Source organism: Puma concolor, chromosome B3, assembly GCF_028749965.1.
Source record: "Puma concolor isolate L17-30 chromosome B3, mPumCon1.1.hap2, whole genome shotgun sequence".
In the NCBI taxonomy this organism is placed as follows: Eukaryota; Metazoa; Chordata; class Mammalia; order Carnivora; family Felidae; genus Puma; species Puma concolor.
Window position 1 is genome coordinate 102,806,886 of NC_141672.1, and position 255,901 is coordinate 103,062,786.

Sequence of the window (255,901 nt, forward strand, 5' to 3'; positions counted from 1 at the left end):
AACACCACGGTTCTTAACCTGCACAGCCCATCAGAAGCACCCAGAGAGTGTGTTCAAAATACACTTGGCACCTCCCAAGCAGAGATTCTAACTGAGTTGGTTGGGGTGGGGCCGCATGCCAGGTCTCCCCCGCCGTTCCGTGGACCCCCTTCTTGATTAGAACCACTCCTCTGTGGGTTTTCCAGGGTTTCACCCCTTGTTCACATGTTAGAATGCTTTACCAGGTTTCAGCTTCCCGGAAACATGGACATTGGGCAAGAAAGAGAGCTGTCATCTCCCCAGTCACCATCTGGTTGTCCTTGAGCAATTCCCTCCCCCAGATCTGAGCCTCAGCTTCTTCCTGTGTAAATGAGAGACTGTTTTCGGGCTAACATTTAAGGTTCTCAGTCACTGAATAAGCCCTGTCTCTTTTGGATGAGCACTGTGTAGCAGGAGGTCAGGGCTCGGAGAAGGGCAGTTCTGGCTTAAATTAGGCCTGGGGATTATTGATGGATTTCATATATCCATTGCTCTGTATGCATGGATGTTTGGGAGTGAAAGTCCCCACTGGATGCTGCCACCTAGGTGATCCTGAATGATTTCCAGCACAGAAGACCCTTGCTGAAAGCCCGTGCTCTCTCCTCGCTAGTTAAGTGCTAGAAAAGCACCAAGTACAATTTAACTGGGGAAGAGTCACTAAGGGACAAAGTCCTAAAAAAAGATGGGGAGGCCCAGACTGAGAATGCCACCCACCACCACACACAGACACACACACACACACACACACACACACACACACACACACCCTTCTGTCAAGGCTGCTGAACCATCTGGTCAGAAAGAAGCTGCTTTTAAGGAATTTGGCTTTGTTGGGCCTGCATATAAAATTCCAACACAGATGTTCCTTGGCAACCAAGCACCTGACTTCTCTGGACCGACAAGTCTCCCTCTCTGGCTGCTTCTGGTCCCAAGTTAGTCCTTCCATTCTGTGCCTCTGGCCGGAGCCCTCCTAACTGCACTATATCTCTCCCCAAAGGCAACCCAATATTTTCCCACAGGGTTGAGCCGACATGTCCTCCTCCCCAATGCTCCCCACCCTGTGCTTGATAGGATTTAATGGATCTGCTTTGTCCACTCACAGTACTCCCAACCCCAGAAGTCCAGGAGAAGTCCCTCCATGTGTAGTTAGACATGTGAAGGTTATATGCTGAGCTTTCTGAGAACCCCAAGCAGCCATGGGTGTTGATTCATAACTCAGCCTCACTCATTCGGGTGGAACTGCCCTGAGAGATGACCTGGCTTCCTTGCCATCCCCCAACCTGTCTCTGGATCACCACCTAAGCCTGGTCCTATCTCCTAGACACCCTTGGCCTCCTGTAGTTGCCTCTGAAAATCCCAGGTGAGATGTCAGACAGGTCATCAGTTCTTAAGGAGAGGGGTTAGGCCTCCATTCTGCTTCCCTCACAGAGGTTGCTTAGAAAGGCCACTTGGCAGGGGGTTGACAGAGAGCGTGGTGGCAGGAATGGAGGCCCCGGGGCCCTGGTTCTGTATCAAATAAGGTAATGTGTTTAGTGAGTTACCTGGAGTACAGGAGGGGCTCACTATACACCAACTATTATTAGAGCGCCAAGCAGGTGGCAGATCTTCCAGATACCATTTGAAGAACTCTGCGTATATTCCTTCAAGGAATAAACCCTAATAGATAACCACAAACCCTAATAAATTTCCTTCAGGGTATTACTATTTTCACAATGTTATAGCTGAAAAAACAGAAGTTCAGAGAAGTTAAGTAATTTGTCCAATGTCACACAGCTAGCAGCAGTCTGGATTCAGATGCAAAGAGTCCAACTCCAAAATCTGGACACACTATTCTAGGCTGTCTTAACTCCCCTACAAAATGGCAAGCTTCTCAATGCATTTGTTTCTCTTTTTTTCTAAGTTTATTTATTTATTTTGAGAGAGAGAGAGAGCACACAGAAGGGGCAGAGAGAGAGGGAAAGAGAGAGAATCCCAAGCAGGCTCCATGCTGTCAGCGCAGAATGCAACACGGGCCTCAATCCCACAAACCATGAGATCATGACCGAGCCGAGATCAAGAGTCAGACGCGTAACCAGCTGAGCCACCCAGGTGCCCCTGTCCTAGGTTATTTTGATTTTAAGGAAGATAGCCGGGAGAAAAGTCTCTCTGGGAGCAATGCCATGGAGTGATGAAGGAGGCAGACTCTCGTGACGTATCCGTCAGGGTTCTCCAGAGAAACAGAGCCAGTAGAGGCAGGAGTTGATGCTGCAGTCTTGAGGCAGAATTTCTTCTCCAGGAAATTTCAGCTTTTGCTTTTAAGGTCTTCAACTGATTGGATGAGGCCTACCCACGTTATTGAGAGAATACTCTTAACTTAAAATCAACTGATTGTAGATGTTAACTATATCTACAAAATGTCTTCACGGCAAAACTTTGATTAGTATTTGATTAAATAATGGGTAGTATAGCCTCGCCAAGTTGCCATAAAACTAATCATCACACATGCATATCCAGGAACAGGAACTTCCTATCACGGCCTCATGAAGCCAGAACAAAGAACTGTTCTGGATGTACTAGTACCCAGAAATTAATGTGATTCAGCCACTTCTTCCCAATCTCTTCTACTCCCAAATGGCACATTCTTTTTGTATGTTCAGTTCAGATTTCTAAGAGAGTAAACATATTGATTCAGGACATTTTTTTCCCCAGGCCATGTTAAGGCCAGTGTGAGGATTGGTTGTCCTGGAGTCAGGTGATCTCCCCATGGCCCAGTGACTCTTTGACCCTGTGCACATGCCAGCAAGGGGTCTGTCTCAGAGGAGGGAGGAGGGCTGTGAGCCAAGGAGCTTCAGCTCAGTGAGAATGTGGAGCACAGCAGGACCCCTGAATACACACCTACACCACACCCTTCTACCTTCACAGCACCAACCCCTTGTATCCTAATCACACACATCCCTGCACACCACTCACCTCTCCCAGCAAGGAGACAACCAAAGGTGCTTGCCCAGGAGGCAGTGTGTGCAGTGGCCGTGTTGGGTGGGTCTCAACGTTATTTCTCAGCATCAAGTCCACAATCCCCTGATGAGACTCACTCCTTCCATGTTCCCTCTGCAACCTTTTCTGGGGGTTATTCCTTACCCTTTTGCAAATGAAAGGCATGTGGTGAACGTGACCACTGCCAACATACTTAATAACTATGATGGAAGGAAAACAGAACATTCTTACGTTGCAATAACTGAAGTAATGACATCCACCTTAAAAACAAAAAAGCAGAGGGGCTCCTGGGTGGCTCAGTCAGTTGAACGTCTGACTCTTCATTTCTGCTCAGGTCATGATCTCAGATTTGTCAGACTGAGACCCATCTCGGACTCTGTGCTGACTGCACAGAGGCTGCTTAAGATTTTTTGTCTCCCTCTCTCTCTGCCCCTCCCCTGCTTTCTCTCTCTCTCTCTCTCTCTCTCTCTCTCTCTCGAAATAAATAAACAGAGGAGAATATGGTATAATTACCCAATTTTCAGATACTTGGGCAGGGAGGGGAAAATAACCCTGAAAAAATGGAAGGTACCATGCCCTTAATTCTAGACTTTGTCCCAAGGCTGTAACTAATGTTCCCTTCCTTGCTTCATCCATGTGGCCTTTGCTTTTTGTTCAACGGAGCTGTCTAACTTTTGCTATCAGAAAGTCTTTTGGCTGCAAATAATAGAAAATCCAACTAATAGTGGCTTAAATAAATAGGGATTTGTTACTTTCATATAACAAGATGCAGAAAGCAACTTCTAGTGTTGGCTTAGCAATAATGTCAGGAATCTAGGGGCCACATCTCCGTTCCGCTGTCACTCTGCCTCCTGATCACAAGATGCCACTGTGGGGTCCTGGCCACGTTCAAGGCAGGACGACTAGAGAGGGATTGACACCGGCTGCATCTTGACTTTTTGTCAGCAAAGCCAAAGCTTTTCTAGGAGCGTCCAGCAGGGCGCTCCTTCTGTCTTCTTGGCCAGAACTCCATCACAAGACCACTCATAGCAACACTCGAGGCTGTGAAACCAAATATCTAGCAAAGATATGAGAGAAAGAAATGTCATAACAGACTTAAAGCAAATATGATTTTTTGACTGGGTCATGGCAGATTACCTTCCTCCAAACAAAATGAGCAAGAAAGAGGTAGGGAAATGGCTGTGTAGTTGGTGCATTTGCTTACATGACATAGTCACAGTGTTCTGCTATCTTTTATAGTCCCCTCTACCCTATTTGACAGTAACAGCTTCCCTGGATAATCAACATCAAGCTCCTTTGCCAGTGTCCTGTAGCCCCAGCATTTATGAAACCCCCAGTGGCAGACCTAGTTCCATAGGGTTTTTATCATGATCCTCAGTGGAAGTATCTCTCCCATGGGTAGTGAAACTTCAAGACCAGTAGAGTGCAGCTGCAGTGGTAAAAATGCATCCTCAGGTTTAAGCATGAGTGGATCCCCACCTCCACCTAGAGACTCCTGGCTCTTTGTTCCTGGCTGTGGGTGGAAATGGAGCCATATGAAGGAACTTAAAATTGTTAATGAATTCAGAGTTGCTTTTTCTCATTGTATCTTTTCTCAACCACTCATTACCAGACAAGAATGATAGGAGTGTCTGTGAAATGGTTTTGACTTTCAAAAGGGTTCTTTACGCTTGAAGGAAGACAGAGGCCCACTGGTCCAGTGGGAAGATGTCCAGGAGTTAGGAGCATTTTGTGCTAAGTCTGGGTCTGCAGCTACCTGCCCAGCTGTGCTTCCTTGGAGAGACCATCTCCCCTGCCAAGACCTCGGTGGCATGCCCTGTAAGATCAGCAGGATGGACTAGATAATGACAAAAGTCCCTTCCAGCTTGCAACATCTTCTACTAATTTATTAGGATTAGGATTAATATATTATGATTTTCAATTTATTAGGAAATTTACTAGGATTATAAATTAGGATCTATTAATATATCTTGCAATTCTAAAGTCTTATGAGCCTATTACTTCTAGGGTTGAACTTCCTTGCTGTTCTCAGTTTGCCTTCATTTCAGAAGATAGACATCTTCTCATTTCCCCTGAAGGGAATGGGCTTTCTCTCTAGATTCACCATCTAGAGTTACTGCCACAGCATGTAGGAGGACTCCCAGTGGTCATTGGCTATACTGTATTATTCACAACTTCTATTTTCAACAATAAGAAAAAAGAAAAGAAGGAAGGAGTTCAGTTCAAAAACTCTTACATCCCCTGAAAGAAAAATAAAACAAATTGAAACTGTCTGGATATTATTGGGGCCTTTCACCTTCTAGGCTATGGCAATGCATCAAAAGTAACACAAGGTTCCAACAGAATTCATTAATGCCAAAGTTCATTTATTCACACTTGGTACAGAAATGACGGTGTACCAGGGTGAAATAAATCTTCATTTAAAAAATAGATGTCGAGGAAGTTTGAAGAGTTTTTGAAAATTGTTTGAGTTTTGGGGTGCCTGGGTGGCTCAGTCCAGGAAGCATCTGACTCTTTATTTTGGCTTAGGTCATGATCTCATGGTGTGTGAGTTCGAGCCCTGAATCGGGCTCTGCCCTGACAGCATGGAGCTTGCTTGGTATTCTCTCTCTCTCTCTCTCTCTCTCTCTCTCTCTCTCTCCCCGCCCCCCGCTCCCCTCCCCCACTCACTCACTCTCTCACTCCCACTCTCAAAAAAAAAAAATTTAAAAACACATTAAAAAGCTTAAATAGGGGCGCCTGGGTGGCACAGTCGGTTAAGCGTCCGACTTCAGCCAGGTCACGATCTCACGGTCCGTGAGTTGGAGCCCCGCGTCGGCTCTGGGCTGATGGCTCAGAGCCTGGAGCCTGTTTCCGATTCTGTGTCTCCCTCTCTCTCTGCCCCTCCCCCGTTCATGCTCTGTCTCTCTCTGTCCCAAAAATAAATAAACGTTTGAAAAAAAAAAAATTAAAAAAAAAAAAAAGCTTAAATAAAATTAAAATTGTTTAAGTTTTTATACCTTTTTTCTTACCCATAAATAATTATGTTGTGTGCTGTGGGGCACACGGAGCCAGGAATCAGTTATCAAAAACCATTGGCTACAGTAACTGTGATCTTAACCAAGTCCTTTTAAATTCTTTAGCTTCAAAAGAGAAATGATAACAATTAACACTAAAGGCTTTGGTGAGCATCAAATCATACCAGAAGCAATACGGTAATATATGCCAAAGTCTTTGTAAGCTATAAAATGACATAATTAAAAATAATGATACCTGTGAGCTAATGTGGAGATGATTTTAAAATAATGGAAAATATATAATTTGTGATTAATAATTTTGTTTGATGTTCAAAAGATCTTCTACATCTGAGATTTTTTTTTAGGTATATTTGCCCAAATCCAAAGCAGCTGAACTCCTATAGATACATATACGCACATGCACACTCTCTTCTTTAGCAGGATTTTAGAAATTTGTTTTCATTTATTCAGAAAAAAAGAAAAATAAAACGTTTCCAATACCCTAAATGTGGTTATTGTTTTATGGGTGTATACATGTCAAACCTTATCAAATTGCACACTTCAAATACATACAATTTATTATATATCAATTATATCTTAATAAGATATTAAGATATATTTATATTAAAATATTATTTTATAAATAATATTTCATATTTTAATGTTTTATTTTAGAAATATATAAATATATTATTATAAAATAATGTTTTATGTTTTATAAATATATAAATGTTTATATTTATACATACAAAAATATTTATATTTTATAAATAATAAAAATATTAATTCTAAAAGGTCATTTAACATGGAAGATTATATTCTGGGTGACTCACTCTTCTGGCTTCCTTGTCCTGCGTTTTCCTTCATTCCTGGAAATGTCCCGGGAGAAAATAGCACACATTCCTAGCATTAAGCTACTTCCAGTTGGAGTTAACACTTCAAGATTTCCTACCACCTCTGGCAGTCAGGAGGCAGAAATTGAAGACCAGGACTCTGGAAGAAATCTCTGTCCCTGGCAGGAGCCCAGCTTTAAGGTAATGGGTGGGGGTAGAACCAGCCACTGCCCCTTCCTGGCATTCCACACCCAACTGCCTGGATTATCTTTCTCTGGAATTCAGCACTGAAGGGCAAGCTCATCAGCTCATTCCCCAGGGAAATAAATGGAAGAGGAGGGAGAGAGAGACAAAGAGACAGACAGACAGAGAGACAGAGGAAGAGGAAGAATGACCAGGCGTGAGGTTTGAGTCCAATGCAAAAGCAAGGAAAGTATGGTTGCCTTGAGACAACTAGCCCCCCAGCATCCTTCCCCTTCCCCTAATGTTTGCCTGCAGAACACATTTAGGGGAGGCCATACATGAGAACAGATTCTACTGAAGTCATTTTGCCCAACACAGAGACTTCTTTTCTTTTCTCTTTTCTTTTTTCTTTTCTTCTCTTCTCTTCTCTTCTCTTCTCTTCTCTTCTCTTCTCTTCTCTTCTCTTTTCCTTTGAGAGAGAGGGAGCAAGTGAGTGAGGGTGAGACAGAGAGGGAGAGAGAGGGAGAGAGAGAAGCTCACCCAAAGTGGGGCTCAAACTCATGAACCATGAGATCATGACCCGAGACGAAGTCAGATGCTTAACCGACTGAGCCACCCAGGTGCCCCAACCCAACACAGATTTGTAAACAGAGAGACCATTTTAGGTTTAGTACAGGGACAGAAGAGAGATAGGACATTTGCAAAATGACAGAAGTTTCGACAGAGATGCTAAAGAGAAAGCTACTCTGCCCAAATTGAGTCCTTTCCTACCAGCAGCAGTTAGTGATTTATTCCTTTGCTTTAAGGTTTTGACTTTTATACAAAGTAAATTCTCTCAGAAGTGCACTGCTCAGATAATATTTTTTTTCTCAGAGGGGTTTGATGAGGGTCAGAAAGCCCTAGCAGAGGTTCTCAGGATTGCTTGCTGGTTGAAATTACCTTATTAGGTTATTAAACTACTGATATCAATCTCTCACCTCCACAGATTCTGATTTCAGTGGCTTGGGCTTGAGCAGAGGGATTTTTTTAAATCCCCCAAATGATTTTAATGTGCAACCAAGGTTGAATACCACCTCTCTTGGGCAGTGTACCCACACACCCGGCTGATAATCAGATCCCCTAGGAGCCTGGTGAACATACAGTTGTGTGGACCCTCCGCAGAGCTTCTGCCTTGGAATCTCAGGTAGTTTACGCCACAGCCATCCACTGGTGCTGGTGCTAAGACCTCCAAGGAAGTACCCACATCCACTGCCACGCACTCTCCCTTCACCTACAGGGTAAGGCCAAAGCAGTGCTTCTCAATTGTGCATACTGAGTACCTGATGATCTTATCAAAATGCAGATTCTGGGGCACCTGGGTGGTTCAGTCTGTTAAACCTCCGACTTCGACTCAGGTCACGATATAGCTCAAGAGTTCAAGCCCTGCATCAGGCTCTGTGTTGACAGCTCAGAGCCTGGAGGCTGCTTCGGATTCTGTGTCTCCCTCTCTCTCTGCCCCCCTCCCGCTCTCTCTCTCTTTCTCTGTCCCTCAAAAATAAATAAACATCAGGGTGCCTGGGTGGCTCAGTCTGTTAAGTGTCTGACTTCGCCTCAGGTCATGATCTCACGGTTCGTGGGTTTGAGCCCCAGGTGGGGCTCTGTGGTGACAGCTCAGAGCCTGGAGCCTGCTTCTGATTCTATGTCTCCCACTCTCTCTGCCCCTCTCCTGCTCGCGCTCTCTCTCTCTCTCTCTCTCTCTCTCTCTCTCTTTCTCTCTCTCTCAAAAACAAATAAACATTAAAAAAATTGTAATAAAAATGCAGATTCTGATTCATAAGGAAGGAGTCTGGGACTCTGCATTTCTTTTTAATTTTCTTTTAATGTTTGTTTATTTTTGAGAGAGAGACAGAGACAGAGTGTGAGCTGGAGAGGGGCAGAGAGAGAGAGAGACACAGAATCCAAAGCAGGCTCCAGGCTCTGAGCTGTCAGCACACAGTCCGATGCAGGGCTCGAACTCAAAGACCACAAGATCATGATGTGAGCCAAAGTCGGCTACTTAACTCACTAGCCACCCAGGCACCCCATGAGACTCTGCATTTCTAACTAGCTCCCCCCTGATGCCCAAGCTGCTGGTCTGCGGACCCCATTTTAAGGAGCAAGGGCCTACAGCAATGTTTTTCAACCCTGGCTACGAGCTGAAAATCCTGATGTCTGATGCAATTGGCCTGGGGTTCAGCCATACTGGGATTGCTTTTAAGGTGCTCCAGGCAATTCTTAGGTGCAGCCAAGGTTGAGAACCACAAATAAGCAAAACCAGAAAACTATGTTAAAGGTACACCTGCTTTAGGATTTTGTGATGCTTTATTTTATGAGAGGAACAAAAATGTTAAAATAATAGTATGTGTGATTTCTCTGGAGACGACGGATGTTGAGAAAGAGCCTTTTGTTTGCTGAAGAGAGGGCACAAATGCAGAAGCTGATAGTGAAAAGCGAACCCTTTCTACCTAAGAAAGCCCACAGATCTCTGAGGGAAAATGACACACTGAGAGAGATAAAAAACAGCGGCTGGAGGATGGAACTTGGGTAAGAGGAAGAAATGTCTATAGAGAAATTTAAGACCCTTTCACTGTGCGTAGGGCCGTGTAACGTCCTCCCTCAGTGTCCAGGAACCTTCAACAAAGATCTAGTCCAAATCATATTCAGACTCCCCATCTGTGGTGGATTTTGTTTGTTTTTTTTACCTGAGTCACTGTACCTAGCAGGGTTCTCCTAACAATCCTATTATTGCCTTTAGAGAAGGTGAATGATGTGCCCCACGTCTCGTGACAGCCAGGCAGAGCCAGAGCTAAAACCTGAGTGTGGCAGAGGGAATCAACCAGACAGCCCAGGCTCTGACCTGCCAGGGAGAGACTGAGGCCTGGTCTTGACTTGCATGGGAAGGGACAAGGCCTCCAGGAAGAGAAAATAAGGAGCTGGATGGAGAGATGAGGTTTTGCTGAAGGCGGGAAGGCGGCCAGCTCAGCACCAACCTGCCACTCAGACCCCACTGCAGGCCTGAACCCCAGAGAAAGACAGGGGTGGGGGAGAGGACTCAGGAAGTGAGAAGCGTAAGGGCTTCTTCAGGCATCTCTCTGCAGAGCTGGGGGCCCAAGATAGCCTCAAGAACCAAATAACAGGGAAACACAGAGGTAGGCCAGGGGTTCTTCTGCTTTAGCAGGAAACATGGCTTCAGGAACTCTATGGAAGACAGCATTCAGTTAACAAAACATTTATTTGGCTCCTACTGTGTGCCCAGTGTTGAGGCTTCCATAATGAGCAATTCTAGTGCTAGAATGAAGATGTTCCTCCAAAGATGTAAAGCTCACCAGATGCTTGTGCCCAGTTCACTGAGGGCAGAGGTGCCCTTTCCGTATGTTTTTCTGCCTACCCACACATCTTGAACATTGCTCATTTCTCCAGTGAAAAATTATTTCTTTTTGGGGGATGAGGGGCAGAGAGAGACAGAGGCAGAGACAGAGACAGAGAGAGAGAGAATCTTAAGCAGGCTCTACACTCAGCGCAAAGCCCACTATGGGCCTCTATCTCACGACCCTGAGATCATGACCTGAGCCGAAATCAAGAGTTGGACGCTTAACCGACAGAGCCACCCAGGCTCCCCTAAAGGAATAATTCTCACATTGGGGGTGGGGGGTGGAGTGCTGAGATTCCCTTCCAGAATCTGAAGAAGGCTGTGGAATGTATCCCTGGGAGAAAAGAGACGTTTTGCGCAAGCACACAAAACACTGCCTAGGATTCCAGTTCCCGGCCCCCTGAATCCCCATCATAGACCTGCTAGGATCTGTGAGACCTGAATTGAGCATGCCCAACCTGGAGGAAAGGGTGGACAGCACACTCTTCGGGGCACCCTTTGTACCCATTCTTGCAACTGGGCTCTAGAGAAAAATGAGGCAGCCATGAATTTAAGGTCATGTTTTCAACAAGAGGCTGAAGTAGCTGCCACTCCACAGTGACATCATAAACACAGGAAACTCATCATGACTTCTCTGGCCCATCTAACTCCTGCAGTTGAAACCCCCACCTCCTCAGTTTACCTCACTTCAGGTGGTTTTGAAGAGGCATCATCTTAAATAACCCACCTGAGACAGAAATGACTAATAGCCCCAAACCCATCCAGGGATATTTCCACTTCAAAAAGTGGCTGTGTTTACCCATATGGTGACATTTCAGAATAAGTGACAAAGGAAAATAATTCCAGAAGGACAAAAGAAGGAAAATTAAAAAATGAGCGCCTAATACACGTCAGGCACCTCACATATTCATCTGATTTTCCCAGTGTTGTTGTCCACTCTTTGCCAAGAAGGAAGCCGATGCCCAAAAGGCAAAATAACTTAATTCCATAGAGCAGGGTTCTCAACGTGTGTGCAAGTTGGAATCACCTGGGGAGCTTCAAAGACACTGGGTCCCACCCCAGAGATTGTAGCCTTGGCTTTGGTATTTTTAAAAGATGCTCTGAGGATTCGACTATGCAGACAGTTTGGGAGCCACTGTCAGAGACTAGATGGTGGAGATGTTAATTGTCCCAGTTTTTTCTTACTTGAGGGCATATATTCTGCTAGATACATCCACACAGTCACCCAAGTTGTATAAATTTTGAACTAGTTTTGTATCAGTTGTTACCTAGCTGTCGACTCAAGCCCCTCTTGTCCACCCTTACCCCCATCCTTGCTCTGCCTTCCTGGTACTCTCTGTGCTTGCCTGGAGTTGGAAAGCTCTGCGAGGAATGTTGTCAAATATCTTGGAGATCATCCCTGGCAGTTTCCGTGCTATATATGTGAGCAAGGTCAGAAATAAAATTTGGGGTAGTTTTCTGGGCATTAGTTGCACAAAGCTGAAAATCCTTACCCCACCTGTTCACCATATTGACCCTAACTGGAAATAGCAACAGCAAATCCGGACCTTTGCTCAGTTTTTGCAAGAAACAGCTCAGGGCTCTGAAGTCAAAACATGTTTTGTTCTCAAATGTACCAGATCCATTGTCAGGTGGTCTCCTCGAGTTGTCCAGAAAATAAGAGATACTAGGAAAGAAAAAAGGCTCAGGAAATGATCTCAGACTTCCCAGCTGACTACACTTTCCTGTAATACAAACAGCAGGCCAGGCAAATCTGAGGTTTGAGCAAGAAATTCCTGTCTTTTGGGGCAAAGAGCAGGCGAGTACAGCTTTCCATCATTAACCAGGGTAAACCACATTAAGTGGGACAGTCAGGCAGCAGGCAAAAACGAGCTGGAAGCATCCGGCCTCTATTTATCTGGTCAGAGACGGTAAATACAGAAAATGAAAACCATACATGTCACAATTAGTTCAATCCCTTTCATAATTAACTGCAGAAGAACGTAAGTAGTGATAAAGATCTTTATCTTACATCTCTCTGTGCACCCGCACTTTGGTGCCTGTAATAAGTGTGCCCTTCTTTTTTCATTTAACAAACATCAGTAGAGTGGCCACTATCTGCCAGGACGTCTGCTAGGAGATAGTGTAGAGCGTAAGCCTGAGTAAGACATGATATTGGCTCTCAGGAACCCACAATCCAGCAGAAACACACACAAATTATTAGAATGTGCTCTGAGAAAAAGTAGTAACCAACGTTCGTGCAAGGTGCATGGGAACTGAGAGCAAGGAGTGATTATTTTGGCTGCTGGGTTAGGAAAGAACTCATGGGGATGCCATATCTGACATGATACTACAGACGGATGGGTCCAGTTGATTCCTCCTGTTTATTCCAACCCTCTCTTCAGATTTTATAAAAGAAGAGAGACAGACACACTGGGAGCAGACCCGGATCAAGCATGAATAAAGCCCAGAACAAAGGTTGAAAACATCTTATGCATCGCCGAGGCCCCTAAGAGTGGCCTGTTAATATCTGCTGGATCTTGAAAAATGTCAGACTAAGGTACGACCTGGAGATTGTGTCATGACATTTAATTGCCTTTAAGTAAGAAAATGACATATCCTTTCACTATGAATCATGCCTTTCCCAGAAGCCTCTGATTCCCTGAAATTGCCTTTGGGGCTCCTCACATGAAGTAACGAGCACCATTTTTGATCATGTTTGTCTTGTCGTTCCAGTGAGGAAAACTGGGCTTAATCTTTCACATTGAAGATTTGTTGGGCTTCATTTCTTCACTTCCTCGCCTGCTGCTTCTTTTTATGGGCTGGCTTGGAGTGGTGACTTAAAATAAAATTTAAGAAGAAACTCCTGAAATTCCTAAACAGAGGCTTTCGGGAAAACTCGACAACGCCTTGGAAGTATAAATGGAGTCACTGAACGCTAAAGAAAAGCCTTCTTTCAACGCCCACTGTCTGGAAGCTGAAGGCACGTCAGGGCAGGGGAGGAGAGAAATTTATTCCAAAAGTAAATCTGAAAGCAAAAGATTTGAGCAAAATGAGCCAAAATGACCCCTCTCATTCCCATCCAACAATCAGTGCAGGTAGGGGCTTTTCCCATAAACATGGTTGGTATGTTCATCATTGTATTTACTGAGCATCTATACAACTCAGAAACTGGAGGTGAGGAATTGGAATTATAGGGTGAACGACAATGCTCTCAAAGGATTATATACTTTAATTACACACACGTACAGTGATTTTATTTTTTAAAAATCTTGAACAAATAGAGCATGGTGCTGAGTGTGGAAGTGGCCAGTCTCAGCCTCTAGACTAGAATCAACACTTTTTTCATTATCTTATGGCATTTTTTCTTGCAAAATCTATATAGTTACAATCATTTTGAATACATAATTTGAAGGGGTTTTTAAAGTTTATTTTATTTATTTTAAGAGCGAGAGAGAGAGAGAGTGCAAAAGGATGTGCATGAGCAGGGGAGAGGCAGAGAGAGAATCCTAAGCAGGCTCTGCACTCTAAGCATTGAGCCCAATGTGGGGCTCGATCTCATGAACCATAAGATCATGATCTGAACCAAGATCAAGAGTGGGACACTTAACCAACTGAGCCACTCAGGCATCCCTAGAGTGTTTTCTTAGGTTTGTATGAAAAAAAAACATGTCCCCTATCATGAAAACATCCTAGTCAATATCATTTTTAAGTAATTTCCTGGTATTACATTGCATGGGTGTACTATAATTCATACAACTTCCACAGTTGGGCATTTAGGTTGCTTTGGCAAAAATAAATAACACAGTGATTAACATCTGTGCCCATACGTCTTTGTCTGCATTTCTGATTATTTCTCTAAAAGATTCCCAGAAAAGGAATTACTAAGTAAAGAGTATGAATATTTAAGGCTTCTTCAAGCCCATTGCCAAATTGCTTTCCTGTACATAGGGAGCCATGCTTTTCTCCCCACACACTCACCAGCCTTGAGTTGTGCCATAGTCCTAACCTTGCTTGATGCAGCAAGGGGCAAATAGTATTTTATTGTTGTGACTTACATTTCTGTGATTACCAGTAAAGCTGAATGTTTTCCCATATATTTGTAAGCTGCTTTTATTTCCTTATCTGTGAACTGTCTGTTCACACTATCTACCTACTTTCCTATATTAATGTTTTGGTGTTTTTCTTATCAAAGTAAAAACTGTTTAAAGACTGAGGCTATTAACTCCTTTTCTACCACATTTGTAATAAATACTTATTTTTCGTTGGCTTTTAATTATTTTGTGTTTTTTTTTAAACATGCACTTACCATATATCCTAGTCCAATTCATTTCCTTCACATTCTCATCAATTTTCCTATGCCTAGTAACTCAGGGTGGTGTATGCTAGAGAGGCCACCATGTGAGCGATAGCTTGGACTCTGGAGAAAGATGATAAGGCCAGGAAAGAGGGGCTGGAAGAACAGGGCTCTGCTGGGGAGCAGGTAGGATATACAGCTAAATGTATGAGGAGGAAATAAACAGGTAAGATGAAGCAAAGGGAAAATGAAGGTGGGAACATAAACAGAGCCAAGAATGAAGCCTATTCAGAAATGCATGCCAAGTTCCACACTCTTGTTATGGGTTGGCTCTCTCAACCTTTTAGCATCGAAGAGTGAAAAGGTGTGAAAAGGCTGTGGTCAGTCAGAGAAACACCATGGGAAAGAGTTGAGGTACGTATGGAAGGAACCAGAAAACAGAGAGGGAAAAAAGGCAGAGTGCCCACGATAGATGTTTACTAAAGCTCAGTCACCTTCAGACGAGGGTGCTGTGATATTATAGACTCAGTGTGTGAAACACAACAACTTCACCATCTCTCGATGGTGACGTATTAGGTTGGCCACAGAGAAGTGCTAAGATTGATAACATCTGACATTTATACAAAGTCTGGGAGACATACTGCAGAGTGAAACATATACCTCTGCAAATGGCACTGAGCTCTCCAGAAACCAAGGTGCCAAGACTACCAGGGTGGGAAGCATGAAGATCACCACAGCCTACAAGTGTGGGCGCAACATGGACTGAGAGCTGTTGGATCAAACACAGATGGCACCGTAGCATGGAGCTTCCTCTCTACACTGGGAAAAGCATTGCTTGGATTTTTCAGGTTCAAGTAATGGCGTACTAGGTAATTTAGACCAACCTCCCATCAAAGATAATTTAATGGAGGACAGCAAAATGATCTATGTAAAAAACCCGACAGAATACAAATGGTTGTAGGACACAAAATAAATATGCAAAAGTCAATTCTGTCTCTATATACACTAGCCACAATCAGAAATTGCAATTATTAGACAAAACAGACTTTAAGTGGAAAAACTCCCACAGAAGACGAAGAAGGACATTATGTAATGATCAGAGACTCAATCCACCAGTAAGCTATAACAACTGTAAGTATATATGCACCCCAGATCAGATTATCTAAATATACAAAGCAAATGTTAACAGGACTGAAGGGTGAACTAGACAACAATAACAGTAAGACTTTTCAATACTCCATTTTCAATAATGAAAAATCAACCAGACAGAGTATCAACAAAGAATGGACTTAAAGAATATCATAGGCAAAATGGACTAAGCAGAAATATACAGAATGTTCAACCCATCAGTAGCAGAATATATATTCTTTTCAAGCACATAAGGAATATTCTCCAGAAGAAATCACAGGTCACAAAACAAGTCTTAACAAATTTAAAAAGTTGAAATCTTATAAAGTATCTCCTTTGACCACAAAAGAAATTGCAATTAAAAACCAGTACCATTTACAACAGCATCAAAAAATGAAATAGGAGTAAATCTGAAAAAATGATGTGAAAGACCCAAAACTGAAAGCTATAAAATAGTACTGAAATAAATGGAAGAAGACCTAAACAAATAGAGAAATAGATCTAGTTCATGGATTGGAAAGTTCAATATTGTTAAGAAGTCAGTTTTCCTCAAACTGTTGTGCAGATTCAAAACTATCCCTATAAAAATCCTAGATGGCAATTTTAAAGAAATTAATAAGCTGGTTCAAAAAAACCTTGAATAACTAAAACAAATCTGAAAGAGAATGAAGTTGAATGGCTAATGCTACCTAGTTTCAAAAATTATTACAAAGCTATAGCAATCCAAACAATTTGGTATTTACATAAAGACAGACAGACAGATCACTGGAACAGAAGAGGATTCAGAGATAAACCTGCATATATGCAGACAACTAATTTTTGACAAAGTCTCAAAGGCAACATAGTCCAGAAACAATAGCTTTTTCAACAAATCACAGTGAGATACCACTTCACACCCAACAAGACGGCTTCTAACAAAAACATTTTAAAAATTAAAAAAATAATAATAATAAGCATTGGTGAGGATGTGGAGAAATTGGAACTTTGTGCATTGTTGGTGGAAATGTAAAATGGTGTAGTTGCTATGTAAAACAATATGACATTTCCTCAAAAAATGAACAATAGAACTACCATTTGATTCAGCAGTCCAGTTATGGGTCTAGACCCAAAAGAATTGCAATCAGGACCTCAAGGAGTTATTTGTACACCCATGTTCACAGCAGCATTACTTACAATACCCAAGAGGCAGAAGTAACTCAAGTGTCCATCAACAGATGAATGGATAAACAAAATGTGGCCTATACATAGAATATTATTCAGCTTTAAAAAGGAAAGAAATTTTGGGAACGCCTGGATGGTTTAGTCGGTTAACCATCTGACTCTTGATTCTAGCTCAGGTCTTGACCTCAGGGTCATGAGTTCAAGCCCTAAGTTGGGTTCCAAACTGGGCGTGAAACCTACTAAAAAAAAAAAAAGAAGGAAGGAGATTCTGACGTATGCCACCCAAGATTCACATGGGTGAATCTTGAGGACATTACAGTAAGTGAAATAAGCTAGTCACCAAGAAAAAATATTATATAGTTCCACTTATGGAGGTAACTAGAAGAGTCAATAGTGGGTTGGGGAAGAGGATGAGATTCCACTTTGGATATCTGAGTTTGAGATGCCTGCAAAGTTCAAGTGTCAAATTTGTATTGGCAGTTGAAAATATAGATCTGAAGCTAACAAGAGTCTTTCAAAGCTAGAGATACATCAAAGTATCTTTTTAAATAATAGGCGTGACTGAAAAACTGGAGTGGGTGGGGGGAGGCAATTGTTTTGAGAAAAGAAATGAGCCCTGAGGGGTTGTTGGTAAGTTGAAGTCCGGAAGAGAGAAGGTAGTACCACCCCATTTTATAAATGAGGAAGAGGAGAAGGTTCGGAGAAGAGTAGGCAGCTTGCCCCAAATCACACAAGTCAGTAAGGGGCAGGGCCTGGATTTGGACTTGTTATCCACCCTTGGCCACTATCCTTCTCCCACCATAAAACAAAACAAAACAAAACTCACCCAAGAAGGAGAGCGCGCCTTGCCAACAGCTGCCTCCTGGGGTGAGGCCCCCTTGCCAGCTGAGACCTGGTGTCCTCGCCTGCAAAATGGAGAAAATGTGACCTCTCTTTCCTAGTGCACAGGGCTGTGGCGAGAGCCAGGTGAATCACAGATACAGACACTGTCAACAGTGAAATGTTCGGTGGGGCTACAGCCTCTGTGCACTGGTCTCTGAACAAGGGAAGATCCTCCTCACAGCTGTCCTGCAGGAACCTTAAAGGCAGAGGTCAGAATCTTCCCATGAATCTAGACGAATAGCCCAGTTAATGAGTTCGACCTCAGACCCACTGCCTCATGTTTACCTTTCTCTGGGAACCGTCAGACCCAGCCCGGTTCCCAGGCTCTGCCAGACCTGTTCTATGCCAAGCTGGGGCCACCCGATCCCCACCTACGGGCCCAGCTCCCTCTCTGCAGACTGGCCCTGACCAAATGCCTAGTGCAGGAAATTGAACGCTTATCCTGTTCTAACACTTTGAGACTAGAAACTGCCTTGTTTTTGAAAGGGCCCCACCTCAGTACCAGGACTGGAACCTGGGTAAAGGCAGGAGTCTGCAGGCGGATGGTGCTGTCTAGCTAGGACTCCTGAGAATCACCTGAGGCTAAGAACTGCTGGCCACTGGCCCCTGCCCACTGCCCACTTTGTGGCCTCAGGCTCATGGCCTGCTTGGAACATACCCTTGTCTTAGAGTCGCAAACATACTGGCTGCTGTGTGTGTGTGCCGCTCACCAGGCTACCCATTCTTTCAGCAGCCTCCATGGGGCCCCCACCCTTTACCCAGCATCCGCATCCACCAGTGCCTATCCCCTTCGTGGCCTCCATGGCCTTTTTTTCCTGTACCCCTCACCCCCAAATGTGCATGTTTCCCAAGATTTTATCCCGATGTAAATTTTCTTCTCTGGATTTACTGTCCTTTGACAATCTTACCTACTCCTGGGGTTTTAACTAGCACCCCCAAGTGGAAGAGGCCCAAGGATATAAAAGTCATTTTCAAATTAGAATGACCAGGGCCCAAGCCTGATTGATGGGGGAGGAAGAAAAAGGGTGAGAGTCAAGGGGGAGCCTGGGTCCCAAGAAGGATGGCGCTTCACCATAGCGGTGGAGGGAAAAAGCCAGGTCCCCGTGTTCTCTGAATCCTCCAGGCCTGGCACAGTTCCAGGCATAGATGGGTACAGAGTCTCTGCTGGATGGATGAATGAATGAATGAATGAATGAACAAGTTGGTGCTTCCCTCTCTGGGTCCTAGTGCATTTTCTGGGGCCAACCTTGCTCTGGATAGGAGGCATACACAAAGCCAGGAGAGGAAGTAAGGAGGCAGCCAAGTAGAGAGAGGAAACATTAGTCCCTATGAGATCTGCCCAGGAACAGGAGACCAAGAGAGAAATAGAATGGGCACCCAGCACCCCAGCGCCTACTGTCTCCCTACAAAACTTGGGTCCTGCAGGCTTTTGTTTTCTCTGAACCACACCATTGCTGGGGTTACTGGCAGGCTAAGCCCCGACTGCTTTTATCTTGTTTAATCCTCCCAAAGACCTTCTGAGGTAGGTACTATTATTTTCTCCACTTTACAGATGAGAATATAGAGGCAGGAGGTCCAGTAACCTGACTGAGATCCTACAGCTTACAAAAGTAACAGACCTGGGATTTTTTTTTCTTTTTACTGCAATGGTGCTATTTCATCTTTAAAATACCAGCAATTTGTCCACATGCTCGGCTTTGCTAGGATGTGTTATTTTCAGACCCAGCAATGAACTACAGCATGGTAGAAGTGGAAAACCTTTGAGATGAATTAGTCCAGGCCAGAGCTGGGGAGAAAGGGGGAGGAGGGCTGAGCATACAGGCTGTGCATCCTCCCCTCCCTCTTCCTTCAGCTCCTAAAATAAAACAGAACAAAAGCCTGGAAAGTTACCGGATTCGAGAATTCAGCATCTCCCTCCTAACTCCTGTGATTTTATTATTCAGGATAGCAAGCAGGACCTACTTCCCAGAGCAAGATAGGAGCTACGATGTCTCTGCTGGTGGATGTGATTTTGAAAGTGCAAAAGGGCAGGAGCGTCTGGGTCCCTGCTTCCAGGGGAGGGCCTCCTGCTAGAGCCCTCTCCGGGATGCTGGGAAGCTGCAGACAGCAAATCCAGGGCCTGAGGCCTTCCCAGGATCGGCTCCCCAGGAAGTCAGCCCTGTCCTTCCACAAGCCCTCCCCTCCCCTCTGCATCCCTAATTGGCGTCTTCTGGTGACTTCATTTTTCACTCTTGGCTAAAATGGGCCTCTGATGATTTATTCTATCCTAGGTGTTGACAAGCTCAAGAAGTTGTGTGGGGCCTGCTGCCAGGCACTGGTGGTGACAAAGCGTGACTCACCACTCCCAGGTCAGCGGGGGGGGGGGGGGGGGGGGGGGGTAGGAGGCAGGGGAGCCAGCTGACAGCGCTCGCTGCATCGCTGGGCCTTCTGCCCTCTTGCGAGGCAGCTCCACTCCTGGATGGGAAACAGACACCCCAGAACCCTGTGACGGAGACGGGACTGGCAGCCCACAGGTCTGTCACATCCCAAGGCTGCTTCTCTATGTTGTTTCCCACCCCCAGTGCCAAATGCTAAACTGCCTTTCAGAGAGAGCTCTAACAGAGAAGTATCAGCCAGCCCCTTCCTTGAGTCCCCTCAATCACATGTTCACAGAACATGAGCAGTGGGGAGGGGGGAGCCAAAGACTTACAGGTCATTTAACTCAATCTTTTTATTTTGTGAGAAAGAATTTGTGGCCCAAAGGGGCACCTGGGTGGCTCAGTCTGTTAGGCATCTGATTCTTGATTTCACTCAGGTCATGATCTCAGTTTCATGAGTTCGAGCCCCACGGTGGGCTCTGGGCTGACTCTGCAGAGCCTGCTTGGGATTCTCTCTCTCTTCCCCTCCCCGGATGGCACTCTCTCTCTCTCTCTCAAAATAAATAAATGAATTTTTAAAAATTATTAAAAAAAAAAAAAAAGAATTTGAGGCCTTGACTTTGAGAGGTCAAGCAATTTGACCAAGGTCACAAAGTGAGTTCAAGGTGGAGCTAGGACTAGAATCCGGGTGTTTGTTCCAGCCTTGTGCTCTCTTGTCAACCAAGATGTTAGGAGAATGTCACCAGCGCTCCTTGGGGGAAAGGAGGCTGGCTCTCCTCCAGGAAAAGGGGCAAGAAGCACTTGCCCAAGGCGAGATGAGCTGGCTGGACTTCAGCTTTTCCCTTTGATCCTCTCTGATGGGTCTCTGTGCTTTCCTGGCTTATGGGGAACCCAGAGTCCTTGGTGCTCTGGGCTGAGCATCCCCTCTCCCAGGGATGACACTTCGCTCACAGGAACGTGCCAATGGCGGGTGATCCACAGACTGTTCTTTGGCTTAGCCAAGAGCAAGTTGCCCTCATAAGACTCTGTTGCATCAGGCTGCTAAATGACCTCACTTCTCTTTTTCTGTCTACTGACCTTTTCTGGGTAAACAGTTTGTGAGTTCAGGGGAGACTTAAATTCATGGAGCCAGTAAATGAAAAGGAGCCACACAATTCCTCTGGTCTGTACCAGCTACACTCAATCCAGGGACCACCTCCACAACACCCCAGGCCGACACTACCCTCAGCTTGAACACTTCTCAGGACGAACCATTCTGCCGTCCTCACTCCCGGCTCCTCTGTGGCTGGGCAAACCCAAGTAATAGAGATGACTCTCTAGTCCTGCCTGGACTCAGCCACACTGTGATGTCCCTTAGGTTGATACGAACAGAGTGAGTGTTTACCCTTCTTGGACTACAGCTTGTGTCTGTGCTCATGACTTATAGGGATGAGCCCAAACAGATATAACCATTCTTGATCCTCTAAGCCTCAGTGTCTGTTTGGTGGGCTAGATAGGGTTCTCACTGCCCATCTGATCTCGAGGAATAAAAAAGAAAGAAAGAAAGAAAGAAAGAAAGAAAGAAAGAAAGAAAGAAAGAAAGAAAGAAAGAAAGAAAGAAAGAAAGAAAGAAAGAAAGAAAGAAAGAGGGGCGCCTGGGTGGCGCAGTCGGTTAAGCGTCCGACTTCAGCCAGGTCACGATCTCGCAGTCTGTGAGTTCGAGCCCCGCGTCAGGCTCTGGGCTGATGGCTCGGAGCCTGGAGCCTGTTTCCGATTCTGTGTCTCCCTCTCTCTCTGCCCCTCCCCCGTTCATGCTCTGTCTCTCTCTGTCCCAAAAATAAATAAAAACGTTGAAAAAAAATTTAAAAAAAAAAAAAAGAAAGAAAGAAAGAAAGAAAGAAAGAAAGAGAAAAATAAAAAGAAAGCTTGCCCACCTCCCCTAGAGAAACTGAATGTAAGAAGAAAAGATAAATGCCAAACTTGTCCATTTGCGTCTTGCTAGCAATTCTGCTGGAAAGTCTGACTCAGGAGGAGGTTGGCCCCACCCAGGGTAAGATGCCAGTCATCTGTTCTCTGAAATTAACCTCCTTCTTCCTCTTTCCCTCACAGTTGAAGAAGACCATGAAAAGTATTATTATTGTTCTAACTTCCTTATTCCATTCCTTTTAGAAACCACATTAGAGTTTCATCCAGTGAAAAAACTCAATTATTATACACCAGGCAGGATTCCAGGAGATATACTAGTGAATGAAGCAAAGTTCCTGACCCCCATAAAACTTACTACTCCAGCAGACAAGGCAAGATAGTGATAGTTAAACACTGTAACATTATAAACATTGTAACAGGGGTTAACATGCACTACAAAGGAAGACAAAGCAACATAAAGGCAAGAGGTGATGTTATTTTGGGTAAGAGGGTGGGGGCAGGCCTGGGAGGTGATGTTGGAGCAGAGGCTGGAGTGGAGGAAGGGATCCCTCCTTGGGAGTATCTGGGGGAAGTGTTCTAAGATGAAAGAACTGTAAGAACCAAAATAAACCCCAGAACAGTGTACAACTGGGATCAACTAGAATGAGTTCCAACTAAGGTTTCATAGGTGGAAATCATTTATTTGCAAGCCACATTTTGCCAATAGCTGAAATATTCAACATGACATGACTTGCACTTAGAAGCCTCTAGTATTCATGACCCGATTTCCAGCAGGTGGAACCGTCAGTATCTGAATGAAGTGATCAAACAGTCTTACCTCTGTGGAAAGCTCTATCACATACCATCTTTTTAAATAATCACAACAACCCCACAAAGTAGATATTATAATTGGCAACAGTGTCACAGATGGGGAAACTGAGGTTCTGGGCAGTAAAGTATCACACGCATGGCAGAACCAAGACTAACAATCTGGTGTCTTGACTCCAGTCCCGACCCAGGCCATCAGTATGTAGAAGGGCCCCATTTCTAAAGGAACCTAACCTGTTTCACTGAAACACGAAGTATGGAGAAAAGTTCAAGAACATCTGGGCTTGTAAATTTAACTTCAAATCAGCACAAGAACTGATATTGGAGATCAATATCTCTGTGGCGGTGTGGCTGTGCACCACCACTCGGCTCTCCTTCAAGACGACCTGCCAAGGGGAGCAGAGTTCCTGATGGCCCCCGTGAATGTCCTGTGGACCTGGAAGTGTCAAGGCCACCCTTCTCCCAGCTGCTCCCAGCCATTGGCTGAGCATGGCATGGGATTCAGGGCCATCCTGTTTGCCTCAAGTTGCCTCTGAAGGCAGCTTTTGAGCTCTGGGACTACTGCTGGATTGCCTGAGCCCCTGTCAGAAATGGACTGCACACTGGGGGCGCCCGGGCGGCTCAGTCGGTTGAGCGACAGACTTCGGCTCAGGTCATGATCTCACAGTTCGTGAGTTGGAGCCCCGCGTCGGGCTCTGTGCTGAAAGCTCAGAGCCTGGGGCCTGCTTCGGATTCTGTGTATCCCTCACTCTCCGTTCCTCCCCCACTCATGTTCTCTCTCTCTCTCTCTCTCTCTCTCTCTCTCTCTCTCAAAAACAAAAATTTAAAGAAACATTTAAAAATTAAAAAAAAAAAAAAAAAAGATGGCAGACTGAAAATCTACCTAATTCTTCCTTCCCTCTTTCCTCTCACAGTGCCAGACCTGCATTACAGTATGAAGGCTCCCTCATCATCTCCTGAGAACACCCTCTCCTCCCTCATAGACATTTCTCCCAGTAAACCCACTGCCTGCCCAAGCTCATCACCCGGTATCTGCTACCCAGAGGATCCACAGTGACATCAATTCTAATCTCAATAGTTTTATTTTACCTCTTTATGAAAGGACTGTGTTATTAGTTCATTTTATCTTTGTCTTTCTGAACCTAAAAACACATAGGAGAAAAAAAGTATTTTGTCAACTACCAGTGTCAGACTTTTGGCCTCATTAATGGTCCATTTTCACCAAAATGTAAGGGGGAATTCTGGAATTTTACCGGGGTTAACTGAGGTGAAGTTTTGGCCTGAGTTCCACCAACAGCCTTTTACCTTAGCAGCCTCCAATCTGCTTGCACAGGTCCTGCCGAAGAACATTTCACTGCTTTGTTTCCAGGCTGTGAACTCCAGCTCAGAGCTAATATGGGCTGTCAGCGCAGATTCCAAAGTATCTAAGTGGCTACAGGCGGTCACAGGGGGTGCTGTAGGCAGACGCAGGGGTCTGAACCAGCACTGTCCAAAGGAAATACAATGTGAGCCACATATGTAATTTCCATTTTCTAGTAGTCACATTTGAAAGGAGAAAGAAACAAGTAAAATTAATTATAATAATATGTTTTGTTTAACCCGGGTGCATCTAAATTATTACCATATCAACCTGGAATCGTACTTAAACATTACTGATGAGATAATTTATATTTTTGCCACACTAGGTCTTTAGATGAGGCACATTTCAAGTGCTCAATAGACACCATATACAGCTGGTGGCTCCCATACTGGATGGTGCAGGTCTAAGAACTTTTGATTCTGAGAAAGAATATTTGAATATGGAGAAGCTGACAGCTCTTTTCTTAGTGTTCCTCTAAACCACTTATAGATCCCCAACCCACTGAGGAATTTTCAAATCATCACCCAAGGGGACTTTTATTCAGAACTTTTTTTGTTGTTGGCTAGGAAATAGAAAATATTCATTCTGATATAAAATATAAAATGAGACGGATTGAGTTCTTAGGCATATATAAGATATCAGCTCCCACAATTATTTTAAATAAATATTTGTAGCTGGAGAATCCAGAGTGCAAACGTTAAGAAGCTATTTCCTTTTCCCAAAAGTGTCTGAGTCTAGCAGCTTTCAAAGGTCCCATTCTGTGACTGATTTCTTTGACCTCATCCCCAAAGTAGCCACCTCTTGCCCACCCCCCACAATGTACACCCCCAGCACAGACCACCAATCATACTGTTACTATTACAAGAAAACACTGATACCTCAATTTTTAAAGCCAGAATCATATATTTAAAAGCCACTCCAGGGGCGTCTGGGTAGCTCAGTCGGTTGAGCACTCGACTCTTGATTTCGGCTGAGGTCATGATCCCAGGGTCATTCGATCAAGCCCCACATCAGGCTCTGGGCTGAGCATAGAGCCTGCTTCAGATTCTCTCTCTCCCTCTCTCTCTGCCCCTTTCCCACTTGCGTGTGCTCTCTCTCTCTCTCAAATTAAAAAAAAATTAAAAGCTACTTTACATGAGGCAAGTATTTGTGTCGTCATTTGCTGACTTATTTTTCAACTTTATATTTTTCTCTCCATTTTACTGTTTGAAGAAATCAAGTTTCAGAAAGTTAAGTAACTTGCCTGATGCCACATTGCTAATCATTCTACAACCCTTTAAAAGTTGGCACTGGGAGACTGACATCCTGAACCAATTTACAATGTTAACGGTGTTGTAAATTGGTTCAAACTTTTCTGAGATTAACTTGGCAATGTTTAACAAGTTGTAAAATGGTCCATGCCTTTTTATACAATGAAGTTGGAATTTACTCTAAGGTAATACATAAAATATATATATGGACACCCACATCAGCTTGTGCAAAGAGATTTATGACAGACAACCTATGTAATTAAAAAAAAATTTTAGATACCCCAATTTGATATTCATTTAGCAAACATTTCTTGTCTACCATGGGCCAAGCACATGCCAAGGATTCGGCAGTGGGGAAAAAAAAAAGGACAACCATGATCCCTGTTTTGATGGAGAAGCTTATACATAAAGATCATAGGGGTATAAAAGAATGCCTAATGAGAGCCGCATACATGATTTTAAGTTGTCTAGTAGCCATATTAAAAAGGTAAAAAGAAACAGGAGAAGTTATTCTTAATATTTTATTTACCTCAATGTATCCAAAATATTATTCCAACATGTAATCAACACAAGAAAATAATAAGATATTTTGCATTCTTTTTTCATACTGTCTCCAAAATCCAGTGCGTATTTTATACCTCTAGCACATCTCTGAACAACAAATTTTCTTCAGAATTACTAGATTTGTATTTAGATGTCATAAAACTCACCATTAAAAAATTAGATTCACACAACCAAGGTGTTCCAAACGTACTTAAAGATTCCCAATAATTCAGTTGAATATCAAAAATAATTTTCTGTTAATATTTGTATCCATATCGACCAAGAGAGTTCAATTTTTAGAAGGAATGATTTGACTTCTGAGCAAAAGCATGACCACTTTCAAAACACTTTTTGCCCAAGTTAGGTAAACTCAGTACTTCTTGGGTTGGCTCAGTCTTATTGACACAAATTCAAAAGGATATTACATAAACTGAAAAGCAACTCTAAAGTTATCAAAAGCAACAAAGTGTTCTTCAAGTTCTTCTTGCAATATTTTCAGCCAAACTGTATAACACTGTTGATTATGACTGAAATCTTCTGCAATTGATTCACATTAGAAAAAAAATTAATAAAATTGTTCTCATTGATTTGGATTATAAAAAGTTTCAGTTTCAATACAGGTTCTTGTGCCTATCTTGCTAGGTCACAAATAAGCTTTTTCTTTACTTGGAACTTCAAATTTACCTTGTCCTTTTGCAGTGTAATATCAGTGAGAAAACAAATCACACTGCCATTTTGTCTTTGTCTATTGACCACTTGGCAACTATTTCTTTTGTTTCAAGGGGGAAAAAATGAACTTACTAGTGCAGTAAATCTTTGTAAAATTTTCCCACAATTCAAACAATCAGTAATGGCAAAGAGCATTGAATTCATTACATCCATTGTCTTCTTTTTTTTTTTTCAACAGCTCTGTAAACTGGGGGTGATTCATAGCATTTCTATGTGTATACTGAACAGTCTTAACAATTTCATCCACAACACCTTTCTTAGAGTCTCCTTCAGAAAACGGAGTTCAAATATTGCCAGAAAGTATCACACAGAGTGGGATGAAGCAATCAGAAAAAGTCTCTCATTTCAAAATTCCAATAAATCTGGATATTTAAAGCGATATACCTAGATCACAGTACATTGTGATAGAAACAAATTTCAGTAAGTTCTTAAAAGATAGAATAAAACATCCTACTATAACAACAATGTTATGTTTAACAGAATAATATTTTATACCGCTGAAACTTTTGAGTTAAATTAGATTCATTTAAATTAGATTAATAATTCCATCCCTCAGTCACTTTGTCCACATTTCAAGGGTCAGGTAGCAACAGGTGACTGGTATTGGACAGGAAAGAAGCTAGTGGAAGACAGGAAGAGACTCCAGATCACCGGACGTCTTCAGAGCTGCCTGGGGTTGCCTTGAGGTTCCATGAGTTTGGAGGAGAGAGACAAAGCCCTGGGTGGGCTCCCAGGCACTCCCTTCACTTCAGCCAAGATGGCTACCCTTCCACTTGTTTTATTTACTGAATCTTCACATTAAGATTTGGTTGGGAAAAGGGTCTCAGTGTTTTTCATCAAGACTTTAGACACTTTGGTGCTCTACTTCCTTGCTTCTCAAAGTGGTGGATCTAGCGTTGGCATCCCCGGAGAGCTGGGGGGAAATGCATGTTTTCAGGCCCCACTCCAGATGATACACATGCACATTACAGTTTAAGAAACAGTGGGATACATGGTTTTTTCAGCCCCATGATCTCCTTTCCCTGTGAATCACACACACACACACACACACACACACACACACACACACACGTATGCACGCACGTGCAGTGTGTTTTAATGAGGAATTTGCCCATCATGAAACCATAGCCAAACTGTAGCATTTTAGACACAATCACAGGTCAGGGAATATAGCCCTTAGCACCTCCTTTCCCCAGCTGCGACCTGTGTGGAGCTCCTGGATTCTGAGTGACTGTCCCAGCACTTCTACCCCACCCCGGATGTTGCTGTCCCTGATGGAGCCCCCAGGAGCACTGTTACTGTAGAAGACACTTCACTGACATGGTGGAGAAGATATCCTTAGTAGTGAACGAACTCTGGAGCCAAACTGAGTGAATTTAAATCCCAAATTCTGTCACTCTCTAGCTCTGCAACATTGGGAAAGTGTCCTTGGATGATGATGATGATGTGTCAGCGTAGGTTCATCAGTTGCAACAAAAGTATCACTCTGGTGGGGGATGGTGACGGTGGGGGAGGCTATATATGTGGGGGGTGGGTGGGGAGGACATGAGAAATCGCTGTAACTTCCTCTTAATTTTACTGTGAACCTAAATTTGCTTGAAAAAAAACTTTCTTTTTCTAAAAAGCCATTCAAGTACTTATTTGGTGGTGGACACTGTGATAAGCCCCCAGATGAGAATAGAAGCTGGGACTGACATCTGCTCCCAGTTCCGTGGTTGAAGTTATAAAGATGATGGTGAGAAGGCCCTTGTGTTGGACTGTCACTATTTGGAGGATGAGGTTTGACAAGACGAAGAGAACAAGAGTGACATTTTCTCCATCGGGGAAGTGAGGTTTCAGTCCATTGGAGAATTGGAATGGAAGAACATGTATTAAATACTCAACACAGATTCTCTGGACTGGGCCTTGTATGATCGCCTAACGGATTTCCTTGTGGACCAAGGGGTGGGGGACACTTTTTCAGATGAGCTCAGCATGGCCCTGGGTCACCAGGAGAACAAAGCTTTTCTCAGAGACCTCAAAGGTTTTGTCAAGAGCTAGTAGAACAGACAAGATGCTGACTACCTTGATTTTAAGGCATGCTTTGGCCAATGAACAAAACCTACTCTGAAGCCAGACACGTGTGCTTTGAAATGGTTTTCATCCTAATATCATAGAAAATAATTCAAATTCGTTTTGGTTGCCTTCCTATTTACTATTCCTTTGTTTCTTCTCTGCAAATCCATTATTTTCAGATATTTGTGTAACATAGTGATAGACAAAAAAATTGGTTTACCCACCCCCTCCAAAAAAAGAGAAAGGAACGAAGGACTTCCCTTGGCTGTGGAGGACAACACTCCATAGTCAGCAGCTCGGGAACTGCCTCAGCTGAATGAAGAGTCACTTCCCCAAGGTCATCTGGCATTTATGATTGATACAGAGATAGAAATACCCAGCTCTCCTGTCTCAGGACTGTTCTGAAGGATCATCCATCTTTAGAACTGCCCGCAGGGCCACGGTCGCAGCTTCTCTTGAGACTCCATCACAGCCAGACTACGTACTCTGCCGAATCAACTCCCTTACCAAGGACATCCCTGGTAAACATCCCACATGCTGAGCTCTCAGAGTCTGCTTTCTGGGGAACCCAGAAATGAGCTGTCCGTTTTCAAAGAAAGGAAGTCACACACACAGTATTCATTCAGAGTTTCTAACTTACAGACATGTAAGTTAACTTCATGACATAAAGTTCCTTTGATTTTGGCTAATTTCCCTATTTGATACCTCCCACAGATGAGAACCTACTCATTTATACTTCTATATTTATAGAGAGGTGTATATGTTTATTAGATGATAATTATACCTTCCCCGGGATAGTGTTGCTCACCATTACTATAAAAGAAAGTTGAAAGAAGTAGATAATTCACCAGTACTCTTTTTAGTTTTTGTCAATTATTAAGTGAAAAACTGGTGATCACCTTGTTCTTTTAATTGGCATTGCCCCAACCAGTGAGGTTGAGAACATCTGCAGGTGTTTATTAGGCAGGTAAATTCCTCTCCTGTGAATTGTCTATTCATACACTTTTGCCCATTTTTCTTTTTGTTTCGCTTGTGTTTTCCATAATAATTGGTAATACATTGTTGGATATATGTTGCTTTCTTGGCTTTCTTGAATGGTGGCTTTCATCACTTATTAATGTGTTGGTTTGGGGAGGGTTATTTTTGTTTTGGTTTTAAAAGCCCATATATACAGAAGTAGTATATAATAAACGAAATAACTATCTTAGTCCATTTCTGCTGCTATAACAAAAATAGCTTATAAACAACAGAAATGTATTTCTCACAGTTCTAGAGACTGAGAAGTCCAAGATCAAGGCACCCACAGACTCAGTGTCTGCTGAGGACCTGCTTCCTGGTTCCTAGATGACTATCTTTTTGCTGTGTCCTCACATGATCAAAGTAGCAAAGGATCTTTCTGGGGTCCCTTTTATAAGGCACGAATTCCATTCATAAGAGCTTTGCCCTCATGACTTGAGTACCTACCTCCCAAATGCCTCATATCCAAGTACCATCACACTGAAGATTAGGTTCCAATATATGAAATTGGTGGGATAGGGTGCACAAACATTCTGTCTATAGCAGCAATAATCACTTAAAATTTCTCCACTTAAAGAAATTACTCTGAAATTTTTCATTTTTTCTTGAAATTTTTCCATGCCCAGTTTTCAAAGTGAAATAATATATTAAACTTCATAGGTCGTTTTGAATTTTTTTCATCTAATATAACCCAACCATTTCCCCAGGTCATTAAAGCCTTAATAAACATCATTTAAACCGCTAATAGTTTATCAAACGGATAAATCGTCATTTGGTATAATCCCTTCAGAAATGTTACACGTGTGGATCATTTCCAATTCCTCACTACAAATAATACTGTGATGAGCCTATGCAGAAGTATCTGTTTGTATTTCATATTACCTCTTTAAATACATTCTCTAGATTGGAAGTGAGTTAAAAATAAAAGCATGTAAGGGCTCTTGTTATATATCTCAGTTCGTTTTTGAGGAGTCATTTGCAAACCAATGTTTTACTGCAGAGAAATACTGCAATGAAAACATTACATTCAAACTTAGCCCAAGCATTGGAGGCCCCAGCCTTCAATCGCATTTGATCAAGCAAATGTATCTTACACCTTCTACTTACGAGCAACTGTTTTAGGCACTAGAGGGATGCCAATAATGTTGAGCAGGATCCTGACTGCTGTCAAAGAGCAAAGAGTCTGAGAGAAAAATGAGCAATAATTGATTAACCATAACACAAGAAAGCATGAAACAAATCTTTAACAAAATGGTAAGTCAGTGCAGGTGGGGGATGTGGTGAAACAGTGAGGCCAGGAAGATAAGTTGTTATATTATGGTCTCATAAACACCCTTGAGGGCACTGGGACCTTCATAGATTCAATACTGGAAGTACATGAATGCCCAGTCTAGGATTTGGAATGTGGATTCAGGATTTTGCATAATGACATAGCTAATGATTTTTACAGCTTTGCTTTTATGATCTGCTATTGGTCAACACCATGACTTTCTTGAAACCAGGTTACTGGCATTCAGCCTCCATGTTTTTCCTAGAGAGTTACATCCTCCAGAAGCCCACTCTGCACCGTGGGCTTAAGGACTGCAGGGTGTCTTCAAAGCAAAGACCACTTGTATTCCTGGATGGTTCAGTCTATGTGCTGCTCAGCCCTGGGAGGCCCCGGTAGGTGGAGATAGACCTGATGGCTCCCAGCAGAGTGTGCCTTCTCTACTGCTCTGAAGCTGACAGGACCCCACACACCATATCTCAACCTGAACGACCTAAAGGCAACATGGTGGATGGCCATGGAGGTAGAGTTCTGAATTTGACCTTTGCTTTTCTCACGTAACAACCCTCTGACCTGGACAACCAGTTTAAACCCCTCATCTTTCTTTCCTCAACCATAAAACAGAGCCAAGAGTGGTCATGAAAAGACAGAAAGATAATGGATGTGAGAGCACTTAAAAAGAGGAAACTGTCTTTGAAATATCAGCATTTATTATGTTTTGCGAAATCTAAACAAAAGATTTTCTAGTCCCTCTTCTCTGAACAAATGTTGATGTCCACGGGGATGGAGAGCCAGGAGCTGTAGTTCACTGATTTATTCTTTGTTAATTGTTAAAAGGCATGCCTTAAAGCAATGTGACAGAAGAACTCTTTTACTGGCTTTGCTATATCACTAGAGACTCAGACTTTGGCTAGCTGAGAACACATTTTTGTGTGCACGTAGGGTTTTGAAAGTTAAGAGGGGAGTCTCGTAGAGGGTTAAGTGAGAAAGTTTCTTTAGGGCCTACAGGCTGATTTCAGGCTCTACCCCATAACCATGCAGACTCTGCACCGTTGGGACTTACCTTCCACTCCATCATGTATAAAGGGGCCCCTTGGGAAGCAGATTCTAACATGATGGGGGAGATTTAGCCAATCTCCTGGACAAGAGAAGCTCAAAGGATTTTCTAGCAGGGATTTTCAGAGAAGCACCTCCACTCTGTTAGCTTATGAGGAAACCTGCAGAATTGTTGTGTATCCCACTTTTGTTGGGTGGAGAAAATATACAACTTCTTTAAGAGCCTACCCACAAAGTGAAGGAAGCATTACCCTGAGTGGTGTAGTTAGACACACAGAGAGGCCAACTCAAAGGGGCTATACCTTCATTCAGAGATGCTCAGGAGAGAGACAGAAGTGACCAGACCATGCTCCCCAATATATCTACCCATCCCCTCGACAGCCAGCCATGTAACAGCCCCTGGAGAGCAGGACTAAGGCATCCCTCCGCACTCAGCCCCCAATTTCCATCTTCACTGGCACGCGGACATGGACAGAGTCCAGGCAGACAAGGAACTGGCCCTCTGCTGGCCACCCTTCTGCTTTCCCAGACTGCCTTCAAGGACCCTCTTCTGTCCCTGAAATGTCCCAAAGCGCCTCCCTCTCCAGGTGAAACCCAGGCCTTCACGACTGATGTCTCCCATGGCCTCTCCCCAGCCACTAGGCAAGGTCACCCCATTTACCTCTGCTTCAGGCTTCCATCTCATCACTGTTCCCTAAGGATCCCCTTTCTACTCTCTGCTCTGAGATCCCCATGCATGCCTGTGCTTGAAAGAGGGTCCAGAAAATCCCCAGGACACTCTAAATATAACTCAGCTCCTGTCCTATGAATTCTCAGCTCCAGGCAGAAACAAGTGGAGCCTTGCCTCAGCTCCCCACCCTGGAGAAGTGGTATTTTTAGAGGCATTGCTGATGGGAGAGAGTCAGCCCAAGTGAAAGGGCAGGTCTGCTGAATAGAAACATCTCTTAGAGAATAATAATCCTAAGAGTAAGAGCTATCATCTTCTGAGACACTTTCCTGTTTACGTGTGTGCTCATAGCCACCTTCTGGACTCCTCAGCATCACTCATTGAAGAAGACGAGCAGGTGTACTGGCTCTGATTTACAGGCGAGGAATTGTAAAGGTGAGAGCAGATACCTTAAGTGACTACAGCAGAACCTCAGACTTGGGGGTTGTTGATATTGGAGCCCCTCCAGCTTTGGTAGTGGAGATAGAGCACAGGGGAGCAGGGAGGCCAGTGGTGTACCCCTGGTCTCTGGCAACCAACCGCCCTGCCCGGCAGCACCTACTCCCCCGGTCAGCAGCAAGGAGCCTGGGCCCAGCCAGCCAAGACCTACCAGCAGTGGAGAATGATGCCCTGGGGAGAGGGAATTGGGCCTGACGTCCCGACGACAGCCTCCTGTCAAAGCCTGGTTGCGACTGTCAAGCAGCAGCCACAGATGCTAAGCTGCCAGAGCTATAAACCTCCATCGTCACGTGAAGCAGGAAAACCACACTCCAGACTGGGCTTAACAGTCCATGGCTGATTCTATCACAAGACAAACTCCACAGCACATCCTCCCATCACACTCCCCACGGCTCCCCTGTGGCACCCTCAGGGGTGGGTTTGGCTGCATGCAGGTTGTTTTCTTCCAACAAGTGGGCAGAACCTGGTCTGGAAGGCATCTTCTGCCAAGAGCAGACACGGTTCAAGGGCCTGAGGCTGAAAGGGGTCCCAGAAGTTGTGTCCCCTACCAGGGGCAGGCTCCTGATCCCAGCGCTGGGCAGTCTTTCTCCGGAGATGGGGGACCCAGGGAGGGTCCCCCCTCCAGCTCCCCACCTCGCGCAACCCTACACCCCCTCCGGGCAGTTGGAGGTGGCTCTGAGGCTGCCCCAGCCTGTGTGGACACGGAGGGGACTTCTTCTCCACCACACATGAGCCAGAATATGAGGATCCACTTTTCAGGGTCATGTTGCTGTTTTCTCCTGCTCTTTCTACCTCCAAAGCTCTGTTCCTTCCCTTAAGAACTCACTTCTCCTACCAGGAAGAAAAAGGTAGGTACTCATCAAAGAAGAAGTCCCCTGAGATGTTAAGGACACACAAATATTAGGTGCTTTTGCAAACATTGGCTCATCTAAGCATTGGAGAGCCCTGAGGAATAAATGGAAATGCTGGTGTTTGTTAGTATTGATATTAGTAATAGTGTTAGTATCATTCTTCTTATGCCTGCTGCTATTGTTGTTCATATCAGCATTTGTATTTATATTAGAAGTTGTATTCATATTGTTATTCATATTCCTATTGGTACCCATATTGGTATAAGTATCAGTATTAGTATTTTCCAAGGAAGAATGGTGGGTGCACAAACAGCTAGAAAGCCCAGTGCTGTCACACACATCCTGCCTTCTATTCTCCATAAACACCAGAGATTGCCTTTGGCAATAATGACAGGTATAAAGGCTCTTGAGTTCTGGGACAGGAATGGGGTGGCTGTGGTCCTTCCAGGGCTCTGAGCAAAGAGAAATTATACAAGTAAGGTCTTAAGCATGCCCCCACCCCAATACTACAAATGAGGGCAGTGCTATAGCAAGGCAGTGGGAAATTATGCTGGAAACAAGGACAAGAGGGCAAATTCTGATATTATGATGACATTATAGGTAATGATAAGGGATTTGTCCTACTACAAAAATATGGCACCAGTGAGGTGCCGAAGGCTCTCCTAAGTTCCAAGACCCAGAGTTAGAACTCCTTCCCTACCCAACACACCAAATACAACTCCTACACACACACACACACACACACACACACACACACACACCATATCACATGCACCCTCAACATGCATACACCCCAATACTCACCCTCCAACACACCACACACATACCCCCAACACACCACACACACACCCCACACATACACACATCACATGCACCCCACATACTCACCCTCACATACACACCTCACACATACATACCACACACACCACACCCATCACACACACATATCACACATAACATACTATATACTCACCACACTACACCACATACACACACACACACACACACACACACACACACCATACACTCTGCACAGAGCCTCTGACTGTCCCCATGTCCATACGTGGCTCTGTTGCTTTGAAAACCCTCACAGAGCATAGTCAAGCTTGTTACCCTAGCCAGAGTAAGTTTGAGGCTTGTTCCACAGATGTCAGCCCCAGGGTGACTGGTGATAGCTGTTATTCACAGACAGTCTACACCATCTCAGCACTTCTTTGTGACAGGTAACCAGAGCACCAATAGGTCTGCTCTTTCTGGTAGCATCCAGCCTGTGGTCACACCCTGAGATACAGAGGCTTTTGTGGGGAACAGGGCTCAAGGTGCCTCAGTTACCTTCTGTCTCAAATGTCCTTCCAGAAAAGGCCAGCACCTCACATCCTATACTTCCTTCATCTCACGTCCTGCTGTGGGAGGACACAGTACGATACTGCACATCTCTGGGACTTTCCACCACAGGAAGCCAATACAAAGCCATGGGTTTCCTCTTATCATGTTATTTCATGACATAAAAGAAAGCACCCACCTGGAGAGCTACAGTCTGAAAAATATGCACATTCCCTTACATTAGCATCCCTTTGATGTATAGGGACAGCAGAGGGAGGCACACTAAACTAGACTATAGGCACTGTATCCTTCCCTGTTCGTCTATTACCTTCCCTCCCGCTTTAGGGGCAGCGAGCCTCATATGCGCCTGGAAACCAGGTAAATGTCTGGGCCAGTGAAATGCACAACTTCCTGAAGCACACTGACAGTCGAAGTCAGGCATCAGAGTTAAACCTTTAACATCCCAAATGCAAGCTTCTTATACTTTTATTTCTTGCCACTGGAAAGAATTCTAAACCATTCCAACTGAAAAATACCAGAGAGCTCATCTAACTTCATCATTCCACAGATGAGGAAATTTAGGGAGGATCCATTTCTCCAAGTGTGATCCTCTGACCAGCTGCACCAGAATCACCTGGGGGCATATCCCTTGGGTCCTTCCCCAGATTTTCTGAATTAAGATTTGCAGTAGAAAAGTCTAGGAACCTGCCTTTTAAGCAGACTCTTTAGGAAATCACATACCTGAGAATGTTCTAGACGTGCAGCTGGTTGATACAGCTCAGGCCATAACAGCAACAACAATAATAGTAACTACAATATTGAGGAGTGGTAAATCAGGGGAGCCTCAGAGATTCATCTCATCCCCACTTTGGAGCTTAGCAAGAGCTGGCTCAGCAGTCTGAGCAAACCAAGAGAGAACTCTGTCCCCAGTCACAGAGCTCCCAAGGTTCCCCATTTCCAACAAGCCTATTTCCTCAACCAGGAAGCCCACTGATCCATAAGTGTCCCTTACTCTTCTGTCCTGTAATGAGGCAAGGTCATCCTCCTGGAGCTCTTTCCATGGTATTAACAGTCCTGCCAGGTCCAGCCCAAATGTGCCTCTCATATTATTGATTCCATAAACATCTATTGAAGGAGCTCTGTGCCACACACATTTGCTAGGTACCAACAATATGATGATGAAAAAAATGAGTATGGCAACCAAACGTGGGTCTCTACAGAGAATAGGCTAAGAACTACTCCTCTATCCTTCATTTAGAGATTAGGTGGGAAAAGCCTTCAGATTTGGGTTCAGGAATTCCTTCTTTCCAGACAGAAGGCAGAAAAGAAGAACTTCCTTCCAGGGTGGCTCTGAAGGGGACACCAAAGAACATGCCCTTAAAATGGCCCCAAAATGTACCTCTTGACCTTCTGTGCCACGTCAGTCTCACACAGGAAATTGCATAGAAAACAGCTGCCAGTTTGGAAGTTCAACTCTGCCCACTTATCTGCACCTGCCAGCCACGAAGCAGCCATCTTGTGACATAATCTCTTTCCATACGTTTTCCCCAGAGTTCAGGTCCACTGGGACTATGCACTTGCATCAAGCCGTCAGCCTTAGGCAACTTCATAATAACGCGCGCGCGCGCACACACACACACACACACACACACACACACACACACACACACACACACACACACCTTGATGACCCAGACCCCGTTGCTGCTGTGCTGACGGAGCAAGGGCTCCTGCATAGTCCTCCAGTGTTCCTTCTCCCCCAGCCCAGTTGGGTAAGTTAGGTTTCTTTCCAGAGTGACTCCTCTGGGAGTGTGCCCTGATGAGTGGGCTCTGTCAACGCCCTTCTCTAGGGTCTAGATTCCTAACCCCAAGCTGATTGGGGCCTGCTCCCCAGGTGACTCTGGCCCCAGCTGACTGCTCTAGCTAGAAAAATGAGATCAAGGGTTGACTCCAAAGTCAGATAGACCTGAACTACAATCCCAAATCCACCATTTCCTAGCTGTGTTACCCTTAGTATTTCCTTAATCTCCCTAAGCCTCAATTTCCACATCTGTAACAGAAAAATAAGACCTCCCTCTCAGGTTGTATTGTGGGCTAGAGATGACCTTCATGAACACCCAGCACATTTCTGTAACAGGTGCCCAGCACATGATGGCTATTGCTACCATCGTCTGTGTGCCCTTGGACAAATAACCTATGTCCCCCAAAGGACCCATTCATTCAGCCAAATACTTGTTGAGCACCTACTCTGTGCCAGACACTGGAAATACACTGTGAACAGGATAAAATCCCTGTCCTCATGGAACTTAAATTCATAATAATATAGAGGGTCTGTATTCATTTGCCAGGGCTGCTGTGGCAAAGGTCCACAAACTGGACAGCTTTAACAACACCAATTTCTTATCTCACTTTTCTGAAGGCCAGAAGTCCAAAATCAAGTTTGTCAGCAGAATTGGTTCCTCAAGGGCTGTTCCACCCTCTCTGCCCCCTTCTGGTGGTGTTCTGGTCTGATTTCTATCTCCATCTTCACATAGTGCTTTCCGTGTGTGTGTGTGTGTGTGTGTGTGTGTGTGTGTGTGTGTGTGTTCTGTCTTCTCCAGTCATTTTGGATTAGGCCTACCCTAATGACCTCTATTTCAACTTGATTACCTCTATAAAGACTCTATTTCCAAATAAGGTCACATTCTGAGGTCCTGTGGGTGAGGACTTCAGTGTATCTTTCTGGGGGGTGGGATGCATTTCAACCCATAACAGTGCGCCTTTCTATCCACTCACTCAGCCTCATTTTATTTCTTTTTAAAAAAATTTTTTAAACACTTATTCATTTTTCAGAGACAGAGAGAGACAGAGCATGAGCGGGTAAGGGGCAGAGAGAGGGAGACACAGAATCTGATTCAGGCTCCAGGCTCTGAGCTGTCAACACAGGGACCTGACATGTGGCTCGAACTCACAAACCATGAGATCATGGCCTGAGCTAAAGTTGGACGCTTAACCGACTGAGCCACCCAGGCACCCCTGATTTCTGAATTGAGATGATTCTGCACAGGCCTCCTTCCAATCCAGTTTAGTCTGGAATCAGGTGTATCCAGAATGTTCAGTGCTCTTAAAGGCTATCTCCCAGAACCATCTCTGACTCCTTTCTGCTCTCAAGGAGGTAAAAGACCTAGACATTGACTTTCCCCTGACTCGAAAGAGGGACTGCATGGTGCCCCAGCCGGAGTCCAGGTCATAGGGTAGTAACCCTGGCTCCCTCCCTCAGGCCTCTGGCTCCAGCCACCTGTCCAACAAACACACATGTGATGTGAGCACCCTTGCCACAAGCTTTAGGTTTGCAGGCTGCACGTAGCACATAGAGTTCCTGCTTTGCACATAGTCATCTCATATAAATGGAGGAAGCATCTCTTTGTGAAATTGCCTATCTCTTGCAGCTTAAGCTGGAAGAATGTTTACTTATTTGGCCCCAGGGAATCATAAACATCTTGCAGCATATGTTAACAGTTACTCCATAACACCATTCATTTTTAGTATCTGAAATTACGAAATGATCCCCCCCCAGGATTTACCTCCAGTTGTTAACAGGCTGATGGGATCAGTTCTCCTTGTTTCAGACCTCAGAGGGACAATGTTATTGGTTCTGGTTTGTCCCCTTCAAAAAAACATCCTCTCTTGATGTGAAAAAACGGAGGCACCAGCCACCAGTAACAAGCCTCATCGCAAAACTTCTATAAATGCCCAGATAGAAGAACTGTCACCGATTATAAGAGATTTAGTGAAGCTATGGTTCCTGAATGCCAGTGAATGAGCCTGGATGAACCTGAGATTTGAATATGGGACATCTGGAGCACCCCTCCACACCCCCACTGCCTACTAGAAATCAGAATTTAGTAGTAAAAGGAAAGAATCTGCATTTTTAAAGAACTCAAAGGAGGTGGTGAAAAACAGCCAGGTTTGAAAAGAGCCTGTTACAGGACAAGACAACACTCCTGTACCCCTGCCCTTTCCCCCACCACTGCTTTCTGGGCCCCTTCCAAATGCTCTCTGCCCCAGCCCTCCTGGGAACCTACCCAGGGACCCTTCTACCCCAGGTCTGCCTACCCCTGGCATAACCACCGCACTGCCCCTTGATCTGCCTCCCGCTCCACCACCACCATCAGGTCAGTCACCTCTCTCTAGGACCCCCAGCACTCCGTGCTCCCCTCCACAGGACCACTCACCACACTCACTTTGTTCGTCTGTCTCCCCAGCTTGGCCATGAACGCAAGGAGAACATGCCTTTCTTCCTGACCCCAGCCCAGCCCCTGTCTCATCACATCCTTGCTACCTGCCTGAATGACAAACTGAACTCTCCTAGGGCCCTCTATGACCACAGCACAGTGGGCAAGCTCCCTCTGTCCTGCCCTCTCGTTCTGTGTGTCTGTCTCTGTCTTCGGTGTGTGCTGTGTCTCCCCCTGTGCACCTGAACTCTCAGCACTGGCCCAGGGCTGTCGCCCAGAATGCCCTCATACTGCTGTGAACTGGTCTTTTTTGCTCTATCCATCTATTTGTAGCCCCCAAGCATCTAGCACCGTGTTTGGCATCTAGCAGATCCCTGTAGCGATTTGTGGATAGTTAGCTGGTGGAGACACAGGATGGTACAGAGGAAAGAACTCAGTTATGCAGAAGACCTGGATTCTGGTATCACCTTCACACCCGCAGAGTGAATTTGCTGCACAATTCAGAGCTCATTCATTGACACCTGTAGCTCTTGGCTTCCTTATTTGTAACCCCTCCTGTGATGAGGGTAAATTAGACAGGGTGAGGGAACAGTCTCAGAGCCCTGATGAGCTACAGTTCCCTAAGTCCGTGGATGCAGATGTGTGGTGAGTTAGAATACAGCCTAGCTGCAGTGGCATGGTCCCGGGGGGACAGGGGGGAAGCACCCCCAGGCCCTGGAGAAGGAAGAGGCAGGACTCCTCACCTCAGGCAACAATCTGGCCATAGGGGCTGAAACCAAAAGCCAGTCACCCTCAGGGAGTCTCAGTCATGCCAAGGAATTGCCATCATCAAATCCATGACCGTTGGCCCTTCTGTCCAGCAGCAGAATGTTGGCTGAGGCACCCAAGTCAGCCTCCAGGAGCCAGAAATGAGTCCACCACACCTCTGCCCAGGTCACTAACCTGCCAGATACGAAGTGTACAATGCAGGCCTGCCTCCAGGCCTCATGGCCCCAGGGGTGTTGAGGTCTTTCACCACATCCTACGTGGTAGCAAGGCATCACCTGTTTCCAGGAGAAGAGGCTGTTAGCTGACAGCTCAGAGGAAACCACGGCCTGGCAGACGCTGGGGATAGACACTTTGAGATGAACCAGCCCTGCACAAACTGCACAGGGCACGGTGACACTCCTCTCCTAGGAAGGAAGGCTGTCTGAGGGAAGCTCCCCCAAGGTGACCCTACCAGACCTAGCTGGGATCCTTGGAAGGACACCCCTGCTTTTCCGCCCCAGGATCAAACAGATGAGCACACTGGGGGCTTCACGAAGCATCCATATCCTACAGCCCCTCTCTGGACATGTGCAATGTTAACTGCTGCCACTAGTGCCGTCCCCCCCTTATTCTTTGTCCACCCTTCCTTGGGACTGTGGGAGAAAAGCTGGCTCCAGGTTTGGCTAAGTAAGTGGCTACCTCTTTGCTGGGATTTCATTCAATTGTCCAGCATACACGGAGCATCATAGGCTGTGCTCGCCTCCATGCCTAGAGCGCCCACTGACCCCTGCCCTGACCTGAGGACTTGGGAATTTCACAGTTAGAAGAGACCCCTTGTTAGGAGGTCAATGTGATATCTCTGGGGGCACCTGGGTGGTTCAGTTAGTTAGGCGTCTGACTTCAGCTCAGGTCATGATTTCACGGTTCGTGGGCTTAAGCCCCACATGGAGCTCTGTGCTGCCAATGCAGAGCCCACTTCGGATCCTCTGTGTCCCCGCCCCTCCCCTCCTTGTTCTTGTTCTCTCTCTCTCTCTCAAAAATAAAGGAACGTTTTTAAAAAACCTTTTTTTTAAGTAGTCATTTGTCAAAATACTTTCAAAAAATTTTATCTGTGGATGAGAAGGCACTAGGTGGTCTTTATTTGACACTTACACCTCACTTAAATTATCTGCACTTTTCCAGAGTCAGTTTTCATTTGCAAAAGGAAAGAAAGCAAGAAAACTCCTCCTTCCCCTTCAAGACCTGGGTCAAGTGTGTCCTCCACAGAGGTTAGTTTTCTCCCAGAAAGAAAACAGCATCTTCACTTCTCATAGCTTGCTTACGTTGTGCAAGTTCTGTTTCCTGTGCTGTCTCCACAACAGTCTTGACAGTTAAGCATGGAAAGCAAGCCTCATTTCCCCCCTCAACAACTGAAAAAACAAAACAAAACAAAACGAAAAAAACCATAAAGCGTGTATCATGTTTAAAAGAATCTGACACTTTTCATTTTTATTTTTAGCTGAAAATTTTAAGGGAATTTTAAGTTTATAAATAGTTGTGGCATGTTTAAGAGAACTTGACTTACTATAATTATATGTTTACTGGATACAAGAGTAATTTAAAATTCTTAAGAGGGTTTTGCTAATTAATATTGTAAGTATACCCTCCCAGACATTTGAAGTGTCTGAAAAGTAAACATATTAAATCTATACATGTTGGTTGAAGATGTTTAAGGGAATATCATTCATTAAGTTTGTAAATGGGACTAATTTTCATCTTTGCCCATGAGTTACTAGAAAATCAGTGAGTAAATGAAAGTTATTCACAATTTTTTTACAAGAATCATTAGATGTAGAAATAAAGATATTTAAGAGTTGGCTTTAAAAGCATAAGGAAAATGAGCCTTTCACATCGGAACTTGGATGTCTAAACAGGCATTTCACACACTCCCCAAGTCTAGCTGCTTAGCTCCCCATTGTCCCCATCTCAATCAATGCCAGCTCTATTCTTCCAGTTACACTGGCCAAAAAAATCCTAAGTCTTCCTTGATTCTTCTGTTTTGCTCACACCAATCCAAGAGAAAATCCTAATGCTTTTACCTTCAAAAGGCAGATCCAACAATGTCTTAGGGCCTCCCTGCTACATCCTGGCTCAAGTAGTTGTCTTTGCCTTCTAGGGTTACTGCAATCACCTCTCCCCCACCACCTGGTCCCCTCTAATCTATTCTCAACTAGCAACCAGGGAAATCCTGTTAAAACAAAGTCAGGTCATGTTTCTCCTCCACTCAAAACCTCTGAGTGAAAGCCAGAGTCTCCACCATGGTCCACCGGGCCAGTACAAATGGGCTCCCTTTCCCCCATGACCACACCTCACCATGGGTTCCTGTTGCTCATCCAACTCCACCCTCATCCACCTCTGTGCCTTGACTCTAGCTATTCTTATGCCCTGAAGACTCTTCCCTAGATGTCAACATGGCTTCCTCTGGGCTAGGCAGAATAATGGCCCCCCAAGATATCCATGTCCTAATTCTCGGAAACTATGAACATGTTGGGTACATGGCAAAGGGGAATTAAAGAAACATATGGAATTTGTGTTAGGGATTGAACTGTGTCTCCCCAAAATTCCCATATTTTAGCCCTGACCTCCAGTACCTCAGACTATGACTGTGTTTGGAGATGCTGCCTTTAAAGAAGTCATATGAGGTAATTGAAGGGTAGACTCTAACCCAATATGACGGGTATAGAGAAGACCATGTGAAGACGTAGGGAGAAGACAGTCTCAGTGATAGGTATTACTGCCCTCAAGCTGCTTTATCTAATGGAAGGGAGAGATGCCAAGACACAATGATCAAATGTGAGAAGAGGTCTCACAGAGATTCACAGGCACAGAATGGTGTGGTGATTAAGAACACGGGCTCCACAATAGCACTGCTAGGAATTTACCCAAGGGATACAGGAGTACTGATGCATAGGGGCACTTGTACCCTAATGTTTATAGCAGCACTCTCAACAATAGCCAAATTGTGGAAAGAGCCTAAATGTCCATCAACTGATGAATGGATAAAGAAATTGTGGTTTATATACACAATGGAATACTACGTGGCAATGACAAAGAATGAAATACGGCCTTTTGTAGCAACGTGGATGGAACTAGAGAGTGTGATGCTAAGTGAAATAAGCCATACAGAGAAAGACAGATACCATATGGTTTCACTCTTATGTGGATCTTGAGAAACTTAACAGAAACCCATGGGGGAGGGGGAGGGGAAGGAAAAAAAAAAAAAGAGGTTAGAGTGGGAGAGAGCCAAACATAAGAGACTGTTAAAAACTGAGAACAAAACGGGGGTTGATGGGGGGTGGGAGGGAGGGGAGGGTGGGTGATGGGTATTGAGGAGGGCACCTTTTGGGATGAGCACTGGGTGTTGTATGGAAACCAATTTGACAATAAATTTCATATATTGAAAAAAATAAAATAAAATCCAGTCTATCTCTAAAAAATAAATAAATAAATAAAATTATCCATGATTTTTAAACTTAAAAAAAAAAAAAAAAACCACGGGCTCCAGTGTGAACTACTCACGTTCAAATCCTGCTTCCACGTCTCTCTAGCCACATAACCTTGCACACATTGATGTGCCTCATTTCCTCCACTAAACTGGAGAAAAGGAGAGCGCAGACTTTATAAGGCTCTTGTGAGGATAAAAATGAGACAATGCCTGAAAGGGGCTTGAATAGCACTAAGCACATGGAAAGCTCACTAGTTATTCAGTTCTTTGAGTTATTAGACAATGGAAGCACAAAGAAGGAAATGACTAAAATAGACCAACTCCACCCAAAGGGACCTGCAATGGCTTCTCAGAAGAGGAATATAAGGTGAATCCCTTTCCAGGAAAGGAAAGGGTTGGGCATTCCAAGTACAGGGAGTGAATATCCAAGTGCCCTGAGGGTGACAGGGAACCAGGGAAATTTTCTAAGCAAGAGAAGGACATACACAGATGCATGATTCAGAAGAGAATGGAATGGAAGGGTGAGAGTCTGAAAGCCAGGAGGAAAGTTATGATGCTATCAGTCACTCTGAGCGGAAATGAGAGGGGGCCTGGAAGAAGGCAGAAGGAAAGAGAGGAAGAAATGGTTTCAGAGGTAGAATTTCTGACATATGTGGTGAAGGGAAGGGGAGGACCAGAAAAGAAAGAACATGTTTATCTTTAGAAGCCTCAGAGCTCCTTTCAGCCCTCTTTCTCCAGGGCTAACCAGGATCTCACTGAGCAGCCTCTGGCCCTTTGGCTGGTAAAGACATAAAGTTAACTCTCCCCTAGGAGAAGGGACTTCCAGAGAGAATGAGCAGATTCGGGAGGTCTCTGGAAGTGAGTCCTGGAGCCAAGAGAGAAAACAAAATCTACCCCAAACACAGAGAGAAGGTGATAGGAAGTTCTGGAAAGCCAAGACATCACCTCAATGCCATGATGTGAGATCCAGAGTCTTTCTCTGGACACTTGCTCAGGGTTGGTTAGCACGTGTCAGATATGAATGAAATTCGGTGCTGGAGCAGAGGAAGAAAATAACTAATAACTTTTTTATTTCTTTTAACATTTTTTTAATGTTTATTTATTTTTCAGAGAGAGACAGAGCTTGAGTGGAGGAGGGGCAGAGAGAGAGGGAGACACAATCTGAAGCAGGCTCCAGGCTCTGAGCTGTCAGCACAGAGCCTGACGTGGGCCTCGAACTCATGAACTGTGAGATCATGACCTGAGTCGAAGTCAGATGCTCAACCGACTGAGCCACTCAGGTGCCCCAATAACTAATAACTTTTAAGAAACAAAGATGGATATCCCCCAGCCCTATCCCTTGACATTTGCTCTTAGCTCCTCAACAAACAGGACTGCAGGGCACAAATAATCAGGGTACCTGGAGTCGGGAGCTTTATTCACCCATGTTTCTTCCTAGCAGAAGTCATTCCACTGACTCTAACACTCGAAGGAAATTTCTCCGGTGGCTCCAAAGACCCATCACTCAGTCACATTATGCATGGTAGGGTGTTGTTGTTGTTTGTTCTGTAAATCTGGGCAGCAACAAAGCCCCAAATATTAAACATGAAACCTTCAGATCTATATTTCCCTGTTGTTGTCACTGCTACTGCTGTTTATCGTCACCAAATACACAAATCCCACACATCTGAACATTGTTCCTCCAAGTATAACTTCAGAATTCAAATGAGGTTTCCATCTAGAATTTTCTTTTGTTCTTGAGATGCAAGGTCTGAGAGTCCTGAGACCAAGAGAAATAAAGATGTTGAGTTTTCTGCAAAGATTGTGACTGCCTGGCCACTGTAAAGAATCAGGATGTGGCTGGCAATGGCTGCTCCCCTCTGGGTGGCAGCGGAGACAGGGGACCCTGGCCACCCCGAGGAACCAACTGTTCCTTTCCTGCTACAAATCTCAGCAACTGTTTTTTCCTCAAAATTTCCATGCTCCCTGCCTTCTGGGTCTTCTCCTTCCTGCAGATAGCTTTAAAGCAAACCAAAGCAAAACAAAACTAAAAAACAAAACGCAAAAGCACTAGAGGTTTATACAGTTCGAAGAGGGGATGGAGATCTATAATCTCCCAGTCCCAAGCTGAGCTCTGGTGAAGGATCAGTCCACTTCGCTGTTGTTTCTCTCTGCCATTTGGTGATGCTTTTGAACAAACATGGTCCCAGAACTTAGAGGGCAAGCCTCCACTGCCCAGAGCTGAGCTCAGCCAGGGAGGCTGTGGCTCAGGTTCCTAGGTCACACCTTGAATGCTCAATGATTTCTGCCCTATGCACACCCATGTTCCAAGGAGCCTGTTTCCCAGCCCCCTGTGCCAGAGATTCTCACTACTCCTCTCACCTTCACTGTCTGCTTTCTGTGCCCAAGGAATCATACTTCTTTTCAATCTTTCAAAGGGCTTCATCACTCTCTTTCCCCAAAGAGGTTTTCCCCAAATAGAGCCACCACACCTAATCTTAAAAATGGGTTATCATATTAGTTTCAAGGAGTTTATCTTAGTCTTCTTGGGCTGACTTAATAAAAAACCATAGCCGGGGGTGGGGGGGGGGAAGGGGTGGGCTTTAAATAATAGCTTTCATTTCTCACAGTTCTGGAGGCTGGGAAGTCCAAGATCAAGGTGTTGGCACAGTCACTTCTTGGTGAGGACCCACTTCCTGGTTTACAGACAGCCACCTTCTTGCTGTGTGTTCACACAGAGGGAGAGAGCTCTGTTCTCTCTTCCTCTTCTTGTAAAGACACTAATCCTATCATGGGGACCCCACCCCCATGGCCTCATCTAAACGTAATTACCTCCCAAAGGCTCCTTCTCCAAATACCACCACATGTGGGGTTAGGGCTTCAACATATGGGTTTCAGTAGAGACACAAATATTCAATCCACAACAAGATCTGAAGTCCAAAAAGTCTGGTTGTCTATTTCCCCTTAGGGAGGGAGCTCCTTTAAAGCTAAAAGATTTGTTTTCCTCTAAAGCTGACATGACTGATTTGCAGAGACATCCCTCTATGGAACAAATTCATGGGAAACACACATAACACAAGTTGAATTTTCAACAGGATGAACTGCTGCACATCTTGATAAGCTATATAGTGATATGGCACATGGGCCTCACTTTTCCCATTATCTACACAGATGACTGTCTCCATTCATGGTAGAGTGTATGTAGTGGAGGATCCTGTGAAGAGGAAAATACATGTAAACTCTACTAATGTTTTCAGAGACGTTGAATCCCAACGTTGAAAGGGATTTTGATATCACTCTATTCACCCCCACTGAATACTTTAATTCCCTCTATGTCTCTGGCTGGTTATTCAGCTTATAATAAATGCCCCCAGTGCTAGAAAACTCACTGCTTTCTAGGTACATTCTTGCTTGCTTGCTTGCTTGTTTATTTGCTTCCTTGCTTCTGAAAATACACACACATTTTTGGCAAGTTGTAAGTATAGTGCAGCAGACAAAAGCCTGGGCTTTGGTGTTAAACAGACCTAAAATTCCCAGCTCTGCTATTTCTGTCTAGTTTTAGAGAACTGTTTGAACATTTTTGAGCTTTAATGCCGTCATCTACTAAGAAGAGAAGAAATGCAATAATGCCTACTTCCTGGATTCTTCCGTGAATGTATCACACAACAAAGTGCTCAGGATAGAGTAGGTTAATTAATGTTAGTTTCTCCCTTACTTGCTAATCACCTTCCCTTTTAGCCCTCCATTTATATCCTGCAATACAGATATCTTGACTGATGGTTTAGATTATACAGAAACACTATAGCCAAAATACCATTGATAAAAGCATCACAAAAACACCATAAAGGAATCATTATGTTGAAAAGGGGGACCCTTGCCTGGCAAGTAGACTCATAAATCCATGATGATAAGTAATGTCCTCACTTGATTATGAATTGTTCAAGGGCACGGATCTGTCTTATATGCCCTATAGAATCTACTACAGGTCTTATGTGTGGCAGACACTCAATAAATGTTTCTAAATTGAATTTTGTTGTATTTTTATAAATTTTATTTCAGAGATTTGTATAGATTAATGCAAAATATAAATAATATTTGGATGTCTGTTATTTTGGGGGACATCTATTTTTGGAAGCTATTGCATTAATAATGAGGCATTAATTATAATCAAACTTCCATAAAATTTAGCTATTTTTATTATATACATGACTGACTTAAGTTTCTTTTTTAGGCGACTAGAACATTTGAAAAGTTTATTCCCAATTACCCCTACATTCCCAGTGTCTAGGTGCCTGACAGTATTTCATCGGTAGATAGATAGATGGATCTGTGGATTCCTGAGTTTCTACTCTATTTTGAGTATATTTGTTGAAAAACATAATAAAAGTAGAATTTAGGATTATACTTAAAAGTCTGGTATACGCATTATTTACTTAACTTTAAATATTCACATAGTAATTTAAATTTTAATATTGTATTCTGTCTGGCTTATTGAATTATTATGTAAGGTATGGTCAGAATATAAGCTACTCCAAAATCATAGAGATAAGTCACTCTCTGTGAATGAATTTGATATAAATCAACAAATAATGAGCTTAATCACTACAGAAATAACCCTTCCCAAAAGATAATTTGTAAATGTGTTGCCGTTACCAACTTAACAATAATCAACATACAATCAAGCTGATTAAAATGTGACTTTATAGACTTCATTAGAGAGAAAGATAATGTCAGATAAAGAGATGTGGTCAGTAATCAGTCTTCTTGAGTAGCTCTCAACACTCTGTATTTTTTTTTTAATTTTACTTTTGAGAGAGCGAGAGAGAGAGAGAGAGAGAGAGAGAGAGAAAGAGACAAAGCCCAAGCGGGGGTGGGGCAGAGAGAGCAGGAGACATAAGATCCGAAGCAGGCTCTAGGCTCTGAGCTGTCAGCACAGAGCCCGAAACGGAGCTCAAACTCATGAAGCGTGAGATCATGACCTAAGCTGAAGTCGGATGCTTAACTGAGCCACCCAGGCACCCCTCAACACTCTGTATTATATTCTTATATCTGTGCATGCACCCCATGAAACTATAAAATCCAAGAAAGTAAGCAGGCCCTTTGTTTTTCACTATAAAAACTCCCAGCTCCTACCATAGGGCCTGGCACACAGGGCACAGTGGGGTTTCTAAGAGAGCCTAGATGGTCCCCTCTTGTCTTCTCTAGACTCTAAACCACTTGGAAATATCCCACTCAGTAATCAGTACACCAGCTTTCTTAATGATAGAGCTGGAAACCCCAAACAGTTCTTACTATTTCCTCCTGCAGTGAGATCCTGGTCCCCAGACAGACCCTCATTGTACAGAAGAGGCAGTGAGGCTGGGAGTGTGAAACATATCATTGTTGCCTGCAGGGAATCAAGGCCACTTACTGTCAAAATTGTGGAGGCTAATAAGCTAGCCTGTAACTGTTTCACGGATGCTGGCAAGAAGATATGAAACTCCTGGATCAGAGACAAAGAACTTTATTACAGCAAATGTAATAACCAGAGTATCAGCATGATAGTCATATCAGTTTCACATGCCCTCCTCCCAAGTCCCATGGAGACAGTGTAGGTGGCCCTAGATGGACCCTGGACATGCAGAATTGTGTTACAGGAGAGGAAGTTGCAGGTGGGTGATCACCACTTTTATAACAAGGGAAGACAGGCCTGTTCTTTGTCTTTTTTGTCCGGGGAAAGAAATTACCTCCTTTCTCAAGGTTGTTCATGGCAAAGGCAACCCTGAGCAATGGCCTGGGTGAAGAGTAGTCAGACTATTGCATTCATGGCGCACCCTGGAAGAACATATAGAGATTGTCAGGATTCCCAGGAGAGTGCCTCTCCCAGCACCAGTGAAACGAGGTCCCCATTCCCATGGAAGAAGAAGAGGGTGAGGAGAATAGACAAGTGCTATTCCAATACTTCTTTCTTCTGAGAAATAGAGATACAGCCCCCTCATGGGGCACTTCCCAGCTTTTGCTCACTTAACTCATTGGGTTTAACAAGCAGGTCAACAGGCTTGTGACTGCCCCTCTTTGGGGAGAAGAACAGTAGTTTATCAGGTAATACTGCTCCAACATTTACTAAGATATGTCCAAATCTACTATTGTTTTTTCATACTAACATTTTGGGGCAAGTTACAGGCAGTTCAAATGTTGCCCACTATGATGGTTAGTTTTATGTCAGTTCGGCTAAGCTATAGTACCCACTTATTTACTCAAACACTAATCTAGGTGTTGCTGTGAAGGTATTGACAAATGTGGCTGACATCCACTATCAGTTGAGTTTAAGCAAAGACAATTGCCCCCAATAATGTGGGTGGGCCTCATCCAATCAGTCGAAAGGCCTTAAAAATGAAACTGAAAATTCTCTGAGGAAGAAGAAGTTTTCTTGCAAGACTGCAACATTACCTTCGCCAAGAGTTTCCAGCCTGTCAGACTGCCCTAGAAGTTTCAGAGCTGGAGCCACCACAGTTACGTGAGAAAATTCCTTGAAATATATCCTCCCGGTTCTGTTTCTCTGGAGAACCCTGACTGATAAACCCATATATCAGAAATATATATCAGAAAAAGATAGTAATTATGTGAACCTATAGTTCTGCTGCATCCTTGCTCACCACACAGCCTTGCCATTGCTTCCTCAGGGCCACAAGTCTCTTGATACCAGACAGGGCCTAGACCTCAATAGTCCTGCTAGTGTGACATAATAAAAGAGCATCTTGGCTATACTGTCCATATTTTCTAAACCAAAATATCAGATCACATGGCCTGACAGAGATAAGTGTACTTATAGGGAAAACTGGAGAGAATATTTGAAACCGGGTCTGTTCCAAAAAATCTGGGACATACATTTGATGTATTTATATATCATACAGGTTTGCTTTACCTCCGCCAGTCCCCCTGGTCCAGATAAATGCTAAATAAACCCCCACAGAGCCCAGCTTCTGGACACTGCAAGACTGAGGACCCCCAATTATTCAACAAATATCCACTGAGTACATAACAGACCAGGCACCATCTTGGCATTTCAGATAAAAGACAGAAGTTACCTATCCTCACTAATAGCTCCCTGCTGGGACAAATGGGCAAGTGAGGAGGTTAGTACGAAACAAAAGCACTGACAAAGCCAAATCCATGGTACCCCCCTCAAGGCTGAACCACTTCACCCCAGAGGCCCCCACAAGAGGGCCCCCTTCTGTGCCATTTCATCCCTTTTTAAGTTCAACAAAGGCTGTCTGTAATGTCCAAACTAACTAAACTCATCTCTCTGTAGCCCAAGGTCATCTCAGGGGTCCATGTTTGTCACTCTCAGTCATCTGAGAAGAAATCACAGGGACAAGGCCTAGCCTGGTGATAGCCATCCACCATCAGCTTAGCCCTTTGCTCTGCTCAGGTGGCCCTCGTGGTCACCGATGACTGTCCTGAGCCTCTGGGTCCAAGGCCTCCTTCCTCACATGCAGCATTTGAGAAAGACTAGACTAAAAAATGTTAATTCCTATATCCTCCCCTCCTAGACAGTCCCCACCCCGCTGGCTCATAGCTTTGGAATGTAGGAAACTGCTTTCCCAGAGCCTGGGGCCATGCCTGGTCCAGTCTCAGGGCTCAGTGCCCCATGTTGAAGGGAGGTAGGGAAGAAGGGGACAAAGGACTGAAAGAGACATTATAAATGAGAAAATCCAGTGGCAAAGTAAAAAAAGCACTAGCCTGCTGAGGGAGATTTCCACACTGCCAGCTCTTAACTTTTAGTGTGCCTTTGGGGAAATGACTAAACCTGTCTGACTCTCAGCTTCCTCATCTGTAACAGCCAGATACTAAAAGAGCCTACCTCACAGAGGTAGAGTGAGAGGTCTATAGGCCCTCAGCAGTGTCTGCCAGACAATTAACACTCTATATATGTTAATATTACTATTATAATTATTCTATCACCGCTCCTGACCTGCAATTCCTCACCTATAAAATGAAGGCTTAAACCACATGACCCCCAACTCCCTTCAAGTACAACAGTCCTGTGACTTGGTAAGGCAGAAACCAACTCTTTTAATTTTTTTTAAATATTTTATTTATTTTTGAGAGAGTGCAAAGGGGGGAGGGACAAAGAGAGAGGGGGATAGAGGATCTGAAGCAGTCTCTGCGCTTACAGCAGTGAGCCCGACGTGGGGCTTAAGCTCACGAACCATGAGATCATGACCTGAGCGGAAATCGGATGCTCAACCCACTGAGCCACCCAGGTGCCCCAGAAATCAGCTCTTTTTACATAACCTCCGCATATGAAAACAGACGAGGAGAGCAGAGGTGTCAGAGCCCAACTTTGAATTCTCCCCCCCAAGCGTGCAGGCCAGCCTCCAGCATCCACTTCAGGACCACATTATTGCCAAACCCAGCTGAGAGCTTGCCCTCCCTGGGTCCCCCCTCCCCGGTTTGACTTGTGTCTTGCCTCTTGTTGCAAAGCTAAGCTAATATTAAATCTTACTGTTCAGCACACACCACATTGCTATTGATTATCACATTGTGTGTTGCACTAGCTTTAATGCATTATATATTCAGCCATGCACAGCTTACTAAAACCAGCAAACAGCCACATCTCAACTCCCCACAGGCCTTAGAATGTCTTCAGGACTGTAAATTTCTTAGAGAACTGAACAAAATTTTCATTGAACAACTGACAGCTTTCACTGGGCAACTGACATTGAACAACTAAGGAAAGGAACCTCAAAAGCTCTGTCTGCAAAGAATATAAATTACTAATGATCAATTTCAATGACTCCCGGTGCATGAATCATTTCAGTAATAAAACTGTTTGGGGAAAGACTGAAGGGTTGTGTCTCTTAATCTTACACTCCCAGAATTCTGTTATTAAATGTGTCCAGGGCAACAATGGGTTGTGGATTCATTTGAAGAATCACCTAATTCCTCAAAACGATCAGGACTCAAGTGGAATTTACAAGTGGACTTGGAAGATTTGTTGCTCAGTAGAGCTAGGCAGTAGAGCAGAGACATATAGGCAATTTTTCACTCATTAAGGAATCTTCCAATATTTGAAAAGTGATAACTCCTTAAGAATTACCCTTGTCTGGGACAATCAGGGTAGAGCATTGTGCTTTTTCTTACTTCATGTTCCACATGACTTGCCTTCTCCAGTGAAAGACATCTTCCACTTTTTCTCATAAAGGTTTCTTCGATTTCTCTCTCCTCCTCCCCAAAAAGAAAATCACAAATTTAAGTAAAAATTAAATCTCAGTGTGTTTCACAAGCTAGTAGTTAATTGTACCCATATGGATTCCTGTCAGTGCTGAGTCCTAAATAGACACTGAGGTCCTTGGCAGCAGAAACCCTGGCAGAGGCACTTCTGGAGTTCCACGGCATTCCTAGAACAGTGGCTCTCAACCAGGACAGTTTTGCCGCCCCAGAAGACATTTGGCTGTGTCTGGACACATTTTGATTGTCACAACTGGGCTGTGGTAGATGCTACTGGCATTAAGTGGGTAGAGGTCAGGACACTGCTAAACATCTAATGCACAGGGTAGCCCCTGAAACAAAAAGTTATCTTGCCTGAATTAGTCAGTGTTCTCCAGAGAAAGAGAACCAATAAATATATAACTTATACTTATTTATACTATATATAATTTATTTTTATTTATACTTTATTTTATGATCATATATTTGTAATAATTATATTTATTATATATATGTATATATATGAGGAGAGACTTATTATAAAGAATTGGCTTATTATAAAAACTGGCTCATGATCTTACAGAGGATGGCAAGTCCAAAATCTGCAGAGCTCATGTCCTAGTTCAGGTCTAAAAGCAGCAGACTGCTATACAACTTGGAAAATCTGATTGATGTTCCAGTTCTAAGACCATCATGCAAGATAATTCTCTTAGGGAAGGGTAAACATTTTGTGCTCTTCAGTCCTTCAACTGATTGGATGAGGCCCACCCATATTAGGGAGAGCAATCTGCTTTACTCACAGTTCTCCAATTTAAATATTAATCACATCCAGAAACACCCTCACAGAGACACCCAGAATAATGTTTGACCAAGTATCTGGGCACCCCATGGCCCAGTCAGGCTGACACATAAAAGTAACCATCACAACACCCAAGATGTCATAGTGCTGTGGTTGCGAAATCCTGATCCAGAATCATTCTAGCCACATAATAAATGTTTAAAAATGTTAATTGGTGGAATACAACTGGCTTGTGTTCACTTAAGACAAAGGAGAGGTCAAAGTGGGGGGAAAGGGGTCAAAGTAGTCAGGGGAGATCATGGAGGAGATGGGCTAAGTAGAAACTCATAAGTATGAGTAGAACTTGGGTGGACAGGAAGAGAGCAGGAGACATCCCATAATGAGAGAAGTGGCATAAGTGTGGCACATACAAGGGGTCTCAGAGGAAAAGACCCCATTGGTTAAAACTCTAAAGGAACACTTGAGACCATGAAGAACTTAGTAGAACATAACCCAATATCAAATTTGAATAAATGATGTGGCTTTGTTTGTAAAACAACTGAAATTATGTGTTTTGAAGAGGAGAGGAGGAAACCATTTATCTTTAGCGCTATTTATATAAATAGAACCGCTAATTTATATTAGCACATTTTATAGATGAAGGAACTGAGACACAGAGACAGTAACCTTAATGTTTGGGAGTTTTTGCTCTTCAATACCGTAAATTTACTTCCATGTGTCTTTTGACTTGAGTTGGTTGTTATGAGACATAGTGCCATTAATGCACAGTATCAGTGGGGTTTACAACATAGGCTCTGGAGCCAGAGCATGTGGGCTAAGACTGGCTCCACCACTTAGCTTGTGACCTTGGGCAAGGGGCCAAACTTGTGAATATTAAATTAGTACATAAATGTAAAGCAGGCAGCACTGGGGCAAACACATACAAAATGCTCAGTCATGTTGGCTGTTTTTATTATCATCATTCTTTTTACTGATGATTCCTTAACTCCAGCCTACAAGAGTCCACTGGATTCCCACACTAAGAAGCAGCGTCAAATCGCCTGGTGGTGGCAAAACTGAGGGGCATGAGCAAGTCCCTTTCAGGACTTTCCCAACCTTTTCCCTCAGGATACTCTCATAAATTGCTCAAAACTAAGTGAATTCAGAGGCAGTCTTTGAGCTGAAAACATTTCTCCTGTAGCGTCCTTACTAAGCCTGCAGTTTGGACAAGCAAGCAGTAAAACCAGCATATGCAGGCCACTGCTTTGAGTAGCCAGCTGAGGAATGATGCCCCCTAGAAGAGTGTGTGTGTGTGTGTGTGTGTGTGTGTGTGTGTGTGTCGTGGGGAGAGGAGAGGACGGAAAGAGAAAGGAGATCGCATTAGGACAAGCCAGAATTTCTAAGAATACAGCATCAGGCTACAGCAGGCAGCCCTTACACATCCCCAGTAATCAGCCCCTTTACATGCAACTTTTGTGTCAAATAAAAAAATTTAAAAAAAACTTGTGGGAGGAGGGGACATTTCCCATCAAAGTTACCATCCTAGTTTTTAATGGCTCATCAAATAGAGAAGGACCCAGAGGAGAGCCAGCAAACTGGTGTGGGTGCTGGAGCCTGTGCCAGTGAAAAGGACTGAGCAGATTAAGCCCAGAGAGGAGACACTAATGGGGCTATGGTGGCTGTCTTCAAGTAGCTGAAGGGCCAATGGTGCAGGTGGGAATGAAATATGTGTAGGAGCCAAGGTGCAAGGGGCAGGTATCAGTACAATATACTGAATGCCTTTCTACTCATTAGAATAGTCCAAAAATGCAATAGCAGTGAGCTCACTGTCATTGAGTTATACAAGCAGAGGTTGGATGATCATTTTGGGGGGGGGGGGCAACGGTAATGATTTCATACCCTAAAGTGACTTCCAGTTATGCAGTTCTGAAATCTAAAACTTACATTGCCTATTTGGATGAGATCTAGATACTGCGTAGTTTCCTTGACTTCTTCCTTGAGCTTAACTCTTTAGTGATCAAAAATTGTCCATGCCTCCAAGGCCACCTCTTGATGATTGTCCCTGACTACCTGCAACACTGCTAAGAAGGCTTCCAAAGCTGTGTAATGTGATAGGTAATGTCTGCTAAAGGCAAAGAAAAGGAGCAAAAAAAAAAAAAAAAAATCCCATTTTTCACTACTATTGTATATGCAGCAGCTATAATACATAATACAGATAATATTTTTAAAATATTTAAAAATCTGATTTTCCTTCTCAGTAAGGAAAAGCTTTCCCTTTCCACATTTCCTTTCATCACGGTGGTTAGGATATGAAGTTTATTGCCTCAGGGAAGGAGCAGTAGCATGGATCCACCTAGAACCGAGTCCACGGGTAGGAAAGGAGATGTGACATAGAGCAATTTCCAACAGACAGAATGGAAAGTAGAGCTTTACCTGGGAGGACATAGAGAATTCTGGAAAGATGAGCCTGGGAAGAAGTAGCTACCTGAGACCCCATTCCCACCCCATCTCTGAGCCTTAGCACATGGCAGGGGGTGGGGTAGATAAAAACTGAAGGGAAAGAAGGAAAAGCTGAACTGAGAGCACGAGTCACTGCATTTCCATTTGGAATTCTAGCAGAGACCACCTCATGTTGCACCTGAGCCACCATAGGGTGGCCATGGCTGGTCGGAATGACAACGTGGGATGTTCAAGAAGAGAGAGGACTCAGTGCCCCTGAATGTCTCCACTTCCATGTGGTGTGGAGGTGTCCAGAAGTTCTCACCTGTGCATAGTAAGGGACAGAGTTGAGAGCAAGGGACCCACGTTGGGTGGCCATTGTGAGAGAGGCCAAGTGACCAGATGGAGAATGTGGCTGGTGCTCAGGGCATCTCTGTAGCCAGTGAGGTCTGATGTGGGTCGAATCGATGAGAGGGAATGACCAAGCACTGAAGGTGCCAAGTCAGCATACCCCAAGTTATACTGCCATGATGTGTCAGTAGCAGATGCACAAGGACAGACACCAGGGTTAGAAAGAGTCCAGGTGGAAGTCAGTGGAAGCTGACAGAGAAGCACATAGCTCAGACCAGAAGCCTCTCTCTCTAGGATGTGAAGATGGAGAAACTTCTCTTGTTCAAAGGCAGTGGGGAATGGGGAAGGAAGGGGATATCCTCTGAAAGCTGACAGTGGCCCTGAACTTCAAATTGACTAATTGCTCCAAAGGCCCTTTAAACCCAGGAAAGACTGAGTCATGGTGTAAGGCATGGCTGACAGGGAACAGCTTTTTCCAACTCTGAACGGGACCATTTCAACATTTGCATGATCTCCCTCACATGCCGCACACCATGGGTGCATGCACAGTCAACTGCAAGAATCTGGTGTTGCAGGAGGGTGAGGGAGACACGGGTCCTTGTCTTACAGAATCAACGAATGAATCTCGCGGACAGGAGAGAGCGAGCAAAGTGATAGAGTTTATTGAGGGAAAGTACAAAGCTCTCAAGAGTGAGAGGGGTCCCTACTGGGTTGCCGCTGAAGAATTTTGTCCCCGACTTTTTACTAGGACTTACCAGAAATTTCGTCTGTGAGACTCCATGCATGGCACCTAGCCCGGGGGGTCAGGAATACCTTCATCCTTTTTTCCCCCAAACCTGCCGCTTCTTCAGCCTCCCACTTGCAGCTGCAGCCTGCCTTCCCGAGGCTCTCTTGTCTCTCCCTGCCTAATTTAACCTTTTCCCTATTCACCGGCAGGAGCTGCCAGTGCACAAGATCTGGAACAGAAAGAAAGAAATGAAAGTATGAGGTGTGCAGAGGCCACAGTAGTGTGGCAAGGAGAAAGAGAAGGAGAAATCCATCTGAAGGATAACACTGGCAGGACTGAATGTTGCTCACCGAACAGGCATTCTGCATCCCCCCTGCTCCAAGCATGGCCTGGAGACCACCCAGAGCTTGTCAGAAATCCAGAACAGCAGGCCACACCCTAGACCTATTGCACCTATTTTTTTCTTTTTCTTTTTCCAGCTTTATTGAGATATAACTGACATATAGTATTGTGTAAAGTTTAATGTGTACAGTGCGATGACTTAATGAATGTATATATTATTTACCATAATGTGTGTGTGTATATATATATATATATATATAGGTGTACCACAGTAGGGTTAGTTAACATCATTCACCTCCCATAATTATCATTTCATTGTTGTTATGATGAAAACATTTAAGGTTTGTTCTCCTAGCAACTTTCAAGAAGACAATACAGTGTTGCTAACTACAGTCATCAAGTTGTACATTAGCTCCCCAAACTTATTCCTCTTATAACTGGAAGTTTTTGCCATTTGCCTAACATCTCCCCATCTTCCCCACACACACCCCCCCCCCCCCCATCCTCTGGCAGCCACCATCTACTCTCTGTGTCTATAAGCTCGGCTTTTTTTACATTCCTCATTTAAGTTAGAGCCTGCAATATTTGTCTTTCTCCGTTTCTACTGATCTTCATATGAACTCAGGTGATTGGTGAGCACATTCCAGTTTGAGAGGTATTGTGTTACATGATTTAACACGATCAATTCAATACAACAATTCCATGAGTTAGAGTATTCTCCCCATTTTGCAAATGAGCAAACTGAGACCCAGCCAAGTTCACATATCCAGTAAGTGCTAGAACCAAGATACCCACACAAGCAATCTGACTCCAGGACCCACCCTCTTCACTATTACCAAAAGCATAGGCTCATCCACCGATTGGTTACTGGTCGAATGTGCATGTACAATGTGTTGATGCCTGCCTGGAACATTTGGAATGATCTGTGGACCTACAGCAGTGACGAGATTTCCTTGTCCAGTGTGTTTTCCAAAGTAAAACACCAAATATTCATGATTCAAACCATGTCCAAGATTCTGCGTGATCAAGAGCGCCCAGTATTTTAAGCTTTAGGGCAATTCATAGCTATCATGTCTAAATTGTTCTGCTTCTTCTAAATTTGCCCTGCATGTGTACCTTTCAAGAATAGTTCTTTTAGCTGATAACCCCCATTTTCAAATGCAGATGTGTTTTGAAATGTATCCGTTCAATCACTTCTCCCTCAAAATCATACTACCGCTGAATTACTCCAAAGGAATCCATAGTGAAGCACGGAACATTTTCAAGCTTAATCCTGTGGTGCTTTTCATCTAAAAAGGTGACTAACAGCTTGCATAAGCTTATAACCAGACTTAAAGCTTAAAATCCCTGTGGAGTTTGCAAAGGGCATCGAGACAGCAAGCCAAACCTGGGAACCACAAAATGTCTTTGCATGCTGACTTACCTACCCGTCAGTCACGAAACCGGTCTGAATTAAAATTGCTGTTACTCATTTCAGTACCGCAACCTGTATTTTCCTGACAGTGAAATGAAAAAGGATTCCCTCCGTTAAGAAAAATAAGAAACAGCTCCTATCTAACAAATGTTAATTAGGTCATGCAATGTGGTGAAAAGCGATTTGAAGCGTGAGGAAACCCATGCACCACTACCTGACATCAAGTGGGTAATTATAAACATATGTTTGAAGAAATGAATCAAATCCAGTCTCAGGTCTGGAGCTCACCAGCTCTTTGAACTTAGGGAACTCACTCTGCTCTCCAGGTTCATTTTCCTTGGCCTCAACAATTTCCTAAGATTCCTTCTAGCTCCACAGTCTCAAATTTTAAATCAGACCTTAATTATGTGCTAAGTAAAGTATAATATATTTCATTTGAAGGATGGCATACTGACAAAGATAGTTAAGAAGATGACAAGGCAGCATGGAAAGTACTCATTACATAACATGGAATACAAAATGTTGTTTATACTTTCTAAAGCTATAAGGAAGATTCTGTGCACATTTGGACAGAAGCTGGAAGGAGAGGGAACAAAGAAAACAGAGTGAGATCATGGGTGGGTGAAGTTTCCTTGTAGTTGGATTTCCACTAATTTGCTGTTTAAAAGTCATACGTTTAGGGAAGCATATCTTGATGTTCTTTGGAAGAACTGTTTGCCTGGGAGTTTGCTGTCATTTATTTTCCCAGCTTCTGAGTCGATGGTAGCCAGGCTGATCTCTCTGCTATTCATGGACTGCATCAGGAGAGCTCAATATTGTTTCCAAAGTGGTCACATGCCTGTGTCCGTAGCCAGGCCCCCATCCTCTGAGCCCAAACCAATAATCACAAACTCTGCACTTGTGTTTCCCTCCACTGCTGGCTGGGAGGCAACAGGTATGGAACATAATGGTCCAGTAGGAGAACCTCAGGTGGGAAGAGAGCTCAAGGTTTGCTCTGTCCTTCCTCTGAGGTAGCCCATTTGAAGTGTCTGCCTGATTCACAAAGAAGTCTCTCACTGCCTACCCTTGATCCACAACCAATGGCTGCAGCAGCCATGTTGGACAATACGTCTCTGCTCCCTCCCATGGCAACATTCAATAGGTCCATCTGAGCGCCTGACCTGAGATGGCCAAGCAGACCCTCTTTGCCAGAAATCTGAAGTTGGGATGAAGAAAGGGTCAGTCTCTCAACATGGATAAATCCAAAACGTGTAAGCATGGGTGCTGTGGGATAGACATTTCTGATCACCCATGTAGACAGTAAAAGCAAAGTTCATATCAGGAGCAGGATGTCTCTGTGCTCTCTGGTCCAGCCCCGCCCCCAGGGATGCCACAGCCTGCCCCCTGGGTTCTGGGAAAGAGCCTAAATTCTTAAATGAAGTCCGCTTTCAGGTTAGGCTAAGGCAAGTTGGTTTCTGTTACTTGCAATCCATCAAGTATTAATACAGTTTATCTATGGGAACCTCCCAGGATCCCATACAAGTGCTTTTGTGACCTGACCCTGCCTGGAGCCCCACCCGGTCACCCACTGGTCTCCCAGCCAAACCGGGCCTCAGCTGGTAGCGCCACACAATGGGTCTTGCTGGGCTTTGCTGCTGCTCTGCCTGAAATGTTCACCAGCCTGCTGAGCTCTGTCCCCAGCCGGAAGGCATCAGCAGGTAAAAAAGCCTGGCTGCAGGGGTCTGCTTACCTCCTCCCTTTACTTCAGCCTTGCATATGATTAAAGCACTCAGAAAGAGTGCTGCCTGGGATGCCAGGAACTTCTCTTTCTAATCCCTGCTAGCCAGAACAGACTTTGAGTGTTCAGAGAGCAGATCCTCCCGGGGAAGCTAAGGGAGGCTCACTGCTGCAGCCTGAGACACTGCTGCTCTCATTCGGGTTTGCTGCATTCTTTATTCATAAGGATCCTGGGCATCCAGGTTAAAAGCTGGCAGTACCCAGCATCCCCACTCTTAATGAGGAATCAACAGCCTGGTGAAAAACTTGGTGCAGGGAGCTTCTCCGAACTTGCCTGAGGAGAGGGACACCTTGCCTCCCAAAAGACGTTCCGAAGAGCAGCAGATGTACACAGTTTAATCCTACCTATTTGAAAGGCACAACAATGACTTAACATTATGTAGTACATAACACAGTGCCTCACAAAAGTCGTCTAACCCAGGTGGTATTATCAGCCCTAGTTAACAGATAAGGAAACTGGTTAGGCAACTTGCTGAGGTTACACAGGGACAAAGGGGGCCCCCAGGTCCAAAGCTAGTGGCTTGGCCCCAGCCACTGTCCCCTAGCCAGGGGTTCTCAGGGCATGCTCCCTGGACCAGCAATAGCAGCATCTCTTAGGGGGTCCTGGTTAGAAACACAAGTTCTTGGGCCCCCACCCAGACCGACTAAATCACAGACTTTGGTGTCAGGGCCTGGCTGGCAATCTGGGTGTTAACAAGCCCTCCCCAGGGGATTCTGATGCATGTGCTAGACCCTCACTGTTCAATGTGGGTCTCAGTCCAGCTGCATCAGCATCTCTGGAGAGTTAAATAGAAATGCAGACCCTCAGACCCTGCCCCAGACCCAGCGAGTCACAATCTGCATTTTTGACATTTTCCGGTGACTTGTTTACACATTAGAGTTTAAAAATTAAAAAGCAATGCTAGGGGCACGTGGGTGGCTCAGTCAGTTAAGCACCCAACTCTTGATTTCGAACCAGGTCATGATCTCAACGGTTTATGGGATCGAGCCCCAAGGTGAGCTCTGTGCTGACAGCATGGAGCCTACTTGGGATTCTCTCCCCCTCTCTCTCTGTACCTCCCCTGTTTTGCTCATGCTTGCTCGCTCTCTGTCTCTCTCTCTCAAAACAAATAAATAAACTTAAAATAAAATAAGCAAATAAATAAAGAAATAGCACTGCTCTCCACTGTGAGAATCAAACAGTTGACCCCTAATACAGTATCAGAGCTCTTAGTCCCAGGGCACATGCTGCTTTCTAAATAAATGAATCATAGCTCCATTTTTCTTACCAGGGATTGGTTTCAAAAGAGGCATGTGAGCATAATTCTAACCAACAAGACAGGAGAAATTAACATAAATGTTTCCTTGGTATAAAAAAAGAAATACATGGGGCCACCTCAACTCATTAGGATGGCTACTATCAACAAGAAGGGAAGGGAAGGGAAAGGGAAAGGGAAAGGGAAAGGGAAGGGAAGGGAAGGGAAGGGAAGGGAAGGGAAGGGAAGGGAAGGGAAGGGAAAGGAAAGGAGGGAGGGAGGGAGGGAGGGAGGGTAGGAGGGAAGAAAACAAGTATTGGCAAGAATGTGGAGAAATTGGAACACATTGCACTGTTGACTGGAATGCAAAATGGCACTAGGGAGAAAAGTTTGGCAGTTCCTCAGAAAATTAAAAGTAGAGTTATCAGGTAACCCAGTAATTCCACTTGTGGATTAGAGCCAAAAGAATTGAAAGCAAGGTCTCCAAGAGAGATTTGTACACCCATGTTCATAGTAGCATTATTCACAATGGCTAAAAGGTGGAAGCAGCCCAAGTACCCAACAACAGTGAATAGATAAACGAAATGTGGTATATACGTAGAATGGAACATTATTTAGCCTTATAAAAGGAGATTCTGGGGCACCTGGGTGGCTCAGTCGGTTAAGCGGCCGACTTCGGCTCAGGTCATGATCTCGCGGTTCGTGGGTTAGAGCCCCGCGTTGGGCTCTGTGCTGACAGCTCAGAGCCTGGAGCCTGTTTTGGAATCTGTGTCTCCCTCTCTTTGACCCTCCCCCATTCATGCTCTGTTTCTCTCTGTCTCAAAAATAAATAAATGTTAAAAAAAATTAAAAAAAAAAAAAAAGGGGCGCCTGGGTGGCGCAGTCGGTTAAGCGTCCGACTTCAGCCAGGTCACGATCTCGCACTCCGTGAGTTCGAGCCCCGCGTCAGGCTCTGGGCTGATGGCTCGGAGCCTGGAGCCTGTTTCCGATTCTGTGTCTCCGTCTCTCTCTGCCCCTCCCCCGTTCATGCTCTGTCTCTCTCTGTCCCAAAAATAAATAAAAAAAAAAAAAAAAAAAAGAAGGAGATTCTACCACATGCTAAAGCATGGATAAAACTTTAGGACATTATAGTACGTGAAATAAGCCAGTCTCAAAAAAACAAATAATGTATGATTTCACTTACCTGAGGTACCTACAGGAGGCCAATTCATAGAGACAGAAAGTAGAAGGGTGGATGCCAGAACCTGGGGCAAAGGGGGAGTGCGGAGTTGTTGGTTCATGGACATAGAGTTTCAGTTTTGCAACATGAAAAGAGGTCAGGAGGCCTGTTGCACAACAGTGTGCATAAACTTCACATTACCAAACTGGACGCTTAAAAAAAGCTAAGATGACAAGTTTTATGAGATATATATTTTACCAAAGTTAAAAATAATTTTTTGGGGCACCTGGGTGGCTCAGTCGGTTGAGTGTCCGACTTCAGCTCAGGTCATGATCTCACAGACGGTGAGTTCGAGCCCCTCATCGGGCTGTCTGCTGTCAGTACAGAACCCGCTTCGGATCCTCTGTTCCCCTCTCCCTTTGCCCCTTCCCCTGCTCACGTTCTCAAAAATCAACAAACGTAAAAAAGTGTTTTTTTAATAATAATTTTTTAAAAAAGAGACACAAGAGAATATCATTTTTTTTTCTGCCTCAGAATTTTATCGTGTCCTCATATAGTAACTGGAATAGCTGCCAAAATTTGGGGACCCTCTGTGGAGAGGAAAAAAGATGAGAAAAATACAAATCTTTGCTGATGCCTTTGAGTCACTGCATTAACAAGCCCTGGATCAGCCATATCTCCAGGATTCGTATAATGTAAAATATTTTTAATTACTTAAGCTACTTTGAGTTTTCTGTTAGTTACAGCCAAAAGCATCTTTACAGATACCAGGCTCTAAGTACCCAACAAGAGGCAAGAAGCCAGTATGGCTCACGAAGATGAAAAGGCCTGGCTTTGAAGCTTTCAATTTTGCTGCCACAGCAGTGAAATTGTCTGGCAGTGATTATATAGAGAAAGTCTCCATGTCCTACTTGCTCATAATTTTTTTTTTTTTTTTAGTTCTCAGATATTGCTGTGCAATATATGCTTTTACAAGGAATCACTAAATTACACTAACTGCTTGGATGGCTATCATTTCATGCAATACAATGCAGCCGATAAAACGATGCTGAAGGCGAATACTTATTAACATGAAAAGCACCTTATCAGTGTACTAAGTGAGGGTAAATGCAAGTCACAAAGTGGTATGATTCAGTTTCTTCTGTATCAGCTCCAACTACTTATGGATAAGTAGGCAGGCAGATAGATGAATGGATATGAATACACAAATCTATGTGAAGACAGAATAAGAAAGCAAACCAGATATTTACACCGATTATACCTTGGAGTCAGGCACTATAACTATGCTTTGTTTTATTCTTTTCCATATATATTTTTCTAAATTTTCTTCAGTAAACCTCCTTCTTTTCTGATAATGAAAACATAGGTCTTTTTAAAATCTTATGGAATAATTTGATTCACTTTGTTTCCACAGACATGATTTTTCTCAAAGACCTGTGTATTTAATTTCCTACATATCTAACTTTTTGTTTCAACCCTTTAGAGAGGACATCACCATAACATATGACATAGATCTCTGCCCCTGAAATGGTGCCTACTGATCACAACTAATGATGCTGATGACACGGGCTTATTATATTATACCCATCAGTACACAGTGGTGACCTCAGGCCATATTCAAGGGTGTGGCACACCTTGTCCCTCTCTGAACCACCCCAGTTTGCTGTGGCTTTAGTTCTTGGATCTGCTTTGAATAGTTTCAGTGTCTTCAGGCATTCCACATTATTTGTCCATGTGTCTATCTGTTTCACACCCTCTTTTCCCCGCTACTCTGCAGTCTCCCATATACCGAATCTTTGGAAATCTGATGAACTCTATGGTTATCACTGAGTGTCAAGGAGAAGTAATTATTTTCTGTGTGAAACTTCAAAAAAAAAAAAAAGAAGCTTTTTTTTTTAGAAGAGAGGCCCAAGAACTTTGGTGTGAGGAAGGCTATGCCGTTTGGCTGCACACAGCCTTTGCTGGCTCGCCTCCTGGCTCCTGCATGATTCAAAATTGGCAAAGATGCTGGAGACCAGAGTTCTGCATAAATGAAGTGGGAGTGTTTCTGATAACTAAAAGCTACTCGATTAAGAAATAGCATGACTCTGGATCTCTGGACACGTCTCTCCTAAAGAAGGCGGCTGCAGATGGCAGGAACAGAGCCAACTGGGGTCCCTTCTACCCCCATCAAAGTGAGGTTATTTAGGTTCACCACCACCTGGTTATTAGATTCGCCAGATGGCAAGCCTGAGTAACTGCTCGGAAAGAGAGTAACCAGCCAATCCATTACCCGAGCACACCCGATACTGTTGATTTAACATGTGATGCACATACTAGTACATAATACGGGTAATGAGGCATCACAGAGCCATCATAGAGGCAGCCATCTGGGCTTGTGTGGGACAGCCGTGTGCACAGTGGCCATGGGAAAAACCCGACTGGGTTTGCTGAGGCAGGGACCAGGGGGAGGTGGAGCTGGGGGAGGCAGGAAGTGGGGCGTGTGCCCACACGTCTGCTGTCCACAGTATTCGAATATTTTGCTCCCATCGCTGAGACATTGCTGATTCCTGCCCAGTTCTGAGAACTGTCGGGTTCTCAGGTTTTCCATGTTGTTATTTTCCACTGCGATGAAAAAGCATATTTACACCAATGAGGGGGAAATGGAACCATGACTAGAGGTGGATTTGAACACTTTGACAGTCCTAGTCCAACTCTGATGGTTACTGAGAGTAGGGGTGGGGACAGTGTCTTTGGCTCACCTCTAGAACAGGCTCGTGGAGGAAATCTTCCTCTGTCCCCCCCACAGTCCCACTGGGGCTGCCACACAGAGGGCCTAGGAACCACAGAGAAGAAGGCCCAGAAAGAAACCCAGGTGAATCGGGCCATGCCACATTGGGCCCTGGAAGCTGCGTGGAGACAGAGGGATTCCTTGTCACAGTTCCTATCCCCCCATGTCTTGCCCTCATCCCCCCACAGTGCCCGCCACGGCACCGCCCAGATCAAGCAGTCAGCTCAGTTATTTATTCAGCAAACACTAGTTGCTGGGCACTTGGAGACACTGTGTAAAGGGCTCCCAGAATCTCTGTATTGTTTCTTACCATTACATACAAATCTACAATTACCTCCAAGTAAAAAGGTGTCATTAAAAATTAAATTAGAAAAGCTTGAATATGCCTGATAGAGAGCGACCAAGCAGAAACAAGTGAAGGAGACCCAGAAATATTGTGAGAGAGACGGAGCCAGGGTCAAGCATCTGACAGACTGCTACGTGGAAGAGGGCACAAATGTGTGCTGAGGGTCTCAGGGGGCAGTGGGACGGGGAGGGCAAGTCAAGGCGGAGGATGAGACCTCATGTTGGAGGACACCAGGACACGGGAGAAAGCAGAGGGACCCGGCAGGGGTGCGGCACCCTGAGGCAGGGATCCCCTTTCCTGGCAGGGCTCCGGCAGACCCTGGGCAGCTATTCGTTAGGCACCTTCTAGGTTTCTTCCCAGCTCTAGGAATGTATGAGATGCTGACCTATTTTCAAAACCAATTTTCCTCACTGGCTCATTTTTTGTTCCGACTGACCTGTGACTGTAAATAAGGCGGCCGGTGCCTATAATCCAGCTTTTCAGAAGCTGAGCACTTTCCACGACTGAACTTCTGAGCCATCAGGTGGGGTGGAGAATGCTCTTGTGACCCACTCTAAGGGACTGTCACCCTCCCTGCTGCCATCTAAGGAATGTCCTCCTCGAGGCCATCCCCATAGCCTCCATCATTCCCGCAGGGGAGGAGAGTGGCTGTGAGAGCCTAGAAAAGTCCTCACCCATGCTTTGTATCAAACATACAGGAATAAACCCAAATGCCAAGGGGAATTCAACATCCATCACATTTTTATCGTATTGTCTATGCTATTGTCATGCTCATTTCAGATCCTCGAAAATGCACAATAACCCCATGAGGCCACAAGTGCCGGGGTCTCATAGAAAGAGTAAAAGTAAGAGATAGAGCAGGCCTCACACCCCCAGCTTCTGACTCTGGTGTGCATGCTTTATACTCAACCCCACCGTTCCCAGCCTGTGGCTTTGCCTTCTTAGTATCAAGATGTTCTTTGCCTCTTCTGATCTCGGCTTTGCTCTCTCATCATTGACCCCCATGCACCCTCATCCTATTTCATCAGTGTTATACCGTCTATGTCTCAGCACTTCAATGTTATGTTCAGCTTCTCTGTGACTTTCCAAGTTGCCCCCACTGTAGTGTCTCCAATCTCACTAGCCTGATGCATTTTAGCCCCTGAGCACCGGATCTTCTCCTCTGTCTCACTCCAATATGGGGAGAAACCTGAAACAAATCTTTCTTAGATGCCAATCTGCTGGTTCTTGGTGGTGTTTCTGCATGTTTCACAGCCACTGTGGCAAGACCAAAACCCAGGATTGCTTAGCCTCAGAGAGTCAGCAGCAAGCAACAGTCCCAGGACTACAGCAAGGAGAGGCCAGCTGAGTGGTTGGTGAGACCCGGCAGTGAATATATGAACTAAGAACCATGGATGAGGAGTTAGGAAGGTGGACAACCTTATAGGGGGCCAACCTGAGAAAGCAAATAGTATCTCGGTTTGTCTGAAATAAGGAAGCTTTTAAAGGGCCAGGTATGGCTGTCTCTTTTTGCTCCACAGTGTCTTAAAGGCACCACCTGTCACCTGCTGGCTGACTGATTCAGCAGCCTGGGAGTTCACAGGGGGCCGGCCTGCCTTGGACACAACCCTGTTGATTGGAGCCAAAGCACCTCACACAACAGTCTTAGGTCAAAGCCAACAGATATCTTCACACCCTAACTCATAGAGAAAGTCAGGATGGGAGAATAATAATTGACTGTATCCCTCACCAAAACAAATGCCTCATCATGGCATATTTAGTGTTTCCACTAATGCATGGAAAACAAAAGATGAATTCTTTCTCAGCTGCAAAGCCTAATACATCACTGCCAAGAAGGAAGCATTTAATAAAATCCTTCTTTTTTAGGTGTTCTATGGAGCCCAACCTCCAAGCTCACAGTGCAATGAGAATAACCCATGCACAGCACATTGACCCAACAAATATTTATTGAGCATACCTACTATATGCCAGGCACCAAGCTAGGCTCTGACAGTTTTTCAGAGCTGCCCTTTAATGTTCACATATACAATCAAGTCTGATCTGCATAAAACTAAGTGACATGGGTGTTATCTCCATATTTAGCAGATGAGTAAACTGAGGTCCACCAAGTTTAAATTTTTTTTAAGTTTATTAATTTTTGAGAGAGAGAGAGTGAGCAGGGGAGGCGAAGAGAGAAAGAGGGGGACACAGAATACAAAGCAGGCTCCAGGCTCTGAGCCGTCAGCACAGAGTCCGACAAGGGGGGGGGGGGGGCTTGAGCCCACGAACAGTGAGATCATGACCCGAACAAAAGTTGGACACTTAACCGACTGAGCCACCCAGGCACCCCTGAGGCTCACCAAGTTTAGATGAATGGTCCAAGGTCATAGGACTAGTGCTTAACATATAGCATAGATACATGGCCATATAAACTTTTACGCCCTGGGAAAGAATCTCAGGGAATACTCATCCTTCGTGCCCCTGGATGCCTATGGACCCTTTCCTACCTGTGCCTCCTTTCCACCCTACCATTTTTAGGCTTGTCACCTCGTGTCTATAAAATGGCTGCTTCAACTCTAGTTTCATGTCCTTGCAGGAGTTTATCCAAAGGAAGATCCAGGTCATATGACCACCCAGCAGCAAGGGTAGCTGGGAAGGCAAGAATCTGGTATTTATAACCTTAAGGGTGGGGGGGGGGGGGGGGACAGGTGCACAAGGAGGAAAGTTGGATGGCTATTGGATAGCCATCTCTGCTGCAGGTAACTTTCTGATTCCTAATTAGGGCCAGCACTGAAAACTAATTCTTCCTGAGTCGAAATATGGATTTCTTGACACTACCTATAGGTTGCTTTATTAGTTTTCTATGGCTGTGTTATAGCTTAATGCAGCTTAACTCCTGGCAGCTTAAGACAATACCCATTTATTCTCTCAGAGTTCTATAAGTCAGAAATCAGGGAAGGCTTGAGTGGGTTCTCTGCTTAGACACTTGCAAGGCTAAAATCAAGGTGTTAGCAGCCCGAGCTCTCATCTCGGACTCTGGGGAAAAATTCACTTCCAAGATCATTCAGATTTTTGGTAGATTTCAGGTTTTTGCAGCTGTAAGACTGAGGTCCCTGTGGCCTTGCTGACCGTCCGCCAGGATCACTTTCAAGTCCAAAGGCCATTCTCCACCCTTGAGCGAGGCCCCCTCCATCTTCAATGCCAGCAATGGTGCACTGACTCCTTCTCATACTTCTCTCTGACTTTCCCTTCTGCCACCAACTGAAGAAAACTCCCTGCTTTTAAAAGAATTAAATTAGAGGGATGCTGGGTGGATAAGTCGGTTAAGCATCCTACTCTTGGTTTCAGCCCAGGTCATGATGTCACGGTTTTGTGACTTCAAGTCCTGCATCGGGCTCTGCACTGACAGCACAGAGCCTGCTTACTTGGGATTCTCTCTCTCCTTCCCTCTCTGCCCCTCCCTTGCTAGTGCACTCTGTCTCAAACTAATAAATAAATAAATAAATAAATAAATAAATAAATAAATAAATGACTTAAATTAGAGTATGCCCACACAGATAATCTGCATTTTGCCATAATCACAGGAATTAACACCAGAGGATGAAGATCGTGGGAGCCATCTTAAAATTCCGTCTACCTCAGTTGCCATTAAAAAAAAAAATCAGGATTTATTCTTATAGTTCAAGGTAGGGTCACCCTTCCCTGATTCACAACAAGAGAAGGAGGACTTCCAATCAAAACAGGGACTCTGCAAGCAAAAAATTAAAGGAAAGAATGGCTGTTGGGTAGACAACCAAGGGTGTCTGTGATCAACCTTTTTCTGTGAAACTGAGATATTAACCCTAACTTAGTTACGCAGTGGAATCCCACCTAGCTGGTAGACATTTTTTTGAATGACAACATGGTATATAAATGAGAACATGTCCACTGACCAGGACATGTATTCCTGCTTCCCTTAACTTTCCTCCCTCCCTCACTCCCCTCCTCATCCTGTACCTCGTCCTTAGCCTGAAATGTGCCCCCCCCACACAGACTCATGAAGAATGCTGGCCAACAGGGAATTTTAAAGGGTTTTCTTATAAAAGCATTTAATGTGGCTAGATTTCTCATGTTGATTTTTCACTGGTTTGCGTCTATCAGGCAAAAGGGAAGGAAAAGGGTTTACAGGAAGAGGAGGCCCATCTCTCAGAGCTTACACAGAGCAGGCCTAGCAGTGCCCACGGTGTTTCTAATGAGCCCTGCTGGCTTTTCCAAGTCTTTCCAAAGAGAAATCACCCACCCTCTCCTCTTCAGAGATGCCTCATTACCAGCTCTTTCAATGCATTGTTTTCTGTTTCACTGCCTTAAACTTGACTCAGACCACCCATGTTTTTTATTTCAATTAGTTTTCCCTGCTTTATGACATCTGTTTGGATTTCATCTTTTTTTTTCTTTCTCCTTCACCAAAAAGTCTAAAATCCCAAGTCAGATGTCTCCAAAGAGCTTATGCGTGTTTGCACAAAACACGTGAAGATCCTTAAGAACTACAAATTATCAACAGGAACAGCTCAATTCCTTTCAGAATTCTTTACTTTCATGGAGGCTGTGTTTACCTTTTATTTTAAGTACTTTCAAGCCCATTCTCTTGAAGTACCTTGCCTTACCAAGAGCCCCGTTTGTTTGTTCTTATTGCCTCCTTCATTCAGGAGAACCATCAATCAGTTTCTGAAACAAGGCAGCCTCTGTGCAGAATCAAAAGCCACCACATCACAGCTGATGGCAAGAGAATGCAGTGGGCATTGTTATTTGTACACAGGCCTTCATCCCTTTGAGAAGTACCTCTGTTTGAAATGAATGAGGCAGACAAGAGTGCTGGCTTCAAAAGCAACTATCCTCCTCTGGGCTTTTCTTGTTGAAAGTCCTGAGCAGCACAGTTACTAGAAAGTAAAGAGAATAAAAGGCAGGCTACAGGTTTCCTACACAAGAGATGCACACCTGGCCTCAGCCAGGCTGTGTGGCCAGACATCTGCCTTTACTTCGTACAGTTGGGTTTGCAAGGTTAATGTCAAAGAGGCTATTTATTTTCTACCAGTGATTATGAATAAAAAATACATAAATTTCCTTCACCAAAAGCCTCACCCAGAAGTATGACAGGCTCCTCTCTTTCCTGGTGCCCCTTAAGGGTATCAGTGCTGGTAGGAGCAGAGCTACAGGAACTACTGTTGCCATGGTGATGACTTCCGGACCAAGGGATTGGCTGATCCTTGGCCCAGCTCTTCCACCCAGCTATCACCTCCTCTGCATCAAGAGGCCTCCTTATTCCTTGATCCATTTTTCATTTGGCTGGAATGTTGGAGAGCACAGTTTTCCAAGGCACTTCATGACCCTTCTGTAGATTCTTGATGACCCTGATGTTGATTTGGACCTAAAGTCTTGGGATAGTGGAAAAGTTAAAACAATATGCAGGGCTCATATATATGATCATCCTAATAATCGGCTTGAGAATCATCACGGTCATCTCTCAATTGCATAGAGTTTGCAATGACTGCTTGAAAGTTCAGAGCAAATATCTGGCCCATGACCAGGACGTGAAATGAACAGCACAATGTGTATTTGACATGACACCTCATTCATGAATTCACCTTATTTTTCCCATCCTTATCTGCCATGTCTGAATTTTCTTTTTAAGAAGTCTTATATTGTTTGCATCCTTAAAAAGTGTCTTAAATTCATTTGAAGCAAGGCTAACTATAAAGAAAGTATAAGTATATCCCTCAGAAATCCAATGAATTCTTGCTATTAGGATGGAAGGAAAAAGTGCAAAGGCTTTTCTGGCCAGGAAGGGGACGTTGCATAGCGCAAAACATCTAGACCATATTCTGTGTAAAATCAAATGGGATCATTTAATTTTTTATTCATTTTTGAGAAACAGAGAGAGACAGAGCCCAAGTGGGGGAGGAGCAGAGAGAAAGGGAGACACAGAATCCGAAGCAGGCTCCAGGCTCTGAGCTGTCAGCACAAAGTCTGACACACAGCTCAAACTCACAAACCAGGAGACCATGACCCGAGCCAAAGTCAGAGGCACCCAGGTGCCCCTCAAATGGGATTACTTAAATGAATGTTTTCTGTTGAAGAAAAGAAAATGTACACTTGGTGTTTGCTTTGGCAGCGCATATGTTAAAACTAGAACAATACAGAGAAGATCGGCATGGTCTCTGCTCAAGGATGACACACAAATTCATAAAGTGTTCCGTATTTCTAGATACTGGTCAAAGGGTACAAATTCCCAGCTATAAGAGAAATGAGATCTGGAGGTCTAATGCACAGGCTGGTGACTATAATTAACAATACTCTGTTATATATTTGAAAGTTATTAGCAGAGTAGTTCTTAACACACACACACACAAATCATAATACACAAAGGAATGAAGATGTTAACTAACTTTATGGTGGTAATCATTCTGCAATATATACATGTATCTAATCATCACGTTGTATGCCTTAAACTTACATATGTTATATGTCACTAATATCTCAGTAAAGCAAGGAGAAAAAATTGCCTCAATGCAGAGAAAATATACACACACACACGGGTATATGGATGATTGGACTCAAGAAAACTAGAATCTCTTTTTTTTTATTTTTTTAAATATTTTATTTATTTTTGGGAGCGAGACAGAGTGTGAATGGGGGAGGAGCAGAGAGAGGGAGACACAGGATCAGAAGCAGGCTCCAGGCTCTGAGCTGTCAGCACAGAGTCCAACGCAGGGCTCGAACCCATGAACCACGAGATCATGACCTGAGCTGAAGCTGGCCGCTTAATTGACCTAACCACCCAGGCGCCCCACTGGAATTTCTGGCACAAAGGAGGGATAAGGACATGACACTTCTAATCTCAGGGAGCCCCCTAAACAACTAGGGACCTGCTACATCAAGTCACTTACACAAGATTTTGGTCAGTCCCTTTAAAAGCCTGGGGTGGGAGGTGTGGACACATCACACCATCAGGGAGGTGCTTAAGGGGTTCGAGAAATCCAAGTTTTTGCACACATTAAAAGCTTTACAGGGGCGCCTGGGTGGCGCAGTCGGTTGGGCGTCCGACTTCGGCCAGGTCACGATCTCGCGGTCCAGGAGTTCGAGCCCCGCATCAGGCTCTGGGCTGATGGCTCAGAGCCTGGAGCCTGTTTCCGATTCTGTGTCTCCCTCTCTCTCTGCCCCTCGCCCGTTCATGCTCTGTCTCTCTCTGTCCCAAAAATAAATAAAACATAGAAAATCTTATAAAAAAAAAAAAAAAAGCTTTACAAATACCTGCTGAATAAATGGAAAAGATAAGTAAAGCAAAACAAAACACCCACAACAGCAGAAGCAAACAAAGAATTGAAAACCATTTTGCCTACATGCTAAGTAAGTTCGCAGATAACATTCAAATGAACTCAGGTAGAAATGATTGAGCAGCACCCACAAAAGGAGGTGTGATCCATAGCTCCGGTTCTTTTAATCCTCTCAACACACTTTGAGGGAGATGTTTTTATTTCCACTCTTTTTTTTTTTTTTCAACGTTTATTTATTTTTGGGACAGAGAGAGACAGAGCATGAATGGGGGAGGGGTAGAGAGGGAGACATAGAATCGGAAACAGGCTCCAGGCTCTGAGCCATCAGCCCAGAGCCTGACGCGGGGCTCGAACTCACAGACCGCGAGATCGTGACCTGGCTGAAGCCGGACGCTTAACCGACTGTGCCACCCAGGCGCCCCTCCACTCTTTTTCAGAAGAGGTTAAGTAAGGTTAACTAATTTGTGCAAGACCACATAACTAGTAGGTGAAAGAACCAGGATTTCAGCCCAGAGCTGTCTGATTCTAAAAGCAGACTATTCCTTCAGTTCACACCTATATTTTCTTTTCAAGCTTTTCTTGTGTCAAGAGCACAAATCTGAGGCCACATCCCAGTGGCACTGAATCAGAATCTCTGGAGGACTTGGAAACATACATTTAACAGAGACAAGATGATTATTATTATGGGGCACCTGGGAGGCTCAGTTGGTTAAGCGTCCAACTTCAGCTCAGGTCATGATCTCATGGTTCATGAGCTCGAGCCCCGCATAGGGCTCTGTGCTGACAGCTCAGAGCCTGGAGCCTCCTTTGGATTCTGTCTCTCTGTCTCTCTCTCTCTCTCTCTGCCTCTCCCCCCCCCCCCCATACTTTGCCTCTCTCTCTCTCTCTCTCTCTCTCTCTCTCTCTCTCTCTTAAAAATAAATAAAACTTTAAAAAAAAAACCCATGATTATTATTATCACAGAAGTTTAAGAAAACAGCTCTATCCATCAGGTGGGAAATGAACTCATGTCTGTTTCCCTTTTACTGATCAAACAGAAGCCATTAGAGATTTGAAGCTCATACGACAAAAATAAATGACGTCATTCTATAGCTTAACAGATATTTATAGGATATTTATTCCTCAGTTTGGTAATTATGCATTGTCTGATTGAAGGTTATCTGGGTCCCAAAACACAGAGACCATCCTCTTAAGTTAAAAATAGACATTAGTGGAAACCTCAGACTTTTTTTTAGCTTTCCTCTTTGGTCTTTCAGAGCAGAAGAGAGAATTCGTTTTCAGTTCCTAGCAGCTTTAACCTATGCAGAGGTTCCAGCTGTACAGGAGCTGAAGGACGGCTGGAAGGAGAACCCCAGGCTGAGAGTCAGTCCTCTTGTCTGGTTGCCCACCAGATGGCTTTCATTGGATGAAAAGTTCCATGATCCAGGAAGGAGAAAACCATCATGGCTTGGTTTGCTTTTCTTAGTTTCAGTTTTTCCATGCTTGATGAGAAGAGCAGAGGCCAACTACGTCTGCAGCTCCAATCCCTATCATGGAAGCAAACGACGTCTTTGTACAACCTAAATACTTAATGAATTAAATGGAAAGCAAGACAGTGATTCCTGACAGGGCTAAATGTAAGTCAAGCTGTGAAACTCCACAGCGCAGCCAGAAGTAGAGACGGACAAGTTGAACTGAAACCTGACCACTGCTTCTCAGCAATTTTACTGTAAGTTATTCCTGTTATCTCAGAGAGAAATTTGAGACAGAGCTAGAGAAAAGTATGAAACTGATTTCCCTCATGTTGAGCACAGATTGTTGTTGTTTTAGAAATTTGTTTTATACACTATTGCCAAGGAACTTGCTTTGAATGAAATTTCCGGGCATGGTATCTATAATAGCAAATAACGACAGTTACATTTTACAAATACTAGTTTAATATGTTTCTATTCTGATCTCATTTAATCTTTGCAACAACTTGTTAAGGTTTATACTCTTAATTAACACGATTTTACAGATAAGGAAAGAAAACTGGTAGCTTCCTCAGAGAGTTGTTTTTTTTTTTTTTTTTAACTTTTTTTTTTTTTGGGGGGGGGACAGAGAGAGACAGAGCATGAACGGGGGAGGGGCAGAGAGAGAGGGAGACACAGAATCGGAAACAGGCTCCAGCTCTGAGCCATCAGCCCAGAGCCCGACGCGGGGCTCGAACTCACGGACCGCGAGATCGTGACCTGGCTGAAGTCGGACGCTTAACCGACTGCGCCACCCAGGCGCCCCCCTCAGAGAGTTTTTAAGTAACTTGCAGAAAGTCCTCAGCTTGTAACCAAGAGCCCATCTCATATCACTATACTAACTGCATCCCCAAGGAGGCCATATACATAGGCCGTTAATGTCTCAAAAGACAAATTCCCATACTGGATGAAAATATAAGACCCAACAATATGTTTGTTGCTTAATGATAGGTTTCTGTAATGAAACAATGCAGAAAACCAAAAAATAAAAAAGTTTTATTGAGGAACCTCATGCAACAAAAGGGAAACAGCTGGTCAGGGTGGTATCATATAAAAGAGATTTTGAAACCAAAAAAGGTGGAGGGAGGGTGCAAAGAGGCTCCAGATTACAAGGAAAAATATAAAAACAACAGTGAAGACATGGCTTACCAAAGTTAGAAATGCAAAAACAAATGGAATAAATCAAAAGCAAACCACTGTCATGGGAGGTATGAATTCATGATCAGGCTAAGACAAAAATTAGACAGTCTTGAAAATTAAATAGACACATTTCAATAGACAAAAATTTAGAAGTCATTGGAGCTCTGACAAAAATAGATATAAATTTGAAGACTATATATAAATATATATAAATTTGAAGAATATCTGTATAAATATAGAGGCTAAGAATGCTATACACTTGGTATGTTGGAACCAACAGACATATATTGAACTTAGTAACAACATAAACTCTACATTTTTCTCAAGGTATAGGGCATTGGTATATATATATATATATATGCTAACTCTTAGATAAGATCCCAAAAATGAATCCAGAGGAAAGTTACATACTTTCTCACCACAGTGCAATAAAGCTAAATGCTAATAAGTAAAAAAAAATAAATAAATAAATAAAAAAAAAAGGAGACTTGGACAAAATAATGATCTAATCTATAGCCTCGGGAGTAGAGCATCCAAGGGTTTAGACCTTAACTCCATATCTTACTGTTGTGTGACTTAGGCAATTTATTGAACCTCTCTGAACCTAAAAATGTGGCTCTACTTTGCAAAGATGCTGTGAATTTTATCTATAAAGTACATACAATAATATAATACTAAGGCTTAAAGGAAGGTAAAACCATATGTCATACAAGTATGATGCCATATTTTTAATGTACTCATATTTTATTTAACTAGAAAAAAAGCTCAGAATTTTTGCTCATTAAAAGCCAAAGTCTAGAAAACATACATCTAATTACCAACAGTGCTCATCTCTATGACCTGCGATTTCTGATTTTTGTTATTTTGCTTTATTTTTTTACTGTAAATATATAGTTAGTGCACAATAAAAAAATAATAAATATGAAAATAAATATATACTTCTTTAAAACATAGTATAATAAGAAAATAAATATTAATATATTGAGTGCCCTCTAGGTGGGGGTTGCTGTAAACATGTGGCCATTTCAGTTGTTGTTAGTCATCATAATTACTGTAAATTCTGAAATGCTCTCTTTCTCTCTCTCTGTGTAGATACATAGATACAAACACATATGTACATGGTGTATTTACAATATATAATAAAATACACACCAATTTAAATTAATTTTAAATTTAAATATAAATTATAAATTTAAATTACATAAATGTATTTATCTAAATATAAATATGTATTCTATATATATACATACTATACCATTACATATAGTACTAAAGTATATAGTATTATCTATACTAAAGTACTATGTATTATACTATAGTATATATATAGCATACACATTTATATTTAGATAAATAAATTATATATAAATATATACATATATATTTATGCATATAAATATATGCTATGTATAATACTCTATACCTCTATAGCATATAGAGTGTTATATATAGTATATAATATATAGGATTGTATATAGTATTACTTATATAGTATATATAGTATCAAATACATAAAAACAATATTGGGATAACTAATAATTTGAATACGGGCTATAGAATCAGATAACTATATTGTTATCAATATGAAACTTCACAATTTTATTAACTGTTAAATTTCCTAATTTTTATAAGAGAAAATGTCTGTCTTGGGAAATATATACTGAAATATTTCAGTCTGTATGTATGTACATCTTCAACTTATTCTCAAATGGTTCGGGGGGAAAATTCATATAGAGAAAGAAAATGAGTAATAAAGCAATCCGGGAAAATGTAAACAAACAAAATATAAACAAATGGTGAATCTGGGTAAAAGATGAACCAGGATTCTTCATACTAGTCTTTTAACATTTCTGTAAATTTAAAATAATATAAAAATAAAAATTTACAACAACAAAAAACAATAACAACTTCTAACAACAGCAGCAAAAATTCTCCTCAGCAACAGGGTGAAGTAGGAAATTAAGAGCATGATATTAACTTCAGGAATATTATAAAATCGAAAATACCACCTGTCAAAAGTCAGGGGAGTACAAACAATCAGGGCCCAGAGGGAAAGACAGAGATGCATTTTAGAAATATGAAATAAGTCAACAAAGCATGTGATTTCAAATCTTATAAAAAGAAGAGAGTCAACATAAGGAAAAATAGGAAGAAATTAATAAAGATGTAGAACAAAAATAAATAAGCTGAAAAAAAATCAGTGGAAATAATAAATAAATTTAACTGTTCACTCTCTTGAAAAGATTATAAGATAAATCAAAATGCTTGGAAATATAATAAATAAAAGAAAAGGTATGAATCAACAAAATTAAATACAAGCCATTGATATAAGGGATTTTAAACTATAAATGATTGCAATGCACAGTTTATGATAATTCAAAATGTGCAGCCAAATGGACAATACAAAATATAAAATCAGCAAAAGAAGATGTAGAAAACCTGAAAATAATGGTGAAGGAGGAAGAACTCAAGAAACTCATTAGAAATGTAACCTAAACAACTTCAGTGAACAGTATTTCTGTATATTCAAGAAACAGATTTTGCCACATTATGTAATCAGTTCCAAATCATGGAGAAGCAAAGCCCAGTACTCAACGCATCCTAAGAGATAAGTATCATCCTCACCCACAAATCTGTGAAAAATACCACACGTGCGCACACACACACAAATGCAGTCTTAGGATGGCAAACGTACACAAGTGCCAATCCCAGTAAAACTGGTCTGAACAGATTACAACCAAGTTCAGGCATACAGTAGATTTTCCAAAAACAGTTGTTGGCTAAGTGAACAAATAAATACACAGGTATATGAATGAAGAACTTAATGCAGTCAATTAGCAAAGTCCACTGAGGCAAGAATGCCTTGTGCAAAGCATACATTTGCTAACTTATGAATCACCTAATCCACAAAAGACTCAACAAGCATTGGCAGAAAAATCACTTTTCACTGAGCTTAGAGAGTGCAGGTGTGACAAGAAGAGTGTGATAATCAATAAAGGTAAATTCTAGGAATGCCAAGAGATCACAACAAATCACAGATACCTTTGGTAAAGGGATTGCTTTTTTGTTGTTGTTGAAACTTAAAAGGAAAAAAATGAAGAAATGGAGATGCTACGGATGGGAGGGTCCTCAAATATTCCACTAAAGACACTCGAAAAACGGCTGATTCATAAAGGGCATTCTAATCTCCCCTTTTTCCTAAACCAGGAGATAAGGATTCCCATGTGAAAGATACCCTCCCAGTACCAGGGGGCAAGAACTGTTCTTCAGTAGAGAATAAAAGCTAAAAGAAATCTGTACCAACAAACCTTGTTAAAAGGCTTCTTACCTTCTGTTAGCTTCCCTACATAATTCAGTTACTCGTCCACATTGCCTGCCTTTGTTTAACCCCATATAAAAGCACGTGGGTTTTGCCATGTCTTTGGGTCTTCATTTCCTTTTGAGGGTTTCTGTGTCCTGTAAAATCATACAAATCTGTATACTATTCTTCTGTTAGTCTGTCTTCAGTGGGTTTAATCCTCAGGCCCAACCAAAAAACCCTCAGAGAGTAAAGATAAATTTGCCTCCTCTACAGAATATTCCTGAAGGAAAAGACTGATGGATCTGACTACATGAAAATTTAAACCTGTTCAACAAAATAACACCTCAGGCAATGTGAAAAGACATAATGCAGATTGGGAGGAGATGTTTGCAACACATATAACCACAAAGAATTAACATCAGTAAGAAAAACACTAATGAACTAATAGAAAGATGGGCAAAAGGTCTGAAAAAGCAATCTATAGCACAAGAAATCTAAAAGACAAATGATACAAGTAAAAAGATCCTCAAGCTTGTTTTACCGGTAATCAGAAAGATGAAAAATGAAGGGTGTCTGGGTGGCTCGGTCAGTTAAGTGTCTGACTCTTGACTTTGGCTCAGGTCATGATCCCATGGTTTGTGGGTCTGAGACCTGCATTGGGCTCTGTGCTGACAGCTCAAGGCCTGGAGCTTGCTTGCTTCATATTCTGTGTCTCCCTCTCTCTCTGCCCTTCCCCTCTCGTGCTCTGTCTCTCCCTCTTTCTGTCAAAAATAATCATTAAAAAATTTTTCTTTAAAAGAAAGATGAAAAATGAGATACCATCAAATAGTCTGGCACTATCAAGTGCTGATGATGACATGGAAAAATTAGATAAACATTCACATTTTGATGATTATGTGCTTATTGGCATAACCATTTTTGGGAATAAATGGTCAACATCTAACAACACTGAAGAGAACCATATCTTACAAACCCAGAGATTTCACTTCTAGGAGTAAACTGTAGAAGCGTTGCACTTGTGGACAATGCAAGTCCATTGCAGCATTGTTCGTAACAGCAAAAAACACACAAACAAAAAAGTAAACCAGACAAATATCCACCAACAGAACCAACAAATTGTGATATACAATGAGACCACTTATAGCAGTTTTATCAATAGAGGTCAATCTCAAAAATATAATGCTGGATTAAGAGCCAAGTACAGATAAATAAGTAGAGTGTAAAAATTTGTAAACATAAAAAAATAATGCTATATATTTGAACAGCTACATACGTATGTTGCAAACATATACATAAAGGAGAACCATCAGCACCAGACTTCAGATGTGGTTGCCTCTGAGCAGGGAAAAATGAGATTGGGTTTGGGAGGAGGTACACAGGTATTCAATTTCATAACAAAAATAAGAAGCGTATATGTTTGGTTTTGATGGATCTGGGTAGCAGGGTGGAATTCACAAATATTCATTATACTGTGTTTGAAATCATTGTTAAATGAGCTGCCCAGTTTTAAAAACACATAAAAAATACAAAAGTATATAAGCTAGTATATAAAATATATAAACATCATTAATAGGTAATTCACAAAGAAAACATCCAATAAAAATGGGAGTGGTGGGAAATCCAACTTTAACTCACTAATTAAAAAAATTTAAATATACACATACCATTTTGGCTTATCAATGGAACATGAAATTGCAAAAATGTGAATAGCTAATGTTAACAAGGGGGAAAGATGGGTAGGAGGGGAGACCACATCCATTCACTCTGCTGATGGAAACTTAAATTTGGCAGTATATGTGAAAAAAGCAAAACATTAAAAACTTAAATACACACACACACACACACACACACACACACACATTTATAACCTTTGCCTCAGAAATTCTACTTTAAGAAACTTAAGAGCATAGGAAGTGATCAGAAATGTGGGCCAAGATTTATGCTTAGGTATCTTTATTGCAGCACTGTTCATCATAGTGATGTCTTAAAAAAAAATAGAAAATTGAGGTCATTATGATACACATGTAACTGTTTCAAATAATATTTTATTTTATTTTTCAATGTTTACTTATTTATTTTGAAAGAGACTGAGATAGCACAAGCAAGGAAAGGACAGAGACAGAGGGAGAGAGAGAACTGCAAGCAGGCTCCACACTGTCAGCACAGAGCCCGATGTGGGGCTTGACCCCATGAATCATGAAATCATGACCTGAGCCAAAACCAAGAGTTGATGCTTAACCCACTGAGCCACCCAGGCGCCTCCAAATAATATTTTAAAAGAATATCTAATGCTGCTGAAATATGTCATTAATATGTTACGACAGGTTATAAAAGCATTTGTACAGTATGTTTGTTTGCAATTGTATTTTTAAAAACAGATAAATTTGGAGGTATCCAAATCACAATGTCAACAGTAGTTATCTCTGGATGGTGAAATTTCATTATGTTTTTCTTTTTGCTCTTCATTTTCTTTTCAATAACAAATATTTAATGATTTTACAATAAAGTTATTTAAAATAAAACATTCACCAAAATAAGCTTTGGTTGGCTAAAGATTCCAATATAAAATCTAACTACGGAAGAATTTGCAAAAAGTTTTGAAAAAAAAGTGTTTATCACCTCTCTGGGGGAATTTTAACTTTCTCAGCTTTGAAACAATTTTAATGATTGCACTATAAAAATTAGCATTACTAAAGATTTTTGAAGAGGGAAAATATTTCTATCAAACATTACAAAGAATTAAGATCTATCACAATTAGCTAATTCAAATTGTAAAATCAATGTCAATTTGCAAAAGACAAATAGGCAAAAGACAGGACCATTCCCATAAGGGAAATATAATTAGTAGAGAAACAGAGGGGGAAAATGTTAATTCTCTCTAGAAATCAAAGAAATGTAAATGAAAGCAGTCTAAAGATGACAGTTTACATATTCTAAAAGAACCATAAAAAAAAAAAGTTGAATGCTAATATCCAGTGCTGGTGAAGCTGCCCAGAAATTGACTCATAAATTCATTTACAACTATATCATTCCTACCCTTTAGGCAGAAATGTTACCACTCAGAATTTATTCTTAAGAAATACTTTGGCAAAAGCAGGAAGGTCCCTCTTCATCTACTTGACTACTAAATGTTGGAACTTCCAGGACTCAGCCCTTTGGCATCTTCTCTCTTCCATCCATGTGCATGCACAGTTTGGAGGAGCTCATCCATACATGCACCAAGACCTCTGTCTTCAAAGTTCTCCAGGGGGACAACAGACCAGTGCAGAGATTTTCCTGGGGATGGGTGAAGAGAAATGGATGGACCTTGAGGGCAGTTCAAGGACTCTGAATTCAGTCAAAGAGGCAATAAAGACAAGAGGGGCCAGCAAAGAGAGTCAGAGAGATGCCTAAAGCAATTTTCACCATAGTATTAATCACTTAGGTTAATAACCTAACATTCCAGGCTTTATCCACTAGGGAGTACCAGTGAGGTCATCAGTAATTTCCTAATTGCACTAGCCCTCAGCTCACCTGTAGGCCACAAGATCTCAGCTGCCCTTGAACACCACGTCCATAAACCCCTTGAACACTCCCTCTAGAGCCCTACCATGCTAGCAGCCAGAATTTTCCCTCTGCTAGTGGCCCCCCAGGACTATGTGGCAACAAGGTGCATCCTACTTGGAGGTCAGGAATCAGACCTGCTTGAACCCCACGTCTCACATCGTATCTTGGTTCCACAAACATATTTATTTACTTGGTGTCCCAGTCTGGGGTCTCCACTTCATGTGAGTCCTTTTACAGCTTAAAGATGTTTGGACGTTTACCATCTTTCATAATCATGACCTCATGAGGTCACCAATTTCATTATCTCCACTGTTCAGAGGTCATGACTGACCCAAGGCAGAGCTGGGCTCAAGTCCTGATATTTTGCCATTGGTCCATGTCTCTCTCCATGGCACCAAGTTTGGCCAAGACTGGGTCCTGCTACTCAATTAATAGCCTACCATTTCCTTTTTTGTTTATACACTGTCTGTGAAAAAATGGACAAGGTGGGTTACTTTTCTATCAAGAGCTAAAACAAGCAGGTTTGCTGCAGAGATGATATGACAGCAAAAAGAAAGAGTCCCCAGAGGCAAGGAGCCTTGTGTAAATCTGACTGTGTTGTCAGCCCAGCTCCAAGATCCCAATTACACACCAGCTGACCTGTGAGATCTAATCTCCGCTGTTTCCTAAGGCATCAGGACAATTCGCTATCCCAGGAGTTCTCGGAACCATCAGATTAGGAGTAAAATTGTGGAGTAAAAAATGGCTCTCTCCAGGGTAGCACTCCAGGCCCATAAATTTAAAGGAAGCCTAGACACAGCAATATTTTCCTCCACCTATCCCTGAACTTTGCCTAGAGGTAAAACTCCTTCCCCAACGTGGCTCACTCAGGATAAATACTTGCTCCTGTCCTGCAGAACGCAGGCTGCTAAGGGGAGGGAGGGCAGGTGTCACACCTGTGGAGTTCACCTGAATGATCTGACGGTTTCTCAAGGTATAAGAAAAGGGGCTGATGGAACCCTGAGACATTCAGAAATTCCTCTTTGGAGTTGAAGAGATGCCCCCTCCGCCAGACTCAAAGGGAAAAAACAAACTTCTCAAAGGCAGATTTGCACCAACTGGCCTGGGCAGGACCATATAGACAATCTTCTCTGGTGCCCACTATGCGCTGCCCCCAGGGGTGCATAGATTCTCCAGCCCATGGACATGTCTCCTAGGGTCTGAGGAGTCCAACCAGGGATAGATTCACCACCAAGCTCCTAGACCTGACTCAAGAAAACCACCTCTCCAGGCTGTGGGGTACTATCCCCTGTAAGGAGGGCCCTTCCCAGTCTAGAGACTGTTTTCTCTGGCCACTAACTTGAGAAAAGATTACGTTTCAAATTTAAATTCAGGGTAGCTGGTTCAAGACGGGCAATGGGAATTACTCAAAAAACAACAACAAAAAAGCAAATATTGGACAGAGGAGGCTTTATTTTTTAAATAGAAGGGAATACATCACATCACAATCTACACAGTTAATTTCAAAATCAAGAACAGGAAACAGATGCCATCTATACTTTTTTTCAAAAACACTGTAACTAGTTCTCCTATTCTTTATTATAGATGGAGGGGGGTGGAGAGAAAGGGAAGGAACATGTAAGTGTAGGAAAAATAAAAAGCACAGTGAAAAATTGTAATCAATAAAAATAATAATAGCAGGCATGTGTTGTGCTGGGCACTGTGCTAAGCACAGTTTATGGTTCTCATTTATTCCTCCCCCAAACCCTTGAGGTAAATAATAGTACTACCCCTGAGTTAGAGTAGGGAACTGAGATTTTAAATAATTTTCCCACTAATCGAGCCATGAAGGGAGAGGGCAGCATAGAGATCCAGCTGTCTGTTCTCACAAAGCCTCCTCTCAAGAGACAAAGATACAGAGACAGCCTTTCCTCTGGAAGGAAACTTATCCTGCTATCTTTAGAATTCTGTAGCTAAATACTTCCCTTTATCATTTCTCAACAATAGGAGTTACAGGGTAAATTTTGTGCTTCAATGGAAAACGATGCATTGTCTAACCACTGCACAGCCTTCCTGAGTTATCTGATTCGAGTCTTCATTGCCCTTGAGGCATTTTACAACGCTGTACATCACAGATAACTAATAGCAATGCAAAATGCAAATCCTGCCCTGTCCTGTGTGGATGTCCGATTGACTTTCCTCCTGCAATGGAAGAAGCTAACTGTGCCTCCATTAGCACATTTCAACATTCTTGTATCCATATATATTTGGGGGAGGGGGGGTTGGCTTCTTCTTTGAACTAGTTATAGAAACACCCTTACCAGCTTCCTCATTAACAAGTTAAATAAAATATTTACCATATGTTCATTTTTAATATCTGAATGAGAGCCATGATTTTATCTTTTTTTTTAAAAAAAAATCTGTCTTAACAGAATTATCAAAGCTTGTCAAAGCATCCCATGCCTTTCTGGAGGACCCTAGGCATGATCTAACCCAAATGGTTTCAAGAGCACCTGGGTAACCGGCAATGCTGTATAAATAAGGTCATGCGTAGCATAGACTTGCCCTAACAATTTCCATCAAACACTGTTCTGTCCATGGCAAAGCTTCATGGGCAAGAACGCCAGTCCGCTCGTTGTCCCTGGACTTTTTTTTTTTTTTACTGTTGATTGGGGAACATTCTTCTGAATATAAATTATATAATTCCATCACACCATCCATTGCTTTTATCCTGAGCTAGTCTCATGGACTATTTCAGGGCTCTCTCCATGAAATAGCTGAGAAAGCGTTTGAGAACACTTGTTTTGAAAATAATAATCTAATAAACACACAATCTATGTCTTTATTGGCAGTTCAAGAGCACACAGCACAATCCCAATTTTTTTTTGACCTTAGATACACTAGGATGTCACCCTTGGCAAACCTGCCTTTGGTTGGGTTTTGGAGTTAGACAATCGTAATTGAAATCCCATTCCACCACTTACTAGAATGTGGACTTGGGCAACTCAGTAACTTCCTTAACCCTGTACAAAGAGGAATAATCACACCTGTGTCATAGGATTATTTCTGAGGTTTCAGTGAGTTACATAGCCAGCCTGGCACCTTTGGGAATTGGTCTCTGAGCTGTTAACCCCTGACTTCTAGGCCTGTCTACCAGTCAATGACTACTGCATCATCAAGACACCATATGTGGTGGAAAAACGGTGAGTCATTGGTAGCCCTTGAAGCAGATCACTGGGAACTGCTCTTCATTTTTTGCAGCCAAAGACTTCATTTGCTAATGAAGCTTTTGTGAGATGAGTGTGTGACACAGTATATAGACCCGCTGCTGCAGAGAGGTTTGGGCATCTCAATCTGAGATACTTCAGCCCTGCCTGATGCCCAGGATGGTGTCAGTGCCACTGGGTATCCCATATTCAGAAGCACGGGGACCCAGCATGCTGACACCCCACCTTCCCAACCTGTGTCTTTGGTCTGCTTCAGTTACTCAGTTTGTGACTTCGTTGGTCTCCCTGAGGAACCGAACATCATCACTCATCACCAAGCCCAACCAACAAGCCAGGCAGCTAGAGGAGGCAGGCAGAGTCTAGTCTATACCCTCCCTCTTTCCCACAGAGGAGAAAACCCTTGGCCAATTTTAAGGAGTCAGCAAAGTTCCATGCCTATCTGGTTGTTCTAAACCAACTTAAATCTTTATTTCCTTTTGCTTCCAAGCAATCAGAGAAATAAAAAGATTTTCCATTCTACTGAAACTACTAAAGTCATAAGAGGCATTACTGATTCCAGAGTATCTGGTGACCAAAAAGAAAACAAAACAAAAAGGCTATTCTGGTTTTGGGGTTTTGGTTTGTTTGTTTAACCATTCCACAAACCACAACTGTAGTTCAGACAGGGAGAGTAAATGGACCAGCACAGAGCAGGAAACAAAAATAAGTGCAGAAAGAGCTCGATTCTTTGCTGACCAGCTACCTTGATCTTCACTTTAGACTGGAACTGAGAGAGCAATAGAGGTCACAGGGACCTAGAAGTCCTCACATCCGATGTGCATCAATTAGACACGTGACCTTGGACAAGGAATCTGAAAGCCTCCGTTTTCTCACCTGTAAAATGGGGGAAATAACTCCTACCTCATTTGTTACAAAAGTCAAATGAGCTTTGACTCTGCCAACACCTGTCAGAGGTGCCTTCCACGTGATAATGTTTGATCTCATGATTCCATTTGACAGAGGAGAAAACTGAGCCTGAGAGAAATTATATAATTTGCCCAGGGTTACAAACCTAGTCTGAGGCAGAGCCAATGCAAAGTTTATCTGCAAAATTTTATCAATAAAGGGATGATGATCTTGATGAATAAATATCTGCTTGAACTTCTTAAAACACTTCGTTCTTTTGAATAGTCTAAAAGCTTACCTGCAAACTTGTTTTCACCTTTCATATGTCTACTGATCTTAGAAAAACTTTTAAAAAAGATATGGAAAGGTTAAACTCCAGGCCAACCCCATTCCAAAGGAGGATGTGTTCCAAGCCTTCTTGTTTTCATCATAGTCCCACATGGTACAAAAATGTCTACAGACTGATTGGTGGCCCAATAAAAGCTGGGTCACTTTCCCGATGGCAGCCTGGCCCCAAGAAGGAGTGAGAGGTGTCCTTTTCCAATGACATGACCCTAAAAGTGTCATAAATTTCATCTTGGGAGCAGAGTACGGTTCAGACATAGGGAAGAAAGCCCCATGCAGTTGTGAGGAAAGCCAGACACACAGGGCTTAAGGACTAGTGGTTGTTAAGAAAACTGATCCTGGACTCAGATGGCCCTCATTTCCCCTCTCTCTGCCTTTTACTGGTAAGATATGGTTTTGTCCCAGTTCTTAATCTCTTAAATCTCAACCATAAACCAAGGGAAATAATAGTACCATTCCAAAAGTTATTGTTTCAATTACTCTTTTCTGAGAATTCCAACCTGAGGCTGCCCTTCCTCCCTATCCCCAGTTTCTGAAGATGAAAGCAAGAAAACCTGATTCTGAATATAAAACTCTGTTTCTTTCATAAGTGAACTTCACCACAATCCCCTGGCTTCTCCCCACCAGGGACTTGCTCTCTTTATCTCTGTAAATTATTTATTTCTTTTCTTCTGATTAACTTTCTTATCACCATTACACTAAAAGAAAAGGTTACCGTCAGGTCATCAAATGCCAGTCTCTTGAAATGTCTATTTCTTCAAGAAGCTTTTCAAATTAAAAGAGAGCAAGAATTGGGCAATTTTTAAGAATCTAATTATAAAGCCATTATTATTTTAGACGGAGGATTATAGACAGTGCTGATAACTCTGCTGGAGACTCCAGCCTCCATGGGATCAGGCCTACCCCCTTCTCAGTTCATGGGAAATGAAAAGTTCCCCTAAAACCACTGGACTTTCTTTTTTTTTTTTTTTTTAATTTTTTTTTTTAACGTTTATTTATTTTTGAGACAGAGAGAGACAGAGCATGAACAGGGGAGGGGCAGAGAGAGAGAGAGAGAGACACAGAATCCGAAACAGGCTCCAGGCTCTGAGCTGTCAGCACAGAGCCCGACGCGGGGCTCGAACCCCAGACCGCAAGATCATGACCTGAGCCGAAGTCGGACGCTTAACCGACCAAGCCACCCAGGTGCCACACCACTGGACTTTCTTGAACGTGCAAATGACTAAAGACCCCACTAATGGATCTAGTGACTCCGCCACTGTATTAATGGAGTCAACCACGTTACAGTCAGGTCATTAAGGCCTAGGAGCCTGTCTATCCCTCTAGCTCAGAGTCTTCACCCCTTTTCAATGGAGCACCTTTATCAGTTGTAAAAAAACCTTGAGCACTCCCCCCCTCAAAATATATGGGTATGTATATGCTTACAAATTATATAGCACCAATATATTACATAGTGCCATATACTAATTATATAGTATGAAGGTATATCAAATATTATATATAGCTCTTGGAGCCAAGATGGCGGAACAGCATGGAAGTTTTTTGTGTGTCTCCCGTCCATGAAATACAGCCGGACCAACACTAAACCATCCTGCCCACCTAGAAAACTGATCTGAAAATTAACACAACAATCTGCACAACCTGAACCACAGAATTCAGCAGGTGCGAGGCGCGGAGAGGTGAAGTGGGGGAGAGAGAAGCTGCAGGTGGCAAGGGAGCCACTTTTGCATGTGGAGAGAGGACGGAGACGGGGGAAGGGGGGAGAATACGGGAAAAGCACCCCCTTCCCCAAAAAGCAGCTGGAGGGAAAGTGGAAAAGTGGAAACAGCCGCAGGCACTGAACTAAAAAGGGAGAAACGAGAGGGTTTAAATTCCATTAAGACTATCAACAGGGGAAGCGCTGAGTCTGAAACTCCGCAGCTCAATACCTGGCGGTGCTCTGGTGGGAAGGGCGAATCCCCGGGAGCAGAGTGGGGTCCGGAGGTCTTCAGGCCACACGGAGAGAGGCGGTTCCCCTGCTGGGAGAACACCTGGTAGAAGCTGTGTGGGTCCCCCAAAGGCAAGGCCCCAGTGGACCTGGGAGAACAACCACATTCGCTGGTACTGGAACAAGGTCGTTAAGGGTGAAGCCTGGTGCCAGATGTGTGTTGTGATTTTCCATAGTCCCTGAGGCGCTGCTGCTACACTATCTCGCGAACTTTTTCTGGGGCGGGCTGGCACCTGGCCTCACTCTCTGGGCATCGGCAGCAGCAGGGTCCAGCAAGCGTTGCTGGCACCCCGCCATTGCTCAGCGAGACCCTCCTGCAGACGGACAGAGCAGGTCAAAGCCACAGTCCCTCACAAGCAAGGGGTCAGGAAAAACAGCCGCATCTGAGACCAAACTCAGGAGGGAGGTGCTGCCTGGGGCTTGGTCACGGACTGTGTAAAAGCGGGGAGTGGATGGAAGCCGAAGACGAAGGACGGGTGCACGATTGCTTATCCAGGAGAACAGCTCTGACACTAGACGTCGGGTAGTCGGGTGACGCCATTTTTGCCACTCCCGCGCATGCGCATACGCACCTACAAGCGCCATAACAATCCATCCCAGTAAGCTAAGCAGCGCCATCTAGTGGAGAATGGAGCCATTACACTAAGCCCCGCCCAGCTGGGCCAACCTTGCTCTTCAGGAACACAAGTCTCTCCGCCTGCTTAGTTTATGGACCATAAAGCGCTTCCTAATTTGACTTCTAGGGGGAAACGAAGTCATTTCACTCATATTTCAGTCTGTTCGCTGGTCCATCTATTCAATTTTCTTTTTTTTTTTCTCTCTTCTTTGTTTCTTTTCTCTTTCTTGAATACAGAAAGAGAAAAAATTCATTTTTACTTTCAATTTTTATGAAAAATATTTTCTTTAATTTTTTCTACTATATTTTCTACATTTGTGTAAATTTTTTCAAATTCTATTTTACTTCCATCATTTCATTTTAGTCTACTTCAGGGTATTCATTTTTTCAAATTTTCAAGTGATTTCCTTTTTTATTTCTTTCCTCTTTTTTCTCTAAAGTCCCTTTCAACACCCAGACTAAAACACACCTAGGATCTGGCATTATTTATTCTAATTTGTGTGTGTGTGTGTTTGTTTTTAATTTTTTAATTTAAAATTTTTTTTAATTTTAACTTTTTTAATTTTAATTTTTTAACCTCATTAATTCCTCTTCTCCCTTCAAAATGACAAAACAAAGGAATTCACCCCAAAAGAAAGAGCAGAAAGAAATGACAGCCAGGGACTTAACCAACACAGATACAAGCAAAATGTCTGAACCAGAATTTAGAATCACGATAATAAGAATACTAGCTGTAGTCGAAAATAGATTAGAATCCCTTCCTCCAGAGATAAAAGAAGTAAAAGCTAGTCAGGATGAAATAAAAAATGCTATAACTGAGCTGCAATCTCGAGTGGAGGCCAGGGCGGCAAGGATAGATGAGACAGAACAGAGAATCAGCGATATAGAGGACAAACTTATGGAGAATAATGAAGCAGAAAAAAAGAGGGAGATTAAGGCAAAAGAGCACAATTTAAGAATTAGAGAAATCAGTGACTCATTAAAAAGGAACAACATCAGAATCATAGAGGTCCCAGAAGAGGAAGAGAGAGAAATAGGGGTAGAAGGGTTATATGAGCAAATCATAGCAGAAAAGTTTCCTAACCTGGGGAAAGACACAGACATCAAAATCCAGGAAGCACAGAGGACTCCCATTAGATTCAATAAAAACCGACCATCAACAAGGCATATCATAGTCAAATTCACAAAATACTCAGGCAAGGAGAGAATCATGAAAGCAGCAAGGGAAAAAAAATCCTTAACCTACAAGGGAAGATAGGTTTGCAGCAGACCTATCCACAGAAATTTGGCAGGCCAGAAAGGAGTGGCAGGATATATTCAATGTGCTGAATCAGAAAAATATGCAGCCAAGAATTCTTTATCCAGCAAGCCTGTCGTTCAAAATAGAAAGAGAGATAAAACGTTTCCCAGACATAAAAAAAATACACACACACACACACACACACACACACACACACACACACACACACAGTTTTCCAAGGTAATATTTTAGTCCATCCATGCTGCTGTAATAGGTTATCATAGACTGGGTGAACAACAGAAATTTATAAACAAAAGAAATTTATTTCTCACTGTTCTGGAGGCTAGAAAGTCCAAGATCAAGGGATCAGCAGATGTGGGGTCTGGTGAGATCCTCACAGATGGCCATGTTCTCACTATAACCTCAGAGGAGCAAAGGAGCAAAGAATTGGGGTGCCTGGTGGCTCAGTTGGTTAAGCGTCTGACTTCGGCTCAGGTCACAATCTCATGGTTTGTGAGTCCAAGCCCCACATCCAGCTCTGTGCTAACAGCTTGGAGCCTGGAGCCTGCTTTAGATTCTGTGTCTCCCTCTCTTTCTGCCCCTCTCTGGTTCACACTCTGTCTCTCTCTCCCCAAAATAAATAAACATTAAAAAAAATTTTTTTAAAGAAGCAAGGAATCTGTGTGCAGTCTTTTTTACAAGGACACTCCCCCCACTCATGAGGGCTCTGCCCTCAGGACCTTATCACCTCCCAAAGACCACATCTCTAATACCATCACTTTGGGGGCTATGCTTTAACATATGAATTTTAGAGAGGCATCCAGCCTCTAGCAGAAAATATAAAAACATCTTTAGGGCCTATTCTGTTCTTCTTGTGCCCTGATAGACCTCACAGAAGCCAGTTAGAGGCAATGGTTCAAACTTCGTGGAGAACTTGTTTTTTGAATGAAAGCTCTCCAGGCCTCAGTCCTAGAAGCTTTAATTGGATTGTTCTTGGGCTGTCCCCAAACCTGTCCACTCCCTGAGATCTCAGGCTGACTCTGATTCCAGTGCTCAGATTTTGAAATTACTGGCCCAGACCCTCTCTTTGGCTACCCTTTTCATTTTATCACTATGGTCCTACTGTTGTCTACCTCCTGGAGACCCTCTTGTTTCCCTATGTAAATTAAAACAATCAAACAATAATAATAACTGCCATTTATTATTTCCTGCTTGCCAGGATTGCTTTGTCTCTTTCCATTATGCCCTTTAACCTGATCAGGTAGATATCAGTAGTCCTTGTACAGATGGAAGAAAAAACACTAAAGCTCAGAATACTCAGGTCTTGCCCCAGGTTACCCAGTTAGGAAGTGGTAGGCCAGGGATTTGAACCTAGACCTGTCTGATTCCAAAGCCCGGGCTCTTGACCACTGAGTATGCTGTCTCCAGAATAAGTGACTGCATTTACTGAACTTCTACTATGAACCAGGCACTGGGCTCTGCACTTCACATGCACATCTCTAATACTCATGACGTATCTGCTTTTGTACAGAGATGATTCTCAGGCTGCAAATTCTGATGTACACGAAATGTCTTTACTTTCTGTAAGCCATCTGAATTACTGACTCCAAACTCCTGTTTTTCAAGCCCTCCCGATTTCTTCTTTCCACCCCACCCCCACCCCCAGTGTGCCACAGTTCTGGATCAGACACAGCAACACCTAGGCCTGGGGGTGGGGGTGCCGCCTGGTTCTCTCTCACCCACCCCCCCAGGTGGCCATGGAGGGGCCTGTCCTCCCCATCTTCCATGACCTGTTAGTGCTGGAGGCTCACTGCTCTCCTACTTCCTGCCAGGCACAGGGGCATCCTTTTGCCCATCTGCCAGCACCACATAGCCATATCCCCCTTGGGTTCTGACCAACTTCCGGCAGGGTTTCTGGGAAGCCAGGGACGGTCTCCTTTGCCCTCAGACCTACAATCTTTTCATCTCCACTGACCTGCGAAACCCAAGAGACTTTCTTTCTGATGATGGGAAGGTGGGGTGCTCCTGCTTCCTTTAAAATATGTTTAGCCTTGGGGTGCCTGGGTGGCTCAGTCAGTTAAGCGACCGACTCTTGATTTTGGCTCAGGTCGTGATCTCACCGTAATGAGATCGAGCCCCATGTTGGGCTCCACACTGGGCGTGGGGCCTGTTTGGGATTTTCTCTCTCTCCCTCCCTCTCTCTCTGCCCCTCCTCTGCTCATGTGCATGTTCTCTTTCTCAAAATAAATAAATAAACATAAAAACAAAACAAAACATGTTTAGCCCTTTGCTTGTCTTTCTTGGTTACGATTCATTTGTCCTAGGTCCTAAGTTTGGGGAAGAAAAAGGATTTGTAGAATTCTCTCTGGTTTGCCCTTCTTAAGTGGAAGCGAGAACAAGGGGGAGATGTTGGGAGAAAAATCATATTAAGTTAGTATTTCAAAGTATTATCTCTGGCTCATGCTATCCCATTTTACAGGTGAGGAGATGGAACTCATTAAGGTTAAGTAACATTTTGCTTGGCTAATAGATAGTAGACCCAGCATCCTCAGGCTCTGGAAACCTGATTCTCTGTGAAGTCCTCCTCTCTTCCCTGCCAGGAGTCTCCCCAGCAAGCTTCAAGGAAACACAGCAGAGCTTGTGCATTAAAACCACCACACAAGGGTGATGGGTTAGGAAGGCAGAGCTTGGGCAGACAGGTGCTGTCTGTATAGCACCACTGAAAGGGAACAGGCATCTTTCCTCCTATCCCACCCGAAGAGAGCCTCACAAAATGAGTTGGCATGCGATGATCGTAGGGAGATTTTGGTGAAGCAGGGACTTACAAGGGCCAGAACTTTGAAAGCCTCTTCCCATGTAGAAAGTGGTAAGAGAGTTTCCTCTGCAGACATTTGGGAGGGAAGCGTCTTGGATATTCCGAAGCCACTTGGATACACTGGTATCTTGATGAGTTAATTTGCAGAGCAGACGCCCAACTTACCTAACTGCCTACTCAACATTTCCAGTTGAATGTCTGAGAGGCATCTCAGACTCCACAGGGTCAAAGCTGATTGCCTAATCTTCCCCCACCAAGCCTGTTCCACTCACAGCCTTCCCCACCTCAGCTGATATCAACCCCATTGTCCACTTGCTCAAGCCAAAGTCCTTGAAGTCATCCTCAGCACCTCTCTTTGCCTTACAGCCCACATTCCAGTAGTCAGGAAACTCTGTTGCACCCGCCTTCCAAATATACCCAACACCATCCAACCACTCCTCAATTCCGCTCTTACCATGCTGAACCAAGCCACCATCACTTCTCACTGGATCACTGCAATAGCCTCCTCACTCATCTCCCCAACTTGCACCCTTGCTCATTTATAATCTGTCCCTGGCCTTGCAAACCAGAATGATCTTTTAAAGATATAATGCAAATCATGTGACTCTTCTCCTCAGGATGGTTTCCTATGTCTCAGATCATGAAAGTCAAAGTCTTTATAAGGGTATCTCCTTGATCATTGGCTTCTTTGTTGTTCCTGGAACACACCAGGCATGCTCCTACCTCAGGGCCTTTGCACTGGGTGCTCTGGCTGTCTGAAGCTCTCTTTCCCAATATGTCCACAGAGGCAACTCACCGAAACCCTTGTTTAAAGTTCAACTTCCCAACAAGGCTCATCCTGACCATTTAAAATCACTATCTCCCCCCACCTCCTGAATTCTGCTATACTTTCCCTTTTTCCATAGCTTATTACACTCTACAATCTACATAAATCTCTTGTTTACTATGTTTATTTTCTATCATCTGACTCCTCCTCCCCCCAGTGGTATATAAGCTTCACAAATCCTGGAATCTTGGTCTGTTTTGTTTACTTGTATGTCCCAAGAGCCTAAAACAGTGCCTGGAACATAGTAGGTATGCAGGGGGAGAAAAGTTGGAATAAATAAAGTTGAAATAAAACTAGAGACCCAAGGAATATCATAAGAGTCGTACACAGTAACATTTCCCCTGCCTGACTTCTCAGTCCTCTACACAAGGAAACATTTGTTAGCACAGAGGAGAGTTTTTTCTGGGGTCACCTCCCAATGGGGCCCCCCTCAAAGGCATTCAGTCCCACATCTTTGCTTCTGTGTCATCCTCTTCTTACACTGAGGTTAGAGCTTTTCTGCCCCCTTCAGCCACAGAAACGTTTACCCCACCAACTCTTTGACTTGAGGCACCAGCCATTTTGCTAAATTCAACAGAAAATGGGCCCTCCAGCTGCTCTCCACCTGACAGAGCCCTTCTCTTTTTCTTTGTGCTTAGTCTGCAATTTGAAATACCACTGCCATGAACCAGCATCCCCTCTATCAGAGGGAGAGCTAGGCAACCGTGTGGGAGCCACCGACCCCTGACCTTTGACAGAATTTCCAAACACAACACATTAACCTAAATTGATTAATTTGGAACTATGACCTTGGCCCAAGAAGGTAAGAATACAAGACAAGATATTTGATTCTCAAAATGTATCAGGATTTTTAAAAAGCTTTTGTAAATCAACTTTTTTTGTATTAGATATAGTTAGATCTGGGCTTGCGAGGGGGTAGCAAGCGAGGTGGACACTGGGTAACATGGTTAAATGTTAATTATTAATCAGCAGGCTTCCCTGACAAAGTATCAATAGGCAATCTCTTCTTTTTAACTTCAGGAATTAGCAAGAAGACCTTGGACCCCGGATGAAACAGGAGAAATGGAAAGTCCCCTGTGTGTCTCTATTTTCTTGGTTTTGTGCGTCTTTATCCAATCAAGTGCCCATGGACAAAGCCTGGGACTAGGTAAGAGCCTGCCTTTTCTGTGGAAATGGGCATGGATTTTTCGTTCTTAAATGTCTGTCACAAAGAACATTTGTGAAACAAATTCACTGAGTGTTCTTGACGGTGTGGGACAGAACTTGATTCTATTAGTGGCATCACGGGTCACAGGGACATGTTGCCGTTCGTGCAGGACTGAAATTTTAGGAGATCTCTCTGGGGATAGAGGTCTAAAAGCACTTGCGGCTTGCACTGAATTCTCTCCCTCATGTCTGATTCAGAACCCGTCATGCCAAGACTTGGGTCTTGGGAGAATGATCTGAAAGAGTTTGGGATCTTCCCGAGAGTTAATTTGGCATCTAATTTGTGGTTGGGGAGTGCAGCTTGCAATGAAATGCTCCGTTTTGCTGAGGTTGCCTGATTGCTGGCTGTCTGAGGAGAGAGGAATTTGTAGAGTCCTGTTTCTGGTCAGGTCTAAAGAAGAGATAGTGTCGCATATTTTCTAGACTTCATGTTTTTCTGCCACAGTTTTACTCTGAGACGGAGAGATCCAACAGCAGTCACACTTGTTTGATTTATAAATTCATAAACTTGATTGATGGCCAAAGGTAGATCCAATTGTTTGACCAGGTAGGTGGATTCCAGGTTCCTGGATAAACAGTATATTGGATCAAAAAATGATGGATATGAAGGAAACTGAACAGTTGGCCAAATTAGACAGGTATTTGGGATTTTTGTGTGTGTGCTGATTACTGGTCAGGAGCTACTCACTCTGAGGAAGAGACTTAGATTTTTCTTTCCTCAAAGACTATCTTTGGAAGGAGCTCCAAAAACCTTGAGAATCAGGAATTTAGTAACCAGGAATATACCTGAAATTTCCAGAATCTTTTGTTTCCCCTATAAGAAAAAAGGCCGTTGATTATTTTATTATTATTTTGTATCCTACATCAATACTAATTGGTAGTATTATTACCATTTCCTGACCATTTTCTGTGCCAAGCACTATGCTGATTATTTTGTATTCATCATCTCATGTGTAAAGCCATGTCCAAACATGACAATAATGATTTAGAGCCAGCCAGGCAAAATTGCTGATGATTTTCATTCCCTGGGTTGACAGGGATTTTGCTAAAGGGCCTGTCCTGACCTTCGGCCCAGAATGTTGTTTTTGTTTGCTTATTTTCCGTAGATCTAGAAAAGTGCCTGTATCATAACTGCTCAATGAATTTCCATAGTCAGAACCTGCATCCCAGAAGCCTCCCTTGTGTACCCCTTGAGCTTTAACGTAGAGTATTTTGCCTCTGGGGGAACTTTTCATTAATGGAACCATAGAGCATGTGCACTTTTGCCTCTGGCTTTTTCACTCAACATTATCCTGGTGAGATTCATCCGGGGCACGTGTATGTGGCAGTGACTCGTTCATTCTGGTGGCAGCAGCATTCCTTTGGGTAAACATACCTCCCTTTGTTCTTCCATTGCGTTGTTATTGGCCCAGACTATATTCTAGTGGAGACTTGGAGGTTGGAAGGCATGAGTGCCAAGGAGGAGGCTGAAGGGCAGGACGGCCTCCCCCAGGCTGCTGTGCATCCAGATTCCCTTCACCAGCTCTTGCGTCGCTCAGCTGCTGCTTTCCCGGGGTCTGGTTTGTCCAAAAGCTGAGGGAAACAGCCATGATTAGCAGGAGGGTTCTTCCGGGAAAGGGAGCAGAGTCAGGAGGCCTCCTGTTCCTTTGAGAGTAGAATCTCTGGGAAGAATTCTTCCTGAAAGGAGTGAGCCAGACAGATCTTGTGTGGATGAGGCTGGTGGGTCATCTTCCAAGGCATTGGCTGGAAGCAAGCACCCACAGTGGAGGCCTTGTCAGACAAGTACCTAGACTGGTTGCTCTCAACCAGAGACAAAATTATCCTCCACAATGTCCAAAGACATCTTTGGTTGTCAGAGTTGAAGAGAGAGGGCTATTGGCATGCAGTGGGCAAAGGCCAGGGATGCTGCTAAATAAACATTCTACCATGCACATGACAGCTCCCACAACAGGTTATCCAGGGCAAAGTGTCCAGAGTGGTTGAGAGCTGAGAAACCCTGGTCTATACCAAGCTCCCACTGTCACTAGTCATGGGCCAGGAAGTACTCCCCCGAGGACCCTTCCTCCTTAGCCCCACCCCTCCCAGCCTGCCTCTTTTTGTTTTTATTAATGACATTACTAATGGACCCACCAAGGTACTGTGTTCCCAGTATGTGCCAGATGTTACCCCATCCTCACCATGTGGTAGAGTGAGCCAGCACATAGGCGGCTTGCAGGGGTCCCATGGCTGTTCAGAGCAGAGCAGGGAGAAACACCTCGAGCTCAATCTGACTGAGCCTACAGCCCTTTCTTTCTGTTGTCCTCATTCTCGATGATTTGACAGCCAGAGGCCCCTCAAAACCAATACTGCTCAGTTCCCACCCAGAAAGACAGATTGGGACAGCTGTTCCAATCTGTAAGCACCAAGGGGAACCGGGTATGGGTAGCCTCCTGACGCCCCCGGGACACGGACCTACCATCACTGTCATCCCCAGTCCTCACTGCCTGAACCCCAGACCCACCACACTGATGTTGCCATGAGAGCTAATAGTGCTCTCAAACGGAGGATCCTGCCTCTAGACCCCAGCAGCCCCCACCTTCCAGGTGTCCACCACCACTGCCTCCAGGGGCCTGCTCCTCCCTCCAGTCTGAGCCGCAACTTCCAAATACCAGAAGCAGCTGAAGCCCATCCGTCCAGTGGCTCGTTCGCTTAACCCTGTGGCACAAGCATCTGCCATATACAAGGCAGTGCATGAATGCCGCAGTTCTCAAACTTCCTGGTCTCAGGGCATCATGACATCCTGAAAAATGCCTTAGGGGTCCAGAGAGCTTTTTTTTTTTTTTATATATGGAATACAGCTATCAGTATTTGCCATATTAAAGACCAAAACAGAGACATTTTTTAAAATGTTGGGGCGCCTGGGTGGCGCAGTCGGTTAAGCGTCCGACTTCAGCCAGGTCACGATCTCGCGGTCCGGGAGTTCGAGCCCCGCGTCAGGCTTTGGGCTGATGGCTCAGAGCCTGGAGCCTGTTTCCGATTCTGTGTCTCCCTCTCTCTCTGCCCCTCCCCCGTTCATGCTCTGTCTCTCTCTGTCCCAAAAATAAATAAAAAACGTTGAAAAAAAATTAAAAAAAAAAATGTTAATGCCGTTATAAATAACGGCGAGCCAATCCCGTATCAATACATATTATGAGAAATACCTTGTAGTTTGCAAACAATGACAATAAAAAGGGAGTGACATTGATTTACAAGAAATGTTGCAAATTTCTTTAATGTCTGGCGTCAGAGGAGAGGACTGGATTCTATTACCGGTTTTTGTATTCAGTGCATTGTGGTGTATTGTTTTGTTTGGAGTACATGAAGACAATTAGCCTCACCTATCAGCCATCCCCCTGGCCTCAGCCCACACACAGAACCACTGCGTTCCTGCCGTGGACACTGCGTCCTGCCTTGCCCCACCCGCCACTGTCCCCAACTCCCACCGTGAGCTGTCAAATCAGGGGTAGGCTGGGGGTGGGAGGTGGGAGCCACGTGCCCTGGAAGTCCACAATCAGGAGGTCATCCTTCATAGGGACGGTCATTACAATAGCAGAACCTGCTGAAAGTTGGTCCGTCTTTCATTTTATCACAATTCTAAATAATGTCAGTGGTAAAAAAAATAAACCTCCTACCCCCCAAAATAGTTTTTTGGTCAAAGTTGCAAATTACTTCTATGGTTACTGTTGAGTTTTATATATATGTTACCTTCAAAGGATCACACTTTTGTATTACTTGTCTTTTAGTTAATATTACGTTCTCCATCGATGTTCATTTTGAGCGCTCCCAGTTACACGGTTGGCGCCTGACTTCACGCATTCAGTGACGCGCTCACTGCAGGAGGAAGTGTATCACAGTTTCAAATCCCCCCAACTTGCTTTGATCATCTCATGCCTCCAGCCCCTGTGGGACTTATTGCATGTTCCTACATCTACACAGCAAATTCAGAATAAAAGATGATAGAGTGATTGTAAAAGCCAAGAAACAAAACCTCAAAACTTCAATTCTGTTACCCGCGGTGACCACTTAGAGTTTCTGTGCTTACAATTTAAAACAGTAAAACAGGGGCACCTGGGTAGCTCTGGGTTAAGCATCTGACTTCAGCTCTGGTCATGATCTTGTAGTTTGTGGGTTCACGCTCAGCCTCGGACTCTACACTGACAGCACAAAGTCTGCTTCAGATTCTCCATCCCCCTCTCTCTCTGCCCCTAAGCTCCTCTCCCCCACAATCTCTCTCTCTCTCAAAAAAAATAAACATTTAAAAAATCAAAATGAAACAGTAAAATACATATTACAGTGAACTGTGAGGTGTAATACAGTTGGCCCTTGAACACCATGTGAGTTAGGGGCACCGACACCCTATGCAGTCGAAAACCCACATACAATGGGGTGCCTGGGTGGCTCAGTCAGTCAAGCATCCAACTTTGGCTCAGGTCATGATCTCTAGGTTTGTGGGCTCAAGCCCCACGTCAGGCTCTGTGCTGACAGCTCAGAGCCTGGAGGCTGCTTTGGATTCTGTGTCTCCCTCTCTCTCTGCCCCTCTCCTGCTAGAGCACTCTCTCTCTCTCAGAAATAAACATTTAAAAAAAAATTTTTTAAAGAAAATCCACATATAATTTTTGACTCCCCCAAAACTTAACTACTAACAGCCTACTGTTGACCAGAAGCCTTACCAATAACATAAACAGTCAATTAACACATATTTTGCATGTCATATATGTATTACATACCGTATTCTTACAATAAAGTAAGCTAGTGAAAAGAAAAAACGTTACTAAGAAAATAAGGAAGAGAAAATAAATTTACAATACTGTCCTGTATTTATGGGAGAAAAAATCTATGTACATTTGCACCCACATAGTTCAAATCTCTGTTGTTCAAAAGTCAACCATATTTTGTTTGGTAAGTAAAAATTTTAGTTCTTATAGGGAATACTTTTAATGCATTTGATTATCTTTAAAGTGGCAATATACTCTTCCTCCTAAATTGTTCATTGCTCTAAAACTAAAGAACAAATCAAGAAAATAGCAATTCATGATTTTTGAAATATTCCTGAAAATAATTTTGTCTTACAGAGCAGAGGCATATTAAAATGATCTGTTCTGGGGGGCACCTGGGTGGCGCAGTGGGTTAAGCGTCCGACTTCAGCCAGGTCACGATCTCGCGGTCCGTGAGTTCGAGCCCCGCGTCGGGCTCTGGGCGGATGGCTCAGAGCCTGGAGCCTGTTTCCGATTCTGTGTCTCCCTCTCTCTCTGCCCCTCCCCCGTTCATGCTCTGTCTCTCTCTGTCCCAAAAATAAATAAAAACGTTGAAAAAAAAAATGATCTGTTCTGGGTATCAGATACATGAAGTATCTGAGTCTAATAAAGGAGATAAGATGTGTATATAACATTTTCTCACAAGAACATGGAATGTGCTGAGTACCAGCAGAGAGGAGTACAATAGATTGAATGCTTGTATTCCCCCCATATTTGTGTTGAAATCCTAACCCCAATGTGATGGTATTATGTGTGGCCTCTGTTCATAAGGGTGGAGGCCTCTGAATGGGATTAGCACCCTTATGAAAGGGATTCCAGAGAGCTTGCTCTTTTTCCAACACATGAGGAAACGAGGAAGCAGACTCTCGCCAGAGCCTGACCGTGCTGGCACCCAGATCTCATACTTGCAGCCTCCACAACTGTGGGATACAAGTTTCTGTTGGTTACAAGCCACCCAGTCTATGGCAGTTTGTTAGAGAAGCCCAAACTGATGGAGACAAGGGGCAGGTAGAGATGCAGAAGACACACACTTCCACGTGTAGGGCAAGGGAAAGCTCTGGGGAGACCCACAGCGCTTGAGCAGGGTCTTGCAGGGGGGAATCTAGACCAAAGAAAAGGAGGCTTTCCTTGTGCATAAGCAAAGGTACACAACCAATAAAGTCCATGTGTTTTTCAAGCCCAAACACCTCCCCAAAACAGGCCTTGTGGGATGAAGAAAAAAAAATGCAAACTGTAGGTAGGAGTTGACCGCAGCATTGGGTCACAACTGCTGACAACTGGAAACAACCAGAATGCCTAACAATATACCATCCAGCTAGCACCAAATCCATCTTTAAACAAGCATTGTCTCAAATACCTACTAAAGTACTAAAAGTTCCAGGAACTTTGGGGGATCATAAAGATGGAATGCACAAATATAAGGCTTAATGCTGGCCCTTGGGTGCTCATAGTACAACATGAGGGATCTTAACCTGGCATGATGTTTCTGAGAGTCTGGAGGTCTCCTCAGATGGCACCCAAGGCCATGTCTATGTGCCCTTTGAGTTGGGGAGAGAGGTCATAACTGACAGATTATCAAAGGGAACTGTGACCTCCAAAAAGTTAAACAACAACTGGTCTTGAGGCTTTTAAAAACAAGTACAAGGAGGGGCGCCTGGGTGGCTCAGTCTGTTAAGCATTCTGTTGTTGGTTTCAGCTCACGCCATGATCTCACAGTTTCATGAGTTCGAGCCCCGCATTGGGCTCAGTGCTAACAGTGCAGAGTCTGCTTGGGATTCTCTCTGTCTCCCTCTCTCTGTGCCTCTCCCCGACTCATGCTCTGCCTCTCTCAAAATAAATAAACTTAAAAAAGTAAAAATAAAAAAATAAGTATGAGGAAATTCTGTAGGCAATAAAGTGGAGGAAAAAACAGGATTGAATAATGTACATATTAATCACAACTGAAAAAACTATATACATGCATATTGCCAGTGATTTGAAGTATATTTAAAGATATATATAGAGAGAGAATTTAAGGCTATTGAGTAAGTGTTTTTAAATTATTTATAAGTAAAAGAAAAAATTTTTTAAAAAATCCTGGGGGTGCCTGGGTGGCTCATTCAGTTGAGCATCCAACTCTTGATTTTGGCTGAAGTCATGACCTCATGGTTTATGAAATCAAACCCTACATCGGACTCTGCGGCTGGTGGTTCAGGGCCTGCTTGGGATTGTCTCTCTCTCTGCCCTCTGCAGGCTCTCTCTCTCAGAATAAATAAATAAATAAACATTGTTTTTTAATCCTGATTATCTGCAGTTAGATTGGTCTTGGATTTGTTGTCCCAAGAGGGCCACTGGGAAAAGCCACACCTTGTATGATGCCTTCAGACCTGCCACCTCCACTATCATAGGCTCAGGCCCAGAATTATTCCCCCCCCCCAGTGGGATGTACAAATCCCTGACAGGCCTCAACAATTGCAGGGAAGGTCACTTTGAGTAATGTTGCAGGTGATATCCAGAGATGGAGCTCGTTCATTGGGAGTGTCCAGGGAACAGGAATCCACAGGCCAGCCACCAGCATGCTAGTGAGACTCTATCTTCTCTCTGCTAAAGGGCAGATCCTATCCACTGCCAGATGTCCTGGCCCAGCCCCTCGAGCCCTCCTGAGAGTAACACATCCAGAGAGGACAAGCCTGAGGTAAAAGGACAGCAGCCTGTCTTCCATGCTGCTTGCCTTTCACAGGGGACCCAGGACCTGAGTCCTTATTCTTTAATTCTGGGTCGGGTGAATGGGACATTTTCAAAAAGAAACTGATTATTGAAGGAAGTAGGCCTGGGAACAGACTCTAGCACTTGAATAACCAAGTGAGTAATCCAGCCAAAACCAACTGGCCAGTACGGAAATCCCTGCGGCAACCTCCTCCCGCTTTGTTTCCCCCCACCAGCTGCCACAGTGCTGGGTCCTCACAGGCAGGTCATCAGGGAGGGGACAGGAGGGCGGGGGCTGGTCTACACACAGGACTGAGCAGTCCCGGTTACACTACCCATGGGAACAGGGCCACGCTGACCTCAGCCTGGGGTGTCCCTCACCTCCACAGGATCCATGCTGGGCAGAGGGCACAGCCATTTGCACAGCCAGGAAGGAGGGTGGTTATGCTAGGTTTCCCAGGACGGTGTCCATTTTAGAGAGGGACCCTTTCAGCTGGGGATTGAGGTCCAGCCCCCTAGGGAAAGGGGCTGGCCAGGGCCAGGCAGGACACCTGGATCCCTGACAAGCAGGCTAGGGGTCGTGGCTGGACTTCAGCCCCAGTGTGGAAACCAGAATAATGGGAGGGAGCCCAACCAGTGCTACAGGGAGGGGAGCTCACACTCAGGCACCAACCTAGGGCAAGGAGACAAACTCCAGTGGCTCCTCCACACTGAAAGATTGGGGGTGCCAGCCACGCTTGTCAAGAGCAGGTGCAGTTCATAGACGCAGCCACAAGGTAGCACAGTGAAGACCTAACTGTTTCAGGGTTTCAGGAGGGGATTTCAGGTTTGGGAGAATCCGAGTTTCTGGGTGACTCTGGAAAAGTCAGGGCTGTTGGCTAACCTCCCTTTCCTCTCTGTTTAGGACTCTATTTCCAGAAACACTGGTAGTTTTGATCTTCCCACAATGGTGCTTTAGGGGGAGGGGTGGGGAGGAGTGAGGAGAAAATCAAGTGCCTCAAAGGGGAGGCCTCCTCGTCTGTCCAGAGCATTTTCACCTCCACATCCACAAGTTCACCAGGGCTCTGGTGAACTACCTGTGGCACTATTTCATGAAGAGTTGTGTGGCCATTAAGAATATTTCTGATGAGGGGAGCCTGGGTGGCTTGGTCGGTTGAGCGTCTGACTTCGGCTCAGGTCATGATCTCGCAGTCCGTGAGTTCGAGCCCTGCGTCGGGCTCTGTGCTGACAGCTCAGAGCCTGGAGCCTGTTTCGGATTCTGTGTCTCCCTCTCTCTCTGCCCCTCCCCTGTTCATGCTCTGTCTCTCTCTGTCTCAAAAATAAATAAAGGTTAAAAAAAAAAAAGAATATTTCTGATGAAGGGACGCCTGGGTGGCTCTGTCAGTTGAATGTCCAACACTTGATTTCAGCTCAGGTCATGATCTCAGGGTCATGGGATAGAACCCGTGTCAGGCTCCATGTTGGAGCCTGCTTGGGATTCTCTCTTTCTCTTTCTTTCTCTCCCTCTGTCTTTCTCTCTCTCCCCCTCTGCCTCTCTCCAATGTTCACCCTCTCTCCTGCTCTCTAAAAAAAATAAAAATAGTTCCGATGAAGATACGGAAGTGGCAACACTGAATAGTATTTACAGTATTCATATTAAGCAGGGAAAAGTCAGTATACCTAGTTGTGTGTGTCCTGTGATTACAACACTAAAAATATGTGTGTGTGAGGAAAAGAATGCTACTAGAAAATGTACAAGAATGTTTATACTTCAGTTGAATTTATACCTAAATTTTTGTTTCTTCCAAATTTTTTACAATGTTATAGTGTGTGTATATATATGTAGTACATTTACTTTGATGACTGGAATCATTTTGAAAATAAATTTATAGCAAAATGATAAAATGGATTTGACCAGATTGGTTTAGTGGTTTAGAATCTTATTAAATTAAATTTATTTATTTATTTATTTTAATCTCTTTATTTAAATAAATTTAAATTTATTAAACAAGTAAATCTTATTAAAATAAGATTTCTGGACCCCCATCTGCAGTTTCTAATTCAGTGGGGACTGGGGCAGACCCGAGAATTTGCATTTCTAACATGTTTCCAAGTGCTGTTGCTGGTCTGAGACAATGTCTGGGGAACCACTGGTAAAACAAAAAAAGCTAGTCAATGGCAAAACAAGACTTGAACCCAAGTGTCCTGACTTTCAGACTCAGGGCTCTTCCTACAGAAATAACACAGGCCTCTGGGGCAAACCTGGCTTCTTTTCCAAGTTTTCTGGTAGGGAAGGGGGTGGGATCAACATTGATTGATCCTGGATTTTGACCTCCCTCAGGGGTAGCGATAGCCCAAATAATACAAAACCTCATGATATTCATCCAATTTATTCCTCTGAAATAAAATATGGGCATGTCAAAAAGAAAGTGATTCTTGAAGAAAAATCCCCAGCTGATACTTACTTGTAATTAGTGGGAAAATACTAGTTGCAATAGCTAATTAACCATACACAGTGAACCCCTCCTTGGCAGGCCTGAAAATAGGATCAAGAACATTCTTTTCAGATGAGCCGGGCATTTCCCAAAGCTGGGCAGAGCTGTGGATTCTCAGTTGACTAGGGCTGGCCTTTCTGATTGCGAAAAACTTTCCGGTGACAAATGTTCCAGCTTCCTTGTCCTCAGAGAATCCAAAATAGTGAAAACAACATAACTGCTTTATACTGAAACAATAACAAGATCAACAGCAGCACGTTATAACACTTATTAACCACCTACTGTGTGCCAGGCCCCACTGTCAGTACAAAACTGCATCCCTGAAGTTACAAAAATGAAAAAGCATGTTTCATTTCATCAAGGAGGTTTCCAACTGACGGGGTCTCTGGCTCCCTACGTGTGTGTGTGTGTGTGTGTGTGTGTGTGTGTGTGTGTGTGTGTGTGTGTGTAAAGATTGGGAGAAACACAATTTCAGTGCAATGTGATAAGTACACAAATAACATTATGTATAAAACACCACAAGGCCATGAGGCAGGAGAGGTTGGCTGGGAAGATAGAGGAAGGGATATTTGGGTTGAGTTTTGAAGGAAAAGATGTGGAAGGATGTTGTAAGCAGAAGAAAAAGCATAAAGCAATCTTGGAGACTTGAAAAATGATAATGAAATTGGGAATCCCTGAGGTCCTTGGCTGTGGCTGGGGTAGGAAGGGGACAGGAAGGGGGCATGTAAAAGAAATGGCCAGAGGTGAGGACATCCAAGACCATGCTAAGGAGTTTGGTCCTTACCCTGGAGCACTAGGGCCACCACTGAAGCTGGTGTTTGAAAAAAGAGAAATAAGGCTGCATGCTGTTTTGTTTTTTTTTTTTTTTTTTTTTTTTTTTTTTGCTGAGTGGATGGTTTTATCCCTCAGCCTGAGACCATGGCCTCTCTGTGGTGGAAGCAATGGTATCCTGAGGAAAAGATAGGGGTGGGCTCAGAAGCCACCAGCTCTGCTACATCACCTGACAGGCACCCACAAACACTCAGATCTTCCTCCCAGGCAGGCCCCAGCCTCAGGCAAGTGTCTTTGAAGTTTTTGTGTTAAGTGCCATTCCTAAGTGGGAGGAATTTACACCAATGAAATGAGACGGAACACATAATAGAAGCTTGAAAAGGAATCTTCCGTGTAATAGAAGCTTGAATAGGAATCTTCCATGTAAAAAGTACTGTATTCTAAGTCCGGAAAGAGAGTCATTCGGAAATTCCACGTTGTACTAGCTTATAGACCCAGAGCAGTTTCAACTTGAAAAACTCATTCCCCACCCACATGATACTGCTTGCTTCTTACAACATCTCTATAAAGAATGTTTCCTGGGCAGGTATCAGTATGCCCAATTTAGAGATGTAAAAGCTCACCAACCAAAGACCATCAGGAGCACACTTGAAGTCAAATGAAAGGCTTATTTACCTTACTGCAGCAAGAAAGAACACACCCAGAGAAACCCTGGGGTATCCCAATGTGAGATGTCGAGGGGAGCTTCTTAGAAGATTGGGATTTGCTGGCTGAAACCAAGAAGTGGGGGATGCAGGGGGAATTCTGGATTGAAATCTGTCGAAGGGATAGTGGGCAACTCAGTGACCACGCATCTTCATAATTTAATAATCAATTAGTTATTGTTAACTCACTATTGCACAATTCAGTCAAGAATGATCTAGGCAGGAAGGTGAAGGTGGGGCTAGTGATCGAAATGCTACAAGAGCAACATTCAGTGCTGTTAGTCCAAAGAGGGGAACGTGTAGTCACGTTTTCAGTTTCAATGTGGCCTCCTCTCTGTCTTGCCACAAACACAGACACAGAAAGTCCTGGCGGCACTTTGTATCTATTCTGTGGGCCTTTGGGCGGCACTTTGTATCTATTCTATGTTCAGTTGGGAACTTCAGGATCTGGCTGCCCACAGGGCTGGTTTTTGGTGCTGTTGTGTTTTGTTCTCGTGTTCTCATGCCTCAAGAAACCGAGGAACGTTCCACTGCACCAGCTGCACAGACCCTTTGGGTGGCTGCGTCCACCATCTGTGCCTCTGACTTCCCGTGAGTGTCATGCAGGGTCCCTTCCAGCACTGACACCCTGGGTGTCACCAGGACTCATCGAGAGGTCGCCGCAGTGCCCTGAGACCTTCGATGTCTGCCTCATCTGATGTCAGCCATTTAAAGGTTAATGGGAGAGAAAACTATGAAAGCCAAGTTCTGTCCACTTTACACATGAGACATTGCCCCCTGCCTTAACCCTAGTGTGACTCAATTGCCTGGAGCGAATCAAAGATTCCCAAACACCAGGAGGACAAAGGCACAATTCTGTAAGAACAATCCAAACAGTAAATGACCGTCAGACCATTTCTTTCCCAATGTGTTTCCTACAGGGTCAGACATGCATGTGGGCTTGCCTGAAGGGCAAGGGGCAGGAGAAGCCTCCCAAGGCCCCTGGGAGTCTCACTGATGCACATTTCTGGTGGTCCCAGCGTCCCCCACAGAGCCCAAATGGGTATCTTGGCCTTCAGAAGTACCCTACTATAGATGTGAGTGCCATGGGAGCCTGGGACGCATGCCAAGCCTCTCTGGGCCTGACCACTTCTGACCAAAAGCTTACCCTCCCCACACTCACTATGAGTGACAGCCCCCTCCTCAGAGGCCCAGGAGGAAACTGTGTCTGGACAAAGTCCTGGTCCCTCTTATCTCAGCTTCTTTCGCAGCTCCTGGTTCCCCAAAGTCAAGCTCACAAACCAGGTGCAACCACAAACCCAGGCAGCCCGGAGAAAGGAGAGGCCCCATGATTCCAAGACTGATAATTCTGGGCCAATTTAAGGTAACCAAGGGTACTTTTAAAAAGCTAACATGTTTTTATTCACCCAAGAATCCTCTATGTACAGAACTGCTTTCACAAACTGAGCTGGACTCTCCAAGACCTCTCTGAGGCTTGGTGATACCACAAGAACATCTGAGAAATCTCCGTTCACAAGATGCTCCCTGCTTCCTATAACATGGGCCTTGCCATTATTCCATGACCAGGTCCTCTTGGCGTGTAACTGTTCATGCCCTGGCCTCCCCCCTCATGCCACACAGAGAGGCTCCTGCCCCTGAGATTCACGATAAGGATTGGTGATGTTGAATAGGAAAGTTCTGGAGGAAACACTCATGAGGGAGGGTGGGAGGTCAGCCTGTCCGCTTGCCCCAGAAAATACCCCGAATGACCCGTTCAAGCAGAGAAGTCCATACTCAAAGGATGATGTCTGGGGCATGGATTTATTCCCAGATTTAGCCACACGCCGGCTCTGTGCCTGGCCTGTGCGAGGACTCCCACAAAGTCAACATTTGTCCAGTCCACTAGTGCTGTAGCTGCCACGACAAAGGGCTCAAACCACAGAAATTTCTTTTCTCACAGTTCTGGAGGTCAGAAGTCTGAGATCAAGGTGTTAGCAGAGTTGGCTCCTTCTGAGGCTTCTCTCCTTGGTTGGTATTTGCCTGTCCCTTCTTTATCTTCACGTAGTCTCCCTCTGTGCATGTCTGTCCTAATCTTCTTTTTTACAAATCATGTGGAATTAGGGCCCATGCTGGTGACCTCAATGAACCTTAATTACCTCTTTAAAGACCCTGTCTCCAAAGACGGTCACATTGGGACATACGCAGAGGGATAGGACTTTGACATATGAATTTGGGGAAGGGTGGGGGACACAACTGAGCCCAGAACAACCAGCCAGCACTTTCAAGACCCTGCTCTGACCTGGGGCCCGAGCCAGGCACTGGGGACACTGTAGACATGTCACAGTTCTATTTGAGCTTCAGCCACCCCCGGGGGCTTCAGGGTTATAAAAAGAGGTTTATAAATATACATGAGATTGAAAAGTGAGTAGTAAGTCTGCATGCTCTGAATCAGGCCCAAACAGGGGAGCCTTTGCTGTGGGGGTGCAGGAAGCCGTGGCCCAGCTGAGAGGCCCAGGAGCCAGCTGGCAGCTGGCGGGGGGAGGGGGCGCAGCCTCTTTCAACAGCATGATTAAGACTTTCTGGCAGCACGAGCAATAACTGGCAGGAAACCAAGAAGGAGCCATTTATCTGGCTCATATTGCGGGTAAGTGATAAAACTTACCCTCTGGCATGGTGCCTGAAAGACCCATCATCTTTGCTGGAGTGTGCTCAATGTGAGCCCGTACAATGGCTCTCTCTGGCTTTGAGAGGCCGTTTTCCCACACAAGCTGTCTTCAGCCAGGCTGTTTCCTAGACTGGTCCTGGCCTCAGCCAAGGAGAAAGGACCTAAGGTCAGCTGCCATTTTGTCCTGGGTGCCTGCCTCCCTTGGTCTTCACCCCCTGCAGACCCAAAGGAGAAGTGGATGGTCGACCACCCAGGGACGAGGCAGGACTGGGAAGATAAACACTGAGCCTCATCTTCCTATCTGGGCACTGGCCCCTGGTAGAGGCAGAAAACAAACCATCCACTCCTGAGGGAGACTCTGGGTAACAAAAGAGAACTGGATTTGGAGTCTAAGAGCCTGGGTCTCGGTCCCAACTACGTCACTTACCAGCAGGTGGCCTTGGGCAAATCACCGTGGTCTCTAGGCCTCTGCTAGTGAGCAGGGGTGATTGTTACAGACCCCATAGGGTTGTTGGGAGGATGGAATGGGGTCACATGGGGAAAGCACTTCACAACTATGTATTGTGAGCCATAAACAAATATTTGTAAGCGTCTACCATTTATTAAGTCATCTGACCATTATAATACTCACCTGATTCATGCACTACCCCCAACATTTTTCCCACTTTTTAAAAAAAGTTTTTTTTAACGTTTATTTTTGAGAGACAGAGAGAGACAGAGCACGAGCAGGAGAGAGCGGGGGGGGGGGGGGGGGGGGGGCGGGGACACAAAATCTAAAGATGGCTCCAGGCTCCAAGCTATCAGCACAGAGCCCGATGTGGGGCTCAAACTTATGAACCATGAGATCATGACCTGAGCCAAAGTCAGACGCTTAACTTACTGAGCTACCCAGGCGCCCCTCTCTCCCACTTTTTATTTAAAAAGCATTCAAGTACAGGGGCGCCTGGGTGGCTCAGTCGGTTGGGTGTCTGACTTCGGCTCAGGTCATGATCTCACAGTCCGTGGGTTCGAGCCCCGTGTCGGGCTCTGTGCTGACAGCTCAGAGCCTGGAGCCTGTTTCGGATTCTGTGTCTCCCTCTTTCTCTGACCCTCCCCTGTTCATGCTCTGTCTCTCTCTGTCTCAAAAATAAATAAACATTAAAAAAAAAAAAAAGCATTCAAGTACAGAAAAAGTTGAAAAGATAGTACAATGAGTTACTGTATTCCCTCTAGATAGGTTCAATAATTGTTAACATTTTAGTATATTTGCTTTATCTCTCTATATATGTATATGTGTGTATGGATTGCAGAACCATTTAATTCTCTCTATATATATGTGTGTGTATGTGTATGAATATATGTATCTTATCCCTCTCTCTCTCTTATGTATGTGTATATATATATATATATATATATATATACACACACTCTCTATCTTATATATATATACATATATGTGCGTGTGTGTGTGAATACATGTGTCTTATCCCTCTCTCTCTCATATATATATATATATATATATATATATATATATATATATATATGCCAACTCTTCCATGGCACTTGGCTCACCGCTCTTTCATTATCTGCCAACATATCTCTCTTTCCACCATACTATGAGCCCCTCAAGGCAGAGTCAAGTCTTAGTCACCACTGTATCCCCAGGACCCACACAGGCTTGGCATGGAGTAGGCTCATGGCAAATGACCATTGAGTATATGCCTCCCCATCAAGGGGCTAAGTAACATACATTTAAAAAAGATTTTTTTAATGTTTATTCATCTTTGAGAGAGAGAGACAGACAGACAGACAGAGTGTGAGTGGGCGAGGGGCAGAGGGAGAAGGAGACATAGAATCTGAAGTAGGCTCCAGGCTCTGAACTGTCAGCGCAGAGCCCAAAGTGGGATGCGAACCCATGAACCATGAGATCATGACCTGAGCTGAAATCGGATGCTCAATCGACTGAGCCGCCCAGGCACCCCATCTTTTTTAAATCAATGAGTTTTAAGTCATTTCATTCAGCAAGTTCCACATCCCTGCTGGAGATAATGGAAAACATCCCAGAGGTACAGGAAAACCACCTCAGATCCTGCCCTACTTCCCCGGCTAAAAACACAGGGACTCTGAAGTCATTCGGGGCTCTTGATTAGAAGCTGCAGTCAACATCTATGACAGAGCTATCGATTGGCAGGGAAGGAATGATCCCCAGACCATAGCCTACTCTGAAAAGTACACACATAGGGACACATGGAAGCTGGCTCTGCTCCCATTATGGATCTTACAGAAGTGATTATTCTAAGTCCTTTGGGTTTCCACAGAACCAGGAAACCGCTTTCAGGCTAGAGAGAGTGGGGAGAGGGCATGCACATCACGTGTGTGTTGTCTTCTTGCCTGTAAATTTCCCACAATGTTGGCTACCTTAATGGGTGTTTAAGCTTCCCCCAGCTTCAGATGTTGCTCTCTAAAGCAAAGCTTCTCAAACTTTAATGTGCATACGAATCATCTGGGGAGCTTACTAAAATGAATGTTGTGTTTCAGTACATCTGGGATAGGCTCCAAGATCTTGCATTTCTAATAAGCGTCCAGGTCATGCCAGTGCAGCTGGTCCCCAAACCACACTTTGAGAAGGAAAGTTTTAAAGGACATAAAATAGCTCCTCATTTACTCAGTGATTTAGTATTTAGCACCTACGACTCAATATAAGGCAGCGTGCTTGCACTGGAGGCACAGGGAAATGAGAAGAAATATAAAGACAAATAAGACATAATTCTTCACCTCAGATCAGCTGGATATGCCTAATTACTGTGTCTAGCATTTTGCTTCAGTTGGCTTAATTCTTACAACAATCTATAACCTATAAATTGTGTGTTGTTATTCTCCTTTCACACATGAAGAACCCGGAGGACATACAGCCTAATTGCTTTGTCCAAACGAGGAAAAGGATGCAAGGAGATTTGAACTGAGCTCTACTTGACTCCAAGGCCTGTGTCTTTCCCCCACTCAACCTTCTGACAGCTGGTCTTGAACTTCTTCTCATCGAGTCCTCAGACTTGATGGTAGGCGGGCAGGGAGAGCCCTGCTACAGCAGACTGGCAGTAGCCCTGAGGGAGAGAGGGGGGGCAGTATGGGACAGGGGGTCCTGAATAATGACCAGCGGGGGGCAGGGATTAGAACCCAGCAGTTTGCTCTCGAGTCTTCTACCTCTTCTAGGTAATACATTGTCCTAACGTGGTGGATCGGACACCCCCACTGGCAAAACTTTAGCCATGAATTATGGCATGAGCTTGGTCACCAAATGTCTGTGTGACTTTGGATAAATCACTGCCCTCACCTGGACTCAGAGTTGGGTGCTCTGTAGGTTCTTTCCTCTCTGACAAAAGTCATCCGGCTTCGCTTTTTGTTATGTTCCCACTTGAGGTTCCCTCAGCCCCAACCTGTTAGCTCAGGACCAGGAGTTTCTGGAGCTAACCCTGCAGTCTTCTTCCTCTTCTCCTTCCTAATCTCACACATGTTACCAAGTGCATACCTTGCCCCGGACCCTGTGCCCAGGGCTGGGGAGGCAAAGGCAATAGGATACACTCCCTCCCTCAAAGAGGAGACCCAAATTAGACCTAAGATATGGAGCAGAATGGCCTCCCTCAGGCCCCCGGCATGCAGTGCAGAGCATCTAACTCAGCAAGGGTGGGCAACTGCCCCGAAAACCAAGGCTTCCCCAGGATAGTCCACTTTATCCCCCAGCAACCCCCTGAGGTGAGTGCTATTATTGTCCCCATTTTAAAGATAAGGAAAAGGAGACTTACAGAAGTCACGTGACTGGCCCAGAGTCACACACTTAGTAGGGATTAAGTAAACTGATGTGCACAAAAACACTTTCCAGAGCATCCGGCAAGTAGTAAATGGATGGCAACTAAAATGCCTCTTGTAAATGGCAGAGCAGGAAGTAGAAGCCAGTTATCCTTCTGAGACACGCCACAAACGGGCAAGTTAGAGCAACAACTTCCCTTGAGAACAAAGACCAGGCTCCTCACTCGCCACGTGTGGTGAGAAAACTGCTGGAGAGAGGCAAATGAACCCTTGAGAAAGAGCCTGAGAGGCTCCGGAGCACACGAGAGGGGGCGCTGCATGCACCATGGAGGTGGCAGCGGTCAGGCACGCTGGGGAGGCTGTGGCGGGCAGAGGCAGCCCCAGGGCCCTTTGTCCTTCCTAGATGGCTGCTCAGCCCGGCCCAGCTGCTCCACGTTTCGGCTGTCACGCTCCCCATCTGGGTAATGGAGCGTTATGAAGCATGTTGGAGGCCATCAATTTGTGCTTAACTGCGTGTTCATTGGGTTGAATTTCCAGGGATGCTCCATTCAGATCCACAGCGGAGGTAAATCTTGCTCCTTCTCATTCGACGGCATAGAATTAAGATGCCGCCCAACATCTTCTCCCAAAGAAATTGAGATTTATGGGTCACTGTCAATACCAACACATGTTGGCCATTATTTGTATGTCTCCTCGCTCCTCGGGACTGATTGCTATTTACTCTGAAAGATAAATGTGGCTTTATAATCCATGAGGGTTGCTGGGAAGGATAGGTTTTAAAGTACATTTGTTTCTTCCCTTGGAGACTTTTTCATCCCACTTCCTTCTGTTTTGTCTGGTGGTGTAAGCCCCACCCTGCCCCCACCCCTTGGATACTCTGATGTATCTGAGGCTCCAGAACAGACACCAGAGGAGCTGGTGTTGGTGCCAGTGTGACAATACAAGACACTTAGCACCTTCATAGCAAAACGACTACTGTCTTGTGGGGTGACACCACAAATACATGATCAGGTGCCAGAGACCAACGAGCCTGCTTGAGGAGCAGTAGGTAAGCCCCTCTTGAACACTTGTGGCCTTCTGTGTTGCTGGATGGGCTGTGGAAACTGAGGCAGGAACGGACTCACAAACTCACATAAGTCATGGTTTTGACAGTAATTCTCAAACTGGAGCCTGCATCCGAGTTGCCAGGAGAGTTTGTTCAAACAGATGTCTGGGCCTCGTTCCAGACCTCCTGATTCAGTAGGCCTAGGGCAGAGCCCGGGAATTTGCATTTCTAATGAGGTCCCAGGTGATGCTAACACTGAGACTGGTCCTGGATCCCCGCTGCAGAACTGCCTTAGAACAAGAGGGAGAAGTATTTCAGGCCGTGAGTGGGAGAGAGGAGGCTGTTGGCAGTGTTTGGCACTCTGGGTAAAGAATAGCAACATCTAAAGAGGAATTTTTATTGTTTTGCTGGGCAATGTGTGATTTAAATCCTTTTCTATGAAGTCTTCAGTTAAAGGTCAATTTCCATTAATAAGCTGTCAATTTGAATCTATTCTGGAAAGGCATTGAAGTGCTAATGAGGCTGGGACCACCCAGGCTACCCATTGGTGGTGTGCTGTACCTAGATTACTAGGAAGGTCATGGTCTGCCTACTGGGAAGTTTTCATAACTTTATTGGGTGACATTTATGAGGAGATCCCTGGTGTTAATAACAGAGCCCTTGGTGCTGGATCCCACAAAATGGTCCCTGAGAGATTTTTCCTGCAATAGTCAGGATTTACAGGTGAAAGTAGACCCCAGGCAATAAAGGCACATAGTCTAAACACTCAGAGAATTCCATGTTGAATATTAGAAGGCTGTTGGAGGCAGATGATAGCCTTTTCTGTGCACCAGAGATCGCACGTTGTAAGTCATAGGGCTGCAGTTGCCCCAGGAAATGTACTAGGATGAATCAATGTGCACTGAAGCTAGACAGACCCAAGCCATCCCCATCAGAGTCCAGTGGGCTGGGCGGGTCATCACTTGGGACTCATTACCTGGAGGCAGGCATTCCCAGAGCAATCAGAGGTCCTGATTCTCACAGGATTGGGAGGCTGGTAGTAAGGCAGGTGGTATGGTGGGGGTGGAAGAAGATCAACCTACTTGAAGATGTGAAAAAGGTAGGCAAGAATATCCCATGATTGTATTAGTTGGGACTTTGGATCACAAGGACAGAAATCTAACTCAAATTAACTTGAGGAAAAAGGAGGATTTACTTACTCACATAACAGGGATGTCCAAAATACAGGCTTCAGGTACAGCTGGATTTGTGCCTCTAATAAAGTCACCATGTCTCTCAATTCTCTCTCTCTTCCTCCTCCTCTTCTTCCCCCACTCTCTGTCTTTCTCTTTCTTCCTTTATCTCCCTCCCTCTATGTTGACACTTGGGAGTCCCACATCTCTTTGCTCCTTAGAGCTTACAATTCCAGAGAGATTATATCTTACCATAGACCTCTGGCAAACATTCCAGAAAGAACTGTGCTTGGCTGGGGGCTCACCCCTAAATAGATAAATATGGCCAGAAGGATGGGATCTCCAGCTGGCCTGCTTTGGGAACCGTACATACTCCTTGGGTAGAATCAGCTCTGCCCAAATTTGACCGAGCACAATCCACAATCCACAGAGAAAGGGCGCTTTCTCTGAAGGGGAGACTGCAACCAGACCAGAGAGGATTGGAGGTGATGTATGAGGGTGAGGGGGGTGGGAAGAATTTCCCTGTCCCTGCTTACAAACCTTGACTATGCACATTGGGCCCCTGCTGAAAGGTTTGTCGCAGCAGCGAATTCATGGAGGCAGAGCTGGCCTCAAGAGTGTGGGAAAAATCCTGATGACCTGGCAGGCTCAGTTGGTTTGTAGGGCAATGGATTGTCAATTGGTTTTTGAACACATAGGATTGTTCCCTCCAAGGACAGTAGATGCGTAAAATACATAAAAGCAGTCAATAAATATTTTTCTCAAGTTTGAGAACCACTGCTCCATACATACATTTGATTCGATTTAAGTTCGAAGGGACCGCCTCCTATAAAAACTGAGATTTACATTACAGGTCTGAATTTCAAGGGGTATAAACATGAAATTGTTTTAAATCTCTCCTAGCCCTGACTTCAACCGTGTACTATCAAGCCAAACTTTTCCATCCCTTAATAACATCTTCGGCAGATTTAGAACTTAATAATAATGATATGAACTTAACTTTGGGTCAGTTCTATTATGAAAATTAGGCCAATTTATTATTACTTAATTCCAAGGCCTCAGTCTCGCATCCATTTGACATTCTTCCTTTTCTCCTCATGAGCTAGATTCGGGGAGAAGGTGTGACTTGAAGTGGGGAGGAGAGGTTTCTATCCTTTGACTCCTCTTCCCACTGCATCACTGTGGGATAGGAGAGGAGAGGAGGACTGGTTCTGGAATTGCTCTCTGGGGGAGCTAGGAGCAGGGCACAGGTGGGGGACACAGATTCTGTTTGTTGGTTATCTAGTCTCACTTTGGCTTACGCTGGGCCCATCTGCTGCTGGTGGCCTTAGCTCCAGGATGGTCCTGTGAGGACAGGTGCATAGCTTTCTGAGGGTCCTGTCAGTGTGAACCCAGCCCATCTGTCACAGAGAAGGACAGTTGTGGCCCCCTTTGGCTTCTCCTGTGGTCCATGCCCTCCCAATCTGTACCCCTTTACAGAGCCTCAGAAACCACTGAGGTCTTCCTCTTCCCACCCTCTGTCTTGGGGCTGAGGGAAACTGAGGTGAGGGAATCCCTTCACCCACCTTGTCTGAGCCTCCCGTCTATCAATGGCAGACACGGGCACAGCCTCCACATTCACACAGAGCCCCACAAACTCCTATAGACACAGGTCAAACTCTCCGCCAGACTGTCAGCATATCCCCACCACAGATGGGGCCAAGAGTCTGAACATCTGAGCAAGCATCCAGCCTGGAGAAGTAAGACGAGTGCTGCCTCCTGCAGATAGCCTCACCCTGCAGCCTCCATAAACAATTCTGACAGATGCCCCCAACTTGACCTCAAGATGAAGAGTCGCAACGGGAGGGCACAATGGGAAGTCGTCTTCCCACTTTCTCCTACCTCCCTTCTCCCACTTATCTCCCTCCTTGTGGCCAGAGGAGGGTGGGTAACGGTAACCAGGCCTGCTTCCTCAGGAATCTGGCCCCGTGTACTGACAAGTCTCTTTAGAGACTATGGGTTACCTAACACCTGGGAGGTTCTGCCGCCAGTCCTGTTCTCTGTCCTCTTACACTTGCTATTTGCAACGTCTTTTCACATACGTTATCTCAGCTGGCCTCACAATAATCCTGTGAGACATTTAGCCTACAAGGAAACAGGCTCAGAGGGTTTAAGCAACAGGCCCAAGGTCACATAGCCTAAGTGGCAATGGTGGGATAGGAGCCCAGCACTGTAGCTCCTGGGCCCCTGTCCTCTCCCTGCTATTTCATGCAGGTGCCTCAGCATCACTTCCCTTCCAACTCTAGCAAACTTAAAGCAAGGAGCCTGAAAAATAGCTTGTTTCCAAGGCCACCAAGCACCTGAGAGTGGAGGGTTTTGAGGCATGGGATTTCCTTAGAGAAAACACCAAGTGGTTCAGATCATGGGTCCTGATTGTTGTTTTCCCTGACCAAAGCCACAAGACTCCAGGGAACCTTGAGTTGGCTTCAGTCAGCCTGCTGCTTCTCTCTCTTCCTGGGGTGGGGGTGGGGAGGGGGAGGCTTATAACTTGGTACTTCCAAAGCAGAAACCTGGGCATACGCTGACAGGGCTGACTGGCCAGACCCTGTGCTCTATTGCCATACAATGCCCACCCAGGTCATGCAGGGTCATGGCACCATCTGTGCCTTCTGGATGGCCCTGTCTGGAATGACTCATTTCCACACATGGTGGCTAGAGGTTCATGGTTTATACTCCTTATAGTGGCCAGAGTACAGGGCAATTTTCTAATCAACAGATGGGGTTGGAGCCCCTCCTATACGCAAGAGGCTCCTTTCTTCAACTTTAAGTAAAGACTAATGGTGAGTATGAGACTCCTGCATGCTCTTGTCCTGGGCAGAAGTTTCCCCAGGGCTTTGGTGCGATGAGGTGCCACCCAGATGGGCTGGGATCATATTACCCCCCGAAGATCAAAGCCCTCACCCTTGCCAGAGCCAGTTTTTACATTTTCAAGAATTTTGTGCACTGACTGTTAAGCATAACCATTATTTCAAAATCAAACTATAAAAACTTACAATTAAATAAATCATGTTTAAAAACAACAGTAGTAAATACTCAAGACTCCTCTGTTGCTATTTATCTTGCTACATATTGCTATTATCTCTGTTCTTAAGGGTATTGACTTTTGTTACCATTTATGATGGAAATACTACATAATGATGTGCCGAAGCACATGCCTTTCCAACTCCCCGTTAGCAACATCACTCTGGTAGTACGTATTTTTCCCTTTGTTGGTCATGCGGTCTTTGTCGAAACTACACAACTTTGTCAGTATAGCACAAAAGCAGCCACAAGCAATAGAAAGATGAATGGATATGGCCGTGTTCCAATAAAACTTTATTTACAAAAATGGGTAGTGGGCCAGATGTGGCAGGCCATCAATTGCTAGCCCCTGGTCTAGACTTAAGAAAGCCATGGAGAAAATGTTAATAATGAGGATTAAACTTAAAAGTGCGTTGTGTCTCTAGTTGCTCCAATTGTAAATAAGACAAAAAAGGAGGAAATATTCTTTCAGAATTCAAAAACAGTTGTCTGACACAGCACAGAAGGAGCTCATGTCACTGTTGAATGACTGAAATTCCAGTACATGTCTTTATTGTTTGATTTTTGTCTTACTCGTTAATGTCAATGAAAATATCAGCCATGGGTTGGCTCATGATAAAAAGTTCAGCAAAAATCACTGAGAGCATTCTGTGAGAATCATTTGGCTATGCAGAGTTTGTGAGAAAGAGTATTGACTATTTTATAATTATTTGTAAAGTGTATAATACACATCCTTGATATAGATAAAATATATTTTAAAAGTATGTATGTGGGGATGCCTGGGTGGCTCAGTCGTTTAAGCGTCTGACTCTTGATTTCAGCTCAGGTCATGATCTCATGGTTCATGGGATCAAGCCCTGCGTTGGGCTCTGAACTGACAGAGGAGAGCCTGCTTGGGATTCTCTCTCTCTCCCTCTCTCTCTCTGCCCCTCTCCCGCTTGTGTGCATGCTCTCTCTCTCTCTCTCTCTCAAGATAAATAAATAAACATTAAAAGAAGGAGGAGGAGGAGGAGGAGGAGGAGGAGGAGGAGGGGAGGAAGAAGAAACTTGCTATGAGGCTGAGCCCAAAAAGTCCAGTCACAAAATGTGTACATTCATGTTAAGGAGAAAAAAAAAAAAAATACATTAGAAGAAAATGTACTTAAATGCGAATAGCTCTGGGTGATAGGATTCTAACTGACTTTGTTTTTGTGCTTCTTAATACTTTCCTGTCCCTTCCTGTTATGCTGAAGTGGTGTGTATTACTTGATAATCACAAAAAAAGAAGTTTTTCCTGTATGAAGGGCAAAAAGGAGGCAGCTCTGGAGTGCCAGACCATGCCTGAAGCCGTAGCCAGGGACAGGGCACATCTGGCCTGATACAGCCCAGAGGCCCCCAAAGGGAGGTGCTGAGGAAGGAGGTAGTGGAGACTAGGGGGTGACCCCCTCTCCTGGGAGAATTGCAGAAGCATGTGACTAATCACCATCGACACCCCATGGGCCTTAAGGAGCCCTCCCCATGCCAGGGATCTGCCCCACCCCTTAGCCTCAGGTAGGTGTCTCTGTCTCTCTTTCCTCCCCTAAGTACCAGTTTTCAAAGGTTTCCCTCTCCACAATCACAAAGGCAGAACAAATTGGGAAAAACAAGAGATTCTCTACCTTTCCAGGGCTTCAACATTGCTGTTTTCCCAACTGAAGAAGTATGTTTTTTTTTTTTTTTAATTTTTTTTTTCAACGTTTATTTATTTTTGGGACAGAGAGAGACAGAGCATGAACGGGGGAGGGGCAGAGAGAGAGGGAGACACAGAATCGGAAACAGGCTCCAGGCTCTGAGCCATCAGCCCAGAGCCTGACGCGGGGCTCGAACTCCCGGACCGCGAGATCGTGACCTGGCTGAAGTCGGACGCTTAACCGACTGCGCCACCCAGGCGCCCCAGAAGTATGTTTTTTTAAAGTGCTCCTGATTCATAGAATTAGAAAATTGGAAGGGCTCCTAGAGAAGAACATCTAGTCCAACTCATTTCTTCTGACAATAAAGAAATAGAAACTAAGAAGGTAAAGGGCATACCCAAGGGTGCAGGGCAGGGTGGAAAGTGGTCTCTGGCAGGGATGACACCTAGGGCCTGGCCCCTTTGTCCTCAGCATCCAGGTATTGTCACTGAGCCTCGAGGCTCACGGCCAGGTAGTGTGGGCTGAGCAGCTCTGCACTTCAGAGAATGAAAGATTCTAATTCTCCCTCGAGCTTACCCATGGAAAGCATGATTACCTACATAGCACCCAGCTTTTTAGATGCCACTTGCCTCTCCAGGGCAGGGCCACAGCAGCTGTGCTTTTCTTTCCCTTTTGTAGACCACACACCCAGAATAGCTTCCTCAGTGCATCAGACCCTCTTCCTCCGCACTCATGCTGAGATGAGACCCTCAAAGCTGTCTTCTCCATAAAGTCTTTCAACGAGGAAGACCATGTTATTTTGTGATTAATCACCTTCGTGGTTAATATCTTTACTTCTCAAACCAATCGGGTAATCCCATTTTGTGAGCAAAAGGGCTAAAAACACTGGCCTGGTCATTTGCTCCATATAAATTTGACCTAAGTGGATATAAGGTAAGGATTTTCACCTTGCACCTATGTGCCCAGCAGCCTTTGCCACTTACACAGCTACTTGGCCTCTTCCTCCTAGACAAAGTCCCTGTCCTGATCCCTGCCACTGACGCTGGCTCCTTGGTTATTTTCTGTACGTCCCTCTGTGTTGTGTATACCATGTTGTTAGTCTTAAATTATGTGCTCCTGGAGTACAGGGGACATATCAGTTTATGCTTTTACTGATCAGGAGCATCTGTAGCTAGAGGATTAAGAAATACATTTTCATGAGCTGGATAATAACAAAAATTAAATGGCAAAAGTCCTTGCTGTCCCCAGTAGCTGGAGAGCTTTTAAAAAAAAAAAAAGTAGCTATTTTAGTTTTTTACTCCTACAGAGACAGGGAAAATTCCAGAGAAAAATTTGTGTCCATATATCTTGTGTCATGCTTCTTCAAAGAAGAATAAAATTTTAAATGGGGTCATCAGGAAAAGCTTACTAAATGTTAGGCTCACAAGCTGATTTTTGAAGCCAGAACATGGATCTCCCCAAGCAAGGTTGGCAAGAATAGCTGGTAAGAAGACTAGCTGAGCCTTCCCACCACATCCCTCTACCTCATGCAACGAAAGCATAACCCAGACCGATGAAACCAAACAACACGAACGACTGGGTTTGTTCTTTGTGTTGTTGCGCATGTTGTTGTTGCCTTTTAGAGTGGAAAGATTATCCTCATCCCTGGCTCTTTCCTCCACATCCTAGGGTAACACCTTTGGAGGAGCAGTCTCTTTTGAGGCTTTCCCATCTTCCAACCCTGTGTCTTGGATACTTTCAGCTTTTAGGCCAGCTTTCCACCAGACCCAAATGATACTCTTGGTTCTTTCCCCATGAGGAAAGCTAAGAAACCAAAGGACTCTCTGTTCCCAAGCTCTTTCCAGCAGAATCTGGGTCATCCTTATGCCCCAGGAATTAGACACCGAGTACCACCCATCTCTGTTCCACAACAGAATGGGGACATTGGGGATTACAGCACCTTCTGCAAAGGGGCCCTTGGCAACTACCTCTCTGGTCTTTAGGAGATGGTTTAATTGTGCATTAGGTCAACCCTAATAACACCTTACATCCATGGCCTTTTTATTTTTCTAAGCAATATTTAAGAGGAAAAGTTACCAGATCGTAGAATGCTGAGAAGGCTATAAATCTCCCTTTGGCTATGGATGCAATACATTCTAGGAAGCAGAGGTAGAGGACTCACTTCATATTTTTAGGTGAGATCACGTATCTTCTAGTTCTGCTGGGACAACACCAGCTTTTGGTCATTGAAAGCCTGTGGCCTAGTGGACACGATGCAGGGCTGGCCTCTCTCAGCACAAGAAGACCACTTCAAACTCTAGTCAAATATCTAGTAGGCAACTTTTGACCTTTCCCAGCAAGCAGAAAGCACTCCAGAAAGCATCTTCTTAGAGCTCCTGCTTTGGATAGTGCTCACTGAGGGGCAAATAATCGCTAGTGAGGTTCTATTTTAGCCCTTTTGCTAAGCTTGAGTGGGACCACCTCTTCATAACCTTTGGGGGAACTAGCTTTATTGTTTTTTTTTTCCTTCTGGGATCCCTTTTAGCAAGTTAACAATAAATACATGCATACATCAATCAAATAAAAGCCAAAACGACATAACAAGTCCCAGGCTTGGTCCAGGCTTTCCGGAAAGCAGAAGTTTCTGAAGGAAGTTGCACCCACTCTTAAAAATGGAAAAAATAACTAAGATGAGAGTCCACCAGCAAACAGGTGTTTTCTATTTCCTCTAGTCCCATAAGTCTATTATACATTTATGGGAAAACAAATAAACATTCCCCCAAATTGGGCTTGGCCTGTGATGAGGTCGAAACCAGCCCCATGTTCTGGGTGAGTTTGCAGCTGTCACAGGAAGGAACTGAAAAGCACACACCCCCTTCCCAAGGACTCCTGAACTAGAACAGATACTGGTTCCCTTTACTCTTCAGGGAGGGACAAAGTTATCTTACAGCCTCACGGGCCCTGTGCACGCAGCATGGCTTCCTCCTTGGCATGAATGCCCTGGGTGGCCCTGGGCAAGGACCCTGGGTTCCTCAGATATCAGAGCAACAGTGACATGTGGGTACAGCTGGCTGCACTTGACAAGATCTGGCCCCTTCCACTTGCCTAAGAAGGGAGAGCCACTCTCAGGATTCATCTTAAAGGCAGGGCAGCAAAGGTCTGGGCCTCCGTGCCTCCAAGCCTGCCAGTAGATGTCTGAGTATGGCCCTGTAGGGGTCTGCTCTGGATGTCCTTTCTACTCCTCATGAGCACCGTGCCAAAATACTTGAAGCCCCTCAGCTCCTAGAGCCTTGGCCTCCGACCAGTCTGGATTCTGTCTATAAGGACATTTCAAGCATAGCTTTGAAATGAGATTCAGCCCTTTTCCTGGAGTTCTAACTCTGTACGTGAAGTGGTGAGGTAGGGGCCTTGGGGATGTCGGGAGTGGAGAACAGCTTATGGGGCAGGGGCTGGTGCTGAGCTATCAGAGTGACAGGGGCATGTAAAATGGAAAGGGAAGGAAGGCCCAGATAGGGGGCAGCATGGCTAAGAGTCATGGCAGGCGCTTGGGGCAAGAGACCACTCACCCAACTGGACAAAAGGAGCTTCAACATTCCAAAGCCTCATACTGTGTGCCAGACACCCTACCAATCCTTCACTTAGGTTAGAATCCTAAATGTCACCCTGGTTCCCACCTTGTAGGGAGGTCTTCTAACATCTCTTTCAATGCCTAAAGAACATGGGCTCTGGATGGTTACCTTACTTGTTCAAGGGCACTCAACTAGTGGGGGGCTGGGCCGGCTGCACGCTCAGTGTGACTGCTGCCATGATTTGTGCAGGTCCATTTCCCATCATGCCATGGGGAGGATGTGGAGAAGCTCTGGGACATTCCCACATCCCAGAAGGGATGTGGAGAAGCTCCAGAACTGGGAAGTCATAGGACACCAGAATAGGGAACTGGGGACAACAAGGCAGCCTATTAGAGGGGGAGGACTCAGAGGCAAGAATTGGAAGATCCAAGATCCTGCACCAGTCAACTTTGGAGTGTGGCCTACTCATTTAGCCTCTTTGGCCCATGGCTCTCATCTATAAGGGGACAATGGCCTCACTGGTACTTCCCCCAAACAGGGCACATCAAGGCCTTTGAGCAAAAAAGTGACTAGACCGTGACACTAAAGGGGCTCAGTTTGGGGCTGATCCACAGGCTAGTTGCAGGGGGAGAAAGCAAGCCGGCAAGGCCAGCTTCATAGCTGTGCAGAAATGCAGATGTGAGGTGAGTAGGGCAATGGTCAGGTGCAGTGGTCTGAGTGGTCACTGCTGCAACAGAGTCAAGGCAAGATGCAAGAAACACTTCAAAGGAAAGATTAAGAATATTTGGAGATGAACTGGAATAATAACAGTAATAACAAGAGCTAACATTTACTGAGGGTTATGCCTGTTGTCCCATAAACACTCAACTGCTAATCCTCATAGCAGCAGGGCTGGGATCTCAACTCAGGCAGTCTCCGCGCAGAGACTGTGTCTTGCGTCCCCACGCGATACTTGCCTTCTGGCTGTATGCTGAAGGAGAGGACAACACCGTTCTGCTTGGGGCCTCTGCCTTCCATCCACATTGACTTTCTTGGTATGCCTCCTCCCCTCCTTGGTTAAAATTCCCTTCAAATTCAGGATTTCAGCTCCTCCTTGAAATTTCCACCCATCTACACCTACCTCCCACTGTTTTTCCTGCAGCGCAGGACTGCAGTGGGTTCTGCTCCCTTGTCCCCTCGCCTACCCACCCAGGGTCCACACCTTACCAGCCAAGCCGCATGTTGAGGGTCATCCCTCTGTCCTCAGAGTTAAGTGCCCCCTCTCCTCTATGCTTCTATCATCTCTTCCTGCTTCTGGCATATATCACACTGTATTCGTTCTATTTTTTTGTCTGGGCTTTAGTCCAACCTGTGCATAGTGCATGGCATATCGTGGGTGCTAGATAAATGTTGATGAGTGAATTTACATGATTGATTGATTGGCTGCTTGACTGGCTTAAGTAATTAATTAGTTGACATCTGGGGCCAGGAGAGGGGTCCTTCTGGCTCTGACCCCAGCCTACCCCACTAAACAGGATCACATTTAGTATTTATCATAAAGGCTTTCTACATGCTCCTTGAAAAGTTGGTGTCAGTGGTCCCCTTTCTGCCTTGTCTGTAATCATTGGTTTAGACACACACACTCTCATACACATGAATGTGTGGGCACACATGCACACACACACACACACACTTCTTCCCTGAATGGACGACCCACCAAAGCCAAAGAAACAAACACCCCTTCCCTGCTCTGTTCCCATGCAGACAAATTAGTTCCAAGCACGAGAAGAGACCCTCCCTGGGCAGGGCAAGAGATGGGCTAGCTGAACTGAAGCCAGCACCTCAGAAGTAAGTCTCAGTGGGGTGGGGTGATTGCCACTTTGGTTTTCTCATCTGCTGGCAGCCCTTGGCTTCCTTCTGCGTTGTGGGAGGGACACAGCCCTGGTTCAGAGGCGACTCCAGATCATTCTCCCCTCCCAGGAAGTACTGAAGGGAATCTGTGAGCTGAACCCTGGCCTCTGCTGGCTCAGGCAGAGGGAGCAAGCCACAGAACCCCTTCGAGGCCACCCCAGCTCTGCTCCCCTGCCGGGCTCTGCCTGCCAAGACAGGTCAGTGGAGTTGTTCTTGGTCCTCATTAGCACTTGCACAACTTCTGGAATTATTCCTGTATCGCTACGTGGTCCCCAGAACGCTGCAGACTCATCCTTGCTTTTGAAGTCATAGGACAGTCCAAGAAGTAGATCCCAACTCTCTCCACCCCCCAGCCCGGACCCACTGGAGCAGCACTGCTATAGAGAGTGGAAGCCAGGGGCCAGGCCCCCAGTGATAGATGACACACTGTGGCAGGGGCCTCCCTGCCTGACTGCCTTATTTGTGTCTTTTGTGGACCACTGGGGTGGGAAGGAAGTCATGTGTCACATGCTCCAGTGTCCTGATAACCACTCACTCAGAGCAGAGTGCTGCTGAAATCTGCATTCTGGGTTCCGATTTCAGTTTCAGTGCACTGTGTGAACTCAGGAAGGGCTCAGCGCTGTAACACTTATCTCTAGTAACTGTCCTCCCTCCTTAAAGGAGAGAACTGTGATCACATATCTGAGTGGACTCTGAAGAATAAAGAAGCATGTCAGGGGTGCCCGGGTGGCTGAGTCAGTTAAGCGTTGAACTCTTGATTTGGGCTCACGTCATGATCTCACGGTTGTGAGTTTCTCGACCCCCATCAGGCTCTGCACTGACAGCACAGAGCCTGTTTGAGATTCTCTCTCTCTCTCAAAATAAATAAATAAACATTTTAAAATAAATATAAATAAATAGTCTTGTCAGTCTGACTCTGTGGGCCACAGAAAACTCTCTGTGCTCTCACTACACTTCAGCAGATAGTTTGGAGAGAAGAACATAAGACCCTGACCCCTCACAGCTGATTGTCACGACAGCTCCAAAGAGGTGGTTCCAGAAAGTTGCTTTAACCATGGAAGACAGAGAGCAAAGGATAGATTCCCAGGCTGTGATTTTCCCTGGGCCCTGGGGCCTGAGCAAGTACCACCACTGGGTCATTCAAGACAGAGATTTGGGGGACCAAGGTTAGGAAAGAAGAGGAACCAAGTATCTTAGGGTAGCACCTCCTCACAAGCAAAACAAACAGAGCCGGATGTTGGGGGGGGGGGGCTGTAGATCATTGAAGCTCAGCCCACTGAGACTCCTTGTCTTTTTAATGTCTGGTCAGGCCCTGTGCCAGTCTGTCTTGTGTGTCTGAGAGACAAGAGAAGAGTAAGGAAAACCGGTTATTAGCTTCTAGCCCAGTGAAAGCATGGTAGGAACTAGCCCAGAAACATCAGCCCCTCAGCCACACCACACCCATGTACATCTTTGCTATTACAATCACACACACACACGCGCACACACACACACACACGCACACACGCACACAGAGGCGACATCCAGGCGGCCTGACCTCTATTCCAAAGTTCTTTACCTTTTCTCTTAGGTTGCCTAGAGGCCATTTTGCCTCAGCTACTGCAATGGCCTGGCCTGGTGTCCTTGGAGGGGAGGGACAGTCAGATTCCCCACCCCCACCCCCAGCCTCATTACACTATTTGACCTGAGGATGAGTTCAACCAACCAACCAACCGACACCAACCTTTCTCTGCCTTATTATTCATCTTTCCATCCCTCCTTCTCTTACTCCTTCACAACACTTGCTTCAAATGATGGACACCCCCTCTTCACTCCTGTGAGCTTCCTTCTATCAGGCTCCATCCGTTTCCTAAGATCTGACCCAGGCCTTACCTCCCCAAGGAGGCTTCTGATCTCCCCTCTTCTCTGGATGCTGTGCTACGTGCGGCTAACCTGTAATGAGCACTTATGGTGCCAAGCTTCATGCTAACCCCATGCGGGAGCCATTATCTTTCCTCTCCTCAATGACCCCAGGACCCTTGTTCATCAGATGAGGAAACTAAGGTTCAAAGAGTTTGCACAACCTACTCAGTGTCACATACACCCAAGGGCCTGACTCACAGCCAGAATGATGATGTGCAAAGACTGGCTTTCCATTCCACAGACGTGAGTTTGAATTGCTTCTGTGGCACTGACCACCTTGGGGAAGTCCTAGCTCTGAGCTTCCGGCTGTTTCTAACCCTTCGTCTGTGGAAGGGGTCAAGGAGACATCCCCCTAGAGCCCATTCCACTTTCCTGGTCGGCCCACGGTTACTCTAATACTGGTCTAGCACCTTGTCCTGTCTTAAAGGGAGCTGTCTGTGCAAACTAGGAGTTCAACACCTTTGAGGGGAGGCTGAGGTTTGTCTCCTGCCTTCCTACAACCTGGAGAGCCACTCCAGGGGAAGTGCCATAAATATTATAACTGGCTGATTGAAGTCTTCAAATGGGAGTGTCACTAAAAATGCTTTTACCACTACAGGAGTCTATGCCCTAGACCAAATCAAACTTTTGGAATACATTCTGCTCTTTCCCTCCCCCCTCTCTTGCTGCAGGGTGTCCACAAGGCAACAACCCACACAGACTCCAACTTTCTACCCACAGCTCACCTTCAAACTACAGCACCCACCACCTTAACCCTATCAGAGTCCCTGCAACCAGCCAACTCAGCCACTCTCCTCCTCTCCCCAGGAAAGAGCCTCCTCTCCACCTTGAGATGGACTCTCATTCATCTTCTTCACCCCTGCCCTGCCCTTTCCCTCAGGGACCCAGCACTGGGTACCGACCAGCTTCTCCAGCTTGCCATCACTCCCTCAGGGACCTTCAGCTGCTCTGCTCATCTGGGAACAAACATCACATCAAGGCACTCATTATCTGTGAACATTTGATATCCCAGTATATCTTGCATGACTCTCAAATATGAGGTCAATACAAATAAAATCATTTAAATTGCCTGATATTAAACGCGTCTGACCCAAAGAGTAAAAAGCTTTTTGAGTGATCGTTCCATTGATACAAGAGTCACAATGACAGGTTTCAGAGATGAAAGTAATGGGTCAGAAAATAGAACAGTAGAGAAAGCACAGATGAAAGGCAAATAACCCTATTTGAAATCCAAAGCTTTCACTTTTGGGGGAAAAATTGCCAAAAGCACTAGTTTGCGTTAAAGAGATCATAATGCAAGAAGCACACACTCGCCATCCACTTCAGTTTTCATCCCCCCCATAAACATGCCACCTTCCATCATTAAGGACCATGGCCTTTGTCGTGACTGTTTCATGGGCTGGTGATGCCAGTAATGTCAACGTCACGGACACTGCAGGTGCGCGCTGCCGCCTCCAGGGAGACAGCCCAGCTCCCCAGCCACAGAGTTAGCCCAGCCAGCTACCAGCCTGTTTCCCACATAACTGGAGTTCAACAGGGATTTTCACTAGAAGAGCACACAACAACCAAGGACTAGTACATGTGCCGCCGAAGCGAGCATAACCAACAACTAGTACAAACAGTGTTTTATTTCGAGCAAGATTTAAAGACCTACAAATATTAGGTCAGTCCTTCCCAGGTTTCTTGTTTTTCTAGAACTTTCTAGAACTTTTCTAGAACTTTCAGTGACTTCATCAAAACAGGTACTATCCTCCTTCTACTTTATCTTTAAAGTCCAAAGAAAAGAATATGACTACTGGGGCATATTCTTATGCTTAACACTTAACTGGCTCAGTCAGTTAAGTGTTCAACTTCAGCTCAGGTCATAATCTCTGGGTCCATAAGTTCAAGCCCCGTGTCCGGCTCTGTGCTAACAGCCCAGAGCCTGGACCCTGCTTCAGATTCTGTGTCTCCCTCTCTCCTCTCCTGCCCTGCTCGCTCTCTCTCTCAAAAAAAATAAACATTAAAAAAAAAGAATATGACTACTACTGGTTTGCAGTGGCATAAAGAAAAGCCCGTTATTGCAGCCCTATCACTTCTCTGGACATTTGGAGTTTCTGTATTTTACCCCTTCAGGGATCAGAGAAAGAAAAAGATTCTCTGTCAAATATGCCCTACATTTGCTGGTGTCACTCCCATCCTTCCAATCAGAAGAGGTTGTTTACTGTCTCTCTACCCTCAGCTCTTTGCCTTTTGGAGCAGGATGTCTATATTGATTGATTGATATTTACTTAAAATTGGTACTTACAAATTCCAGCAGTTTTTACACTTGGTCTGACATAGACTGTGCCCTTACATAGTTTTAATGAAGACTTAAGACTTAAAAAATCACATTTAGAGAGAATGCCATGAAACTCCATGTGAACAATGGAAACGGTTTTAAATGGGAAATTAAAGTGACCAATTAAATAAGGATTACAGGAAATGACCGACGTTGCAGGACTGGACAGAGGAGACAAAGACCAAGCATCCAACTAGAAGCGAGGGGATATGTGACGGGGGGGGGGGGGGGGTGTTAAAAAATAATACAATAAGCCAGAGGGAGGGAGTGAAGAACTTGGATGAGGCATTCTCACTCCTAGGAAATCAGCTGTCACAGGAAGGTTCAGACAAGTCCTGGGGGTCCAGGGACAGGGAGATTAGAGTATGAGAGAACAGTCATCACAAATAAGACAACTGAAGAGCAGTCCCTGTCCTCTGTCATCTTCTCTCCCTCTGAAATGTGTGGTCAGTCTTAGTATAGGTCCACTGAAAGTAGAGAGAGCATCATAGCCCCTGATGTCTGTCACTTCTTAATTAACATGGGGGCAGAGGAGTTACATCTTCTGGTGGATATCTAAAAATCCTCTGAAGTCCTATCGAGCCTCATCTCTGATGATTAAATGCCAGTTCTAAAATCGGAAGACTTAGTACCAAAACCAACAGATGTTTGGGCTGTCATCATTTTGCTTGTTCTAAACTCATTTGTGATTTCACAGTGAAGCTCCGTCTGTGTGATTAATAGGAATCACTTATATAAGATTATTTGGAAAATCTTACTAGTCATGAAGGATCTATCTATCCATCTCAGTGGCTTTGTCTTTTACAGCAGTGCAGTGGGGCATTTTGAAGGAGTATTTGGTCAATCTTCCACCTCATCAACCTAAAAAGGTTTTAGAAATTCCCCATACACTTCAAGATGGCTTTATCAGATACCTTGGTTTCATGAAAGGTAGATTAATGTTTTCCATCTTGTATACAATGCATTCCCTAATCAGTTAGAGGGCCTTGGACAAGCTACTTAGCTCTATGGGCCTGTTTTCTCACCTACAAAATTAATCAACAAACTACATTATTTCCACAGCTTCTTTAAGTTCGAAGGATCTCGGGTTCTTTTAAATACTTTGTTGGTTATCTTGACCAAACTAGCATTACAGGTGAGAAACAAGCTCCAAAAGTGGAAATTCTTCTTTATACCCATTAGGTCAGAGCCAACCACTTTATATGCTGTTGTGTTACTTGTAGCTGAACGTATCATGACCTTGTCTACATTGAAGATCATCTACTTTCCTGCCCATTCATGCGGCCCCCTATGTCATCATTACCATCAGCTGAGTGCTTTACCTCCTGGGATGCATCTGGATTCTTTCTTCTCTTTCCATATCATATAAAACTCTTACATGTTATTGCAATTATTAATTAACATCACTTTTCACATCTCTTCATTCCGAAAATTATCCCAATTTTTATGATGCCTTTATTCTAATGAATAACAATTTCACTTTTCAAAGCATTTTTCAGACATCCACTGACTTACCTGACCCCTCACAACAATTCCATTTTTTAAAGTTTCTTTATTTATTTTTGAGAGAGAGAGCGCACCAGCAGGGGAGGGGAAGAGAAAGAGAGTGACAGAGGATCAGAAGCAGGCTCTGAGCTGTCAGCACCAAGTTCAATGTGGGGCTTGAACTCACAAACCCCGAGATCATGACCTGAGCTGAAGCTGGATGCTTAACCGACTGAGCCACCCAGGCGCCCCTCCCATTTTTTAAATAAGAGTTATTTGTTATACAACATCCCTACATATGAGCAATAGTTATAACAAGTTCTTTCCCTGATAAACTTTGGCATGACATTTCATCATTTTTTTTTTCTGATTGTTAAAATGGTTTTCAATCATTGTACTATTCCCCAAAGACTTGCTTACCTAGGGAAAGAAATCTGGAAGACCGATGAAGCAGGAGCCCAACTCACAGAGGGTCATAGGAACTGAGAGCCGAGGTGGCTTTCAGTGACCATCTATCCCACCTACCCCTGAATATGGGCTCTCGTTTCCGGTGACCGAAAGGTACTCACCTCTGGGGCTCCCTATTTTGAGGTACAGAACCTTTGATTATGGGCTCCTTATCTCTGTGAGCTCCGCTGAGTTGCTCCTGAGCTCACAATTTCTAATTTGTACCTATTGGGTCCCACTTGGTGGCTTTTCCTGGTCCCCTGTTGTGAGGATTTTTTGTTGTTGTTGCTTTTCAGAGCTGCCCTTTTCCCAAGATGGCCGCTTTGACTTAATGAATCAGCTGCAACGCTTGTGATCTGCTGCCAGGTTTTCTGGGAGGCAGCTTTCCTGGGCTTCCATCAGGCTTTTTAAAGAGCCCTCTGGTCTTCCTGCTGGCTGTTTGCTCTGCTCCTTTCTCCTCCTAATTAATGCCTTCGTCTTATCTGAGTGGCCTGTTCTCAAACATAGCAACCGAGTGATTGATGTGTTTTGTTGTGTTTTCTTTTGGAACCCTCCCTATCTGCCCAGACTTGATTTAATTGGGGTTTGCTCACTGTGATTTAGACTGATTCTCCCACTAGGTATCCCTTACATCAAATCCTGCTCCCCACTTAGAAAAACCACAGCTAAAGATTGTTTGGCAAATCTCAGTGTTCACAGGGCTTCCTACCAAGGGTCAGGGTTGACTCAGCGATCGAGAGCTTGGGCTCTGGGTCAGCTGGAATTGCTTCTGACACAGTGCCCTTGACAAGATAATGAAGCTTCCTAAACTTCAGTTTCTGAACCTATAAAATAAGAATTATAGGACCTACTTCATAGAAATGTTGAGAATAAATTAAAATAATGCATGGAGAATGATCAGTACCTGATAAGGGCTCAGTGAGAGTTATTACTGATTATCCCACTCAGCCTTTGGAAATAGGCAAAGCAGCTCATCTTACCCCCCAGGTTATGAATGAACACAGAAGGCTCATAGGCTCACCCTATGCCACACAGCAGATGCATGAGCTATGGTGTGCACTGGACCCCCAGACTCACATTCTATCCACATCCCCAGCAATGCCTCTCAAAGCCAAAACCTGCATCCTCTACAGCAGTAGTTCCCAAAGTGTGGTCCCCAGACTCATATCATCAGCATTACCTGGGAACTTGTCAGACATGTCTCCTTTTGAGTCCCAGGCCTAATGAATCAGAGGCCCAAGACTGTGATGTAAGCTCAAGTTTGAGAGCTATGCCTCTAGGGAATGATAATTTATCTCTTGATCTAACACCTGAAATGGAGTGATCCCCACAAATCCTGGTGTGATCCCCAACATGAGTTAACCCTTCCAGCCTTGTGACCTTATCCTCTTTGCGAAGGATACCTAATGATACCATTTGCGGAGTGGTCCTTACCCCCGGATGCACATTAGAATCATCTAGGGAACTTTTCTTTTTTTTTTTTTAATTTTTTTTTAAAGTTTTTATTTATTTTTGAGACAGAGAGAGACAGATCATGAGCAGGGGAGAGGCAGAGAGAAAGGGAGACACAGAAGCAGGCTCCAAGCTCTGAGCTGTCAACACAGAGCCTGACACGGGGCTAGAACTCATGGACTGTGAGATCATGACCTGAGCCAAAGTCGGACGCTTAACCGACTGAGCTACCCAGGCGCCCCGGGAAATTTTCAAATATGCAAAGGCCCACCCCAGACCACTTAGCATTCAGTCATAAAGACAGCCTGGAATGAGAAGCCAGGAACTTCAAACTACCCTGTGCACACCCTTCAGAACCCTTCTAATCTGGGAATATGTTTATCTCATTAAGTTTGTGTGCTTTACAATCTACTTTCAGTGTATTGTTTCTTTCCTTCCTGTACACATTGGGTCCCCTGCCAGGTCAAGCCTTCCACCTCACGCCCACTTATTTGCACAGCTGCCAGCATTTGTACAGAGATGTTTGCCTCAGCTTCACTGCCCTGTCCACACCCACAGTTACCTGCTTGATCTAAAGGTAGTGACAGGATACGATAAGCATTCAATATTGACTTACTATAATTCTTATTTTCCTTCTAACTTAGAAGGAATAGAGACAAATAGTTTTATGAGCACATTGGAGTATTAAGGATCCTAACATCACTCCCTGGCCCTCCAGGGTCAGAATCACACACAGACTACTGAGCAGCTAAGAAAGAAGACAGTGTCAGCCTTTCTCACCCTCACAAAGGACAGGAGGATCTGGCTTGGGCTCCACAGAGGTCATAGTGAGGACTTGTTCTGCAGCCCCTCTGAACTGAAGATCAGCAGCCTCCAAAAAAAATCCACCTCAACTTGTCCAGTGGCTCAGATAAGGAAGCTGAGAATCTTGGGGCTGCCTTACTCACCCCAGGAAGTCCTGGCCACTGTTTACAGTGTAGAGCAAAGGAAGACCTTAGCTTTTGCTGGACTCCATCCATAGAGTGACCGTGCCCTCTAGTAAAAATGTGGCCTGTGGATTCCAGTTATTAACAGATAAGGCTCCTGGGGAAGAACCAAGAAAAGAATACAGATTAAGGCAGGTGCTCCCTCCCACTTGCCCAACAGAGTAGGGTTGATAGATATTGAATCATGTGCAGACTAAAAAGGACTTCCCCCTGCACATGGGCATAGCCTGGTCTTATGGGGTTTAAAGCCCCATATAGGTTGGAATAGGAAGGGGAGGCTCACTTTAAGAAAAAGAATACAGGGGCACCTGGGTGGCTCAGTTGGTTAAGCATTCAACTCTTGGTTGTAGCTTAGGTCCTGATCTTACAGTTCGTGAGTTCGAGCCCCACTTTGGGCTTTGCACTGACAACATGAAGTCTGCTTTGGATTCTCTGTTTCCCTCTCTCTTTGCCCCTCCCCATACCCCATTCATTCTTCTCTCTCTCTCCCTCTCTCTCTCTGTCTCTCTCAAAAATAAACATTAAAAGAAAAGAAAAGAGGGGCGCCTGGGTGGCGCAGTCGGTTAAGCGTCCGACTTCAGCCAGGTCACGATCTCGCGGTCCGGGAGTTCGAGCCCCGCGTCAGGCTCTGGGCTGATGGCTCAGAGCCTGGAGCCTGTTTCCGATTCTGTGTCTCCCTCTCTCTCTGCCCCTCCCCCGTTCATGCTCTGTCTCTCTCTGTCGCAAAAATAAATAAACGTTGAAAAAAAAATAAATAAATAAAAGAAAAGAAAAGAAAAGAAAAAGAATATAAAATGACAAATACAAAATTAGGCATGAAATTTCAAAAGGGGCCTTGCACACCAAGGCTTAAGTTCAAATTCCATTTGCTGCAGAGTACTTTCCCCTCTACCTAAATTCTCTTAAAAAGTGTTCTGGATTTTTTTTTTAAATGATCACCTCCAGGTGTGCATCCTCAACAGTGCCAGATGACTTTCCACTATGTCATTATCTTCACAAAATATATTCTTTGAATTTCAAAAGACTTCGTAAATGGGAAATTTGCTCATAAAAGAAGGTAGTCACATGTACAAAGACCACCATTTAATTTATTGACTTTATTTTTTTTACAAGGTAGCATATTCACATGGCCCATTGTTCAAAAGGTACAAAAGGATATAAAGTGGTTTAAGTTCTGAATAGGTTTTATAAACTTTTTTTTTTAAACGTTTATTTATTTTTGAGACAGAGAGAGACAGAGCATGAGCAGGGGAGGGGCAGAGAGAGAGAGGGAGACACAGAATCAGAAGCAGGCTCCAGGCTCTGAGCCATCAGCCCAGAGCCTGACGCGGGGCTCGAACTCACGGACTGCGAGATCGTGACCTGAGCTGAAGTCGGACGCTTAACCGACTGAGCCACCCAGGCGCCCCTAAACTTTTAAACTAAAATGCATTATTATAAAATTCTTTTTTTTTTCTATTAAGAAAGTAATATTTGCTTAACACAAAATTTTTTAAAACAAAAACACAGAAAGAATCACACTTAACCCATTATCCAAAGTCAATACTTAGGATATTTCCAAACACCTGCCAAAAAGGAGTAGACAAAGGTGGAGACCTGTCCTTTTGTCTGTCTGCCTTTCATCCTCCTAACAACACCTAATGCTTTTCTACTCTGTCCAGTAATGAGTAAGAAATGGGCTTCCTTAAAGAAAGGTGGGAAGAATTGAAGCCTAGTAGCATTTTGTGGGGAAAATTGCAAGCTTTTGAAATGTATAGAGGCATCAGGCCATACCCAGTTTAGGCCAAAGATGGTAAATAGCTTTCAGCTCAGGGAGCAATTCCTTCCCTTCAGGGATGACTGCCATGGGGAGGACTGTAAGATGACCACAGGCTCGGTGTGGAAAAATGCTGTGGTCCACTAGCTATCTCTGTCACAATCATAGGGAGGTGACAGTCTGAGTGCCACACACATGTCACAGTGATCTAGGGGTGGGCGAAGCAGCAAGTGGAGGTTTGACTAAAAGAACCATCTAGAGTCAAGGCTCCAAAAATGAGAATCAACTGAGTAAATTAAAGCAAACAGAAATGCATGGCTATCCAATCCTTGTTGTGTAGAGAGGCTTACAGAAGGCAGGTGCCTGAAGGTCCTCCGCCCATCTTTTCCCCTCACCCAGTGATAGCTGTCCTTGTTGGCAACACTCCCCAAGCCAGGCCAGGCACATGCCCTCTCCCTCCCCTAATGCCCTTTGGGCTCCTTTCCCGGATGTTGTTTGCTTTCCCTACTGGAGTGCCCGCAGGGCAGGGGCCAGTCCCCTACTTCCTCCCATTACCAGAAGCCCCTCAGAAATTTACTAGTTATTTACTCTGCCTTTTGTATTCAGAGATGAAGGAGATCTAGCCCCTTCCCTCAAGGGGCTCACAGTCTGTGAAGGGAGTAAAGCACACACCTAAATCATTCTATTTAAATAATATAGCACATAAATGTTATCAACTTAAAATGCAATTATAATTAAATTATAGTTATTTAAATTAGAAAGAAGAGAAATTACCTGCCAGGTATGGATGCTCAGCATTTTACTTAATATACCACATTTAATATAATATTTACAATGGCCCTGTGAGGTTTACTGATATTATCCCCATTCCCAAATAAAGAAACTGAGGCTTAGAGCATGTAAATCACTCATCAAGCTACTCAGTGGAGAAGCCATAATTCAAACCCAGGTATGTCTGTCTTTTTTTTTTTTTTTTTTTAATTTTTTTTTTCAACGTTTATTTATTTTTGGGACAGAGAGAGACAGAGCATGAACGGGGGAGGGGCAGAGAGAGAGGGAGACACAGAATCAGAAACAGGCTCCAGGCTCTGAGCCATCAGCCCAGAGCCTGACGCGGGGCTCGAACTCACGGACCGCGAGATCATGACCTGGCTGAAGTCGGACGCTTAACCGACTGCGCCACCCAGGCGCCCCATGTCTGTCTTGTTAATAAAAGGTGAAGGGGGTCATTTCAATTTGGGTTTGACTGAGAAGGATGAGTGGGATGGGCCACTTTGAAACCACCATCATGACCCCCACGCTTCAATGTTGGCAGAGAGGAGTTGGACACCTGGGGAGGGGCCGGAGAGCCGCCAGAAGTATCCACTGCAGTCCCAACTACTGAGACCCAACATTTCAACCAAGGCCCACCCTGGCGCCGGCCCCCGGCCCCAGCCCCTGAGCCCTGGGTAACAGCTCAGAGCCTAGAAGGCTACTGTGAGCATGTGGTTACTGCATTTACTGCGCACATGCTGCTGGGGTGGGTTTTATGAGACCAGAGAGAGGCGGGGAAAACTGATGAGAAATCAGAGATCTGCCAGAGAGTGGGGAGATGAGCCACAGGAAATGCTTTCGTCTAAAAATATGCCATTTCTGAAAGGAAAACAGTCATTAGAGGGTGTGAGAAGCCCCCGTGGTGAGGAAAGCAAAACAGTAAGACTCACTGGGAGGCCAGTGGAACAACAGAGAAGCCCATTACCCACCCACTTCCTGTGCGATTAGCGAGACTTTAGGAGGATGAAAGCCACGCAGACAAAATGACAACCCACAGTCAGAACTCCAGGGGAAACGTCTGGGGACAGCCTCCCAAGATGCAGCCTGGAGGTAGGAGGAGAGGAAACCGCTCCAGTTAATACTGTTCTCCCATCAGTCGGATCAGCTATACATTCGGCTAAGATTGCCTGTGTCCTTACTGTATGCCAGGCACAGTGAGGGGTGCCTGCAGTCCTCGAAACCACACTAAGAAGGAGGAACACGAGGCCAGGTAACTCGTCCTAGGTCATAGAGCTGGCAGGGGACAAAACAGGGCTTCCTGCCAGGGTTTCCTGACCCCACATCTCTCACTCAGTCTACCAAGATGCCTCTGACGAGATCAGGGTCCTGACCATCTCCAACCGACACAAGTCAGGGCCAAGTCACTCCAGTTTTCCTGGTGGACTACAGCTGTTTCACCTTCTTTATCTTGTCTTAGGTCATAGCAGATCTTGTTAAAAGGAAATTAGCCATCGTTTTATTAATGACTCATTGTCAGTTAAAACACATTACAGCCACACCGGCTCCATCTACTCACCCAGGAGCAGTGTAATCTTGGGATGGGAAGGTAACACCTCAGCCACTTGATCCAAGGTCCTTCTACCTCCATCGTGAAGCAACTGTCCCTCCCCTGCTGAGAGTTCCAGGGATTGAGACAGGGAAGCATGAGGACCTTTGGTGGAGGAGGAGGGGACAGTTCCTTCAGGGGCATCCTGACCTTCAGGAGAGTTCTCCTTCAGGGGAGCACAACCTCTGTTCTGGGAGCAGGGAAGTTCCACGTTGACACAGGTAATTTGTCACCATCTTGTAGACGAGGAAGCAAAGTATTCCCTCACATTGAGCCCAGATCAAGCTCCTTCTGCTTCTCACTTACGTGTCAGAATTTGGCATTCGGGAACACAAAGAATTAGATCTCCTTCATGAACACGGGAAGGGTCACTGTGAGGGTGACAGCTTCCTCGGCCCCTCTCATTCCCGTCCACCCTGGCTAAACATCCTCAGGCCCCTCAACTGCCCTCTTGGACACAAAGTCACTCCTGCCCTGGGGCAGCCAGAGCTGGCTGGTGAGTCTCCCGGCCATCCCCACAAGTGTAGGGGACAGCTTCCAGGTCCCTGATGACTCAGACCTCAGTCCAGCAGCCAAAGCAGAAGGGCACCCACCTCTGTCTGCCCAACTGGCCCTCCTCAACCCTTCCCTGTTAGACCTTCCTGAGTCAGAGCCCTGGGAGTCACTGTGGACCTCTCGTTCTCCCTCATACCCCATAGCCAGTTACTAAATCCAGTGATTCAGTGGACATGGAGGCCACTCAATGTCTCACTTCATGTCTCCCATACACCCCCTCCCCTACCCCCCTTTGCCGCCATCCTCTTCACGTCCTTACCCCCTCCTGCCTGTGCTGCTGCTCTAGGCCCTTCACAGGCTGCCCCCTACTATCCTTCCCTCCCCTGGAATCCTAGTGATCTTTCAAAGAGGCAGATTTAATCAAACTTTCTCCCTAAAATCCTTCCAACAGCTCCTCATGGCCTCCAGAGAAACACAACTTAGCCTGGCCCCCAAGGCCTTCCATCATCTGCCCCCTACCTGTTTACTGACCACCTCAAATGACCTATGACTTCCTGCCTCTGCCCTCCTTCCCCTCCTCTGCCCACAAACTTCTGTTCTTCCTTCAAGACCCAACCCAAGTACCTTCGGTCCCCCACACCTTTCCTGACCTTCCTGCCCTCACATCAGAGGTGATGTGCCCCTCCTGTTTTCCACGAGCACACCTCACACTCACCTTGCTGAGGCACTCCTGGACTACACTGCAACCTCTGGCTCACACGTCTGTCTCCACCAGTAAACCACTGAACTGGGAGGAGCCGTCTTCTGGACCAGGCCTTGAGCAATGCATGAATTTACAACCAAGAGAGATGCTGAAGGACCACATGAGCTAACTCATGGCATTTGGTCCCCAGGAAAGCAGTAGCCCAGGACACGGCCCAGACCTGGACAGGTTTAACCGTGCAAGACACCATATTAATGACAGGAACCACTCTGAGCACTTTCCATGTGCCAGGAACTATGTGAAGCGTTTAGCCTACATTATGTCATTTAGAAGGATTGAGTGAGTTAATTTATGTGACGTGGTTAACACAGTGCCTGACACAGGGTGAGCAGTGACAAATGTTAGCAATAAAAGTGACAGATCATTTAGGGAACACTTAAATGATCTGCCTGAGCCAGGCAGTGTGCCACACTCAGTCCATGCACTGTCTCACTTCTAACAACTCTGGGAAGACAGTAGTTCCATGTGTCCCCATTTTACAGACGAGGACACTGAGTCTAGCCGGGCTAAGGGATCAGCACAGAAGCACCCAGGTTCTCCCTGTCTCTGGTACAGCAGAGCGCGAGCAGGTCCCCGGAACTCATTTGGAAGAAAGCAGGCCAGGTTCTTTCAGAGCAGAACCTAATGAGATATCCAGAAGAGACATGTGCCACTGAGAGGCTTCTTGTCAAATTCATACCATCCTCCAAGGAACCCGATTCACAGGAAGCAGTGTAGATTCGTTCCTCTTGATTACTTCTGTGTGCCAAGTAGTTGTGCCTTCCTTCTGGGCTGGCATCATAGGGTAAGCTGGAGTTAGTCCCCTCCTTCGTGCAGCTAGGGAAACTGAGGTCCAAACGGAGGGATTCACAGAGAGCTAAGACATGGGGGTCAGTCCGTCAGCCAGGCTGGGCCCCACTCTGATAGCTGTATACCAAATGATAGTGGCATGGTGCCATGAGTGGAGCACAGGGTTTAAATCTGAAGCCCCAGTTCTGCCTGGTGCTGGCAGCTCTGTGATAATTTGGTCAAGCCATTTGCCTTCGCTGAGCCTCAGTGTCCTCACATATGAAACAAAGCTGAGGCCTCCTTCCTAAAGGGCTGTGGTCACAATCAAATGGATGGTGTGTGTCCCCATACTCAGGTGGCAGGGGATGAGAAGCTGTAAAATGCACTACGACCTGGTAGCATTTAGCTCAGAGGAAAGTGCATTTGACCTTGAGCTCCATGGCCTCTCTCTCCCTGTTTCTGCTGGACTGCACTGTGCCCGGGTTCTTATGCACCCCAACAACAAATCAGGCTCGTTCTGCTCGAACTGCACCTCTAGGGGCTTGTCAGGACGGTCAGAATAGCCGCTGGTCCTGCACCACAGCAACATCATGCTGAGCTGCCAGTCAGGCAGTGTTTGTTGAGCTCTGAGTGGGGTCTTTCCCTGCAAGCTTCTTCATGTTTCCCTTTTAAAACAATTTTCCCTTCAACTGTAGCCTGCGGGCATTGGATGATGAAGTCAGCCAGAGGTCTGTAGAGTCTCTTCCAGGGAAGAAGAGGGCTTCGCTATCTCCTGCCTTTTAAACAAAACCTGCCTTGATTTTCTCTGCCAAGATGCCTCTTTGGACAGAGATAAGGTGCTTCTGAGGCTCCACAAGTTGGAAAAAAAGAAGTGAAAGAAGAAAATAGGAGTGAAGTGGCCATGTTCAGGGGCTGGGTCCCTGCTTTCCAGAGAACCTGCCTGGTGGCTCATCCACCATGGACTTGACTCCTGGGGACAGACTGGAAATAGCCCAAAATCAGGAGACATTTTAGGGTCCAAACCACCTTTGAAATTTAATAATTTGGGGGACAATATTCACCATGTGATCATAAAGGGCATGAACCCCACACAGAGGAAAATAAAAGGGTTCAAAAATTATTGACAATGCTTCTCCGTTCAAGCTTGTAAAAGACATGTCTCCATTCACCCTGACTAGCCCTACTAGAAGTGCCCAAAGTGACTTAGAGCCAGATGATGTAAAAGTTAGGAAATGCCTGTATTTTCTGCTTGCTTTAATTTGGGGAATTGCCTGACTGAGCAGTAACTGAATTTCATTTTTAGGATAAAATACTTGATCTCCAGGGGAGCCAACTGATTTTTACCAGGTCACTTCTCCTTGACATCTGAGGGCTGGCCTGATTCCTGGAGAAAAGTTTAACCACTTAACATTCTGCAGGTGTCTACAAGTCCCTCCATGGTCTGATCCACCTACCTCCCCAACTGTATCTCATCTCCCTCTGCTCCCATCAGAGGGACCTATAACCACCCACACCCACCTTCCCAGGCTCTAGCTTTCAGCTCCTGCCCACAAAAGGCCCGCCTCCTCCTTGGGTTCAGCATACCCAAACTTGACCCAAACCAAAGCCACGACCACCTGTCTTGCCTCCAAGCTAGAAGAAATGATTCAACTCCAAGAATAGCAATTATTATTATTATTATTATTATTATTATAGCTTGCATTTCTTGAGCTGAGTGCCAGGCATTTTATAAGCTTTCTTTCATTTACTCCTCTCAGAACCCTACCATATAGGTATTACTGTGATTTATCCCATCTCACAGATGAGACATCTAGGACTTAGGGAGGTAATGCAAATTGCCCAAGGCCATATAGTTGGTAAGTGTAGGAGCCAGTAATTGACCTCAGAGTCTGGTTCTAAGCCCATGGCACACCATCTCTCCCAGGGGCATTGTTTCATGCCACAGACCACTTCCCACCTTGCACTATTAGAAGTCCTGTGCACCTGTTTTGAAACTGTTTATAGAGTTATAGTTCAGTGGGCAAATACCACGCAGAATTCTTCATATCTCCAAGAATACTGAGCTCTCAGGAATGAATGAATGAATGAATGAATGAATGAATGAATGAGAAAATGTACATCAGACTAGTGAGTTAAGCCAACTTTTATAAGCATTAAGGGGTTGTCATGTCAATAAAGATTCATTAAGTACCAGCCATGTGGCCCACATTCTGATGGACTCTGGGCCCCAGACTTGATGTCCGTCGGACTCTCAGATGTTTGATGAACATTTTCCAACCTACAAGACCCAGTTCTCTATGGAGCCCTGATTTTAAGTCTCCTAGCAGCTTCTCTGCTCATTACTGCTTGGCAAACAATGTGATTTATGCATGAGACACACATATTAAGATGCAATGTAGTTATTTCAACTGTCATAACCACTAAATTGAATTGAATGGCACTCCACTGACAGTTCAACCTCTACAGGTATAAAAAAATAAAAATCAGCCTGAAAATAATCAATTCAATAGTACTTTAGAGATATTGCTAGAAAGAAGTGTATAAACAGTAGGAAAGGTGATGCCATGATTGTCATTTAGTAACACATGGAGTTTTGGTGCTCTGCACTGAGATGAAGGCCACTGAAATGTGAAGCTAATTTGTCCAACAGAATTTCTAATAAATACTTTTGATTATTCCTTTGTCTCTATCCTTTACCAAAGACAGGCAATTAGCCGCGTTTGCAATATTACAAGCAGATGAAATTGGGTCTCTTCCCAGCCCGCCTACAAAGGACTTCTATAGCAATAAAAATAATCAATTGGGTTCTTCATTTTCTGCTGGGTCCATGTGATTTCCTTAATAATGTCAATGCAGATTGCAATTTGCAGGGAAAAATAAATACCACTTGCATAAGGCATGAAATTTCAGACCACAGTAATGTCATCTTTTCTTACAGAGTGGTTTTGTTACAGGGTATGCAGCTTGGACGACTTGAATAGGCCTCAGGTCTGGTGCCCAATTTGTCTTTCATAGACTGACCTACATTTTGTCTCCCAAATACATCTTGTGTGTTTCTCCTTCTGTACTTTTGCTCTTCAGTAGTTAGCAAGGGAAAGTACCACAGTTAGGATCAGAACAAACATCAAACCCCCAGCTTGAACACACAGTAGTCCAATGACTTAGGGCAAGGCATTTAACACCCCCAGAGCCTCAGTTTGCTTCCCTGTAAAATGAAACATACAAATGTGGAAGTGCCAAGAATCTAAGTTCTCTAGGCTCCTGGGACATTGCATGGCCCACAATAGGCATGAGCAATATCGCTTGAGCAAATGAGTGAACGAGGGTCTTGCAGGGTATCTGGCAGGTGATCAGCATAAACTAATTATTGCTTACAAATTAAAAATTGGGGGGCACCTGGTGGCTCAGTCAGTTAAGCATCCGACTTTGACTCACATCATGATCTCAATGGTTCGCATGTTTGAGCCCTACATAGGGCTCTGTGCTGACAGCTCAGAGACTGGAACCTGCTTTGGATTCTGTGTCATCCTCTCTTTCTGCCCCTCCCTTGCTCTCTCTCTCTCTCTCTCTCTCTCTCTCAAAAATAAATAAACACTAAAAGAAATTTATAAAAAAAGAAATTAAAAATCCACCCCCCACCTCTAACACTCACCTTCTTCCTCTTAGCCCAGAAAAAGCTTACTCATTCATCAAATTCTGCTCCCTCTGAGAAGCCTTCCCAAGAGGCGACCAGCTAAAAGTGATATGACTCCCCCAAATTCCTAAGATATTTGTTGTCCATAAGCCTCACTTAGAACTTTAGCTCCTGCCTGGCCTTGTATTGTTGCTTCTCTTCTCATAAGATATTTGTTATCTGCCCAGTCAGATTACAAGCTTCTTGAGGGCAGGTGCAGAGTCTTTGATTCCTGATGATTCCTACAGCTTCTGGTAAAGTGCATGGCATATAAGGGATGCTCCATAAATATCCATAGATTGGCTGGTTGAGAGGGGAAAGCCCAGTCCCCATGGGGCAAACACCCATGAGTTCCTAGGTTCCTGCCCCTGCCCCGAAGAGGCCACAGCACCGATCTTTACAGCTCTCGGTCGAATGCATTATGACTTGTCTTTCTATAGAAGAAAAGTTTGCTCCGCTTTACAAAAACGCTTCTTGCTTGTAAGGAACCGACATCCTCATGCCTTGTGCTGGAGTGGCAGTTGTGTGACCTCTTCAGAGGACAGCATGGCAGTATCTGGCAAACTTTAAATCACACCAACAATTTTTAAAAATCAAAGACATACAGATATTCTTTGAGCCAGCAATTAGATGTCTAAATGTTTATCTGACTTGCACATGTATAGAAATATATTAAGAATATTCACCTTGGGTCAGCACAAGACTGGAAACAATGTAAATGTCTATTAATAGGGAACTGGATAAATAAGTCTTGGTACATGAACATAGAAAAGATGCCGCCTTTAAAAAAAAAATGACATAGACCTGATGTACTGATATGGAATATCTTCCAAGATTTAAGTGAAAAAACAAGACGCCACCCATCCTGTGTGGCCTAATCCAACTTATGTAAAAGAGGACACATGCACATGTGTACTTGTATGAGCATCAAGTGTCTCTAAACAATAGCAATGGCTAACTGGGGGAAGCAGGTGGCAGAAGGGCCTGGGAGTCAGAAGCAGGAGGAGACTTGTCACTGGGTTCTATATTCCTATTCATGCAGACTAAATTCGTTAGCAAGTGCCTGCATTATCTTTCTCTTCTTTCCCTTTTTTAAATTTAAATGTTATGTATTTTTATAAGGTAATGCATTTGCACGTAGAAAATTATAACAGGTGCAAAATAGTGTATGGTAACAAGTCTTCCTCCTAACCTAGCCCACAGCCTCCCGGCTTCCACCCCAGAGGCCACTAGCAGAGGCTCTTTCTTCTCTCCCCTTTGAAAGGTAGCCCATGCACTACAAGTACTCTCTTTAAAACTCATCTTAATAAAGTGAACTGGGGTGAAGCTTCCATCCGCTTCATCCACCCCCTCCAGCTCTCCGACCCTCCCTTCTCCACATAGTCAAGCCAACTTTTGGACAGCATTGTCTGTTGGCATGGAGTCATGAGAAGAGCTTTCCCAGGATTGGGAGTCAGGCAGACGCAAGTCTTCTCTGGGCCTCATTGCTCATCTGTAAAATGGGCGAGTAATACATACTCTTAGGTTGTAATACAACCTTTTAGGTTGTAAAGGTGGAAACAGTTCATGAAAAGAAGGAGGGTCACTAAGCAGGTGTATGGAGCCGCTGTGGCTGCTGAAGCTCTGGGCACCCTCCTCGCTTGCACGCATCCACCCTGAGCAGTGTTCCTGGGGACAACAGGAGACCACAAGACCCCTGGAAGTGCCCTCCAACCCTCTGATAGGCACATCCCATGTTTTCAAGGCAACATTCTATGGCAAACATCTACAGTAAGCTGAAAAACTTTGTGGCGTGGTTTTAGCCAAATGATGAACACCATCCCCTCACCCTGTGTTTGGGGACTTTTGAAAGGGCTCAGGGTTAGAAAGTCAGGAAACCTATTTTTGAGACCTGACTCTACTGCTAACTTGAGCAATGAACTCTCATCCGGAGACTTGCACAGATCGGGTGGGTGATTTCTCAGACCTGGCCAGCATTATAACCTCCTGTTGGGGATGTGTTAGGGGAGCACTTTATTCAGTGAGAGGGTAGCTGGATGTGCTTCTGGGCCAGTGTGATTTCCAGCCTAAACTATGATCGGCCCCTGATGATACAGGTATAGAACAAAATGATGTGGCTATGGAACAAGTAGTTTTGAAATTCTTCAAAGCTAACCAACCACATAACTAAACTCTTCAGAAAGGGAATCAATATTTTAAGTTATCTTTAATTCATTTTTATCATTCCTGAGATGAAATGCAAATCATATGAACTATGTAGACAATCCCTCTGTCAAATGCCAGGTTACTAAATATTAAGACATGACCATTGGTTACAAAAGTTTTGCAGACCAATAAAGTAGCCATTGGGGGGAGATTTTCTATGACTCTGTCCAACTCCAGGAGGCTCTGATCTGATGTTTGGCAAATAAGCAATTGACACCCGGCATTGTGACTGCCTGAAGAGAGAAGGGGATTTTGCACCTGACAGAAGATTCCCAGGAGCACACGCACACGCACCCCTCCCCACACACACACCACTAGAGGCATAAGTGGGGGGATGGGAGGGCCCGGTGTCAGGATAGAAGGAGGTCACCCGTGTCCCTTCACCGTGTCTCTCTCATTGGCACATCACCATCCAGCATACACACTCCATCCCCCCAAATAAACCGCAGATATAAGGTAGAAATATGGTTCTCCATCTATTTTTTAAGTAAATTTTGGGGAGTTAAAGAGCCTGCTGCCTTCGATGATACCACACTCATTGAGTAAAAATATCTCTTAGCAAGTTGTCCTAAATCTTTTTTTTTTAATGAGTACTCTTTTTTCCTACTTAGTGTTAGTAATTTAATAGCTCTGTGAAAAGTGCTATGGAAGCAAGAAAACTAAGTATTTTCTAATTTATTCTATGGGAGATTTATCTGTTAATCAAATCTCTTAATTTTGTCCATACTTAAAAAGGGCATTTTAAAGTGACTTTCCCAGACATCCCAGATCACTTCTCAAATTTTTATTGTCTGTTTTTTAAATTTATGTCCAACGTGGGTTCTCTTCTTGAGGACTGAACTGGTTGAGAAAACTGCTGTGGAAATTTTGGGTGAATCTACCAGTGGTGTTGAGTCTACCGAGAGGGTGGGCCACTAAAACCTGGCAGGATCATCCCCTCTGACCCTGTCTTTTGGCCTGTCATTCTCATGGGTCTAGGCAGAGCTAAGCATGCAGGTCTGCCTCTAGTATTCTGTTCTATCTTTGACATTTCAACCCTCTTCATCACATTATTCCCTTCCAACTCTGTTTGTCAATAATTCCCTGTGCACTGGGTGCTTTTCCAGGCACCAGCATGGAGAGAGGTGCCTAAGCCATGTTCCCTGCCTTCAGAAAGACTTTAAGACTGGGCGGAAGGGGGAACGGTCACACTATGTAACTAATATTAATATAGCACTTACTATGGGCTGGACATGGTGCTCTTCAGGGCATTAGCAATATTAACTCGCTTAATCCTCACAACCACTCACTAAGATGGATACTATTATTATCCCCTTGTACTGATGGGGAAACTGAGGCATGGTGTAGGTTAATAGCTTGCTGAGGTCACACAGCCAGTGTCAGCACCAAGTTCTGAGCCCAGACACCCTGGCTCCCAAGTTCATGCTTCTACCTTTGGGCGCACTGCCTCTCAAAACACCTTCTTGGGGCACCTGGGGGGCTCAGTCGGTTGAATGTTTGACTCTTGATTTCAGCTCAGGTTTATCTCCCAGTTCATAGAATCAAGCCCCATGTCAGGCTCTGCACTGGCAGAGCAGAGCCTGCTTGGGATTCTCTCTCCCTCTCTCTCTACCCCTCCCCAACTTGCTGTCTCTCAAAATAAACATTTAAAAAACTACAAAAACATAACAAACAAAGAAAACCACTTCCTTCCCCAAATTCAAAGATGCTTGACTAAAACCAGCCGCAAATAGAACACACTGAGAATGCTACAGAACACAGTGAGGAAGTGACCCTTACATAAAACCTAAATGATGAAATAGGAGTTAGCTAGGCTAATGGGAAGGAAGTGGGTTGCAAGTCAAGGCTGTGGGTGAAGCAAAAGTGAGATGTGTTCTAGGAACTGAGCAAAGCCACCATCGTAGGAGGGTAGAGATGAAGGAGGAACGTAGCTCAAGGGGCAGCTGAAAAGTGGGCCTGAACCATAAGATTCAGCAGCCTCCCCATAGGCCATGGGTGGTCCTGTGGCTGGGTTCCCCAAGAATAATAGGTAACTAGCAAAGGGCGTGTGTAGGGGGACGACAGCATCAGCTTTGAGTTAACCAGTGATCCCTCCGGCTGCTGGTGTACAGAGGGTGCTAAAAGGAGCAAGAGAGGAAGAAGAGACCCACAAGGGGGCAGCAGCCAGGAGAGAGCTGGTGGTCCCTTGGATGAGGTGGGGATGTGTAAAAGTGGATTCAAGAGAGACTTAGGAGGTAGCATTAACAGGAAATGGCGATCGATTATGAGGGTGAGGGAGAGAGGGGTCAATGATGGCTCTAAAGATTCCGGGGATCCGTGGTGTCAGGGAGTGCTGGAGGTGGGACAGGGTTATAGCATGAGCCGCACACACCATTCACCATTCCCCTTGTTCACAGGCCCCTTTGAGGCTCCAGGCCTTCGGTCCTCTGAGAGTCCTTTCCCTCCTGGACCTCAGAGCTTGAACGTCAGTCTTCCATGCACACATTCCGTGCTGGGCACAGTATCAGGCACTTGGGCAGACATCCTCTTATTTGGGCCTCACAGCATCCCTACGAGGAAGCTATTGCCATCCCTGTTTGACAGATTACTGAGAATCAGGGAAGGTCCAGAGTCATCCAGGCATTCAGGGGGCATGTGGGAGAGCCAACAGACACCCAAGGCCACCTTCCCGGTGACACTGAGGGAAAGGTGAGCTTGGCCTGGGGCCCCTTCTCCTCAGAGGCATTGAGGTTACTCACCCAGCAGAACAGAGACACAACTTAAGGAGCAATGAGAAGCTAGGACGCCTGGGTGCCTCGGTTGGTTAAGCGTCTGACTCTTGATTTCGGCTCAGGTTATGATCTCTCGGTTCCTGAGATCAAGCTCCGTGTCCGGTCGGGCTCTGTGCTGACAACTGGAGCCTATTTGGTATTCTCTCTCTCTCTCCCTCTCCCTCTCTCCCTCCCCCTCCCCCCACTCATGCGCGTGCACGCGCGCTCTCTCTCTCTCAAAATAAATAAACATTAAAAAAAATGTTTTTAAAAAGGAGCAGTAAGAGGCTCTGCAGCATGACTGTGGGTGTGTGAGGGCCTCCGCAAGACGTGTGGATGAGGACTGCCAGCCCCAAAGCCCATGTGCACCACACAGCACGCTTCTCTCCATGTCTCCCCCAAGTGAAGCACCCCCAAGCAGCCGGCAGCCAGGGCTTCCCTGTTCTTCCTAGGAGTATGTTCCAGCAGACAGCCCACACCATGACTGAGCACAGACTCTGTGCTTCCTCTCCGACCACTCTTTGATATGGACCCTGCACTCTGACCATGCCACTGCCTCGTGCCACTGTCCCTTCACCTGTGTCTGTCCCTCTGCCATCTTCCCCACCCCCTCTCTCTTAAATGTGCCCAGAGAGGTCCTACACTTTGGATCTGTCTCACCTGGAACATCCCTTCCACATCCCCTCAGGCTGGGTGAGGGTGACCGCTGTCCCAGTTTGCCTGGAATTTCCTGGTTTGTGGGACTTCTGGTGCTATATTGGGCAGACCCGTGTAAACCAGGACAGCTGGTTGCCCTAGTTAGATGCGTGGACTGCCTCAGCTTGCTGCAAGCCCAGCAAGTGTCCGCCTGTCTCGTCCTCGTTGGTTCTCTCTTCTGTCCCCTCCTCTAGGAGACCCCATATCCTTGCAGTCTGGGTGCCGCGTGCAGTCAGTGCTCGTGGGAGGAATGTCTGATATGGCCACAGACCCAGAGCGCGCATGGTCGAGGATGACTCCTACCACCCAGCAGTCAAAGGGCGAAGCAAAGCACCAGAGGGCACCTCAATAAAGAAGGATGCGAGTAAAATTCGCAGCTCGAAAAAGACTGAACACTGGCCCATGAGAGGCAAAGAACTCGTTTTGCTTTTTGTTTGTTTGTCCCATTTGCCAGCCGGGAGCTTGGGGGATAATGTAGTGGAATCCCTTCCTAGATGCACTTAACTTGAAAGAGTTCAACTACAGGTGCTTGGCCAGCAAACCACCAAACAGTGAGATAGCATGTGAGAGAAATAACGACAATAATCACAAGCACGGGGATGGTCCCTCTCGCCAGGCCACTTGGTGAGCACGAATCCACAGTGGGTGTGAAGTAGGAGGTAGAGTGCCCTTTTCTCCTGCATGCCCCACGTTGCGTGAGCATCTTGCTGCCCCGAGTATGATTCTAGCATACAAAGAAAGACACTTGTTTTTCATTCAACCTGGCCTTCATCTGATGATCCACTGGAAAAAAGTACAGACATACCTTGTTCTATCATCCTTGGCCTTACTGCACTTTGCAGATACTGTGTTTTTTACAAACTAAAGGTTTGTGGCAACCCTGCATTGAACGAATCTATCGGTGTCTCCGACGCCGTTTTCTCACTTTGTGTCTCTGGATCGCATTTTGGTAATTCTAGCAATATTTCAAATTTTTCATTATTATTATATTTGTTACAGTGATCAATGATCGGCGATTATGACCTGCTGAAGATTTAGACGATGGTTAGCCTTTTTGAGCAATAAAGTATTTTTTAATTAGAGAATTCCTTTTTAAGACATAATTCTATGGCACACTTAACAGACTACAATATAGTATAAACATAACTTTTCTATGCACTGAGAAACCAAAAATTTTATTTGACCCACTTTGTTATGATATTGGCTTTATTGTGGTTGTCTGGAACCAAACCCACGATGTCTCCCGCATGAGGTATGCCTGTATTGGCTGAACTCCGTATTGTATGAGTGATTACCAGATTTTCAAGGGCAGTTCTGAATACACATGCATGCTGACTTTAGAGCCCTCATGAGTGAGACTCTGGCCCTTCCAGTCAAATACCCCCCAGGTTTCAGTCCCAGCTGGACTGCTTAGCAACTTAGATCTTAAGCAGGTCAATGATCTAACCTTGCAGAACCTCAATTTGCTCTTGTGTAAATGGGGCTGAGGGTATTACCTCTACTTCCTCCTCTTGTTGTGAGGATTAAAGACAATGCATGTACCACATGTAACAGGGTGCCTGGGACATAACAAGCACTTGGTAAACACTAGGTGTTGTTTTCTAGCGGTGGTAACGGTATTGCTTTTATTGGGCACTTAAAACTTCTAAAAGGAGCATGCCTGCATGACTCATTCAGTTGAGTTATGGCCCAGGTCATGATCCTGGGGGTCACAGGATCAAGCCCCATGTCAGGCTCCGTGCTGAGCATGGAGTCTGCTTGAGATATTCCCTTTCTCTCTCTCTCTACCTCCCTCCCCCCTCCCCTTCCCCTGCTTGTGCTCCCTCCCTCTCTCTAAAATTACATTAAATTAAATTACATTAAATTAAATTAATAAACTTCTAAAAATGAAAAAACTGTAGAAACAATCTGGACCTTTCTGGATAGTTCCTTAATAAATAGCTTCCAGAAGATTTGTCCCTTGAAACTGACTGCATTTCTGTTTCTGGGTTATCAGGCATGTTATTTCCTACCTGCTGGTTTTGCTCCAGAACATTGTGGTGCAAACAGGCTGACTGATCTGTATGCATTCCCAGAGCTTGTACCGTCATTCAGAAGTAGCTTTCTCAGCAATTAGTAGGTTTAACAGGCTTTTCTTTTCCCTACCCCATGTCTGGGACCTCTAACATGTTAAATTGATCACAACAGTTATTTTAAGGAAATTTGGCTGAGGTATGCGTGGGTTTTGAGGTAAGCTTCGTTCCACCATGGATGCATCATAAAATCCTGCTGTCAGGAATATTGTGAGGGTGTGGCCCAGAGGCTGGAGGTCAGGAAAGCCAGGGTCTGCCCCCCAAGCAGCTGTGTGGCCTGGGGCAGATTGCTTCACAACTCTGGGCCTCAGTTTCGTCCTCAGTAAGGAAGTGGACTTATTCAATCCCAAAGCCGCCTTCCACCTCAGGAACTGGGTGGGTCTTGGAGACCAGTGTCCATGCTCAGGTTGGCCACTGAAGTACACGGAGCCACTGAGTGCCTCAGCTTCCTCATCTATGCCACGCATCCAACAGCTATTTATTAAGTCCCCATTAGGTGCCAGGCACAGTGCTGGTGTTTGGAAGAGTCACTCCGTAGCCATCCTATCTGGGCAACCTATAGGGATGACTTTTGCTCTCAGAGTAGGCTCCTTGGAAAAGAAAAGACTCCCAAGTTCCCATTTCCTTCCTGTCCCTGCCTGAAATCTTCAGGAACTGCCTCTCTGACCTGCCTCATCCTCTGAATTACGTCAGAGGAGTAAAGCCCAGGCTTGGAGTCTTCAGTGCAAAGGGCCCAGGTCTGGGGAGAAGGAGGAGTTTCAGGACAGAAGAAATCCTGGGGTTTTTTTGGCCTCTCATTATCCAGTCTTAGTAAAATCATTCTACAGATGAGCAAACCTCTTTCCCCTAATACTTCCTTTTGGCAATACCTGGGACCCCATCTATGAGGGCCATACCCCAGCACCTTCTGACAACCTAGGGATGAATTCCCTGGTACATCTTAACTGGAGGGAGCAAACCCGGATTTAGGAGTCCAGACCTACAACTTGAAAAGGGGACCTAATCTTGACCTCTGGTTTTGTCATCTGCAAAATGCGGCATTCATATAGCTAACTTGATGATGCTGAGTGTGCATTTGAAAGAAGGGGGCCTGGGTGGCTCAGTTGGTGAAGCATCCAGCTTGATTTCAGGTCAGGTCATGATCTCACAGTCCATGAGTTCAAATCCTGCATCGGGCTCTGAGCTGACAGCACGGAGCCTGCTTAGGATTCTCTCTCTCCTCTCTCTCTCTCTCTGCCTCTACCCAGCTTGTACTCTCTCTTTCTCAAAATAAATAAATAAACTTTAAAAAATGTTTTTTAATTAAAGAGCATTATAAACTGTAAAAACAATGCCTGTGTCCCTCTTGGCCTTTATCCACTTTATGATAATACAGGGCTGACCCTACAAAAAAGCTGAAGGGATGGGCATCTCCATAGAATTTGAATGGCAGCAGAAAGCTTTACCTGTCCAAAAAAATCTTCCCCATCACCTGAAATTTAACTATTTGTGATTCATTCAAGCACCCTTTTAAACAGCTTTGTTGCCATGCCCTACCTGCTTACATTATGAAGAACAATTACATGCATTGGGAGCTTGCCATGTTCCAGGCCCTTTGTAATAGTTAATTTTTTTTTTTTTACCCCAAATGAATATGTGAGACACGGATTAGTATTCAATACATTTTAAAAACTGGGAAACTGAGCCAAAGAGAGTTCAGGAAACTTGTTAAAGGCCCACATGAGTGATAGGGTCAGGACTTAAGTAGGGGTGGGTTGGGAAGGTGGTAGGCCCAGGGTGACATACAGGACCCCTGCTGAGGAGAGGGGTCTGAAGGAGATGGGCACAGGTGCTGGCTTAGGCCACTTAGGCCACTTCCTAACTTTGAGCCCAGTGTCCTCAATGCATGGGGCATCTCCACCAAGACAGCTGGACTTTCTGCCAGAAAAGAAATAGAGAATGTTGATGCTGTTCACTTTATGGAACAGCATATCTTGTCCTGCTAATCTGGAAATATTATTTACAGGGCTCTAGAATGCCCCTTTGTCGCTAAGTGGGTAGATAGGTACCGCGAATATTTGTCACCGCTGCTCCTCTGCAAGGCAGCACTGCTCATTGGATAATTACCCTGCTGTCTTCTCACCTTGGAGGGGGGAAAATGCAAGACGCCCTCTTTCCAAATCTGGCCCATCGCACTAGCAACACTTGTATTTTTAGAAGCTGTTTTTCCCTGATAGTTTCACAACCTCTAATCTGCCACTCTCTGGATGCATATAAATTAAAACACCAGAGTGAAATATGGAGGAATATATTCTCCCATCATAATCTCTGGCTTTCTGAACCCAGGGCTGGGAGTGGGTGGAGCCCTGATTTGTCTCCAAAGCAACCAGGGAGCAAGAGACAGCGAGGAGGGGTGTTACCTGTTTGCTTCCGGCTCTGATGAATGACTGCCAACCGGTTATTAGGGAGGGGAGAAGCCCTTGCAAAACCTTCAGGTCTCAGGTCTTTCAGGTCTCTGGAAGTGTACAGGATTATAATTACACCCAGGTGGAAGCCTGACTGAAGCCCACCTGCTAAGGAAAAAGTGCTCCCATTAAATAGCCAGGATGGAATGGAGTTCACGGTTGGGCGCGGGGGAGGGTGGATTTTTAGACTGCAGCGTCAAAGTGATTCTCAAATTTATCCCCTAAAATCTGGAAGTAAAGAAACAAAAGCACCCTTTAAGAACAGGTAAAAAGAGCCTTGTCTGTAGGGAAGGTGACCCAGTCCTTGGCTCCTGACGGCCATCGCCTCAGGAGGACACACATCCTGTCTACACAATCCTGCCCCAATAGCCCAAGAAAGCCCCAAAGGCGGAAGCTCCGAAGCTGGAATTTCAAGAAATGACAATACCCCCCACTCCGCAAACACAAGGGAGAAATCACAGTGGCTTAGTGCAGCACTCTGTGGCCTTGCCACAGAGTGGTTGAGCGTGGGGTTTTAGCCGGTCACAGGTTCTAATCCTAACTCTATTTCTTACTAGCTGGGTCGTCTGCGGCCAACCACTTTACTCCTCCGTTTCCTGGCCTGTGAAGTGGGAGGAATTATGCTATTACCTCTGTTGTGAGGTTTAAGAGACAACATGAATTGAAGTGCCCGGCACACTACTTAGAACATAAGAGGCGCCAAGGCTAGTTTCATCAGTCCCTCTCCCCACCCCCATACAGCAGAAGGCAAATTCCTGATGGATTCCTAAGCACTATCTCTGCTAAATACTCGTTAGCGTTGTAGCCGGCGGTCAGGCAGCAGAAGCTCCACAGCCCTGCCCCCTCTGACACATCGTTCGGTGAGTGTCGAAAGTTCAGGCACAATGATCAGAGATTCAGGCTTTGGTGGACACCTGCCATAGTGTGACCATGTAGCACTGTCCCTCTCCCCCATCCTTGTACTAAGCACAGGCTGTCATCGCCAGAGGGCTGAGCCACCACAGGGCTGTCCATCCCAGTGACAACTCAGTGGTGCTGAAAACGCTGCCTGGCGCATGATTCCAGGTCGACCCTTTCTGGCTGTGCCACCAGACCTGGAAACCGGACAGCCTCTCTGCCCGCACCGTCACACACAACCTGGAGCGGGCGGGGGGGGGGCTTCTACTTGGCTGCATTTCTGACCAAGTTAGATACCTTGACACAGTCCCAGCAAGCAACAGAGCACCCATTGTTCAGCCTCCCCGGCCCCCGAAAGGGACCGTGCCTGCCAAGTTCAGAGGTACCATCCAGATTCTGGCAGCAGAGAGAAAGCCTCCCCAGCCCTCCCACCCAGAAGCCCAACCGCTCTCACCCACATGGCCTGAGGCCACTTAGCCCACAGCTCCTGCAAGAACCTCAAATCTGTCTGCTCTGCTGTTGGTGAAGGGGTGGTCAGAGAGGCCAGGCAAGCAGAAGAAATCTAAACCACGCTCTCCGCCTGTGGCCATGGAGATCTGAGAGTATATCGCTGTACTAGAGTAATAATCCTATAACTAATATTATTGGAATTAATATTACTATAATACATATGTAGCTATAATATAAACATATAATGCAGCTGTAATAACTAACCATTATTCTTACTATATGGCAGGTCTATGCTAAGTGTTACCTCACTCTGAACATCAAACCTTTGTGGGTGTTAGGAACCTCAATGGCTAGAGAAACTATCACTCTATCCATTTATAGATGAGGACAGTGCAGAGAGGCTAAATTACTTGCCCAAGACCAAACATAGGAGCCCAACTTCCCACTCGGGTAGTCTGACCTAAATCCTGTGCCATTCGGCTCTATAAATGTGAGCACCCCAGCCCTCGAGCTGGTCATGCTGGTGGCAGAGTTCTGAAGACCAGATCCAAGGGCCTAGAAAATGTACTGTGTTCAGCAAATGCCACTCCACTCCATCATCACTTGGTGCCTGAAAATTGCTTAATTTGTGTTGCTTTGTTTTCATGCTTCAACCTCTTCTTAAATGCAAATATCCCTTTCAACAGTCTCGAAATCCACAATTAGATGCCATGGTGGGACTTATTTATGAGGTCTTTCCCTCCAGACAGCTAGCTGAGAGCAGGAGGAAGGGGCCCTGAGCAAATCTTCAATATCACATCAAAGTTTCTTTTCCCCCTCGTGTGCCTCTCATTTCTCATGCTTTCTCATTCTGCCCATGATCCAGAACTTTCATGCTGTTGTAAGGAAAACTGACTTAATAAATAAATTCACACTGAGAATGTTTCCTCAGTGATAGCCCATATCCTCATCAGACCCATATATATATATACGTATATATATATATATATATATATATGTATATATATGTATATATACGTATATATATGTGTATATATATGTGTATATATATATATATACACACATATATATATATGGAAAATATATATTCACGTGATTAGGAAGGCTGTGTAAATAGCAAGTCAAGGAGGTCCTCTCTGCCAGCGACTCCGTCCCCGACACTCCACCCACCACAGCCACACAGTGGGTACTGTGTGCTCACTCAGACCAGCATCTAGTGTTGTAGGACCCAGAGTATCATTTTGAGCTGCTCGAATTTAATTCCACTAAAATTATATCACAAAATTGGGGCATTATGCGGAACTAAGAAAAACAGAGTCAATAAAGCCTCCATATATGCTTGACTGGTATTTGAGTCTTGCCCAATTTGCATACATTAGGCCCTATGGGTCTCAATTTTTTTTTTTTTAAATATAGGGCCACATGTAAATGGCTCTTATCTATAAAAATAAAAACATACGTATCTTTACAAAGGATACTCCTTAAGTAGTGACTTCATCTCCCAGGGGCATTTTCCTAGTAAGAGTCCTATGGTCATGGTTAACCCAAAGGGATGAATAAGCTGTGATAGGATATTCTTCCCTAGAATACCCAGGGCAGCAGAGGGTTTGAGAATGAGGGAAGGGGTTTAAGCAGAGGTCTTCCTACCTCCTAGTCAGAGGGTATATAGTTATCAATTGCCACATTACAAATTACCTCCAAATCTAGCAGCTTAAAACAACAGACATTAAAATGTCACAGTTACAAAGAACCAGACATCTGGGAGCAGCTCACTTGGGTGCCTCGGACTCCATGGGGTAGTCTTTTATGAGACGGCACTTGAGCTCAAGGCCTCTTACGAGGCTGCGGTCAGCAGGGGCTGCAGTCACTTCAAGACTTGACTGGGGCTCGAGAATCACTAACAAGCTCATTCAGTGGGTTATGGGCAGGACTCAATTCCTCACTGGGTGCTGGGCAGAAGTTTCAGTTCCTTGCCATGGCGGCCTCTCCATAGAGCTGCTCATGACTCGGCAGCTGGCCTCCACCAAAATGAGACATCAGGGGGAAGGAGAGAGAAAGAGAGAGAGAGAGAGAATCCGACACAGAAGGTCTGGTCTTTTACGATCTAATCCCAGCAATGACATCCCTGTGCTGTATGCTATTGGTCACACAGATGAACCCTGGTACATTGTGGGAGGCGCCCACACAAAGGGGTTAAGACCAGCAGGCAGGGGTGTTTGGGGCCTTCTAGGAGTCTGGCTACCCCAGGAGGGTAAAGAGCACAGGGAGGTCCACAGTGAGAGGTATCCAGAGTGCAGCCACATGCCCTTGAGCAGGTGCGTTAACCTCACCCGGCATCAGTTGGCACTTACATAAAATAAGGGTAATAGAGTTGTCAGGGCTCAGTGATGTTCATGAAAGCATTGACCAGAGTCCTGCAAATGTAAGGCAACACTATTTTGGTTGTTCAGCAGTAGTGGTGGCACACAGTTCTGGGGACTCCTACTCGGTTGAGCTCTCGGGCCCAACCCACCTGTGTAAATCAGTGCCAGTGCGTAGCTCAGATTGCCAATACCCAACGTCAGATAACGAAGTGTTGCAAAATACAGCTTGGGTGGAACCTCTTTAACATCTGTTAGAGCTAATTTATAATTAGCCTTTCACCTGAATGCAAACAGGGAGTCTGAAGTTCTCACTAGATCTTGCTTGGAAATCATCTGTACTCTTCATTTCTATGCCCTCCCTTCATTCTATTTCCTTAGCGATCCTGGTGCTTCTACTTCACAGACAATCCGATACGAAGCGTTCTGTCCAGCCCTCTCAGAGATATCACAGGTTCACAACCACTCAGCTCTAGTGTGATTGATCCCATCTGAGACCTGCCCAACCATCCGCCCCTGCCCCTGCCCTAGGGGCTTTCAAGACAGACCTGTTTTAACTCCAGTCACTTAGGGCACTGAGAACTTTCTCACTAAGAAATGCCTTTTTCTCTTAGAACCCCAACAGTGCTGGTCAGACAAGTGCCGGTCCAGTAAGAGCACTGGACAGGAGCCAAGAATCTAAGGCACTAATCCTGGCTCTGATCTTTGTCTTTGGTGTGGCCTTAGGCAGGTCACTTCATTGCTCTGAGCAATTTAGATCTGTATCAAAGCCTCCATGATTCTACCTGTTATTCACTGAGCCCCTCTGAGCCTTCTCCAATGGCCCCCCTCCCTGCCCTACAGCACCCCACCAAAACAAAGTATATGCATCCTTCAGAGGTACTCCCTTGTACTTCTGTTTCTCTCCCTGTGAGGTTTTCACACTGGCAGGACTCACCTGTGTGCATCATGCACTGAGCGTGGAGCCGTATGGACTGGTGCTGATAATTCGGCCTCATCTTCACCACAATCACAGCCAACCCTTACTGAGCACTATGCACGGGGTTCTGTTCTATCTCATTAAACTAAACCTTCACAACAGTGCTGAGGTCGTAACTATCACCATCTCCATTTTAACAGATGAGGAAACTGAGGCTCAGAGTGAAGCAACTTATTCAAAGCCGTAGGGCCTGTGTGAGGCCGGGCCAGGATTCAAACAGGCAGACTGGGCCCAGGGTGGGCTCTCTTGGGACTGACGTCTTTTTCCACAAAGAATGTAAATTTCTTGATCACAGGCCCTATTTCTGTTGCACATAGTTTCTGTTTTTTTTTTTTTTTTTTTAATTTTTTTTTTTCTCAACGTTTTTATTTATTTTTGGGACAGAGAGAGACAGAGCATGAACGGGGGAGGGGCAGAGAGAGAGGGAGACACAGAATCGGAAACAGGCTCCAGGCTCTGAGCCATCAGCCCAGAGCCCGATGCGGGGCTCGAACTCACGGACCGCGAGATCGTGACCTGGCTGAAGTCGGACGCCCAACCGACTGCGCCACCCAGGCGCCCCTGCACATAGTTTCTGTAAGCCTTTGCTTATTAATATTTTTTTATGTTGATTTTTTTTGAAGAAGAGAGAGAGCACGAGCTGGGGATGGGTAGAAAGACAGGGAGACACAGAATCGGAAGCAGGCTCCAGGCTCTGGGCTGTCAGCACAGACCCCATGTGGGGCTCAAACCCACAAGTTGTGAGATCATGACCTGAGCCGAAGTCTGACGCTTAACTGACTGAGCCACCCAGGAGCTCCATTCATTAGAATTAATGGAAGTATCAGGCTTCTGTCCTAGGCACTCTAAGTATATGGTAAAGCATGAACTTCATCCCTACCTTTCCAGAGCCAGTGACATAATATGTTATAACTGATAAATCCAAACTTCCATAGACTCATAGGACTGGGAAGGAGTGTTTTCCCAACTGTCATTTTGCAAGTAAGAAAAAGGAAGCCCAGACAGTAAGCGAGTGGCTTGTGATCACATAGCTCACTCCCTGCAGCGGAACCAGGAAAGGAGCTCTGTCCTGTGGGGAATTCAGTCTCGGGTGTGGTTCTCAGTGTTGCTTAACTGGGGCAATTTTGCCCCCTTGCAACCCCCCACCCCTGGGACACTTCACATTGTCTGGAAACATTTTTTTTGGTCACAACTGGGGAAGAGGGTGCTATTGGCACCTGGTGAGTAGAGGCCTGAGGTGCCACTCAACATCCTACAGTGCACAACACAGCCCCCTAGCAAATAATTACGCAGCCCCCAGCGTCAGTAGTCTGGGATTGAGAAACCCATTCTATGGGGCTTGCCAATTCCCTCTGAGGCTCTTCTCTCCCATTTGTTTACATGCAGTCATCCACAGTCGACACCTTGTCATATTCATCCTCTATTCTGGTGCCCAACAAAGCACTTGGCATGGAGCAAAAACCCCATGAAAGAGAAGGAGGAAAGGACAGAGGAGGGAGAAAGGGAGAGGGGAAGAAAGGGAGAAAAGAAGGAAGAGAGAGAAAGACAGGAAAAGATAGCAGGCTTTTCATGCGGACAAAGAGAGTCAAGCCCTTTAAATCAAGACCTCAGTTCACAAAGCAGAAGACTAATGACTTCTTACATATTTTTCCAGAGAGAAGACTAACTCTGAATACCTTAATTACACCTCAGCGTAATTTAGGCCATTTCTAACAAAGAGAATTAAGGAGAGAACCAAGCCTTGCTGCAGAAATCTTCTCCCTATTAGAGTAAGTCCTGATTGATGGGTGTGATGGAACTGGTGAGGTACAAATGCACTGCCTTTTTAAAAGTAACTGGTTCCTTAGAGGTGTCCATTGGGAAAATTGCAGTAGTTACAGCTGCCACTGAGGAAGACATAATAGACAGCTCTCATTCCCAGGCAGCCGAGCCGCGGAGGAGGGCTGGCCGGTGGGCTGTAAATCCAAATATCCAAGTATGGTTCACGCTTCTGCCCCCGACCAAATGACAAATGGCTCCCCTGCCGGAGCTGGCAGGTGATGCACCACTCCTCACACCCTGCCCACCGCGGCGGGACAATCTGTCAGCCACTAATTCTCGGGAACGGATAAGGAAGGGGAAGAAGTCAGCCTGTGGCTCTTAGGCAAGGAGAAGGGGTCTCTGAGCCCAGGACCTTCTTGGGAAATGCAGCTCCTGCCCTTTGAGGCAAACAAGGCTCCACTGCCAACCAGAGGAGAACGTCATCTCTCTGTGTTTTCAACAAGGTACGGTGGCCACCTAGAAAATGCCTTGGAACCATGGGATAGAAATGTGCTTACACATATATCCCTCCCTCCCTCCCTCCTTCCCTCCATAATTCTCTCCAGTGTCCTCATTGTAGGAGCCTTCCCCTTCTTCATAGGTGTGCCTCTTCCAGAAATCAAACAACACTTCCCGCGGGGTTTTCCCCAGACTCCACACCAAGGCGATGCTTTCCCCACTCCATGCCCCGACTGCATATGTGCCTCCCTGGCAGGTGCTTGGCACACTCCACCCCCTGCCCACCACTGGCCGGCGGTAGACTATCCTGCCCGGCTGCCCATCTGTGTGACCTGTAGGACTGCCACCACCCACTGGATCTTCCACGGGGCTGACTTGCATGGAACCCATGGAGCTTAGGTTTCAAGACCTCCTCACCTGCACAAGCCCCTCCCTAAGCCCCCTACCCAACTGTGTATTCATGATTTCTTATTCCTTTTCCTAAACGAGATACCTAAATTGTATCTACAACTCAAGCCCCAGAGAACCTGGCTCTTTCCTGCCCACAGTGCCCTGCATAACTTGTACAAAAAAGGTGCTTAAAAAGGACTGGAGGATTAAAAAAATGGATCCTGACTACGATGGCAATTAATTAGGAATCAGTGTTTAACAAGACAGTGAATATTTGCATTTCCCTCAGGCAGGCTCTAATAATTCTTCATCCATTGCTGAACCGAAAAAAAAAAAAAACCCAGTGGTGGTCTGTATCAGCTAGTCCAGTGGTTCTCAAACTCCAGCATGCAACAGAACCCCCTGGAGGGCTTACTAAGGCACCTCCAGCTGGGCCCACCCCCAGAGTGTCTGGTTCAGTCAAGTTCAAGGCAGGACCAAAAATTTGCATTTCCAACAAGATCCCTGGTGCTGCTGCTGGTCAGAGGACCACACTTTGAGAACCACCGTGAGTCTATGCGTTCTCAACAAGGATGATACTGCTCAACGGGGATGAAAAGTTGTTCTTGGTGGGGGGAGGACACAGGAATCTTACCTTTTTTTATTATAAAATGGATACACAGGCAGTGCCGAAACAGATCTGGTGGTATTAAAATTTCATGGATGGGCAATTAGGAAAAAATGTCTACAAAGCCTCCTTAGGGAGTGGGGTGCCTGGATGGCTCAGTTGGTTAAGCATCCTACTTCGGCTTGTGGTTCACATGGTTCACGGCTTCACGGTTTGTGGGTTCAAGCCCTGCATGAGGCTTTCTGCTATCAGCACAGAGGCTGGAGCCGGCTTCAGGTCCTCTGTCTCCCTCTGTGCCCCTGTCCCGCTTTCTCGCATGCTCTCTTCCTCTCTCTCTCTCTCTCTCTCAAAAATAAATAAATGTTAAAAAGACTCCTTTAGGGAGCAATAATGAAAAAAAGTTAAGAACATTGATCTGGCCCAACTTTCTGCTTGGTGCTGAATCCCTGGCAACCTGAACCGGGACCCCTCCCCCTCCACCCCATATCTGATACCGTGGAAGGAGCCCGGGATGTGGAGTCAAGAACCCAGGTTTAAATGCCAGCTCTGCCCAGCAGCTGTGGGTTCCTTCCACCCAAACCCACGTTCGCTTCCGAGCCAAAATAAAGAAAGTAAGATTGACCAACTCTACCCTCAAAGGGAGTGCTATGTGTGGTTGGGAGACATACTTTAGGAGGTTGTTACAAGGATGGAGGTGAGTGAGGCCCAAAGAGCATCAGGAGTAACGAGAGCAGCCCATTAAAGCACCTTCCAGCAAGGGTGGGGCTGTTGACAACTTGCTTTGCTGAGCAACAGAAGCGAGAGAATGCTCATCTCAGGGCAGAACCAGATTGCTCCTCACAAGAGAGGCACAAGAAAAGAAGTCTGGGGCAGGATGCAGCCAGATGGTGCTGGTGGCAGCCTAGAAAGGAGAAAAATGCCTAAAACACACATCCAATCCTGCTTTGGGCAGTTTTCTGATTGGCAGCCTTATAAACTCTTTCTTCATCACCCCTACAAATTCTGCACTAAGTTACTTCTCACTGAAGAATGCTAGAGGAAACAGCAGATTATCTGGGGGTACAACCAAGAGGTGTCAAGTCTACATGAATGTGTTGCTCAAAACCAGAGGCTCCCACGAGGTGATTGTCATGCCCCTGGGTTACATTCTTATCTCTGCTACTATTTGCCCAGTCTTCCAGGCCCCAAACCTGACTCCCACCCTCCTTCAGTCCTCAATTCCAGCCAGACACCAAACCTTGGGGATTAGCCAGGGCAGGCCTCTTTTTGTCTGTAGGTCTCTGATTTCCCGGGACCTGCTCCCCTGTGTCTCTTTAGGGAGCTTCTGCCTCTCATCAAGCTCTCTGGCTCCTGTCGACTCCACCTAAGACACCTCCTGTAGCCCTTCTCCTCTGTATCTCCAGAGCTCCACACCTCATCAGGGCCTTTACTATCTCCCCCAGTGCACTCAGCAGCTTCCTGATTGGTCTTCTCCCTTTATACCTACACTCTTTCTGGAAAAGATTCCAAGCAGCTCAGCAGGTGCATATTCAAACGCATCCACCCCATCCCACTATAACTACCTGAAGGGCACTCTTACTATTTTTTATGCTTTAACTTTTTTCTTGTTGGTTTTTTTTTTTTTTTTCCAGTTCTACACTCTAAGATTTCTTTGGTGATGACAGATCTTCCCCCAAAATGACAAAGAATTTAGAAACATTTTCAACTTATTTTTAACGTCTGCGTCAATGAACAAAGAAATCATAGCTGGTGACAGGGTGGGGAGGAAGGAGGAAGGGAACTTAATTAGCTTTAGCTTTTATAGGGCACTTTCATCAGTGCAGGTTGAGCTGGGATGTGACATCTGATGGGGTCTAATCACAAGAAGGAAAGGTACACTAGATTGCCACAAATATATTTACCAGTTTTTACAATACCATTTTTAAAACTCTCTGCAGAAGTCAATTGCCTCATGAGGAAATTTCTGTACTGAGATTTTTTAGAATAGGCAAACCTGAAATTTCTTTCTTAGCTGAAGTCAGTTCATCTGGCTCCAACACTGTGATTCTGAGAACAAACATCAGTGCAATCTTAGAGCCTCTGGCTCTCCACGCTTCAGGAATTTTCTGCAGCCTGAATTTAGGTAGGGAAACCTGAGGATGAAAAGATTAACTAGATAGCTGTTATGTATCTTGGCGTTAGAGGGTGGGAGTACCCTCTACTACCCAGCTCAGCCTCACACCTGGGTAGGCTAGAATTTAACGACATCCTACAGATCCGTGGGCCAAGAGAGAGGCAGTAGCTGAAGGCCTGGCTGGAGAGGCTGGACCTAAGGCCTGGCTAAGTAACTAAGCAGCCTAAGGCCTGGCTGAGGCCAGCGAGTTGGAGTCTTGCACGGGCCTTGGTGACAATACAGATGGTGGACTGTGGCAAAGAAGGAGCTGACTTACCATGACATCTTTTTTGTTCCCTTTCTCTGCTGTTTCTCTGACGTTTCACCCCCATAGGTCCCTTCCCTCCTCTGAAGCCCCACAGCCCTGTCCACCCCACTCCCACACAGGGCTGCACCTCTTTATGCGTAAGACCTGCCTTCCCACCACACTGCATGCACCTGGACTGCAGGCAGTGACTTACTCACCTATGTATCCTGAACACTACCCAGCATACAGTAGATGCCAAGTGTATATTCTTTAAAAGAAAGAAGCATTTGTGGTGCATTATTTCTCAAGTCCTACATTTGGGCTTGTAAATCTTGTGCTCAACTCCATGTATATTTCTCTCTCTTTTGCAAAAACATTATCACTTAGCTTGCCATCACTCTCTTTTTTTAAGGTTTATTATTATAATTATAATTATAATTATTATTATTATTATTATTATTATTCATCTTGAGATAGAGAGGGCAGAGAAGGGCAGAGAGAGAGGGAAACAGACCCCAAGCAGGCTGTGCACTGTCAGTGCAGAGCCCAATGTGGGACTCGAACCCACGAACCGTGAAATCATGACCTGACCCAGAGTCGAATGCTTAACCGACTGAGCCCCCCAGGAGCCCCAGCTTGCCATCACTCTTTTTTTTCTTTTTAATTTTTTTTAACGTTTATTTATTTTTCAAGAGAGAGATTGACAGAGTGTGAGCAGGGGAGGGGCAGAGAGAGAGGAAGACACAGAATCCGAAGCAGGCTCCAGGCTCTGAGCTATCAGCACAGAGCCCGACATGGGGCTTGAACCCATGAACTGTGAGATCATGACCTGAGCCGAAGTCGGACGCTCAACCGACTGAGCCACCCCAGGCACCCCAGCTTGCCATCATTCTTTTTTTTTTTTTTTTTTTTTTTTTTTGCCATCATTCTTGTTTTGAGGTTACAAACGTCAAAGTAGCCCCAAGTCACTAATGTGTAGTGGTTAGAGTATAATGTTCCAAAATTAGAAGTAAATTTTCTAAAACTAGATTTTCAATGCTGAAAAGAAGTATAAAACTAGTAGGGTATATCTATTCATCCACTTATGTATTCACTAAGCAACTTTTGGGGTATTCCCATGTGCCAGACTATGTATTGGATCTTGGGTGCATAAAGATGAATAAGATACGATTACTACCAGCCCGAGAATCTCTCAGCCTATAGACCTTTCCTTTGTCATTCAGCAAGCATTTAATGAGCCCATGAGGTAATGAAACGCTTTACTTAGCCGTTCTTTTTTTTTTTTTTTTTTTTAAGAACAAACACCTCCATCATACATGCCAGGCAGCACTAAAGATTATATACGAACAGAAATAATTTATATATTTTATGAACATCAGCTATTACCTTTATCACAACTCTATGAGGTACAATTAATTAGCTATTATTACAGACGTAAAATCTCTTTTAATCCTCACAGTTGAATGAGGATGCCAGTACCATGACAAGAATGAAGGAACTGGGGCTCAGAGAAGTCACCTAATTTGCCCAGAGTCACACAGCTGATGAAGTGGTAGAACCAGGATTTTATTTTCCTTCTGAGATAAGAGAACTCGATGTGTTCCTTAAACCCAGGTCAGAATCGGTCACCAGCTTTGCCTGCCATTGATTCAAAGGCTGGAGGAAGAGGGCAGAGGCTAAGGTCAGAGTCTAAAAGAAGGAGTCATGAGGGGTACCTGGGTGGCTCAGTCAGTTTACTGTCAGTCAGTTAGGTGACTCCTGACTTTGGTTCAGGCCATGATCCCAGGGTCGTGGGATCGAGCCTCACATCAGACCTTGGGCACTGGAGCTGTTGCTATCATTGTGAGACCCCACACATGCTAGGGACCAAGCACAGAACAAGCATCTGAGAGCAAAGAGAGCAGTGGGAGAAACCATGGAGAGGTGGCATATCAGGGCCAGCCCGTGACCCACCAGGCACAGGGGACCCACACCACTCAGAACCCAGGGTAGACTTTACACACACACACACACACACACACACACACACACACTCTTTAGGTCTGTGTCCTCAGGTGGGCATTTTCAGAAGAAAACCAGAATGCCATGCTACCAAGCCCATGAGCTATTTCAAGATCTGACAGGGCATAATTTTCTAAAAAGAAAAGATTTCTGAGAAAACCCTGTTTACTCTAGAACTCCATAGCCCAGTTTGAAATCCCAGTCTGACAGATTAGGCCAGAGTATGGCCCGCATGGCATCCTGGCTGGAGTAAATGAGCACCGTCTCAGCTTCACAGAAACCCCAGGCCCCTTGGCTTAAATGTCTCCTACATAGTGAGGTTATATTCCAGCCCCATCTAGGGCAATGACCTCTCAGGGCAGAGGAAAATAAATACGCCATTGTTGGAAACCACAGGGCTGGAGTGATGACAGCTGTCCTTTCTAAATTTTTCTTTTTTATACCTGTGACCAGCCTTGGACCTTTCAGAAAAGAGATGGTGTCAGAGTCTCAGGCAGGCGATTCTTCAAGCCAAAGCCACAAAGAAATTCCCATTATCTCCAGTTCTATCTCTGGAGGTCAACCCCCCACGCTTCCTCCCAACGTCCAAGGGGAGTTTGGGGCGGTCAGGCTAGGCAGAGTGGAGCACAGTCTGGGGACTGCACTGCTGCATCCGTCAGCCTTGAGGCTGCTATCTCCTTGCCGCTCTCCCCACAACCCACTTCCTAATGTTTTGGTGGTTAAGAACAAAATTTGGATATTTTTTCCCCTTTTTGTCCTTCTCCTGGCAATTTCAAATGTGTCTAAAGAAAGGAAATTTCTGCCATTGTCAGAAATGAGACCAAAATAACATGGCACCATGAAACCCCAGGCTTTTTGTCACTGGAAAGCAGCACAACTCGAGTAACAGAGCTCTGAGCACTGCCCAGTGCACGTGAATCAGTTGGCCCCGTTAGCTCAACACCAGGAGAGCCGGGCAAGCTGCACCCTGTTTTATAAGGCCCATCATGTTCTGGTGGCAAAGAAATGATGTCCTGGTTCCTTTTTTTTTTTTTTTTTTTCACATCCAAGTTAGTTAACATATAGTGTAATAATGATCTCAGGAATAGAATCTGGTGATTCATCACTTACATATGACACCCAGAGCTCATCCCAGTCAATGTCCTTCTTAATGACCCCTTTGCCCAATTAGCCCATCCCCCCACCCAAGACCTCTCCAGCAGCCTTCATTTTGTTCTGTGTATTCAAGAGTCTCTCATGGTTTGTCTCCTCCCCCATTTCATCTTATTTTTGCTTCCCTTCCCTTTATGTTCATCTGTTTTCTGTGATCTCCCGGATCTTAATGTGGTACGAGGAACACCAAGCATAGTTAGAGGAAGAATAGAGCTCACGTGGTCAGATATCTTGAGTCACGTGAGGCTTCAAAACCTGAGACACACAGAATCTGGAGGAGCCACTAAGGCAAAGAGAACGAAAATTCCTCAGACACTGGACATCAGAGGGTCCCCCAACTTCCTGCAGCACCTAAAGCCTGATGTGACAATGTTGGAAGAGATGACCAGTCCATGCACTGAAAGGGGCCGATGGGCAGAGAAGCCACTAGAAAGCTATCCGGGTGTTAGGCCAGGGTGGGGCTGGTGGGAGCAGACATAGACCCATGTGCTGACCGGAGCCTCTGCTACAGGTGTTCCCCGCTCCACTTCTCCCTAGCCAAGTGGCCTCAGGCAGGTTGTGAAGTCCCTGAGCCTCAGAGTCTCTGTCTTCAAAGGTGGAACACTAAAAGACTGATATACCTCTGTGGTCGTGAGGATTAAATTATGTAATATACAAAAAAACGTTTAGAACAGGCCTCGGCACACCGTAAGCGCTCAATAGTTGTTGTTGGGAAGGAGCCTGGTGGGCAGGGGTTTCTACGAGGTGGGACAGGCATGCCATGAGTATAAAGGCAAACTGTTCACTGCTGTTAGAATGCTCCTCTCTTTATTACACCAAGACGTGTTTCCTTCATACTCCACCCAGCCTCATACCAGCCTTTCCCTTCTTTGGCTAAATATCCCTCCAAAAGTTCTTCGGGTGACATGGCTGCCAGTCCCCTCACCCTTAGGTCGGTCTTCTTGGAACGAGCTCAAGTTGCTGGATGTCCAGCCTGCAAGACAGTTCCCACCCAAACCAACAGTCCCAGGTCAAAACCACCACGTCCATTGCTGAGCATCCATTTCCATTCGTGGGACTTCAGATTGCATTCTCGGGGCTGCAGGCCACCGACCAGCTCTGGGGGATCCAGTGCCATGCAGGCCCTCAAGCCCCCGCCCCAGCTCACAGCAGATGGCTGTTGCCTCCTTCGGCCAGCCCTCCCAGGCCTCAGATAGATGAATCCAACTGCTTGGAGTCTCTTCCTTACGCAGCCAACGTGGAAGGAATGCCTTAGAGGGGGTGGCAACCACACAGCCACCATCCATCTCCCTTGACCGCACCCTCCTGGAGTGCACCCTGTCTAGGCTGCACCTGGACCCCTCAATAGCACCTGTCTGCCCTGCTCTGATCTCCCACAAACACCAGGACCTGTGCCTTACAACTGGGCTCTCCTTAGCCAAGGAACCTCCTTAGCCTGGGAAAAAGATGGCCACACTGCCCATGGCATCGTTGGGGACAAGGGTGTTGTTTTGCCACCTTCATAGATCGTTAAAACCACAGCTACGCCAGAACCCAGAAATAGAAGCCACACCCGGCCTGCTGGGGAGTGACACATTGGCTCAGTTCTGCCACAACTGAAAGGGCACGTTTCCACAGAAGACCCTCGACCAGCTGTTCTGGGACAGCCACTGGGGAGATGGGCCCTGAATAGGGTAGGGGCTGAGGAGAAGGCACAGCAAAGGGCACACAGGCACCTTGCTCACTCCCCCTTCATTCCCAGCCAACTGCCCACAATTCCAAATCTAGACCCCTAACTTCTATTTTTTTATTTGTATTTTTATTTTGGGGGGGGTGGGGAGAGAGAAGGAGCAGTAGGGGGAGAGAGAGAGAGAATCCTAAGAAAGCTCGAAGCCCAGCAAAAAGCCCGATGAAGGGCTCAAACCCATTAACCATGAGATCATGACGTGAGCCAAAATCAAGAGTCAGATACTCAACTGACTGACCCACCCAGGTGCCCCCAGACCGCTAGCTTCTGAGAAACCCATGCAGGCAGCAATGTTCTTTTTCTCCAGATGATACCAACTGCTGAGAGGCCCCTCCAAAAAAGCAGTAGTGTTCTCCCTGAAGACACAGGCTCAAACTGTGCTCTGCTCCAAGCTGGCTCTCTTTCTCAACTTCCAAGCCCTGCTGGCTTCCCCACCACCACCACCCCCACACACACACACCTGTCAAGGGCAGACACTCCTGAGGTGTTGGGCCAACCAGGCAAACACCATCATATTTACCTGTACTGACGGACTCAGAAACAAAATTGGTTCTCACAATGGCTAAACTGTTTGAATTCCTTCTTGTTTTCTCTTATCTTCTCAGGTGTCTTTTCAACCAAAATAGAAAAACATGTCTGTTTTCTTTTTGGTCTGTTAAAAAAAAAAATGAAACCAATATAAGCCAGACTAACTTGACCTGACTTAGCTCACTATTAAACATACAAATGGGATCACCCCTGTTCTTGGAGTGTGATCTGTCACCTGCCATATCTGAAATCAAGAAGACTCAGACTAGAATCCTAGACAAGCCATCCACCAGCTACGGAAAGCTAGCTCTTTCTGAGTGTCAGTTTCTCTGTCTGCAAGGGGCAGCAACATCGTCCAATCCAAGGGTTTGTGTGAAGATTAAATGAGCACATGCTAGCCTAGCAGGTGTTCAGTAAATATATATATTCTCCTTCAAAATGCATTTCCTGGCATCACGGGCACTGCCCTAGTTCTTTTGTACCTTTCTTTTAAAAATTTTTTTTCATGTTTATTTATTTTTGAGAGAAAGAGAGACAGAGTGTGAGCGGGGGAGGGGCAGAGAGAAAGGGAGACACAGAATCCGAAGCAGGCTGCAGACTCTGAGCTTTCAGCACAGAGCCCCATGCGGCGTTCGAACTCACGAACTGCAAGATCATGACCTGAGCTGAAGCCGGACGCTTAACCGACTAAGCCACCCAGGCTCCCCAATTCTGTGCCTTTCTAAAGCATAACAACTATCCTACAGCTTGCCAGTTCTTCAGCAAGACAGGGACCCCTGTGGACTCGGAGCACTTTGCCATATCATTCACAGGGATGCAGCTCTGTCTCCTATAGTCCCAACCTTACACTGCCCGGTGACCAAGAATCACTCCTGTCACTACCTGATAGCATGTCTGTGTCTAGAAACAGAAAAGTGTTACACGCAAGTAGTTCACACGATGATATTCAGAATTCTATCAATGGGAGTCAACCATTATATTTTCCAGTCAAAATTTAGTCCTTGTAATTGGTATCACCAATTATATGAATTCAGAACAAAAGAGCTTTCAAAAACAGCAGAAGCTATTTATATGCTATTTTATTTCCATGAGACTTCAATCAATTCCACCGCTAACAAAAATGTACAAGTGCAGGATTATATTAATTCCTTCATTCATGTGACACATATTTATTGAGTTCTTTCTGTATCCCAACCTTGTACTACAGTGTGGGACACACAGTGGCAGACACAGCTGACGACAACTCAGCTCCCTGGTAGAGGAAAAAGATACTTTATTTGATCAATTCTGAAGCATTTTCTTCATATGTAAAATACGTTTGAAATTGGAATATATCTTACAAATGCTGGGGTTGTGAGGTTGATCAGAAGTGCTCATGTTATCATCACTTCACTGGAGTTTTGTGCATTGTTGGTACTACATGGGTCAAGGTTCATTGCCAGTTAGAATGTTTTTGAAAAGACTAACCTATGATTTGCATGCAAAAAGGCATGGAGACAGCGTTAAGGCATACATTTGATACTTATTATTGGAGAAATGTCAGCTATCCCATAATTTTTTACAAAGTAACAAACAAGTGTTTTATGGGAAGATAATCACAGCGTATGAAATGGTGCTTTGCTGATGCCTATGCAAAAGGATTGTCCGTTACACTCTGAGCAAACCAACTGGCTTAGGAGAAACTGCCAACCCCTCAAAATAGATGAAAGAAGTCTCAAAGTAATGAGAGGCTATTGTGACCAATTCATGCATGACACAGGACTATCATTAAAGCATCATGTCACAGCTTAATTTGTAGGCTTCTTTTTTTCCTTTTTAGTGGTATATAAAACAATGGTGTATCATACTTTCCATGGCATCATGTTAGATTCAGTGACATACTGTAATAAACGAGTAAGCAAAACAAAATCATTCCAGGTCTCAAGAAATGTTATGGAACACTCAGAAAAATGCTGTGATAGGGAAAAAGAGAACAAGCTAATTTTTACAGAGGTCAAGAAGGCCTCCCTGAGAAGGTAAATTTGAGGCAAAGCCAGCCCCTGCAAAAGGCCAGCAGAGCATCCCAGGCAAAGGGCACCACTGGTGTAAAGGCCCTGAGGCGGGCAAGGGTTCCGGTGTTCCGGAAGGATTTTATCACTGGTTATGAGGTCATGGTCTGCTTAGAAGCTCATAACAACATCATGAGGCCATAAGCCAGTCCTACACATAGCTAACTTGGTGTATAACAAACATCATAATAAAAATAATTTGGAGGTTACAGAAATATTTATTGCACTTCATCCTGATAAAGGCAATGCCATTGGCAAAGAAACTCAATAGTAAATAATTATGGGGGGAAAGGAATTAATACCCAATTCAGATAAGGCAAATCTCACTTCTCTGCTGTCTTTAGTTTAAGTGTGTTATTCTCCGAAAGTGCTCTGTATCTATCTAATGTTAGCATTATTCACAACCATGTATTTTGCAGAAATGCCGTAAATCCCTTCAAACCAATGGATAATTTGGGTCAAGAGATTTTCAGGAGTTTAGAAGCCAGTTAACCTCAAATTCATCAGTATACTGATAACTAGTTAAATTCCCAGAGCCTACATGCCTGCTATATGGATTTACTTACATTCAGACACCTAGATTGCCCCTCTAGAACTAACTTTCAACAGCTGATCCTTTTACCAGATTTGTGATGTTTATTTTTTTACAAGATCTACGATGCATGTACGAAGCTCCATTGAAAGGCAAGGAAACTGAAGCTCAGGCAGGACAAGCGACTCACTTGAGACCACACAGCTGGTCAGAGCAAAGACTGAAGCCCAACTCGAGGCTCTTTCATTTCTTTTTTTTTTTTTAAGTTTATTTATTTTTGAGACAGCATGCATGTGTGCACGTGAGTGGGGGAAGGGCAGAGAGAGAGGGAGAAAGAGAGAATCCCAAGCAGGTTCGCCCTGTCAGTGCAGAGCCCAACATGGGGCTCTATCCCATGAACTGTGAGATCATGACCTGAGCTGATATCAAGAGTTAGACGTTTAACTGACTGCTCCATCCAGCGCACCGAAGCTCTCTCATTTTCTTAAATAGGTCATGTGACCTCAACAGTAAAGAAGCCAGAAGAGGCGTTAGATTGAGGTTGTCAGATAAAATACAACACACCCTGGGGCGCCTGGGTGGCACAGTCGGTTAAGCGTCCGACTTCAGCCAGGTCACGATCTCGCGGTCCGTGGGTTCGAGCCCCGCGTCGGGCTCTGGGCTGATGGCTCAGAGCCTGGAGCCTGTTTCCGATTCTGTGTCTCCCTCTCTCTCTGCTCCTCCCCCGTTCATGCTCTGTCTCTCTCTGTCCCAAAAATAAAATAAACGTTGAAAAAAAAAATTAAAAAAAAAAAATACAACACATCCGATTAAATTTGAATGCCAGATAAATAATGAGTAAATTCTGATATAAGTATGTCTCGTACTTCAAGTGTCCATTATTTATCTGACTTTCATATCGAACTGAGCGCCCTATATTTTGATTTGCTAAACCCCACCACTTAAATGGCCATGGGCTGTTCTTTCCCACCATCCTCCACCTTTGTACCTGGCTGTGTAGTTACCATTTCTCTCTTTCTCTTCCGGTCCATTGTATCTCATCGTAAAAGATTCTGGTTACTCCCTACCTCTTGTCAGTCTACACACTAGTTTTCCCTCCCAAGTGTTAGCGTAGAGTTGTCTATGTACTGTTTTTACCCACACGGGGCTTGCACTCTAAGCTGGACCGTTTGCTTCACGTACTACTCTTACAAGCACATTTTATATAAGGAGACTCAGCCTCTGGGGTTGGAAAAAAAGAAGTAGCAAAATGGTCAGAAGAGCATCAGAAGAGAAATAAGGAGCCAGGCAGCTCCTTGCTAATTCACCAATTTGGTGTTCATCCCCAAACAGATTGGCTCTGCTGTACTTCAAGGAATAGCACCTGCTCAGACCAGAGGGTACAACACCTTAAAGGCTCGCTGTTGGGATTCTACTGGAACCAGACAGGCCTGATTTCAAACCTTGTTTCCCCCACTGACTGGCTGTGGGGCACTGAGCAAGTCTCCGAGCCTCTGTTCCTCCATCTGTTAGAGTGAGGTATTAATGCCCCCCATGCAGGGCTGTTGGGGGGTTGAACGAAATTACTTTGAAAAGTGCCTGGTTCTCAGTGTTCCTCACTGAAGGGGCACTATATGATATCTCTGTCTTCCATTCTGGATCCGCCTTGGTAAGACAGCATAGACACGTCATACGGAGGACAGGCGCATTCTCTCTGGCTCACAACATTCTGCAGCTTCCTAACCAGACACCTAGCTGGCACCTTTAATTTTCTTCCCAGCTAAATAACCAGCCAGCCGAGCAGCACAAAGATGTGCCCACAGCATGTGAGTACTGACCCAAGTTGAGAGAGACATTTCGGACGCAGAACAGGAACCTCCCTTTGAACCATGGTTGTGTGACCTTCCCCAGCCCCCACCCCATCCCACCCCCACCTCATCTGCAGCTTGAGCAGACTCTTCCATAGCAGAGATAACAGTTTTCATAGGAAAGACTGTCTCTTTCCCAGCATCATTCGCATAGACAAAGATGATGCCCCACGTGTTTCCCTGAGTCTACTCACTGTCCCAACCGCAGAAGAACTTACATTTGCCTGTTTAATCTACAGGTGTGCAAAATGATAGAAAACTGAACCCTCCGTGTGCCAGGCATTGTGCTAAAGATTTCACAAAAAATTTATTTCAAATTAAGCTTTGTTATAAGGTCGTGAGCATTAATCTTGTCTATATTAGTTCCTGTTTTATTCCTAGTATCTAGCCTAGTGCATAACCTCTTAATATATGCTTAATATATGCTTAATATAAGCTTTGTTATAAGGTCGTGAGCATCAATCTTATCTATATTAGTTCCTGTTTTATTCCTAGTATCTAGCCTAGTGCATAACCTCTTAATATATGTATATTATTTTCTTTCTACGTATAGTATATATGTGAATATATGAACAAATCAATGAGATAATATCAATAAAACACATGGTTGGCACTCAATAAATTGTAGCTTTTCCCATTGTATTTCTGTTGCCAACTTGACCCTGCCTCAGTAGGTCATCTGGACACACCCTACAGAATGCAAGGACCTTGTTCACTCAGTTCAGAGATGAGGAAGTTGAGGCTCCGAGGAAGTTACATGATTCGACAAAGGTCACAAAGCCACTGGGTGACCAGGTCTGGGACCATGTCTTCCAACTAGAAACCTCAAAGTCTACAGAAATGACTATACTAAGAGCATCTGTAGACAAATCAGTGTCCTGATGTATGCCATTTTGTCCAGTCTCTGATGACCTACACCAGGCAGGTTTAAACTCAGCAGCCCAAAGGTCCACAGACGGCTGTGCCGAAACTCAGTGAGAATAACACATTGCCGACAGCGTTTCATGTGGACAACAGCACCTCCCTCCAGGTATACTTCGGCATGCAGAGTGCTAACACACAAGATCTCCCTTCAGCATCCCAAAAACCACACCAGGAAGGCATTATTATTATGCCTATTTTACAGAGGAGGGGGCTTGAATTGGTTAAGAGACCCCCTCACTCAGCTAATGCCTATGGAATCAAAACAAGAACCCAGGACTCCTGCCTCCCTATGCTGGGTTTTCCTTCTGTACTACATGAAATGGTGCAAAATATGAATTAAACGATCATCCACATTCATATGTAATTCTGGCATGGTTCCAGCTGAGACTTCCCAGCTGTTGATCTACCTCCAAAGTATCCTCAGTTCTCCTGCCTAATTCCTTTGCAGTCCCTGGGGAGGGAATGTGGTGAAAGGAAAGTAACTGAATCCTCATTAAATGCGAGGCACAGACTCAAGGAAATGTAGGCAATAACTCATCTCATTGCACCTACCCTGGGGCTCTCCAGTGATGATGGCAGATGCTTCAGGAACATGAATGATAAATACCATACCCCCAAGAGTTAGGATCTCGTGGGGAAAGTATAGGTATGGCTGACTTGGGAGAGGCAGGACCCACTACGTCCACAAGCTACATTGGTAGTTTGCACGAGTAAGAGCAGTAAGAATAGAGTGGGGCTAACAGACAGTGACAATATGAATTAAGAGTCTTAAAAGATCAGGTCACTTAACCTAGTGTCCGCTTCCAGGAATTCATTCGAAATGGTTTTCATCTGGGATGTAGAAAGAGGTCCACGAAAAGAACTGCATCACGGTGTTGTTTACGTTTGAAAAAAAAAGTGAATGTAACTTAAATCATAACAGTAGTAGATCAAAGAATCCCGGTAGAACCACACACTGGGATTATCTGTGGCCAATTACTGACATCGTGGGGAAATGTCCAAGACAAAATATGAAGTTATAAAATCAGGACTGTAAATAAGAAATACATACCTCTTTAGGAACACATACATATAGATGCACATGCAGACACATACCGCATTTTAAAGACTAGAAAGGAACCAAGGGCGCCAGGAGACCAGCAGATACATGTGTCCCAGGGTTAGTTACCAAACGTAGGCTGAGGGTGAGCGGCGCAGGGTACCAGACTGGGGGTGGGGGATGAAAGATGAAATCACGGCCCCTATCCTTAAAGTGCCTGCCGTCAATGTGAGGAAGTGAGACGGCCCTAAGCGAGGACCTATCACAATGAGGCTCATTCCACAAGCATCCTCCAGACCCCACTGCAAAAGTTCTGCCTTTTGACCGCCATCCAACTAAACAAAACAAAAAACACCCACAAAAACAAAAGTAAAAAAAAAAAGTACATAGAAAAGGAGACACAGAGGAACACAGAAAAGCAAAACACACACACACACACACACACACACGCGCACGCACACCCCAGAAACTCCTTCAAACTGGTGACTGTCTCATCCCAAAGGACATCCGACCTTTCTGAGGCATTGTGCCACTGAAGAAGTCAATTTTTCATGGCCCACAGCCCCCAGATTCCACCTGGCACAGTCTGGAACCAAGGAGTTCATTTAATGGAAGCTTAGCAGATTCAGATTTCTCTAAAATTCCACATCCCTTTCTGCCAAGAAGCTGTTTTGAAAGCTGACACTCCCTTGGTGTGAATTTGCAGCCTGCCCCATTAACAGGGCTTCACTCAGAAAACATTTTTAGATCGACCCCGTTCCAGACACTTGCTCCCAAGGACAAACGAGGAGAAATTCTGTACCAGCTCAAACCTTTTTGAGCTTTTTGATGATCAGAAATGAGGGAAAATATTAGAATGAATGTGATTAATCCAAATATTCTCAACAACCTTCAAAGCAAACCACACAGCTCCTGCAGAGTCGGCCCCTGTGGCCCTGATTCCTATCAGCCAAGCCAACCCCTTAAAAACAGACCTCAGAACAATGGGGGGAAGTGTTAAAAATCAAAGGTGAGGAAAAGAAAAAGGAAGGGGAAGCAGGTAAATGAATAAGGGGAAAGAGGATTGAAAAACTGGCTGCGATTAGTATGGTTTATGAAAAGAAAAAGATAACGTGCTCAAATGGCACAGCCCCCTCCGAGAAGCCCCCTTCGTTCACTCTTGTGCAGCTGAGAAGTCTGGTGAGACCCTGAGGCAGCAGGCATCTGTGCCCTGTCTCCACTCACAAATGGCTCAGCACTGTCCCCACCATATGCAGCTGCGGCTCTCTTGGGCAGGGTGGGAAGGGCGTTTCCATTTCCAAACCTCAGAGCCAATTGCTCTCAGATAAACAAACACCTCCCAGCCTTTGCCAACCTCGCCCAGCCGGAAAGTCGTAATGCTGAATTAGTAGCATTTCAATCACTTCTGTGACAAGCCGGTGACAAGCTAGAATATGATGAGTGGAGCAATCAGATGTTGTTACAGGGAAAAGGAATGAGGAGAGAATAATAACAGAGCGGTACAGAAATAATAATCACCATAATGGCCCCCATCTATGTAAAATTTATAATTGCCAGGATAGCCATAGGAATGAGAGCACATGTTTGCCGTCAGACAGACCTGAGACATAATGCCGGGTCCTCCACTTTTTAGTAGCGTGACCCTGAGCAAGTTTCTTGACCTTCTAAGCCTCAGTTTTCCATCTACTCATGGTGAATCATGATCTCTGCTTCCTAAGATCATTTCGGAGTTTGAATGAAATAATGTTGGTAAGGCATTTGCACAACATGAGAAGTAATAGTGCCACTCGTAATGTTGATATGAGAAGTAGTATTTCTATCACCTCAACTAGGATCAGGTACTCTTTCGTTTCATGTTTGCCTCACGTGGGGGCGATAGTTTTAGCCCTCCTTGGCTGAAAGCAAAACAGAGACCCAGAAAGGTTAAATGTCTTTCCAGAAAATATAAGGAGTTAATAGGGAAACAAGGACCATGTATTACCTTCTGTATGGTACTTCTGTAACAAGTTATTACAGTTTTGTGGCTTAAAATAATACAAGTTATTACCTTACAGTTCTAGAAGTCAAAAGTCCTAAAATCAAGTTGCCAACAGGGCTGTGTTTCTTCTGGAAGCTCAGAAGAGAGAATCCGTTTGTCTTCCTCAGTTTCTAGAGGCTCCCTGCATTCCTTGGTTCGTGGCCCCATCTGACATCTTCAAAGTCTGCAGCCTCTGTCTTATAAGGACCCAAGCAACGATATTGAGCCAGTCCTGATAATCCAGGACAACTCCGCATCTCCAGATCCTTAACTTAATCACATCTGCAAAATCCTTTTGGCCATATAAGATAAAATTCGCAGGCTCTGGGTGTGGTGAGGGAGTGGACTTCTTTGGGGGAGAGTCATTATCCAGCCTACCACAAACCAACGCCTATTCTGCAGAGTATAATTATTTGGGCTTGTTTGGGTTTTTGTTTTGTTTTTGTTTTTGTTTTGCCTTGAATTCTCATTTATTCATTCAGCAAATGCTTTGTGCAGGATGCATTTATAATTTATAATGTGCTCTTCCAGATAAAACCAAATCAGAATCAAGCTTCCTTAAGTGTGAAATAAAAAGAGGTCTGTCTGTATATATACATGTCCTAAAACATCACTGAAACCCAGACTTTAATTTTTTTAACATTATCATTCATTTTTGAGAGATGGAGAGAGACAGAGCATGAGTGGGGGAGAGGCAGAGAGAGAGGGAGACACAGAATCCAAAGCAGACTCCAGGCTCTGAGCTGTCGGCACAGAGCCAAATGCGGGACTCAAACTGACGGTCTGCAAGATCATGACCTGAGCTGAAGTCAGACGCTGAACCCACTGACCCACCCAAGCACCCCAGAAACCCAGACTTTAAAAATGAAAAGGACCTTGGGAGGCTCTTAGCCACTCTTATTTTATAGAAGGGCATACAAGACTGAGAGGGGTAACATGACATCTCAATGTCAAATAGCAAGTTTGTGAGAGGTTTTGAGGGAGGGCCTGGATTAGAACTGGAGGAAGAGAGGGAAACTAAGAGGCATTTGGGAGACAAAATCATTGGGGTTTAGGAATCAGCTGGATGTGGGGTTAAAGAGATGTAAGAATCAAGGTTGCCTGAAGTTCATAGCTTAGGGGTGTCATTCACTGAGAGGGGGATATATAACAGAGGGAGCATGTTTTCTAAGGAAAATCATGTATTTAACGTGTTCTGGAACTTGGGCCTCTCTTTGCAGGACCAGGACTAGCTTAGCATTACTGTGAAACTTCTAGTACTCTTTCTCTTCTCCATATTCTCTGGAAAGTGTGGGCATGGAGCTATAATCCTCATCTGACCATCACCTGTCAGTCCTTTTTTTTTTTTTTTAATTAATAAACTTTATTTTTTAGAACACTTTGAGGTGACAGCGGAATTGAAAGGGATGAGAGTTCTCATATGCCCCCGCCCCCACATACGTACCACCTCTGCGACTAGCAACATCCCCCATCAGAGCGGTACACGTGTTACAATCGATGAACCTACGTGCCACACCACTGTCACCAAAGCCCATCATTTACAGCAGGGTTCACTCTTGGTGGTGTAGATTCTGTGGGTTCTGACAAATGTGTAATGACATGTGTCCACCATTATGGTGTCCAGCATAGTTTCAGTCCCCTAAAAACCCTCTGTTCGCCACCTATTCATCTTTCCCTGCCCCCAGCTCCCGATGCCACTGATCTTTTTACTGCCTGTCTACAGTTTTGCCTCAGTGCTTTTACTTTCCTACTCTTACTGGGCTGGGCCTTGAGGATGAGATTCTGTCCCAACACCTAGCAATTTACATTTGCCCCAAGGCCTTGGAGATGGCTACACACATCTGTTTGATCTCTGAAGATGTTGTGTCACAGTCTTCTGCCTTGCTTCCGGGGAGATGTCTGTTAAATTCTTATCTGTGTTCCTTTGTATACAATGTGGCTTTTTACTCTGGCTACTTTTAAGACTTCCTCTTCGCCACTGGTTTTAAGCAATTTGACAACGCCTTGGTGGTTTTTTTTGTTTTTGTTTTTCCTATTTCTTTTGCTTTGGGGTTCATCAAGCCTCTTGGATCTATGCATTTCCAGTTTGCCTCAAGTTTATGCATTTTTCTGCCATTATTTTTTCGACCACTTTTTTCTGCCCCCCCTCGTCCTCTTCCTTTGGAATCTCCAATTACGCAAATATGAAGCTGCTTAAAATTACCCCTCAGCTCCCTAATGCACTGTTCTTTTATTTTCGGTCTTTCTTCTCCCTGTGTTTCATTTTGGACAGTTTCTATGCCTTCATGGACACTGATCTTTTCTTCTGCAATGCCTGATCTGTTGTTAATCCCACCCAATGTATTGTTCGTCTCAGACATCGTTTTTTCAATCTGCAGGTTCAATTTCGATTTTTTAAAATATCTTCCGTATTTCTTCCCACCGTGCTTACATTTTCTTCTACCTTCTTGAACATATGCAGTATAGTTATAACAACTGTTTTAATGTTCTCATCTACTGGTTTTCTCATCTGTAGCATATCTAGGTTGGTTTCAGTTGATTGATTTTTCTCCTCATTATAGGTTGGTATTTTCCTGCTTCTTTGCATACCTGGTAACTTTCTATTACATGCAAGACAGCATGAATTTTACCTTGTTGATGCTGGGTATCCTTGCATTATCTTAAATATTCTATAGCTTTGTTCTGGGATGCAGTTAAATTGTTTGAGAATCGTTTGATCCCTTTGAGGCTTGCTTCAAAGTGTTTGTTAGGTGGAGCCAGAACAACCTTAAGTCTTGAGCTAATTTGCCACCCTCCTGAGGTGATAACTTTTTGAGTATTCTAGCCAATGTCCTATGTTTACAAGGGTTTTTTCCCACTCTGCTGGTGGGAACACAAACCCTTCCCAGACCCAAGAGTTCCTGGGGACTGTTGCCCTGGTCCTTTCTGGTCATTCTTTCCCCAGTTTCACATGGATTCCTCACATGCCTGTGCCCATCTCTATCAGCTGAAAACTGCAGGGGACCCTCTACAGACCTCAGACCTCTGGGGCTTTCTCCTCTCCAGCACTCTTCTCCATAAGCCCAGCTCTGTCTCCCATTTCCCACAGGAGGGGTCCATCCCCTGGAAATGCTCCCCAGGTTGCAAACTGAGGCAATGATGGAACTCTGCTCTTTTGTTCCCCCTTTCTCAAGTCCACTGTCCTATATGCTGCTTGTTGCGAAATGTTTGAAACTGCTGTTTCGTATATTTTGTACAGTTGTTTAAGGTGAGAAGACAAATCTGAATAGTCTTATTCCATCTTGGCTAGAAGCTGAAAACTTTGCTAGACACTTCGGAATACTAGAATTGGAGGCAGCTCACTTAAAAAGATTCAACCCACCACAGCCCTGTATTAAGATTCCAAATGACATTGCTTGTAGTGTTAATAATTATAATATGGGGTGCCTGGGTGGCTCAGTCAGTTAAGCGTCCAACTTCAGCTCAGGTCATGATCTTGTGGTCCATGAGTTGAAGGCTCGCGTCGCGCTTTTTACTGGCAGCTCAGAGCCTGGAGCCTCCTTCGGATTCTGTGTCTCCTCTCTCTGCCCCTCCCCTGCGCTCTCTCTCTTTCTCTCTCTCTCTCTCTCTCAAAAATAAACATTTTTTAAAAAATAAATAATTGCAAAATGATGGCCAGCCGTTCTGTTCCACACTATTCCTTACCACACTAAGTCTCCCCTCAACATTGTATTTGAATAGAACCGTTTACCGCCTCACTTCATTCTCTTATTGACTCGCAAAGCAAAATTCTCCAATGTTTTTAATAAATGCCAAACAGCTTTTTACACCAGCTTTGCACAGGACCGGACCTCTACCTCCTTCTCACAGTGTTGTACCCTGTCTACTCTACATGGTGTGACCCTAAGCCAAACAACATGCTGTCAGACGGACGTCGTCCTAACATCCCATATCCTCATCTAGGGCGGCCTATGGCACTCAGCCTCGCACACGACAAAATCAAACCCAAGATTCAGCACTAAAAATATCTCGTTTTTCTGAAGTGAACCTCTTTGGGGGTCTCACAAGAATTCGAAAGAGAATTTCGAGACTGCAAGTTTGTGTGTTGAGAACTACAACCTCAGAGAATTGTAGAGACCTTAGAAGCCCTGCCCATGGTTCCAGGAAACACCCTTTGTAGATGAGCTCCTTCCCCACACAAATGTGAGAATGAGGCTATGGCCCTGGAAACTGAACACTGGGAAACAGAAATCCTGCTGAACATATTCCTGCACTGACATTAGACACAAAAACACCCATATAAGCATGCTTTGCTGTCACAGTCAAATAAAATAATCATATGTAAGCATTTCAAAGCAATTCCCTTGACATTCTCAATTGATCCTGACAAGTCTATAAGTATGAGGCAGGCAGCAAATCCCCAGCAAAAGATGAGGGGAGTGAGCCTCACAGAGGTTAAGTGATTTGAACAAAGTCAAATAGCTAGTTGGTTGGCAGAGGAGGGCCTTGAACTTCTAGGGGTCTTCTATCTCTCAGTCAAGAGCTCTTTCCATGAAACCCTGTTTCTTCTTTTCCTGAATCAGAAAAGGAAACAACTTCTAGAGTCAGTGTTGACCAAGGTTTCTTGGTCCATTTACATTTTGAGCTGGATAATTTGGGGAGTTGAGGGTGCTGTCCTGAGCATTGTGGGATATTTAGCAGTATCCCTGGCCTTCAGCTACTAGATGCCAGTAGCAACCTCTCCCCCAGTCCTGACAAGCAAAAATATCTCAAATTGGCTACCATATTGTCAAATGGCCCCAGTGGGGGAAGAGGGACAAAATGGCCCCTCAGTTGAAAACCACATCCCTAAATGCCTGAAAATTGCTGCTGGCATGTTTGAGGAGGTGGCAGTGACAGATTTTTGTCCTGTAAAAAGAGAAATACAAAAGCAAAAGAAAAGCTTATGTTTATGCCAGTGAGCCTAGGACCATGGAAGTCAGCAGTGAGGAACTGAATTGCACAGCCCCTGGGAGTTCATCTAAAAAATACTCTTTTTTTTGGCACCTGGGTGGCTCAGTCAGTTGAATGTCCAACTCTTGATTTCAGCGCAGGTCATGGGTCATGGGATTGAGCCCCACATTGTGCTTCGCACTGAGCTTGGAACGTGCTCTCTCTCTATCCCTCTTTCCCTCTTCCCCTCCCGTGCTCTCTCTCTCTCTAAAATAACAAATATTAAATAAATAAATAAATAAATAAATAAATAAATAAATAAAATTTTAAAAAGTTCTCTTTTTGGCCCCACCCTGAACTTAACCTTTTGGGATCTCACTCCACCCCTTCAGGCTCAGCCAATTGTGCATAACCCAAACCACTTTCTGGGAGACATTTCCAGAAGGCAGCATGGCGTTAGTTAACTTGACAAAAGGCAGTATGGCACAGAAGTGAAAATACAGGCTCTGTATATGCAACAACACGAATGAACCTCACACACTGTTGAGTGAGGGGAGCATGCACAAAAGAGCAAGTGTGGTACAAACCCACTTACCTGATGTTCAAAAATAGCCAGTACTAATATCAGGTGATGGAAGTCAGAATAACAGTTACATCTTTGAGACAGGTTTGGGGGAACCAGCTGGGAATGGAAATGTGCTCTGAGCTGTTCTGGGTGGTGGCTACAGTGGTTATAAACATATGTAGAAATTCACAAAGCTATACACTTGGGATTCGTGCACCTTGCTGTGCATACATTACACTTCATATAAATCAATAAGCTCAGGGGCACCCGTGTGGCTCAGTCGGTAAGCATTCGACTGGCTCAGTTCATGATCTCACGGTTCATGGGTTTGAGCCCCGGATCAGAGTCTGAGTTGACAGCTCAGAGCCTGGAGCCTGCTTCGGATCCTGTCTCTCTCTCTCTCTCTCTCTATCTCTCTCCTCCTTTGCCCCTCCCCTGCTCATGCTCTGTCTCTCCCTGTCTCTCAAAAATAAACATTTTTAAAAGTTTAAATAAATAAATAAATAAGCTTCATCGCCTTAAAAATAATGTCCACTCTGGAAGCCAACCACCTGTGTTTGAGGATGAGTCTGGCTGCCTCAGAGTGTTTTTGAGAGGTTAGTGAACTGAGTGGGGCACAGTAAATACTCAGCGAGTATTAACATCACTATCATTAAAAGGACTACCATTCCAACCAGCCAGGCAAAGGGAAGGATTGAGAAACGTGCTCCTGAAACCCTCTTTGTCCCCTTTGCCCCACCCCACCACTGCAATGAATGCAGAGTGTTGCATACAGTAGGTAGGTAGGTGTCCGATAACTCAATCTAGCCCCTCATCTGTAGGCATCCCCATCCCGGTGATCAAGACACGCATGTCTGCCATTATTCTCTGTCTTCTTTAGTTCCTCCCAAATTCTCTCAGGAGGCTTGTTTAGGAGCTGCCCCTATTTGCAGAGCTCTTCATCAATAGACTGAATATTTACAGAACACAGCAGTTTTGATTAAACAGTTCATTTCACTGGAGACTGGGGTATTGTACTGTGTCTGCTTATGAGTTATTCTTGGCAGAAGCTGCCGTCACTCTGAGCATACATTTCTTTACATTTCAAGGCCCAGCCTAAGGAGGACGGCAGGGAAGCACATGAAATGAGGAGCAGATGGCATTGCTCTGTACCTTTCGCCCAACTGTTTCTCCGTGGGGTTAGTGCAGTATCTTTGCTGCTATTTGCTCCTTGCTGCCTTTTATTCTTCTCTTTGGAAACTGAGTCAGGAGGAAATAAGCAAATGCAAGGGTGTGGAGAAAGGGCATTCAGTGGTGTATTGGGAAGCGTGAGCTCTAGATCCAGTATCCAGAGGTGTGATTGATTAATTAACATGAGGTTTAACTTTTTGGGACCACAGTTTTTGTTTCATTTTAATATGTTAAGCTGATTGGTCTAGATTTGTGGGTTTTAAATGTATGTCATCCACAGAATCTGTTTGTCAGATTCTGACAAACAGAATCTCCAGCAGAAAATGTTGACTCCTGAAGGCAGCATTGTTTGGACTAAAACAGAGGTGGGCAGTCAGGAAGCTGCCCTCTCAACCTGTGCCTTCCCTCCTCACCCCCCGCAACAGCCTGCTCCACAGGGCGCTCAGGCTTGGGATCCTAGGAGCACAAATCGAAAACAATTCAACTTGTCTATTTTTTTAAAAAAGATCATTTCCCAGCCAGTTAAAATACTATTTGAAAGTGGCCCCATTTCTACACATTCCACAACTTTTGATCAACAGACCCTCCGCACTTCAAGAAAACCCATAAGTAAAATCCTGCATGCCGTATATCTGTGTGGGAATAATCTGTAAGGAAATACACAAAGATTTCAAGACAGGGGTCATCTCTGGACAGCAAGAATATTACGACAATGGTTGCTGCGGGTTTCACATGGTTCTCACGTTCCTGTATCACCACCTACAGCAAACACCTTGTACGCCTCAAAGTGCCCAGGCCTGTGTCCCACACCCAAGGTCTTGCTCTCATTAGAGAAGCTAGTGTCAGCCTTGGATACACACACACACACACACACACACACACACACACACATGCAGAGTTGAGCGTGAGTGCAACTCTATCAGGATACAAGCATGATAGAAAACTGTCTATCCTCCAACAAGATGTACTCAAGTGTGTCCCAGAGATGAGATATCAGTCCCAGAGTTGCGGGTACACACAAAGGCATGTGGGGGGCAGAGGCATTCTGCTCCAAAGTAATTGTGTTTGAGAACCACTGCGTAACATTTGCCCCTACTAGAGATTACATACACAGTAAGTAGTGGCTTAACATCTCTGTCTGGCCAACAGGAATGTTGATTAATGTTGCTTAATATAGTTCTCAAATTTATTTGACCACAAAATTCCTTTTCCCCATAACCCTTATTAATATCTCAACAAACAGTTTTAGATCAGAAAAGCCTTCACAAAGGCAGTTTTTAAAAACTGAACTTTAAGGCTTGAAAGAAAATGAGGAATTACAGATGAAGGGAGGTGAGGGAAGGAGGCGGGCTCAGGGTCTCTAGGACTTGGAGGTGAGGACAAAACAAAGAACCACTCATAATTTCAAAGAATGTCTGGAACTTTCTTCATATCTGTTAGTGCCTTTTTTCCAGCTCATTCCTAGAGAGTGAACAGAGGCAGGGATAACTGCATTAGTAGCTCACAGCACTGAAGGGGACTGTGGGTATTAAAAGTGACACAAGTGCGGGGCGGATGGGAGGTTCAGTCAGTTAAGCGTCTGACCTCAGCTCAGGTCATGATCTCATTGTTGGTGAGTTCGAGCTCTGGGTGGGGCTCTGTGCTGACAGCTCAGAGCCTGGAGCCTGCCTCTGATTCTGTGTCTCCCTCTCTCTCCCTCTGCCCCTCCCCCACTCATACTCTGTCTCTCTTTCTCTCAAAAATAATTAAGCATTAACAATAATTTTTTAAAAAGTGACACAGCGCAGGGTCCCTGCCTCTACCCTTGCCTTCCTCTCAATATTGGCTCACTGTGACAAATGTCTCCCTAGGAAGAGCAGAAAAATAAATGATCCTGCTAATTCAATCCAGGAAACCACCCACCTCGGTGCCAGACTCGTGCTAGGTGCTGGGGCCACGTGAATGCATAAGACACGCCTTAGAGTTGAGTTGTGAAGCCAGCGGAGAGACAAAGAATCCCTTCCTCAGGATCTGCATGGGAGCCTGGGGCGCACACAGAAGGGGCCCTTCACCTGACCGGTTGTCAGAAGGTTCCTGAAACATACATTCTCGTTCCTTCAAGCTGAGGGCTGAGGTGTAGGAAGGGGAGCAAGAACTCCGGGCGGAGGGAACCACAAGAGCAAAGTCGTGGAGGCAAGAGGGGACAGGCACTGGGGGATCTCCAAGTGGCTCTGGCTGGAGCAGCATGTCAGGGTGTCTGGCAGGATGGGGAGGATGTGGACAGAGAAGGCTGGAAAGACCCATGCAGACCTCGACAGGTTAAGCAGGTAGAGCTGATGCCCGCTTCTCCATCCATCCCCAACACCCTGCCCCCTTCTGTCCTTCTTCGGGAGACAGGCTGGGCTGGCCCAGCTGGGTCCTGTACCACCACCGCCACCGGAACCCCTGTGCTCACATCCAGACTCCTCACAGCTCTCTTCTTCCGTGACCAGCCTACAGCTGACCTACTCGCCCAACCTCAGCCCTTCATGGGACGATCCTATCCTCCTTCTTCTGGCCAGCCAGAGGCCAGAGTGGCCACCACCTCAGCTTCCCCTGCTCCCGGCTCCTGAGTACCTGGGGGTGCACCCCCTTCCTGCAGAGGCAGAGAACAGCGACACCAGGTGCAGAATGAGGCCATACTGGAAACAGAATACTGGGGCGCCCTCCTCTTAGAACGCATGATCTTCAGGGTAGATGTTGAATTCTAGTAACACATTCCCTGGGGTGTTTTCAAATCCAGACACACTGGAGCCTTGTTCCAGCCTCTCTCTGGCCCAAGACCTGGGCTCTCATCCAGGCTCCGACTGGCTCTGGCTGTTGCCCTCTGCTCGTCCTGGCCGGCAGTGCTTACCAGGCCGGCCTTGCGGTCCCAGGGCTTCCCAAGTCCACTCCCTCCAGCCTCAGCTCCCGAGCGCCCACTCTTTGATATGCTCTTGCTCCTGAATGCCACTTCTTTCTGCCAAGACCTCAGGCTCTGCCACACCCGGCCGAGTCTCCACTGACCTCGTGGCGCTCTGACCACTTGGAGAGCCCACCTCACCCGCCACCTACATCTGGGATGGTGAGCAGGAGCAGCCAAGTTTTAAAGACTTGCCAATTTCCTCTGGAGTTCAATTTCTTCCAAAGAGCCTGGCACATCTCAGCTGCCAGTATGAACTGTGAGTTCCCAGAGATGCCGATGGCACTTTCCAACATTCATCACTTTTGACACATCTAAAATATCCTCGCTCCCAGCACTGTGTGAGCACCAGCCCAGATGGACCGGCTGCCGAGGAAGCGTCAGTCTCTGAGAGGTCTCTGAGAGGCCCTGGGCAGAGGCTTCCTGACTGAGAAGCGTGTGCTCTCCACTCCCTCCCTCTGCCCCTTCTGATGCTGAGCTGGTGAGTGGGCACCACTGGGCCCCATCACAGCCCTCGCTGCCCAGCTTCCAAGCTCTAAACCAGTCTCCTTCCATAGAACCCCTCACACCTTGGCTCCCCATGGCTCCAAGCACTTTGCCATCTTCCAGGCTCAGTTCTTCCAGAAGGGAAGCTGGCTACTTGGGAATTCCCTGTGGGGTCACCTCTACTCTTTAAGGTCATGTGGAAAGAGCCTGACCTCCTGACCCATCCAACAGCTGAAGTCAAGGGCCCATGAGGCCAAGGTCAGTGAAGGCCTAGAAGCATGACAGGCAGACGCCTACTGAGGCAGAGAGGTAGGCCTGGGAAGACAGATGGGGCTAGTGGAAACTTTGGGCCCCAGTCAGGCAGTGAAAGGTCAGCTCCCAGAGCTCTCTGGGGCCTGGGAGGGGTCCAGCAGCAGGTGCACTTTGTCTTATTTAAGATTATTTTCTGAAGAAGGAAAACACTCACACGGCTCAAACAAAAAGAATATAAAATGGATAGATTTGCAAAGTTTTGCCCATCCTCTCATGTCCTCATCCATTTTATCCCCCTCTCTTCCACCATGGGTTATCACTTTTTTTTTTAATTCATGGGGAATCACTTTTTTATTGACTTCTCCTGTATCTTTCCAATGTGTCTTTATGCAGATAAAAGCAAATGTGAATTTACTTGTTTATTTCCCACTTTTCCACAGAAGATGTCACACTCTAGATACCATTCTTTACTTGACTTTTGTCACTTAGTAATACATTCTACATCTTCTCCATCAGTACAGAGTGTTTCTTCAGTAGAGCCACATAGCATTCCACTGAGGGACATGTCCCCAGCTTGGTTATCTGGTCTGCAGATGGACACTTGAAATGTGTCCAGTATTTTACAATTACAGACAATACTACAATGACCTTGTATTAATTTCATCTCATGTGTGCAGATACATCCACAGGGTAAATTCCCAGGAAGGGAATGCTGAGTAAAGAGCAAGTGCATTTGTAACCTTCATGGCTGTCTCCAAATCCCGCTCTATCATTACACTGTTTTGCATTCCTGCTAGCCTCACCGCTGAGGAGTGTGATCAATTCTTTAATGTTTACCAACCCAATAAGAAAGACTTGTGCCTCGGTATAATTTTAATTTATATTTTTCTTCTTCTTAGTGGGGTTGAGCATAGGTTGTATTCCTTTTTCTATGAAATGCACCTTTATGGTCTCAGCCCATTTTTCTTTGAGTTGTTGTTCTTTTCTTCTTGATTTCTAGGCACTCTTTATATATCAGGGAGAAAACCCTTTTGTGTTATGAGTTGCAGTTATTTTCTTTTTGTTATTGATATTTTGACTTTGCTTATAACATTATTTTATTTTATTTTATTTTATTTTATTTTATTTACTGAGTTGGCCATTCAGAAGGTTTTTTTTGTTTTGTTTTAATATCATCTAAGTTAGTAATCTTTTCCAGATTCTGAATTTTCAGTCTCAGAGGATCCTTGCTTACAAGGTGATAAAGGACTTTGCCCAAATTTTCTCCTAGTCATTTTATGGTTTCCATTGTTTCATTCAAAACTTTGATCCATTTGGAATTTTTCTGGTATATGGTGTGAGGTGTGGTTCCAAATTTTATATCTTTCTATCTTTTGCCAGGTGTCCCAAAACTAATTATTTAATTTTTTTTTAGTGTTTATTTATTTCTGAAGGAGAGAGAGACTGAGCATGAGCAGGGGAGGGGCAGAAAGGGAGACACAGAATCCAAAATAGGCTCCAGGCTCTGAGCTGACAGCACAGAGCCCTACACAGGGCTACAGAGCACTACACAAAGCCCTAACAGCACAGAGCTCTACACAGAGCCCTACCTCACAAACCACGAGATCATGACCAGAGCCAAAGTCGGACACTTAACCAACTGAGCTACCCAAGCACCTCACAAAACTATTTATTTAGAAGTCCATCCTGGGTCACGTGGGTGGCTCAGTCAGTTAAGCGTCTGAGTCTTGATTTTGGCTCAGGTCATGATCTCATGGTCGTGGGATTGAGCCATGTATAGGGCTCTGTGCTGACACCATGGAGCCTGCTTGGGATTCTCTCTTCCTCTCTCTCTGCACCTCCCCCATTTGCTCCCTCTCTCTCTCTCTCCCAAAAGAAATAAGCAAACAGTTAAAAAACAAAAAATAAAAGAAAAGTCCATCTTTACCCCACTGATTTGAGAGGCCACTGCTATCAAATCCTGAATTTCTACATGTACTTAGGTGTTCTGGATTTCTGTTCTGCTTCTTTGGTCTATCTGTCCACACACCAGTACACACAGTTGCATTATTGAATTTTTATTGTAGGTTTTATCATCTAGTAAGGAGAGCCTTCCCTCATAGTTCTTTATTTTTTCTTTCAGAGTTTTCTTGGCCGTTACTGACAAGCTGAGCTCTGTCACTCAGGTTCTCCCCTTGCTCAGTCATATTCTCTCATACAAGAAGTCCAGCCTATACCTGCAGGCTTCCAACCAGAGAAAGAGCTAAGCACAGCTCACTCCTCAAACAAGTCAGAGATACTCTCCTCCTGGGAGAGTCTCAGTAGGGCATGTCTATGCACATATTTGAGATAACTGTGTTGGAAAAAAGCCAAGGATGAGACCTATGTCTTCCTAGGTGCTTCCTAGGGGCTTTACCCTGCAGATTCCCAACACTGATATTCTGGTCCATTCCAACTTTTGACATGAAGGTGATCCCATATCACTTTGACATGAAAAGTTATCCTATCTGACATTCTATCTATTCATGATAAGTTACTGACAGGGCGTAGAAGGACCCTTCAAAGAACAAGATGTTGTAATAGCAACACCAATCACTACTTCTGTTACTGCCAATAGGATGATAGCCATCTCTATTCATTGAGAACTTGCCACATTCCAGGCATGTGGGAGGCACTTTACACGTTTATCTCACTCCAAAGAGGGGCCTCCTTTTGGCACAAAGGCAGAGCATCCTTGCCAAGACATGTGATGTGCTGTCTAAAAGAGGTAAACAGAATTCACAGAAAGGTGCTAAGTAGGCTGGCAAAAATCTTTGCAAATACTTATCCAGAAGGAACTCTGCTGGGTCAAGTCATGAGACAAAAGAGATCTTAGGTAAGCTTTGAAAGGAAAGAGAAGCTGTATATTGAATGTCTATAGTAGACATTTCACCAAGTCTCAGATTCATGGTGGCAATTTAAGAGAAGGAAATGGAAGCTCCCACAGGTTAAGTGAACTTTTCAAGATCACACAACTAATAACTGATAGAGAATCAAATACAGGGCCAGCTGCCTCCAAAGCCAGCGCCCTTCCCTCTACACCTCTCTGCCTCCACCATCGCTTCCCGTGGTGCTCCAGAAATTGTTGGAGTCCATGTCTGTGATCTGATGGGGACAAGCAGCAGTGAGCTATGCCTCCAGACACAGGCAGGGAAGGGAAGACAGGGGTGTAGAAAACTATCGTAGGGAAAGTGAAACAAGGGTAAAAGCACATGGCCAAAAGGTCTTACAGTCTCAGAACTTAGACATATGGAGAGAGAGGTCGAAAAATGAGATTCTGGGCCTGGTTTGATTTTTTCAGCCAGCTGTTGGCCTTGGGCCAACCACTGAACAACTCCTTATTTCTTCATCAGGAAATGAATATGCACATGATGGGGACAGCTGTGCTGCAGACCCCACAGCCTGAGGAGCCTCAATGGAGATGAGGGCTCAGGAAAGCTGAAGGGCCCAGGGTGCAGTCTACAGCCATGACCTCCAGCTCTAGAAGTAGAGAGGTGACCACATTGGCCACATGTGGGCTCATCCTCCTTCCCCATTCCATAGTCTTTCTCTCCCCTCAGGACCAGCCCTTGATTGGAATCCCCAAGAGTATCTGGGTAACTGGTGACACTACCTACCAATGGGATTCCTCTGGCTGCCTTCACCCCAGGCACACTATGGCTGGGTAGGTGCCTCTCCTATTCTTCCACCATCAAAACACTTACCAAGCCGCATAACAATTGTCTACTCACTTACTTCCACCATAAGACATGAGCTTCTTGAAAGCATGGTTTGTCTTGTTCACTGTTGTATCTTCATCGTTAAGAACCAGCCCTGCCACATAGTAAGTGCTCCTTAAATGTGTGGTAAAATGAACGCATGAATGCATGAATAAATGGGCCATGGTGGTTCGTCAGCCTCTAAGATCATACCCAGTGACTGGCCCTCTCAGCTCTAGGCCACAACACAGGAAAGCCCCAAGGAGGCTCAGGGATCAGGTCAAGCTCATTCCTTCATCAGGTTGCCTCCAAGCCCCTGCCCTAGAGAACATAACCCATGTGCTTCAGCTCACGTTCCCCACCTATGGTTTACTTTTGCCTGAAAGAATAACCTTGGGGCTGTTTGCCCAAGTTAATGCTTAGTGCTTTCCTCATGCTGCAAGTGTTTACCTTTGCAAAGCATCAGGTTCAGATTCCAGCCAGGGAGAGGGGCACATTCCTGGGGGAAACACAGCGACCCAGGTCATGCTGCTTTGCTCTCACTTTTCTTCTTGCCTGGCTTCACACGTTCTTCTCTCTGGCATCTTTTACTCATTGCAACTCAGAGATGGGACAGTCTTAGGGCTTCTCCCAACCTCTCAGTGTTCCAGAGGTGGAAACTGAGGCCCAGCTGGTCTGGGAGGAAAGCCAGGTCTAGAATCCTGGCCCAGCTGACTAAAGGAGACGAGGACGTCTCACTGAACCACCATGGAGACCTTAGGGCTGGCTGCTCCAAACCCTTCATTTTCCAGATGAGGAAAATGAGGCCCAGAAAGTTAAATAACTTGCTCAAGGTCAACAAGGACAAGTTAACAGGAAACTAGGACTTCACAGAGATGTTCCAATGCACAGTTACACCAATAGCCAAATATAAGTTGAACAGTTCTGTGTCTAAAGTCATGTTACCTATAAAAGCAGATGCAGTGGACCCAAAAAAGAACGTGTTCAGTTGCTTGTCTCATGTGACATGCCCTCAATTCAGGTTCTGGGCCTTCTTCAAAGCTGCCACATAAATGCAGTTCAACACAGCCACACCTGTGACCACGGAGTGTAACTCTAAGACTGATTCCACAGCCTCATGGTCAGCATGTGTCCTGTGGGGTTCTGAAGGCCTCACTAAGGAGGTTTGTGGGTCTGAGCAGGTGGCTGACTTCCAGGACCTCAAGGGAGCCACCCTCGGCATGAGACCCAGCCCAACAACCACCTGTGTGACCTTGGCCAAGACCCTTATCCTCTCTGAGACCTTATTTCCTTTTGGAATAGCACTTACTCGTAGGGGTGTTATGAGGATTCGATAAAATAAGGTGTTCTGAGTTACTAGCAAAAAGTAAATGATAGCCACATAAACAGGCTTTTACCCTGCCTCACCAATTACACCCACTCCCCAGCCCCCCATCATCACCTTTAATGAGAACATTCAAGGTCTTATGCAGTTCTCTGGCTTGGTAATAATTGTAGCTGACACCCTGTGGGGAACTTACTTGTAAAATTGCTTCAGCTCCCATGTCAGCAAAATGATCTCACCATTTAGCCAAGTGATCCCAAGCCAGGTAGTTCCTTGTAGTAGAAATAATTCTCTGAAAGGAAAAGCTTTCTGCATCAAGTTCATTGCAACCCTGCTTATAAAGGTAAAAAATTGGAAACATACTGCTTGTCCCAGATAGGGTAATGGATACATAAATTATGAAACATCCCCTCAGTGGAATATTACTCAGCCTTTAAAAATGATGAGTATGAGCACTGTTGGAATATGGAGAGATGTTTATTATATAATGGGAAATGAAAAGAGCAAAAAGCAATTATATTTGTGCAGTTACATGAAAAATATATTTGCTTCTGGATACAGAATAGAAACACAGGAAAATAAAAAGTCAATCCATTAAGATGATAAGAATGTGAGTATATATTTTTTGAATTTTGTTTTCTGCTATTACTCTGCTTTTGTGCAACAAATATATTTTTTAAAAGAATAGGGAAGAAAGCCTGATACTTGCTCCAGAAAAAATTTAGCTGAAAGCAACTTTCATTTGTGGGAAAATGCCTGGCACAGCACAGGCACTCGGGAAGTGATAGAAAGAGGAATGAATGAATGAATGAATGAATGAGTGAACAGAGTACCCCCACCTCAATATCAGCACCAAAGCTGTGCCACTAGGAAGCTAAATTAGATGAGAAGGATTTGTGTTGTCTTTTCCCATTCAAGCCACTGTCCCAAGGTCTGTTTGGAAAAGCCATCCTGGGTCTGCCCTTTCTCTGGAGCTAAGAATAAGAGAGTAGATGAGGCATTGGAGATCTCAGCAGGTATAAAGTAAAATAAAGGCCTAGCAGAGTGTCTGTCATAGAGTAAAAGCAAAAGGTGACCACTTGCATGCCCATCAGTAGTGCACAGAAGCAGAACAAGACTTGAAGAGACCACCTGAGTCTCCAATGGAGATACAGGATTCCCACCCACCATTGCTCCCAGGGTGCTTATCTCAGTGAGGTGGGTGGCTGTGAGCTGGGAAAAGACTCAAGTGCTCCTAGAGCCCTTGACTGTGATACCATCTGATCATGCCCTAAACCCCATAATTAGAGTTAAGGTCATCTGCCTTGACCTGTCCTTCTGTTCCTTGTAAGCCTCCTTGGCAATTGTGTAGGTCATGTCAAGACAGACAGGGATAAGAGGACATGAAGCTCAAAGTCAAGAGTTAATCGTAATCACGGGAATCTACCCCCAAAACCAAGAGCGCACTGTATACGCTGTATGTTAGCTAACTTGACAATAAATATTATATATATATAAAGAGTTAGATAGTCATTATACAGCCAAATAAAATTTTGAAATAAGAACGTCATTCAGTTCATCTGTCTATTAAAACAGCACTCAGAAAACTGATTTTAAACCAAGATCCACCATTCCAAGAGCTGTTGAAGGACTTGCTCTTTGACTTGTCCAGCTCCTAGCCAGCTTACCCCAGCCAGACGCTGGTCACACACCTACATCACAGTCTCTTGGCTGTGTAAGAATTCTAGTGTTATCCACTGTGATGGGAGGAAAAGACATGGAGTCTGAGGCTGAGGCTGGCAGACAACAGTTCTGGCAGGTGTTCGAGGAGGTCGTGGGTCACCTCAATCATTTGGGGGCATTTCCCACAGGCAAGACAAGGCCCTAGCAACTCTCTTCTTAACTTAAGACACACTTTCTCATTGACATCTAGGGGCCTCCCTTAGCGAGATGAGCCTTTGTGAGGCATGGTATGTGAGCCCTCTGAGCTTTACAGTAGTGACAGGAACAGAGTCCCAAAAGCCTGGCCAGTTTGTGGGTTGGGACTTCTCAACCCCAGCCCAGTAGAAAGATGCTGGGAATGTTGGGAGAGCTGAGTTCTTCTGATTCTGCCGTTAACCAGATGCACAGTTTGGGGCATGTCAGTTGGCCTCTCTGGGTCCTAGTTTCAACTACAAAATTAGGAAGTTGGACTAGGTCATTCTGGTCACTGGTCCCTAGGGAGCAATGGTTGGGGGTCAGCAAAGGGCATCACTGAGCTATTTCAAACAAGTTGTAAAGAGATTGTATAACACAAGTCAACTAAATGTTGAGTTTCTTTGCTTTTTGCTGGAATTCTAGCTACTGATTCTCTCTAGAGGACTAGAAGAGTAAATTGATGGTGTTGTCTATACCCTTATTAAAAAGAACAGGAAAATGAATAACTCTTCAATAAATGTAGGCTATTTGACATGCACAGAAAGAGAATTAAAAGAGAATTAAGAGTCAGAAACCAAGCTGGGTACCATGACACTGCATGGTCTCCAAGTCCCTTTCATCCCTAACCTTCTCTGTCCAGATGATTTGGTTTCCCAAGAATGGTCTCCCCAGGCACTCCTGGTCATCCCTAGCCCAAAGGAACTTGGAAGGGCCTTCTAGATAGGCCAAATCTTCCTCAAGTCTTGGAGGGCTAGACATGTCCCAGCCTGATCCTATCATTTGGTTCAAAGTCAGGGCTGGAGCACTCTCTGCAGATTGACACCAACTCCCAGAGGACTCAGAAATATCCTGCCTTCTCAGGCCAGCCCAGTCCTGCACAAGTAACTGACACAGAAAACCTGCTGTTCAGCCTATAGTGCCCCGGCCTGAACCCTAAGTAATGTGGAGAAACCACAGTATTGCAGGCTATAGTTTATTTTTCCAACATTTTTTTTTAAATGTATATTTAAGGGACCATTATCATCATAAAATACAGAACATTTCAATCCCTCCAAAAGATTCCATTTTGCCTTTTCTGTCCCTGGCCCCTGGAAACCGCTGGTCAGCTCTCTAGGGCTAGCTTCGCCTTCTCCAGAATGTGATATAAATGGAATCACACAGTATGCAACCTTTCAAGTTCGGCCTCTTTCACTTAGTGTAATGCATTTTAGGTTCATCCAAGCTACATGCTTGCATGGATCAGAAATCTGTTCCCTTTTATTGCTGAGTGGTATTCCAATGTGGTAGATTCCTGTATATATTTACTCATTTACCAGTTGATGGGGATTTGGGTTGCTAATAGTTGGGGGCTACTGTGAATAAAGCTGCTGTAAACTCTTGCATCTTTGTGTGGACATATGTTTGAATTTCTCTTGGGTAAGCTCCGAGGCTTGGACTTGATGAGCTTATGGTACATTTACCTTTATAAGAAATTGTCAAACAATTTTCCAAAGTGGCTGCAGTGTTTTGCAATCCCACCAGCAGTGCGTGAAAAATTCTAGCTGTTCCACATCCTCACCTACAATTGATGCTGTCCATCTCTTTTCATCTTAGCCATCTTAGAGGAGAAGTGGTATCTAGTTGAGGTTTAAATTTGCATTTCTCTCATGAATAATGATGTTGAGCATCTTTTCGTGTGCTTCTATGCTATGTGTGTATCTTTTTATAAGATGTAGCCGCTTAAACCTCTTGCCCATTTTATAATTGGTTGTCTTTTTATGCTTGAACTGTAAGTGTTTTTTACATATTCTGGATAAAAGTCCATTGTCAGATATATGTATCTTGGATATTTTCTCCCAGTCTGGCTTGGCTTTTCATTTGCTCAGTGGAATCTTTCTAAGATCAGATGTATTTAATTTATCAAATTTTTCTTTCATGATTTGTGTTTTGGTGTCCAAAAAGCAAAACAAAAAAAACTTTGCTTTCCTCAATGTCATCAAGATTTTCTCCTGTTTTCTTCTAGAATTTTTATGGGTTTTGCTTCTAAATTTGGGTCGGTGATCCATTTCAAGATGATTTTCATTCCTCCAACATTTTTTTATGGCAAATTCATAATAGTGAACATTTACATAGCCCATGCTACATGTCTGGCACTATTACAGAATGTATTAATACTAATTCAACAAATAATTCTCTAATATAGGTACTATTATTACCTCCATCTTAAAGATGATACAATGAAAAAATTCAGGCACGGCAAGGTTAAGAAATTTGCCCAAGGTCACACAAGTAGTAAATGTCAGAAGTGGACCTTGAACCCAAGCCACGTGGCTCTTAGTCTGGATGCCTGGCCACAACACTCCACAGCCCCTTGGTCTACTGGATAAAGTTTTAATGTGAGCAAAACCAGACCTAGGTTCTTCTTTCATGGAGCTTATCATCAAATATAGGAGATAGATATTTATGTAATGACTGCTCAATTAGAAAATTATAACTGTGAAATCACCTAAAAGGACAAATAATAGGAAGATGTGACCAAGTCAGGAAACTCAGAGAGATTTTCCCTGAGGAAATGAAGATTGCATTTTGACTTTGAGAAAGAATGATATTAACTAGTCAAATAGGACACAGCAGCTGAGCATGTCAGGCCAGGGGACCACAGGAGGAAAGACCAGGCAGGAAGGTACGTCACACACTGGATGTTGAATTAAAAACTCAGAATAATCATCAACAAGGATGGCAATTTTTATTATCATTTCTCTTTCCACTTATTCACTCGGTTGCCCTTGAACTGGAGTGACCAACTCATCTTAGTTTGACAGGACAGGTGGTCACACTACCTTGAACTGTTCAGGGCAGAATGTGACCATGACCTTGGAACCACTTTAAGGAATTAAGCACCATTACCTCCAGAGAATTCCAGTACAAATGGGAAACTTTTCTGAATGGCATACCCTTTCATAATCAGATTTTTTGAAAGACAAAAACTCATTCTGATTCTCGCCAGAGTTGCAGAGGAGTACAGCTTAAGAAGAAAGTCTGGAGGAAAAAAAAAAAAATATCTCCAGCAAGAAAACTCAGCCTAGAGTTACTTTCTTCCCTGGAATCTCCAAGTAGAAATGAATTGTAGTCTCAGGCTATAGGATGGCTAGCAAAACCAGGCCAAAGTCGACAAAGAAAACAGAATAAATCAGACTTGTGAAAATAGCTTTCCTTCCATCCCTTATGTCATCATCTTATTTCACAGCAAAATGGCGACGGGAAAAATTCAAGATGGAGGGAGTCAGAGAAGCATTCCTAATCACAGCCATGGGCCCAATCTGCTTATCACCAAAGATCAGCAACAGCTAAGAGCTGAATCTCTAAAGACCCAGCTATGACTAAATTCTCATTCAAGTTTTTCCATCCTACCGTCATGCTAGAAATTCTGAAGTCAGTGTTGTGTATGCACACATCACAGGCATGACCACAGCAGTCAGGAAGAGCTATGACTACAATTTTCTCGTAGGTTCCATCCATCCTGAACAGAAGACAGTCGGACAAGTTTCTAGAGGGGTCTTCCGGAGGACCCCTCTCATTAGTCCCAGGTCTAAGAATATTTTCAGCAATGTGTAATAACAAAGTCACAAAGTTTATTAAATGACACACACACACAGTTTAGCAATTTAAAAAATGAACATGAAGACATTTCACAAACAACTCTGTGAAAGGCATATTAATACCTGTGGCCTCTGTATTATGCACTTGTGTCCTGAGCACTAGTCACGCGAGGTCCTCCACAAACCTGGAACTGAGCAGAAGCACCCAGCCCAGGCATCACGGGCAGAAAACAGAATGATTACTACCAAGACCTTCTACTGCAGAATCCGTGGCTCTCTCCTCTGCCAGCTCATTTGCCTGCAGTCACCACCTAATGATGTCCTTACCCAAAAGAAAAGGAAATAATTTGTTCTTATACGAAACATTAGGAACCTCAAACCTGGGGACTGACTTAGGAATGGAGAAATCATTTGCTGCAAGGAATCTAATATTAGAAAATGCAATGGCCTGCACCCAGCTTCTGCTTCTGACTGATTTTGAGGAAGTTCTGTTGCCCCAGGAACTTGCTGTCATGCAGAGGGCAACCCCAAGGCTCCCTAGTTCGTCAATCCACTTTCCAGGTGACAGGGGCTGACTCCCTCAAAGGGTTCCACCGTTTACCTTTAATAGTCTCTCAAAACCATAGCCTCATCCCCAGGTTCTTATCACTGGTGTGTCTTTATCTCTTCTAAAGACAGGAGAATATAACAATTATAGAAGACGCACCCGGGGAAGGAGATACTCCTATCAAATACAATTGGAACATATTTCCTCACTCATAACAGAATCATGGTGTGTTCTCACAACTTGCTCACAGAGTTGCTGTGAGGTTTACATGAGTTAATGCAAAGAAGACTGTTAGAAAAGTGCCTGGCACAGAGGAAACAATAAATAGTGGCTTAAAAAGAGCAGAAAGTCAGTCTGAATATATATGCATATATAAAGATATATGAACAAGATCACACCTAAGGAGCTAATGATTCTACTTTCAAAAGTCTAGACTAAGAAAATAGTCGTAGATTTTCTAGACAAAGATTTATGTATAAAGATGGTCATCAGAGCATTGTTTGTAATAAAAAAAAAAATACCGAAACAACCTAAATGTCCAACAGTAATGGAATAAGTACACAAACTATGCCACTTTTCAAAAGCATGTTTTTTTTCTTCTTTTAATGTTTGTTTATTTTTGAGAGACAGAGCATGAGCAGGGGAGGGGCAGAGAGAGAGAGGGAGACACAGAATCTGAAGCAGACTCCAGGCTCTGAGCTGTCAGCACAGAACCCAATGAGGAGCTTGAACTCACAAACTGTGAGATCATGACCTGAGCTGAAGTCGGATGCTTAACTGACTGAATCACCCAGGCACCCCTCAAAAGCATGTTTTTGAAGAATTTGTAATGCTATAGGAAAATTATTAAGACAGGTGAAGAAGGATATGAAACCATTTGCGTCATATGATTTCGATTTTAGATACTCCAAATAAATATCTATGGAACGAATATCTCCACAAGATTAGAAGGAAATACTCCAAACATTACTTGTGTTTTTCTCTCAGTAGTGAGATTCTTTACTCATTTCAGCATTTTTCAAATTATTTATACATATACAATGAGTTTGTATTAATTCTACAAATAAAAGTTAAGACTCTTACAATTTCACAATTAAAAAAAAAATTGCATGAAGGTCTAGACTAGGCCAGTGGCAAGGGACAGAGAAGATAATCCTGAGGATGGGTCCTCAGTATTGGGTGACCTGAGAGCATTCTAGAACAGCTCTCCGTTTTCTAGCTTGAGCAATAGCATGGACAAATAATGGTGTTTTGAATCATAGTAGGAAATGTAGAGAGAAAGGAAGAAAAATGGATTGGGAGGAAAGAAAATAAATTCAGTTTGGCTACACTGGGTTTGCAGTACCGAAAGGATCCGCTGGGAGAGGTGCCCAGTCAAGAGCTGGCTACAACGAGTGGCTAGAGCCTGGGAAACATTTTGGTATACATGTGGGTATGGGTGACAGCAGTGCATCCTTGACGCCATGGCTCGGCCCAGAATGCACCAGCATTCTCTGTGTTCTGTGAAGGGGACAATCAGACTCTGCCCCCATGGAAACTCAGACACTCGAGCTCTGGAGCTCTTCCCCTTCCTGCTACCCAAAATGTGACATGAAGTGGCCCCTGCCTCGCTCGGTCCCAGAGACGACTGCTGCAATATAGCGAAGAGCCTCACAGAGATTCGCTGTGACTCAAATGCTGTTTGGCACTGTGACTCTCAGAGTCAACCACGTAAAACTTACTACTGCATATTTTGCAGGAATGGTGTTCAAAACAGTGGCCATTGCCTCACCCAGTGGACTCCTTTCACAATAACATAGAAGGAAACCATCTCAGGCTCAAGGACCAGAAATGTGTGAGCCACTGGACGCCATGAATCCTATAATTGCTCTTGTTTCCCTCTCCGATTTGGCCAATAAGAAGCTCATAATAAAATCTGTGGCCTATCTTCAGCAACATTACATGATCACACAGTGTGCCTTTTAGAGTACTAATCTATTAGCATTTCTGTCTTTGTTGTTTTACTGCCCTTATTTTCTCGTTGTCCCAATTTCTTCAACTATAAATTTTTGTAAACTACTTAAAGTCTAAAATTTTCTGCCATGTCACACCCACTCACTGATGCCATTTCTATCTCCTAGAGTTGCACAAAAGAATTCTAGGCTCTCTTCTCCATAACAGCCCTTCAACACTCATGTCCTCCACGAAATCTTTTTTTTTTTTTTTAGATACCAGAGTCTCACTTTCTTCAGCAGTTTGTCCTAGATGTGAGCTCCTAAAGCATCTTTCATCCCTCTAGACTCAAATGATGCCTCATCTTCTCTGGACATCTTCTCTAGCCTCTATTCAGAGCACCCCTCCCCTGCAGCACCTACAGCAACCACATGCAATGACTGGTTCTCACACTTGCCTCTCCCACCAGACTGGGGACTCCTGAAAAACAGAGGCGGTGCCCTGTGTGCCTTCAAAGAGTACCTAGCCAGGGCGCAAGGCATAATATAATAAAATATGCTTAATAAGTTTTTGTTAAGGAAATAAATGATTGAATATACACATACATACAACCTAACTTCCTCACTCCTATGCGTGCCAAAAGAAAGTCAAGCCAGGAAGAAAAGGGAGAAGCCAGTTCAGTTCAGTTGTTTGAGGGCTTCTCCTTCTGACAGCTGTTTCTCCATAGGACTCTCCCGAAGAGCCTTGAGGCCCTAGACACCCAGCCAAGCTTATTCTCCAGCCAAATCCAGAGTAAATGCACGTAAGACAGAATTGGTCCTGAGAGGGCAACCGGGCTAAGTTTTCACAGAAAGAAAGGATCTCACAGATCAAAAATGCAAGATGCTGGATGCTCCAGTTGGTATTTATTTTAACAACACAGCCTCACATAGGTGCTAATTATGTGCCAGGCATTGTTCTGAGCTCTTTACAAATATCTTATTTAATCTTTGTAACAACTTCATGAGATAGGTACTATTTCTATCCCCGTTTTATTTTCATTTATAGTTTTCTTAGCATTTGAGTCAGCTATCCTGAAACGAAGGAAGATATAACTATTCCATCACTAAGTACAAGAAAATTGGTTGTATTTAGTACCAGTGCATACATGGCGGACAAATCAAACCTTAGCCTTTGACCTGAGACCTGATGCATGGAATACCGCATCATTCAGTAAGCATTTATTGAGCACCTACCAGCACTGCCCTCCGGGAGCTCACAGCCTGGTGGAGGAAACAGCACACACCTAAACAAATAAATTACCAGGTCCCATGACAAGCACATTAGAACCAAAGATGCAATACAGTGCTGGCGGCAAGAGGAAGTAATGATCTCTGACTAGATGAGAAGGCTTCCTGGAGGGTATGATGGCTGAGTTCCATTTTAATGGATGGTCTGGGGCTTACCACGGAGCAGCAGAGATGGGGGAGGGGGGAGTTTGCGAGAGTACAGAGGTGCAGGGAACCACTGGCAGTGGGGAGCAGGAGGGGAGGAGCTGGGGAGTGAGGGATTATCACTGGGTGGTGGCCTTGGCTACAATACTACGAAGCTCAAAGTCACTAATGGAGGGGCGCCTGGGTGGCGCAGTCGGTTAAGCGTCCGACTTCAGCCAGGTCACGATCTCGCGGTCCGGGAGTTCGAGCCCCGCGTCGGGCTCTGGGCTGATGGCTCAGAGCCTGGAGCCTGTTTCTGATTCTGTGTCTCCCTCTCTCTCTGCCCCTACCCCGTTCATGCTCTGTCTCTCTCTGTCCCAAAAAAATAAATAAACGTTAAAAAAAAAATTTAAAAAAAAAAAGTCACTAATGGATATGATAGTCATTCCTGTTCTAGGAAGATTCTTTGAGAAGCAGTGTGAGACAAGATGTCATGATCAAACAGAGAGAGAGAGAGAGGTGTTGGGAGGCTGTTGCAATCAACCAAGCAAGAAACAGTGTGCTCCTGACCTAGAGAACTGGATTCTAGGCATATTTGGGAACCCAAAGCTTCAGATTGACTGGAAGGCTGGTGTAGGGGATCAAGGTGACACTTCAGCTTCTACTTAGAAGACCGGGAGGGCGGTGCAGCCAGTGAAATGGGGAGCATGAGCTGGGAACCCCCCTGGCAAGGATGAGGACAAGTTCAAGCAGCCTCCAAGCTTGGGAAAGCCAAACGGGTGGCAGACATTTTCTCAATTATCACCGAGCAGTACTGCAGTCTCACTCACATCTCCCTTTAATAAAATATGATGCATTTCACTCTGTCATCATAGTGAAAAATCATTGCCCTTTGCAGGAAATTAATAACCTTTCAAATTAATAACCTTTGGGTAGGAAAATTGGTTTCATTAATACCTCCCCTTGCACTTTGTTAGGTTCATCATCTCTCTATCCTGCTGTCCCCTGAAACCAAAAGCCCAAGACTTAATGTCTGAGAAGCCTGAATGACTTTATGCTCAGAATGAATGGTCGGGATCCTTAGTAATTGGACTCAATTGAATTCACTGACCAAAAATGCTGGTGTGGCCTTATGGCTGCCCCTGAGTCCTGGAGAGCCCACCCTGAGCTGGAAGGGAGGAAGAGGGCAATCTTCCCCAGCTCCCAGCCCGATCCCTAATCATGGCAGAAAAGATGTCACCCATCTTGTTGTCACAACCTGAGAACCTAACACCTCCCCGGGCTTCTCCCAGCCCCTGAGCAGAGGCGTCAGTCTTTGGCCAACACCACGGCCTTGACAGCTGTTGGGCTGCCTGACAGAGTTGTGTGACTGCTCACTACCACTCCAAAAAGGCTCAAGATCAAGGTCAGGCTCCCCTAAAAGAGAGACTAGAAGGCATTTTGAAAAAACAACAGAAGGTAAAATCTTGAAAACAATCTTTCGCTGCCTATCTCATTCTTCCACAGTCTTTGAAAGATTCCAAATGGATACACATTTATCCTTTTCTACTGAAAAACTCCTTAGCAGCAGCCTTATCATCTAGGGCATCAAGTCCAGACTCCCCAGCATCCCAGGGCCCAGGACACTCCAACTGCCCAGCCTTGTCTTTCTCTTCCTCATGCCCACAAGGTATCACCCTCTGAGCCCTAACTCTTCTGTTCCCCCAGCTCAGAAAGCCCTGCTCTCTCCCGCCACCGATGCACCCACCCCCCAAAAGCCCTTGTCCATCCTTCCAGGCAGGATCAGCATCACTTTCCCTGAAAAGTCTTCTCTGAATGTTACTCCCTCCATCAAGCAGAATCAGCCACTCCTTTGAGATCCTCTCTGCCCCAACCCTACCTGGTCTGTGCAAGGCTGCATAGTATAGTTTGACTACAAGTGACAACAGGCTGAGCTACATGAGCAAATGCATAGTGTCATCTAACTAAGGTGCTCTATTCATGGTTTCGGCAGCATAGGGATGTAGGCAATTGGAATCAGAGGGAGTGGGTTCAAATCCTGACTCCACCACTTACCGGCAGTGTGATTTGGGGTGAAATACTCATCTTCCACAACTGCCTCTTCCATATCCCTAGCGTCTCTGAGTTACTCCACTGTCTGACTGGCTGATCCCATAGTCCCCAGGATGGCAGGACGGAGGATGTGGTCCCTCCACCTCTGTGTTCGATTCTCCTCGGTCAGCCTTCATCATCTCCCAGGGGAGAAATGGCCATTCTGCTGGACACGCTCTTTTGGGTTCCCTGAAGCTGCAGCTCGTGCCTACCTCTAGCACCTCACAGCAACCCCGCTGGCTGGTGCTTTTAGAAACTTCTGGGCTGTCCCAGAGCTGGCAGAAGCAGAACAGATGCCAGGGTAAATACTGTCTCCAATCTTATATTCCAGGGCCATTTGGAAGAAGACCGAGAGCCGCTGAAACAAAGGAAGCATTGCAGGAGACAGAGATCAGATTCCTGCTTTTTCAAGAAGAAACGGATAAGGGCTGTCAGATTCGGCTCAATCACCCAGACACGTTACAGCAGTGTGGCTTCAACTCCTCTCTGCCTCTGGTGATGATAATCCACGGGTGGTCGGTAAGAAATGCTGACATGCCTTTTTTCCCTCTGCTTTTACATTTTCTGTTTTTTTCTCCCTCGTGTGTCCAATTTTAATAAAAAGATAGGAAACCAGTGATAAAAACTTCATGCATAATATTAAAATGTAAAGCACATTCTAATTTTCCAAGTGCTTCCCCACACAGCATCTCATTGATTATCTCAATGCCATGAATGAGCAGGATAGGGAAAATAGAATTATCTCCACATTTCAGATAATAAAATACGGCTCAAAAAATCACACAGCACATGAAGGCCCATAAGTGATTGCAGTCCATGCAAGTGAACCTGCATGTTTCACAAGAGGAGGAAGGAAGCCACAGAAGACATAGTCTCCCAGTGAAATGTTGCAACTGTTAAGGTTTAAATACAGGTGCAAGTAACAGAAACTCAATTGGCAATAGTTCAAATAAACCAGAAGTTTGTTCCTATTTCACACACTAGTCTGGAGGTATGCAATCCAAGTCCTCAGGGACCTAGCTCATTTCCAGTTTAGTAGTCTGCCATCCTTAGACTGTAACATTTGTCCTTATAATCCAAGATGGCAGCCAGAGCACCAGTCGTCACATCTTTATTCCAGGTAGCACAATTAGTAAAGGGTGTACACAAAGGAGTCAAGGAGTGGGGTTTTTTTTTAAACAGCTTTATTGAGATATAATTCACATACCATGTAACTCATCCATTTAAAGTATACAATCCAATGGCTTTTGCTATAAAAGAGTGGTACTTTTTTGGTTAGCAACCCAGAAGCATCTGTGAAATGCTTCCAGTTATAGTCATTGGCCATAGCTAAGTAGAAATGTGACTGAGACATGCAGCCTCTTAAGGAAAATGTAGCCCTTCTCGGATGCTGAAAATCCTGGACAAGGGGGAGAAAGAATATTGTAGGCAATGACTGAACTCAAACTAAGCAAGGACTTGTCTCCAAGACAAAATTGTACCTCCCTGGCTCCCCAACAACCCACGATTTGAAGCTCAGTTGACAGCTTGAAACCTCCAGAGATATGGGGGGTCTATTTCATGACTTGGAAATCTTTCCCTGACTTCTAGTTGAAAAATACTCTTGGGACTCCTGGGTGGCTCAGTCAGTTAAGTGTCTAACCCTGGCTCAGGTCATGATCTCACAGTCGTGAGCCCTGCATTGGGCTCCTCGCTCAGCATGAAATAGAAGAAAGAAAAAGAAAGAAAGAAAGAAAGAAAAGAAAGAAAAGAAAGAAAGAAAGAAAGAAAGAAAGAAAGACTCTTGAAACCCTCATCTCTCCTACCGTAGAGAACAAAATGAGCCCGTCAACCCACCAGCCACTCTTTCCACATGTATTCAAGGAGAGCCTGCTATGTGCAGGCTCACAGCCCCCATGAACAAAACAGACCCTGTTCCTGGTCTCACGTGGTAGGCCACGTGGTGATGCCACATGGGTATAGCCACGAGGTGGGGTGCTGCCATCGCTACAGGGGAAAGCAGTGGTGACTATAGCCTGCTAGCAGCTTCCCCGTAGGATTCAAAGAGCTCCCACCCTAAGGAAGTGGAGTTTCCTAACACCCCAGGGTCCGCAGTGAGGATGGTGATGGGTTTTCCTGCTGCTCAAGAAGAGACCTAACATAGATTGAGGCCTTACCGTAAGTGAGACCCTTTACATTATACATCAACCCATTTAATCACCACACCTCCCTATGAGGTGGGTTAGTATCTCAAATCAGGAAAATGCACTCAGAGAGGTCAAGCAGCTACCATAGTCACACAGCCAACAGTGGACACAAATTCACCCAGAACACTCACACTCCAAGTTCACACTCTCAAAGACTCCCAGTTCACTGGGCCTTTGTCAGAGGGGTTTGAATGGGCCCCCCAATTCTGCAGCAGGCTTCACACTGCAAACTCCTAGCTGTGGCTTTCTCCAGCTGGGGTAGGAGCTCAATCCATGCTTCTTTAAGAAAAACAGAGGGCAGAATGCTAAGATGAAACATGTTTTTAAAGGGAACCAAAGAGCAGACTCTCTCCAATGGGAACCCTGCGGGAAGATATGGATTAGAAGGAGGCAAGTCACTGTAGAGAAGAGTATCCTATTTCTTCAGCTGCTTTAGCCAAACAGACTTTCCTTACAAGAAAACAGAGAGAAAGTGGGAAGGAAGGAACACGTCCAGAGGAGAGATGTGCGAAGGGGTGGAGGAGAAGCTGGAGCTGAGAGCCACCAAGTCACAAAGGCTGCACGCAGCACAGCTGGGCCTTCTTCCAGGTGCTCTCCCTCTGACCCTGCCCCCCTCACCCTCCCTGCCCCCATCACCCTCCCTGCCCCCCTCACCTTCCCTTCCCCCCTCACTCTTCCTGCCCTCCTCACTCCTCCTGCCCTCATCACCCTCCCTGCCTCCCCTCACCTTCCCTGCGCCCCACTTAGACTCCAGCAACACTCAACTGCTTGGAGCTCCTTCCACTCTCCTGTGATTTCTCTCCTCTTGGCCTTGGCTCAGGCTGTGCTTTCTGCCTACAGCGTTCTCCCTCTTCTCCTTCGGAACAGTATCCATTATATGTAAGGTGCTCCAAAAATATTTGTTAACTGAATTAATGACTAAATAAGCATCTTGTTTACAAAATGCTACATGAAGATAGCAGGGTTTTCTTACCAGGGTCTTTTACCAGAATGCACTCTTCATTCTTAAAACCTAGATGGGAATATATCTATTACTACTAGTAATAACAACAACAGCTGCGTCGCTATGTAAATAACTATTAACATAACTGCATAACTAAATAACTCTACGTAACTAACATCTCCTGAGTGCTTACTACATTCCAGGCACCGTTCTAAGTGCTTTCCATCTATTAACTGATTTCATCTTCACGACAATCCTGGAAAAAGTGCTATTATTTTCCCCATTTCCAGATGGGGAAACTGAGGCATGGAAAAGTTAACTAACTTGCCTAAGGTCACGCAGCTAGTAACTGACAGAGTCTGGATTTGAACCCAAGGTGCCCTACGCACACGAAAAGCACTGGGTGAACATGAGTAAGTGGACGCACCTGACCTCGGAATGACCTGCCGCGTCGTCAGTATTGTTCTCCAGCCTCGCCTCCCACTGTCTAGTCTTGAGCCACACCAGACTCTTCCCCTCAACATACCGTGGGGCCCTTTCCTAACTCTGTGTGCTCTTCCTTCTGCCTGGACCACCCTAGACAGCCGTGCCCCACGCTCACCAGCCCACCCTTATTCTTATAAGTGAACTCCTATTTGTCCTTGCAGGCGCAACACAAATGTCTTTGTTCTGTGAGCCTGTCAGGAGTGCCCTGCAGGCTGGTTCTCAAACAAGGCGCATACACAGAAAGTTTCTCCATAAATGGGTATTGAGCTCCTGCCATGCTCCAGCCCATGGTGCTTTATTCCCTCGAAAGCGAGCAGATGAGTGGGCCAGAGGAGAGCAAAGGAGCGGGGATTCAGAGCCGTGGCTGTGGCCATGGCCCAGCAGGCCTCCCTCCTGGAGCCGAAGGTACCAGGGCTGATGCTCAAAGGATAGGTCAGCTTTAGCACCTGGTTACACAGACTTTTCCATGATTTTAAGGCTCAGAAACTCTTAAAATAGGGACACATTAAGAGAACAGCTCTCAGTTGGAGGCCAGGGGTAGCCCCCAGGGGACATTTGGCAAAGCCTGGAGACATTTTTGGTTTTCACAGCTTGGCGGGAAGGGTACTGCAGGCACCTATGTGGCAGAGACCAGAGATGCTGCTAGATATCCTACAACACACGGGACAGCCCCCACAAGAAGAAGGATCTGGCCCAAAATGTCAGTAGTGCCAAGGTCGAGAGACCCCTCCCTCCCCCCACCCCGAAGCCTTTTTTTCTGGAAAGAAGGATCCAGCATTAGTTAGCCAAGACTTGGAGAATTTAAAAAGTGAAGGGAGAGAAAGAAGGGGCCCCTCTGGCCCCTCCTGGTTACACTGACTACTCTGTGGGCCCACGTGCAGGTGGATGGCTTTCTGGAAGACTGGATCTGGCAGATGGTTGCCGCACTGAAGTCTGGAATGGCCCAGCCAGTGAACGTGGGGCTGGCAGACTGGCTCACCCTGGCCTACCACCACTACACCATGGCTGTCCACAACACCCGCCTCGTGGGCCGCGAGGTGGCCGCTCTCATCCGGTGGCTGGAGGTGAGCCCTGCCCCGGCCTCCCCTTCCCTCCCTTCCTCTCCCTTCCCGGAAGCGTCAGTGAATTAAGCTGGTCTCCAAGCAGCCCAGGAGGGAGGACCGCTCTGCTAACCCTGTAGAAATGGGAGGGCAGGGGTGGAGATGGGACATCAGGGCTCCCTCAGATGCCTTGCTTAAACCCCTATTTTGCAGAACTATCTTCCCCTCTCCCATCCACTGTTTCTTTTATGCTCACTCCCTAGGATGTGCTGAGGGATCTAAACATACCTGTAACACCATCAAACCCCGCGCAAATGAACAGGATCACTGTGCAAGGCATTAAGGTGCTAATAAAGGCAGGCAGAGGGGCAGCATCACCAGGCAGGGTCCCAGGTAGCCGAGACTGAAAGGTGGGAGCCAGCAAAAGTGAGAAACCAGGGGCGCCGAGGTGGCTCAGTCGGTTAAGCATCTGATGTCAGCTCAGGTCATGATCTCACAGTTCGTGAGTTCAGGCCCCATGTGGGGCTCTGAGCTCACGGCACAGAGCTTGTTTTGGATTCTGTGTCTCCTTCTCTCTCCCCGTCACCTGCTTGTGTGCTCTCTCTCTCTCAAAATGAATAAACTTAAAAAAAAAAAAAAAAGGGTGAGAAACCAGTTTGGGTCTGGAGGATGAATTAAGCACCTCATTTGCCACCCAGCGTAAAGAACAGGGTGGGAGCCAAGAACAAGCTGGACCCACAGGAGGTTACCGTCCAGCAGCTCTCCCCTGTAACCATCTTGCCTCTGTCTTCCAGGAATCTGTTCAATTTTCTCGAAGCAATGTACACCTAATTGGGTACAGCCTGGGTGCACATGTCGCAGGATTCGCTGGCAGTTACATCGGCGGAAAGCACAAGATCGGGAGAATTACAGGTAACCGTGCCTGATAACTAACAACCACGGGGGGCGGGGAGAGGGGGGCAGGGGGAGGGGCGGGGGTGGTGGTGTGCAGGACCCGCTTCTACAGCAGTCCCGTAATTACCAGGTCCCCAGCTTCCTTCACGCGGCGCCGGTGTTCACGGGAAGACTGGTTACAGGGCGTCAAACATGACCACTGTCACAGACTGCTGTTCCTCGAGCATTCAGAATAAATTACAGCCTCAACTTCTGGTGCCTCTCCTCCAACAGGTGCCTCTTCATAGTCATGCCAAATAGGACCTAAAAAGTAGGCTTTCTATACACTGTTCTACCAGCAAAGAGTTTTTCAACCTGTAGTTTAAAAAGCCCAATATGAGCAAGTTAAAAAATCACAGGCTGAAATGTGCAGTAACATCGGCCACGTTTGTGCCTCAGTTTCCACGTTTGTGAAACATACGGGTCTTACTCTGGGACCTATTTGGACTGAGGCAGGGAGCTCTACACTCACTTGGGAACGGCCCCAGATACCCAGGAAGAACTGGGGTTGTGTGAGAAGGTCTTTCCCCCCAGGCATCATAGACACCAACCTCATCCCCCATGCTGCCCCACAGTTCTGTTTTTGAAGAACACGTATCACCAGGTGTTTCCCTAACCAAGTCCCCAAGGCCCCCAGATACCCACAGGACGAAACTCAGAAAGCCCAAACAAGGCCCCAGAGTTCTCCGACCTCCCCTCCAGCCGTTCCCTCCCTGTAGTCCCAGGCGTCCATGACACTAGGTCTTTCTCCACTTCACAAACATGCCATTGCCTCCTATGCTTCTGGGCCTTTGCGTGTCCTTTTCTTTTTGCCTGGAACTTTTTACTACCACTTACCCACCCAGCCCTGGTCTAGCTACCAAACTCCTACTCATCCTTCAAGACCTAGCAGGTCAAAGCAATAATACTTCACAGGCTAAAACAATTCAAAGGAAATTTGAGATGACTAGCGTTGTTGTGGCCTTTAATTTTATCAAGTCAGAACATTTTTGGCAGCTGACATCTATGATTCCCATTACTTCACCAAGGAAGAGGTTAAAAGATAATGGCAGACATTTAAAAGAAAGAAATTTGTCATTGTGAGAACTCACTTCCTCACCCTTATTTTATTTATTTATTTATTTTTATCTTGCTGGTGACTGGGGAGCCCTGCTTCACAGGCCACTGTTCATGGCCCCACCTCTGTGATTTAACCCTCCATAGGCTGGGGGTGAGCAGACCTTCCACAGAAGGCCAATGAGACCCATTGCCAAGCAACCAGGCCTCGAAGGCTAAGTCAGAACCGCAGGGAGGTGACCCCAGGCCCCAGCACCCTCTCCACTCTGGCTGGCATCATGGGCCACATCAGGCATCATTAGCCAGGCTCACTCATGTCAGAGGCGGCAGGACAGCTAATCACTGCTGTCATCTCATACTCATACCCATGAAGAACAGAATAAAATCACACCAAGATGTCTTTCATTTGTAGCCATGGGTGAGAGCTGGAGACAGGCGCTCTCACCGCCCCCTATCAATTCCTTCACCCCCAACAGGGATGGAAGCTGGGGCTGATGTGGGACATCAAAGGGCCTTGCAGTGAAGGTGAAGGAAAAAAGACACAGGAAAAACTCTGAGTGCATAAATACTCCCCAACTACAGTCAGCCAGGAGCTGCGCTTAGTCTCATGCACACACATCTGTCACTTGACCAGAGCTTTGAGCCATCCTATTTGCTCATGACATTTTCACTAGGGAACAGTGATGTCCCAAGGCTGTTCTGGACATTCCAAGGAAATGACACTGGTGTAGGAGAAAAGCCAGCTCATTTAGGGAAATTGTTGACAACATACAGGCAAATAAACTCCTTCTTTGATGGGTAGGTTAGAACTACTTACAATAAGCACAGCGGGCTTTTTTTTGTATGCAAACAGATGCTCTTGAAAGTAGCTTGAGAGGTACTTAAAATTGATTCGCTTAAATAAATCAAGCATTCCCTCATAACCTTATTTCTACCACTGGATAGTTCCAGCAGACCTCTCTCCCCATTAGATAACGCACAGCCTGTGTCTAATTTTCGGCACCATGAATTACTGTGGTTTTACTGCGAAAGGTTATAGCAAGATTTTCTAGAGAAAGATTATCCCCTACGATTTTCTTCTTCCTGCTAGCTCATGAATGTATAATAACATCAAAAAACTAAAAAGGGCATTCTCCTTGTGTCCCCTTGCTTCCACCTAACCCTTACCGTTGCTTTCCTGTTAGGGCTGGATGCCGCGGGCCCTCTGTTTGAGGGATCTTCGCCCAGTGACCGTCTTTCACCAGATGACGCCAATTTTGTGGACGCCATTCACACCTTTACCCGGGAGCACATGGGCCTGAGCGTGGGCATCAAACAGCCCATAGCACACTATGACTTCTACCCCAATGGGGGCTACTTCCAACCTGGCTGCCACTTCCTACAGCTCTACAAACACATTAGCAAGCACGGCTTAAATGGTGAGAAGGAGGGCCAGGCCGAGAGCACTAGCCTGCATTGGCTTCTACCTCCCACACCTGTATGCCGCCCCCAGACCCAGTAAATCTCCAGCTCTGTGGGACTCTGGGAACCGTTGAGCAAGGGTTGGTGCCCAGGGTATATGGTCACCAAACCCACTAGGAGAGAGGGCTTGTGGGAGTGGGTAAGGGCTGGTGTCCCCCCAGGAGGCCCTCCTTTCAACTGGCAGTGGTTACTGGAGGCTAAGTACCGACGGTGAGCTGGGGAGCCCCAAGAAGGAATCCCTGCCTCTTAGCCCCACCCAGTGTATGCAACAAAGTCTTTCCAGGGGTACTACCCCTTCTGAAAGTGGAGTCCTGATGCCTGTGGTTATTTCTCCTTCTCTAGAAGCTTCCTCATCCCGGGGGACTTTCTCTATTCTGGGGCACATGAGGACGCACTTAATCGAGCATAGCTTCTTGATTCTTGGTCTGACTGGAGTGGCAGTACCTCTTCCACTGGTCCCAGCTGGTCCCATAGGACCTTACTGGGATTCTTTGGATTCAAAGTTCAGCTCTAATTTGTCACTTCCTTTACACTGGGGCAGGAGCTGGATTGTGGCATGATCTGGGCTGTGATCCCACTTCTCTCTCAGATCTGAGACTGAAACAATAGCATGCACATTGACAACATGCACAGGATTAATGAACAAAACTGTCAGCAAAACTGATACATTCCATAAGCATTCCAAATTTCTCATTATTATAAAATATCATCCTGATGAAAACATGCCAACTCACACTAAGCCAGCTGGAGACCTCCACCCCCGCATACCTTCTTCTCACCTCCATCATCCCAAACCAGGCTGAGAACATGCTCTCTTGTGATTATATCACCACCTTCACCTCTCCAACATCAGAATGACCTTCACACTCAACATTATCTCATTTTGGCCAGCATCTCAGCCTTCCACCCGCCCACGCCTTACAGAACCTTCTGGGAACTCCCCCTCACCATTCCTTACATACCCCTCCCATTAGTGTCCCTCCAGTCATTCACGGGTCCTGTTCCATCACCAGCTGACCAACCAGCCCTCTTCCCAGATCTACTCCCTCCCAATGCTCAACACAAGCCTCTAGGATTAGTAACTAGTTGCCTAGTTAAGTAGTAGTTTTAAGTACCTCTCTGACCACTTAGTGCCATTTGCTCTCTTGTACAAACCTTCAAAGTGATGGAATCAAGTATGTTTATTTTGCTTGCCCAGTTTTGAGTTGGTTTTTCTCAGTTTTCTTCACCTTTAAGTTTAAAAGCGATCTCATTCTCTGGGTGGCTCAGTTGGTTAAGCTACCGACTTCGGCTCGGGTCATGTTCTTGGGGTTTGTGGGTTCAAGCCCCGTGTCAGGCTCTATGCTGACAGCTCAGAGCCTGGAGCCTACTTGAGATCCTGTGTCTCCCCCTCTATCTGCCACTCCCCTGCTCACGCTCTGTGTCTCTCAATGATAAATAAATGTTAAAAAAATTTTTTTTTAAGCGATCCCGTTCTGGGGTGGTTCTCCCGACACACCTGAACAGAAGGTAGTTTGGTAACTGCTTTAGCACCTCAACACCTCCTGGCTAGGTGAGCTTGAATGAGTTAGTGAATGCCTTTGAAGCTCCGTTTTCTCATCTATAACAGCTGCCTCAAGGAGCGGTGGGGAAGATTCAGAAAGTGGATGAGTGAAAGCCCTCAGCATGGTACCTGCCTCATAGTAGGTGCACAACAAATGCACCATTAGTCCAAGAATTAAGGTGTCCAATCTTGGCATTTAGCCTTCAATACCTTTAGGCAGAGTGACCTGTGCTGTACCTCCACATCAGGTACTTTACATACCTTATGGTGGTTCTTCAACATTCCTTAGGAATAATTTATTAAAGACTAGGTTAAGATTTGGAGAGTTAAAAACAAAAAAAGGTCAAAAATCCATGCTAGATAAACTTCCTAAACTTGCTGTTTTGGTTTAGGCCCATGCAAACCTGGTTGCTAGGATGTATCCTTCTAGAGGCCAATCCCCTTGCTGGTTTTATAGGCCGGTTACCCAATGGAGGCAATGGCTGCTTTAGGGCAGAGAGTAGACATTGTGGGAGAGACCTCAGTTTTCACCAGACCATTAGCTGAGCCCCAAGAGTAACCTGGCAGTCATTTTCCTAGGTTTGTTAAGAGACATTCCACACAAGCCTGTTCCAGCTAATTCAACCCAAGGCATCAGCCCGTGCACATTTTTAACCATTTAAGACATAAACATATATTTTTTAAGGTTATTTATTTATTTTGCGAGAAAGCGAGTGTGAGCAGGGGGAGCGGGGAGCAGGCAGGCAGAGAGAGAGAGGGAGAGAGAGAATCCCAAGTAGGTTCCACACTGTTAGCAAGGAGCCTGACGCTGGGCTCAATCTCATGAACCGTGAGATCATGACCTGAGCCGAAACCAAGAGTAGAATTCTTAACCGACTGAGCCACTTCCATAAATATTTTTTTTAATAAATTACTCTACCCTGTTTTCTTAAATAATTCAGTATTTTCTTAGTGACTTAGGCTTCCTATTCAAACACCAGGGTGCCCTTAGGAGCCCCCCACCCCTGAAGTGCCTGGGGTGACAACTCTCCACCACGTGACTGGGAGGGGTCCACTCCTGTAGTTTTCAGTCGATGAGTGGGTCAGCCTCAGCAACCGCCCCCCTCCTTCCCAACATGCCACTGATCTGTGCTGAAAACAATCATCCTTTGGGTTGGGGGTACTTTGGATCAAGGGGTGATAACGTCCTTCCTGCCCTGTGTTGCAGCCATCACTCAGACCATAAAATGCTCCCACGAGCGCTCAGTACACCTCTTCATCGACTCCCTGCTGCACGCCAGCATGCAGAGCACGGCATACCAGTGCAGCGACATGGGCACCTTCAGCCAGGGCCTGTGCCTGAGCTGCAAGAAGGGCCACTGCAACACGCTGGGCTACCACGTCCGCCAGGAGTGGCAGGGCAAGAAGAGCAAGAAGCTCTTCCTCGCGACGCGGGCCCAGTCCCCCTTCAAAGGTGAGTGTGGGTGGCCCATGAGGCAGCCACTCATCGGAAGGGTCAGAAGTTCCCCCAAGTCTTTTCCTGTGGCTACTTCAGGCTCTGCTCTTTCAGTGCTTCTGAAACCAAAGATTCCAGACGGTGATGTGGACACAGCCTCTCTCTCGTGTCCACCTTGCTGCCAAGTGCTAGGAGGAGAAAACTTGATACTTTCTGGAAGAATCCTTGGGTCAGCCTCTCTTCATCCATCCGTGTTCATGGTGCCCTAGAATGTTAGATCCGGAAGGCCCTGAGCAGTTACTCTGACCACCCAGGTCTCACTGTGCAGGGACCTGAAGGTGTCTTCAAACCCCAACTAGAACCAAGTGCTCTCAGCTCTGCTCACAGCCTCCGTGGGGAAAAAAAAAAAAAAAAAAAAAAGAGCAAGGCTTCAGGCTATGTTTATAGCTTCTCATTTCCTCTAGAGTTTGGATCAGCCGATCTTACAGGGCATTACTGCTCTACTGAGACCCTCCCAAGATGAAGTTTGGCTTCTTCCAACTTTCCCAATCAGATCCTTAACCTCAGGGCAGAAACCAAGCCCCGACCACTCTGGGTTGAACCAGAGGTCAGAGCCGTGGCCTCGTTTGGGGCTGGAGCCAGCAGAGAAATGCTCCAGTGAAGCCAGAGTCGTGTCCTCCATGAGTGAACAAGCTGACATCTGTTGCTATTAACATTTCTGTCTAATCCTTTAAACAGCTCGTGAGTGATTTAGCATCTTACTGTTTCACTGCACATGCTCACCGGTGCCGGGAGAAGCTCGGCCCTGCACTGTTTGATTATTACTGTGCAGAATATTTGTAGCTGCAGAAGGTGAACATGCCATCACCACCACTTTGCATTTATGTGCACCGCGTTTTATACAAAACATCAGATGCAGCCATCACCTCTTTGTGGTCCCCACAGCAGCCAAGCGAGGTCGGCAGGGCCGGTTATGATCTCATTTTAAAGAGGAGGGAAGCACAGCTTGGGTGGAGTGACCCTCCCACGGCCATACAGCCTGGAAGGAGGCCAAGAGCCAGGTGCATCCGACCCCCAGCCTCTATTCCTTTTATTATCACACTAGCAAGTTCAAGTTCCCAGGCGATTTATTTTTTAGGCACAGGATTCCTGTTTATCTGAACTTCTGCTCTCTAGCCAGATTTCCCTTCCGTGAAGCCCAGGAATGACAGAAATCCGCTGTGGGCAGCTGATAGCTTCTGAGAGCATTATAGTGAAGGTGGACCTTTCCTGCCTGAGGGGCCAGAGGGTCCCCTCTGCTGTCTGACCCTTTGGGGGTGGAGGAGGCAAAGGTACCACCCCGGATCAGGCGAGTGAACTTGGAAGGCCTCCTGCTTAAGGGAGCTTTCCCACCGCAGGCTGCCAATTAGACACTCATTTGGGTTAACCAGCTCCTCTTTTAAATGGCAAAGCTGCCTGGAGTGATTAAGCCCCTCCGATAATCACATTTCTCTGGATCTACTTTAAATCGTGGAATGTTAGCATTTCTAGAGACTATTCTACCCTGCCATTTCATGGACGCAGACACCCAGGCCCAGATGGGGGAAATATTTGCCCAGGGACACAAAGTAAATTTCTGGTAGTCAGCATTTAGATCTGGACCTCCAAACAACTGGCTGAGTGATTTTTCACCTCAGTAATCTGCCCCTGGTCTGTTCGTGTGGGTGAAGGAGGGAGGAGAGAAGAGGGGGAAGACTTTGTTTTCTCCTTGACATCAGCTGAGAAGAAAGGAGGCCATTTTTCACCTTCCAGAGCTGAGGTGTGTGTCTGAAGTGAAGAGTTTGGTCTAGTCAGAGGACATCTATGGGGGGCTTAGAACTGGGGGCGCCATGGGGGGCGGGGGCAGGCAAGCACACAGAGAAGGAAGAGGGGAGGGGAAGACCAGTAGACACAGCCAGGCTGAGTTCCTTCCTTTTACCAAGGACCCACGCGCCCAACCACCACACGCCACTGGTGTGAGCTCACAGGGCTCTCTTTCCTATGAAGGAGGACCAGAGTTGCATTAGGGCAGCACCACCTCACCCCAGCAGCTCCCAAAAGCCAATGTGTTCATCCATTCATTCATTTTTCAAGCATAAGTTGAGCCAGAGTAGGCAGAGTCCCTACTTCACAGGGCTCAGTGGAGACCAGCCACCTCCCACATGTCGATGCTCAGCGCTATCCCAGGAAGATGGGCCATGAGTCACTTGGAGACAAAAATCAGGTGTCTTTATTGCCAACCACTGATCTTGCTCCAGACACTTCTGATGTTCACGGGACCCACGAGGCCAGTGATATGGAGGCTATGAGGCAGGACTGTCTGAAACTGGTCAGAACTCACGTTGGCCTCTAACCGAGACTCCTGTGACAAGCTGTAACCTGCACTACACCCTCCCTTCTTTGGGGCCTCCAAATCCTCCCTGGTTCTGCTTCAGTCCTTCCAGTGAGCAAAATCCTATTCTGTTCGTTGTTGGGGAGCAGCATCCCTGGAGTCACATCAAGCTGTCCTAGGTATGGCCAGAATCATCCCCAGTTGAGACTGCCTGGTCAGGAGCAGCTGCTCATGGGACACTGCGGTCCATATAATGCTGCATCATCCAGTATGGTAGCCGCTCATCATATGTGATGATTTAAATTACTTAGAATTAAATACGATCAAAAATTCGATTCCCCAATCACACCACCTTCCAAGTGCTCAAATAAGTGGCCGCAAGATCAGAGACCACAAAAATGGATCACTTCCATCATCGTAGAAAGTTCTATCGATGGTACTGGCACAAGGCCTTTAATCTAGGTCCCCATAACTGCACCTCTCTCCACCCATCATGGTCATGATCATCTCTGACTTGGGCCCCCCAAACCTATTTCTCTGGCATTTGATGAATACTTATAGATTCTTAAAAGAAGAGACTTGCCCAACCCTGGTTACAGAGAACCCGTAATTCATATTTTTCAAGAACATCTAATTGTACGATATATTTTAGTGCAGGATCTGGCTGGGCAAGATAAACATCACCTCCTGATTGTAGCTTCACAAAGGGTGACTAACTTAACCCTCCCACCTCTGCCTCCCAAGATATTTCAACAAAACCATCAAAGGATCTGTTTCCTACAACTGCTGGCTTGCCAGAACCCAGTGCCCACTGGGAGAACACACAGCAGCGGAAGAGAATGGGGAGAGTGACGCAAGGCAGTTTATTGTCCACTTCCATTTTCAGTCTCGCAGGAAGAACCCTCACCAGTCCGGGAGCTTGTGTTTTGCTTTGTTTGTTTGTTTGTTTGTTTGTTCGTTTTTATTTGAGAGAAAAAAAAAGCACAGGAGCACACTCCAGCAGGGGAGAGACACGGTCGGGGGGAGGTGAACAGAGAGAGAGAGAAAGAGAGAGAGAGAGAGAGAGAGAAGAGAGAATCCCAAGCACAGAGCCCAATGTGGGGCTCAATTCCACAACCCTGGGATCATGACCTGAGTCAAAATCAAGAGTCAGATGTTCAACCAACTGAGCCACCCAGAGGCCCCTAGAAGCCTGGGTTCCAAGAGAGAAGAGAGGGGAACATACCCATCCTGAGGAAGTTCTGCTTAGCAAAGGCCACACCTAATTAATCTCCTGGGGTAGGACGAGGCCACTAGGAGGTGAGGAAGGCGGTGTTTAAGGGGGCCTATTCTGTCCAGGCTCCATGAAGGGTATGTCGTACTCCTTTATCATTTAATCCTTGCGACAACCCAAACAGGGAGACAGGGAGACAGAGATTGAGACGGGTGGCGCTGGGAACGAATTATGGTGAATTTCCCAATAAATAAATTGAGATTCAGAGACATTAAGGCTTCCCATAGTCACACAGTTTGTGAGTAGCAAATGCAGCGTGTGACCCCAGGTCGCACTGATTCCATGGCCCTTGCTCTTCCCCTTCACATGGCCTCCTGAGCAGAGCACCAAGGCAGGTTCTTCCCCTCTCTCTCCCTCTCTCTCTCTCTCCCCCTCTCCCTCCCTCCCCCTCCCCCTTCTGCTCTCCCTATCCCTGTTCCTCTCCCTCTCTCCCTACACTCTGAGCCTCATCCCACCTATGCGAACTTCCTTGAGTACTCTTTCCTCCTGGCTGACCAGACAAACTCTGACTTTGGGTGGTGGGGTTGGGGGAGGGGGGGGTGGTCTGTTTGTCTCTGGCTTCTCTCGATGACTTCTTTGGAAGGTTTTTGCTGATTTCCACGGAGAGGTCTAGAAAAACTCATGGGTGAGTAGACACAGCACAGGCTTGAGATTGGGAATAAGGAATGTCCAGAATTTGGCTTTGTTGCCAAGCTTATATGTGACCTTGGCCTAGTGACAAAACCTATGTGGGCCTGTTTCTTCAGCCACAAAGTGATCGTATGTGGCTGAGCACGGGGGTGAACCACTAAAACTGGCACCTACGGGTGCAGCTCGGAACCGTGCCTGGTAAGGTCTGTGTATAGGAAGGGAGTAGGTGTCACTGGGTTAACACGTTCTACAAGTCGGGCGCTTTTATACCTGCCGTCTCATCACATCCTCACAACAACTCTGTGACAGTGCTCTACATGCCCATTTTACACATGAGGAAACTGAGCTTCAGAGCGGGCACGAGGGCTCATGGCCATGTGGCAGTAGGTGCGAGAGAGAGGATTCCAGCCCCTCAGTTGAGGGCTCTTATTGCCCTCTCATGTGAAGCACTTAGGGCACAAACAGCAGGAAGCAGGGTGCCACTCCTTACCACACACACACTCCCTCATCTCCAACCCCAGCAGAAGAGGCAACTGCCCACAGAAAGGGGAAGTGTCCAGGCTCATGACAACAGGGTGTCAGGGAGGAAAATTTTTCCTTGACCCTTTTGAGGTTCTTTTGAAAAAATTTTTTTAATGTTTATTTATTTTTGAGAGAAAGAGCACGTGCGAAAGTGCACTTAAGCAGGGGAGGGGTAGCGAGAGAGGGAGACAGAGTCTGAAGCAGGCTCCAGGCTCTGAGCTGTCGGTGCAGAGCCTTATGCAGGGCTCAAACACACAAAATGTGAGATCGTGACCTGAGCCAAAGTCAGACGCTTACCGACTGAGCCACCCAGGTGCCTCAACACTTTTTAGGTTCTTTTGGCTGGTCTCTTAATTAAGCTCACATCAAACAGATTTGCAGGAGAAGACTGTAATTTTATAGGGACTAGAACCTCACATAGACACGAGAGATTTAAAGAAGTCAAACATCTGAGGCCTCTTATAAGGAGAAGGGAGCAGGCCTGAGGGGTTTCAAAGAAAAGGAAATTAATTTACAGAGAGATGGGAAGATGTTTGGGAAACAAATGCTTGTCACACCAAGCAGAGGCAATGGGACACAGAGAGGAATCAACCAACAGGCCCGTCTGAGCTCTGGCTTACCACACCTCACCCGGACTCTGCACCTCTCTGCTGTGGGAGCTCTCTTCCTGCACCAGCTCCCCTCTCCAAATTCTTTGGGGCAAATAAGGGGGAAGCAAGAAACTCTTCCCGAGTCTTTTGGGCCTTGATTGTCTTCGGCTCAAAATCACCCACATGCCAAAGTAGCACATTTGGGAGAGGCTCGTTCGGGAGTGCTTCGGGGGTATCACACTTGTGGTGCGGTACTATTAAGCCCAAATGTGGGCACCAACATAAGCACACAGCTGCAAGAGACACATGGTCACAAAACCACGTGTGCCTGCCTGTCCTCCAGCCTGCTCTGAGCACGGCTGCCCCCGCCCTCGCCCCTGCCCAGCACCCTCCTCTGGCCTCAGCGGTCCCACCGTCTGAAGCTGCCCCTCTCGCCTCAGAGGCCGTTCGTGTCTAAGGACAAGCCCTTGGTGCTGCAAGACAACACAAGAGATCCCATCCCTCCGATCTTCATGAAAGAAAATCAATACACTGAAAGAAAAGACCTCTTTGATGTGTGCAAAGAGAGTAGTAATATGTCCCAGAGCCAATATCTAATGATCCGCAATCATTTTTTTTTTCCGTGAGACAAAAAAGAAAAAAAAGAAGAAACAAACTATTCTCTTTCTGTAAATTCCACAATCCAATGCCGACAGCAGCTGGCTTATGCAAAGAAACTTAAGTTTTTTGTTTTTTGTGTTTTTTTTAACGTTTATTTATTTTTGAGACAGAGAGAGACAGAGCATGAACGGGGGAGGGTCAGAGAGAGAGGGAGACATAGAATCTGAAACAGGCTCCAGGCTCTGAGCCATCAGCACAGAGCCCGACGCGGGGCTCGAACTCACGGACTGCGAGATCATGACCTGAGCCGAAGTCGGCCGCTTGACCGACTGAGCCACCCAGGCGCCCCTTAAGTTGTTTTTTACGTGGCACCAGTGGGGCTCACGTGAGATCAGAATCCAGGGTGCTTGGGGTATTTGAATCTCAGAATGACTCTCTATAGGTGGAGAATCTCCAGAGGCCTCACACGTCTGCTCTAGATGGCATTTGCCCGATCTCATTCAGGGTTAATGGACTGTTTCATCCTCTTTATCTTTAAGACCTAAAATAATTTCTTCTGCCTGAACTGAGGAATGCATTGGGCTGGCCCCTTTGCAGTCACAAGATCAAAAGCATTTCTCCTAAATCATTTTTTAAAATCCTTATTAAACATGTCAGAAGGGAAAGTGAGCAAAATTACTCACCCTTTTTTCCTTAATCTTTGTAACAGCATCATTGTCCCGGAGTTGCAGGGAGAGGGGATGATAGGCAAATTGTCTTTTTTTTTTTTTTTCTTGTAAAGGAAAACACAAAAATCCAAAATAAGAACATCTAATTAGTTCTCAGTATGAAAGGCTCTTTCATATTTACAAAAATTATGTCATTTCAAGATTTCACCAAAAAAGTGACTTTTCTAGTGCAGGTAATTCAGGACTCTGTGCTGTCAACCTGCTGAGTTCTGCAGCTGGGCTCTTGCAGACACAAGGGTGCCCTCGTCCACTCACTCCTGTGCCCCTCCACAGCCCATACATCTTTCAGGAGCTCTTGGGAAGCCGGTGGACTCAGGCCACTTCTGCACCTTTGGGGTTCTGACTTCCTGCACAGGCCCCACCCCAGGGAGACAATGAGGGAGGACAGGAGATTCTCATTCAAAGGATGCTAAAGGGGTCCTGGCAGGCCGACCCCTGGATTTTACACCTTTCCCCAGAACCGTGGAACCACAGCATTTCAGATGTAGGATTCAATCTCCTCCTACTCACAGTTTAAGAACAAAGGAAGACAAAAACCCATCTCCAGTGGAGGGACATGAAACATTTATCCCCACTCAGGGGCTAGGCATTCAGGGGACAGGCAGGAGGAATCTGCAGCAGTGATAGCCCAGGACGGATGTCGGTGGGTGAGGCCCAGCAGGCACTTCGTCTTGATGGCCTCATTCCAGGCAGGTTTTGACAGCAGCTTTGCTTCAGGGGCTGAGTGTTTGCATTTGCTGTCAAAGGGCGGATGCAGCTTCCAGAACCAGAACCCCAGGAGACAGTGGGAAGGGGATTTTAGAATGAGACAGACACCTGAGTTCAAATTCTGCTCCACTTGTAACACTCTGGGTGGCCTTGGACATGTGTCCAAATCTCTGCTTCCTTGTCTGTAATCCACCAGAATAACTGACACCCTACCACTCTAGGTTTCAGGAGAAAACAGGACTCCGCCGGCCGAGGTCAGCTCCAGGGAGTGGGCAGGACTCCTTACAGAGGGCGGGTGGTATTACAGAAACCACACAGCAGCTACTTGTGGGGCACAGTTACTTCGTGGTCCGGCTCCAAAGCAGGCAGGAGCAGAGGGAAAAACACCCTGACCTTTCTCTGCTCTGCCCTCATCACCTGCTCATGCCTCCCAACCAGAAACCATCTGGCAAGGGAACCCGGGAGATGTAGGCCATGGGGCGGGCAGAGAGTGGATGGGGATAGCAGGGGTAGGTGGAGAAGATGGAACCTGACCAGCATGTTATCCTTATTTAGTCTTGTTATGAGGACCAAAAATGATGTATGTAATCGCTTAGTATGTAGCCTGATGTATAGCAGGGTCTCAGCAAATGAACATTATATCTCATTATGCCAATTCACAGTTAGGGTCTTTCAGGCAGCAGATGTCCTGCCTTATTTTCACACAAATAGCCCCCCAATACCCCTTAGACACCTGGTGCATGCTGAGACTCGTGGAGATAGAAGCCTTACTATGACACCAAGCCTGCCCTCGGGGAGAGAAGACATGGACATTGACGCCCATGAGACAGGAAAACAGGAGGTGACCAGGGTCACAAATGTGACTCGGCTTCCCAGCTGCAAGGTCCTCTAAGTCCGGGCCATGGCTTCTGGTTCTCTTGTTTTCCATTCTACTCTGTTTAAAAGCTTTATCTTCTTCCAATAAAATTCTAATTAGAATCCCTGCATATTGTAGAAAACACAAAACTTGCAGAAAAGCGTAAAGAAGAATAAAAATTACCCCTCTTTCCTCTCCAAAGACAAGCACTGTTATATTTTTATGAATCTCCCTCCTGTGTGTTCTGTTTTATAAAGTTGGTCTCATGTTAGATATGCAGTTTTGTATCCTGGTTGTTGTTTGGGGTTGTTTTTGTTTTCGCTTTCCACTTCTTTTATAAGGATTGAAATTGCTCCAAAAATGTCTTTTAATGACTCCATAAATCACATGGTTGGGAACATGAACCCAGAATCAGCAGACTCACCTCTAATTGCAGCTTCACCAGCCCTTAGCTGCGTGACAATGGACAAGTTACTTGACTTCCCCCACCGTCAGCTTCTGCGTGTGTTAACCACTGCGGAGGGAGGATAGAGTGGGCGTCTCACAAAGTCATCGTTAATGAGAAATGAGATAATTACGTGAACCGATTAGCTCTGTGTCTGAGACATGGTAAACAGCTGAATGGTAGTTATCATAATGGTCATTATTAGTCCATAGTCTCTCCTCTGTTGGTGACTATCCAAGGTGCTTCTGATTTATTTTTAGTGAAGTAATCCTGCTATGACACTCTCGAACTTAAATCTCTTTCCATACTTCAACTTTTTCCTTAGGGTATATAAAGTTATGGTCCCAGGTACAAACACTTAAAAGTTCAAGTCCTGGAGCCGGGTGGTCAGGGCTTACATCTGGCTGTGTGATACTGGAAAGGTCACGTAACCTCTCTGTGCTTCAGTTGCCTCTTCTCTAAAAGGAGGTGATGAGGGACGCCTGGGTGGCGCAGTCGGTTAAGCGTCCGACTTCAGCCAGGTCACGGTCTCGCGGTCCGGGAGTTCGAGCCCCGCGTCGGGCTCTGGGCTGATGGCTCAGAGCCTGGAGCCTGTTTCCGATTCTGTGTCTCCCTCTCTCTCTGCCCCTCCCCCGTTCATGCTCTGTCTCTCTCTGTCCCAAAAATAAATAAACGTTGAAAAAAAAAAAAAAAAAAGAAAAAAAAAAAAGAAAAAAAATTTTAAAGGAGGTGATGATAGTGTCAGCTGTTGTGAGGGTTACATGAGATAAGAGATGCAAAGTGCCTGGCACAGGTAAACAAAATACATATTAGCCAGTGTTGTTACCGTGCATACTCCCAATTGTACTCCTTTATCCTTTATCCCCAACGGCTTTTAGCACTGGGCTGAGCACCAGTAGACTTCAATTAATACACATTAAATTGGATTAAAATTGGTTGGTAGGAGTGTTCCTTGAGTACTCGGGAAGATGCCCCGCCTCCTCGTTAGGAGGTTAACCCTCAGGCCAGCCCTCCTGCCCCGTCCTGTCCTCATCCAGCCCCACCCACACCTACAGCCTGTGTCTTTGGAAGGACCTTTCCTTTTGCCTCTGTTCAACTTACAACACTGTCTGCCTGTTACAGGCTTCTCTTGACAGACCCCAAATAGCATAAGGCCTCGGAGGCTTCTGAGATGATAGGCCAGAGTCCCTGTCTCCATCACTGCGACCTAAGGTTGAAGAACCCTTTCTGGAACCTGGGCCCAGAGCCTTTCTCCTATTTCTCACCCCCAGCCTCCTAGTCCTGAGAGCATCAAACTACTTTATCCCATGCTTAAGGATCTGAGCTTAAGGACCTGAGCACCTATTATGCACGGGGCACTGTCCAAGAGGCCAGATGATGCCCAAGCTGGCTCCTACCTAAAGCAGAAAACTTCATGGCCTATAAATCAACTGTTAGTGTTTGGTTCTTGCTGGAAACATAAAAATACATGAATAAACTTTGGTGCTTCAGAGCAAACCCTAGAGATAACCCCAGGAACATAAGCTAATCCACCGTAAGACCAAATGAGAAGGTTGATTTATGTCAAAGGGGTGGGTGGGGTAAATAACCCAGAATCCCAGCAATACAGGCAAACCAGGACACCGCAGCTGGGGTGTTGGCAAACACACCATGAGCTGCCGCCAGGTTTGCACATAGCTACTAACCTCCAGTAGAAATGCACCATTTGGCAGGTAGTAGGTTGATTCACAAAGAGGGTGAATTTCCACACACTGGATGTATGGGATGGATGAACAAGGGGCTAGTGCCACGATCTATGCTTTCCAGTGGGAATTCTCCTAAAACACAGCTTGAAACTCGGGTGTTGGATTCTCAGAGGTGACTTCCATCCTGCTTAATAGGAATACCCTTCTTTTTACTCCAGAGCAAACTGTCAGTGTGTTCATCCCACAAAATTTATTAGACACCTACTATGTGGAAGGCACTGTATCAGGATTACTGGATTAATTATTACCTAGAACAGGAAGGGCAAATACACAGCAAGCATGCCATAAATCCCTCTCCTTTGCCCAAGGCAGACACCAGTCTTCCCAAGAACCTGGGTGTAGCCTCAGAACCCATCTCAACACAGGGCTCTGGGCAGTCCTATCAATCAAGTGGACTTGGCATACCCTGTGAAACCTGTTTGCCACGTTGGAGCTAAAACCCTACAGGTATTTAGAGAATATGTGGACAGCAAAAGAGAGAAGTCCAAGCAGCAACCAGCCATTTTGGAATGAGGTGGGGTAATTTCAGAAACAGCCCAATAGACGGTTGTGACAACGCAGGGGAAGTCAAGGCCATCTTAGGAGCCTTAGCAGTAGGTCCAAGCGAAGAGTCAGACTCTCCTGTGTGATCTTGAACATGTCCCTTCACCTCTTGGGCCCCAGGTTTCTTATTTATAAAAGGGGACGATGATGACAATACCTACTTTACAGGGTTGTTATGACGAGTAAATGAGATGATGCCCTGTGAAGTGTTTAACGAACCCGTCTAATAGCAAGGAGTGTACTTGTAGTAATTATATATAGACTGCATTTAGGTAAGGAAGAGTAAAATAAGTTCCCCTCTCTAAACAGCCCAGTAGAAGGACTTTCTGAGCATTTGACAAGATGGAAAAATTTTAGGCCCAAGTGCCAGCACTAGAGTTATCTTATTTCCATCAGAAAATGTTCTCCTTGGGGTGCCTGGGTGGCGCAGTCGGTTAAGCGTCCGACTTCAGCCAGGTCACGATCTCGCGGTCCGGGAGTTCGAGCCCCGCGTCGGGCTCTGGGCTGATGGCTCAGAGCCTGGAGCCTGCTTCCGATTCTGTGTCTCCCTCTCTCTCTGCCCCTCCCCCGTTCATGCTCTGTCTCTCTCTGTCCCAAAAATAAATAAACGTTGAAAAAAAAAATTAAAAAAAAAAAAAAAAAAAGAAAATGTTCTCCTTGACCCCCACAGAGCTAGTGCCCAGGAACTGTTCCAGAATATAGAGATGTGGTCATTAGGGCATATGCTTCTTAATTAGAGCTCTGTCCACCCCAAATGTGACCCCATCAAACAGAGGCAAAGCTAAAAAATGGCAGTGTGTTCTCTCGCTTTTGTCAGATGCCTGAAAGGTGATAATATCCTTCAATTTATGAAAGGGGACTTTTAACAAATACTAACTACCAGTTTATGAAAGGGGACTCTTAACAAATACTAACTACCAATTTATGAAAGGGGACTAGTCCAACAGGATTGTATCTAGAAATGGGTGAGAATGCTAGGTATACCAGATTCCTATTCTGCCTTCTTCTGTTGGATAGTGATTATTGTATTACAAATACACCAGATGTCCCCTGTAGACATTTAGCAAATACAGAGAAAGAAAAAGAAAAATATATAAAGCATTCATAATCCCACCACCCAGGGGGAAAAAACGTTGGTGTCAACCCATCTAGACATTACCCTCTGCATTTTTAAATTTTAAAAGTATAAGATTTTTAATTTAAAACATCCACTTAAATTCTCTGGGTCTCTCCCTTTCCCCCTCCACCTTTTCACTTCAGTGTATCATTACCAGTTCAAGATCCAGTTCATCAACCAACTTGAGAAACCAGTAGAACCAACGTTTACTATGACACTCCTGGGAACAAAAGAGGAAAACCAGAAAATTACCATCACTCTGTGAGTACAAGTTGCAGCCCCGTCTCTGGTGACGACGTGCTGCTTTTTCTCGCAGGGTCTAGATGGACCCTGTGCTCTTCAAGGGTCAGGCCGGACACAGCTTATTCTTCTCAGCCCATATGACTGTTCCAAACATCTTTCAGACGGGACGTACCCCCGAGCCCAGCCCCGCAGATTGCTTTATGATGGAACTACCCGGGTTTGCAACGATTCATTGCCCTGTGAGCTGAGTGGAGAGGGAAGCCGGAGGTGGCGAGAGCCATCCACAGTGCAGGAAGAAGAGCCGGGCAGGGAGGAGCAGGGAGGGCTGGAGCAGGTGTCCACAGGACGGCCCGGAGTCCCTTTCCAGTGAGTTCTGAGAACCGTAACACAGAAATAAAACTGGTTTCAACTTCGCACACATTTCCCATCTCGGTCAGCCTGCACTGCCAGCCTGCCCATCTGTCCTTTGCCCTGTTACACACCTGCTCACAAGGCAAACAGTGGCCTCATGCCTCCCTCAGAGGCTCACCAGCTTCACTGGCCAGAAAAAGGCTGCTTTCTCTCAGCATCTCCACCCTCAGCATGGGGTCTTTCTGGGAAGCGACACTCCACCTGCTCCAGGGACAGTCCTCAGGTCTGGAAAATGGCCCCCAGCTTTGGATCTCTGATCATCAATCACATTGATTCCATCATTCAGCAAGTGTTTGTGCTATGCCCCAGAGGTAGAGGACCCTAGCCCTAGTATGCTCACAGCCGAGCAGGGTAGATGGATTCCTGAACAATTCTTGACAACATTCTGCAGGAAGAGCAATGGCGAGCTGTGCAGGGGAACCCTCCATCCACCTGTCTCGCCCTAAATCCAGGGTTACCTCTGCACTGTCCTAGATCTCTCCTGGGAAATAGCTCCATAGTGGGAAGTCACTGTGGCTTTCCATGCTTCTCAGTCAATGTTGGGACATGTTAATGTCTTGGAGATTAGTGAGTAAAGCTGCTAATGATATCTAAGGGCCTGCATTTAAATCTTGCTCCAAATTGGTCCATCACCTAAACATGTGGTTTTCTGTTACTGTTATACTTTGTTGTTTCTATTTATATGGGGAGAAAAAAAAGGACTAGTGGGAAAATAAGAGTGTGGTGTGGCTTTACTTAAACCCACAGAGAGCTGAACTGCCACGAGGTCATTGCCAAAGCCCCATTGTCTTCTCTTTCCTGATGTGTTAGTGTTGAAGCTAGGAAACCTGAGCTAAAGAAGGTTACCAGATTCACTATGGCAGAACTCTCAGAGCCTTTTAAATATGCTAACACAGTGGCCCCTGGGTGGCTCAGTCAGTTAAGTATCTGACTCTTGATTTGGGCTCAGGTCATGATCTCACAGTTTGTGAGTTCAAGCCCCACATAAGGTTTTTTGCTGACAGAGTGGAGACTGCTTGGGATATTCTAAATAAATAAATAAATAAATAAATAAATAAATAAATAAATAAAAATATCCTAACATAGGATGTAGCATGGTTTTCCCAATATTAATAGTCTGGCATACCACTGCTTTTTCTAAAAATAGTCTGTCCAACACCAGTTTGGGAAAAGCAACAGAAAAGACCTCCCTAAGTCACTCAGGCAAGCCTAACATATCCTGCATGTGTCCAAACATGACTTTGCTGTTACAGATAAACTGGGTCTGATTTCCTTTGTATCTTCAAGGGATCAAGAAATTACTAGTAATAAAACCTACTCCTTCCTTATCACGTTGGATTTGGATATCGGTGAGCTGGTCATGATCAAGTTCAAGTGGGAAAATGGCGCAGTATGGACCAATGTCTGGAACACGGTCCAAACCATCATCCCATGGAGCAGAAGGCCCCTCTACTCGGGTCTTGTTGCAAAGACCATCAGAGTCAAGGCGGGAGAAACCCAGCAACGGTGAGTGCAAACACAGCCTTCCCTGACACCTGTCATGCACCTGCATGTACCAGCACTTCCGTAATTAATACTTACATTTATATCATAAAGTGTGCATTATCATGTCCTCATGATGGCTTATAGATGCTCAGAAATGTGAAATGACCATCCTGAGTTCACACAGCCATAGGTGGAAGGACCAAGATCTTCTGACTCCCAGTCCAGTCTCTTCCCACTGCCTGTGGTTAACAGCTACCTGCCTCTGGAGTTTGAGAAACCACCTCAGTGGTGCAGTGCTTTTCAAACTTCAGCATGCAGGTGAATCACCAGGAGATGTCCAAGGACTGTACTTTGGCAAGGACCAAGTTGTGACATTTCCTTTTTATTGTTCACCCAGAGAAATGCTTGTAACAGATCACAATCTCAAAATCTCATTCTGCGATGGTGCCTTTCAAATCTTAGAGTGCCAAAGAGTCAGTGGGAAGCTTATTAAATATGCAGAATTCCTGAAGCCACCTCCAGAGCTCCTGATTTATGGTGGTTTGTGAAGGGACCCAGGACACACATTTGCTAATAAAAGCCCTAAGAAATTCTGATGTGGACCAATGGAGTAAGCCTTAAGAAATGCTACTCTGTGTGATTTAACATCTCCCTTGGCCCCAAGGTCCCCAGGGACAATAAGGGGTTGGGGACAGAGTAGGACATAAAAGAAAGAAAGGGTGGTCCAGCTGTGCCTTCAGTCCTATCAGCAGAGCAGAGGGATGCCCAACATATTTTGCCATGGCAACCATGCCCATGAAAGGAGAATTCTGTCCTTCCCCAGACCATTCCTCCTCCTCCCCATTGTGTTCAGGAAACTTGTCTCTCCTCTCCCACCTTCCTTTGTTGGAAAGCCCATTTCTCTCTTTGGCTTGTCCTCAGTAGAGATGGAAAACAGCAGGCCTCTCACCTCTGAACTACATTCCTCCCTCCCCCGACAGGCTTCATGGCCAGGAGCGGTCCCATGGCAGATTTATGCCCCGGAGTCCTTTACACAACAGCGCTCTGAGATTTTATCTCCCTGGGATACAAAATCCTGGCAATTACTAAGAGCATACTCTGCAGCCTGCCAACAGATTTCTCCACATGATCAATTTGAGAAAATTAAACTGTTTCTCTCCTCGTATACACTTAGCTATTCTTGCATGACTTTCTGGCCCTTTAGAAGAGCTCTACTTCTGAAAACCACCCTTCCCTGCATTCTCTCAGCTAGATGGTAATTCCTCAGTTCTAGAGGCTGTTCACCATGACGATTCTCTGTGACTTGACCTGAAAAGCTGTATAAAACACAACACAACCTTCTCACTGGTGCTTACCCACACGGTTCTGAAGAAGGAAAGGGCAGAGGGAAGGGAATGGTGCTTACAGAGCTCCCACCGCGTGGTGGGCACAGAATTAAGTCTAGAGTGTTAGTCTCATGTAACCTTCCCAATGACCCTCTGAAATGGGTAGGACTGGCTGTGCAGATTAGGAAGCTGAGGCTCATAGATAGACATTACACAGCTTGGGCTGATAATTGTCTGGGCCCAGATCTGATTCAGGGTTTGTCTGATTCATTGCCTATTTACTGCCCATGCACTGTTTCCAACAGTCCCTTCCTCTATTAATCTTGGCCCCATGAATTTGACTTTCCTTAGTCTAAGCCAGCAGAGTTGCAGGGCTGGACATTAATATACATGCGTATCAAACCCTTCCTTGGAGCTGTAAGAGGTACATGCTGGACAATGAGAAGGGGTTGTGGGACCCATTGTTTTTTAAGTTGCAAGTACTCAGTGCCTCCCTGTGCATCTTCACACTATGAGGTGCCATTAGGGGAAAGCAAAAAAATCTGAGCTGTGACTCTGTATAAAGAAATTCCAGGGCCTAATTAGGAAAACAAGACGCATTAATTTTACTAATAACACGCTCCATCCCAGTGCTTCTCAAGCCTTAATGTGCACAGGAATCATCTGGGAATCGTGTTGAAATGCAATTAAAATGCAGGTTGGGCGGGGCCTGAAATTCTGCATCTGTAACAAGCTCCCAGGTGCTGCTGATGTTGCTGGCACACGGACCACACTTTGTGTAAGTGAAGGTCTAGTATTGCATGGTCTAGGAAGCCTAGAAGAAAGACATCGGGTCAGGGATGCTGTGCTACAGCAGGCTTTGGGGAGGCCAGGAGGCGTTCCTGGAGAGACAGGCAGCGAGCAAAGCAGTAATGTAGGCAGAATCCACAGACCCACGTCTGCCAGTCCTAAGCTCAAATTCCACTTGCTGGTCGCCACCTGTGTAGCCTCGGACACCGACTGCACCGCTCTCAGTTCTTCCGTGATAAATGGAATTCACAATATATGTCTCGTGAGACTAATAACAACTACCAATTTTTGAGCACCTCCACAATCCGTAATCCCAGAGCCAGGGTGTAAATATTCAACCTCATAACTCTTAATCTCTCTGCTAACTACAAGGGGGAAAAAATGGTCAAGTAACTCGTTCTGTGCCTCCATGGGAGGAATTCAGTGAGAGGTGATTTTCTCTTCCAAAGACACAGAGTCAGGGATGAAAGGGCCCGTTGTGGTTGAAGAGACAGGACAGATAACATTGATTCTACAGCAGGACATAAAAAGTGATCGGCTGAACATAATGAGAAAATGTTCAATTTCCACAGTAATCATGTAAATGCAAAACAAAGATCAATGAAATTAGCACTGGTCACCCATTAGTTTGGCAGGAATTAAAAAACAGACAATATCCAGAGTTGGTAAAGGAGTGGAGAAACGGGCATTCTCATACACTATTCGTGGGAATGTAAATTATGGAGCTTCTGCAGGAGTATTTCATTCAATGACTAACATTTAGTGAGCACCTACTTTATGCTAGGTATACAGCAGTGAACAGAATAGACAAAGCCTTTGGTCTCATGGAGCTTACATTATCAAAATTTTAAATACACCTAAGACCCAGAATTTTAACTCTAGGTATCTCTCCTGGATAAATACTCCAAACATCCACAAAACATATATAGATACAAAAATGTCTATTGCAGTACTATCTGTAAATGGTAAACCATTGGGAAAATCTCAATATCCATCAATAGGAAAGCGGCTATAATGTGCGGTGGTATATCCATACAATGGGATATCGTGCAGGAGGTGAAAAAGAATGAAATAGATTCATATGGATTGTTATGAACAGGTCTCCAAGTACATTACTTGATGACAATGAAAAATTTCAGAAAAATGCATACATTATACATACATTACATACAAAAATACATACATTATAATCCCACTTCTATTAAGAATTCTTCTGTTTGGGGCACCTGGGTGGCTCAGTTGGTTGAGCGTCCGACTTTGACTCAGGTCATGATCTCACTGTCCGTGAGTTCGAGCCCCATGTCGGGCTCTGTGCTGAGAGCTCAGAGCCTGGAGCCTGCTTGAGATTCTGTGTCTCCCTCTCTCTCTGCCCCTCCCCTGCTCATGGTTGCACGCTCGCTCGCTCTCTCTGTCAAAAATAAATAAACATTAAAAAAAAAGAATTATTTATGTTTGCATATGAACATTGATATATGTATAAATGCATAGAAACAGGTCTGGAAATACATAAGCCAAACCAGGAAAGTGGAGGAGAGTGATATTGATGAAGGGTGATGGCAAAGAGGACCTTTTAATATTTGACTTCACTTATATCTTTACCATTTGAATTTTTCAAAATTGCATTCACAAATTACTCATAATACTCTTTATTTTAGCTTTCTTGAGATATAATTGACAAAATTAAGATACTTAAAGTGTACATCAGTGTGATTTGATATATGTATACATGTGAAAGGATCCTCCCCATCCAGTTAACTAACACATTCATCACCTAACACATACATAGTACAGTGTTACCAACTATAGTCACTGTGTTTTACATTAGATCCTCAGACCTTATTCATCTTACAGCTGAAAGTTTGTACCCTTTCACCAACCTCTCCCTATCTCCCCTCCCTCCAAGCCCTGGGAATCACTTTTCTACTGTTTCTATGACTTTTACTTTTTTTTTTTTGGATTCCACATATAAGTGATACCATGCAGTATTTGTCCTTCTCTGTCTGCCTTATACACTATTTTAATTATAAAAGTCTGATTTAATGAAGACTTGACCTTAGATATAATTCAAAAAAAGTGAGGCAGGCAGGCAGGCAGGAAGGGAAAGAAAGAAAGAGAAAGAAAGAAGAAAGAAAGAAAGAAAGAAAGAAAGAAAGAAAGAAAGAAGGAAGGAAGGAAGGAAGGAAGGAAGGAAGAAGAAAAACCATAAACTAGAATTCTTTGTGACTACTGACACTTTTGTCCTAATGGATACAAGTTAGCAAACAGCATCTCAGGCCAAGCTAATGAACAGTCAGAGCAGTCTAGCGGTTGGTCTCCAAGAGAGACCACAAACACAGAGCAATGTCTTCTCGAGCTGGACAGTGTCTGCACCAATAAGAGGAAGGGGCTGGGCTTACAGGGCTGAGCCCTGCAGAGGCTGGTGACAGTGGCCTCATGCCCGGGGACCTTTAAGAACAGCACTGGCAAACTGGAGCCTGCCCAAAGAAAGAAGGCTGGGGAGAGAAGCCTGCCTTGTGAGGAACAGTTGAAGGAACTGCAAATGTTTGCCCTGGAGTCAGGGCAGTGCAGTGAAAGAAACAATAGTTACCCTCAAATCTTTGACGTGCTGTGGTTGGGGAGAAAAAAGGAGAACAGCCCCAAGGACTTTCTGTTCTCACAGAGCTGAAATCACCCCAGTGCAGAGCTCTAGGAAGCAGCCTTACACTGATTGCTTTTACAGACTTGGGTTTGGTTTTTCTCTGAAGTTATGAAAATATTTGTGAACATAAGAATCTAATTTTTTAAAAATAGCATGCATTACATAAATTGAGTATTTATTTACAAAGGATGAAACACTTCAATAAGCTCCATCTAAAAGCTGATGCTCTGTTTGCTTTATGTTTTCTGTTCAGAATGACATTTTGCTCCGAAAACACGGATGGCCTACAACTCCAACCAACCCAGGAGAAAACCTTTGTGAGATGTAACAGAAACTCTAAAAAACTGAAGGGAAACATCAGATGAGCTTTAATGAAGACCCAATGTGAAAAACAAATGATCTTATTCCTCCTCTGGAATGGTTACTTTATCTGGAAACCCAAGTTATATAAACAATGTTGCATAAAGTTGAAATAAAGTTTAGATTTAAAGGAGGTGTACAGTTTCACGACTCTAAACTGAGCTTTTAAAAACTTTATTATGGGGGAACCTGGGTGACCCAGTTGGTTAATCATCTGATTCTTTCCGCTCCGGTCATGATCTCACGGGTCGTGAGTTCAAGCCCCACATTGGGCTCTGAACTGATGGCACGGAGCCTGCTTGGGATTTTGTCTCCCTCTCTCTCTGCCCCTCCCCCATACTCTCTCATTTTCTTTCTCTCTCTTTCTCAAAAACAAACATTTTAAAAAATTAAGATAAGTAAATGAATAAAATTATATTATGTAACTGTATTCAAATATTTGTAACTAAAAATTTCCTGATTAGATCTCTGATTACACAGTAATATATGCAAATATAAGTACAAATAAGAACCATTTTAGATTCTTTGTCCTAATTTACAATGTCTTTTACAGTTAAGTCAAATTTTCCATATTTCCTTCCTAGTTTATTCTGATCCGTTTTTTGAACCATGCTGGAAAGGTACTTTTTCATTATAAAACTAATGCTTCAATAAAGTGAAATTCCAATTAATCGCTAGTCGTATGTCCCAAAGTACACATCCTTTAAGACAATTCAGCTCACTAAAAGAAAAATTCTAATTAAACTAATAGCTGCCATCATACAAATTATACAATTATTTCACTGACTCAAACCAGTAAAAGTAGAATTCTCCTAAAACTATAATGATAGCATGAAAGCTGGACAGTTGGTCACTCTAACAATTAAATCACTATGGCAATAAGTCCAATTTTTCTCTTTCACTAATGCTTGCAACAAAAGCTAAGGGAAAACTTACCTCAAAGAGTTAGATACCAAATTTCAAACTGTCCAGTAAATGAAAGAATGATGCTTTAACCAGCAAATTCCATCACAAAGCATGGGAAGGAAATACGAGACATGTCAGGACTTGGATATGTATGTGCTTCAAGCAACTCAGAGAACACTGTGCACACTAAACAACCTTCCCTGACATTCACACAGGCTCAGCTCTGCACAGCTCATAACTCGCCTGCTCTTCTCAGAGCACGATACAGCAGAGCTGGTGAAACACAAATCCCTAAAAGACATCTGCCTTTGATGCAATCAATTTTAAGATTGTCTTGTATGATTCACTTTAATTTCCTTTGGAAAGACCCACAAGACTAAAGGATAGGAGTGTGGTGATGGGGAGGGGGGCGGGAAGAACAGCTTGGTCAATGTCACCTTCTGTCCTGAATGCTAATCTTGCCTGCAAAAGCACCTGACCACACTTTTCAGTAAAGTGTGCTGTGTGTGTGTCTAGAAATGATAGTCAAATGAACAGTATGTCCCATCATGTCTAAAATACCAAGATTTGGGGTGCCTGGGTGGCTCAGTCAGTTAAACGTCTGACTTCGGCTCAGGTCATGATCTCACGGCTCGTGAGTTTGAGCCCCACATCAGGCTCTGTGTGGACAGCTCGGAGCCTGGAGCCTGCTTTGGGTTCGGTGTCTCCCTCTCTTTCTGCCCTCCCCCCCCCCCCCCCGTTCACACTCTGTCTCTCAAAAATAAGTAAACGTTAAAAAAATCTTTTAAATACCAAGATTTACAATAAAATACCAAGATTTACATTTGCATTGAATTGGCATGTATTATCATTTAGTGAACCAGAAGGAATTTAAAATATCACTTTTTAAAAACAACACGAAAACACTCTCGGCTATAAACCCTACTGAGCCTATGCACATGCATGCCAGGAAGCACGGAAAAGAAAACTCATATCAGCCTGAAGTCTTGACGACCAGAAACAGCCCGAATGTCTGCCAGGGTGACACGTAAAAGAACTGTGGTATATTCTTACTAATGGAATGCTAACCGGGAGTGACAAAGATGAACCAAAGCTACATACACAACAGGAACAGGGCTGACCCTAGGGGGATGATACTCAGTGAGGCACCCAGGGTGCAAAATTTAAGGGAGCACTCATGGGTTTGTATATTCACACAAAGGCATAATATATATATATATATATATATATATATATATATATATATATACACACACACACACACATATATACATACACATATATATATATATATATATATATGGTATAATACAAGCAAGACTAAACTATATTGTTAGAGATGAATACATAAGTTAAAAGCAGTAACACCACTGCCACAACACCACCACCGTGATACCTCTAAGGAAGCAGGAAGTGACCACCAGCGTTCCAGGGGCCACCAAGACGGTACTTGTCACTCGGGTGGTAATGCCAGGTGTTCATTTTTAAAACCATTTTTTAAACTGTACCTATGTATGTTATACACTCACTTTTAGTATGGATGTCACGTTGTGTGATAGGGGAAAAAAAAACAAGAAGAGAAAACGCGGAGTCAAAACCAACATTTGTCTACTACAGTGATTGATGCATTTCGGTGTGAATGTCGTTTCACACAAAATACAATTAGAAATTATTTCATCTTTAGAAGGAAAACTTGAAGTGACACGGCACGTCATAACATTTGAGGCAGAGAAGTCAATAAGGAACCAGCATGACAAATGGTTAACTGGAACATTCGAAACTCCTCTTGGCACGGGTTATTTTCACTTGGGAAGATGTGTTCGTCGACATCCCATTTTCTGAAGTACGTCTTGGTAGGGAAGTCAAATAGGGAGACTGAATAATGCAGCCACATCTGTTCATCGCACATGCAAAATGCTGGCTCGTGCACTGATTATACGCACCTCTCTCCAAAGAATCTGTATTTATGAGCCCACTCAGGAAAGATAACGCTGGCATCCTGCCTTTCAGGCAAAAGCCTGTTTGTGCTTTTCCTTCTAAGAGAGCACAAGGAAAGAAACGGAGGGGCGTCAATTACACTGCAGCTGGGCTCTCGGAGGTGCGTGAAGTCAGAGAGGAAGAAACAAGCGCTCCATTCAACTCGAAATGAATGCTCTCTCCTCCAGAGCAAAGCCGACCGTCCTCAGCGTTCACCTTCATAACGCTGCTGCAAATATTGTGAAAGCTTTGACTGTAGTTGCACATCCCTGGGCGGCAAAGCAAGAAGGCGAGCAGCCCCGGGCACTGCCTGCTCCCCCACGGAGCCGGGTGAGAGGAGAGTCAGATGGATGGGAGACAGAGACAAGCAAGGGCAAGAAAAAAGAAGGCGGTCCCGAGAGTTGCCGTCTACCTGCTAACCTTACAGGATGCTACATACTTCTCCTGGAGTCCCAGCCGCCAAACACCCCATCCTTTTCCCATCTCTGTCTTTTCTTATACCTCCTCCCCACTCTTCTCCTCTTTCCCCAGTTCCCTCCTCCCTGCCAAAAGGCATCTTATCCAGGCCCAGTTATTCTCACCAGTTACTTGCTAGGTCAGCCCAGCCCTCAGGGATCTTTCTTGTCTCTGAGTGCCCGCTGCAGCTGCCTTGGTCCTCCTCCGTCATTCCATCCCGTTCAGCCTCTGTGGCTCCTCCTCGGTCTCCTTGCCCTCTGCTCAACCTCTCCAGGTTGGCTCTCCCAGGGGCTGAGCGTCCTCTGCTCCCTCAGTGCTCTCTCCTTGGGCATCCTCGGCCACTCTGCTGGTTTTGTCGTTGACCATGTCGTCGGCCAACCATTCCCACCTTGCGGCTCCAGGGTGGGGCTCTCCCCTGAGATGCAGTTGCCCACATAGCAGGGCCCCACGTCTCACAAGCCCAGAATGTTCCAAACTGAACCTCTCTTCCCTCCCAAATATTCAGGTCTCCAGGCTCCCTGCTCTGAATGTCCACACCATGCCTCAACTGCCGATGTCCCACATGGGGGAAAGGGGGACATGTCATCTACAAGGCTTCCTCTTCTCTGGGCCCCCATGCTATTGAACAGTCGCCAAAGCCTTCAGCAACGTGTCCTCATCTCTGCACCATGGCTGCCATCATTCCAGCCTCCGCCACCACTCCCCATCCTGGACGTTTTCAACAACTTCCCACCTCTTCCTGCTGCATCCACTTTTCTCTTTCAATCCATTCTCATCGCAGCAACTAGGGCGAGCCTTAAAAAAGAGGGAAAACAAGAAGGTCAGATCCTATCGCCCTGCATAAAGCCCTTCAAAGGAAAAAGTCCCAAATCATTACCCTGAGCTCCAAGGCCTCTTGCCAAGCCCCGCTCTTCCCTCCCATCAGTCTCCTCGCCCAAGTTCACTCCATTGTCATCCACCAAGTCCCAACCCAGCCCACACATTGGAACTGCCCCAGAAGCACCCATCTATCTGCCCTCGAGATTTTCATTCACTTGGTCTGGGCAACACCCCTCATCAAGACTTAAAACCTTTCCAGGTGTTTCTAACATGCACAACGTTTGAGAACTGTCAGTCTAGACACTCGGGCCATTTTTCAGTTCCCTCAAAAATGCAAAAGCTCCCTCCTGCCTCAGGGCCTTCACTTATTCTACTGCTCACACCCCCTCCTCTTCCAGGCTCTCATGTGCGTGCTTCCAGTGTCACTGCATCAGGGACAATTTAACAAGGATGACCCCACCCTCCACCAGCCTCTACCAGCTTACCCTGCTCTACATACTCTTAACGTCTTTTTATTCTGGTAAATCCGTGGAGCCATGAACAAAACGAGAAATCGGTAATACTGATCCTGTTTTTATATAAAACTTTGATATTTTATTCATCATAGGTTTTTCTTTTTCCATTGATTTCGATCTTTTAAATATATTGTATTAGGGGCAGCTGGGTGGCTCGGTTGGTTGAGCATCTGACTTCGGCTCAGGTCATGATCTCACGGTTTGTGAGTTCGAGCCCCACATCGGGCTCTGTGCTGTCATTGCAGAGCCCACTTCAAATCCTCTCTCTGCCCCTCTCTCTGCCCCTCCCTTGCTCATACTTGCTCTCTCTCTCTCTTAAAGATAAACCTTATATATATATATACACACATATATATAATATATATATGCATTATATATATTGCATTATATATATATTGCATTATACATATAATATATATATTGCATTAAAATATTATTTATTTTCATAACAGGTTCTGGAGCCCCTCTTAAACTGTGTACCCAGGGCCACCACCTCACCCTTGATCCGGCAATTTGTGGGACCGATTATTCAATGTCTCTCCTCCCCCACAGGAAGTGAAGCTCTATGAAGTCAGGGAGAGTTTCCAGCTGTCGGCTGCTTTATTTGAAGTGCCCAGCCCACTGTGGCACAGAGTTGCCATCTTGCAAATACGTGTTGAACCCACAAGTGATGGTCATCTTTTTAGAGGTAAGTCTTATCTTTCTGAGTAAACTGTAAACTCCAACTAGTGCATCCATTCACAATAGAGTTCATAGCTTCCTCGTTACAATCAAGCACACAGCCAGGTTGGTGTCGGGCTTGGCTTCCCGGCCCACCTCAAGGACACCCCCATCGCTTCCCACCTACTAGCCCCCTCTCAGCCTGGCTCAGCCTCTGCCTGTCAGTTCATTAAAAGCCCTTGTGTTCCTTGACTACATTTTTACTTTTCATCTGTGTCTGTCACAAAAAGGGTTTTCTAGAGACCGAGAACTCTCTTCATGCCAAATAAGTTAGAGTTGTGAGTGACCCTAAAGAGCATCTGGAGCAGTGCTTCTCAGACCGTACTGTGCATGGGGACCTTGTCGAGTGCCATTTCTGACTCAGTAAGTCTGCCATGGAGCCCGAGATCCTGCGTTTCCAGCAAGCTCCCAGGTGATGCCATTGCTGGTCTCCAGGTCCCACTGTCAGCACAAACGTAGGAACGCAGACCAGCGTTCCCCACCCTCGTCTGGTGTTACGCATCACCTGGGCGCAGATGAAAACACCGCTTCCCAGACCCCCTCCCGTGGAGATTCTAATTCAGCAGGGCGAGCGCAGATCCCAGAGATTTTTATTTTTATAAGTTCTCTGGGTAATTCTTCTCATCAGAACATTTGGGACAACACTGACCTCATCCAAAACCTTCCTTTTGGGGGAACATCACACCTGTGGCTGAGCACCTGCCCTGAGCAGAGGTCTCTACCCTTGCAGAGAGGAAATCTGATTGCCCATAACTTCCTCTCCTCAGTTTCTTCCCTGGAAGCCATAGAGACAAAACTAACGCCCCAAATAGCTGATGACAGTCTGTATGAGACTGTGAGCACGAAAGGGCAGAAGCTATAAGGTGTCCTTGGGTTTTGCTTATGTGGTTGTTTTAAATTTCATCTTTAAGATGTTTTACAAAAGCATGAAAGCAACAAATGAAACAATGCGGAGATGCACAGAAGAAAAACTAATCATCTCCTTGCATCCCCTTACCCCCTGGCCCCAGTGAGCTAGGAACAGCCTCTCACCTTATTCCTTTGAACATCTGCAAGCATTTATACTTGCCCAGGGTTTTGATTGTCTGTGATTTTCACCAAAAGAAAATCAGATTATAGATTACTCTGCAACTTACTCTTATTTTTTATTTTTTAGCTAATGATATATTATTAGTATCCCTATAAGGCAGGAGATACAGATCTTTTCCTCATTACTATACAGGTAGAATTACACATGCTAGAGAAGTTACTACAGTATTTTCCTCCTCTTCTTGCTTGGGCCAGTGCCTTGTCTCCCGGTCCACATTAGTGACTAGAGGTGTCAGTGAAATTGGTCTACAGTCATATGCCCAAACACACATCCACATTCTCATGTAGAAGGGAGATGTCACTATTTTACAAAAATGAAATGATATTATATATTCTTTTCAACAAATCGATTTTCTTACTCAACAGTACCTCCTGAAATCTGTCTAGGTATTCAATGGGTACACCTTTCGTTATTTTTGACGACTGCATAATATTCCACTTTGTAGTGGCATCTTAATGTATTCGATTAGTCTTGTACCAAAGTGCCTTCACTTTGCTTCCAGTTTTTTGCCCCTCTGAAAAATGCTGTGTTTAGCATCATATCCTATACATACCTATTTAAGGGAAATATTTCTAGCAGTGGGATTGCTAATCAAACGATTTTTTTAAATTTTATAGATGTTGCCATGTTGTTTTCCCAAAACACTGCCATATTGTGCAGCTCCACCAGCAATGTATGAGCACCTATCCTTTCCCCACCTTCTTCCAGGCAGAAATATTTATAGCTTATTTTAGTTTTTGCTTGTCTGATGAGTGTTAAGTGGTGACCTCATTGTTACGTTATTCTACATTGTCCTACCTACTACTGTGTTTGAGAATCTTCCCAGATGCTTATTGGATTTGCTCTTCTGTGAATTAAAAGTTCAAACCTCATTTGCCATTAGAATACTTGTCTTTTTCTTATCAGTTGGTAAAAACTATGTCTTATGAAATATGTTAACCCTTTATCTTTCAGCTTCTTTGCAAATGTTTTTCCAAAGCTGTTCCTCTATTGGTTTTAATGACAGTGTCCTTTGCCATACAGTTGGTGAAATTTTTTTTTTAGGTTAAAACGTCTAACATTACTTTTATAACATTGATTTCCTGGTAATTTTATCCAGTTCTCTCCAAACCTCTGTTAATGTTCTAACTGGGAATCATATGAAATATAGAAATTAGCACAGGGAGAATTTTGTTATATGAGGCCTTCTCATTCATGAGTGTAGTATGTTTTCCATTTGTTCAAATCTTGTTTCACGTCCTTCAATAAGATTTTATAGTTTTTTAGTTTTCATTTATTCCTAAGTATTTTAATTTTTTATCATTATTTAGAACAGAATTATTCATTCCCTTTCTATTTAATGGTGGTTATTAGTGTATGGAACAGCTTTGGATTTTGTTTATTTATTCCATATATGTCTACTTTACCAAACTATCTTACTAAGTCTATTTGGTTTTTTTCTTACCCCCATCTCATAGTATACAATCACTTCAACACCAAAAAGACAATATATGTTCAATGTTTTATTTTTCTCACTTTACTGATTTTTTTTCAGGACTTCCAAGACAGTCCTAACTAAAAATGCTAATAATGGGCAACCACTGTTTCGTTATCGATATTAACAGTTTTAATGTTTTGCCTTTATAATACATCTTTTTTTTTTTATTTCGGAAAGTAAACTTTATTGTATTTAGGTGGTTTTCTTCTATTTTTATTATAAATGGCTGTTGAAATTTAGGAAATGCCTTAATAATATAAAGACTGTCTTCTTTAGTTTATTCAGAAAATAAATTATGCTCATAGACTTCTTGACACTGGCTCCTACTTCCGTTCTTGGATTAAACCCTCCTTGGGTACAGTGCATTTTTTCATAGCATCGCTGGACTTGACTTGCTAAAATTTTACTTAGAATTTTGCCTTTGTTTTCATAAGTGAAACTGATCTACATTTTTTTTTTTTTGGTACTATTATTTTCATGCTGTGATACTTTACAGCTTTAATATATGGTCTTGAATAGTTTAGATAAGATTGTGATGATCTTTTTATTTTTTTAATTAGAGAAAAACTCAGCTGTGAAACCATCTGGTCCTTGTGCTTTTGCATGTAAAATTCTTAGGTTTTCAGCTTTTACTTGTTTATTGCATGTAACATTTATTAAAATTATTTTTGCAAAATACCTTCAAGCAAGAGAAGTACAAAGTTATATATGATCACAATAATGAGTAAATGAAGGCATAACACTAAAGCACAGGAAAAAATCCCAAACTAAACTCTGAAATTCAAATAATTCTGCCTGAGGTAACTGAGCAAATGCACACATTTTTCACAGAAAGTAAGAGTAAGTCACAGGAATGCTATGCAGTGCTCTGTCCAGCATTAAACTTAGATATAATCCACCAAAGGAAAAAAATGGGAGGGGGGAACCAATAGACTATAAAGTGAAGTTAGTTAATTGTAAAGAGAAACTATGTTAGAGAATGATAATATTCCTCCCAAGATCTACAGATACTCCTTACAAATATCAGTAAGACCTTGGTTTGCAAGCATAATTCATTCCGGAAACATGCTAGTAATCCAAAGCACTTGTATGCCAAAGCAAATTTCAAGAACCATTTGCTCAGATGTGATCATGTGACATTCAGCGTGGCCTACTACTCGTATGGCAAGACATCGCTCATTTATCAAGTTAAAATTCATGTTTTTTTAATGTTTATTTATTTTTGAGAAAGAGAGAGAGAGAGAGAGAGAGAGAGAGAGAGAGCGTGTGTGGGGGAGGGGCAGAGAGAGAGATGGAGACAGAAAATGAAGCAGGCTCCAGGCTCTGAGCTGTCAGCACAGAGCCCGACATGGGGCAAGAACTCATGAGCTGTGAGATCATGACCTGAGCCGAAGTTGGATTTTCAACCAGCTGAGCCACCCAGGCGCCCCTTCAAGTTAAAATTTATTAGAAATGTTACTTATCTTGTAGAACACTCACAGAACAGATTACTTGCACTGCAAGGTTTTACTGTGTTTAAATATCTGGACTATCTTTTTAGAACATACATTTGGAGTAATTCTAAGTTCTTGCAATTGTTGGGTGACTGGTAGGTTCATCCACTGCATGGCTGATGCTCTCTGAACATCACCCACCACTTGTTTGTGTCCTACCTTATATCCTGAAATCCTAATGGAATAAGAGGTACAATGAGTCTTATCATTATTATTTTTTTTAACAATGACATACACTGATGTGGGTAGGCCCGTAAACTAGGCCCATCAATTTAGGAACACAAAGTGAGATAAGAGACCTAATGTACTTTAAAAAACAAAAAATAGTTTTTAGAAAAAAAAAAAAAACACCTAATGGACTACATAAGATCTCTTCTGACTCTACTCTCTTCTAGGCTGGAATAAAATTAGTAAAATTAAAAGGTCACAAGAACAAGCATAAATTACATCCAAGTTATTACGAGTTTAGTTAATTTAAAAAAGAAAGGAATAGAAATACAGGCCAATGCTTTCTTTTCTCCCTAAAAAGGAAGCTGTTACTTTCACAGTCACGGCCAGGACTAGAGTGAGGCAAGCAAGGCATCTTTGTTACAAAATCCAAAAAGGCAAGATTGTTCAGGTGCCTGCCCCCCTCTCTGTGTGTGACCCTGGGAGTGAGTGCTTCTTTAACAGTGAAGTGCCTGAGGGGCGCCTGAGGGGCTCAGTTGGTGGAGCTGGAGCTTTTGACTCTTGGTTTCGGCTCAGGTCATGATCTAATGATCTCATGGTTTGTGAGAAGGGGTCCCTCCCGCGTTGGGCTCTGAACTGGCAGTGTGGAGCCTGCTTGGGATTCTCTTTGTCTCCCTCTCTCTCTGCCCCTCCCGCTCTCAAAATAAATAAATGAACTTAAAGAAAAAAGAAAAAAAAAAGAGTGAGGTGCCTCAGGTGCAGGCGGTTGCACAGCCTTGTCTTCTCGAATTTTGTGCCCTAGGCACCTCGCTTACAGATCCACACTCCCAACTCTGTTTATAGTCCTTCCTTGTTCAAACTTTCTTTTGCCTAATTTTGTTCTTTCCATAGAACTTGTTGTATAGAAAAACAAGGACTTTTATTTTTAGTTACTCTTCTTTAATTATAATGGTATGTAAGTTCAATAATTTTCCTCTGAGTACAGATCTTGATACAAAGCATTCCCCTTTCCAATTGCTTTTCTAGTTTGCAGTTTTAGTTCTATGTTCCTCTTTGCTCCAGAAGTTATCTGGAAAGTATTCCTTAATTTATAAATAGGCTATTCTGGACACTTAAATTATTTATTTCTAATTTTATTAAATGTGGCCACAAAAATCTCTCACTTCTAAATTTGGTAAGGTTTTCTTCATGATCAGGCACATAATCAAACCGATTTTTATAACGTTCTTTTGGATAGATAAAAAAATTCTGTTTTTTTACCTAAGGGACATAACGTTATATGTTTATCTGTTAAATTGAATATGCTGATTGTATTATTTCGTTCTTCTATATCCTTATTTTTTTGTATATTCTGATTCTGAAAAAATGTTTTGAAATCTACAATATTTTTATTAAGTTGTCTTTGTATCTACATCGTCTGATACCAGACAATAGGTTTATTAATGTTAATTTTGCATATGTGCTTTATATTGTTATGTAATATTCCTCTTAGAGTCCCTTTAACCTTAAATTCTTCCTTGTCTGCTATTAATTTTGCTATACCTATTTTCTTTTTCATTGTATTTGCCTAGTATCTTTGTCTATTCCTTTACTTTCAACTTGGTTTATATTTTGTTTCTTTAAAATTTTGTTTCAGATGTTTTTCTTCTAGATAGTGCATAGTGGGCTTATTTATATTTTTAGCTCAATCTGTCCCTCACTTTTAATGGGAAAATCCAGTCCATTCACATTTAGGGCAACGATTAGATGACTCCTACCATCTTATTAGTGACTTGTTTTACTTATTATTTCCTCCTTTTACTGTATTTGTTCTTGCAGGTTGATCAAATTGATATCATTTTCCCTTTCCAGCTTGTCACTAGGACTTCTCTTGTGAATTTCCACTGTCTATTCCAGCTACTCTCCCTTTCCCGTTGCTCATAATCAGATACATATTTCTTTACCATCATATGAAAACCAGACGTATATTTCTCCCACCAAAACACTGTACCCCCCCTCCCACTTCCACTCCAAACTTTAGAATACTTTCACTTCCTCCACCAGTTCCACAGTCACTCCCCAGATGAGACCTTTGGAACACTTCCCTCCTTTCTACCCACCCCCGATGCCCAGATTTGCTGAGATTCGCTTATTATTTTTAGTTCCAGACTGTTTTTAGAAAAGTTGTCAAGGCAGATGGTGATGTGATCAATTCGGAGAAAGAATATACTCTTACAGAGTGGAGAGCCCAGCCTCACTCAACAGCCTGAGAAACGGGCTTCTCCACTTTGAGCATCCAGGTGCTGAAGATACACTCAGAATTGGGTGATGAGCCCTTTTACCATCCTCCTAAGATTTTATATTACCCTGGCCTTTCCCCAGCCTTCTGGAAACTTTGACTCTGAATTTATTTGCTAGGTAGAAGCAAGTGGTAACCTATTTGTGGGTTAATCTGCAGGACTGAGTGAACTGAAGGTACAGGAGGTTTGCTTTGGTGAATTTCCACACCATCCTCTTCTCTGGTCAGTTTTTCACACTGTAGCTTCCAGTGTTGTGGATAAGCAGTCCAATGGTAGGATGGTCCTCTCCCCTTGAGGGGAGACTTGTTCTTCTCTGTGGAAACTTACAAGATTTTTCTCTTTCTTGTAGCTCAAAGATATAACACGCTTAGGAGCCTTTTCATCATCAACCCTTCCTGGAACTTGGGGAGATGCAAGTCTGTCTTCAGCTAAGAAACTTTTCTTGTATTATCGATCACCTCTTCTATCACACCCCCACTCTCCTTTTGGATTTCTATCCATCTTTTGATTTATATCTGTGTATTTTTGCTCTGTGCCTTTAGGTGTATCTTTCTCTTATCTTCCAGAACACTAATTCAGACATCCATTGTGACCTCTTTCTCCTTCAATTCGTCTCCTGAAATTTTGACATCAAAATCACTTTTGGTCTCAGAAAAACCAGTGTGGGGTGTGTGTGTGGTAGGGGGGCACTTAAATCTCCTTAACTTCTCTTAGTCTTTTGGTTCAAGTTATCTATGCCAGCAGCTATTTCTGTCCTGAGGGTCCTCCTTGTAATTCTTCTCCATTAGGCTGCTGGGCCACATGAGGAATCTTTTTCTTTATTTGCTCCCTGGGGACTCTGTCCCATGTCCTGGGATATCTTAAATGGCAGCATTCCCAAAGCAGTAGAAGGAACAGTAGTGTCGGCCTCCCCTGGCCCAAGCTTAGCAGCAGATGGGCCTCCAGTCATGTGGTGAAGGCACTAGGAGGAAGCCTTCCTCCTCTTCTCACCTCTGCAGCTCAGGGGTGGAGGCAACTCAGCCCATCTGTTCAGCTCTTCAGGAACCAGGGAGCCCAGGCACACTCACAAGGACCTTCCCCCGCTCCTCTCCTGTGGCCCCTGTTCGGGTCCTCTGTCAGGATTCTGCCAGAGCCTGGAGCCTCACTCACATTCCGGACCTTGTCTGCCTCCTGGAGGCCCCAGCAGCTGCTTTTCTCAGGAGAGGCAGATGGGTTAAATTGCAAGTAGGAAAGAGGCAGGATGTGTTCAAGTTGCTTTCTTTCCAGAACCCCCATTCCTAGTGCTTGAAGCTGCTTCTCTTGTTTATTTTTGCATTCCAAGGTGCCCAATAAATATGACTGCATAAATACCATCACTCCTACCTCAAATCTCCTCCGGTGCAGCTTCTACTAATCATGATGCTTTGGGAAGCTGAATGAAATAGGCTTCCATTAAAAACAAATTTTTTTTTTTTTTTAGTCTTACAAAAAAGTAAATTCTAAGGTAGGGTGGACTTCAGGGATGGTTGATTTAGCAGCTCAGTAATGTCATTAAGATGAAGGAGGGTTGTTTTTTTTTTTTTTTTTTCTCTTTTCTCTTCTCTACCATCCTTAATGTTGGCTTGCTGAGAGAAAGTTGGCTACTGCGGTTCCAGGCAGCACACTTAAGACAAGACAGCATCCAGAGAAACAAAAGTAGAAACCCCCTCCTATCTCACGGGCCAGATTGAGTTACAAGCCCATTCCTAAACTTGGCTAGGATAATGGGATTAACCAAAGACCAATCATCCCTAACCACAAGGCTGTTTGAGGAGAAGAGACTAAAAATCAGGGAACACCTGCTTGCAAGCGAAATGTTCTCAGCTCAGTGAGCAGTTTTTCACATGGAAACAAGAATGGTTGGCATTTGAGGACTCACCATATCCAAGGTGCCTTCCAAACATCCTCACGTAATCCTCATCTCAGTGCCCTGAGGTGCCTAGGGGTATGATCCTTGCTTCACAGATGAGGTACTTAGAGCTTAACTGACTTTTACAAGGTCACACAGTTAATGAGCCATCATTTCCCTCCTTCTAGATTCTATATGTCTATGAATGCAGTCTACCATGCAGTAAGCAACAGAGAACGTCCTGTACATATTAATTCCCCTGAGCCCCATGTGAGCGCTATAATTAGATACTCTACCTAAAGATACGGTCTTTCATATTCTGGAACCTGGTAACTAGCTAACAGTGCAATTCATTTATGGCAGACCGCTAGCTATGCTCTCCCTGATGCTGCTGGAACTGTGCAAGGGGCTTTGTTTATGCCTGGAGTTTCACCTTTGTTTTATTATGTAACAAGCTCAAGAATCCTTATATTATAAAGCAAGCCTCAAGATCTTAACATGGAACAGGTGAGCCCTGTACATTAAACACTCTTGGCTGGCACGTTCATTTTGTCTTTTCCCTTAGAAACTAACAAGCATCGGGCAAGTCAAATAAGTATTTTAGACTCCTGTCTACACACGAAGCTCTTTGCACTGGGGGCTCTGCAGTGTGTGTGTGTTTCTGTTTAATTATGTGTTTTCCCACTATAAAAGCAATACATGCTCATAGAACATATCCCAGGAAAGGTACCTGAAGCTCTACTCCCCAACTCTCTTTCTCCCAACAACAAGATAAACACTGTTAATGATGCGGCTTAGAGGAACCTGGGTGGCTCAGTTGGTTGGGTGTCTGATTCTTGATTTCAGCTCAGGTCATGATCCCAGGGTTGGGGGATCAAGCCCCACATTGGGCTCTTTGCTGAGCATGGAGCCTGCTTGAGATTCTCTCCCTCTCTCTCTCTCTCTCTCTCTCTCTCTCTCTCTGTCTCTTTCACTCTCTCTCTCCCTCTCTGTCTCTCTTTCTCTCTCTCAGTTCCTGGGTGGCTCAGTCCATTAAGCATCTGACTCTTGATTTTGGCTTAGATCCTGATCTCATGGTTTGTGAGTTTGAACCCCATGTGGGGCCCTGTGCTGAAGGTGCACAGCCTGCTTGGGATTCTCTGTCTCAAAAGTAAAAAAAAAAAAAAAATTTCTTTCTCTCTCTCTCTCTCTCCTCTGCCCCTCTCCCCCACTCACTCTCCTCCCTAAAATAATAAAATAAAATAAAAACCTCTGTGCTTTATTTCTATAGACTTTTTTTTGCAATGCATTTATTTTCATTTATGTTTAATTTTTTGCTATGGAAATATTAAACATACATAAAAGTAAAAATAGAATAATGAAGCCCAATGTTACCATCACTCAACTTCAACAGTCAACATTAACAATGTACTGGGGGCACCTGGCTGGCTCAGTCGGTAGAGCATGCAACTCCATCTTGGGGTCATGAGTTTGAGCCCCATGTTGGGGGTAGAGATTACTTAAATAAAATTTAGGAAAAAAACGATGTGTTGTAACATATTTGACATCACAATGGATTTAGTGATTTTGAAAATTATTTATTATAAAAAGAATCCAAGTTCATAAAAAATGCAAACAATATGGAAAAATATAATCCTTTTCCTTTCCCAAGACCCTTAATTTCAGTGCTCAGAAACAACCATTTTTAATGTATCAATCTAGACATTTTCTATATATAAATTATACATTTTTACAAACTTAAAAAATTTTACATACAAGTGGGGCACCTGGGTGGCTCCGTTGGTTAAGCATCCTACTTCAGCTCAGGTCATGATCTCACACTCCGTGTGTTCGAGCCCCGCGTCAGGCTCCGTGCTGACAGCTCAGAGCCTGGAGCCTGCTTCGGATTCTGTGTCTCCCTCTCTCTCTGCTCCTCCCCTGCTCATGCTCTGTCTCTGTCTCAAAAATAAATAAAAACATTAAAAAAAATTTTTTTTAATTTTACATACAAGAAATCAAACCATACATATTTATTAATACTTGCTTTTTCCACTTACTCTGTCTTCAACATCTTTAGATGTAAATATGTAAAGGTGGCCTGCATTCTTCAACAGCTACAATGTTCCACTGGAAAGCATACTTAACACAGGAATTCAGGAAGGGTGACAGCTAGTGATTTGAAAGATACGTAGATTCTGTCTGTAAAGCCAGAGGTTTACAAAGTGGGATGTTTACACACCCAGGTATGTGAAAAATGACTCACTGGAATGTGGGAAGAAATAGTATAACTTCCATTGACTTTTAATTTTGTTCCTTAACAGTTTTGCATCTTTTCAAATGTACATAATAGTGCAATAACACATTTGTATAATTTATAAATATTTCCATATACTCAAAATCTTTAAGTAGGGGATACAAAGTACAAAGATGAAGACCACTGTCCGAGGCAGCTTGTTTTAATGAATGCCATAGACGGCAGAGCTGCTTCTAAGAGGCCAAGGAGGGGCTGGATCACCTGTCCCCTTGAGTCTCTGCGACCAGTTGTCCCTCCACACCAAGACATGTAGCATTCTTGAAACTCCAGCTCAGTGAGAACTCCTTAGGTAAGGAGAACCAGTCAGGGTTCTCCTAGGAACTCCTCTCCTGGAACTCCTAGGTAAGGAGAACCAGTCCCTGGTCAGGGACCCGACAAAGGTACCCGCCATCTAAGCAGCAGTCCCCAAAATGCTTCTGCAGAGCCCAGACTCTTTAAGGGGACAAAAAGGACAAGAGCTAATTAGAAGCACTGCATACTCCCAAGCCCTTTTAGAGATCATAGTAGAGGCTCCTAAAGGTACTTCATTTAAATGAAATCAATAAATGAAAATAAAAATAAAAAACTTGTTTGATTTTAACCCAGCATTTCCATTTGACCCTAGGATCCATACCCCCTCCCAACCTTTTTTTTTTTTCTTTCTTTTTCTGGATATTTGTCTAAAATGCCACAGAACTAGAATTTTGTAGGAAAACTTTATAGAAAAATGTTGATCAGGGGGTTTGTGGCAGGAAAATACTATCCATAAAAAGTTTCACTTCTACTTTTCATTATGAAATAGTCAAATAAAAATTGCCAAAGGTGATTTAGCTAAAGAAAACACTTGTTCACACACATGAAGTAGTTAGGGACTCCTCATTTAATTTCTAATTCGAGCTCTCTGAATCCACTTCTCCTTCTGCCAGGAGCTACAATTTGTTGCTTCCGCAGTCCAAAGCTAAGCTGTGCCTTTCCCATTTGTGCAAACGATGGTGGGTATATTTTATTTTCTACAAACACAAGTGCTTATTAGATTTTGAAAGAGAGTTTCTCCCTTGGGGGCAAAGAGAGGAGGTCATGCAGCCAGGGGATTTAGAATCAGAGATGTTAAAAGTTATAAGTAAGGGCGTCAGTAATGTGTTATAATGGGACCAACTTTTGTGCTTATCTCGTGAAAGTAGCTTCATTGCCTATTTACAAAGAACACACCCTTTATTAAAATACAAATATTTCTGGGACACTTATGACAGCCAAGTTCAAGGCCACAGAGACTAGTAACGTGGAGGAACCAAGAGCGAAGGGGCAATCCAGGCGGAGAGAAAAACATAACCATGGGTAAGAAAGTATGACAGAGCATGGAACAGTCAAGGAACCGCCCTGCAATTACATCATGGCTCAAAGCTTGTGACAAATTTGGGTAAGTCAGAGCAAACTAGAACCCTAAAACTCAGCTCAAGTATATCTCCTTTCAGAAGTCATGTTGGTTCACACGTGCATCTCCTCTGAGTTTCTAGCCACCCTGTATCTGTTTATTTTACAGCACAAATCCCTCAGCATTATGATTGTTGGGTTCTTTTTTTCTACTAGACCATGAGCTCCCTCAAAGCATGGACTGCCGCCTCTGGGAGTTGGATAAGTGAATGGGAATTGAGGTAGCCACTGCATATAGATGATTCCACAGCTTGGCTTAGATGAAGCAGGGTTACCCCACGGTGTGGTATGTGCTGTGACAGAAGCATGTAAAGAATGCCAGAGAGCAGATCTGAGCGTCACCTCACGAAGCATGATATGAAGTTAGATGTCCTGATGCCGAGTTTATGGTAGTCCTGATTCAGAAGAAAAGGTCTGAAAAGCCAGGGGCCTTTCACACCCTCCATAACTGGGAGGCCAACATCCTTAAGAACCACCACCAAGTATGACACATCTGCCAAAGAAGAAGCCAGCTTTCAGTAAATGAATACAATGCTGAGCAAAAATGAAAAATCACCTTTAAAAACTACACCAGGGAATGTGAATGGCTAGGTTTCCATATAATAAAATCAAGAGCGAAAAAACATTACCTTTCCCCAAAGAAAAATTAGCTATCAGTACCCAGTACATAACCATTCACCATTTCTTAAGAACTCTGTTTGCGCCACTGAGCCTTTCCTCAACTCAGATTTGGGCTCAAGCATCACCTTCTTGGGGAAGCCTTACCTGAACTTCCTGACTGGGTCTCACCTTCTCCCTCAGTCCCATCCCTACATGATCAGCTCTTGGATCACCAGAGGTGTTCCCTTCGTAGCACTTATCAGGGCTGGAATTGTACATGTACCCACATGATTATTTGATTAAAATCCATGCGTCTTACCTACCAGATAGTAAGCTTCACGGGGGTGGGGGAAATTGTTACGCACACCACTACATTCCTATTATTCAGCAGAGGTGCGGGCACAACCAATTATCTGCCCAGGGGCGCCTGGGTGGCTCAGTCAGCTGAGCATCCAACTTCAGCCCAGGTCATGATCTTGAGGTTCATGGGTTTGACCCCCATTTGGGGCTCTGTGCTGAGAGCTCAGAGTCTGGAGCCAGCTTCAGATTCTGTGTCTCCCTCTCTCTGTCACTCCCCCACTTGCACTCTGTCTCTCTCTCTTTCTCTCACTCTCAAAAATAAAAAACATTAAAAAAACAAAAAAGAACTATCTGCCCAATGAATAACTGAGGTAACCAATGCATGCAAACCAGCATATGCACACCATAGGAGCCAAAGAATTCCAAACATCCTCTGGTAAGATTTCAAGGAAGCAGGGGGAAAATGGTGGAAAGGTCATTTCATTACATCAGAGGTGCTACTAATAGGGACTGATGGAAAATGAAAACTAACTACAATCACAAAACTAAATAATGAAAATTAATCACAACATATCGACACCTCAATTTATAAAAGGCAGACTTTTTTGTTTAGAAAGACAAAGTAAAACTCCCATGCCCAAAGGCAGAGGGGGGATAAATAAAATACACATTTAGAATGAAGAATTGCTTAATTTGTTCAGCATTCACCTTCCCAAAATTATTTTGAAAATTCATGTAATGGAATTACTTTTTATAGAAGACAGCCTACACCATATCAAATTATTCTCATTTCTTCATACCAAGAACAAACAACTCCAGGATATTTTTTAATTAATTTTATTTTTAATTAATATTTATTTACTTTTGAGATAGAGAGAGAGAGACAGAGCACGAGCAGGTAAGGGACAGAGAGGGAGAAACAGAATCCGAAGCAGGATCCAGGCTCTGAGTTGTCAGCACAGAGCCTGATATGGGGCTCGAACTCCTGAACCATGAG

At 44.8% G+C, this 255,901-nt stretch overlaps 1 protein-coding gene and 1 non-coding gene across 2 annotated transcripts; both read left to right on the forward strand.

Annotated features, from left to right (window-relative positions):
• Nucleotides 1–72,587: 72,587 nt before the first annotated feature.
• On the forward strand, nt 72,588–72,694 carry LOC112856551 (U6 spliceosomal RNA). Its single transcript, XR_003223123.1, has one exon. It is a non-coding gene; the product is annotated as a U6 spliceosomal RNA (small nuclear RNA).
• Nucleotides 72,695–96,182: 23,488 nt separating this feature from the next.
• On the forward strand, nt 96,183–236,667 carry LIPC (lipase C, hepatic type). The gene is made up of 9 exons (XM_025919973.2): nt 96,183–96,309; nt 206,425–206,612; nt 210,590–210,772; nt 211,543–211,660; nt 213,922–214,155; nt 216,949–217,194; nt 229,427–229,544; nt 231,225–231,443; nt 236,428–236,667. Exons 1-9 carry the CDS (start codon nt 96,225–96,227, stop codon nt 236,537–236,539), a joined length of 1,503 nt encoding a protein of 500 aa, XP_025775758.1. The 5' UTR covers nt 96,183–96,224; the 3' UTR covers nt 236,540–236,667.
• Nucleotides 236,668–255,901: the final 19,234 nt, after the last annotated feature.

Excerpts from the sequence above, each read along its gene's own strand:
- LIPC (XM_025919973.2), top strand. The coding sequence starts at position 96,225 with ATGGAAAGTCCCCTGTGTGTCTCTATTTTCTTGGTTTTGTGCGTCTTT. Across the intron at positions 96,310-206,424 it reads TGGACAAAGCCTGGGACTAG|GGCCATTTGGAAGAAGACCG; the intron begins GTAAGAGCCTGC and ends CTTATATTCCAG. Across the intron at positions 217,195-229,426 it reads GGCCCAGTCCCCCTTCAAAG|TGTATCATTACCAGTTCAAG; the intron begins GTGAGTGTGGGT and ends TTTTCACTTCAG.